This window comes from Xyrauchen texanus, chromosome 40 (genome assembly GCF_025860055.1).
Source record: "Xyrauchen texanus isolate HMW12.3.18 chromosome 40, RBS_HiC_50CHRs, whole genome shotgun sequence".
NCBI lineage: Eukaryota > Metazoa > Chordata > Actinopteri > Cypriniformes > Catostomidae > Xyrauchen > Xyrauchen texanus.
The window spans coordinates 18,196,950-18,485,307 of record NC_068315.1 but is presented as its reverse complement, the minus strand read 5'-3'; the positions used below and the strand labels follow the sequence as shown (position 1 = coordinate 18,485,307).

At 39.3% G+C, this 288,358-nt stretch overlaps 1 protein-coding gene across 1 annotated transcript; it reads left to right on the top strand.

The window, feature by feature from the left end:
• Nucleotides 1-48,174: 48,174 nt before the first annotated feature.
• On the top strand, nucleotides 48,175-262,403 carry LOC127633768 (carbonic anhydrase-related protein 10). Its single transcript, XM_052113067.1, has 9 exons — nucleotides 48,175-48,623; nucleotides 61,519-61,593; nucleotides 124,542-124,684; nucleotides 224,932-225,117; nucleotides 244,609-244,704; nucleotides 250,978-251,050; nucleotides 253,947-254,101; nucleotides 254,372-254,546; nucleotides 261,624-262,403. Exons 1-9 carry the CDS (start codon nucleotides 48,563-48,565, stop codon nucleotides 261,644-261,646), a joined length of 987 nt encoding a protein of 328 aa, XP_051969027.1. The 5' UTR covers nucleotides 48,175-48,562; the 3' UTR covers nucleotides 261,647-262,403.
• The last annotated feature ends 25,955 nt before the right edge of the window (nucleotides 262,404-288,358 follow it).

Below are 288,358 nucleotides of genomic sequence, written 5' to 3'. Positions count from 1 at the left end.
TGCCATGATGCCATCGGATGAATTTTCACAAAATTAGAACAAAAATCTGTTTGTTTATTATATAAGGCTTGTAACATGCTGATTAATAAAGCTACATTTAGACAAAAAAAAAAAAAATTATTGTCTAAAGGCGCCAAGTTAACTTATCCTGATACAGACCTGTCTTAGCTGAACCGTCTGAATCACATATGCATCAGACAGATGAAGACAGTTTCATTTTGCTTATCAAAAAATGCTAATATCTGTAGCGTTGTCTCCGATAATGTTGTTAAAATAACCGCACCAGCAACTATGTATAGTAAATTAGGCCTTATGCTGATATCGGATACCTGTATATGTGACTGACTAAAACTTCGGCTGATAGAGTATTCTTGCCATGCAGTTCTTGCAGAGAATGTACAGTATATCTTCTGCTTATGGGCACACATTTTAAAAAGTGCTAATGGCCAATGACATGTGTCATATCTGGATATACATGTTATACATCACTTATAGGGAAAACATTAAAGGCAGTCATCATGCATTGGGCAGATGCACTCTTGGTTTCATCAATGAGCATAGCAGATATAAATAAAACAGTCTATAATGAACTCTGCTTAACTTAGAAATTAGCTTGAAAAAAAAGTGGGGTTTCCTGTTTCATTTTATGTCATATAAAGGACAACTTAGATTAATGCACTGAAAATGTATCTTTGCCAAATCTCTTGAGTCTCTGTAAAGCATTTGCATTTTAATATCTCAGTGGTCTGATCCCGCTTCTCTTATTTGCTATGTGTGGTGTCAAGGTGGTGGAAAGAAATGAATTTGGGTTCCCTCTCACATGAATCCCAGTTGAATTACTATTTCACAACTGCTGTGACACTTATGTGAAGTAATATAAGAAATGTAGGACTCCCTATACAAACATACAGTTCAACCCGCTATAAGATGACAATGCCATTCCTTCTGCTATCCTCAGTAGTTACACAGGAATGTCAACCCAATATATATTTCCGCACATATTGAACATTTTGGCAACCACACATTGCTTGTGATTGCTGTAGTTATACAACAGATGTTTAAAAATAGCACTTTCTTGCTCCACTTTATTATAGTGCCCACATATTTTCAAACACAAACCTGTTTTTATCTTTGAGCTGAAATTAACATACACTTGCCTTTTATGAGTTAGTGCAGTGTGAGTGTAAGACTTCTAATTATATAGATACCTGAAGGATATCCTCCCCATAGCTCATTGTAAGACAAGGGTGTCTTTTTTGTTTTTGCATATTAAATGAGATAAACCGCAATTACCCTAAATACTATATTTATTCAAGGACTTTTAGTAATAACATGTGGCTGGATTACATATGTTAAGATTAACATATGCATGCATGCATGCAATAATGTTTACTTTGTCTAAACTTGATCAAATATGTGCTAGCCTGAGGATGTGGGATGCCACGGTTGAGGCCTACCAAGGTTTCTTCCTTATTTTAAACACTTTCAGGAGTTTGTAAAGCACTATTCATTATAAGGCTGCTTTGGAAAAATACATATTGTGAAAAAAAAAAATTCATGCAATACTTGCAGTATTCATACCTGATATAAAAATGTACACCATAGAATGAACATTTGCATTATAGTAGGTCATATTTCTTTCAGTATTTAGGCAAATATATAGTTCTCTCACTAATGCAGAAAGTTTGGTGAGGAATGGCAGTCACTGTTCCACTTCCTGACATAAGGATCAGTCAGAGAGCGTAGCAGCAAAATGTCAAATGAGCTTAATGGTCTGGATATGATTAATGAGTGTGTGTGACATTACCAAGGGCTTTATATGTAGACAATTTACTTGTAGTGATATCAAAATTAGTGGTCTACTGATATGGGCTTTTTAATGATCGATGCCGATATCCAGAGCGCAGGGTGGCCGATAGGCCGATACAATGCCGATATATCACACAATTTAATATAGTAAATAACATAAACATCAAATTGTTAAAAAAAAAAAAACATTTTTATCTATTACTGTATTTACTCAATTTAAAACAAAACTTTAATTTAGTTAAAAAGAATCTTAAAAAAAAAAATTATATTGTATTTTAAATAGTAGATAACAGTTACTTCTGATTTTTGCTTAGTCATCAAATTTTTGTTATTTATTTGCACATGAAGAAATTGTTACTATATTAGGAAGAAGTAACAGCAACAGTATACACAGTCCAGCAACTATGGCATGTCCATGTTAGCAATCACATTTTCTCAAAAAATACTGAATCAAAACAACTGTACATACAGTCAGTGTTGAGTGTAATGCATTACAAAGTAATTCATTACTGTAATTAAATTACTTGTTAGTTGAAAAAAGTACTCTTAATTTTTAAGTAATTTCAGTATTTACAGTTAATCATGTGTTAAATACTGTATTGACTATAGAACAAATCTATATAAAACAATCGTGAATTTAAAATCAAAATTTAATGTTAAAATGTAAGTTTTCTAATTAAACGTAGCCTCCTGAAATTCTTTGGTTCAAGAATAATTTATTGGATTTTATATGATTTATTTGAAAGAATTAAAAGAACAATTTCATGTCTATAATTTTTCATCTAGTCAAGGTTGATAAGGGTTTTAGAAAATAATTAGTAATAAGTAATGCAATTACTTTTCAGACAGAGTAATTAGTACAGTAATCTAATTACACTGTAGAATATATAATTAGTAGTTAGTAATTAATTATTTTTCAGAGTAACTTACCCAACAGAGCATACTGTGCATAGTGAATAAGATTTTTATTTATAGCACACGTGAAGCGCTTTTACATTGAAGTTGCACTCACCCGCTCACCCGAGCAGCAATCTCCTGACAGTTTAAATGGCCTGGATTGCCTGCTTGGATTGTCACGGCCTGACCATCATGATTCGTGAATCAGAAGAACTTTTGATCCTGATTCTGAAGTTTTGATTCTGGCTGATAGAATACACACTTTATAGGAAGACATTAGATGAGCGCTCGACGGGAAGAAAATGCTGGATTTTCGTGAGGTTTGTGAATAACATCTTTTTAAACAAGATATCTGCATATATGCAGACAGTTTATAATAGTTTTGTTGATATTTGCCTTTTATCATTGAAAAAGAAAGTTAAAAGTTACAGGGAACTGCTGAGGAGAGGCTGATAGAATATGTGCTTTAGTGGTAGATAAATGAGCACTCCACAGGACGCTAGATTTGCTCAAGTTTTGTGAAATTTGTTTTGTACATCTGTTTAAACGAGATATGTGCATATTTGCAGACGGTATATGATGTCAGTTTTATTGCTATTTGCCCTTTTATCATTAGACAAGACAGTTAAAAGTTACGGGGAACTGTTGAGGAGAGAGGGAGAATGAAAGCGGTGAGAACACTAACATTATGAGCTCAAACGCGTCTTCCACTGCTCTGATATGTGGATCGTTTAAATGAGACTGTGTTGCACACCAGTCTATTATTGTAGTAACACATATGTCACATAACATTTATCAGTGGCTTCATATGCAAGAAGGCGATTCTCGGCACCCCCAAGTTACAAATCGGCCAAATGAGAAAATTTATCGGCCGATGCAGATAATTTAAAAAGTCAGAATATCGGCTGATTTATCAGCCTCGGTGATATATTGATCGACCACTAATAAAAATAATTGGGTATATTCTTTTCTCTACTCCATTACCTTCAGGGTTCTTGCTGTCTGTAAGTGGAAGGTTAAAATCCTAGAAGTCATCTAAATTCCATGTAATGGTCTTGATTTGAATTCCACACAAAGAGTCAGATACCGCACAGGGAGTGTTTTAGCCCCCATCTGTGGCATTAGGGGTGTGGTCATGTGTCGGTCTGCAGGATAGGGAGAGTGGTAAGGGTCATCACCTGGGTTGTGAGTACTCTAACACCTGTCTCTAATTATAGTGATGGAGGAGGGAGACCTGAAAAGGCACGCCAGAGCATCAGATTGAGAGAGAGAGACCAGAGCCTGTTCCTGTGGAGCTATATGACTAATACTATTGACCTGTTTGGGTGTTTTGGCCAACAAGAGCCTTTTGTTTAAGTTTTGTATGACACTGAGAGAGTAATAAAATACTCACCTTTGACTGTTCGCTGTCTCCTGACTCCTCCATTGCCCACAAACTTAGAAACATGTTTCTCCATCCATCCATCCATCCATCCATCCATCCATCCATCCATCCATCCATTCATCCACAAATTAATTAGTTTGTCTGTAAAACCTTGCATCAAAAGTGCAACAAAACGATTACAGTAAGATTGCAAATATTGCTTTAGACTGTTGCATGGTGGACAATCTGTCTTTAATCTGAAAACACAAGAAAGTACTACATAATTTTGTATTCTACAGCATCTAAAGCATGTCAAGAACACTGCTGTCTTGAATTCTCAGTCTGCTTCGGCAGGATTTGTAAACCCATTGTGCCTATTCTTGAAATAATACATTTTTTATAGTAATAATTGTTCTGAACTATGCTGACAGTTGTGTCAGAAGCAAAAGTGTCCAGGTCAAGTAATGCTTAATCCTCACTTGTTAATTTACATATTCACATAACTTTACATTTTGTTCTCTTCTGTAAAACAAGAAGTGGTGGTGGTGTAGTGGGCTAAAGCACATGTGCTAAATCACATAACTGTTAATCAGAAGGTCACTGGTTCAATCCCCATGGCCACCACCATTGTGTCCTTGAACAAGGCACTTAACTCCAGGTTGCTCCGGGGGGATTGTCCCTGTAATAATTGCATTGTAAGTCGCTTTGGATAAAAGTGTCTTCCAAATGCATAAATGTAAAAAGTTTGCAAACACTGTTTTTTCTACACTGTAAATCCCAACTCATCATGACACAAAATTTTAGTGTAGAGTCTACACAAATGGTCAGAAATTTCAAAACAACATTGTAAAGCAGTCAATGGAAAGGAGGAGGTGAGAACCGGCTTGACGATATAAATCATATTTTCATGAGAAACTTAAAAGACAAACACACACACACACATGACGGACATGTCCGTAAACTATCTCTCTCCCGCACAATTCGCCGCAGTCAGCTTTTATCCCTCTCGGAGACTTGATTAGCCTGATAAGGGACCGGGTGTGTATAATCATGACCTGGCCCAGCCCTCCGCACTGCCACATTCCTCCCTCGTTCTCTCAGGCAGGGGAGCCCCCGGCATGACGTACCCCCTTTCCCTGGGGATGAGCGTGCCTTTTACCCCGTCTGCCGGCAGGTCATTCCCGTCTACCTGGATGAGGGGAGGGAAACAGAAATAATTAAATAGGGGGGGTACTTCCTGTAACATTTATGCATTTGGCAGACGCTTGTAACAGTCTAGTACCCCCCAAAAAACACAGTAAAATTTAAATGAGAGGGAAAAGGCCAACGCGGAGCAGCAGTGAGAGAGAGAGAGAGGAGAGAGAGATAAAAATAAACACTTACTCGCCAGTTCTCCGATATGCCGTAGCTTGTTCCTCGGCCACTCTTCCACCCTCTACCGGAAATTAGACGGACATTATAAAATGAATATTTCGTTCACTTCAGGTTGTGGGGCGGCTGTGCCTCAGGTGGTAGAGCAGGTTGGCCACTAATTGCAGGGTTGGCGGTTCGATTCCTGGCTCACATGACTCCACATGCCAAAGTGTCCTTGGGCAAGACACTGAACCCCAAGTGGCAGGCTAGCGCCTTGCATGGCAAACCTGCTGTCATTGGTTTGTGAATGGGTGAATGGGTGAATGAGATGCAGTGTTAAGCGCTTTGAATACCGCTAAGATTAAGAAGGCGCTATATAAGTGCAGACCATTTACCATTTAAAATCTTTGAGTAGAAACAACTACTAAATTTGTGTCAAGTGTACTCAAAACTTTCATGTTACTGTGCTGGACCAAAGAAAAAATGTATGTGCCAGCCGTTTCCACAAAAAATGTGAGTAGAATGAGCGAGTTGGGATTTACAGTGTCATCAACTGTTCAAGTTTCCATGGGTGAGAATATTTTTCTTTCTCTGTTGTTAGGCCTATGGGAACTGTTATCTTGAATTAATTTATCCTGCTGAAAGGCATTGCCAGAGATAATCCCAGACTTCTAAATAAAACCTGAGCAATTCAGTAATGAAAAGGGATGACTAAATTCCCCTAGTTCATTGTAAAGAGACCAAAAGAGGAAATGTCTGATAAATAATGAGTCTGTCTGATGAGGTTACAGTGACATAACATCTTATGAAACAATGGCTTTGGGGTGGAAAACCTTGTGTGAAGTTCAAGAATCACATCTGATTATTTATTTATTTGTTTGTTTGTTTTTCAAGGAGCCTTTAAAACATGAAAATATGTCTTTGCTGTTAAACAAGATATTCGTAGGACCCCCACAGCTATTCACCTCAAAACCATTAGCTCCTTTTATAAGACAGTAAATCTGCAGTGTAATTATCACCACAGTCTGAAATCACGCTATATACCCTAAGGTGGCATCACAATGCCAATGTCACCAGGGGTGCCATGCAGTTTTAATTTTTAATGCAAGGGGATGTGAGCTCATAACCTGACCAAACATAGATTTTTTTTTCATAAGCCAAGCAAAATTTTTAATTGAACTTAACATGGTCAGTTAGGAGTGGGCGATATATTAGTTACAGTAAAATAATATACTGGTAGAAATATGGCAACAGGTATTTCGAGTATCGTCTACATCAGGGGTACTCAATAGGCCGGATCCAGACCGAAGGCCAATTCAATCTGTACGAGATCTAAATCTTTGTGCTATATCTGACACCTGGCCAAGTGATTGTGTAAGTATATATGTGTATAAGCGCCTGGAATAAAGTGCGCTCAGCGCTAGAGAGAAATATTTCTCTCTAGAGTGGGAATAAAGCACATCCGGCACTACACAATTATCCCCTAGCACTGAACGTGCTTTTATATCTGCTCTCCATGCTTTGCCTCTCTCCCTCTGAACTCCCATTCAGTGCTTTTTATCTGTCTAAAGGCCTCCTATGTCCTGAATGTAAAAATATTTAAATGCAAAATATGTATTGCTGTCATTCAGCTTCAAAATTAACTGTTGATCTCATCTTTTAATATTAATTTCCAAGTGATGAAGCGTTGATGAAATATTTTAATCTTTTGGTAGAAGATCCCTCAGACCCCACTACTTTGGTTGTCTCTGGTTCCCCAATGTCCTCATCCCTGCCCAGTTTTGAAGAGACTATTTTGACTGTTTAGGAATTTAATTTTAAAAAGTTATTTTGCTGCCAACATGGCAATTTATAAAATCTATTCAAAAATATATACTATATAATTTCATAGCCATAGGACACCATGCAAGCTACATATTATTATCCAGACCTTTGCTGGGAAGGAAAAGTAGAGACCATACCTCTTGGAACTTTAATTGAGTACCCCTGGTCTCCACTGCCTACAATGTTATTGTCTCGGGGCACAGGTGGAACGCAACTGGTGGACATCCGTGTACATCAAGGGTAGTAAGAGTGGAAGAGTGAGGAGGTCGGATCTGGGTAGTAAAATGTGACCTCCACGACCTTGTCAGCTAATCATGCACTTCCGGGAAGAAAGGGGGCGTGGCTATGAGCGGCGCCCTAACCAAAGGAACCAATTGACTAGCCATGAGGGGTGAGGGGGAGGGGACGGATGTTTACAGTCAAGCCTCATGCTCATGGCGGCTTGGGAAAGCATAGCGGCATCCGCGCGTCAGCCTCAGATTGGGCGAGCAGACACGAATGTTGCAGACCAGATGAGTCATTAGGGAGAAAGTAGGGAGGGAGAAAGCCACGATCGCAACGTTGCCATGACTATGTTCTCACAATGAGAACATAAACCATTCATAAATGCTGCCTCTGTGTGATCACAGCCCAGACACGCAAGTCAGCGCTTATGACCATCAGGAGCGGAGAGAGAACAGCCCCATCCAGAAAATACACAGAGGCAGAAAGTCATCTTTAAATAGACGCGTCCTGAAAAGTTCAACGCCTGCTGTGTTTTGCTCTATTGTGAATGAAAATACTCTCTTTTAGAGGGGAAAGATACTTCTCTTTTAGAGGTATACACTCTTTTATAGAAGTGCCCAGGGGCGTGGAAGGCACAGTGTGTAGAGAGGGAGAAAGCCGCTGGTAACGCGCCATAGCTCAAACAGCAATGCTCTGATAGAGGTGAGTGGAACAGCAATGAGACTGCTGCACAACCGCTCGGCTCCGAAGAAAAAAATCTGACTGACAGACACACGGCCGCTGGGCATGTGTCTGGGGGCGAGACATGCAAATTCTGTTTGCCAATTTCTCACTGGCCTTTTCTCAAGTTCAGAGGTATGCAAGGCTCTCAATAAAAACACCTTGTGTCACTACATTCGAGTGAGTGACAGAAGGGGAAAGCTCTTTATCACAGTTCATTAAAGATACATTATGTAAGATTTTTTGTTAGAAATTAACAAAATTTAATTAATGATCAAGTACACCAACAATCCGTCTTCCAAACCATATATTGGCCATACTCCGATTCACTATGGTAGAGCGAGCCCCTTAAATGCATGCATATACTCCATTGTGAGTGATTTCCATTACCACATCGATGGATTAGAGATGCTCTGATACATCTTGCATTGAACAAACCATATCCATTAGTGGGCTTGAAAGACTTGTTAATGGACAACATTTTATTCAGAACATGCCTGCCTTATTTTATTGTAAAGTACATCGACTGAGACTGGATTGTATAACCTTGTACCACTGTCAGCACACAGAAAATTTAGTCAGCAGTGACAACAAATCAGACGTAATGGTGAGAAAAGGAAGTTGCACCAATGAGACAGTCATCCTCACTTTAGTTCCAAGCACCAACTGCAAAACATTTACAGCAGCTGGATCAATGTAGTGCTGATCCAGAAGTTTTGGAGATTTGTAGGACTGCAGCCTAACAGCATCTACAGACAGAGAGTGAGAGCTAATGTAGAGATGAGAGAAAGTATCCATCTAACACAACCAGTCTCTCTGTTATTTCTGACACTACCGCAGTCTAAAAGGCTGCATTAAGCAGCCTTCACCTGGTGCTGGAGCCAAGATTGTGGCAGCTTTAATCAATACAAACAGACCTGCCCACTGGCTTTTGCCAGCAGACATGCCTCATAAGCTTTTTTGGCAGAAAGGCTGGGCTGAAATGCTGGTCGATGTAGTGGGAAAGAGAAAAAGAGGGTGTCAGGTGAAGCAGTAGCTTTGAGATAATTATCAAGGATAACAAGACTTGAGTTAAAAAGCTTGTTGTGTTAAAAAAAACAAGCAGCCCTTCAAAACTGTTGATAAGATAATGCTACTGTTATATTCACCCCTCAATTCAATGAAAATATTATTTTTAGAGATGTTTCATGCATGGGTGAGCAAGTCTTTATTTACAATATACAAGTATATAGTACACATATAGTACACACACAGACACACATCAAACTCTCTTCTCTCCAGTTTTCTGTCCAGTCTCAAGCAAAACAGAGCTCTAGAGGAATTAACAGGTTTTGAGTTGCTGACACCATACCGTCCTGGAGTCATTTCATTTTCACGTCATCAGCTAAGCAGCATAAAAAGGACTCTAAGACGTTTGAAGAAAAACAGAGAAATAGTAGCTACTATAAGGTGGGTGATGTGGTATAGTAGCTAGCACTGAGAGCTGGTAACCAGCAGATTGCTGGTTTGAGCCCAGCAAGCAGCAAACCACAAGCTATTGCCATTTTACCCTTGAGCAAGGCACTTGACTAGAAGTTACTCCAGAAAGTGAATGATAACTGAGGCTGTGTACCACAGCAGAAATAACTTTGTATGGGTTTGGAACAACATGAGTAAATGTATGTAAATAATGACAGAATTAACATTTTTGGTAAAACTATGCCTTTTAAAGTTTACTTGACCCATATTAAGCATGATGAAGACCTAAAAATAGAATCCCTCTTTTCATTACACAGCAAGAGTAGATGAGGGTAACATAATCAAAGTGATCCACATAGTGACACATATATAAAATGCACCTACTACATAAACATACCTTTATATACTTCTAGGAATATAACAGATGTACATCATGCACATTAGCATTATTTTATCAATAACTGAACTATAACCATTTAGGGCTGTTTGAGACTTTCAATCTGCTTTTATAACTGTTTTGTGACTTTGTAGTTTTTGATTCAGTGCTCATCCATAAATTGTTGCATGCATTTATCTCAAATACTCTTTTGGTCCACAGAGTAATTGCACTCATTGTTATATCAGACAAAATGTTTAGCATTATGACAGGTGTCCTGGCTCACAGCTACTCTGCCTGAATTACCAGCAATTTAGTGGGCCATTTCATTTCTGATCCATTGTAAAAGCTATCATTTTGCAAAGAAATATTAAAAATAGCAAGGCTGCATTTATATCACCCATAAATGCATATTTTTTTTTTGTGGTCTAAAATCAGTAGTAGTAAAGAAAAAATGCTTTGGGGAGAGCATTCATTGCATATGCATACATCTTAGCATTTAGTACTGGTGTACATGACTGAAAATGCCATGAAAACATAAATTCTGTGGACTAATGTACAGCGCACTTTGATGGAGAAATTATACATAGACCATTCTTGTTCTTCTTGTTTTCTGGGACCAAATGGTGTGTGGGTGATGCACATTTTCGTTTGTAGGTGTTATATTTCTCTAAAAAGCAATGAGCATCAGGAGTCCAGCAGAGTTAAGTAACTTTTCCATGCAAGAAAATGTCCATGCACACTTAGCGATAGCAGCTAAGCAGCAAGCTTTTAGAGTAATTTTCATGTTGCTACATCAGAATCATATTTAGAAATTAAGTATTACCTTTCAAAGTCTAGATTTCCATAAGACACAGAACAACTGCAACTTTTTGTTGTTTGCACTTTCTTACTTAAAGGTATATTTCACCCAAAAATTTAAATTCTCTCATTATTAACTCACCCTCGCACTGTAAATATTAATCACTGAATTTACATGATTAAACTGTGTTTTGTCAGCAATCGGCTGAATGCAACAGTTAAACTTAAACACTTAAGTAAACCGTACTGAAGAGCATCAAGTGAGTTGGACTAAAAGCCGGTTCACACTGTAACAAATATCCGGAGCAAAAACTTGGCACAAAGAACCTAACTGAGGTACACAAAAGGCGTTTTAATTCATTCAAGTTCTTATGAGCTGCTGCAACTGCAATCCAGCAATTCACAGCCCATCATATTCATATTTATTGGGTTTCGGAAATGTAATTCCAGGACGAAAATATAAATGTCTTCTACTATTCCTCTTATGCTTACTTCATTTATTTTCTAGCACATGCACAGTATTATTCAGTACACCGCGGGCACGGGGAGAACTTCACTTCTCTCACATCGTGTGCGACTGCGACATGTGGCAATGCCATTAGTTATGTTGGTGTCCTAATTATTAATTTTATAGTTAATGATATGTAATGTCCTGGTTACTTCCATAACCTCCTATCCCTGATGGGCCTCTACCCAAGGAAGACGCAGTTTACCAATTTAGCGAAAGATATACGTTGCATGGGGTTACCTACAGGGAACCAGCATATGCAGAGCACCTACCCCAGTGCAGGGCTTAGTTAACATGTGTACTGAGCAGCAGCGAGTTTCTAAGCCAAAAGAGCTAGGAGGAAGTCATCCAGGGAACACACCTTGTGAACACTACTGGGAGTCATCAGCGTACATCTTCAGCTCAGTGGAGGTGAAAGGCACTATGTGCATGCAATATACCCAGCCAGCTGTCCCGGACTTCCATGTTCGTTCGTGCTAATGTGTTGGGTAATGCCCAGCCCGCTGCTCTGCAAATGTCTGTTAGAGAAGCACCACTGGTCAGGGCCCAAGAGGCCGCCACACTCCTGGTAGAATGGGCTCGTAGCCTTGTGGGAGGCGGCACATGCTGGGAGTGGTATACCATAACTATGGTTTCAATGATCCAGTTGGCGATCTTCTGCTTGGAGACAGCGCTTCCTTTCCGCTGCCAACCAAAGCAGACAAAGAGCTGCTTAGAGACAAAGCTCTGCGTGCGATCCAAATAGAAGCACGCACCGGACACAGCAACCTCAAGGCTGGGTCTGCCTCTTCCTGGGGCAGTGCTTGCGGGTTCACCCCCTGATCCCTGAATGGGGTCGTGGGAACCTTGGGCACATAGCCCGGTCGGGGTCTCATAATCACATGAGAGTAGCCCGGACCGAACTCCAGGCTTGTTTTGCTGACATAGAATGCTTGCAGGTCACCTACCCTCTTGATGGAAGTGAGCACCATCAGGAGGGCAGTCTTTACAAAAAGAGTGCCTTAAGCTTAGCTGACTCCAAAGGCTCAAAGGGGTCTCCCCATAGAACCTGAAGGACTACAGAGAGGTCCCATGAGGGAACGAGGCGTGGTTTGGAGGGATTCAACCTCCGGGTGCCTCTCAGGAACCTGATGATTAGGTCGTGCTTCCCTAAGCACTTACCATCCACTGTGTCATGGTGTGCTGCTATAGCGGCAACATACACCTTCAAGGTGGAGGGGGACAGCCGACCATCCAACCTCTCCTGCAGAAAGGAAAGCACTGATCCGACTGCGAATCTCTAGGGGTCTTTGTGTCGGGAAGGACACCACTTAGCTAACAGACGCCACTTCAAGGCATACAGGAGCCTCGTAGAGGGAGCCCTAGCCTGAGTGATCATGTCTACCATGGCAGTTGGTAGGCCATTTAGGTCTTACACGTCCTATCCAGGGGCCAGACTTGGAGATCCCAGAGGTCTTGTCACGGGTGCCAGTTGGTGCCCCGTCCCTGAGAAAGAAGATCCTTCCTCAGGTGAATTTGCCAGGGGGGTGGCTGACGCGAGGAGTGTGAGGTCCGAGAAACAAGTCTGGTTGGGCCAGTAGGGTGCTACTAGGACGACCTGCTCCTCATACTCCCTGATAATACACAAGGTCTGTGCAAGTAGGCTCACTGGGGAAACATATATTTGTGCAGTCCAGGAGGCCAGCTGTGTGCCAGCGCGTCTAAACTGAGGGGTGCCTCGCAGTGGGAGGATTATGGGGAGGCGAACAGGTCTACCTGTGCCAGACCGAATCGACTCCAAATCAGCTGGATGACCTGAGAGTGGAGTCTTCACTCTCCCTTGTGGGTAACCTGTCGTGATAGCACGACAGCTGTAGTGTTGAGGTCGCCCAGGATGTGAGTGGCTTTCAGCGACTTGAAGTGCTACTGACTACAGAGGAGGAGACGGCGGGCAAGTTGTGACATTCAACAGGAGTATAAACTGCCTTGACGGTTGATGTATGCCACCATTATCGTGTTGTCTGTCCAAGCCAACGCATGATTGCCCTCCGCAGGGCGAGTTGATGTGCAATGTAGCCGTGGGCCCATCCAGGAGCCAGCGGCTGTGTACCCATTGCATACAGTGACTCAGGTCATCTTGGAGGCATCTGTCATAACCACGACGTGCCTGGAGACCTGCTCTAGGGGAACACATGCCCGTATAAATGTGAGGTCGGTCAAAGGTCTGAAGAGGCAACGACAGACCGGCATGATAACCACGCAAAGTGTCCCGTGGCGCCATGCCCATCTCGTGACTCAAGTCTGTAGCTTGTGCTGAAGCGGTATCATATGTGGCATGGCCACCGCTGAGGATGCCATATGCCCCAGGAGCCTCTGAAACAGTTTCAGTGGAACCGCTGTCTTCTGTCTAAACGCCTTCAAACAGGTCAGAACCAAATATGCGCGCTCGTTCGTGAGGCATGCCATCAGAGACGTAGTCCAACTTTCATGTCTACCATGGTGAATCCATCTTGATGCTTGCTAGAATACGTTTTTGCATCAGCATCTTGAACTGGAGTCTGTGTAAAGCCCGGTTCAGTACTCGCAGGTCCAAGATTGGCCACAACCCACCGCCTTTCTTCAGTACAGTTAAGTAGGGGGTGTAAAACCCCTTCATCTCGATAGGACAGGCTCTATCGCACCCTTCCATAGAAGGTAGCGATTTCCACGCACAAGGTGCAGTGTTCTCAACCTTCACCGAAGTGAAGTGGAAGGCGCTGAACCTGGCCGGGCACCTGGTGAACTGAATTCTGTAGCAGAGTCGGATAGTCCGGGCCAGCCATCGCGATGGGTTAGAGAGAGCAAGCCACGCGTCCAAGCTCCAGGCGAAGGGGACCAAGGGGAAAATCTCGTTGGACGTACTGGCGTGTGGGGCCTCGCGGTGGGGTGGAGCCAGAGGTGCCACATTGAAGGGGCTTGGGCCCTTTGGCCATGCTGAGTGTAGGGCTATCGAAGCACTTACCTGGCTCCTGATACCCACCAGAGGATCGGTCGGGGAGGGGGGAGGTACATCGTCCCTGCAGTCCGTCGAAACCGTCCGTGTGTAGGCGTTTTTGTGCCACAGCTGGCTGCACAGGGGCCACACGTGTTGCGCTGGAGCTCCGAGCCTGCCAAAATGAAATGGTGGACGGTGGTCATAATGACGGCAGTGAACACCAGATATGTGACCCAGGGAATTAGAAAACTGCTCTTTTGTTGAATTTTTGGGTACCGCAGCTACTTGAGCTTCCGGCAAATGAAAATGAAAATGAAACAACAGATTCTCCTCCCGGTCCCCCAACGGGGTTGTCTCTTCGTCCCTGGGTCGCCCGTCTTAGGGGCGTTTCAAAGTCTTCTTCTTTGCGGCCAGCCATGAGACAGGTGGTGCCTGCTTCTTGCGGGGGGCTCGATATTAAAGACAGTAACTCCTAACACATATGCACTATGCTTACACTTCAGTTTGAACAGCACGAACACAAGCGGAGTGATACAGCACAAAGTGCTGATGCTTCCACACCATCAGTGCTCATGGAATATATATATATTCATGATTTTACAGAAATCCAATATCAGTGGAAGAAGAACCCCAAATATTTTTACAAGACTTGTAAGTATTTTTCTCTGCGATGTTCTGGTTATTCAATGTAATGCAAACAGGTCTTAAACCAATCTTGAGATCTGGCAAGTGAAGTTGTGAAGGAAGGAAAAACAGACAGGACATTGAAACAATGTAAGAAAAAAATAAATATTAGATAAGATATATAATAGTAAGAAAAAAATTATAGAAAGACAACAGAAGGGATTTAGTAAAGATAGAAAGAACATTAGAAAATTAAAGATGAAGGAAGAACAAGGGAAAGACCAAAAAGGAGGAAAGAAAGAAGAGTCAGAAAGGACAGGCAGAACAGAAAGGTAAGCAAGCGAAAGAAAAAGACAGATGGGCATAAAGGAGGTTAGAAAGAAATAAAGACATTGGAAAGAGAGAAAAACAAATACGTGAGATGTTGAAAATAAAGCAATAAGCTGTCACACACACAAGATGAGTTAGTCACAATGTTGAATAAACAGCTTTATTCAAAAAGCAGGCAGCAGTACAAAGGGGCAAATCCAGAGAAGCGTAGTAAAGGGGAGCGTAAGGTCGAAGCCGGGAAATCAGTAAATGAAAAAGGGGCAAACCCAAAGAAGCGTAGACAAGGGGAGCATAAGGTCGAAGCCGGGAGATCAGAATACACAAAGACAAAACAGCGAGTAGTAGAAACAGGGGACGGCTCCGGACGGCTCCGGACGGCCGCGCTCGGTTGCAAGGAGCGCGACCTCTGGGAAGTGGTGCGGGACGACCGGGATGCTGGCGATGGTAATCCAGCTTGAGGGCTTGGTCCAAGACATCCCTCGACCATACCCACGACTGTTCCTCAGGTCCGTAGCCCTCCCAGTCTACCAGATACTACAACTCGCCACTCCGACGTCGGGAGTCTAACAAGGCGGGCTGACCTCCGACATTGAGTGGTGGACGGGGTGTTTGGGATGCCGTGGGCGGGAACATGGGGCTATAAAACACGGGCTTGAGAAGGGAAACATGAAACACAGGACAAATTTTGTAGCGGGGTGGCAAAAGCAATTTATAGGTGACAGGGTTAACTTTTTGATCAATCTTAAAAGGGCCGACATACTTTGGGCTCAGCTTCTTAGACGGGAGACGGAGACGGATGTCTCAGGTCGATAGCCATACCCGCTGGCCCGGATGGAATATGGGGTCAGGTCGGAGTCGGAGGTCTGCCTTAGACTTCTGGGTCTGGGTGAAGCGTTGTATACGGTCATGGGTGGCTCTCCAGACCTGGGCACACCTCTGGGCCCAGGCATCCACCGCCGGAACGTCACTGGAATCGGCCTCCCAAGGGAAAAGGGGTGGTTGATAGCCCAGGATGCATTGGAATGGAGTGAGGCGAGTCGAAGAGCTGACCAGGCTGTTTTGGGCGTATTTGGCCCAGGGAAGGTAGGTGTGCCAGTTGCCTTGGTTCTGGGCACAGTAGGCCCTCAGGTATTTACCAATCTCTTGGTTGAGACGCTCAGTCTGGCCATTGGTCTGGGAGTGGTATCCCGAGGAGAAGTTGAGTTGAATACCCAGTCTGTCGCTGAAGGCTCGCCAGAAGCGAGAAGTGAATTGGGTACCTCGATCTGAAGTAATCTCCTCGGGAATGCCGAAGTTCCTAAAGACGTGGTTGATCATGAGATCGGCCAGTTGGGTAGCGTTGGGTAGTCCGGGTAGGGGAATCAAGTGGCACATTTTGGAAAACCTGTCTATCACAACCAGGATTTCAGTCCGACCGTCAAAGGGGGGTAAGTCGGTAATGAAGTCCATGGCGATGTGGGACCACGGTCGATCGGGTATAGGCAGCGGTTGGAGGAGCCCTGCGGGAAGGTGACAAGGGGTCTTGGACTGGGCACAGACTGGACATGAGAGGACATAGTCATGGACGTCGTCCTTGAGCGAGGGCCACCAAAATTTCCTTGCGAGTAGCTCGGTAGAACGGGTGATACCCGGGTGGCCAGAACAAAGGGAAGTGTGGACCCACTGCATCAGCTGAGGGCGAATAATGGTGGGTATGTACATCTTGTTGGGGGGGGTTTGAGGAGGCGCGGGCTCGTTGCCTTGAGCCTGCAGGATGGCCTCCGTCAATTCCCACCTAACGGGTGCTACGACGCACAACGTGGGGAGAATAGTCTCCGGCCCCGGAGGTTTAGAGCCGTAGCTGAAGAGACGAGAGAGGGCGTCAGCCTTGATGTTCTGGGAGCCAGGGCGAAAAGTAACAGAGAAATTAAAACGAGTGAAGAACATGGCCCACCTGGCTTGTCTGGGGTTCAACCTCTTGGCCGAGCGAAGGTACTCCAGGTTTTTATGGTCGGTGAAGACGACGAAAGGGAACTTAGAGCCCTCCAACCAATGGCGCCATTCCTCAAGGGCAAGCTTAATGGCCAGCAACTCTCTATTCCTCTCTATTATATATTTTGTTCGGGGGAGGACAGTTTATGGGAGTAGAAAGCGCAAGGGTACAGCTTAGCGGGAGTCCCGTGTGGTTGAGAGAGTACTGCTCCCACCCCCACCTCAGAGGCGTCCACCTCTACCACGAACGGGAGAGTGGGATCGGGTTGTTGGAGAACAGGGGAAGTAGTAAAGGCGTCCTTTAGAGCCTGGAAGGCCTGCTGAGCGGGTGCACTCCATGTGAGGGACTTCGGGTTGCCTCGTGTCAGAGAAGTGAGAGGTGCAGCGAGCTTACCGAAGTCTCTGATAAAGCGCCTGTAGTAGTTGGCGAAACCCAGAAACCGTTGGAGCTCCTTGAGCGTCCTAGGTTCCGGCCAGGACAGGACTGCGGCAACCTTGTCGGTCTCCATCTCCATGGTTCCTGCAGACAGGACATAGCCCAGAAAGGAGACGGAGGAATGGTGAAAGGCACACTTCTCTGCCTTAACGAACAGGTCATGCTCTCTCAGTCTCTGTAACACCCTCGAGACGTGATTGGTGTGTTCTGAGAGCGTGGAGGAGTAAATTAAAAGGTTGTCTATGTAGATGACGAGGAAGAGGTCCAGCATGTCCCGGAAGATCTGGTTCATAAAGGACTGGAACACCGAGGGGGAGTTGGCGAGGCCGTACGGCATCACCAAGTATTCGTAGTGCCCCCTGGTGGTGATGAACACAGTCTTCCACTCGTCCCCCTTGCGAATGCGTACGAGGTTGTACACGCTCCTGAGGTCAAGCTTTGTGAAGATCTTGGCCTTACTGACCTGCTCGAGGGCCGGCTGGATGAGAGGCAAGGGATAGGCGAACTTCACCATTGCCTTATTTAAGGCACGGTAATCGATGCAGGGGCGAAGCCCGCCATCCTTCTTGTCCACGAAAAAGAAGCCAGATGCTACTGGGGAGGTGGATGGTCCAATTATGCCAAGACTGAGCGCCTCGTCGATGTAGTCCTCCATAGCCTTGGTTTCAGGCAGCGTTAAGGGGTACACTCTGCTCTTAGGGAGTGGGGACCCCGGAAGGAGATCGATGGCGCAGTCCACACTACGATGTGGAGGGAGACTAACCTGGGTCTTCTCGAACACATCAGCGTAGGAAGAATACTCAGGGGGAATGGAGACCGGAGATCTCACTTCGGGGCTCTCTACGGAGGTGGAGAACACCGGAAGGGAAATACAGTGAGAAAGACAGTGGTCAGTCCAGAGCAACAGCTCCCCTGTGCACCAGGAAATGTGGGGGTCGTGAAGCGATAACCAGGGGTGACCCAAAACCACTGGGTCCCTGGGTGACTGAACAATAAGAAACTGAATGAGTTCCGTGTGGAATAAGCCCACTTGGAGGGACAATGGCATGGTTCTGAAGGAGATGAAACCCGATCCGAGGGGTGCCCCATCCAAAGAATTCACTTTGAGAGGTGGCACGACCGGACTGAGTGGGATACCTAGTCTCTGGACCAAGCCATCGTCCAAAAAATTCCCCGCTGCCCCAGAATCCACTATGGCTGGGGTAGAAAAGGAGACATGGTTAAAAATCAACATCACGGGGAGGCAGACCTGCTTCTGGGTAATGCTGAGTATGACAGACGTTTGAACCTGGCTTCTAGAGAGAGAGGGCTGAGGACAGACCGGGCATGAGGCAATATGATGACTCGGTTTGCCACAATACAGACAGAGACTCTGTGTTAAACGTCTGGTGCGCTCTGCAGGGGTTAACGGAGTGCGGCCAAGCTGCAAGGGTTCAGGATGGGAAGAGCTTTCGAGAGGTGGGGGGTTAGACGAGTTGGAGCCCGCAGTGCGCTCTGGAATGACTGGGGAGTCCTTAAAGTCGCGGTCGCGTAGGAGGTTATCCACTGTGATGGAGAGTTGAATATAATTCTCCAACGACAATGATTCTCCTCGACAGGCTAGCTCTTTCTGCAGTTGACTACTCAAACCCAGGCGGTAGACAGTCAAAAGAGCGGGGTCGCTCCACCCGCTACCCGCGGCAAGGGTGCGGAAATCGAGAGCGTAATCGGCTGCAGTGCGTGACGCCTGTCTAAGAAACACGAGGCGGCTGCCCACATCTCTACCAGCTGCAGGGTGATCAAATACCAAGGAGAATTGGTGACAAAATTGATCATAGGAGGAAAGGAGGGGGCTATCAGCTGTTCACAATGCGGTGGCCCATTGCCGCGCTCTGCCAGTGAGAAGCGAAATTAAAAAATGAGTTCTCTCACTGTCGGAGCGTAAACGGGGGTGGTACTTCAGGTAGACACTGCATTGCATTAAAAAGCCCTGGCAAGTGTCAGAGGAGCCATCAAACATCTCGGGGGGTTGAAAACACACAGCGCTCGGAAATATGTTGGGAGTATCAACGGGTTCAGGGGCGGGTACAGGTGGAACAGGATTCAACAGATCAGAAAGGGCACGTACCATTTGTAGTATCTCTCGGATCTGTTGCTCCTGGGTAGTGAGCACGTGATCGTGCCTCCCAACAGTAGATCCATGGGCAGAAATTGCCGCACCGATCCGCTCTAGTGAGCTGTGAAGGTGTTCAGCGGAATCCATTGTGACTAAACGCTGTATGGGTTGGTTATTATGTCACGCACACAAGACGAGTTAGTCACAATGTTGAATAAACAGCTTTATTCAAAAAGCAGGCAGCAGTACAAAGGGGCAAATCCAGAGAACGTAGTAAAGGGGAGCGTAAGGTCGAAGCCGGGAAATCAGTAAATGACAAAGGGGCAATTCCAAAGAAGCGTAGACAAGGGGAGCGTAAGGTCGAAGCCGGGAGATCAGAATACACAAAGACAAAACAGCGAGTAGTAGAACAGGGGAAGCTAGCGAAACACTAGAGCTGGCAAAGCGAAGGGGTAACTAAACAATAACCAACAAGTGTGGGGAGAAAGGGCAGAGTATATATAGAGGGAGTGAACCGTGCAGGTGAAACTAATATTCTGGTGATTGGGAGGGAGCGTGAGAGCTAGAGGGGGCGGGGTGAACTTGAGGATCAGAGTTCGTTACATAAGCCCAGTGAAGCCATGGTTTACAGTGAAATTAGAACAGCTAAGGTGCGTTGTTAGGCACGACACAGAGCAGAGTAAAACTCCTTTAGCTGTTCTAAATTCACTGTAAATCATAGCTTCACTGGGATTATTGCATTTATAAAATGTTTAGTCCAAAAAAAGATTTATTTTAATATTTATTTTATTCATAAAATAAGCACAAAGCAACAAAAAAAAAAAAAATGATATTGATAACAAATGTATTCTTACGCCAAGCAAAATAATCTTCAGAAACAATTTAACAAAGTGATTGATAAGAAACACAGATGCAGCAACAAAGACACAGTGGAAAGCATGCTTAAAGACTGGGGTGATTATTAACATTTATTTGGATATCGGCATTAATTTAGCAACACACAGATGCAGTGGTGCAGTAATACACTGATGTCATTTTCAACAGCTTCGAATGTGGCTCAACCAATCAGAATCAAGGACCAGAACTATCCGTTATATAACCATTCATTTATGACATGGCCTGTGTGAGTGCTCTCTGGTACTGGTTTTCTGATCAGTCTTTTGAAATGATACAGAACAAAATAAGTTAATCAGTGTTTAATATTTTTTTTTACAAAAATGCTTAATTTTGTTTTCAAATGGCTCTCCTGTTTTTAGGAAAGTAAAGACAATGAAGAGAAATCCAGCATTTGAATTGCCGTACTGAGTTATTCCTGAGGACTCTCAAACTGTACAATACTCACTGCACCTTGACGCCACATCCACTGCAATCATTTTGGAAGGTACCATTGTAGTGGATAACCTGGACAATCTTCCCCAAGCCATGTGTCTGTTCTTTGGGCTCATTTATGCCCTAAATTTAGAATATCCTTCAGTTCTGAAGAACACCTTTGATTTTGTTCAAAGGGTGATTTTTGTTAATTGGTCACAAGTCTCTCAAACCTAAAATTCAATTCCTAAAAAAATATTCTGATGCAGTAGCATTATTGTGGTACGATGGAGCATTTTTCAGTGTAATTTTTCATGATTGACCATAATTGAGTTTGAAAATGGCATATCACTACTGAATGATGTATGTTGTTTCCTGTTGGAAAACTGACAGTTTGCTTAATGTTAAGTGGCTGATTTTAGACCAGAGTACACATCTTAATAGAACTAGGAAACTTGATTACTACTAAGAAACTTGTTTACAGAGTCTTCAGTTTTATCCATTTCTGCTTTTCACCAGTTCTTTGTGGAAAAAAGGTTAAAATAGCAGTGCATTCACCACTTATGGCCAGCCAAAGAAGATTTACAAAATGTCAGATAAGGGGCATTGAACTTTTATATTTTATTTGTAGTATGTGCACATTTCCTTAAAATTTTAATGTTGTTGATGTGATGGCATATTTGAAAACAGTAATAACTTGAAGTAAAATGGTCTTATGGTACTAATAAATGGCCTAGTGTTCTCCCAACAATCTGATGTCTTTCTTTGTATTAACTTTTTTGAGTAAACCTTTAAGGCCATTTAAGGCAATCAATTTCCAAAAGTTTTTCTAGTAATGTGAACAACTAGACTTGTTGAGATAACTGGTTTAATTGAGTTTAGTGAACTTTGGTGTTAGTAAGCTTAACGTCTAGGTTACTGATGTAACTAACCCCCGTTCCCTGATGGAGGGAATGAGATGTTGTGTCGATGTAGTGACACTAGGGGTCTCTCTTGGGAGCCTCGGATGCCTCTGAACTTGAGAAAATGCCAATGAAAAATTGGCAAACACAATCGACCAGGGGCAGAGGGAACTGCCCAAGGGAGACGCGGTCCACTGACAGGGGGACCGTACCGCAGAAAATACGACACAGGGGGTTACCATGATAACCGAGACCTATTCCAGTACAGAGTAATTAGTACACGTAGTGGGTCTGTTTGGGAATTCCTCCACCGAATTCGTGAGCCAGACGGCTAGGGAGGAAGGACATCCAGGGAGCGTGGGTTTGTGGGCTCGCCTGGGAGTAAGAGCACTTGTGTTAGCTTCAGAGGAGGGGAAAGGCGCTATGTGCAAGCGGTACACCTTGTCAGCTGTTCCGCATTACCGACTTCTACATGGTTGGACCTGACAAAACACGGGACGAGACCGACTCAACCCGGAGATTATAGAATCTTGCAAAGGTATTGGGTGTTGCCCAGCCCGCCACTCTGCAGATGTCTGCTAGAGAGGTGCCGTTGACCAGTGCCCACTAGGATGCCACAATCCTCATGGAATGTGCTCGAACCCGCAAGGGGGCAGGCAGGCCTGGGTCTGACGACACAGTGGGTAAGCCTCTGTTTGGAGACAGCATTCCCTTTCAACTGTCCGCCAAAGCAAACAAAGAGCTTCTTGAAACATGTAAAGCTCTGTGTGCGGTCCAGGAGGAGACAGTGGCAGATGGGGAGAGAGAGGCGCAACAGTGATGTGTGTGAGACGATGTTGGTGATGCTGAAAAGCAGTGATTGTGAAAGTTATTGTGTGTGTCACACTGAAAATTGTTGTCAATAAATGTGACGTGTGGATTGTCAAGCCAGTCCCAGCTTCCTCCTTCCCATGCATTTCTTAAACTTCATTACAGCATATTTATCTGAAGTTTTTTGTATAATAAATTGTTAAATTACACAGTAATTTCATTTAAAACTGTGGAGAATCTCGGCAAATGATTATCACAGTCACAAAAAAGAGAAAAGCATCATTTTAAAGGGATTACACACCTGATAACATTAGTTTAAGTGAACAAAACTGGTAATAACATCTCAACACATTCACTATGAGGCTTTGAACTCTATATTTACTTTCACCTTTATGATATCAATCATAAGACCTGAATCAATATGGAAATTAATTAATGTAAAATTATTTACCTTATTAGTTACCTTGGAGCAAATGTATTTGCTGATGTTATTCATGTTCATTTGGGAATGAGGACTGACATTTTAATCCATAGCACACTCTTCTCGAGATTTATTTAAAGATGAAAAAAAAAAACACTGTGTGTATCCACAAAGGTACATCGTGTCAATATTACACTATTACCAATGGTTTTTTTTACATTTTGTGGATAATTTCTGTAAAAATCCACATAAAACAGCTCAAACAAACATCACTCCCACAGACTCTCGCAAGCGCTTGTCAGATAAATGGCATATTGCAACATATGCTAAGATAAGATCGGTCAGAAACGCTATCATGCGTAGTGTGATCATCAATAAATCAAATAATGAACAATTTTGTAGGGTAAGGGCAGAGGGAGGGGCAATAAAAAGCAAATAGCTATTGCCATAGCTGTGATTAAGGACAATCAAAATTGGAACATCAGCCAGCCGTATAATTGAACCACATGCTCTACCTCTGGTTAGCGTCAACTAGCAGAAAAGTCACAAAAAACAAATGAGCCATTTGTGTGGATGAAATAGTTCCCATTAGCACTGTTAATCTGATGGGTATTAGGGCCACTAGAGGTAGGCTATTTTTAATCACATTGCAATTTGTTGATTTGACAGAAGAGTCTTGATTTATTAAAAGCTTTTTCATAAATGCTACAAACAGAGAGAGAGCAAACAAAAAGACAGGCCATTACTTTTAAGACCTGCAATGCAGTGTACTTTAGGTTTGAGGAAAAATAACACATTCAGTTTCCCCTTGTACAAGTCAATGAGGTCGAGAAGAGCAGTCAAGAATTTATACTTTTTGTACCTTGAGATTAAATTTTCTCTCTCTCTCTCTTCAAAGGAGAAAAAAAAAGATTTTTATTATATCATTTAATTCTTAATACCTGTCGGCCCAATAGATGTCTCCCAACAAACACAACCAGCACTTTTATTATTGAAAGCATAAAAAATAGTAACAGTTCAATATAATGATTTTATTTCTAGTCTGGTCACGTATGTTTTGTTTACAACTTCCTCTCCAGCAAATAAGCATGGTCAAATGAATGCAAATACATCCCATTATATTGAGTAACATGGGAGATGGGAAGCTAAGAGTGAGTGACACACAAGGTCTTGGGTTTTGCAGGGGAAATATTAAAGAAAATGGAACATGATGGAGTCATCTCAAAGACCAAATGTAAGTTTAAACACACACACACACACACACACACACACACACACACTCACGCACGCACATCCACACATTTTGGTGCAGCTATCATTATGAGGACTCTCCATAGACATAATGATTTTTATACTGTACGAACTATAGATTCTATTCCCTAACCCTAAACCTAACCATTTACATTTATGCATTTGGCAGATGCTTTTATCCAAAGCAACTTACAGTGCACTTATTACAGGGACAACCCCCCCCGTAGCAACCTGGAGTTAAGTGCATTGCTCAAGGACACAATGGTGGTGGGGATCGAACCAGGGACCTTCTGATTAACAGTTGTGTGCTTTAGCCCACTACATCACCACCACTTTATTACATAGTTTTTACATAATTTAATGTGTTTTTTAAGTATCACAAAATACCAGTTTGTAACCTATAAAATTGTAACCTAAAACAAATGTCCTCGTAAATCAAAACACACACACAAATAAATACATTTATAAAAAATAAATTAAATAAGATAAAAAATTATGTTTCATGACTTCACTCCTTTATAATATACTATACAACATGGAAATAGAGAAATTGGTCTTACTGTTCCTGAAATCAAAGGCTCAACTATAAAACCTAAATTAACAGTTTACCAAAGGTGAAAATTCGGTCATTATTTACTCATTGTATGCTGTTCCAAACCTGCATTCCCTTAATATTTACTTAAAACACAAATATGTATTTTTTAAAGTATCTTGACGCAGCTCTTTTTGAACAGTTCAGCTGTCAAGCTCCAAAAACACAATAAGAGGATTATAAAAGTACCAGTGGTGTTTTGGCACCATTGACATCAAACCTGGCATGATGCGTCGAGGTGTCAATTTGAACATCAAATGCAAATGTGATTTCAAATCTTTGGGGGACATGTAGATTATTAGTGAATAACGACTTAAATTGTGGTCTGTTCTCACCCAAAACTATGAAATGGCTTTAGAAAACCAGGCACAAGTGCACAAGTCATTTGAACAACTTTTATGGTGCTTTATAGGCACACTTTTTGGAGTGTGACAGCTGTGGTCACTATGAACTAATATTTAAACTATGGAAAACTAAAAGGGCATGGGTTGAGAAGGGGTGCCAAAGAATCTTTGTAATTATTACATGGCACTCTGTAATTCGTTCTGATTGGTCAATCACAGTAGTTAGTGGACAAATATTTCTGAATAATAACTGATGCATGGCAACACTGTAGCCTATAATTGACTACTGATACAGCCAATTTTTCCTACATACTATTAACCTTATTCAGCCCCGCCCCTTTTCCGCGCTCCGCTCTTCCGAAATGTATCATCTAAATTCCTGTTTGTATTGAAGTGTACAGAGAAGAGTCGATCAAAATGGATTATGTGTGGGAACACAGAAAGTATTTTTCAGCAAGAGTTGATGGTGAGTGTACATCCATTTACTATGTGAAAATGCTATTCAGGTGATTTTTCTGCCACTCTGAATGTTTGTTTTCGACAAGTGCAAAGGTAAACTGGACCTGCAGATCACAGACATCTATGACACACTGCACTTTTTCATAATACAGAGTTAAATTGTTATTGTGTAATTATCCTTAATTTTTAAGTTTCAACTTGCTAATAATTTGTTAAAATTTGTAGTTGATATGACATTTCCATCAGTGACAGCTCTTATTAGACATGCAAGTTCAACATTAAAGAAAAGTACCATTGTTGGCTACTTTTTAAAATGAATGTCACTATACATTTTTAGAGGCTTGTATGTGAATAAAATTGTTGCAAACGGAATATAAAACAAAACATACACTTTCACATGTGTCTGTGTGTGTATGTGTATAAATACCCAGATAGCAAGGAGACGTCGATTCATCGTCTATTTTTAGTTGTAAAGGTCAGGATCAGTCGTCATTTGGTTGAAATCTTAACATTTGTTCTATATTGAAACTTGGTTAGAGAAGTCGGAGTTCTGCGCATGAGCGTTTTTACACCGGGCCAACTATAGACATATACACTCACCTGAAGGATTATTAGGAACACCTGTTCAATTTCTCATTAATGCAATTATCTAATTAACCAATCACATGGCAGTTGCTTCAATGCATTTAGGGGTGTGGTCCTGGTCAAGACAATCTCCTGAACTCCAAACTGAATGTCAGAATGGGAAAGAAAGGTGATTTAAGCAATTTTGAGCGTGGCATGGTTGATGGTGCCAGACGGGCCGGTCTGAGTATTTCACAATCTGCTCAGTTACTGGGATTTTCACGCACAACCATTTCTAGGGTTTACAAAGAATGGTGTGAAAAGGGAAAAACATCCAGTATGCCGCAGTCCTGTGGGCTGAAAATGCCTTGTTGATGCTAGAGGTCAGAGGAGAATGGGCCGACTGATTCAAGCTGATAGAAGAGCAACTTTGCCTGAAATAACCACTCGTTACAACCGAGGTATGCAGCAAAGCATTTGTGAAGCCACAACATGCACAACCTTGAGGCGGATGGGCTACAACAGCAGAAGACCCCACCGGGTACCACTCATCTCCACTACAAATAGGAAAAAGAGGCTACAATTTGCAAGAGCTCATCAAAATTGGACAGTTGAAGACTGGAAAAATGTTGCCTGGTCTGATGAGTCTCGATTTCTGTTGAGACATTCAGATGGTAGAGTCAGAATTTGGCGTAAACAGAATGAGAACATGGATCCATCATGCCTTGTTACCACGTGCACTATACTGAGTCAATAATATACAAGGTGAATAAATGTTAAAACTCACTACTTTCTCAAAGACTGTATTTTAATTTTAGAGACAAACCTTGTGACATTTTCTGCATTAATGTTCATAGAGGTCCAAATGATCATGGCAAAGTTATCTTTTGAATATTACAATTGACACAAGAATATAACATACATTTAAATACATTGTCATCTGCTGTATCTATATATTGTGCTGGCAAACAGTTGGTGTCTTTTGTGTTTTACCTAAAGGATTAAATATGATGATTTAATGATTATGATAATAGTCATAATAGTCATATGATAATAGTAAAATGACTGTGAATAATACAAAATAATGTCACTGTTAATAACACTGCACTATAATATCCATTTCTGTATTTCAGAGAGATGTCCAGTGCCTTACCCCTGTTTCGTTTGCTTCATTCTTTAGAAGGTAATAGTTTTAGACAATAACGTTTTTTGCATTGTTGAAACTTTTCAGCTGCACTTTTTTCTTTTCTTTTTTTATGGAATGCCTTTGCTGTAAATCTATCCCCAAAGAGGCTCAAATACAGAAGACAGTGGTATACTTTTGGAGTATTTTATTGTAGTGCCAATCTCAAGATAATGTTTTATATACTGAAGGGTGGAGATAAAATAGAATAACCTTTTATTTCTTTATTAGTCTAGAATTAACATTCGTAAGACTTGAGTATTTATGGAACGACCCACTGTTTAAATGCAGTTTCCCTGTGATTGATGCCTTTTATTTTACCTTTAGGGAGAAACTTCTCAACAGAGCCACATCACAGCACATCACTGAACGTTAAAGGCTTTCTCGTCATTGATCATAGTTTTCCACCTTTTCAAGCTTACATGGTGCAGACCTAAAAACAGATGTCAATGGAAATAAATGTTGCCTGTACACTTACTGATGCATGTCAATTACTCCAGAAAAAGTACTTTTTTGTATTTATGTATTTTGTATATTTTGTAAGCCTACTGATCATTAACCCTTAAAATGGCAAGAACATAAACATACCTCACAAATACATTTATGAAAACAAATTAATGTATTGCTATTTTCTTACATATTACATTTTTTAAACATAAGCTTTTTTTTTCAACATCTTTTTTTTTTTGGACTATTTTGCAGCATGTAGCCTAATTTTCATGAAAACAACATGCAAAAGGTAGGAACATTTGTGAGGTCAGTGGATTTCTCACAATGTTGCCATGTTACTTTAAGATTGTGAATTGATGCCTGAGTTTTAATACAAATTCACATGACCTCAGTATTTGCAGGGACTTTTACAGGGAAATTTGGCCAACCTACACACTGCGCCTCACTTCAGCTTCTCAAATGCTGTATTGCCCAGGATACAAAAACCTTTATAGGGTTATAAACACACCATATGAGTTGTTAAAGTATTCAGAATACTCCTGTTACCAGATTAGTTTTGATACTGAAGTGGGTAAAATGGCAATTTTTTAAATAGCATTTTTTTTTCATCTGTTTTTCTGTGAGCCCTAGTTGAAGTCTGAGAACATACAGATGTTATCCTTAACCTGTGTCAACCTGGACAGATGCCTATTCCAGTCCTACCTACACCACATAAGACTTTTTATGCTTTTATGGATGGCTGCCTACTTGCAAGTAGGGCTGAAACAATTAGTCAGTGTTATCAACAACGTCAGCAATAAAAAAAAATTACCAACAAACATTTCTGCTGTTGAATAGTTGTTTAATCTCATTTAACACAACATGAAGTGTTTGAAACGCTAATGATGGCGTGAAAAGGAGCACTTCAGCTCGCGATTATTGAGGAGAGGAAGAAAGAACAGCTCACAGTTCAGATGCACTCTAAACTTTCCAAACAGCTTAAGGAGATGTAGATTGCAAAGTATGAAGGAATCATAATACAAAAAAATAAATAAATAAGTAAATACAGAAGCAGTGTCGTCGTAAAATAAAACTGAGCCGTACCTGATGTTCTGCTTGAGCAAAACTTGCTTGTCAGAGCATCTAAAAAGGAAACACCCAGTTATATCTTTAATGTATCCTTTATGATTCATCGTTGCAATAATCTCCCAAATAATCGGTCTAATAATCACTAGATTAGTCGATTATCAATAGAATCGTTAGTTACAGCACTACTTGCAAGTTCTCTTCAAAATTAGATGCAGTTCAAGTTATATTTGTATACAAGAGCAAAGAACTTGATTCAGTTGCAGAGAATCCCATAATTTAAAGGGATACAGGTGAAACTCGATAAATTAGAATATCGTGCAAAAGTTCATTAATTTCAGTAATTCAACTTAAAAGGTGAAACTAATATATTATATAGACTCATTACAAGCAAAGTAAGATATTTCAAGCCTTTATTTGATATAATTTTGATGATTATGGCTTACAGCTTATGAAAACCCCAAATTCAGAATCTCAGAAAATTAGAATATTACATGAAATCAATAAAAAAAAGGATTTTAAATACAGAAATGTCAGCCCTCTGAAAAGTATAATCATGCATATGTACTCAGTACTTGGTTTGGGCCCCTTTTGCATTAATTACTGCCTCAATGCGGCGTGGCATGGATGCTATCAGCCTGTGGCACTGCTGAGGTGTTATGGAAGACCAAGATGCTTCAATAGCGGCCTTCAGCTCTTCTGCATTGTTTGGTCTCATGTCTCTCATCTTTCTCTTGGCAATGCCCCATAGATTCTCTATGGGGTTCAGGTCAGGCGAGTTTGCTGGCCAATCAAGCACAGTAATACCATGGTCATTGAACCAGGTTTTGGTACTTTTGGCAGTGTGGGCAGGTGCCAAGTCCTGCTGGAAAATGAAGTCAGCATCTCCATAAAGCTTGTCTGCTGAAGGAAGCATAAAGTGCTCTAAAATGTCCCGGTAGATGGCTGCGTTGACTCTGGACTTAATAAAGCACAGTGGACCAACACCAGCTGATGACATGGCTCCCCAAACCAACACAGACTGTGGAAACTTCACACTGGACTTCAAGCATCTTGGATTGTGTGCCTCTCCATTCTTCCTCCAGACTCTGGGACCTTGGTTTCAAAATGAGATGCAAAATTTGCTCTCATCAGAAAAGAGGACTTTGGACCACTGAGCAACAGACCAGTTCTTTTTTCTTTAGCCCAGGTAAGACATTTGACATTTGAAGTCCATGTCCAGGACCCGTCTGTGTGTGGTGGCTCTTGATGCAGTAACTCCAGCCTCAGTCCACTCCTTGTGAAGCTCCCCCACACATTTGAATGGCCTTTTCCTGACAATCCTCTCCAGGCTACGGTCATCCCTGCTGCTTGTGCACCTTTTTCTTCCACACTTTTCCCTTCCACTTAACTTTCTATTATTGTGCTTTGATACAGCACTTAGAGAACATCCAACTTCTTTTGCAATTACCTTTTGAGGCTTTCCCTCCTTGTGGAGGGTATCAAAGATGGTTTTCTGCACAACTGTCAGGTCAGCAGTCTTCCCCATGATTGTGAACCAGACTGAGAGACCATTTAAAGGCTCAGGAACCCTTTGCAGGTGTTTTGGATTAATTAGCTGATTAGAGTGTGACACTTTGAGCCTACAATACTGAACCTTTTCACAATATTCTAATTTTCTGAGATTCTGAATTTGGGGTTTTCATAAGCTGTAAGCCATAATCATCAAAATTATATCAAATAAAGGCTTGAAATATCTTACTTTGCTTGTAATGAGTCTATATAATATATTAGTTTCACCTTTTAAGTTGAATTACTGAAATTAATGAACTTTTGCAGGATATTCTAATTTTTCGAGTTTCACCTGTATTTCTCCCAACAATTTAAATTCTCTTATAATTTTCTCACAATTATTCCATCCCAGATGTGTATGACCTTCTTTTTCTTTTACAGAACACAATTTATTTTTTCAGAAGAATACCTCTATTGGTCCATACAATGCAAGTGAATGATGGCCAGACATTTGAAGCTCCAAAAAGCAGATAAAGGCAAAATCAATGTCTTCTGAAGTCATCCAGTCGGTTTTGAGTAAAAACAGACAAAAATGTAACTCCTTTTTCAATGTAAATCTTGACATTGCAGTCTCTATGATTTCTAGCTCGATTACACTTCCTAGTGCCTTATGCATGTGCAGAGCGCTAGATGGTGCTAGGAAGTGTAGTCAAACTTGAAATCATGATCGCCAAGGAGGCTGCTGATGTGATTAATAATGACATTTTTTTTTAATATTTTGGTCTGTTCTCACCCAAAACTGATTAGATTGCTTTTTGGAGCTTCAAACTTCTGGTCACCATTCACTTGCATTTTATGGACCTATAGAGCTGAGATAACCTTCTAAAAATCTTCCTTTTGTTTTCTGCAGATAAAGAAAAGTCATACACATCTGGAATGACATGAGGGTGAGTAAATGAAGAGATATAATTGTAAGCATATTGTCACTATGTATAGTTTGCTTAACTTAGTATAGGGATAGTTCATATTTCATAGTAGTAATTTTGTATTTGTAAATGTTTATTTTGTTCAAATGAAACAATGAGTATCTGAATGTACTGTGTGTTTAATAAATAGTACATACATAGGCTGATTTAATCATTTATAAGTATTTGGGATTTTAAAATCAAAAGTAGAAAATATGTTGATTGTATTATGTTGTTTCACACTTGACCAATTAGATTGAATAAACAACTGTTGTTTCTATGATGTTGTTATACCCAACTGAGATCAACATCGTTTCGATGTCAATTATACAGATTTTATGTTTGTTTGGCGTGAACGACAGATTCAATGTGACTTTGATGACAAAAAGCTGTGGAATCAACGTCGGAGATAAACTTCGTTTCAATACAGTGAGAGACATCAATTCTACGTTGATTCTATCTAAAATATTCTCAGCGAATCCACTGTATTTTGCAAGGTGGGTGGAATTTCTGGTTGGCTAGCTAAAGTGCGATTGTTTAGCGTTTTATGTGTAGCTGCTTGTGTGACGTGGTTAGATTCTTGCTTTTTAAATGTTGCGAGATGTCTTAAAAATGTCCCGTACAATTTGTGCAGTTAATGGTTATCCTATTAATCAAGTGAAATTAAAGTCTTACCTAAAACAGCAATTTTATGATCAGAAACCACTCGCAAAGCAAAGCGCTCCAGTCCCAGATGCTGCTTCTTCCATTGGCTGCCTACAGAAGGATTGACTTAGGAACATTTGTCTGAAAAACTTGGAATAATTTGTTTGTGTGCTCTTTTCACTTTATTGGCAAGAAGTCAACAATGGGGATTACTTGTATTATCCATTGTTACGGTCCGGCTACGATAGACATCCAGAAACGGAGTGCAAGGAATTACATAAACAATAGCATTATTGTGCTAACAGGTGTGTGTGCATGTGCTGAAATTTCATTAGAAATTTTGAAAGTTTGTTCATTTCAATTTAACATCTTTTTTGTGAATACTTCACATGTTTTGAAATGGCATTATTACTGAGTATAAAATGGAACAGTGTTTTACCTGAACTGTCTGTGAGTAGTGATGATGTTTTCATGCTGTGATGCTAAATTGATAAAGTCTACAGTCGAAGAACATAATTATTAAATGAGACATGTACAGTAGTGAGATGTGATTGTCTACCCTTAAGGTGATAAGGTGATTTGGAAAACAGTGTGGACATTAATTCAGTATCAGTTACAGTTATTTAGTGTTTATAATACATAATGTTTTATAGTTGCTTTACATAGAACATTGAACTTTTGTGTACAATGTTTATAATGCATGTCCAAATAAATATGTTTAGTTGTATTGCATGTAGTTCTTTTTGTATTGTACAGTTTATTGTGTAGCTTCTAATACATCAATATTGTTCTGCACAAGGAGAATACATTAAATCTATCAACAGGATCAGTTGTTCAGTCAACACTAAAACATTTAATGTAAGTTATAGCATTTAGATACAGAGATTATGTATATAAACTAACAATTATAAAGATAGATTGAGCTTACTACACAGTCATCTCCCACAAAATACTTGTATTTTATTCGGAAAACGGCAGCATGACAGTCTCATTGCCTGAGTACTGTAATACATGAGCATCCTGCTGTCTAGACCTCCCCTGTATCTGCAATAAGTACATAATATCGGTACATCAAACTCTTCAGATTCTGACTAGACTCAATATATGCTTTAAAATAAACATGTCCAGCTTTACAGCTGTGAAGGCACAAATAGGCTACATAACTTTTCAGGTTAGTCTGCTCAGGTTCTTCCATCGATGGATAAAGACTCAACAAAGTAACTTAACTGCTTCTATTTACAATATTTGGCCATCATCCTCAAACCCATAATCAATAACAGATAGGTGGGGAAGAAAAATATTGCCTCACTATAATTCTGCGATTATTTGTTCTCAAGTTTCTGTCATTTTTAATGCTGCTAGTACATAACATAAGCTTAAACAGGAGGTTCCGCACACATCGACAAAGCATCATGGCACTCAGGAATATTGTGGATAGCTATATCTCATTTTGAAGGATGCGTCCTCTGTAGGTAGGGCATGGCGATATGGCCAAAATTGTTATCACGATAATCTTTTTCATATTGTTCGATATAGATATTTATCACGTTATACATTTACACATTGCGCTTTCTTTTTTTTATTTTAAAGTTCACGGAAGAAAAAATACATTCTAAACAGTCAAAATAGTCTGTACTGCACAGGGGGTCAAGAGACAAATGCCAAAGCAGTGGGGTCTGGGGGATCTTTTACCAAAATATTAAAATATTTTATAGTTTATCAATTAAAAATGAATGTTAAAAGATCATCTGTTTGTTCTGAAGCATAGTGCAAGTCCAGTATTTGTTGGAATATTTTTACATTAAAATTAAATATATTTTATATTTCTTTAGATTCAGATACCCAAGTATGGGGCATAGAAGCCTTGTACCTGTGGAATGATGCTGAATGTGGGTTCAGGGGTGTCCCGAGAGAAAATTTAGAAATGTTTTTTTTTTTTTTAAACATTTGTACATTTTCATTAAAGTGAGCGACTAGTATACCAACTAGTAATTTTAGTCTTTCCTTATCCATTCCAGACATCTAATTAATTTTCACAAAATTAGAACAGAAATCGATTTGTTTATTAGTAAAGGCTTGTGACATGCTGATTAATAAAGATACATTTAGAAGGGAAAAATGTTATGGTCTAAAAGGTGCACGTGAACTCATGCGGCGCTTCATGTCTACACAAATGCAGGGAAAAGAGACAACGCGTGCAGAGTGGGACAGGGCAGAAATGATGCATGTTTGGTGCTAGAGAACAATATTCAAGATTACAGCGCAGAAAGATCAGAGCTGTTGTCCACATCACTGTTGTTCTGTCACGCTCTTCACTAGAGATGATGAGAGAGCGCAACCGTTGTCATGAAGTCTTGCGGTGCTGGTGGAATCAATCTGGTGTCCGACGTAACCTAATTGTTAGCAAGACAGCTAGCATTAGCAAGTTTATCCAGTCTGACCCTACGTTAACACTGGCACATTGTGAGCGAAGCTGAGAACGTTTTCAATTAATTCCTATGAAAGCCGAGCATCATGCTCGCAAGGTGGATTGCAGGATTGGCAGCGGTGCGGAGCAAGCTCTCTTCTAGCGCTGTGAGCGCCTTTGAGCAGAGAAAGCCGAACTGCTTGTGATTTAGCGACACGCAGTAAATATCGAGCTCAAAAGCTTATCGTGGATTTTCTTTATCGTGATATATATCGATATTGTTTTATCGCCCAGCCCTATCTGTAGGTCCCATTTGTTGGCCGCATATATCTCATTGAGGCTGTCTCATTTCAGAAAAGCAAGTAGGACACTTTGAATGCAACCTTCGAATGTGACCTTCTTTCATGGGAATGTGGAGGAAGCATGTGGTGCATCATTCGTGGCACACACAACCCAACATTTTTGCTTCAACGGAAATGAATATAATTTGTCTAAACAAACATTACAACAATTTGCCCAAAAATATGATGTTCAAATGCAAGTAATGTTAATTTCCAAGTTGAAGTACCTCAGTAGATGGGTTTAGAGCAGACATGGGCAACATACGGCCCGCGGGCCAGATCATGCCCTCCACATGGTTTAATGTGGCCCACGGCTCATTTATCGTAAAAGCATTTTTATTTTTCATTTGATATTTCAGTTAACTTGCATTGAGACCTAAAGCGTCACCACAAGTGTTTAACATGTTCAGAGTTGCCAGATAAAAGACGCAACACCCCCAGTTGGAGATTTATACTTAGACCCGCGTCATGAACCTTTTAGCATGTAAACGGATAATGTTTTAGAAAAAATAATAAGTAAACTTGCCCGCTTTGTCCACACATTAAAAGTTCTATAAATTATTATTTTTTTTTTATTATAACAGACCCCTGATGTAGAGATTGTTAAATTGAATAATAAATTAACAGGAAAGTAGAGATGGTAAAATACATTTATAAGCTCAGCCTTTCTGAAATGCATCTACTTTTGTAGAGCAATACAATACTTTAGGCAATTGCTGAATAGTCCCATTAGTCACAGATATGCTTCAGAAAATTTAGTACACAACTATTTCTAGGCTTAAAAGTTACAAAAAAACAAATCAATGCAGAACATTGTATCTCAAAAGGAATACAATGTGCCCCCCCCCATGCACTACTTAAAGCCTGATGTGGCCCCTTTACCAAAATAGTTGCCCACCCCAGGTTTAGAGTATATAATATGTATAATTATGATAATCTATAATTACAATAAAGTAATATAGATTAAAAGTACACCTGCAAAATATATTTTCTTTTCTCTCTACATCTGAAACTCTTAAAATTCCCTTCCAAAGGGACTTAATTGTTCCCTTCTCACTGAAAGCGCTTGCGCTTGTTAAAAAGTGGCATGCTGTCATAGCAACCATTATAAGTTCTGTTTCTGTTTGTCCTACGAAGGCCATCTCATTTAAACGAGGCTTGTTTAAAGGAGGACACTTGGTATACCGCTGCCTTCAAGTGATGCATCCTAGCAAGCACGCAGCCTTCAAAACGAGACAGCCTTATGTTGGTTTGCTATCTGGGTATAGTTGCGCCCATCCCAGAAAATCTGCTTACCTTAACTATAATGCGATTGGTGAATGACATGAGAAGATGGTCAGAGGTGTCTTACAGAGATATTTTTAATGACTTTATGTTGTCTCTTGGAGGTTAATGAGCACAAAGGCACATCAGTACATCCACAGCTTGAAGGTATATATGTATTTTTCTCTTTGGTTCCAACCAAATGCTGCCATGCAATTAGGAGGATTTTCGATTGTGTACTATAATTTTTATGTCTGGGTTTATTTTGCGATAATGACTGTCTGGCTATTATCCCTTAAACACTGAGGCAAGTATGTGCTCACATTGCCATGAGTAGTAGCCTATTTATGTTACGTTCCCGTGTTGTCTGCCCCGTGTTTTCTGTTTTACATGTCACTTATCCTGTTCCATGTCACGTTTTCCTTGTTGTCCGCTCCGTGTTTCACTTGTCTTTGTCTAAAGAACTTCAATTCCCACAATTCCCAGCCTCCCTCACTGCCTGCACTCATCATTCTCACCTGTGTCTCATTTAGTCTTCATTGTGTCTGTCTATTTAAACCCTGTTGTTTTCCTTTTCCTTGGTTGTTCGTTCTGTTAGGAATATGGGAAGCAGGAGAAGGCAGATGGGTGGTTTGGCTCCACATGCGGTTTATTTACAAAAAATAACAAGTAAGCAAACACAAAGAAAAGTCCACGATGGGAAAAATTAACTCGAACACAAAAGAACACAAAAGAACACAAAAGAACACAAAAGAACACACAGCTGGTAGAAAATCCACGAAGGGCTGGAAACATGGGCAAAGGCATGAAATGAAACGATACAACGAACGACAAAGGAAAAGGAAAACAACAGGGTTTAAATACACAGACACAATGAAGACTAAACGAGACACAGGTGAGAACAATGATGAGTGCAGGCAGTGAGGCAGGCCGGGAATTGTGGGAATTGAAGTTCTTTAGACAAAGACAAGTGAAATACGAAGCGGACAACAAGGAAAACGTGACATGGAACGGGATAAGTGACATGTGAAACAGAAAACACAGGCAGACAACACGGGAACGTAACAATTTATAGTCAACTACACAAATATCATGAGTTTTGAATAAACACTAAAAGGTGACTCAGATCATTATCTTTATTAATAAATAATACTCATGGCAATTATTGCAACTGCTCAATGTCCAAATAGTTTGTGTTAACTCTGCTGTCTCAGTTAATGTCATAAAAAAATTTATTGTTAAGTCTTGCTTGAGCTTAGCCATATTGAATAGGTTTTGATTGTGTGGATTGGTTGGCATTCCTCTGCACTTATTACTGTCCTACAGCTGGCATGCAATGTCCATTTGTATTGGAGGGGCTTAAGTGAAAGTCAAATAATTTGGCAATCCTAATGTGTTTTGATGTTTCCATTAGCAGGCCAGTCATTCTGGCGTTCATGCCAGCCTGATCATAATTAGTGTCTTCCATTTGCATTATTGCAGTCAATTGAACTGGTGGAGCATTGATCCCATGCTGATTGGCAGTATCTGCAATGTGTTACAACACTGATCTGTGTTAAAAGCCTGAGTTGGTTTTTGAACCCTGAGTGCATTAAACCTGCTTGTGTATGTCACTTCCCATTAGAAGGGCTAATGTGTCCAAGCTTTGGAACAACCTCCTAATATGAGGCTCTGTGGTGTGTTTCGAGCCCTTGATGGTGATGGGAGAATAAAGGTTGACTTCCAATCGATCAACGGCTGCCGCTTGGCCTAGCCTTCCGTATAGGGAGATACCCGCACAATAGGATTGTAACCTCTGAAAACCCCTGCAGCCAAACAGCTGCTGAACTCTGAATGATTGCATGAACCTCTGCCTTCTTTCATGATCCTCTTTCCCTCTCTCACAATGCCCTAATGGCAATTCTTCAAACAATACTCTACAAATTCTCTGTCATTCTAGATACCTTTTAGGACATCTGCTATGGGCATAACTGTGCTCAATGCATTTGACATTTTTCTTCTACACACGAACACAGGCACCCACGATCTTAAACAAAAATAGAACAATGTAACTGGTTGGTACATTGTTGTATTTTGTATTAAAATAAGAGAAAATTTTAAGCACTTTTGCCCTTTTGATTAGTATAGTATATAAAAGGTTTTGGATTTTTGTCTATTCTTGTGTTACATTGAATACTTTATGTAGTTTTATGTTGAAGCATGCACTTATAATAGTTCACCCAAAATTTGAATTCTGTCATAATTCACTCACCCTCACGTGTCGAGCACCTGTGTGAATTTCTTGCCTTTTGGAACACAAAAGATGTCCAATCTTTTCCATACAGTGAATGTGTATTGTGGTCCTGTCTGTCAAGCTAGATTTTTAAAGCAAGATTTTCAGTGAATAACAATTAAAATTTCAGCCTGTTTCTCACAACGAGCGATTGTATGACTTCAGAAGACTTTGAATATCGTTCATGAGTCTTATAGACAACTTTTATGGTGAATATTTGTCTCCTTTTTGGAGCTTAACAGCATCTGGTCAACTTCCAATTTCAATGTATGGAAGAGAGAAGCAAGGATATTGTGCTGAACTTCTTTTGTGTTCCAAGTAAGAAAGAAAGTAATATATTTGGGTTTTGAATGAAGGGTGAGTAAATTATAACATAATTATAATTTGTGGACCTTTAAAAGGTCCGGACCATCAGTCAGAGTTTAAACTATTTTAATTGGCATTCCTGGCCTTTGACAATTTGACAAGTGATTTACCATGAGAAAATAAAATATCATGACATAGGGCTCTGAAAAAAACAAACAAAAAAGAATAAAAAAAAATAAATATAATAAAAACATTTTATATTGACCAACTTAGTGAAGGCTGCAGTTAAAATACTCATGGGTATTAGATTCATTAATTTGCTTGACCTTATTTACATTTTTTTCAAATGTTCTGATTTGTCAATTTAGAAGACTTATTTATTTATAATTCAAGGAACGATGTGAGGTAGGCCTAGTGCTGCACGATTAATCGTATCGCAATCACGATGTCAGCCTGTGTGATTATATGACGGCAAACGCTGCGATTATATTAAATAAATAAGTGCATGTGTGGACGTGACAGCCCATTCTCTCTGAGAGCTGTTTGCCCATTTTCTACATCGCTAATGAAGATGACCAGTCAATCTCAGTTTAGGGAGTGGCACGTGTGGTCATGTCATGTGAGTTTCCGGTGTTCAGCGTGGAAATCAGGTGAAGATGGATGCCGAGCAGACCGACACTGAACTGGTGGCCAGAAAAAATAACACAGAAACACAGATCACGGCTTGGCGATATATCTTTATTTCATCCTTAATTACAGTTCATATAATACGGGATTGTGCCATGTAAATAAACACAAACTCCGAAACTGTCATTCTCGGTGCGGTCAGAGCGGCTTCTTCAACCGGTCATGGAAGAGACCCAATCTGAGCGGGAGTCGAGACCGGGAGAGATTTAAAGTTCTGCTGGCTGACTCTAACACGGAGACGCTCGTCTCTCACCCCCGCTGTCTGCAACTTGCAATGTCAACACTGATAAGATCAACAGGATAAGATCAATCGTATGTGAAAAATAACACTAAAATGACAACAACAATAAAATGTGTGTGTGTGTGTATATATATATATATTGGTTTTGAATAGACAAGATTAACAAATGCTTATCAATAATACTCTTATGGCTAAAATGTTTACAGTGTTCAGTGGCTAAAATATCAATATGACTAAATGTCATTTAGTCATATTGAAATGTCAAATATTACTTACCAGCGATAAGTAGAACTTTTTAGAAAGAGGATTTGGAAATACCAGTTGGTCATTTAAAAAAAAAAAAAAAACACAACAGCAACAACAGTTTTAGTGGTTTGATTGAGTGAACCACACTTTTATATCCAGTTTACTTTTCAAAAGAGTTTATAGAAAGTACATGTTACATTCCGCTTAAATGTCCCAGTTTGTTTGGACAATCTTGTTTTCATGAAAATTCGTATGTTCTTATTTATTGTTCTATTTTATTTAGGTGTAATATTGAGAAAATAACAAGTTTGCAGTAATGCAAAGATTTTATTATTTAATTTTGTACAAATATTTTAATTAGAAAACACTGCATTTATAGTTGTTGTTGTTGTTGTTGCTAGTTTGTATGTTTGAGTTGAGAAATACACATTTCAGCATTATCAGTAATCTGTTTGTGCATTTTCCTTGATAAGTAAGTTGACTCATGTTACCATTTGTTTATTATATCTCAATCGCATATCGCATATATTAGCCTCAATAATCGCAATATGACATTTTCCCCAAATCGTGCAGTCCTAATATGAGGCCATGTACAGTAGCTGTCATCTTTCGTATGGCTTTAATGCAGAGAACCTACTTTATAAAAGAAATTCCCTCCAGTCTTTCTTATCACTCTCTGCCATATAATGCATTACAGTGAATAAGCCACAAAAAGGAAGCAAAGTGTCAGCATTAGCAAGCACATTATAACATTAGGGCTGAAACTAACGATTATTTTGATAATCGATTAATCTAACAATTATTAGATCTATTACTCAACAATTCTGCAATTATTGCAACCATTAATCATTAGCAACAACTTAAAATGATGTATTAAATGTGCTTGCTAACAATAAAGAGGACAAAATCATCTTTTAAAAATACCTCTAAATGACATTCACTGAATTAAAGGGAAAAAATACTATTTAAGTTAATTCAGTAAAGAATTTCACTGTGAAAATCCAAGTGTTTTTGTCCTGTTTTCCATTTAAAGGTGCTATATATAAGATTGACAACAACCATTTGAAATGGTAATGCAGTCCAAATGAAAAACTAATGCATTAACATTAATGCGTTAATAAAAATAAGTTCTTTTTAACTTGACACGGCATCTGAAAATGCAGCACTCCCGAGAGAAATCCTATAAATACAGTTGTCAAAAGACATCCATCTAGGGAACGTTTACATGGAAAACGATTGAAAAACAGTGCGAGCGGATGCAAAACAGCCCTTTGTTCAAATGACAGCACTAGCTGAAGTTTCCTCTCAAAAACAGCCTGTTGTTTCAGTTGACTGTAGGTACATTTCCATTGTGTCCAGCGCTGTTCGTTCTCTGTATTCATAAATATCGCGATACTGTTTTACTGTGCGAGAAACCACTCCAAATGATTCGATGAGAGAGTGCTCTGAACGAATTGTACTGAATCACGAATCGATTCAGACCGTTTTGCAAGCCCGTTTGGCCAATTAACTGAAAAGAATCAACTAAAAATAATATTTTTTTTTTCGCAAACTGGGCATTGCTAGTTCTTTTAAACAGCTAACAGAAATACGGGACACATTTCATGATTGGTGAAATATTCTGAGAGTAAATATTTCTCAGGTCAGTCAGAGCGCTCATGGTACATACAGTGTGTACGGATGTACAGCTGAAGACGCCACTGCACAGTGACACATATATTATGATTCAATAAGTCACGAGCCATCACGTTATAATCTAGCTGCATTAAGCGTGCACAGAGAAATGCAAATTTTGGAGTATGTAGTTATTTACATGATCTGCTTCCGTATTATTTTAACTTTAATAAAGCTGTAACACATCAAATATAACTGCATTTAATATGTAATGCCGGGGTTGTTCCTTTAAAGCTGCTCGACACTCAAGTTTTGCTCCAGCTCCACTTACTCTACAGCAAGCGTGCTTCTATATTTACTTATTTTGTATTTTTGCATTATAATTCCCTCATACTTTGCGATCTACATTACCTGAAGCTGTTTGGAAAGTTTAGAGTGCATCTGGACTGTGAGCTGTGTAATTCTTCCTCTTCTCAGTCAGGTGTGAGCTCCAGTTCTGCTCTCGCGCATCATCATTTGAGTTTAATGTGATTTCATGTTACATTAAATAAGATCAAACAACTATTTGACTACTAAGTTTTTGTCCTCAGTTTATTTAGTTGACGTTGTCGATAACGTTAACAATTCCTTTCAGCCCATTGTTCTTAGAAATAATAAAAGATTACAAAATTTAAAAGACCCTTCGACTTATATTATTATATATATTATCAGACTTTTTAAAGAGAGAAATATTATAATCACATTTGATTGTCAATGCGACCCAAAATGATTATTTCTTTCTAGTCTGTTGTTCAGACCTATGCTCTCTACCTGAGATCATCAATGACAGTTGCTGAGATCCTTATAAAAAAGATAATCAGACACCCTGCAAGGTTTACTTACTTATTTGTACATGAGTTTATTGAGTTCTGCTATACTGTGCCACACAGAAAGCCATCCCTTTAGAACTTAATAAGCTCTCAGCTTATTACAAATATATGAGTGCCTCAAATGAGAAATCCAGGTATTAAGAAAGGGCATTAAGAGAACAAGCATCTAGAAGTAAGGATATATTATTTTGAATTGTTAAAATAAGGGTACATTGTTTTGAAATGTCTGGCAAAATTGTTTTATTGGAATTTCTACACTTTTGCAGCAACAATTTTCTTTGAAAGATGGGGCCCTTCTTAGAAAATGTATTTTAAATGTATTTATTTATTTGAATATGCTTTTATTAGATGAACATTTATCATGTTTGCTGGGTATTTATTGTAATTGTGATTTATATTTATGGTATAAGTAATTCCGAAGTATATTTGACATATTTTAGTAATCTGTTCCTGCTTTCTGCTATCGAAAAAAGTGTATTAGGGGAGACTGGGGCATTTTGTCAAACTCTATGAGGTAAGTTCACAGTGGGAACTTACATTCAATTGCCAATATGCTCTTCAGAAAATGTAAACAGTATTTATGAACAATTATGAAACAAAAAACAATAAATGGATGAGCAAAATGGAAAAATTAGCACAGACATATCAAACTATTGTTCGGGCAAACTTAAAGGTATAGTTCACTCAAAAATAGAAATGCCCTCATCATTTACTCAACATTATGCCATCCCAGATGTGTATGACTTGCATTCTTCAGCAAAACACAAATGGAGATTTTTAGAAGAATATCTCGCCTCTGTTTTTCCATCCAACGTAAGTGAATGGTGGCCAGAACTTTGAATATCCAAAAAAGCATATTTAAGTAGCATAAAAATAATCCATAAAATTCCAGTGGTTAAATCCATGTCTTTTGAAGAAACATGATAGGTGTGGAGAACAGATAAATATTTAAGTCCTTTTTTTACTAAAACTATCCACCTTTGACCAGCCCCAACCTGTAGGTGGCAATATGCACAAAGAATGGAAATTGCCATAAAAAACAAAAGAAAAAGAAGTGATTTGTCCTAAAAAGGAATTTAAATATTACTAAATATATAATATAATTGATAATATATACAGTATTTATATATATATATATATATATATATATATATATATATATATATATATACATATATATATGTATAATTTTTCATAAGTACGAGGGCAACATTCAGTTCCGCCACATATTACGCAGTATGCGTAGGGCACCAACTCCTTAGAGGGGCAACATCTTATCCTCAGGGTGCAAAAGAAACTCCACTGCCTCGTTATTCAAGGACCCGATAGCAGTCACGGAACACAGGCGATCATCTCACAGCATTTACCACGTCAAATTATCACCTCACATTCCTAGTATTCATGCATAAGTTCATGGAACTTGAATAGGCCACTACACTAAAATAACAGAGAATTATGTTCTAAACGTAATGTTTGCACTGAGTTTAAATGCAAGTATAATTGGCCACTTTTTTTTTAGAACTTTATAATCATGCATTAATAGCTGACATAATAATTAACGTATGCACTCATGGAATCAGAGTCCGTTTCATTGAAATTTGAACACAGCTGGTCAAAAGAGACTCGTACTACCAGGTGTGAATGCTGGTAGTGCTTATCCACTTTTTAGAAGATGCCCGAAACGTATCTATAAACGGGCACACACACACACAGTGGGAGAGTGTAAGAAAGAGTGAAGTCAAACTGAATAAAATTATTTTCTTGTTTATTTTTCATCTGTCAAAATGCATGACAGCATTTGTAATTATCCGTCAATGTTTCCAAAAATCGGTAAATGACGGAGAATTTTCAATTAACGCTACCCTTTCCAACACATATCATATCGCTTCAGAATATATGGATTTAACAACTGGAGTCGTATGGATTATTTTATGCTGCCTTTATGTGCTTTTTGGAGCTTAAAAGTTCTGGCCACCATTCACTCGCATTGTATGGACCTACAGAGATGAGATATTCTTTTAAACATCTTCATTTGTGTTCTGCAGAAGAAAGAAAGTCATACACATTTAAGATGGCATGAGGGTAATTCAATTACTAAGCACGAGGGGGGACACGATATTAGGCAGGTGATTTTAATGTTGTAGCAGATAGGTGTATATTACATATAAATTAGCCGTGGATGGGACTCTTCAACTGGAGGCATATCAAAAGATGTGTCGATGATGGTGGTAAATACCCTATGATGCCATTTAATCTACTCCTACTTGGTAAATATGACATTAATCATTTCTTCATGCTCCTGTGTCTCCTTAGTCTCTACACTGGCTTCTACCTCAACCTCATCTGATACCTCAAATTCTTCTGTTGTGCAAGGAACATCTCCACTGTCCTTCTCTAAACCAATGAAAAATAAGTACATCTTACTCACTTTTAAACTATTCTCAATTTTAATATTTAACATTAGATATATACTGCTAACTTCTAATCTTACCATCTATCTAATCTCACTCCTTGTCTCATCGTCTGCCTCATCTTCAGAACCCAAGCAGTCATTATTGGATAGTTCACATTATAGCTATGAAATATGTCCACAAATGTCCAAACCTTGGAATACTGATACTAAATAATGAGGTTCCTTCTGACGTCTCTTAATACCTGATGTTCATTGGGATGGACCATAATCTTTCAAAAAAAAATCCTCTGCTCTACAACTTTGAATTATCTTCAAATTTACTTTAGATATTATCACTTGATAGTGTTAAGATTATAACTCGTCCTCTTGTCTAGTCTGTCAGTCATGACTGTGTTGTGTGATTCCTGAAGCTCGCTCAGATTAATTTAGGGGTGATAACTTAATTGTGATTGGTTTATTAGGGACCAAGCATTGTTCAAATTATGAAAGCATACATTTTTATTGGTTTACAGAGAAAAACATATCATGTCCATTCCAATAGATGCAAGGTCTGAAGGGGATAAAAGAGTTTGAGCTAGGTGTTTGATACCAAAATATAAAATCACTGGAAAAAACAAGCATTTGGACAACTGTGTCAGCTAAATTAATAGCTAAATCATAGCCTATACATATGTAAGATATGGCCGTTGTGACGACTTTTAATTACACATCCTTCTTGTTTCTCTGCAACCTGCATCCTATCCTTCTCTCTCTCTTTGCTAGGCACACCATGCTTCATATCTACCTGTGCTTCGGTAAAGCGATCAAGCATTATTCCCGGGAGTGCACATTTATTGTCAGTGGACCACACTGCATGCTGCAGCCAAGAGACTAGTCATCGGCTGTTTACCTAGCGGACCAGTGAAGTGCACACACCTTAGCAGGAACGGGGCGGAAGGATAAAAAAGACACTGATTTCTTTTTTTTTTAATGAGTAGTAATTCTAAATACTTAACTAATATCTTTGCTTTTTGAGTATTTAAAAATGTTCTTGTAAATAAAGTATATACTGAACATATATTTTTTTCCCTTTATCACAAACAGTACCCTATTCTGTTATATTTCTCACAAAAAGCACCATGGTAATACTCTTTGTTTATTTATTTATTTTCTGACATGTCCTGTGATAACCCCATGTTTATGACATGTGTCATAGTAAAACCATAGTATTTTTAATGTACCTTGGAGTACCATAAGTCAGTTCCATGTCATTACCCTGTTAACGTGGTGCATGTTGTGAAGGCGTGATGAGAAAGTGCGAGCGTGAGGGGATCTGCTGTGTTCCACTAATGCTACAGGGTCCTTGAATAACATATAACATGTGAGTAAGGGCAGCTGGTGGGGTTTCTGATGTCCCCCTAGAGTAGGATGGTTGCCCCTAGGGAGCTTGTTCCCTATGCAGACTGCGTAATATGTGTATAAGGAGCTGCGGTACTCTGGTTGCCTAATGGTATTTTTATGAAAGTGAATACACTGTTTTCGATAGCAGAAAGCAGGAACAGATTACTAAAATATGTCAAATATACTTTGGAATTACTTATACCATAAATATAAATGGCTTATTAGTTTCAAAAAACTAAACTGATGGGGCCTGGGTAGCTCAGCAAGTAAAGACACTACCACCCCTGAAGTCACGAGTTCGAATCCAGGGCATGCTGAGTGACTCCAGCCTGGTTTCCTAATAAACCAAATTGGCCCGGTTGCTAGGCAGGGTAGAGTCACATGAGGTAACCTCCTCATGGTTGCTGTAATGTGGTTCTCGCTCTCGGTGGGGCACGTGGTGTGTTGTGCGTGGATGCCCCGGAGAACGGCGTGAAGCCTCCACATGCGCTATGTCTCCACAGTAACGCGCTCAACAAGCCACGTGATGAGATGCGCGGATTGACGGTCTCAGGCATGGAAGAAACTGAGATTCGTCCTCCAGATTGAGATGAGCCACTACGCCACCACGAGGACTTACAGCGCATTGGGAATTGGGCATTCCAAATTGGGGAGAAAATAAATAAATGAATAACAAAACCAAACTGGCTTTGGCTGAACCTGACAGCTCCTTCAGTTTATGTCAATATTCTATAAAGACGAATTTAGTTTATATAACTTAAATCGATGCGACCGCTCTCATTATAATGAATAAATCTGTCTACACTAGTGGTACACGATGTCAGAAATGCGGTAGCAATCGAGTATTATCCTTTTGATGAACTTACAACACAATACATGGAGTGGACTCTTTATCTGACCTGTTACGCATCTGAGGTAACAGCACTTTGATGTTCCGAGGCGAATTCAAAACTGCATTTTTTGCTTCCTTTAAGGGCACTCCTGCGGGAGGGGATGTCACTCGAAAGCTCGTTCAGAACAAAAGTGAGAAAATGTATCTTTTCTATGAGGGCCCTTCCACGAGACTATTAGCGAAGGTTACATTCATACAGTAATGCCATGTTTCCTTGAGACCCACTTTAAGGGCTCTACAGTTCGGAGTGAGTATAGGGCGTAGGGAGGATCATTTGCGATTTGAATCTGCTGTAACATGCTCTCTTAAAGGCAACTTTGCTTAATTTTCGCAAAGAAATCTCATAATAACACATTATTACTGTTATTGTGAGATTATGAAAAGCTTTTATTTTTGTTTTATTTAATTATTTTAATTGAATTATTAAAATGTCTCCCCTTTTTCTGGATGACCAAAAGGGCACCTTTAGATTTGTGAATGAAAGGGGCAGGGGCTTGCGCCCCTTCTGCCCCGTTATGTTTACGTCAGTGTCCTGGACCTCAAGAAATATCAATAGCTTTTTATTTTATGAATCAGTAGAATATTATTTGTAACTGTCGCAGGGCATCAAAAGTAACGGGTAAGAGCAAAATAGCACTCCAGAAATTTTACTAGTTTTTTTTTTTTTTTTTTTTACTAAGGTATGATATTTTGATATCCATTGCAGTATTTTAGATCTCATCGTTAAACTAATTTTTAGACGGTTTGTCTAGTGGAATCGTCAGAGCACCCTATAGGCTAAGTGTTTTAAACAAATTGTTATTTTAAGCTCCGCTTACCTTTCACTTACATAAACCGGCAATGTCGGTCAAACTTCCCTCTCACTAATACAAGTTACAGGTGGTGCATTAGTAACTCATTGAAGTCGAGGTTTGTGTGCGCCGTTAAGTGTTTAATGTCATGTTGTGAATATGAGGGAAGCACGCCCCCTTCCAGCGAAGTGCGCGGTCCCGTGACTTGCCCGTTTAAACCTGGCTGAGTTAAAACCGTTACTCTCGCGCACAGCTCCGACCTTGTTCACTACGAGGACACGTCATCTCATTCACTCTCTTTTTACAGGATCAGATCTACGGAGTCCAGCATCTCCGTGACACGAGAGACGCGACGGAACGGTAAAGAACACTCAAGTCATTTTATGGAGGCTTGTGGGAGGCAACAAAACATTTCTTAAAAGTGGTCACTCTGTGGATATCAGTCTAGAGTCTCGTTAATTCGGAACACAGTCTGTTTGGATTTAAGCCTGTTTGCAATGTGGCGTTATGTCCTCAAGATAAATGTGCTATGTGTGTGATTTGGAGAGCATATTGTGGAAGGTGTACAGTGGGCAAGAGACTGGGAGGACTCATCTGCAACTGATCCCCTTTTTCTGAGCGCAATGGACTTGGAATAAAGATAAAGCATGGATATAATCTGGGAAATATTGATTATCCTTCAAGCCAATCTCATCGTTTGCAGTTCAGGTATGATTGTGCATTATGATCACATTAACAAATAATTGTGTTTCTTTCTTTATACATCAGTGTTTTGATAAGGAAAAGTTACAACCTTATAAAATATGCATTTTAAAGTATTTCTTTTGAGCTAAACAGCTTGTCCTAATTATCGAGGTTCAAATGATGTTATTGTGTGAAATGAAATTGAAGGCGCAGAATTCAGATATGTAACATTTGATATAGCACATAGCCTACAACACAAATATTATTTTCACATGCATACCAAAACCAAACCATTCATATTCGTAATATTATCTATTATGTCTATCATATCATAATCTATCATGAATAAATTGCGTAATTAATGTTAATACATTTTTGCTTCTTACATAGGCTACTGAACGGCTGTTATGTTTTATTCATGGTTCGTTTGCTATCAAATACCGGCAAACTCATTACGATAGACATAAATTATGCGTAAATTAAATAAATCATTTAATTGAATTAGCTCAAAGTTTTTTTTTTTCCATTGGTTGTGTTCAAGTTATTTTGGAGGTGACCACCACTGCACAGACCTGACGCACAAATCTTAGAGGAAGTGGAAACCAGAGTACCAGCTCAACGCCTATACTTGACAGCTCCGACACGATTTCCAGTTCCTATCACTTCATTAATCGTGCTAATGCATGAAGTCAAACGTCGATTAAAGCTCTCAGCCATTATAGACTGCGTTAAAAAAACAGAGCAGCTACGGAAATAAGTTATTCAGCGTTCCGAAATCAGAATGACTGCATATCCATTGAAATTGTCGTCATGAATGTTATTCGATGACAGTGAGTTAACACATTTAGTCCGTTCTCTGGTTCAACTTTAAAGCATAAAGAGGCTTATGGAACGCGTCCAGCAGAGTCGCCCACGCTGAAGTGGACATTGATGGCAACGCTGCGCGAAACATAGCCTATCCCTTTTATCCTGCGTGGAGAGGGCAACGTATACGCCCTTGAACAGTGTTTGGGCTTCTGAGAGCTGTTGGATTCTCACTGTGCACATTTACATGAGGCCACTAAAATGGGATTGATTAGGAACACTCATTAATACTTGGACCATTGACGTATTTGTAATTAAGGACCTTTTCTTATGACATAGCAATGGTTTGAAATTGAAAGAGTTCAATTTAGTATGTGTGTGAGTCAGTGACGTGCACAGAATGGGGGCAGCAGGTGCACAAGCCCCTGCCCCTTTCGTTCACAAACCTAAAGGTGCCCTTTTGGTCATCCAGAAAAGGGGAGACATTTTAAAAATGAAATAAAACATAATTAAAATCTCATCATAATTTCACAATAACAGCAATAATGTGTTATTATGCGATTTCTATGTTAATCGCGGGCGTATAAAGAAAATTAAGCCAAGGTGCCTTTAAGAGTGAGCGCTACAGCAGATCAAGGGGCGGATTCCAAATACGCAAGTGATCCTCCCTATGCCCTATACTCTGAACTGGAGAGTCCTTGAAGTGCATACTCTGAAGGGAACATGGCATTGCTGTATGAATGTACCGTTCGCTAATAGTCTTGTGGAAGGGCTCTGAGAGAAAAGATTAATTCCTTCACTATCGTTTTGAACAAGCTTTCGAGTGGCATTCCCTCTCGCTGGAGTGCCCTTCAAGGAAGCAAAAAAAAATTCAGATTTGAATTCACCCCGGAACATCAAAGTGCTGTTACCTCAGATGCGTAACAGGTCAGATAAAGAGTCCACTCTATGTATTGCATTGTAAGTTCATCAAAAGGATAATACTCGATTGCTACCGCATTTCTGACATTGTGTACCACTAGTGTAGAGAGATTTATTCATTATAACGAGAGCGGTCGCAGTGCTTTCAGTGGTATAAATTAAATTAGTCTTTAAAAGGATATTGACATAAACTGAAGAAGCTGTCAGGTTCAGCTAAAGCCAGTTTGGTTTTGTTGAATCTAATAAGCCATTAGACAATTTACTTTCAGAAAAATACCATTAGCTACCACAGTACCGCAGCTCCCTTTATGCATATTATGCAGTCTGCGTAGGGAACCAACTCCCTAGGGGGGCACCATCATACCCTGAGGGGCACCGGCTGCCCTTACTCTCATGTTATATGGTATCCAAGGATCCTGTAGCATTAGCGGAACACAGTCGATTGCCTCGCGCTCGCACATTCTCATCGCGTCTTCGCACCATGCTCCACGTTAACAGGGTAATGCAATGGGACTGAATGATTGATCATGTTCATATTTCATAATTATGTCATGGTACTCCAAGATACTTTAAAAAATATCATGGTTTTACTATGACACATGTCATAAACATGGGGTTATCACAGGACATGTCTGAAAATTATAAACAAGTTGCTTACCATGGTGCTTTTTGTGAGAAATATAACAGAATAGACTATTATATAGCTATAATAAGGAAATATTGAAAAAAAAAAAGTACAGTATATACAAGAACATAATTATATACTCAAAAAGCACATAATTATACTACTCATAAATAAAATAAACTAAATCAGTACCCTTATTTATCCTTCCACCCCTGTCCCTGCTAAGGTCTGTGTACGTCACTAGTGTTACTGATGATTGGTTTATTTTTACAGTATTATGAAAAAATACAACCCAGTATTTATAAGCTGTCTTGGAATGCTAATAAAGGATCAGATGCTTTCCTAATCCATATTAAAATGTATGTCTGAATCCTAAAAGGGACAGTCCAATATGACATGCTAGGCATAATGTAATCCTTAGTCACCATTCACTTATATTGCATTGTTTTTTCCATACAATGAAAGTGGATAGTGAATGAGGATAACAATCTGCCTGACATTATATTTTGTGTTCAATGTCAACACACAAAGTCATACAGGTTTTTAACAAAATGAGGGTGAGTAAATGATGACTGAGTTTAATAATTGTTTGGAGGGTTTAAGTATTCCTTTAAGCTCTTTCCTGGTGTACAACAGCATTATCGTTATAATTTGAAGCACAACATAGCTATTTGAAAAATGATAGTTGTAGAAAATTGGCCAAGGCCTCTTATGTTCTTTTAATGCTGTTTTCCCCAGCAGTTTTCTTGATGACGTGTCTGTTGTCAGCAATTGCATTGTTTAATGACAGATGGAAAACACCCCATTTTGCTGTTTAAACTAGTTTTTCACTTGATCATCTATTTTGAGGTTCCAATTTACCTCTCAATGTCTCTGGTATAAGGAAAGGGGCCCTCTATCTTAATAAGACCTTTCATTTCATGGAAATTCAGTTGTTTTATGTTTGTCTGTGTTCACAAAGATCATAGATTCCATTTTGTCCCCACTACAGTCGTAATTGGACCATAGCAAGTAACTTCTTCCTTACTTACTGGAACATCATAGATTTTAGTTGACTTCTGCAAAGCACAAGCAATTGTTTAGATATGGCAGTTAACATTTGCTTTGATGCCACTCTGGATCTAGCAACACAATGCTCGCCTCACAAGCCACAAATCTCAAAAACTGCAAGGCATCGCCTTGTGCCGTTGTGCAACAATTATGCAGTTTTTAAAGGCACTGTTAATTAGTTGATTTTAAAATCAATACAATTTCAATTAACTATATTTAAAGAAAAGTTCCAGGTTCAGAACAAGTTAAACTCAATTGACAGCATTTGTGGCATAATGTTGATTACCACCAAAATTTATTCTGACTCGTCCCTCCTTTTCTTAAAAAAAGAAGCAAAAGTCGAGGTGACCATGAAGCACTTGTAATGGAAGTGAATGGGGACAATAAAAGTGAATGTGGCCAATTTTTGTAGGGTTTAAACAGGAATGTGAAGCTTATAAATTGATAATGACTTACATTAATTATTCTGTTAAAACCCAAGTATTATTTGAGCTGTAAGGTTGTTTAAATTGTAATTTTACAGTCGTTTTAGGGTATTACGGTTTGTTGACATTACATTGTTGTGGTAACAAATTTGTAAAATTGGCTATAACTTTACACAGAATATAATTGTAAGTGATTTTATCACACTAAATTCAAGTCAAGTCAAGTCAAGTCAAGTCAAGTCAATTTTATTTGTATAGCGCCTTTCACAACACACATTTACTTGCTGTGTTGCATTACATTACATGATTATGATGGCAATACTTTTGAGCTCTTTGATTTAGCTCTTCGTTAATCTCTTCAACACATAGTTAAAGTCCAGGAAAGTTGGCTAAGAGCCAGGCAGTATCTTTCTTTCACTCTTATAAAGCAGAATACAAAATTTCATAACTGTTTAAGTAAGACACTTTGGATGAAAAAAGCACTCTTTTCAAATATCTGGAGACCTCCATATCAGAGCTGCAAGGGCATGCTGTTATTTTGTCAGATTAAACCCAGTCAGTCAGTTTATTATGCACAAAAACATTGTGCCACCGTTATGATTAACACACTTGATTAAGTTTTTTCAGTTGTATTTGAATGTAACTGAGAAACCCATTTCTATGCACAAAAGGTTCCAGCTTGCTTTGTTGCACTTTGCCTTTGCTTGCTATTAAAACATGATGGTTTGCATTAATCATGTAAATGGAGGATGTTTGATGAAGTTCAGACAAAAAGTTGATTATCTAAGCCACCCATCTAATTTTAACAACACTTACTGATTTTGTTGGCTTTATTTGTTCATAATCATTACAAAGCATTTAAAACCACTTGATTAAAAAGATAATCCAGTCAGTCCTTAAAGGTGGAGTAAATAATTTTAGTCCAATAAACGTTCAGTCAGATTCCACAAATATGTCTGCACTGTCCACTAGCTGTCAATTCTGTGTGTGCTGAAAATAAATCAGGTGTTTGTATACACAGCCCTGGCTCTATAAATTAATAAACAAAGTGGATCGTACTGATCCACACAACACTAAATTTGCATGTGCATGAATTTGGGGGGTGGAGCTTCTGAAGGAGCACTGATGGAGAAACATTCTTTCTCAGGAATCGCTTACTCCACCTTTAAGTCTTGGAAAACTATATTAATTAGATCGGAATATTGTGTCCAAGACTTTTAAAGAGCAGCTCTTGTTTATTGAGAATGAGGCATTTACGGTGGCATTAAGACAAGAAGAGGTTGTATGAACTTTCCTCAGTGGCTTTATGCTCTAATTTATCAATTCCTTATTTGTCAGGAACTCCTCAAGAAACAGTGGGTGGGGGGTCTGTTCTGTACCATATATTCAATGTGCACTTAAATCAATGCATTTTTTTTTCTTTCAGTTTGGTCCCATGCAAAAGACGTTTCACTTAAAGAAAGTATGAAGTAATATTTCTTAGCCCTTAAGCAATACTCCAGAGCCATTAAAATTGTAATATAAGTAATGTTTCTAATGTCCTGCTCTTTATAAAATTTCTCCTTCCTGCCTTGAATCTAGACAATTTCAGAGTGAATATTAAATTATGTATAAATGCTAAAGTTTGAAACAGTGGTTAATTAAAACCAGACATAAGATAAGCCACAGCATGAAACAGTGAAAGGTTCTAAAGGAACAGTGGTTTTGGGGCAGCTGTGTATAGCGATGTCTTTAGTGATGGGTGGCTGTAGCTAATACCATTGACTGTCACATGTAGCAGCCATAGCATTTATAAAAAAACAAAACAGAGATGTATCTTGTCACAAACCCACAGCAACTAGACACCATGACATGTTTGTTCTAGCTCTCAGGTGCCCTGTGTGAGCGGGCCTCACCGCAACCTGAAAGAGATCTAAATTCCATCTGCGAGGGAGACAACACTGCTGCAACACATGTGTTTTTAATTCCCAAGCAATGCTAGTGCCGAGGGCTAAATATTAAGCACATGATAAAGCACTGATATCTATAGTACAGAGGCTTTCACTGTAGCTGGTTGGGTGATCCTGCACGCCCACACTGGACAACACTGTCTCAGCCCACAAATCTGATAATCCCATGCTGATGTGTCTGTCTGTGAGAGCGCATCTGTCCATGTGGACCAAGAGATGGAGAGAGAGTGAGAGAGCCAGGAAGATCCAATGAGATTGTAAGCATCCTTATGTGATTTGGTTGTTTATCCGGTTCCCTTCCGGTACAAGGCGCTTATGTCACAGTACAAACACATTTAGATGTTATGGGAATTGCCAACTAAATTGTTTTAAACTAATCTGAAAGCGTAATACAGATGCAGCACATTTGTGTTCTCTTTGATAAAAGTGGATGAGTCTCTGAGGAGCATCACAACAAATGTTTGATCATCTTTATATCTGGTAGTTAAACTTCCAGTCTTAACTTCACCATGTTTTGCCATGATGTAGGAAGTCAATTTCTTGAGGGACATGCTTACAAATTCTCCATGTTTTTGTGCTGATCAAGGCAGCAGTTTGCTTGCAATGTAAGGGTGAATGAAATAGCATTTCCATATCATCTGTTATGTATAAACATATTTATAAATAGAAGGATTAGTAAACTTTTTTCAAGATTGGGGTGCAGGGGTCTTGTCAAGGGCATCAGAGCTAACACGGCCCCCGTGGTATTTACCTGGTATTTAGCTCTGATGCCCTTGAAACCAATGTAGAACCAATGTTGAACCACAAATGATTTTAAACATTAGCTTTATGTTTACTGGTCTGGAGACCAATACCACCTCAGCAGCTTCAGGCTATGTTCAGTTTAATGATTCTGATGTACAGTAGGTCAATATCTGCTGCTAAGTCTGTATAATTTCTAAAAAGCTTATCTCAAGGCTTTGAAGAAGCCTGCTCAGAGATCTGTTCAGAGGCACAGACGAATTTTGAAGCATATTATGAAACATTACACTGGTGCAGATGGATCCATAATGTGGTGCCACAAATTGGCCGGGTGAAAGACAATTATGTCATAAGTCAGTGAGCACAGCTGTTGGTAAGGTCAAGTTTCATTAATGGGTGGTCATTTTTGACTCTTTCTCTTATGACCGTGCATGGATGAGCCCCATGACCAGTTTAGTGCCAGATGAATACTAATGGCTGTCTCTCACAATTAGTTTATGATGAAGTTTTTATTTATGGCATCACCTAGTTTCTTTGGGAGTTCTAGAAGTGCCAAGTGTTCACTTGGTTTTGATATTATTTGGCTCTGTTTGAGAATGTATTCTCTTTAATACCTTGTAAGAAAATGTGTTCAACAAGACACTGGCTCTCCAGGAGTATAATAACCATATTGCAATATGTCAAAAATGAGTCAAATTCTCTGTAATTGACCTAAATGAAGGTGACCAAAAAGGCTAGAATTTACCTGTTAGAAAAATAATTGCATAGTTGTAAAGGTGAGTCTCAGAAGAGTCTTACACTTGCAAGGTGGACAGTTAAATTCACTTAAGGTGTTTGTTTGTAGTTAGAACTTTAACAGGAATAATGCTGATAAAAACCAATGAAAGATATTTCTTTGATTATAGTTAAGGTTAATTTAGCCAAAAAAAAAATGTTATCATTTACTCACCCTCATGCCATTCCAAACCCATATGAATTCCTTTATTGCATGGAACGTAAAGGTAAATGTTAGGCAGCATGTTAGCCCGAGTCACCATTTACCTGTATTTCAACTGTTTGGTGGGGAAAAAAGATGCAGTGAAAGCGAATGGTGTCTTAGACTAACATGCTGCCTAACATCTCCTTTTGTGGTAAATGGAAGAAAGAGTCATACAGGAAAGGTTTACAGCAACATGAGGGTGAGTAAATAATGATTTTTTGGGTGAACTATCCATTTAATATAATCAAAACATTAATAAAGACATACTAAAGAGCAAGTAAATGTGCTGGTGTGCAGAACTGTCTATAAACGCTATCTCTACTATACAGTTATGTCTCCATTTTATACCATTAGCAGAACATTCTTTAGTCAAGAGACATTAAAAGGTTGGGTGAACTGAAAACAGAACTGTTAATAAAAACCAGGGGCATCATTAAGTGGCAATTAATAAACCTTAAAATGCAAACTGTATTGTAAGACTTGGATGTCTCTATTCGATTTGAGCTTATTATATATGTTAAGCTCTAATCTTTAGTTTTAATAAAAAAAAATATTAAAACTAGTGGTGCATTAAACAGGAAATTTGAGGGTGATACAGGTCAATTATATTTTAACACTGCTTGGCTGTTACTGGTCCGATCACCTATATTTCTTTTAAAAGTACCCTTTGCCAAACTTTTGCAAGTTAAATCCTGTTAATGCCCCACAGTGTAAAATTGTATTCAATTTTTGTTGGTCACAAAATAGCACTGGTATGAGTTACTAATGAGAGACTGAGAGTGTACATGTTTGATTGACACAGAGTTGGAGGTTGCATGTTGGTGGGAATGAAACTGACAGAATGCATTATCGCTTAACACATCGTCTGATTGTCTCGAGGCACGTTACATCAAGTATCCTTCGATTTGTATTTGCTTCTTTGTTGTTTAATTCATTTTTATATTTGCAGCATATTTGTCCTATCTGTGTCTAACTGTATAGCGAGTCAGAATTGCTAACGTAATGACTCTTGAAAAAGTGCACCTTAATTTTCATACACGTGTCATTCATTCACATTTCTAAAACAAAACAGCATATTCACCTGAAATGCTGTACAGCATGTCTGAAAGTGTACATTTTCTAATGATTAAAATTGCCAACAACTCACCCTCCAGTGGGTGCCGCATTGCCATGCATGGAGGGCCAAGCAAGTGCTCATTCATTAAGGTAGCAGTGTATGTGTGATTATCATTACGTGCATGCTGCAATAATAAAAAAAAAAAAGAGTGTCTCTGAATCTAGGCACGATCAGCCAATCGTGATTTTCCTCTAGTAGTGAGGACTAGTAGAGACAAATGTAGACACATTTATCTCTGTCCTTTTTATGTTTAGCTGTTCTGAAGTGCCTTTATGAAAATCCTTGGCCAAGTCTCTCTGTTGGGACAGGGATTAGAAAATTAGTGTTAATTACTTTTTGATCTATTGACACTAACTCTGCAGACATTCAATAGGTTTGATACCTCGTTGCTGCAACCACCCTCATCTATTCATTTGATTACCCAACTCTGAATAATGCATGAGCTGGGAAGCAGCACCATTTGTAAAATGCTGAAAAGGCAATGCCAGCAGCATTCAATCATTTGAATCCTATTATTTAACCAATCATTTGAATCCCATTATTAAACCATAAAGTTTAAACCCTGTTATATTTGAGTTGATGCTGTCCCTTAGAGGCAGATCAGGGCTAATCTGTTGATTATATATCAACTTTTATGAGTATGTGCTGTGGAACCATTGTCTACTTATTAATTGTTTGTCCCACCCCTTGATTAGTTGTGACTGGATGCAAATGACACTGCAAACATTCTGACTAAGGGCACTTTGTGAATACTTTGTCTTTATTGACCAACAACACAATACTGATTGCTCATTGATACACAGTGCTGGTGCCAGAGCTAGTGCCAAATCTGGAACTGTAACATGCATTTCCACAAAAATGGGGGGTATGAAACACACAGGCCCCTTTGAAGGAATAGTTCACCCAAATATGATAATTGTCTCATAATTTTCTCACCCTAATGCCGTCTCAAACTTGTATGACTTTCTTTCTTCTGCGGAACACTAACATTTATATTTTGAGGGAGATATGGTGTGAACATATCCATATAATGCAAGTCAATGGAGTCCAACACTTCCTAGCTCTAAAAAGGAGATAAAGGTAGCATAAAGGAATCCAAACAGGTGGATTTACACTTCCTCATGCTTAATTCAATGCAACAAATTCAAGGAAGTGTAATCAAGTTTTAAATCATTTATTATTTTAGATCGAAAGGGGGTATTATTCCACTTAACAAAGTGAAATTAACAGCATTATAACAGTTTTATTCTGCTCGCTAAAAGAAAAGTTTTTTCTTTAACAATTTGAGGCTTTCCGATCTGCTGATGCTGGTAAATATGTTATTGGGGCACTGCCAAGCTTTATGGCAAATGGAATAGAACGTAGCTGCTTTGCTCAAACTGCTGTCATAATGAAATATATGATGTCTCATTTTTATGCAGCTTTGCACGTTCAACTGGGACAGACGCACAATCTGAGTGCAATGATTTACATTCATTCACAACAATTCTTTGGTCTCTGTAAGCTTACACTTAGAGACACCCTCACATAAAAACCTTAAAATCTCTCCTTTTTATCACAATGGGCGAGAAAGGGCTTCCTTGGATCTTCTATAGAAAACTTTCTTGTCATAAAATCTGGAGTTCTGGAGTCTTATGCTTTCAGAAATGATCAATTGGAGTAGTGTTCTTCTATCCAGTTTCAGTCCCGCTAATGACAACGGCTTTGAGCTGCAGGGATGGGAGCTTTGTTTTTCCCACTGAGAGGGAGAGAGGTGGTTTGATGCAGTGTTCAGCACTGTCTGATGCTTCTCCTGGAGCTTCCACTAAAGCTCTGCTGCATTATTACCTCAGAGTACCCCAGGAGAACATGGCTGATGAATTGTTATTGCCTTTCACTACATACTAACTTCTGCTAGAAGATAGATCCTGACATAATACCTGAGAGTGAATGAGAGGGAGAATATTTGTAAAGTTGTTGATCATTTGTTTTTTCACAATTTTGTCAGCTGCAACAAATTCAAACATCTACTACTGTAAAAATATACGTACTGTACAACCTTGCAATTTGATATTTGCTGGGTGTGTGACTTCAAACCCAGTGTATGTGTTTCAATGTATTTGAAGCCGCATTTTAAAATACAGCTCTTCAAATATTGATTTATGTGCTGACTACATTTGAATTGCTCTTTTAAATCTAGGATATACAAAAATCTAATCAAATGTAATTGATTTAAATATGTATGTTTAGAGCTGTTTTATTAATTACCACCTTTTCTCTTTTATAATTTAGTGTTGTAAATAATTATTTAATATGTTTAATTATTTTTAATATATTATTTAGTTAGTTTGAGCAATTTGACAACAAATATTACTTGGTGGAACATCAGGATTTCTGTGATCATTAAGAATTCGAACTGCTTTCAAATGGGAAATATTGTTGCCCCAGCTATCCTGTCCCCATTTTCCACTGTGGCCTGTTTGATCGTGGCCTCCTTATAATCCTCCATGTATTTCTAAATGAATAGTGTCTCCTCCCCCATGACTGAAGAATGGTGTGGTTAAGTTCACATAAATTATGTGCTGCAGTATACAGGTGGGTTCAACACACAGGACTTATTTTATGTACAATACTTTACGTATTTAGAAAAGTGCTAATGCAGAGTACTTCTCATTTACCAAAGCAAAAGTGTTTCTCAAAATTCAACATTCTAATGTAGAACTGGAATCTAAAATGTGAGACCGTAAAACCCCTTTTTGCAAAGTGTTGAAACATCACTGGAGCAGGGTTTTTATTTATTTATTTTAAAGGTGCACTAAAGACATGATTAGTATTTTTGACATGAAGATAGTCATTTCAGTTGCCTACATAAATATTTTACTCGACATAAGGGTGATTCCCCCTAATGTTGGCTGCCATGTTGATCACATGGCCAACCGAATACTGCTTGCTTTTTTTGGTAAGATTCTTTTTTTTTTTTTACATTTAAATCCAGGACATATTAATTATCAATGACAAATATGCCTGTTAACAGGCCATTGCAGTTATACTTTTGTGACATAACTCATCCACACCAATATCTGCATAAAGTCCAAGACCATCATTGCATCAGTTTTATTTGTAAAGTAAATAAAAGCCAAAGAAATATAAACATGAATCCCCAAAATCTTTCAAAGATATATATTCTGAACTCTTAATACAGTCAGAATTCTCATTGGTTTTGTTAAAGGTTCTGGAACATCTTTCACAATTCTTTCACTGATGCAGATGGAACACTGTAATAAAATATGCAGTACACGCTTTTGAGCCTGTGTCATGACAATTAGTATGGATCTTACTTTATCTCCGCAGTGTGCATAATTCATTGTTTCTTGCGATTTTAAAAGTCTGTATAAATAACATTTTATGTCTGTTTCACAGACATGACATGCCTCACAGAAAAATTAAATCCTAATATTGAGCTAAAGAGAGAACAAAGACAATATCTTTGCAAGATACAATAAATGTAAATGGGTAACCTTTTTTGTTTTTAAAGAAATTTCTAGTTTATTTATTTATTTATTTTTTTTAAGTATTCAGCTAATTTTATATTTCTATTCTGTTGAAACCTGAAATTACATTGTTTGACAGGCTGCTGAGTGTAGTGAAAGCAAAATAAATAGTTTTCTTAACACTGGCCATTTTTTTCATCTCCAGAAGTGGACTTCACTAATTTTGAGGCAGCTCATCTGAAGCAGTGTTAGGGTCATTGCCAACTTCAATTTGGGAGTACAATAGCATTATATGATAAAGTAGTTCTCAGTGAAATCATTAGCTTCAGTGTGGTTTTTGATTTTCCGATAGAGGCCCTTAGAGGAGGGAGCATTTTCACCTCTGCAGCCACCCCTCTTTTTTTGTGAAATTGAACCAGTCTCCTGCATTAGTTCTTGTCCTTGATGGAAGGATTAACCCTCCTCCAGTTCCATTAAAAGGCAGCCCTGCCACCTCTGTCCTCATAGTAATGTTTTCCAGTGTAAAGGAGTAAGAAAGTTAGGTGTTAAAATGCAATATCCTAAAACCTTGTCTTGTAATTTCAGACTTTGACCTCTTTTAGCAATGGGATCTTTACTTGGTCACTTAAATTTTAAAATACAACCCTGGTTCAATCTTGGATTTCTTGTCAGGTCCACCCAGAATGCTGTGTTTTTAATGACAATTTTGTTAGTTTTGTGCCTTTCCATTGTTTACCTGAAATCACTTGAGGAATGGTCAAATTCAATACATGCTTGGAAATATTGTTTGTCTAAAATTAAGGTTAAATCAAACTAATTTCCTCTTCTTTCTTTACAGCTCAGCCAAATTCACCCAAAATCCACGAGGGATGGTGGGCTTACAAGGAAGTTGTTCAGGGGAGCTTTGTTCCAGGTAATAATTTGACAACATCTTTTATCAAGTGTGATCAGTGCATGCACAGTATAGTAAGTTGTGCTCCCTAAGCTCATGTCGCACACATGGATTATACATTAGTTTTAATTACAGAGCAGTTATAACTAAACCATGCAAAATCACATTATTTCAGTGGTTGATGTTATGAGTTCCACTAAATATGACACAAATTTAATAATAACCTAATAATGTTAGTTTCCATAACTTAATTACCTAGAGCATAACTACAAAAATAACTTGCACTAGCTTGCCAAATTTTTTAAGCATTAATATATAGCCTGTACACATTTGGTTGTTAATACTTTAAGGCATAATTCACCCCAAAAAAGAAAGTTCTGTCATTATTTACTCCCCCTCATGCCAATCTAAACCCATATTACATTCTGTCTTATGTAGAACACAAAAAATATATATTTTAAAGATCATCTCTGGTTTCCAGACAATTGCAGTGGATAGTGCTACACTTAAAAGCTTAAAGCACCCAAAAGTTTTAAGTTCATGTGAATTGTGTATCATATCTTTCTTTTGACACTGTGCGTCATTAACAGACCGTAATTTAAGTTGTCATTCATGCTGAAATAAAATAAAATAAATAAAATCATGTATAAACTTTGTAAATCAAGTATGGCAACACATCATTAACTTTAAACCTAATTGGTTCTTGAACATCATGTTTTGCCATATTGTATTTATTAATGATAAAATTACAGTTTTTTGGTGAATAATGACTTAAATTACAGTCTGTTCATCATAGAAAGTGGTTGAATGCTATCAAAAGTCTTGGAATATGATGCACGTGTTGCATTGACTAATTTCCACTGTTATATTGTATGAATCATGATCTTGACATTCTTTAACATTTTTAAATTTAGCATGTTGAAATATGTGTGAAGGCCAAGTTACCTTTTTTCCCCTTCACTCTCTTGTGGATTCAGTTTTTTTTTTTTTTAATTACTGTCGTTGGAGCTGTTCATTATTACTTTAGATATGTGTTGATTAATGAAAATAAAAGGTTCACAAGCTCATGTAACTTCTCAATAATCTTTCCAATTTGTATATGCAATTCCTGATCATTGAGTACAAGTCAAGTCAAGTGGTTTTTAATTGTCGTTTCAACCATATACAGTTAGTACAGTACACAGCGAAACGAGACAATGTTCCTCCAGGACCATGGTGCTACATAAAAACAACATAGTACAAACACAGAACCACATGAGACTACACAACTAAATAAAATACCTATATATACCTATATAAAGTGCACGCGCAAACATGTGCAAAAAGTACGAGACAGTACAATACATTTCTGACAATGAACAGGACAATAGACACAGTGACAGACAGTGCAGCACCGACCAGTACACAGTAGTGCAAAAAGATGTAAACATAACATACTATGAGATAGTGTTCTATGCACATAGCAGTTATTGTGGTAGCAGACAGTTATAAAGTGACAGTAATTAAAGTGGTCTCTCTTGAGAGCCTTTCGCATCTCTGATCTATGAGAAAAGGATATCAGCGGCTTTCTGCTTCCCTGCACAGCAGTGCAGCTTGCCCCTGGGCGCTTCGACAGTGCAGTTAAAGAGTTATTTCTCTAAAAGAGCAAAATACACAGTGGCGTTGAACGTACTTTTCAGGACGCATCTTTATAAAGATGCCTTTCCGCCCCTGTGTAGTTCCGGGATGCGGTAGAGTGCTCTCTTCTCCTGATGGCCACAGGTGCTGCCTCGTGTGTCGGGGCAGCGATCACACTGAGGCAGCGTTTGTGGATGGCTCATGTTCTCACTGAGAGAATATGACCATGGCAACGTTGCGGTCGCGGCTTTCCTTCCTCAAAAGGAAAGCCACTCCAGCCGCCCCCCCACGTCGCTCCTGCACACAGGATTGTGGACCCCACAGCCTTCGCGGCTGGATGATTGGTTCTTCACAAAATCCCCCCCCCCTGTTCCTTTCTTCCCAGAATTGCACGATGAGCTGACGAGTTCGTCCGTCATCCGCTCTCACTACCCTTGACGGCGGAGCGGCCCACGGATACACGGCGGTCCCCCAGGTGGACAGAGCAGTTGCGATCCACTTGTGCCCCGAGAACGCCGCCACCTGGCGGGGTCGCCGTGTGCTCCCCTCCAAGGCCTGTAGGATGACATCTTCACTGACCTCCAAAGCCTACAGCGCCACCGGACAGGCCACTTCTGCCCTGCATGCCATGGCTCTCCTGCAAGTCCACCAGGCCAAGGCACTTAAAGATCTGCACTTGGGTAGTCCTGATCCCGACGTGCTAAAGGAACTGCGCTTAGCGACCGACCTCACCCTCAGGGCCACAAAGGTCACAGCGCGGTCACTCAGGCAGTCGATGGCCACTCTCGTGGTTCAGAAACGTCATCTGTGGCTGAACATGGTCGAGATGCACAAAGTGGACAAAGCACACTTCCTCGACGCACCTGTCTCCCAGTTCGGCCTTTTTGGCGACACCGTCAAGGACTTTGCCCAGCAGTTCTCAGCAGTGAAAAATCAGACAGAGGTCATATCTCACATCGTGCCCCGTCGCACCTCCAGCTTGGGCCGTGCCCCGTCTGCCCACCGAGTGCAAGAAACGTGCAGCTCTGCCTCAGCCCGGGCCCAGCTCTCAGCTCTGCCTCAGACCCTTTCTACAGATTGTGTTCGATGGCCAGGCGTATCAGTACAAGGTCCTCCCATTTGGCATGTCCCTGTCCCCTCGCGTCTTCTCGAAGGTCGCAGAGACAGCCCTTGCCCCGCTTCGGGAAGTAGGCATCCGCATTCTCAACTACATCGACGACTGGCTCATCCTGGCCCACTCTCGAGAGTTACTATGCACCCTCAGTCGTTTAGGGCTTCAGGTCAACTGGGAAAAGAGCAAGCTCATCCTGGTTCAGAGCATCTCTTTTCTCGGCATGAGTTAGACTCAGTCTCAATGTTAGCGCACCTCACCAACGAGCAGTCAGAACTCAAGTCGCTGCGTGCCACTGACATTCCGGGCAACCTCAACGTGGTAGTAGACGCGCTATCACGACAACGCTTGCTCAGTGGAGAGTGGAGGCTTCACCCCCAGTTGGTCCAGCTGATTTGGGAACGGTTCGGCAAGGCCCAGGTAGACATATTCACCTCCCGAGAGACCTCCCACTGCCCGCTCTGGTACGCCCAAACAAAGGCTCCCCTCTGGGCAGATATGCTGGCACACAGCTGGCCCGCGGGGTTGCGCAAGTACACATTTCCCCCAGTGAGCCTGCTTGCACAGGTGCTGTGCAAGGTCAGGGAGGATGGGGAACAAGTCATTCTAGTGGCTCCCTATTGGCCCACTCGGACTTGGTTCTCAGATCTCGTACTCCTGGCAAATCCTCCTGAGGAAGGACCTTCTTTCTCAGGGACGGGGCATGCTCTGGCATCCGCACCCAGACATCTGGAACCTCCACGTCTGTCCCCTGGATGGAATGCGGAAGATCTAGCTGATCTACCACCTGCTGTCGTAGAGACTATTAACCAAGCCAGAGCTCCCTCTACCGGGCAACTTTACACCCTGAAGTGGCGCTTGTTTGCAAATTGGTGTTTTCCCGTGCTGAAGACACACAGAGGTGCGCAGTTAGGTGCTTTCATTCCTGCAGGAGAGGTTGGAGGGGTGGCTGTCCCCCTCCACCTTGAAGGTGTATGTAGCTGCTATCGTGGCCCACCACAACACAGTCCAAGATGGTGGCGCGATAGCACGTAGCAGCCACTCCGGATCCAAAATGGTGCTTTTTTTGTTAAAAAAGCCTGACTTTTGCGGCACATGGACATCGGAGCAACCGGTGTTCATGTCTACCATCGCCAGACACTACTGAAATATAAGACTCATGCAAAAACCAAGGCCTGACCTGCAGGAGGCGCTACGCATACTCGGCTTGTTGCGGAGACCAGGCCTCCAGTCCTCGGCATCGCCTGATGCCGGTGGCCGGGGGAGAGGACGTCGTAAGCGGTGTGCGAGAAAGCGGAAGTGCAGCAAGAGGGCGGGGGTCCATGCTAGGCTAAAAACAATCCCTAGCCGTCCGGCTCTCCTGTCTATCCTGCTCTCAAATGTTTGCTCCCTTGACAATAAACTGGACTCTCTGTGAATCTTTGTTTTCACAGAGACGTGGCTCAGCGACAGAGTTCCGGACGGCGCCATTCTGCTAGACGGGCTCGCCTCGTTTCGTGCCGTCAGAAATACAGCTCTCTGTGGTAAGACTCGCGGTGGTGGCTTGTGTGTTTACATCAACACGGAATGGTGCAAGAACTCTATGCTAGTCTCTAGTTACTGTTCATAACCGCAGTTTACGTTCCTCCGACCGCTAACGCTAAGAAAGCGCTCTGTGAGCTGTATGGGGCTATGAGCGAACTGCAGAACGCTCACCCCAACGTACTGTTTATTGTCGCCGGAGATTTCAACCATGCAAATCTCAAGACAGTGCTCCCTAAATTCCATCAGTATGTGGACTTTGCAATGAGAGGGGCGAATGCGCTCAAACGCGTCAGACACACAAAACTGCTTCAGAAGCAGGTGAAAACCTGGCCAGCAGGAGCCATCTCTGCTTTTCAGGATTATTTTGAGTGTACTGACTGGCACATGTTCGGGGAGGCTGCAAAATATGGCAATTCTACCAACTTGGAAGAATACACAGCATCAGTGACCAGCTACATCAGCAAGTGCATTGATGATGTCACTTTCTCCAAGACCATCACCACATGCTCCAACCAGAAGCCGTGGATGTCTGCGGAGGTGCGCTCGCTGCTGAGGACCCAAGACTCCACCTTCAGAGCAGGCGATAAGGCAGCCCTAAGAACAGCTAGGGCCAAACTGTCCCGGGCAATCAGAGAGGCAAAGTGCGCACACGCCCAGAGAATCCACAGTCACTTCCAGGACAGCAGTGACACGCGCCGCATGTGGCAGGGCATCCAGGCCATCACCAACTAGCGGACAACATCAGTTGCCTGTGACAAAGATACCTCCCTTCCAGATGCGCTGAACGACTTCTACGCTCGGTTTGAAGCACAGAACGACGTGGTGGCGAAAACTCTATGTAAAGTCAACCCACGGAAGGCTGCTTGACCAGACAACATTCCTGGCAGAGTGCTCAGAAGATGTGCAGACCAGCTAGCAGATGTTCTTACCGACATCTTCAACATCTCTTTGAGCAGCGCTGTTGTTCCAACATGCTTCAAGGCCACCACCATCATCCCCATGCCAAAGAAATCTTCAGTGTCCTGCCTCAATGACTACCATCCCGTCGCACTTACACCAATCATCATGAAGTGCTTCGAGAGGCTCGTCATGAGGCACATTAAGACCCAGCTGCCCCCCTCACTAGACCCACTGCAGTTTGCATATCGTCCAAACCGTTCAATGGACGACGCCATCACCACAACCCTCCATCTGGCCCTCACCCACCTAGACAAAAAGGACTCATACTTTCGAAAGCTGTTCATAGATTTCAGCTCAGCATTCAACACTATAATTCCTCAGCACCTGATTGGAAAGCTGAACCTGCTGGATCCTGGACTTCCTGACTGGGAGACCTCAGTCAGTCCGGATCGGGAACAGCATCTCCTCCACCACCACACTGAGCACTGGGGACCCCCAGGGCTGTGTGCTCAGTCCACTGCTGTTCACTCTGCTGACTCACGACTGTGCAGCAATGCACAGCTCTAACCACATCGTCAAGTTCGAAGATGACACGACCGTGGTGGGTCTCATCAGCAAGAACGATGAGTCAGCATACAGAGAGGAGGTGCAGCGGCTAATGGACTGGTGTAGAGCCAACAGCCTGTCACTGAATGTCGACAAAACAAAAGAGATGGTTGTTGACTTTAGGAGAGCACAAGGTGAACACTCTCCGCTGAACATCGATGGCTCCTCTGTGGAGATCGTCAAGAGCACCAAATTCCTTGGTGTTCACCTGGCGGAGAACCTCACCTGGTCCCTCAACACCAGCTCTATCACCAAGAAAGCCCAGCAGCCTCTCTACTTTCTTCGAAGGCTGAGGAAAGCACATCTCCCACCCCCATCCTCACTACATTATATAGAGGGACTATTGAAAGCATCCTGAGCAGCTGCATCACTGCCTGGTTTGGGACTTGCACCGTTTCGGACCGCAAAGCACTGCAGAGGATAGTGAGGACAGCTGAGAAGATCATCAGGGTCTCTCTTCCCTCCATCAAAGACATTTACAAAAAACACTGTATCCGCAAAGCAACCAGCATCGTGGACAACCCCACACACCCCTCACACAAACTCTTTACCCTCCTGCCGCCTGGCAAGAGGTACCGAAGCATTCAGGCCCTCACGGCCAGACTGTGTAACAGCTTCTTCCTCCAAGCCATCAGACTCCTCAATACTCAGAGACTGGTTTGACACACACACCCACGTGTCCTGAGTTGCACTTTAATTACTGTCACTTTATAACTGTCTGCTACCTCAATAACTGCTATGTGCATAGAACACTATCTCATAGTATGTTATGTTTACATTTTTAGGAACTGTCATCTTTTTGCACTACTGTGTACTGGTCGGCGCTGCACTGTCTCTCACTGTGTCTATTGTCCTGTTCATTATCAGAAATGTCTTGTACTGTCGTACTTTTGCACATGTTTGCATGTGCACTTTATATAGGTATATATAGGTATTTTATATAGGTATTTTATTTAGTTATGTAGTCTCATGTGGTCCTGTGTTTGTCCGATGTTGTTTTTATGTAACACCATGGTCCTGGAGGAACGTTGTCTTGTTTCGCTGTGTACTGTACTAACTGTATATGGTTGAAACAACAATAAAAACCACTTGACTTGACTTGACTTGAGTAGATGGCAAGTCTTTGGGTAAGCACGACTTAATTATGAGGTTCCTAAGGGGCACCCAGAGGTTAAATTCCTCCTGGCCGAGCCTGTTCCCCTCTCAGGCCTTCAGAGACCAAACATAGGCTTTCCCACTGGGTAGTGGACACCATCAAACGGACGCCTATCAAACCCAAGCCGTGCCCCCTGGTAGGATATACCACCGTGCAATTCTCCACATGTGACGTAAAGGCCCATGTGATGTATTTCACCACTCTTTACCTCCCCCAGTCTGGGCAGGTGTGGTCTCCGCAGTGTCTTTCCCCCCTGAAAGAATAGGAAAACTGGGAACGATCGCCTTCCCCGATGTGTATGTTAGCATTAAGATGGCCCCAGCCACTTTAACTCTATGCTGGCGTGGCCTGCTCCCATACTTGACACGTCGCCTTTTTCCTCCCTGTCGGGGGTAAAGAACCAGAAGGCTTTGATGATTTTATGGGGTGTTGGGGAAGGTTACGTGCAGTCTAGCACAGCCGGTCACTTTGGCACGTAAAATACCCGCCTGCTCCTGTGTCAGCAGTACACGTACACTGCTCAGTGCATGCCGTGATTTAAATTGGACGCCTAGTGTCGCTTCTTCGACACATCGTCGAAGTGAGTGACAGACTGGGAACGTCTAGGTTACGGATGTAACCTCCGTTCCTTTATGGAGCCTAAAAGCATCTATCCACTTCCTCAACCCATTTCACACCTCCCCTCTCATTGGGTTATCACATCTTGCCACTGGGTTACCGCTTTGTTCCCCCTGGCAATCTCTTATATTTTGGTTTTAGTAAAAATATATTCTCTTTGTTTCAGGGAGTGAGAACCGTCACAGCCTATGAACAATCTACAACTGCTTAAATATGGAGACATTTCAAAATATGGTTATATTCACAAATCATCCAAAATTTAACTATTAAAAATGTCCAAATAAAAAATGAAATAATGCTAAAATTGAACTAATTTACTGATCATAAATTTCCATTCAGGTTGTATTTCTGCTTCTTTAGCAAACGTCACAAAAGACTGCGTATCTTTGTGAGAACTAACATCAGACAATAATTAATATCATACTTAACAAAAAAGAATATAGCCTCTGTCGAGCTTCTAGGAAACTCAATTTAAAAATATCACCATAATTCAATAATAATTCAGATTGTTTTGAACCTACATTTATTCTTTCAGATGAACATTCAACTGAATCTCTTATCTTTTAGATAAACACTTAATTCAAATTGTCCTCTGAATATACAAAATATTTAAACATGATGAGGAAAGCTGTAGTTTGAACCTTTCTGTACTATCACTGTATCTAACATGACAGACAAGACACATCATTTATATATAAAAAAGAAAGTAAGAAAGAAAGGAAATAAAATACATGAGAAAAAACAATTTAGACAGGCACATTTAGCACACTTCAAAATTTGCTGTTGACCTTCACTACTCTTGCGTTTCAGCAGACGCTTATCAAACTTAGACTGAGAGTGTGAGAAGGGGAAAAAAATATCCCACTCTCATTCTGTTCCTTAGAATCTCGCAATACATTTAAGTTAATTTTCAACAGTAAAAATAGTTGGTATATTTCTAAACTGCTTTTCTCACAAAGCATTATTGTTATTATTAACATGTTACAATCCCTTTTATTAATATTATTATTATCATCAACATCAGTGAAATCTCTTAGTTCTACTTTCAACATTCCTTTCTCTTTCTCAGAAGAAGGAACTTCCATTCTATCAGATAAAATAACATAAATCACCTAACAGAAAAGTAAGCAATAGTTTAAACAGAATGAAAAAAATAATGGTAAAATGCCACAACGAAAATTCAAATATATATATTTTCTTGAGGTTTTCTTGACTTTTTTAAATGATCAATAAAAGAAAATGTCTTACCTGATTGTTCTGAGACAGATGCCTGAAGACACTGATCCTGTTCATGACGCCAAATTGAAGACTTTAAATGTATTTATTTTTCCTGTTGTGAAAACACGGAGCCACACCAGTTAAATTTGACAAGAAAAAGTATATTTATAATATTATTTGTTGGACTGGGAAGTGAAATCGGTTCAGGATTTTACATAGCAACTGGCCCAAAAGGTGTTGAGCGGTGGGGTTGGGTGTTTGAGCCAAAAGTTGTTGGGTGTTTGTCTGCTGTCCTTTCTGTATATCATGGCACCTTTTTGTGGTCCGTTCTGCATTATGCGGTGGCTCATTTTAGCTTATCGCACATGGCCCATTCGGACCGTTTTGCAGCAGACCCACTGGCCTGCTCGGTTCTCCCGATGGCCAGTCCGTCCCTTACCGGCCCCAAAGAGCGTCAGACAACCAGGAAAATGCCCGGTATGCCAGATTACCAGTCCAGCCCTGGTGTACAGACATAGTAGAGAATGTTACATTTTTATTATAATGGTGTTTATGCGATGGTCTCCGTTGTCTTTCCCATCTTTCTCTTCCTCTTTCCCATCTTTCTCTTCCTCTTTCTCATCTTTCTCTAATGAGCATCTTTTTTTCTTTCTCTCTCACTAAATATGCAGACCATATCTTTGTCTAAAGCAGACTCCACTCTACCCCCTTAATTTGATCCACATGTGTCTATGGAAAGTTTCAAGTTTACCATGAGGTAATGTAAAGAACTTATGTAAGACTTACATAATAACTTATATAAATGTAAATTACATGTGGGTGTACAAATGCATATAAGACACATGATGTAAAAGCCTAACAAAGTCATTACAAGTACTGATGATAATCAATGATACTTGCAAACATGAAAGTTTTAGTCTTCACACAGAGATGAATATTACTTTTGACAAATATGATAAAAATGATGCACTGTACACTTACATGAGATGAAGCATCTAGTATTAGTGACCTAGAAAAGCTATTTTATTCAGCATGGTGCAGGAACAACAATAACAGTAATAAGGTTACTTTATATATAGCTTAGTGTGTTTCCAGTGCTCAAGGCACTTTACAAAACCCAAACATTAAAGTAAACAAAACAAGAAAACCAAACAATATAATACTAAACAAGTAAACCAAATAATATAACAAACGCAATTTAGATAGTAAAAATAGAACATAACAGAGTCTAAGGGTGTAGATTTGGCTTGAATATTGTGAGTGACCCTACCTGTCAAATAATATGTATATTAAGCACAACACTGACACTGGTTCAGAACTTTATTTTGTAACATCAAAGTGATGTGGTAAACAACAGCAAAATGGAGCATCTGTGTCTTTACAAACAACACCACTAACCAGGGAGATAACTTTGCTATACAACCTAGCTGAATTTGTGGGACAATTTTGCGAGTTTTCTGTTCATGAATGTGGTGTGCATTAGTACTTAGGTTTTCAACCTTTGACAGGCGCGAGATATAGGCTCAAACTTAAGTGAAGCGAAAAATTATTGGAACCGCTGTGAATTATATAGCCCCTTTTAAGACATTATATAGTAACATCCCTCAGTTACAGTATTGTTTATAGAGGAACCACAACAAGAAAGCAGATCAAGCATCACCCACGATGAGCGGGACTGCACAAATGTCTGTCTAGTTCTTTCTCCTGAATAAATAAACGTTCCTGCATAAACGCTGCAGTGTCTGGAAACTAATAACTCTGTACTGATGTGCCAAAAGACACTTTATTTATTTATTTATTACTAAATCCTATCCTAGATAGTATGATTGAACTACATCCTCCAAATCCATCTCTTGCATTAACAAAGCTCCTAATATTGAGATATTTTTTTCTCTAAATGTTTCTACTGTAATCACACAATATACTACTTTATTCTCAGAATGCTACGACTTTATTTAAATAATTTTATTTTATTCTCATAATGCCACAAATGTATCCTCGTAATGTTTACTTTATTCACAAAATATTACGAGTTTATTCTCAAAATCTTAATTTTTCCTTTTATTAATGTGGCAATACAATGCCATCATAGGATCACAGAGTATAGTTCAAATAACGTACATTTTTATAAATGCATATCCAAACACCTGTGTTAGGTTTCATGACTGTTAAACCATTAAACATGATCCCAGGTTGTTTTTAGCCAAAGCAAAATTTCAATGCTTGATAAACGGCAATGGTGTTTTCCCCTTTTGCTCTGTTGTGCAGACTTAAGTAGCCTACAATAATTAGACAATTCAATGCCATTTGATTTTAAATCATTTAAAAATCATGGCACCACAAAGAGGTTATTTAACTCCATGCACATGGCATGGAAATTTGAACCTGCCCGGGCAGAGCGCATATAGAGGCAGTGACAATTAGATTCTTGTTTGACTTTAATGTGAGATTTTATCATTTTAAAACCTATGTATTGTAGTATTTAGGCTCATTGCTAACTGTGCTGCTATTTTGAGTTCTGTTTGAGGAAACTGTATTGCAATAAACATTCTTTATTTCCACGTACCGACTCCCGGCAAAAACCAGAATAACTGTTTGCGAAACCTTGCGTTTATACGAATGGTAAAACGGTAACCGTGCACATCCATCCATCCATCCATCCATCGTCAACCGCTTATCCTGTGTACAGGGTCGCGGGAACCGTGCACATACCTACTACAAATGATCAACAAATAATTATAAATCCTGATATTTGGTCAGCTTACGTGTAACTTAACTAGTTAGCAACTAGTCATTAATGCAGCTACCTACTGGCATAACAATCATAGGCCTATATCATACAAATCTTTTCCTTGTTAAAGTTTTGTTGTATTGAAGGTATTGTTACTGACATACCTTCTTCATTCTGATCGACTAAGTCTGGTTGGTTCGCCGTTCAGTGAACTTGCTGCTAATTTGATTATGGATGGTTATTCTTTAACACGCTAGCTGAATTTAAGAGTCTATCATAGAGAGCGAGTAGGGGTGCTCCGAATAAGTAGACTGGTGCATGCATTAACATCTACTTGGTGTGTGCGAGTATTATTTTATATTTAGAAATATGTTTTGCATAATAAATCCTCCGTTCCTCTGATTCAGAAAAGCTGAACCCTCGTAACATGTCTGATGAACTGCACGAACAGCAGGTAAATGTCAAAGTGTGAACTAATCTAAATTCATTTACATTTGAAGGCAGAATTGCAATCTGCCTTTTTGCTTTTGTACCCTAATTTAATTAACATTATGCCTTACTTTCTTCTTCTTCTTCTTTTTTATTATCACCAAACAATTTTCGGGCTATTATCAAAGGATCTGGGGCTTCAGCCCTATAAGCCAAGGTCTAGCTACGCTGCTGATAGGGATGGTATGGATTAGCATGTGTGCGATCTACCAGTTCAAACAGAATGAGTAGTTGTCCTGAGCAACCACTGGGCGGGATTATGATTCTTTATGAACAGAAACCTGTTTTCTGTTTCTGGTTTTGAGACATGATGCAAAACCTACCAAAACAAGCTATCCAGACAGACAACAACAACCATTAAAAAAATGTTTAAGAGTAAAAATAGATTTCAGGCTCAACTTGTGCAGCAACTCAAAGTAGTAAGATAGCTAAACGTAAGATAAACAATGAGTATCGGCAGCTGTTCATGAACAAAATTCATGCATATGCTCAAATAGTTGTTGGTATAAAGTCCAAAACGTATAAAGAGCCAGTGAAATGTAAACAAAACCTACTGAGTGCACGTATAAAGACCCTATGAAATGGCTTGATGAGCTCAGTTTTCCTGTTTTGACAAATGTCCTATTGAAACTGGAAGTTAGGGTGGGACATATCGAATGTCTCATCCCTTTTGAACTGAATGAGTGAGTGCAAGATGAGTGTTCAATAGCCTTTGATCTGTTTTCTCTGAAGATATATTTTAAATTCATATATCTGCTAAATGTAATTTTTTTTCTCCACTTTTAGCATGCAGATGGGCCTAAAGTTAACAGACATTGAATAAAAACCACTAAACTCTAATTCAGATATTTTTAAAATGATGCAATAATTTTTTTTGGTCACAGTTCAGATTGACATAAAAATTATGATTCATTTAACAATAAAAATGTCTTTGCATATATTTATTACTAGTGCCACATTTTAACTGAACTCAGAGACAATATCTGCAGAAAAACTATATCTCCATTCGCTCTTTCTCTCACTGTGTCACCCTCTCTATAAACTATAAAGCTCTTGATGGAGTAGTGGTGTGATCAGGTCTCTTGGGGTCAACAAAAGGGCATCAGTACATAAAATGAGCAAGGCAAACGTTAAAGCTCGTAGTTTATGATACCTTATTTATGATTGTTGTTTTGTGTGCTCTTTGATCCTTTTTAGAGGATTACACTGTTCACATTGCTGCGAGCGAAACAAAGGCTTTTAAAATAGAGAAGCTGGAGAAAAGTTTTTAACCTGTGTCTCTGAGTCAGAGTCACATCCTGTAGAATATCATGCTGGGCTGAGATGCACACCATCTTGAGCCGCTGAGAGGGGTGTCGGATTTGCAATCTGGGTCCTGCTTATTCACCAGTGCTGTTGGGAGGACTTCATAGTGAGGCAAGGGGCAGCTGTATTGTGGTAATTATTTAATGCTCTGTTCCAAGCAAACCAGAGTGGCTTTTATCTCTGAGCTCCACAGTTCCTGTCTCTGAAAAGCTGTACTGTATGTTGCATCCTTTCTAGGTAGTCTACTGGATGGAATGGATGGTGCCCCCTGACCGCTGCTGGCTGATGAGCTGGAACATGTTGAACTCTTGACTGTGTTCTTAACATGTGGTTAAATATTGCACACAGTAATCTATTTTTGCAGTAGAGGAGAGTGATGTTAATGATTTTAAGATAGATCTGTGATGGGTGTATTCACTAGAATTTCTCCTTTTCTAAGAGTGAAAGTGTGAAGCTAGTTTAGAAATCCTGAAAGTGAAAGTGAGAAAGTGATTGATTAGCTGCTTTTATTTCATATTCAGTTGAAAGAAAGGGCTTAAAATCATTAACATCACTCTCCTCTACTGCAAAAATCAATATACTAGGGTGTTGTGGGTGTTTGCCAGCACGTTATGTAGTTGTAACTAGTGGTTGGCCGTTTTATCGCTAAGGCTGATAAATCAGCCTATATTCAGAATTTTTTAATTAAGTTTTACCCTTTTGCCAATTAGTTTCTTAAGCCATGATGTTTCAGAGAATCGCCTGCTTGAATGTGAATTGTAGTTAATGGTAGCACAGGAATGAAGGAGTATTTGTCATCTACATTGACAACAGAATGCATTTTCTAGAACTGTTAATGGAAATGAAAGTTATAAACATCATTTGGTTCTTGTATTTTTTTTTTTTTATTGGAGCCACTTCTAAGTGAGAACTCAGTCTCGGTTAACATCCATAAGTAGGGGCTTGTTCAAATCCCAAACCCTAAGTATAAGCAATTGTAATTTTAAGTAAGGGAGGGGTAAGGGATAGTAAGGGATACCTGCCTAATATTGAGCACCACTAGTTTGTAATTAAATGAAATACTGTTTTTTCTTTAAAGTTTATAATGATTTTATACACAGGGCATGTTACAAAGGGCTGTGATCTTTGATGCTGTTTGTGTGTCATGTATTGCATGTTTATCCATCTGTATCTAATGTTCTAGAGTCACCCGAAGCTTCCATTTAAGTCGTGGTTAAACTACACTTAAATCAATGAACGATGCTAATAGGCAGGCAGATTGACTGCCACTGGATGAAATGTAATTAAGGACAGGGAAAAAATGACCTTTGGACCACAGCACTAGTTGAACTGTGTCTGAAATGGAGCATATGTGTCAACTAGAAGTGTGACTGGCTGCACTGCACACCAATCTTATTTATGTTGCTTACCATCATCAGAAGGTATATGAAAGTTTTTGTGCAACAATAAGGTCCCTGCATATTGTTTTTCATATATGATTGATTTGAGTGTGTTTATATATATATATATATATATATATATATATATATATATATATATATATATATATATATATATATATATATATATATATTGCTTATAATTTTAAATAACAAAGCTTTTATGTCAACTTTGTTGTAGGATTTCTTAAGTCTTCTATTGTATCACGTGTCATGCACATGGCTGGTATAAAATCTGCAATTGTCACAAATTCCAAGACAGCCAAAACAAATTCTGTGCATTGCAAAAAAGGGGCACAGATGGAGGAAGTTGTGTTAAGCATCTATCCCTGCCTCCATGAATTACTGAATAATCTCTGCACTATTTCATATTAATTAGTCAGTACTGATCAACACAGATTGTACAATAGCGGATACAGTGCTTCATTCGTGGATGTTATAAGACGGCTGGAACACAACAAAGATTTGTAGAAATGAATGCACTATGGATTAAAAGCTAAATGTTTCTATTTCAGTGCAAAAGACTATATTCTGTATTGTGTTTGTAAAGTGTATTTTTTTATCGGGTCTGTAAAAATCTTTTTTTTTTTGCTGTTTAGACTACAAACTACTAAACATTTTAGTCTGATTCACCAAAGAAACGGATTTTTGCTGCCTGTCTGAATACATTTTAACATCAAGACAATTGTATTTCGTGACAGAATAGTCACATATTTGATGTAATGATGATGGATATATCATATAATATGTCAATTAGGAAGTCCACGGACGTAGATTCCTCTATGCACGTACATCATTGGGCACTAAATGGCCCAGTCTCTTCACATTATGCAGAATATGAAAATTGTGAACCCACTATTGCCTGTTCCTGATCTTAGTTCTAATGCTGCATTTTCATATGCTTTCTTAAAAACATTTTTTTGAGCTGAAGTAATTTTCTCAGGAAGCATATAGAAAATATTAATCATAACAATTGTACTGTAGCATTCAGGGTTCTTAAGGACATGGAAAACTGGGAAATATCAGGGAGTTTTAAAAAAGTTTTCCAGGCATGGCAGTCATGAAAATAAATCAAATCTTAAAAGACATGGAAAAGTACATTTCTATTCTGTATATAAATGTTTCTAGTTCACTCTGCTGTAAAATATTTAATCAGATATACAGTATATTGATCTTGTATGGAGTAAACATGCTAAAAAATATTCTTTGGTTAAAACTCTGAGTTTTATTAATTCCTCAGTATTTGACTTAAGCAATCTGTAGGGGATGTTTGTCCGTGCCGAAATTATTTTGAATTGTTCATTGAAATATATCCTCTCATCTCTTTCTCCACATCCCCTAAAAATTATCTATGATATCCATTCACCCGTTCATTGCAATAGGACACAGTACTGTAATTAAAGAAAATACAAGCAATGCAGTGCTTGCCTTTTGTTTGCACATTGTGCTGCTGCCTTAATCTCTGGGTGCAAGAGGCCAGACAACAAAAATCCCCACCGCAGTTGAATGGTAATTCATCTCATTGACAGTCTTCCTGAAGGCATGCTGGAATGCTAAGTTTAGGTGGCAAAACATATCCAGCGCAGCTAATTTTCTCCATGGTGCAGAAATACATCACACGGCAGTTTCTTTCAGAATGGTGACAGCTGTAGGTATTATGAGACTGCCTGATGGATGGGGTGCAGGGAGGAATACTCTCATAACCCGCTCTTTATTTACTGCCACTTGAGTGACAGACAAGTACAAGCATGATAGGGTGTAGTGGAGAGAAAGGGACTGTTTGGGACATGTCTGGACATCTTGGGAGGGAAGCTGGAGTCACTCTATCCTGTCACTCAAGTCTGAATGGTCTTTTATCATCCATCAGTCTGAACACTGCTGGCAAAGCCAAAAGACATGTTGTGGCTAATAGTGTTTCCATAGTCGTGAAAATCTGGAAATATCAGCAAATTTTAACATTGTGATTTTCAGGCTTGAATAGTAATGGAAATATGTGAAACCCTAAAGTCATGTAAAATCCATTGACAATTCTATTCTAGATTTTTTTTTTTTCCATTAGATTTTTTTTTACTCTGCTGTAAAATATTTCATCAGCTAGATAATGATCTTTGTAAGTGCTGCAAAGATCTCACTCTGCCCTTTGAAAAGTGCATATAAGAATTTCAATTTAAGTCATTTAAATCTGTTAATTTAAAAAAAACATTGTCACCTGACATACTAGAAATTGGCTCTGATAACTCTATATTGTGGCGGGGTGAGAAAGAGCCCGACGCGGTGGGTGTGACATCAGGCCTCGAAGAGGCATTTACTGGAAATAATAATAAACATAAATATCCAAAAAGGGGAATAAAGTGTCCATGGGGAAATGTGTCCAAAATAAAAGGGGAATCTGTCATCCTCATGGTGAATGGGACTTTGTGAAGGATGTGGGGAGTGACCAAATGAATGGTCCTGGATGTGGGCGGGATCCGACGGCCGTGACGTGCTCCCCTTATTGGTCCGTGACATGAGCGGTATAGGGTTCCGCGGGAGTGGGTCTGGCGCACATTTAATTCAGCTGGTTCCCTCTCCGCTGTGCTTCTGGTCCAGCAAAGGATGCCAGTGTGTGCACATAAGGTGATAGAAGCGGGACCCGAGGAGAGGTGCTCTCAGTGTTTTTTATGGCAGTGTTGATGAGGCTGTATTCACATCAGTTGTGCCTCATCATCAGCTGCCCAAACAAGACTCATTAATTGCACCTCTCCTCTCTCCAACTCACTCCTGTTGTGTGCCTGGCTGAAGGACAGCCCTAAGAGGCAGGGTGATGATGACGAGATGGAGGGGCAGGGTCAATCCGCCACAGTAAAAATTCTGATATTAATCCACCATTAATGACTAGAGAGGTCATGGAAAAGTAATACCAATGTATTGGTATAAAACCCTAAAAGCTTTAAATAATGTGTAGTTGTAAGAGAATATCTAAGATATACCCAATGCCAGTCAAACCATTAGGCGACATTGGCAGCCGCATAGGGTGGCATCTTATTTGGGGCGCTGATTTATAGAGCCACGATCAGAATGTGTCTTTATTATCTGCCTCCAATTGTGCTGATTCTGTCTCTCAGATAACAACTACTGTCTGGTGCCTGTAACCAACTAATTTACCCAAAATGTGTGTGTGCTATTAGTATTTATGCCAATTATATTATCAAGTCTTTCTTCTTGCATCACCTATATTAAAATCAGTTGTGAGTCAAGTGTTCTGTGCGCTGCACTTGAGGAGTGCTATTTGAATAACGTGTGGAGTTGCCGCCTATGTAGATCGCTCCAAATCGCTCTCTTATGAGGCATCACTTCAGTAAAGATGCTGCCATAGAACATAGCTAAAGAGAGCTGTCTCCTGCCTATGTGGGCAGGAGACAGCGAGGTAGCTCACTTAGTTTTGGACCATTGTAATATGTAATCTACTGGTAATATACTATAGATCTTCACCTGACATTCTAAGTGCACAAAGCAAATGTTAATCTATTTTCATACTAGTTTGCACTGAATGAGCTCATTAGTGAAGATAAATCTTGCTTTGATTTTAATTTCTTGGATATCATCAACACCATCATTTTAACCAATCTTTCATGTGTGGTTCACAGGTGGTGAATTTTGCTCTATTAGTATAGAGCATTTACTATGCAGCAAGTATGTCAGCACTATCTACTTGAGATGAAACCAATTTCACTACAGGGGATGGAAAGAGATGGAAGTGATTTTTGAATTCATCCTCATTTAGAATATAAATAGAGGTTGACGTCTCAGCAGTGTGCTGCAGAGTCTTTCTGAATGTCTTATTTTCAAATGCTCCTGTTCCATATTTTACACAAGTTTTTTCAAACAAGACCCTTTTTGAGATTTTCTAAAAAAAGCCATAGAAGGGCTTATGTAATGGATTTTATAAAGATTTTATGTACATCTTTTATAGATTATTCACTAAAAAGACTGAGCTCTAAATGAAATTGGACCAAGATTGTTCAGTTTAATTGCATAGCTAGATCTTCAAATTGTAATGTTTGGCAGACAAATGCTTTTTCAGACAGATCTCAATTCTTTTTTCTGGCGTATCTGATTTGTTAACATGTTTGTAAAAATGTTTTAATGATCTTGATACAAACATGATTTAAACCACATCCATATGTGGTTTTAAAATTGGTTTAACATTTTTGGAAATGTGTTTGTCTTAATGGTGTCCTGAGTGTAACGTCATACACAAGCTCAGGAGTGTCAGCAGCTTTGTTTGAATTCAGTAATTTTTGCTCATATTTGGCTTTAAATATGTATTGCATCTTGAATGAGTGAGTAAAAATAAATCCAAGATGGTGGACAAAGCAAGATAATTTTTTATTTTCAAATATACTTAATATATTCAATACTGAAAAGTATTGATTCAAAATGATTGAATGTTATAGAAAACTGAATATTTTACCCAAAATGTGTGTGTAATATGCGTATTTGTACATTAAGAGCATTGTGTTGTTCCTCTAATGTCGTTAGTTGTGTCTCCTGTGTGCTGCATATTCAAGCTTTATTTGAATGACGCGCGGAGCTGCTGCATAGAGCATTCCAGTCTCTTATGAGGCTTCATTTCAGTTAAGATGCCACCTTACAAGACAGCTGCCTATGTAGGCAGGAAACAGCGAAGCAGCTCACTAAGTTTTGGATCAAACCAAAAATGTCCCTACTACATGACAGATAAATCTAATATAGGTGTCCTGAGATATCACATCTGTCTCTATTAAAACCCTAGGATCTTAAACAGCAAAAACAAACAAATAAAGAGTCAGGGGCACAACCTGCTTTTTTATCAGTTCTCTGCCTGTCCATTATTGTTCTTATTCATTGCTGACATGTCTTTTGAGGGTGGGGTTTTGCAGGTAGGGTGTGTCTTTGAGGAATGGAGGGTGAACTAATTCAGTGTCTTTGTCTGGTGGAAGTTAACAAAACGGCTTAAATGGCTTGCATCCAGGGCAGTAACCACCATCAATTTTAAAGGGACACATTCCCCCAATAATCAGATTAGTGGTTAATTAATAAAAACAAATAAATAATTTTTTAATGATAGATTCTAAAACATTATTATCTTGTCCCCTTCTTGCTTTATTCCCTATTGAGAATAAAGCAAAATGGAACAAATGATCAATTATCAATTTAACATGAAACCTGCCCATTTCCTGTCTCAGTTGTATGTTTTAAGATGGAGGTGTACATTTGGAGATAATTTTATACTGAAAATCAGATTTTAACAATCACATTTGACTAGCCATGCTACACATCCATTGCGATCTGTTAGCTTTTACAGTAGGAACACCTTTTACATCTTGTCTGCTGTGCCCTTGTCTAACATTGAGTCGTAACCCAGGGTAAGTATAACAGAATGATTATATTTGTGGGACTAAGTTCTATTGATGCCTATAAAGGTTTCCCTCCATTAGCTGCTCTGTTGGGATCTGTTACTGAATGTTCCTCTCCAGTTGGGATTCCCCTAGACACGAATGCTAAAATGCTAGTCCCATAAAATAAAGTCCCATTATGAAAAATGACCCCTACTGCTCAGGAAATCTTCCTGGCATATCTTTGAAGGACAAAATGATGGCTTTGTATGAATAAAGTTATTGGTTTTAACTCGTTGTGGGGATAATGGCAATTGAATTCAGTTTTTCTCTTACTTCTCTGTGACGGTCATGCCTAGTAGGATAGCACATGTGGCTAACACACAGGATCCCTAGGCAGACTCAGATGCCTGTGTTTGCTTACTTCAGTACAGGTTTTTGGTGAGGTGCCCTTTGAGTTGACATTTTCTTTTCTCTGCTTCACCAAGCAGATATAAAAATATTGCAATAGGATCTGAAGAAAACATCATGGTTACTGTTGTAACCTCCATTCCCAGAGGGAAGGAATGAGACATTGTGTCGAATGAAGTGACACAAGGGGTCTTCCTGGGATGCCAAACGTACCTCTGAAACTGAGAAAAAGCCAATGTCAAGTTGGCAGACAGAATTTGCATGCCCCGCCCAGGACATACGGTATAAAGGGAAGTGGGGCAGCGAGTGCCAGTCAGGATTTTGCACTGAAGAGCCAAAAATAAGGTACGGCCGTTTACAGTGGTAGGTCTAGTGCTGTGGCAGGAGGGACAAAGCGTCTTGTTCCTTCCCTTGGGGGAACGGAGGTTACAACAGTAACATGACGTTCCCCTTCTGTCACTCACTCGATGTTGTGTCGAATGAAGTGACACAAGGTGTCCCATATAAAAACGTCACGCATGACCGTGTTACGTGAACTGCTGAGACAGGTGCAAGCAGGCTACTTTGTGCTAGAGGCAACTGTGTCGGCTGCACGTAGCCCTCCCCAATGCCCCCAAAGAGGTGTCACATACAGACCTTAGGTTCCCCGCACCCATGAGGGGGGTACCTCCTTTTCTCTCACTATGTCTCTCACATAGGATGTGAAGTGCCTGGGCTATCTTAATGCTATGAAATGCGTTGGGGAAGGCGGTCTTTCCCGGTTCTATTCTTTTAGGGGGGAAAGACCCTGCGGAGGCCACATCCTGCCCAGTCTAAATGGAGGTAACATATGGAAAATACACCACGAGGGTTGTGAAGCCGTACGTGGGAAATGGCACGGTGGTAGGTCCTGCCTAATGAGGGGGGACTCTAAAAGCCAACAAGGGGACCGTACCGTGGGAAATACATCACGGGGAGTTTGCCTGAAAAGGTTTAAGATCGGTCGCAACCCGCCATATTTTTTGGGTATGATGAAGTAAGGGCTGTAGAAATCCTTCTCCATCTCGGCTGGAGGGATTGGCTCGTCCCATCCCTGGCTTTCTCGCTGCGCACGTAAATGGAGCGAACACCGCGGGGCGGCGGAAACGAGGCGGGAGCGGGGCGAACTGAATCACGTAGCCGAGTCGGATGGTCCTGGCCAGCCAGCGTGACGGATCGGAAAGTGAAAGCCACGCATCCAAACTCCGTGCAAAGGGGCACGGGACTATCGCTTTTGATGTACTGGCGGGGCTTCACGGCGGGAGGAGCAGGTAATTGCATGGGTGCTGAGAAAAGACTCAAAGCACTTACCTTGCTCCGTACACCCGGCAGGGGGCGGGTTAGAGACTGAGGAAGAGGTCCTAGAGAGGCATCTTCAGAACTCGTCAGCGCTGGCCTGCTGGGGGTGAGCAGTCGCTGGGCCGGGGTGAGGGAACTGCGTCCGGGGAGCCGCGACTGTACAGTTTTGGTGCGGGGGTGCCGTGAGAACGGCGCGCACCGGCTGGATGACCCAGGGAGTGAGGAAATTGCTCTTTATTGAGAATGTGGTTGCAAGGAACAAGGATTCTCCTCCTGGCCCTCCACCGGGGGACAGAGTGGACTTGGTACCAGCTCCGGAGCGAACATCTGACTGCCTGGGTCGCCCATCTCAGGAATGCTTCAGAGCTTTCCTGGTCCTGGAAAGGGTCCTGGAGATGGGGGGCGTATGCCTACTGCGAGGTGCTCGACGCTGGTGCTGAGAGCTGGGCCCGGGTTGAGGCATAGCTACATGTTGTTTAGCCGCAGGAGGACGCCCTCAGCGAGCAGGCGGGGTGCGCTGGTTTGGCGGCACCGCCGAAAACTGCTGGGCGAAGTCGTCGACGGAAGAGGCCAAGCTGGGAGACGGGGGAGTTGAGAAAGTGTGCCTTGTCAACGTTGCGCATCTCGACCATGTTCTGCCAGAGGTGACGCTCCTGAACCATGAGGGTGGCCATCGCCTGCCCGAGTGTCTGCGCTGTGACCTTCGTGGCTCTGAGAGTGAGGTTGGTGGCAGATCGCAGTTCCTGCAGCATGTCGTGGTCGGAACTACAGATCTTTGAGTGCCTTGGCTTGGTAAACTTGCAGGAGAGCCATGGCATGCAGGGCGGAGGCGGCCTGTCCGGTGGCGCTGTAGACTTGAGGTCAGTGATGACTTCATTCTATAGGCTCTGAAGTGGAGTACCGTGCGGTCCCACCAGGTGGGGGCGTTCTCTGGACACAAGTGGATCGCAACCTCTCTGTCCACCTGGGGAACCATTCATAAAACGCTGCCTGCGTGTTATTGCAGCCCAGGTCTGCGAGGCAGCTTTTATGGCCGGCAGAATTTGAGAGAAATCAAGCGCATCCAGGAACTACACAGAGGCGGAAAGACATCTTTAAAAAGACGCCTGCTGTGTATTGCTCTTTTATGAGTGGGAACTCAAACTCTTTTAGAGGAAATTAACTCTTTTTAGGGGGAGAAACACTCTTTCAGGCAATGAAAGCGCTGTCGAAGCGCCCAGGGGCGTGGACAGGACAGGGTGCAGAGAGAGAGAACGCCAGCTGGAAATGCACCTTAGATCCAACAGCAGTGCTAATCGCCAATAGAGGTGAGTGGAACAGTGGTGAACTCAGCTTGCTGTTGTACAATCTTTCGGCTCCAAAGAAAAATTCTGACTGGCACAACCCTTTAACTTGACATTGGCCTTTTCTCAGGTTCAGAGGTACGTTTGGCATCCCAGGAAGACCCCTTGTGTCACTTCATTCGACAACAATGTCGAATGATTGACAGAAGGGGAAATAAATCTTTCTTAAAGATGAGAAATGGATGGGGCCTCATTACTAACTATTTTATTAAGTTGTTTATGCATTTGTATGCCAGTCACTTGCTTTAGCTGTTAATGTATTATAATGGCCATACAAAAGTCTTTTCAAAATAATAAGCAGTGAAATCAATTGTTAACTTTTAACTTAAATGAAGGCACCACTTTGATGGGGCATGTCTGAATAGTTGCCTTTATTTGATTCTTATTTGTTTGTACATTGATGTTTTTTAATCTTGGTAAATTATAAAACAGGATTTTGAAGACCCTTTGAATGACAACAATTGTATGGAGTCATATGATTCATGTGCTTTTAGGGGGTACATGGATATCTTGAAGGTGTAAAAAGCAAGTGCATTTAAAAGGGTATGTCTCAAACATGGCAAAACTCTAAATTCTGAGAAATGATGGAGGAAGGAGGCCAAGGATGTATTTATGACGTAATATGAAGAAAATCCTTGGCGCAACTGTGCACGCCAGTGAGTGATTCAGTGATCTGGTGTCTAGCAAAAAAATAAAGATGGTTGTTAAGATTGTATTGATTCATGTGGTTTTATTAGAGGGGGAAAATGGATATCTCAAAGGTGTGAAAAGCAAGAGCATTTAAAGGGTGTGTCTCAAAAATGGCAAAACTGTGTAAATTCTGAGAAATGATGGAGCATTATTTACTGAGTGTGAATGAGGTTACTAGATGACCATGATAACAAATTGGGACACTTCACAGAAGTGGACATTACGTGTGATGGTGCTTGGATGTGGCCAGCATAATTTGAAATCAGCCTGGTTTTATTTATGTCAATGTTTATGTTTTTATGTCTTTAAAGAAAGATGGCATGAATGCATCTACACTGAAAAGGCAACCTAAACTTTAACTCTCATGTTGATTTTTTTTTTAATTTATATATATATATATATATATATATATATATATATATATATATATATATATATATAGAGCTATATATACACTCACCTAAAGGATTATTAGGAACACCTGTTCAATTTCTCATTAATGCAATTATCTAATCAACCAATCATATGGCAGTTGCTTCGATGCGTTTAGGGGTGTGGTCCTGGTCAAGACAATCTCCTGAACTCCAAACTGAATGTCAGAATGGGAAAGAAAGGTGATTTAAGCAATTTTGAGCGTGGCATGGTTGTTGGTGCCAGACGGGCCGGTCTGAGTATTTCACAATCTGCTCAGTTACTGGGATTTTCACGCACAACCATTTCTAGGGTTTACAAAGAATGATGTGAAAAGGGAAAAGCATCCAGTATGCGGCAGTCCTGTGGGCGAAAATGCCTTGTTGATGCTAGAGGTCAGAGGAGAATGGGCCGACTGATTCAAGCTGATAGAAGAGCAACTTTGCCTGAAATAACCACTCGTTACAACCGAGGTATGCAGCAAAGCATTTGTGAAGCCACAACACGCACAACCTTGAGGCGGATGGGCTACAGCAGCAGAAGACCCCACCGGGTACCACTCATCTCCACTACAAACAGGAAAAAGAGGCTACAATTTGCAAGAGCTCACCAAAATTGGACAGTTGACCAATTGACTGGAAAAATGACTGGAAAAATGTTGCCTGGTCTGATGAGTCTCGATTTCTGTTGAGACATTCAGATGGTAGAGTCAGAATTTGGCGTAAACAGAATGAGAACATGGATCCATCATGCCTTGTTACCACTGTGCAGGCTGGTGGTGGTGGTGTAATGGTGTGGGGGATGTTTTCTTGGCACACTTTAGGCCCCTTAGTGCCAATTGGGCATCGTTTAAATGCCACGGCCTACCTGAGCATTGTTTCTGACCATGTCCATCCCTTTATGGCCACCATGTACCCATCCTCTGATGGCTACTTCCAGCAGGATAATGCACCATGTCACAAAGCTCGAATCATTTCAAATTGGTTTCTTGAACATGACAATGAGTTCACTGTACTAAAATGGCCCCCACAGTCACCAGATCTCAACCCAATAGAGCATCTTTGGGATGTGGTGGAACGGGAGCTTCGTGCCCTGGATGTGCATCCCACAAATCGCCATCAACTGCAAGATGCTATCCCATCAACATTTCTAAAGAATGCTTTCAGCACCTTGTTGAATCAATGCCACGTAGAATTAAGGCAGTTCTGAAGGCGAAAGGGGGTCAAACACAGTATTAGTATGGTGTTCCTAATAATCCTTTAGGTGAGTGTATATATATATATATATATATATATATATATATATATATATATAAATATATTAGGAGTTCTTTGCCGCTTGATTAATTAACTGTCCAATATAAACCTTTTCAATGTAAAGCTAATGTGTCAGCAACAACTGATTATTGTCTTTAGCTCTTGTTTTGTCATGTGCAGCGTTTTTGCAGTTCCACCACCATGGACTCTTACCTTGTGTTTCTGTGTTGTTTCTCATCGTCAGATTGAAATGTCTGACTGTTTCACAACTGTTTCATTATTCAGCTTTTCTGCTATGATAACATTTCAAGCTCCCCATATGATAGTCTACCAAAAAGGTCATCATTATCATACAGTAAGTACAATATAGCATCCCAAGTCTTTTGAAATCAGCAAAGCCTGAAGGGAGAGGAGAAAAATCTAAACCCGCACTCAGTAACACTGCTGGAGGAAATGTGCTCTAGATTTTAGCCATTTTTTCTGCTCTCTTTTATTTGGTAATACATCTGAGAGACACAGAATGCTATCAGATCATGCCTTTTATCTGCATACCAGCAGTATTTGATTCTCGTTGGGCTTTATCTTCTCTTTTAACTGCTGCCAAACAACCAGAAACCCCAAGAGAGGGCCAGCCACGTCTGCCTCTGGCTCCAGATTTGGATACACACTCCACATCCTAATAAGCTCTGTGTTGCTACCCAGATATTAGTACAAATAGTGCTATACATCTCTAGCATGTGTTTTTTTGTAGGACTGTAATCAGCAGATGAGAAATGAACTAATATCTACTCAGTATATATCAGAGTCACAATTAGTGTAGGAGGCCCAAGCTTTAAAAACACGGTGTGTGGATTCTTGTGTTAGAAAGTTAATTACTCTTGTGTACCCAGACTTGAGAATAAACAACATAAGTTCTGGCCACATTGCAGCTGATACTGGCCCAGAGTCACCTACTTACACTAAGGAAGACACTGTCTTACATGTAAAGAAATCAGCCACTGTGTGTTTTGGTTTTGGATGATGCAACACATATAAACCCAAGCAGGTTTATCTGAATTACATTATACCATAATAATAAATATTGGAAAATTTGTACAGACTCTGTGATCAGAATTTTTGCCCTTCCAGAAGGTGCTTAGCCAATCAGATTTGATCTTGCCAGATTGAGAAACTCAACTGTATTTGTAGCTTTGTGTGCAACATGCATCAGACGGTCAGAGAATGGACTGTGGGCAGTCCGGGTCTATGCTATCTGAGGCTGAGACTAAAGGCAGATTTATACTTCTGTGTCGAACCTACGGTGTACGCTACGCCTAGCTACGGTGTAGCCTGGTGCGCACCTCTTTAAAAATATAACTGCGCGTTGTGTTGACGCAGATCACAACATATGTGATTGGTCCATTTTTACCAGAGACCACCCCCCCAGGATTATGTGTGTTTGCATCACATTTTATCCAAGTTTATTTTAATATCTATGCATTATATTACATTGCATTTGAACTCAGGAACATTATAACAATTGTCTCAATCGGGAGCATCTGCTGTTTTTTAAAAAACATTCTGTTTATGTTTTATGAAGTTAAAAGCAAAATGCGACAAAATATACATTATCTGTTTACTGCTTATAAACTTTAAAAGTTTTTTTTCTCTGGGCCTTTACTTGATATTAACAGTGATGCCGGTATCACGTTACTTAGTAACGCGTTACTCTAATCTGACCACTTTTTCCAGTAATGAGTATCTAACTCGTTACTATTTCCAAACCAGTAATCAGATTAAAGTTACTTATCCAAGTCACTGTGCGTTACTATTTTTGTCATTTTCCTTAGTAAAAATTTATATTTTTGCTTTCTTTTTGCATCTCGAGGAGTGTGAAGTCACGTAAGCAACGAGTCACGTTTTCAGCATGAGGACAGTTCATGTGTACAACACAGCGACACAAACGTAAACAACAATGGAGGGAGGAGAGAGATGTGCGTTTTCTAGCTGGAAATACAGTCACTATTTTGAGTTTCTGTCAGCTAAAGATGGAAATATTAAGGTTCGTTGTACACTGTGCTGGTGGCGACAAAGTGCTATCTAGTTACAAAAATACTACGTCAAATTTGAATAAACATTTGGAGTCGCAGCACTGCACAGTCAAACTTACAGAGCAAGTCCCACCAGGTGATGCGAAGCAGAGAGCAGGAGATCCCCCACCACCCACAGCAAAAGCTGGACTTCGGTGTAAAACCAGTAAGTGGTGGAGAGTTGAAGAAGTTGGTCGGGCAGTATGTTGTAGAGGAAATACTGCCCTTAAACATGGTTGACTCACCCTCGTTTCGTGCCATAATAAACAAGATCCCTACTACTGTCAATGCCGAGCTGCCTCACAGAATAGCTTTTTCTTCTTACATGGAGAAGGAGTATGCAGTGATTGAGAGAAATCTGAAGGCCGCGCTGAATGAGGTCGACTTTGTGTCAACTACCGCGGATATTTGGACTGCTAACAACAGAAGATATATGGGAGTAATGCTCCACTGGATCAGTAGATCCACATTAGAGCGCAACAAGGCTGCATTGGCATGTAGGAGGAGAATTCGCGGTAGACACACGTATGATGTTATTGGTGCAGAAATTGAAAACATTCACTCTTCATATGGACTACTTAACAAAGTAGTTGCAACAGTGACTGATAATGGATCCAACTTTGTCAAGGCGTTTAAAGTTTATCAGCCTGTCACAGAGTCCGATGATGGACGGAGGAGGGCGAGTCCACCCCCACAGATGATGATGATGATGTCACTTTTTTAGATCTGTCAGAAATCCTCTCAGCAGAGGATGAAAGTGATGGCCAGCTGTCTTTATTTTATTTTTTATAAACATGTATTTTTTCAGGAAATAGTTTTTAAGTTCAACTTAAAATGTCAGGAGATACATTGTTGACATTACTGTTAAAAACGTACTTCCAATAAAGTGAGTGTTGGCAAAACAGGTTGTCATTTTTATGTTAAGGCGGCGGGGGTGTTGTCGGCAGCTGTTGAATGTAAAGTAACTTGTAATCTAACTTAGTTACTTTTCAAATCAAGTAATCAGTAAAGTAACTAAGTTAATTTTAAAATCACGTAATCAGTAAAGAAACTAAGTTACTTTTTCAAAGTAACTATGGCAACACTGGATATTAATTTGATATGTGAATTAAATAATATATTTTATATTCTACTCGTGAACTTTCCGATCAGTACAATGATTTGACCATATGTTTGAAAGTATGTGTACAGTAAATAATCATTTATCAAGTTATGGAAATGGAACACTTCTAATATATCAGAAAATTAAAAAGCACCTGGTAAAAGTTGGGAATTTTGCATTTATGCATTGTAAAGTCTTTAAAACAACACTTATTTTGTGTTATTCAAGCAAGTATTTATTAGTTCATTTTATTATTTGTTTTTCACCATGGAAAATCAAAAGTAGGCCTATGCCAAAATATTTATGTATTATTATTAAGCGACTTAAGCAAGCATACATAATTTCCTCATTTATTTTCTGCCCGCAATGTAGGCAACATTATAATTATAATAAATAATATGTACCTTCATTTCAACATGTTCACATACTTTGAACACATTTCTGATGCCACAATAATTTAATACATACTTTTGAATCCAGAAATTATGTTGCTTGCTTTGTTTTTGTTTATTTATGAAACATATATTTACAGAACATCATAGATACACTAACGGAGAACTTAAAATGCAAATCAACACGTTGACCGTTACGGTGCCTACGCCGTAGGTTCGATGCAGAAGCATAAATCAGCCTTAAGTGACACATTTGTATTTAGTCTTTCTTCAGTTCACCTGTTTGCGAACACTGTGACTTTTGTTTAATAAATAATTTCACTCCTGCCTTACACCTTTCTGAAAATGTAGAAAGGTTGATGTCACAGCAGCATCATCAGAACAGCACGTACATTTTATTATTATTATTAGTAGTAGTATTTTACATTGACCTGTAGCCTACTGTTCTTTATGCAGTAATAGTGGACTTTGCAGCTGTATGCTAAATGCTTTGTTTTAAAATTTTCCTAAAGTTCATATTTGGCCATTTTGTATTTTTTTTTTTCTTTCTGTAATGTAACCCATATGCAGGCTTTGGTTCAGCCTACACATTGAAGAGATTAAAAAGATTACTAGACAACATCTTCCAGAATACAATAAAGCTAGACTAAAATGCTAGGCTGACCACCCCCATAGTCATGTACCATATACTTCAACTGGTCCATTTCGCTGTTCTGGAATATGACTCGCTAATCCCAAAACTGATCCATTTGCCACCGTGAGGCTGCCAGTCTCCTCCACAATTACAGCTCTGCACTGTGACAGTCGTTGCATACCACCCTCTAGGCATCTGACAACCTGTTTCCTCCCACACATACATTTATAGCCCTGTCACCAAAGACACCGTGTAATGAGGAATATGCTTTTGCTCATTCCAGTACCAATTCCTGCCCTGTTACGCTACATTTCTTTGTTCTCCAGACTCATTTTTCACCCGAGAGACCGAGCTTGAAGAGGACGGTCACTCGATCCTTCCTGCCGCAGCTGTGAAAAATGCTAATCTAGCACTGACTTTAATGCTGTGTTCCATGTTTTCATAAGATACAACTTTTATGTGCATGTCAAGTGTCAGCCCTCTGTTGCCTAATTTGTTTTTGTGGAGGCTGGAGGTTTCAAATGTATAAAATTCAGAGCAGAATCTTGGCTTGTTAAAGGGAGAATCAGAGAGGAGAGGAACAACCGATCAGCCATAACATTAAAACCACCTGCCTAAATATTGTGTAGGTTACCCTCATGCCACCAAAACAGAGCCAACCCACAAAAGTCTATGGCAAAGTCTACGGTTACTCAGATAACCTGTAGATTTTGTCAGTTTGAACCAGTCTGGCCATTCTCTGTTGACCTCTCTCATCAACAAGGCATTTTCGTCCACAGAAATGCCGCTCACAGTTTTTTTTGTTTTTTGGCACCATTCTGAGTAAATTCTAGAGACTGTTGTGCGTGAATATCCCAGGAGATCAGCAGTTACAGAAATTCTCATACTAACCCATCTGGCACCAACAATCATGCCATGGTCCAAATCACTGATATCAAATGGTGAATTTGAACATTTTCTCCCCTTTTCTCCCCAATTTGGCATGCCCAATTCCCAATGTGCTCTAAGTCCTCGTGGTGGCGTAGTGACTCGCCTCAATCCAGGTGGTGGAGGATGAATCTCAGTTGCCTCCGCGTCAGAGACAGTCAATCTGCGCATTTTATCTCGTGGCTTGTTGAGCGTGTTACCATATGGAGCCTTCATTCTCTGCAGCATCCACGCACAACTCGCCACGTGCCCCACCGAGAGTGATAACCGCATTATAGTGACCACGAGGCGGTTAACCCAACGTAACCCTACCTTCCATAGCGACTGGGACAATCGGTTGCTTAGAAAGCCTGACTGGAGTCACTCAGCACACCCTGGATTCGAACTTGCATCTCCAGGTGTGGTAGTCAGCGTCTTTACTTGCTGAGCTACCCAGGCTCCCAGTGGATGTGAATATGAACTGATGCTCCTGACCCATATCTGAATGATTTTATGCACTGTACTGCTGCCACACGATTGGCTGATTAGATAATAGAATGGATGACTGTTGGTGCTAAAAGGCCTCAAATAAAAATATTTTTACAAAATTAAATAATATCTTTGCATTACTGCAAATGTGTTATTTTATCAAAATTACATAGAACAATAAATAAGAACATACAAATTTTTATGAAAATAAGATTGTCCAAACAAACAGGGACATTTAAGGAGTATGTAACATACTTTTTATAAACTCTTTTAAAAAAAGGAAACTGGATATAAAAGTGTGGTTCACTCAATCAAACCACTAAAACTGTTATTGTTGTTGTTGTGTGTATATATATATACAAACACACACACACACACACATTTTATTGTTGTTGTAATTTTATTGTTATTTTTCACATAAGATTGATCTTATGATGATTTCATCAATGATGCAACACGTTACAAGTTGCAGACAGCGGGGGTGAGAGACGAGCGTCTCCGTGTTAGAGTGCGCATCAGCCGGCGGAACTTTAAATCTCTCCCGGTTTCGACTCCAGCTCAGATTGGGTCTCTTCCGCGACTGGTTGAAGCGGCTCTGACCTCACTGAGAATGACAGGTTTGGAGTTTGAGCTTATTTACATGCCATGCTCCCGTATTTTATGAACTTTAATTATTGATGAAATAAAGACGTATCGCCAAGCTGTGATCTGTTTTTCTGTGTTATTTTTTCTGGCCACCAGCTCAGTGTCATCTGCAGTGTCGTGATCCATCTTCACCTGATTTCCACTCTGAACACCGGAAACTCACATGACATGACCACACGTGCCATTCCTTAAACTGAGACTGACTGGTCATCTTCATTAGCGATGTAGAAAATGGCAAACAGCTCTCAGAGAGAATGGGCTGTCACGTCCACACATGCACTTATTTATTTAATAAAATCACAAAATTTGCTGTCATATAATCGCACAGGCTGACATCGTGATTGCGATATGATTAATCGTGCAGCACTAGGCCAGACTGGTTCGAACTAACAACATTTATGGTAACTGAGTTAACCATTCTGTACAATTGTGGTGTTAAGAACATAATCTCAGAATGCTATTCTGAGATGCGGGTTGGTGCTGTTTTGTCAGCACGAGGGGGACCTACACAATATTAGGCAGGTTGTTTTAATGTTGTGGCTGATCGGTGTAGTCTGTTCAATAACTGCTAAGACAGTTGGGTTTTCTTAAACACCTCTATACTGATCCATTCATCTTGTAATTTATATGTACTTTATATCTGTCATGGTTGAAATGTATATGTAAACAAATGCAAATGGAAAACAGTGTTTTCACTGTAAAAAAAATAAAAATAAACCAGAATATGGCTGAAAGTCATGTATGTAAAACTATGCGGACATTCCCTACTAATAAATTGGTTTGGCTATTTCAGATACACCTAACATTTGAATTTACTAAAGAATACAGTCATGCATTATTCTTATACAGACATTTTAATTAGAATGAGGCATACCACTGCCCCTGTGCAAAAAGTGAGGTCTTTAATGGGTTACTGAGTCTGGTGTGAAAGAACTTGACTGACCTGCATAAAAGCCAGACCTGAACACATTAGAAACTTCACCACAGCAATATTCCAACATCTAGTGGAAAGCCTTCCCAGGTGGTAGCTCTTATAGCACCAAAGGGAGGACAAACTCTCTATTAATGCCAGTAGTTTGAAATTAAATGTTAAATAAACTCATATATTATGGGTGTGATATGTGAGTGTCCACATGCTTTGGACCATATAGTGCATGTGTGTAACATTAGAACTCATCTTAGGCAAGAAGGAACTTGAGTTGTGTGAAGTTTCTGATAAGCAGCATTATTTGATGGAGCATTGCACAGCTCTGGGTGTGCAGTCAGGTGGATCTGGTGATAGCAGAGAGGTCCTGGTGGCCAGCCTGCAGTGCAATAAATTGCCTATCGCTGATATAGAGGATTACTTCCATGGGGCTCTAACCAATCACTAGCCTGTGGTTCTGAGTGTCTGTTACCTTTTGCTACTGGTTTGGAACCAGTTTTCAGCTTCTCTGATTATAGTTGAGGTTAAAATGACATTGGGAGCAGGGCATCCTGTATGACTGCAGATGAAATGAAGAATGAATCCCTCATACCCTGAATCCTTCACTGTCAAAGTGTGTCTTCAAGATCTCCAGTCAATCCATTCATTTTCCATTTAATCTGGAGCACTGAAAGGCCATAATTTACCAAATTAGCAAGCTTTTCAATAGAAGCTTTACATTGTATTTCTGTAAGGTCAAGATTATCAAACTATTCAAACCAGGTCACAAAGGCAACTTTAAACATTCTATACCATATGCCTAGGATTAGAAGAGCATACAGTATGTATGGTGTTTTTACATTATTTATATATATATATATATATATATATATATATATATATATATATATATATATATATATATATATATATATATATACTCAAATGACACACAAGTCTATGCAATTTTTCACTTAGTAGTAGTTGTATTTCAGAATGAAATTATAGTTGTTTAATGAGAGTTTAAATTAGTGTAATGGGTTATATATGGGTCAGTGTCACATCTAATTCCAGCTTCTTCCAAAACAAAATAAATTGACTATAATTAAAACAAGGACAAACACTTTTGATAACCTACCATTCTACCATTCCATTTGTTATCAGACTTTTTAATAACAATAGATCACTGATTTAGAATTTGGGGTGTTTTCTTTTTTAATTGTACTTTTGAGTATGTTTTGTGTGCTCTTAGTTGTCATATTTTAGGTGTGTTTTTTAATATATATATATATGAATTTATTACTTCAATCAAATTCATTATTTCAATCATGGTATTGCTAAATCTAAAAACTCACACCTCATATTTACCTGCACACTATGTATGTCCTCAAACCTATGAGTGCAATATGGAGGACTTCTAATTTGTTTATCTTTCCCTTACCGTTTTTAATTGTTTACAGGAGGTATTTTTCATGATTAAAACCTGCTGAGAAATGTATTTGAACAGGGTTCAGGGTTGTGCCTAGAAATGATTGTATTCTAGCAAACTATACAAATAATATCTTCTTATTGTTTTGGTTTCTAACCTTCCCAAAAAACCTGTGGTGTTTTTTGAAATACTTACATAGCTTTTCCATACACTAAGGTTTGATGCATTTGCTACATTGATTTTTGAAGAAAACAACTAGAACAACTACTACTATAAAAAAAAGCCACTATTCTTGATGATTTTACTTTGACTTGCAACATTGGAATTTTCTTCTTTTTGTAAAAATATTTTGGCCATTTCAACTTTGTGCTGCCCACATATGCATACAAGTTTTGAAGATGGAAAGACTTATCTCACCTATATATTACAATTATTTCCTACTTTTTATTAGTTTCTTTCCATCTGTTTTTGTAAAAGCTTAACTTGTTTATATCTTTTGAAACATTATCACATCTTACCTTACTCATCCACCTGAGAAAAATGCAATGCTAAGCAATGGCAAGATTAGTGAAAAACGTCTAGGTTACGTATGTAACCTCTGTGCCCTGATGGAGGGACCAAGACGTTGTGTCGAAGAAGCGACACTAGGGGTCTCTCTTGAGTGCCGAATATGCCTCTGATCTATGAAAAAAGGCCAATGAGAAGTTAGCAGACAGTATTTGCATACCCCTCCCCTGGACATACTGGTATAAAAGGGGAGAAAATATGTCGAATTCATTCAGGATTTTTCTGAGGAGCCGGAAATGGTCCGGCCACTACAGTGGCTTGACTCAGAGACGTTCCCTCCATCAGGGAACGGAGGTTACATATGTAACCTAGACATTCCCCGTCTGTCGCTCACTATGACCTTGTGTCTAAGAGGCAACACTAGGGGTCCAATTTAAATCAGCCATGCACTGTTCTGTGTACGTGTACTGCTGACACAGGAGCAGGCAGGTATTTGATGTGCACAGGTGACCAGCTGTGTCAGGCTGCACGTACCCTTCCCCAATGCCCCAAAACAGTCGTCGGAGTCCTTCTGGTTACCCTAAACAGAGCAACAAGGCGACGCTTGCCAACCTGGGAACAGGCCGAGCCTGGCTAGGCCTCTTTTCTCTCAGTGTTTCTCCCCATAGAGCAATAAATGGCCAGGGCCCTTACACGCATCTTACTCAGTTTCCTATTCTTTCAGGGGGAAAAGACCCTGCGGAGACCACACCTGCCCTGAAGGGGAGGTAAGAGTGGTGAATACATCACATGGGTTTTTAGGCGGCATGTGGAAAGGCGCAGTGGTAGATCCAGCCTCACTAGGAGGAGGGAGTTGCTACAACATGGCGATTGGAGGGCAGCTGGTACTGCCTAAGGGAGACGCGGGTCCACTCGTAAGGGGACCTTACCGCTGATAATACACACAAGGGGAGTCCATGTATAAGTCCTACCCTGTGGAGCACCTATTCAAGTACAGGGTAGATTAAGTACCCGCAGTGGATTGGGTCGGCAAGTTCCTCCGCTGAACTGTGGACCCAAAAGGGCTAGGGAGGAATCATCCAGGGATCTGAGGAGTGGGATCTCCTGGGAGAAAAAGCACACAATTTTACCTCAATGAGGGAAAGGGCGCTAGGCGCAAGCGATCCACCCGATCAGTCCATCAGCGTGTTACCAAGTTCTTCCATGGAACGAAAACATGGTAAGAAAGCTAGGGAGCAACACTCCTTGGGATGCAACACTCCTTGTTGAGTGGGCTCGGACCCGCAAAGGGGGGTCCACGACCCAGTGGGAAAACCTCTGTTTTGAGACAGCATTCCCTTTCCGCTGTCCGACAAAGCAGACAAAGAGCTTCGCAGAACATCTAAAGCTCTGCGTGTGGTCCAAATAGGTATGCAAAGCATGTACCGGACACAGCAACGAAGGGGCTGGGTCTGCCTCCTCCCGGGGAACCGCTTGCAGGTTCACCACCTGATCTCTAAAGGGCGTGGTAGGAACCTTGGGCACGTAGCCCGGTCGCTGTCTTAGTATCACATATGTGTCTGCCGGACCGAACTACAGGCAAGTGTCGCTGACAGAGAACGCTTGCAGGTCCCCGACCCTCTTGATGGAGGCGAGCGCGATCAGCAGCCTCTTAAGTCCAACTGATTCTAGCAGCTCGAAGGAGGTCTCTGGAGGCCCGCGAGGACCACCGAGAGATCCCAGGAGGGGAACCGTTGTGGTGGGCCGCGATGACAGCGACATTGCCTCCCCTCCAGCCTCTCTTGTAAAAATAAGAGCACTGACCTAACTGCGCACCTCTGCGGGTCTTCGGCCCGGGAAGAACACCAATTTGCAAACAAGCGCCACTTCAGGGCTCCAAAGGAGGAGATGACGGGCGAGTCGCGACATGTGGTGGGAGCGTATGCCGCCTTGGCGATGTATGTACGCTACCACGGTGATTCTGTCTGACCTGACTAGGACATGTTTGTCCCGAACTAACGGGAGGAACTTCCACAGGGCAAAGAAAACCATCAGCAACTCTAGGCAATTGATATGCCAGCGCAGCGGGGCCCCTCTCCAACGGCCCGCAGCTGCGTGCCCGTTGCACACAGCACCCCAACCCAATCTGGAGGCGTCAGTCGTGACCAGGATGCGTCGGGACACCTGCTGCAAGGGTACTCCTGCCCGTAGAAAGCAGAGGTCTGTCCAGGGTTTGAATGTCTGGCGGCAGGCGGGGGTGATCGTCACACGGTGCATGCCGCGTCGCCATGCTCATCTCGGGACTCGAGTCTGAAGCCAGTGCTGAAATGGTCTCATATGCATTAACCCCAGTGGCGCGACTGCCGCGGAGGATGCCATATGCCCCAGGAGCCTCTGGAAGCGTTTTAAAGGGACCGTTGTGCCTGGCCTGAAACTGGCGAGGCATCTCAGCACCGACAGCGCACGCTCGTTGGTGAGGCATGCTGACATTGAGTCTAACTTCATTCCGAGAAAAGAGATGCTCTGAACAACGCATATGGCCGTCTGAAGCGGAGAGCACTCTACCGCATCCATGAACTACACAGGGGTGGAAAGGCATCTTTACGCATCCTAAAAAGGATGTTCAATGTCGCTGTGTATTGATCTTTTAGTGAAATATTCTCTTTTAGTATTTAAATTACTCTTTTAAATGACTCTTTAGAGTTTCTCTGCGCTGTCGAAGTGCCCAGGGGCAAACTGCACTGCCATGCAAGAAAGGAGAAAATAGCCGCTGTAATGTGCCGTCGATCCAACAGCATGCAGAATGTCAGAGGAAAACACAGGAACAGGTGAGACTCGCAGGAGACTGCATGCACTACCATCGGCTCCGAAGAAAATTTCTGAATGGACTCTACGTATTTCCTCACCTTTATACCGTTATGTCCGGGCGTGGGGTATGCAAATACTGTCTGCCAACTTCTCATTGGCCTTTTTTAATAGATCAGAGGCATATTCGCCGCTCAAGAGAGACCCCTAGTGTCGCTTCTTCGACACAACGTTGAAGTGAGCGACAGATGGGGAACTAGAAACACTTCTATTTTTTCTTTTGATGTTGAAAATAAAATAATCCTGCTTTAAGCAAAGTTTTTCACACTAACTTGGAAAAAGGAATCAAATAATACCAGATTCAATATTGAAAAGGTTTTTTCCAATGATAATGTATTGGTTCAAGATAAGAACTCTAATGAATACTTTTTAATCGGTTTTGAATGGGAATCACGATTCTACTGTGACATCAGGCTAGCAAAAGTCTCATTTAATAACCCTTCATTTGTTAATAAAATATTTTCTTTGCTACTGTAAATTTTAAGTTGGACCAGTGAAAGTTTTACTGATTTCAAATATCAGGGCCAACAGAAATCATGCTTTTAAGAAGTCTAGTATGGAAAAGCGCATCTTTCTTCTAAAGTTGGACTGCTAACAGACTTACTTAAACTGGGGGAAATATGTGGAAACTGGATGTGGAAATGCAGATGGGACAATGTAGCATCCTTTTGGATATGAAAGTGTGAGCACTGCTGTGCAGCCAAGACTTCCCCTGCTCTATACTTCAGCAGTGTATTGCAATGTGAAAACTGGAGTACTAAACACCAATCCTGTTGGGAATGTACCTTAACAGTTCACAAGATCTCCCAGGATGGAAGACCTCAAAACAATTTTTGACAACAAAACAAAAGCTGTACATGAACTGACACTGTTTTGTCTTATCTTGGTGGTCAAAAGTCCTTTGTTTGTGTTTTGCAGTTGAAGTGGGTATGTTCTTTTCACACTTGCTTGATCCTGAAGCTATTTATGATACATGTGTGTCAGTGTGACTATTTATATGCACGTTCATACAGGTGTTTTTTTTTGTTTGTTTTTCCTGGAAACTTTAGGCTAAGTATGATGTATGTTGCCTATAGAGAGTGGTTTCAGGGGGCATCTGCAATTGAACTCTTTTCCTAGAGTTGTTATTTTCATTCTTAAATCTGAAGTCCATTACAATCTGTTTGCTTAGCCAATTGCAGACAGGAGTTCGAGAAACCTCTGTTTGAAAACAGTCATTATATTTGCAATTATGTTTTGTGCCATTAGTGGCACAGCAACTACACACTGTACTTTTATTTTCAAGTTATACAATATATGCTACTGGATTTGTACACTGTGTAACAGTGTATAAACAACCTATAGATTTGACCCCCCAAAAAATGAGGCAGCAATTTGCACCAACTTTCTATGTACATTTTCTCAAATTTAGCATGCAGTCTATATGTTAGGAATATCAGGTAAAGTCTGCCTATTATATCTTAGATAGTTAGTGCAATTTTGATTTGTTAAATAGGCAAAATGTACTTTCAAAAATTGGGTAAAATTAATCTGAAAATGTATTTTTATACCTTTTTTTTTCATTATAACTATTGTAGGTTTTTTAGACTACACTTAACTAAATCAATTTCATTTACTCACAAGAAACACAAAAGTCATTGATAATATTTGTTGACCAACATGTGTACAAATGGGTTGACTAAACAATCTTTCACAGAGAATCATATTTGAATGTTTAAATTCACAATACAGTAAAACATTAATACATAAAAATCGCATCTGATCTGGCATCCAATTCTTTAAAAATTGTCCTATAAATTAACAGTGCACAAAACCTTGTTGCGTCATTTAGTAAGTACTTCATTGTCCTCAAAATTATAGCAAAAGAAAGACAGAAAGATTATCGTATCAAACGGGTATATAACAGCTAATTCTGCATTGGATTCAAATGGGCTGCACAACTACCGATGTGTTTACTACTGTACATGAGGGCACGAGCGCAATGCAGGTTCGTCTGTGCTAGACCCCGAAGCCGCCGCCAGGCGCCGCCATTTGCGCCATTTAGAATTTCAGCCGCCGCCAGCCAGTAATTTCGTAAGCCAAATTGAGCCGCCATCTGATAAAGTTTGGCTGAGCCGGCTAGAATTATTTGCATCAAATAATAGAGACATACACACACGAAATATATAAACAATACACGAGATCTATTTTCCCACTGGATTCATAACAGCGCTGTCTTGTGCCCGTTGCCACGATACACAGACTCACAGTGAATTGATGACCAATTAAAATTGCTCGTTTTCCGTACAGAAGAAGCGATGCATGTTTTTCTCGCACTGAGGTGAAATGGCGGAAAGAAGCAAGCAAGGTAATTTTGATCTCACTTCTCACATACTTTCCTAATTCCTACTTACTTTTTTCTTAACTTAGGCCTACCCAGACTTTTGTTAAATCTTCAGGGCACGGTTGCACAAACACCTGAATCAAAGATTGATGTTATGAAACAAATATTCTGGAACGGAGAGATTTATAGCACTGAACGTGATATTACTGCAGTAACAAACCACCGTTTCCACATTGCTAATTCACGACGCATGCTTCAGTGTACATTGAAGTGAAATGTGCAAAACTTTGTCCAAAATAATACTGATAATAGTGTGTGTTTATTAAGGCGAGACACGGCAGGCAAAAACATAGTTTTTTTTTTACTGGTCAATTTTGAGATTTTTGGATATTTGTCTTCAATAACATGTCTTCTTTCAGACTTGTGGTGAAAAAAAGTCCGAAATACACATTTAGGTCTTTATTTTACTACACTTCGTCTGTTTGCGTCTGTAGATTTCTCATAAAATTCAACAAAAGTTTGCATTCTTAATCAAGGTGTAATATGATAAGCTTCATCCATGATAATGCCAAGATATTGTATACAACTTAGCCTACATGCATTTAGCCTAAACACAACACATTGTAGGCTATGTGAAAATGTTTAGTAGCATACAAACTACAAAATAAATATGTACATACGTTGTGAAAGTAAAATCTGATGTTTTCTTTATTACATTGTATTGCATTTTGTAGAAATATAGTGTAAGCCATGCATTGCTTGGAAATATTGAGATCTAGTAAATCAGTATAACATAGACAGTGGTGGACGAAGTACACGTACCATGTACTTGAGTTAAAGTAAAGATACTCAAGGTAAAATATTACTTAAGTAAAAGTAGAAGTGCTGCCTTTAAAAATTCACTTGAGTAAAAGTACAAAAGTATTTGCCTTCAAATGTACTTAAGTATCCAAGTACTATGATTTTTTTATGGCCATAATGTCCTATTATAATTTGTCACAAGACTCTTGCTTAAGACTAATGTCACTCTTGGCACACCAATCTATTAATAATATGACATTAATTAGTCAGATGTGTGTGTATATATATATATATATATTTGAATTGAATACATTTTTTGTGTGTTTAATTTTGGAGGGAAGGGGACTGTTCCCATAAGGTATAAATACATTTACAGTATTTACTGTATATATTTTTCTCAGCGTCTATGGTCATAATTATTAACATCCTAATGTTATGATACATTCACATAAACCTGCACAATGCCATTAAATATAAATATATATATATATATATATATATATATATATATATATATATATATATATATATATATATACACACACACATATATATATACACATATATATATATATATATATATATATATATATATATATATGCCATGCATGCATACACACATACATTAGAATATATATATATATTCTACGTTATGAGAGCAGCCAATTTCCCTCCAAAATTAAACACAAAAGCGTATTAATGCAGTGTTTCTGCTACTCTCCAGAAAAACAATGCTATTATATGCAAGTCATTTTAGTGTCAACATAATAAGCAATGTACATTATCGTCAATATTTACCGATAATTGCTGCAATAATAGCTGCTGCTCTCTGCCCCGCTTAAAATCATTGGCAACGCAATTTGTTTGGAACTATTGAGAGCTACACGAATCACGTGACACGCGGCGGCGAGATCACTGTCGCAACCGTCTATGTACGCAACTCTCATATTTAATGGCTCTGGGGTGCGTTTCCGTACAACAACGTAACTTGCTGCTCCACTACCGTGAGTACGATGCACTGTTGAAGAAATCAACTTGCTAGTCACGACTGTTTCCCAAAACCGTATTGTCGCAAATTGGTTGTTCAACCACGTTGGTTAATGATGTCACATGTGGTGGATTAAAAACTACTTTTAATGAATCTGTTCGAATTAATGATCAAATTAATGCTAGATGTTTTGCTATAAATTACGGACATGTCATCTGAGGACTCTCTCATATTTTTCTCAGTTATTTGCTTTATTTCCAGATTCAATCATAGGCTCGTTCTTACGCACTAGAGCACGTTCACACATGCGCACTCTTCAAAAACGGTGCTTTAAATCTATTGACAAACTAAAAGACATAAAGGACATTTGTATGTCTTCTAAATAAAAGATACTGATTGTACTGAATGTCATCTTGCTTATTTGGCTCAAGATAATAATTTATTAAGCCCACATGTTATAATAACAAGAAACTCTGCTTCTAACCACAGGTCGAGAGCTGTCGTTCCAACCACACAACTCTGCGATGCTGTTTGCGAATGTTCGTTGGAACGATGGTTTCGGGAAACACCGACTCGTTGAACTATGATGATAACGACGGAACTTGCTACCATAGTTGGCTAACGATGCTTTTGGGAAACGCACCCTGGTTCAGGCTTAGTAGATGCCGCCAAGGCAAGTTCAAAACAAAGCGCGCTGTATTGTGATTGGTGGCTCGTTTGACCAGTTACATTTTTATCCACTCATAAATAAAAAGGAACGACTGATTTTGAAAATGTAGTACAGTAAAAGATATTTGACTTTGAAATGTAGTGGAGTTAAAGTAAAAGTCTCCCCAAATTTAAATACTTCAGTAAAGTACAGATACACAAAAAAGCTACTTAAGTACAGTAACGAATTACATTTACTTCGTTACTGTCCACCACTGAACATAGACATCTGTAGACATGAAGTGGCAGCTTCAGCCATTTGCAGCTATGAAAAGTTTGGCGGCTGCAACAGCCATTTAGGTTTTGGCTGAGCCGGCTAGCCAGCCAATAACTTCATCAGCCAGCCATTATTCTCAAAACAAATGGCTTCGGGCTCTAGTCTGTGCTGCACTGCTCGGGTGAGAGACCGGTGGTTGTCCTGTACTGCTCTTGCGCTGCGGCAGTCGGATGTGCTGCATGGTTTAATCCCAATGGCTCGTTCATACTTGTATCCCTGTCCAAAGTGGCAGAAATTCTGATCTATAACATGATGAACATGCATTAAAATAGTAATGTCTTTAATATCTAAACAGAAATATCCTGTTCTACTAACCTGTGACACAAAGGCATTTTATCTGTCAATATTTCTGGCTTTGCTTGATTTGAATTCCAAAAGGTGGTAAAACTTGCCTCGTCAGATTAAAAATCCTCTGATTCAAAATGTGCACCTGACGATAATGTAAAGCTTGGTCACACATTAATTACAAAATAACAAATTTAATGTTACTTTATCACATTATCTTATCCCACGATAAAGGATTTAATTCAGCCTTTCTTAAAATGTTTCTGAGCTGGCAGCCAGACCATATATGAACTTGTTAAGCCTTGACACTCAGATAAAACTGGTTTAAAACCAAAGGAAATGTACTGCTTCTGAGTAAATAAATAATTTTTACTTTTAATTATAAAGTAAATCTACCTAAAATGATTAGGTAAATTGAAGATCTTATTTCCTTGGGTAAATTGTAACCAATGTGGAGGAATAGTAATTATCATCCCCAAATATCTCTCTCTCTCTAGATATATATTTTTTATTTTTTGTGTTTTTTATTCTTACATTCTAGTCAAACAAATTGTCTATACACGAAACATTTTGTAAACATGCCTTTTACTTGGTTTTAAACTTGTATCCTTCTCCTCATCAATTATTTCTAAATAGTTTCTATTATAATTTCTATTCTTTCTTTAGTTTAGTTAAGTTATACAGGTCCATCTCTTCCAAGTAAATACTTGTATAATGTTTGTATTATACCATATATTACAATGAATTTCATACAGATCCTTTCAACATGATTATGAAACCAGACACAGAATATATTTCAAGACACTACAAACAGGAAATGAACCCCAGCTAGCATGCTTGTTCTTTGAAAAAATAATAAATATATATAAATAAAAGATATATAGGATTTGATTTACAATATGCTTTTCATTTTCAGTCAATAGTAGTATTGTTTGGGTTTATCTCAACCTTTATACCCAGAATTTTTATAGCGTGGAGGGGAATTTCAGGATTGTGACCCTGTAAGACATGTTTTGTATGAATAAAGAAAGTCTGATGTAATCAGACATTACTTGATTTGCATTGTGGTGTACCTTCACTGCAAGGCCATGATTAATATGCCAAAGCATTGCATTCCTTTAGCTTTTTATTAATGCATCAGTCCCCAGTGCCCTGGCCCCTTTCAAATTGTTCATGAATTGACTCTGAAATCAGCCCCCAGGGACATGGGCCTTAGAAACTCGGCTCAAGAGTCCTTCCTTAAAAGAATTATCTTTAATTAAAAAAATAAATAAAAAATCTGGAAGCCCAGCACAGATGAAAGACCAGGATAAAGTCTTCCTTCAGTGCTGTCTCTTCAAGAGCTCTCTCTCTCTCTCTCTCTCTCTCTCTTTCTCTCTCTATTCAATTCAGCGAGCTTTATTGGAATCACTGTAGTACATACAATATTTCCAAAGCTGTTTTTTTTTTGTAACAGTGAATCAAACTTTACAACGTGACATAAAATTCAGTATCAATAGAACAATATTAATTAAGACAATATTATTTAACTGTAGTAATTTTCAGAAAGCATTCTTGCCAAAGGTTTTGATAGTTTGCGCACTGTGTCAGGAAATGTTGCTCATTTTCGACTGCTCCTTGATTACATTGAGAAACTCACTCGACTTTGTGTCGATTGTAGTGACACAAAGGGTCCCACTTAAAAACGGCATGCACTAACCCATGTTACGTGGCTGCCGAGACAGGTGCAAACAGGCTGTTGCATGCTAGAAGCAGCTGGGTCTGCTGCACGTAACCCTCCCCAACGCCCCCAATCAAATTTGTCATATATCGCTCTTAGGTTCCCCGTACCCCTACGGAAACAGGGTAAATGACTTGCATGGGAGCCAGCCGGACAGCCCCACCTTTTCTAGCTCGATATAGAGTTAAAAAGCGGCTGGGGCTATCTTAATGCTATAGATGCTTCGGGGAAGGCATCCTTTACCATTCCTATTCTTTCAGGGGAAAAGGCCCTGCGGAGACCACGACCTGCCCAAACTGGGGGGAGATAACTTGTGGTTAATACACACGGGGGTTGTCAAGCCACCCGTGGACATGGTGTGGTGGTAGATCCTGCCTGACAAGGGAGGAGTTGCTACAGACACGGCAACCAGGGGGGCAGCGAGGACTGCCCCACAGAGATGCGGGTCCTGGCAGTGGGGGGACCGTACCACAGAAAATACATCACAGGGAGTTGCCTGAAGCGGAAACTATGCATGTGGAACCCAAGCAGAATGGAGATGTACGCATCCCTGAGTAGCAGTAGCAGAAATCCCGCGCATTGGCGTGGAGTGAATACCACTGTAACGAGATGGGAGCCTGGCAAATTGAATCCTATGGCCTTGGAGGGAAGTACTGGACGGTCCCGCCAGGTGGCAATGTTCTTGGGACATAGGTGGATCGCAACTGCTCTGTCCACCTGAGGGACCTCCATGTACCCGTGGGCCGCCCCACCGTCCAGGTAAGTGAGAGCGGACGAGCGAGGAGGTCGGTTCCGGGCAGTAAAAGGTGCCCTCCACCAACTCATCAGCTCATCATGCACTTCCGGGAAGAAAGGTACCGGGGGGGAGGGGTGTCTACGAGCGGCACCCTGGCCCGCAGAACAATCGAGTAGCCGTGAGGGGGGGACGGAGGATTCCAGTCCACCTCACGCTCACGGTGGCCCGGGAAAGCATAGCGGACATCCGTGCGTCAGGCTCAGTCTGGGTGAGTGGACCAGAAGGTGGCAGCCTAGACGAGTCATCAGCATCAGACGCCGCTGTGACTTTCTCCGATGCAGTGGCGAAATCGTCAAACAATTCCGGGGTCTCGAAGGAGAATGCCGGCTGGTCGCGAAGCGAGCCGCACTCATCCTGAGCTAATACGGAAGCAAGCAAGCATGCCGGGGGGCGGGTGGTTCTTGGGGTTTTACTCGGCGAAACAGAGCCCGTCAGCATCCCCAAATCGCCATCAATGCCGTCTGGGTCGTCCTCAATCCCGTGGGAAGAAGGAACGACGCGGGGGGGTGGCTGAAGTGGCTTTCTCTCGTGAGAAAAGAAAAGCCGCGGCCGCAGTTTTGCTATGGCTATGTTCTTGTACTGAGAACATAAACCATTCATAAAATGCTGTCTGCGTGTGTTCGCAGCCCAGGCACACGAGACAGCTTTCATTACCGTCAGAAGTCGACCGCAGTAACTACACAGCGGTGGAAAGGCATCTTTAAAAAGGACGTTCAACGCTCATTCAATGTTGCTCTTTTACCAGAATCAAACTCTTTTAGAGGAAAATAATCTCTTTCAGAGAAGTCAACTCTTTTATAAGAGAAGCACTGACGAAGCGCCCAGGGGCAGAGACTGCACGGCGTGCAGAGAGGAGAAAGCCGCTGGAATGCTAACTTGACATTGGCCTTTTCTCAAGTTCAAGTTCAGAGGTATGCAAGGCTCTCAGAAGAGACCCCTTGTGTCACTACAATCGACAGAAGGGGAACCGTGGATAGCACGGATAGTTGGAAACAAGTCTTGGGTATGTAAGCATATTGAATTGGATTAAACTGAAAAATAAGCTGTAATGAAATGATTGATGATCACTTGTGTGTGATGTTTTTTTTTTAATATATTATATATATCATTAGTATTAATGTATATTTTATATATTATTATCTGAAGTACCTTATTTTGTTGTATATGTCCCAATTTAGATACTAAATTTGCACTTTTCAGAGAGCTCAATAAAATATTCAGATTATATTTTGGTTTAATTTGTGGTCAAACATTTTTAAATAATTGATTAATCATAAATCATAATCATAATATCTGAATATCCCTGAACAGGTCCCTGAATAAAATCTAATCGAAATCGTATTGGGGCAGACTTTGCAGTATCGGCAGATATCGGATTGCAGGCCAAGAGAATCAATATAAGAGTGTATCTCTGATTTACACCTCTAGAGTTCACATATTTTTGACCAAAATAGTGCATATAATGTGTAGAATCAAGATTCTCAAGGTTATGGAAAACCTAAAAATCTAAATTTAAATGGTGATTTTCAGGCCGGGAAGTGTCATGAAAGTTAATCATATCTTAGTACATGAAAACTCCTACTATATATATATATATATATATATATATATATATATATATATATATATATATACTAGTTAAGCTCCTTTTCTTGTAATTATGCTAGACTGGAAATTCACAGGTCAAAAGATTGCAGAAACCCTGAAAATGTCCAAATAAACAGATGTCCATCAGTACCACCATCCACCATCAGATTAGAAAAAAGTGAGAAATGTTTATCCGTGATTAATCCTGGCAGTAGGGCACAACCTCTGCCATTACTGCAATGCTTGTTTAGCCACAGAGGTAAACATTATCACCCTTTTCATCTTTTTACACCCCCTAAATGTGAGATGCATTACTGTGTCCTCTGTCACGCCCTGCTCATTTGGCACAGTGTCATTCTTTCCTTGCAATTGATGAGAACAAAGAAAACAAAGCAGCAGGATCTATTGAATTATTTGATTAAGTAGCTGCAGCTATTGGAGTTCCAGGATTTAAGAGCAAATGATGTATTGCAGATGACTTATCAAGGCATTTAATTTGCCCGCTATCCCATTTATGCATTTTCTCATTCATATGACCATGTATCTTCATTTAATCTTTGAATAGCCAGACTTTCAGGGGTTGGGTTGGGGGAAATGGGGAGGATGGTCAGTGAAATCTAAGAGAATTGATTTCTTCATTGCACCATTGCTTCTGAAGAAGTTTCTCTCACATTCTCTTCTTTCTACTCTTGCTTGAGTGGTTTTGCTACTTTTAAAGCAGTAGTTCACCCAGAAAATGTGAATTTTGTTGTCATTTACTCACCCACGTGTATTTCCAATCCTGTGTGACTTTCTTGATTCAGTGAAACACAAAAAGTGCATTTTTGGAAAATATCATAGCCATTTTTTCCATATAACATAATGAATCAGGACTGGGAATTAGTAATTACTTTTAGAAATTGTGCTTTTTAGGTTTAGGCATTGATAAGGTAAGGATGTATTTTTTTAACATCTCATTTATATTTTAAAACACTATTGGTTAGGTTTAGGCAAATGTTTCAGTAATGTTTTCACTGTAAAACTGCAGCCAAACGTGTTATACAGCATGTACATTTATCGCAGAAATGTTCACGGAAAGTTCATGAGACAAGGCTGAAAAAACACAATAGAAGTAATGTATATATTTATATATATATACACACACACACACACACACACACACACACAACCAATCGGTCAGTAGTTTTGAAACACACTCATTCTTTATTAGAATTTATTTTTTTATTTTTTTCACATTTTAGAATAATAGTAACATCATCAAAACTATGGAATAACATAAATGGAAATATGGAATTATGTTTTGACTAAACAAAATCCTAAATAAATCAAAACGGTGTTATATTTTATCATCTTCAAAGTAGTCACCCTTTGCCTAGATTTTGCAGACATGTACTCTTGACATATTCCCAAACAACGTTTTGAGGTATCACCCTGGGATGCTTTTTAAACAGTATTGAAGGAGTTTCCATCTATATTGGGCACTTATTGGCTGCTTTTCTTTATTATTTGGTCCAAGTCATCAATTTCAAAAACTTTTTTTTATAATAAAATTTTAGTTTTATAATGAAACAAATTAATATGGAGGTGCAATTATATTTTTTCTACAAAATTAATTTCAAACATTTAAGCTTACCCCTTGAGATCAAAAGATTTGTAAGATCATGAGAAACATTTCAGTCAAGTTTTTCAAATATTAATTCAAATATTCAGGTAGTGTGTATATATATATATATATTTAAAGTTGTAAACCTTTTTTCTTTTTTTTTGTCAGCAAAAACTTGGCAAAGTGATATTAGTATGAAGAGGAAAATTCAATTAATAGTGACAGTGTGCAGAAAGATTACATATAGCCAGTTATGGCAGAGATCCTGATAAAAGCTGAAATTATCTGTATTAGGATCAGTATCGGCCAATCAGGTGACAAGAAGACTGGTGAGCAGTATCCTTATCGGAGCATCTCTATTCCTCACTCAAAGCTATTGTATGACTTCAGAAAATTTGGACTATAGTACGACTTGTATGGACCACTTTAATGATGCGCTTTTGTTATTTTATGGCTTGGCATTCCAAGTCCTCATTCACTTTCATAATATGTGAATAAGGAATTGGATATTCTTCAAAAATTCACCTTTTATTTTCCCTTCAAGAAGAACAAAAGTCATATGAGTCTTCAACAACATGAGGTAAATACTGCTAGAATTTTCATTTTTAAGGGTAAACTATTTTTTAAACAGTAAGAGGATCAAAGGGCTCAGTGGTGCTCTGGACGCAGTTGAGCTGCCTCTGAAATCCTTTCAGAAACCACATGCTTGTTTATTGCTTCAAGCTTAAAGAATCTATGTCTAGGCCACATAATCAGTATTCTAATCAAGGCATTTAAACTAGCATTTTCTCTCATACACATCTGTTTTCCTGACAAAACACAGGATTTTGAAATCGCACAGCCTCACATGGACGTAAGTCGTGCCATGTGGTGGAGGTCATGTGCCAGATTGAAATTCTTCCTTTCAAGGTTCGTAAGGTCATTCGCTTCAGTTTTATTTAGACCTGTGTGATTAGAGGGGAGGCTTAACAATATGTTGAGTTGTTACATGCGGATTGCAGATTTTGAAAGCTCTTTGATTCATATGCCTCAGACTGTTGTTTGCACAGTGTTTTTATGCTTTGTGTGTCTTGTTTTCTCAGAGCAATTGGGCTGGATAGAGAAAACTAAACCATAAAAGGCTCCACATATGATCATAATCCATTTGGAAGTCAGTCATTTATCAGTGCAGTTTGCCTTTGAATGATGTTTCTCTCTCCTTTCAACCACCACAGCCAACTGTCATAGCTAGAGGTACATCAAGAGACATCAAGAGACTGCTTTTCATAAAATGGCCTCCTTATACTCCTGCCGGGTCGAGCATACTCAAATATGAATCAATTTCAGCGATCAGTGCACGTTGATACGTTTCAGCCTCTGTGAATATAAGCACTTTAATTTTGCCTGCTGCTTATTCCTAGCACATAGATGCTGCCAGAAGCAGCCTTGGGCACCCCTCTAGTATCCAGTGCCATACACAAATACAGAGAGCCTCCAGAAGTGATACCTTGGACATGCACACAAATGAAACTATCAAGCAACCTTGAGCCATGACTCATACACTTCTCATCATAGCAAGTTCCCCTAATTCAACATCTCCTGGTTCAATCTCAGTGGTAACAGATGAATAATTCAAGCTATACCTATGAAATGCATCAACAGATGTACATGTATCACAGCACCAGTTATAGCTGTTGCCTGCCACGTTGTCCTACTGACATTATCTAGCAATGCTTGCTCTTGAGATGTAGTTATTTTTATTCTGAAGCATGTTGTTGCTATACAAATGGTAAAAATCAAGAAAAGAAGAAAAAAAAAGAGTTTCAGAACAGGAACTTTGGTCTAATGGTTAGTACACTTGATTCTGACGCCGGAAACTTGGGATTGAATCCAGTTCCTGATCCCTCTTCTACTTTCACTATCAATTAAATTGCAAGAGGACCATACAAATTCTACATTTAAATCCAGATGTGAATTCCCTAAATAATCATTCTGTGTGTGTGTGTGAGTGTGTGTGTACAGAATATAGGAGTCACTTCAAACACTAGCATAATATTGTTGTCTCACAGCTGTAAACAAGATGGAGTACAAATGGTCTACACTTCTATAGCGCCTTTTTAACCTTAACGGTATTCGAAGCACTTTACACTGTGACTCATTCACCCATTCACACACACACACCAATGGTGGCAAAGCTGCTATGAAAGGCCTGCCATTAGGAGCAACTTGGGGTTCAGTGTCTTGCCCAAGGACACTTTGGCATGTGGAGTCGTGTGGGCCAGGAATCGAACCACCAACCCTTTGATTAGTGGCTGACCCGCTCTACCACCTGAGCCACAGCCACCCTTATACAACAGTTAACCCATTTGGTGCTCGCTATTTTTGAGAAAATAAGTGAAAGAAATATTAGTGTCCGGAGATGTTTTACAATCTGGCAGTTTTAATGCCATATTTATTTTTCCACTCTAAGCCGTGCTTTAAAAGGCATGCTCTTTCTGGATCGTAATGTATGCATTGCCCCTAGACTCCGGGGCTGAAGGGATAAACGTTAGACAAGAGAGACAGACTGGTATAAAAATGTGAGAATGAGTTAAGACCAGGGCCTGTATTCACAGATTGTTGTCTTACCACTAGGAGTTCTTCAGAGAGTTCCTAGCTTAAAAGCTATTCACAAAACTGCTAAGAGCAATCTTTACTAAAGAAATCTTAATGTTAGAGGAAGGTGATTTTGACCATGTTGCTATGCATGATGTGATAGTTATTGAGCGTGCTCTTTTCAATCTGATTGGTAGATAGGGAAGCGCAATAGGCTAGTACAGGAGTTTTCTAAGTCTTCGAAGACGATAAATCCAGCAACACTTGTTGAAGAGAGAGGAATATTAGTTAAAAAACTGACCCGCTTCGGCAAACAAGCCTTCATTAGCAGCTTGCCGCTCCTCCATACCTCGTGACACAGTTCAGTGCCTGCTGCGTTTCGTATAGGAACCCCTAGTATCAATACATCGACACAACGTTGAGTGAGTGACAGACAGGGAACGTCTTGTTTACTGATGTAACCTCTGTTCCCTGATGGAGGGAACAAGACATTGTGTACCTCCTGCCGCTGCGCTGAACTGACCGCTGACATGGCCGGGGCTCTCTCTCGGCTCCTCAGCACAAATCTGAATGAGTGCTGCACACCATCTCCTTTTATACCCGTTTGTCCGGGCGGTGATTTGGGCTCTCAAGAGCGAAGCCCAAGTGTCACTACATCGACACAATGTCTCGTTCCCTCCGTCAGGGAACAGGGGATTACATCAGTAACCAAGACGTTTTTTGAGATGTCCTCCAATAAAAAACTAAAAACAAACAAAAAGTCTGCCTATCAGTCAACTCACTAGATTAAAAAGAATATGTGAGGACTATAAGGATTATGCCAAAAAAAAAAAAAAAAAAAAAACAACAACAACAAAACAACAACTAAATTTAAAGATAGACATTATAAAGATGAATGGCTTTTGAGTGCAGAAAAGAAAGTGCAAGTTAAAAGCCATGAAATATGCTTTCATAAAAATTTTTAAAATCATCAAAACCTAGCCCTCTTCAGTGCACTACTTAGACCTAAAACAATTGACATTAAAAAAGGTTAACAAATATTGGCATATTCTTCAAAGTGACCCCCTTCGACAAAATACATTTTTAGATTCTCTACTAATCACCCACAAACGAGCAAGGAACATTAGAGATAAAGTGGTGAGAGCTTGCCTTCCTAAGGAAACTTCTAGGAGTACCCTTACATGTAAGGTCCCCATTGGTAATTTTAAATGTGGGAATTGTATAAACTGTCAAAATACAAAAAATTTGATATATTAGCATTGTAAAAAGAAACACGTAGAACTAAAAACTTAATTTATTTGATTTGATGCCCGTGTGATAGGGTCTATGTTGGAGAAACTTCCCGCCACCTCTAGGACCGCATCACAGAACATAGAAGTGCCACTAGAAGAGGGGATTTGACTAACCCCGTAGCAAGACATTTTATTGAATTGAACCACCCAATAGTTTTTTTATAATTATAATTTTCAAAATTGTATGTTTTTATTTTGTATTTTGTTTTGAAGTTTATTGGTTTTGTTTTGGCAGGTCTTGTATTTAGTTGGTTCTTGTTAATTGTCTCTTTGTTGGGTGTGGTTTTCTTATTGACCTACTCTTTTGCCTAATTAGTGCAATTGAAACTGCGTTTCCCTGATTGATAGATGAGATTGTCCTGTCCATCTCATTGGCTAGATGATACTATGTATGTATTTAAATAACTGCTTTGTATCTAATCTGTTCTAACTGTGTTAACCCCCATGAAGGCTTGTGTGTCTAAGCACAACATATTTTTAATTGAATAAATCTCTTCCTTCAACAAATGTTGCTGGATTTATCCTCTTCGATTGTTCTTTGTCTTCTCCATGCACCTAGTCTGTAGGTGAAGTTGCACCAGACTGATGACTCTACTTGTGTAAGATCACAAACTTATCTGTCTACCAGCAGCATTTTATTATTTGCTTAGTATCAAATCATTTCAGGACATGTATTCATTGTCAAGCAACCTACAAATGTCACATGTTTTGTAACTCTTCCAATTTACTGTTTTTTTTTTTTTTAATTTCCATTATAGCACCTGCATTTCTAGTTTAGTGGTGTTTGTGAGGTAGAATGTAAACTCGGCAAAAAAGAAACGTCCTCTCTTTCAACTGCTTATATTTTCAGCAAACTTAACATGTGTAAATATTTGTATGAACATAAAAGATTAAACAACTAAGACATAAACTGAACAAGTTTCACAGACATGTAACAAACAGAAATGGAATAATGTATCCCTGAACAAAGCGGGGCATCTCTTCCTCATGGACGGCACCAGATTTGCTAGTTCTTGCTGTGAGATGTTACCCCACTCTTCCACCAAGGCACTTGCAAGTTCCTGGATATTTCTGGGGGGAATGGCCTTAGCCTTCACCATCCGATCCAACAGGTCCCAGACGTGCTCAATGGGGTTGAGATCCAGGCTCTTTTTTGGCCATGTCAGAACACTGAAATTCCTGTTTAGCAGGAAATCAAGCACAGAACGTGCAGTATGGCTGGTGGCATTATCATGCTGGAGGGTCATGTCAGGATGAGCCTGCAGGAAGTGTACCACATGTATTCCCTGTAATGCGCAGCATTGAGGTTGCCTGCATTGACAACCAGCCAATCAGATCATGCTGGGACACACCGCCCCAGACCATGACGGTCCCTCCAACTCCAAATCGATTCTGCTCCAGAGTATAGGCCTCGATGTAAAGCTCATTCCTTCGACAATATACGGAAGTCCGACCATCACCCCTGATGAGACAAAACCATGCCTTGTCAGTGAACAGCACTTTTTGCCAGCCCTATCTGGTCCAGCTAAGGTGGGTTTTTGCCCATAGGCGATGTTGTTGCCGATGATGTCTGGTCAGGACCTGCCTTACAACAGGCCTACAAGCCCTCAGTCCAGTGCCTCTCAGCCTATTGCGGACAGTCTGAGCACTGATGGGGGGATTGTGCGTTCCTGGTGTAACTCGGGCAGTTTTTTGTTGCCATCCTGTACCTTTCCCACAGGTGTGATATTCGGATGTACTGATCCTGTGCAGGTGTTGTTACACATGGTCTGCCACTGCGAAGATGATCAGCTGTCCTTCCTGTCTCCCTGTAGGCGTCTCACAATACATACATTTGAAATGTATTGCCCTGGCCACATCTGCAGTCCTCATGCTTCCATGCAGCATGCCAAAGGCAGGTTCACTCAGATGAGCAGGGACCCTGGGCATATTTATTTTGGTGTTTTTCAGAGTCTGTAGAAAGGTCTCTTGTGTCCTTTTATAACTGTGACCTTAATTGCCTACTGTCTGTACACCGTTAGTGTCTTTATGACCGTTCCACAGGTGCATGTTCATTAATTGTTTATGGTTAATGGAAATTACAACATTTAGTATAGCTTTATTAAGACCATCAAAACAAACTTATATTTTGATACAGTATAAGTGTTTAAGAGAAATAACAATTTTAAACAAATGTTTCTTTACATTGTCTTAACAGCTACATTTTTACCTGTATGGGAAGAACCAGTTAGAGTTTTCACCTTCTGACTTTTTGGATGTTATACATCTACTGTATATATCAGATGTATACTCCACTAGGTACTTCATCTTTACCACAAGTTGCATACTTGTCATCTCAAACAGAGTTTTACATTAGTGGTAGTAAAGATTTGTTGCAATGGGCATCCAAAATGGGCCTTTTTTTTTTTTTACAAGTAAATAGCAAGAAATGCAAATACAAACTCAACTCAAACAACAGTGTTTAACAAAGTGCTTCACTTTTTATATATTTTAATTTAATATAATATAACAACTATTCCATGACATTAAAACATGACATTGTAAAAATTAACACATACTCGAACACTAGTAATCTAAAACACCAAAGACAAACAATCAAAACTGTGTCCTACATTTCATTTCTCAGACTCAAAGGCCAGTTTATAGAGATGAGATTTCAGATGTGCCTTGTCTCACAGGTCTCAACTGAAGGAGAAGGGGAATTTAAAGGGGAAGATTATTTTGGAGCCTAGTTAACCTAGCCTTTAACCTAGATAAAGCCCATAAAAGGCAAGACCTAGATGGATGGATGGATGGATGGATACATTGATAGATAGATACTGTGTATGGATTGATGGATGGATGGATTGATGGATCCATTGACAGATACTGTGGATGGATGAATGTATTGATAGATGGATTGAAAGAAAGAAAGAAAGAAAGAGAACTTAATAGCGACTTTATGACACAGCAAACTTCTAAACTGACAAGCAGGTCAAAGATGATAGCAGGATGACTTGGGGATTATTTACAGATTCAATGAGCGCTTTAGGCTAAATCCACACTCTGACATGCCTGAAATGGTTAACAGACAGCTAAAGAGAGCTTAAGTAATGGAGAAAACAGCACAGAAACTGAGAGGATAGTGAAAGAAAACTCTGTAATTGTGTGCAGAGAAGCCTTAGGACTTCTAGCTGTTCAGAAGTGTATTTACATATTGAACGAAAGCAAGCTTGCTAGTAATTGTGTTCTGCCACACATTTATTCAGTTATTATCCATACTGATTTTAGACTTACACTGAATTAAAAAGGAGGTGATATTCCTAGATGAGTTTCTAACCTAAAGAGATGTATGTTCAGACACATGATTAATTGCTCTTAAAGGACAACTGGTGAAACTTAATATTAAGATTATTTTATTAAAGATAAAAATTAAACATTAATTCCAGCATACATCCACTAGTCCATGTGAAGATATCAATAGTAGTACTTTGAAACCTTTCAAATAGCTTTTCATTTTGTTCTATGGGCTTATTGTCAGCTCAGAAGTGCTAAAGGATAAAGCCACTTTTCTACGGATCCTGAGGAGGCCAGCACTGAAGGACACCTTGGAGATAAAAAGCTTCCTAAACAGGCAGGCAGCAATTAGAAGGTTTGGTTAAGAACTGTGCTGTTGAGGTTTCTGTGGTGGAGGAGCTTATATATATGTGCTACCTGTGGAAAACTAAAGTTGCCTTCACACTTGAGCTTTTGGGGTCGACATTTGTTTGGTTGGAGTGAAACTGTTTTTTTTACGGGCTCGGTTGTGCACCAGTGAACCACACCACTTGAAAATGTGACCTGGACATGGTTCTTGTGAACTCTGATACAGTTCATAATTGGGATGAAAGCAATTCATCCTAAATCGTGGAAGTGAACCTCTATTGATGTTTAATTTGCATCCATGCATTCTTCTTGTCACACTTACTGTTTTATGCACTTCTCATCACTACTTGTGTAAATAAATTGTCTGCCTCACCAGCTCCCATATTTTGCATCTTATTGCAATGATTTGCTGCATACAGACGTAAAGCAATTTTTGGTTGCATAAATTTGTGGTAAATTGAAAAGGTCGAAGACTGAATGAATGCAGTTGAGCTTCTTTTCATTCGAGTTTTTGAGTTGTTATTTGCTAATTCTCATGGTTGTCTTTCACTGTTGACACAAACGTCCCTTGCTTCTGATGCAAAATTACAGGGGTAGGGGTTGCAAGTGACATCTGGTCTGGACTACGCAATCGCAGCAAATATCCTCTGTGACACTCACTTCACTTAACGGTTTGCTTGCTTCTTGTTCCCATTGGTATTCTGCTTTGAGAAGCCCTCTTTGTTGCCAGGTTAGATATCCCTGCCCATTAACAAATGACAGGAGGAGTTAACTTGACTGTCATGTGTATTGTTCTCGGGATGGACCGGCGTAATGAGGCCCATTGGCCCAGGGTGCTGAAATTACACTAGCATAAGAGGACATTCACACAGGTTGAGCTGTCTTCTGCCATTTATACAGAGGGACTCCTTGCTTTTCCTGGCTCATGCCACTTTTCCTCCAGATCTGTTTAGCGTTGCAGTGAAAGCTTTTGAATGAATTGTGGTATTGGCCACTAATTATTACGAGGGGTCTGTTACACTAATGCTTCACCTGATAAAGTACTACTTTGATGATCTGTGCCAATTAAAAGAGAGAAAGCTGAATTGCTCATGAAAATCTGACTTTAAAAGTGCTAGACTAGGTAGTATTCCTTAACAACATAACTTGAAGTTAAAATATTTATCCCAGCCTCATGCAGAAACAACTTTTAAGTAAAAGTTTGACACTATGGTGCTTCCAAAGTATTGCCCAGTTTTTTGAGCATCACAACCAGCCAGAGATAGTAGCAATGGGCCTCATTCACTAATAATTGCTTGGATTTTGCATTCTTAAATGCAAAGAAATTTTTTTTCACAAAACATTCCTGCCTGTCATGACAGGTGTGTACTGAAAATAAGTTGTTCTACCCTAGTTATCATGTCTCCACATAAGGTATTTCAGCACCACCACACCTATACAGTTTTCGAATGTGTAGACAAAGATACAGGCAAAGGAAAAGGCCAAAAATCATCACATATAAAACAGTGCAGTACAGAATTACAATTTAGAATTATATTATAATACTGCTGCACTGTATCTGTTGGATGAACTGAACTTAAGGCATACTTGGAGCCCTGCTGGTGCATAGGCATTTCTCATGCATTATCATTCAAATGTTCGGACTGTGCATGTGGTCCATAAGGCAGTGCTCGAAGTGGAAACAAAATGGTGGCGGTTCTCCCCATCACCACTTTACCTGATTGTTTCACAAATAGCACACCGTAGCAGCACCATAGAAGAGTTAGAACTGCTGCAGGTACTATTGATGCGAATTGCGCACATCGAGCACTGTCATAAGGTGAAGAAACTTCCCACGACCTTGTGATGTCGTATGTGATGTCGTAATATATGCATACAGTATGGACGGTTAGTGGAGGGCATGAGTTTGAGGTGGAACAATCTGTTTGTCTGACCAGCAGAAGATAAGGGAAGTTTTGGGAAATCTTTTTGGGAATTAATATATGTCATATATGTTTGGTCATTTGCTGGGGAACTAGATTGATCCTCCATGTTGTAGTCTTGTTTTGAAGCTGCAGTGCTGTCTCTCAGTTTAGGAATGAGTTGAGCAGGTTTTATATTTAAATATAAGTTCTACTTAACATTTAGGATCATTAAGATTTTATATGCACAACCTTGTTTAGAATATATTTATTGACTGCTTTTTTGCAGTATTATTAACATAAACACTTCATCAGCACATTAACAGACTGTAAAATTATTTGATGTTTGTCCAAGATACCCAGAGATATAATGGGATGTAAGCTGTGTTTTTTCTCACACTTTGTTGCTCTCTATTCTAAGAAACCTTTAATACTTTTGCTCCTTTCATTTAAATGTTAAGTGCATAGCTCTTATGCAGTCAACTGCATCTTGGGACAGAGGTTTATGATTTTGTGGCCGATCTGGAAGGGGATGTAATTAAAGTGAGTCTTAATTGGTGCAAGTGTGTCGACTTCTCAGACCTAGCGCCTGCATTCATCTCGACACTGAACTTTAATAAACCTTGGGGGTGGCCTGAACATAAGCCAGCAATTACAAAGAGGAAGGCAATAATTAGTCTGTAAGTATGTAGATTTCAATTGTCAAAGAATAACAACCAACCCTTGTAATCCTGGGAATAGATGTGGTTTCTCTGTCAATGTAAATTATAGATAAAAAATTCCCCTGTGCTTAGATTGCAAGGGCAGATATCAAACACATAATTCATTTCTTTTAATTTGGGTATAGATCAAATAACAACAATAAATAGATATGATTAGATAACATAAAGAGTATTGCAAATTGTCCAGGTGAGCAATGGTCAGTAGATACTGAATGTGTAATAATTCTGATCTGTACATATGTATATGTATGCACTTAAGTATGTATTGAATACTTGGGTATACTGTATGCATAGAATAAATGCAGTTGAGACATTTGAATTATTTGTTTATAGAGTAAATTCGTTTTCTGCTATTACAAAAAACTAAATTTACGTAAAATGTTAATTTATACTCATACAATTGAGATGTTATTATTTTATTGGCTTTTTAACTTTTAATGGGCCCTGACAACTTAAAGGATAAAAAACTTGAACTAAAGGGGTACATCTGTTTTCAGATGTGAGTTTTTACAGGTTATTAAACAGAACGACCTCCTCTGTCTTTTTAAAGACCAGGCGAATGTGTCTAGACAAAATGTTTACCATTGCTGCCTGATTGAGAGAAAACAATTAAGGGTTCCTTTATATTAAACTTTATTTTTTAGAGTGAACTGAAAAAAAATGGTGTACATTTTCTGTTGATCATATCAGCAGTGATTAAATGATGGAGAAGAGTTTTATAACTGAGCATCTGTCCAGATGTGGAGTGTAGTTAAGTGCACTTCATGCATTTTAATGAGCTGCTTCAGGTACCTGGACTGCAGTGGTGAAGCAATACTGTACAAACCCAGTAAAGTATGCCAGATCACGGTGGTCATCTGCATCTTCCCCTATCCAGCACTCAGAATCTGACCCTCAAGATCGGGAGTTGCTCCATAAAAATTGTGGTCAGCACTTCATTTGTTCCCTTACATGATTTGCAAAATTTTTCTAGTGACATATTTAAAATATCCCTTTACAACTTACTTACAGGCCACTCTATTTAAAGGGAAGAATCAACTTGATTATGTATGTATAGGATTGAGGGGAATTATTTCTGGCAGATTGCCAAAGGTGACAAATTGTGCCACCTCTGTGATTGTTCTTTTTATAGCTACCATGGGCAATAAGCATTTGACCATTTATGACATGTGAACTGTGTTTAATGGATCGATTCCATATGCTGCAGCCCCATTCTGGTTGAGGATTTCCTGTAATTTGGATTACGAGTGATGCATCTAATTTATTGCTTTTCTTCTGCCTGTTTCTTGGAGGACATTACTACCCAATTCAACACTTTCCTAACTAAGAGATGACTCAACTTTTTTCTAGTGTATATATATATATTTTTGCTTTCTCTACTACAGCACTTTTTGAACAATAGTGTTTTTTTTTTCTACCAGGAAATGAGAGTTGCATAGCAGAAGGCAGTGTTAGAAATTAATCTGCTCTCATGAAAAAATGCAACTGTGTAAGTGACAGAAAATGCTCCAGATATTTGAATTGTGGGGGCAGAAAAGTGAACTTGTTTTGCTTTTATTTGCTTTTGCTTTTTGCTTTTTCTTTTTATTTATTTATTTATTTATTTGTTATGCTTTTTTGTTTTAGCTTTTTAATTTCGCTTTGCTTTGGTTTTTGTTTCTTGTTGTTGTGTGTTGTACTTTAGCTTTTTGTTTTTGTTTATGGTTTTGTTTCTGGGCCTGATCTTGCATTATTCTTATTCCATATATTTTTAATTAATCGATGAATTTATTTGACATAGCAGTCATGCTATGTGTAAAAATGTAGCATCATTAAGGAAGAAATCCCCCTGAAAAAGAATTCCATGGGGAAAATATTGGATAATTTCTTACTTTGGCAGCAGGCTGTTGATTTTGAGAAAGGAGTGCTGAAGTGATGACAGACCAAACATCCAGGTGTACTTTTAATTAATCAAAAGGTTTCTCAGCTGTGGGTCTGAGTTGAGTCACACTTTTGTTCATGAAGCATTGTCCCTGAACAATATGCAAGCTTTCTGAGCATAACACTAGGGGGCTGAAGAGATTACACAACATGTAAATCAAGCCATTTTTATTTGTATAGCACTTTAAACAACACACATCGTTTCAAAGCTGCTTTACAGAAAATCATGCATTAACAGAAAATCAATCTTTAAAATCAATATATTATTCAATTCATCATTGTGTAGTTTGATCGTAGTAAAATATGATCGTAAATTGTGTATAAAAATAAATAATTAAATAATAATTGTATTAATAACCCCAGTGAGCAAGCTGAAAGCGACTGTGGCAAGGAACACAAAACTCCATAAGATGTTGGTTAATGGAGAAAAATAACCGTGGGAGAATCCAGACTCACTGTGGGCACCAGATCCCCTCTGGCTAACATCATGAATATAATGTAAATATTACTTATGTATAGTTAAAGTCATGTTTTAATATTATTAAACTAAGTCAGTATTAAAGGTCAATGTTTAAACAAAGATTATGTATGAACTGTAAGATTAATGACTAATGACTTTGAAGTTCATCCTGGAATAACTGCAGAAGTTCACATAGATGCAATTGTCCTTAGTTACTTGGCTGATGAAGGCTTTTGTTGGTAATTAATTGATAGTCTACGTGTGCTTGTCTGAGTTTGTATATCCATGTATGAAAGTGTGTGTACATGCTACTTCTTTGTCTGGTTCTTTTCTCAAGGAGAATTTTTGAACACTCACATGCCAGAAAACAGCAGGTGGTGCTTTCTCTGAAAAATGCAGCCTCAAATTATTGCGATTCACGGCATGAAAAATGTGGTGTGGATACCACCTGCTTGTCTCTGCATCAGAACAATCTAAACAGTGATTTATGCATAGTCTTTATTTATTTTAAGGGCTGAAAAGCAGATAGAATTGCTGATGTTATTGTTGTCACAGACAGAATTGTGTTGTGTATTGTCTAGTCTAGTCTCGCATAGCCAGACCTTCAACAAATGACTTGAACAATGACTGACCACAGTTTGTTTTGTTCTAGACAGAATAATAGCAGAAAATGTGTAATAATAAGAATGTCTGCCTGTACTAGTAATAAGTAGCCTACAGACTATTTGATGGGCATTACTCAGAATACAAAATGGTATATGGAATTCTGCTCGCAAATATCTCGTTTTTATTTTTTCTGCCATTCCTGCTTCTCTTAACTGTACATCTTCTGACTGGCTGTAATTTTGCTTGATCAAGCAGCAGTTTCACTTTCAGTGTGGACAGAAAATATCTAATTTTCATACCTCTAAAATATTATACACCTGGTTTGGACCTGGTTAGGATAGGTTGTGAAACTACAGTACATCATCAATCTTCTGCTTGGCCAACTGGTTCAGGTGACCAGACCAACATTTTCCAGCAGTGGAATTGACTTGATAGAAGATGCAAGCTTGAAGGTCCCCAGCCACACTGCTGCCTGTTCATAAATTATTGATAAATAATCCTGCTTAGCAGGCTGTCAATCATCTCATGTAATGGTTGTCAGCTGGAGGTGCATGTAGCACATCGCTGTGATCCAGCTCAGCCTCCACATGAAATGCCAAAGAGAACACTTTGTGTAAACCTTCTAAATTGCTTGAAAATGTCATGGGCTGCTGGAACTCCAATGTTGAATGAAGTTATTTGAAAGCATATAAGGTTAGTGCAGCTCTGACTCTCTTATGTAAAACTATCATAGTCGGAAAGTGTGATGAGCAATTCACAATTTTTTTTTTTTGTGTGGTTACTTCTTGTTAACCACATATTAACTTCACTTGTGCACTTCATAGTGCACATCATCTTAACAGTGAGAACCAGCCTGATATCATTAAATGTACATGTCTACATAACATACATGTTTCTTATGACGACATAAATTAAAAATACCCTCTGGAATATCTCCTATTATTTTTTATTGCAGTGGAAAGCTGAAAAACCTGAAAAACACATTTTCATTACACAGTAATAGATTATGTCTGATGTCTATTTAGATTTAGTTCACATTCACATAACTTTGTTAAAGCTGTTGGCACAATTATTATTATTTTCTTTTCTTTTACATCATGCATTGACTCAAAGTTTAGAAAGTGTATTGAAATATGTTATGCCATATAAATCGTTTTTCCAAAAGTTCTCACTCATAATAATTCACAGTACCAAAACTATGCTTTTGATAATGCAGTAATTGTACTCTAGTAATATCAGAGAACAATTAATAGACATTAGATTTTTTTTCTGCCCATAAAGCATCAAACACAGTTTTCTTACAATAAATATGCCTGCTTTATAGGTTCATGTTTTCATTGCATGTACTTTCCCTTGTTGCAGTGCCATCTTTCTGGGGGCTTGTAAATTCTGCCTGGAATCTGTGTTCTGTGGGGAAGAGACAGTCTCCAGTCAACATTGAGACCAGCCATATGATATTCGATCCCTTCCTGACACCGCTGAGGCTTAACACTGGAGGGCGAAAGGTAAGCCATGTCTTTTCTGATGTCTTCATGGCTCCTGTACCAGTGCGCTTAGCTGCTTGGTAAAGGACATTGTTTCATGTGTCAAAGTGCTATGATCAGCTGTGAAAATTTTACTGTGATGATAAAAAAAAGGAAACATGGGCAAATGCATACTATCAGGTTAGTGAATTTGTTAGATACAATAAGGCTGAGGACAGTTACAGTAAGTATGATGCTTAGTTTGAATTGTACAATTTGTAAAGTTACTCATAGCTTTCACTACTGCTTCTACAGTATGTAGTCATTTAATCAACAGCAGGTTTTAAAAGTCAAGACCCCCGAACTCATATATAGTGGTGTCTGTGAATACGTACAGTGGAGTCCAAAATGTCTGAGACAACATGGAAAATCTTGATTTGTTTTATTTATTTAAACCTGTAAATCTATAAAAAAAAAAAAATAATTAGAAGAATTATTTAAGATTATGCTGTAATAAATCTCTAATTAAATGTAATGAATTGAACAATGTAATAATCAAATTTGGTACATTGACTATGTTAGCTTTGTATGGAATCGTACTTTTTTGTTCTACCATTTGTTCGTAAATTTTGTTAAAGTGTTTGAGAACTTGAGATGTTTTGTATTAGTAAATCATCTCTTCAAATACATTAACGGTGTAATAATTGAGGTCTTGCACATTAATATAATTTAATACTGAATGGAGTTCATACTAAACAATAACTTTTGTTTTCAACTAATTGCTGTTATTAGTGGCATATATCAACCCATTTAACATGTTTTGAGAGTTACAACATTGTGTTTGTTACGGTTTACTTGTCAGTCCATAAGTCATTACATCATGGAGTTACATTAATTTATGACTCATCTTTAAAAACAGACCTAAGTTCTTCCATCTTGAACTTCCTGTTTGGATTAAAGAGTTGCAAAAGATATGAACTTTTCAGAGGTTCAACTTTCAGCTGTTTCAGGTAGTTGAGACATATTATAATGCACTTCCTGTCCATTGATTTGCTGGAACGTGTCTGTTTTTTCACACCAAAATGTCAACTTCAAAGCATGTAGTGCTGGACTGTAATCATTGATGGAAACCCGAAGTGTTGAGTCACAGAACACCAAACAAAACCATCTTGAGAGTTTCTGTCAGAGAGAAGTTTATTTTGCCAGAATTTCCACTAGCGTGATAAATGTTTTAATGAATAGTTAAAGGAAATTAAAATGACCTCTGAATAGAAAACCAATTAATTAAAAGCAGACATGCATCAAGGTTGTGTGCTTCGGATTGAGGGAATCAAAGTTATTAAATTGTCTACATTAATTGAATATTTGCTCTGCTGTAGATGAGCCGCAATTACTTGAAGAGCTTTTCATGAATTTAATCACTCTTACATGAGAGGAAGATGACTGTATCGTATCCCATTATTGAAGTCTCAAATCAGCAAAGTGGAGAATTTTAGACATGAATATGAAAATATGTCACAGACAAAAAGACTGTTTTTCTCCCAGTGTCATTAGCTTTGGGGTACTGTAGATATAAGATAGGCCTAATTATCGAGACATATTTATTTTAGCATAGAATAGTTGTACATAGCACAGTAGTACAGCGTGTGTCTTTCCTTTGTCAGTTGTGTTAGTACGGGACACAGGCATGCCCAGAGAGAAACAATGATATGAAAGATCTGATCTACAAGGATTTTATTTATTTACGTGAATATCATATTAGATTACTCAGGGAATCAGCCTTGTCATTGCAATTTCATTAGCTTGGGTAGTTTACATTTTGAAAAAGATATTAGCGTAATATATTTTGACTCAATTGGGGGGGGGACTAAATTCTGCAGTTTAAGAACAATAACACAATTGACATAACAGGCATAGCGCCTTAAACACTTCTATGTTTAAACTGGTGGAAAGCATGACATGCAGAGCACCAAAAAAAAGAAAAGGTTTTATTGTGCTAAATAAGTGTAAACGAACACCAGATTCTATGGATTTGTTTTTTAAATTAAATGGTTTGTAGTTGTATTTAATAATCTGTTCATCCAAATTCAAAGATCAGGACAGTAATGTCATTCTTACTGTAAACTGGCTAAAGGGAGAAGGCAATTGAAATCATTTAACATGCAAGATGCATATATGGCCAGATGGGGAGTCTTCTGCCACGTGCAGATTGCTCCACTAGCTGCACTGAAATCAGCGTAATTACGCTGAGAGCATGGTGGAACGGCAAACATGGAGCCATGGGATGACATCTGTAGTCATCTGCAGGGAAACATGATGTTGAAGGCACCATTTTATATTTTGGCCCTTCTAGATCTCTTTTCTCTTACGTATTATTTCATGTCGACCCTGTACTAGTGTGTACCAGCTCTTTTCACTGTTGATGATTTTCAATTTCTTGTAGCAAATGGTTTGTGTACCCTTGCTGCTTGTAGTTTATATTGCATAAACAACAGACGTTATGCGTTCCTAGACGATCATTTTTATCTGCTTTATTGCTGCAACTCTGCCGAATATTCATGTTAAGGCACAACCGCTTAATTTCCTTAAGCATCTTGTCTTGGAGTCATATCATTGTGGAGATACACTTTAAAATAATGTTGTCTGCATTTAAAATTAGTTACAATAGTTAACAAGCTAATGATGAACAGTTCTTTTACAGCATTTATTAATCTTGGTTAATGTTAACAGAATATTTCAGGTTTAATACAAGTGAAGCTCAACAGTATGTAGATTACCATAAAAAAAAAGAAAAGAAAGTGCAAAAATTAAGATACAAATAAGGCACCTACAATGTGCCAATTTGGAAGAGGTTTTTTTTAAGCACTTTGTGAATTATTCTGTTAAAACTGGTGTATTATATGAGTTGTAAAGTTGGTTAAGCCTGCGTTTTAGTTTCCATGCCAGCAAAATTGAAAAAATTGGATATAACATTACACATAAAACGGTAAGTGATTTTTTTTCTCACTAAAATAATAATTAACACGGATGTTGTTTACGGATTGGCCCCATTTACTTCCACTGGAAGTGCCTCAATGTAACCCAGTTTTGTACTCTAAAGAAAGCGAGGGACAAGTCAAAATTAATGTTTGTGTTTATCAGCATTATGTTACAAATGCTGTATATTAAGATTAACTTGTATTAAACATAGAATATTCATTTAATTTCTATATATACATTTAACATTAAAAATTGTATTGCATATTTATGAATTAACATTAACAAAGTTCATAATTGCTGTGAAAATAATTTTTCATTGTTAGTTCATGATACCTAATGTAACATCTAGGTTACGGATGTAACCTCCGTTATCTGATGGAGGGAACGAGACGTTGTGTCGAAGAATCGACACTAGGGGTCTCTCTGATCTATGGTAGATCCTGCCTCATTGGGAAGGAGGAGTTCCTACAATCACGGCGACCAGGGGGCAGTGGGAACTGCCCAAGGGAGACGCGGGTCCACTCGCAAAGGGACCATACTGTGGAAAATTCCCACAGGGGTATATTTACGGTTGGAGAAGGGTGTCCTCCACGAACTTGTCAGCACATCATGCACTTCCGGGAAGTCCCCATGCTGACGGTGGCCCGGGCAAGCATGTCGGACATCTGGACGTCAGCCTCAGACGAGTCATCCGCGTCAGACGCCGGACCACTCTCCGATGCAGCGGCGAGCTCATCCAGCTCGGGGGGCTCAAGAATATAGGCAGGCTGGCTGTGAGACAAGCCGCTGTTGCTTCGAACCCGGACGGAAGTCAACGAGTGTGCTGGGGGGCGGGAGGTTCATGGGGGCGTAGCCGAGCCCGCTGCCATCCCCAAATCGCCTCCAATGCCAGCCGGGTCGTCCTCAATCCCGTGGGAAGAAGGAGCGATGCAGGGGGCAGCTGGAGTGGTGTTCCTTCTGAGGAAGGAAAGCCATGACCGCAATGTTGCCATGGTCATGTTCTCGCATCAAGAACATGAGCCATCCACAAATGCTGCCTCGGTGTGATCACTCTACCGCATCCAGGAACTATACGGGGTGGAAGGACATCTTTATAAAGACGCTTCCTGAAAAGGACTTTCAATGCAAGCTGTGTATATGCTCTTTTAGTGAAAATAAACAATTTTACTGAATGTCGAAGCACCCAGGGGCAAAGCTGCACTGCCGTACAGAGAAGGGAGAAAGCCGCTGATATGCGCCGTAGATCCAACAGCAATCATATTCAGATATGGGAGGAACAGTGTGTGCATACACTGCATACACAACCAGTCAGCTCCGAAGAAAATTTCTGAATGAAACAGACGAATTTCCCTCCCTTTATACTCGTATGTCCGGGGGTGGGACATGCAAATCTCTGTCTGCCTTTTCTCGTAGATCAGAGATGCGAAAGGCTCTCAAGAGAGACCCCTAGTGTTGCTTCTTCGACACAACGTCGAAGTGAGCGACAGACGGGGAACTATAAGTAAACATATATAACTTATTGTAAAAGTTTTTCAATTTTAAGTTCAGATGGAAAATATTAATGAAAAACTTCAAATCTACCAAAAGGTGACATAATATACTTTCTATCGGGAAGACACGCAGGCTTGAGTGAAGTTTAAGATGCCATTTATTTGATAAATGTAAAACAAAGTAATGTCTCTCTCTTTGGCGTAGGCCCCGTCCGGCGGTCCGAGAGAGTTGTGCCCGGAACCGTCATATCCTGCCGGAGATAGGAGGCAGGGGCAAGGAGCCTACCCCCGCGCGGGACAGGGCTCAGCTGGTGGTGGTGGGGTGGAGGAGGTTGCCTGTGTTTTAGCGCACTGAAACAGCAATGTGATAGATTGTGAGCAGACTTATAAAGCAATGGCTTACATGCGATTGGCTAGGAATTACCCCGCTAATGTAGTGATGATATACAGCTGCTAGTCTTCCCACTAGAAATACGCTGCACTACGTTGCACTTCCATATACATTTAACTGTGATTTTTCCAAGTAAGACTTCTGCTTTCTGCTTTTTTTTTACATATTTAAATGGTCCTTGAACAGAGTTATTTTCAAAGAAACATAACCTTAAACGTATCTCTAGTCCTAACTCTTACCCCAATCAATCTAAGCCTACCCTTAAAATCAGATGGAAATGACAATAACAATTGACAATAAGACAATAAGCATGGTGTACAAACCCCTAACCCTAGTCCTAAGACTACCTTTAACCCTGGCATTTTCCCTGTGAAATCTGATTGGTTAAATGAGAATGTTATTCCAGGACCAACAAGGATGCTGATTCATGAACTTTGTCCTATTTGGCAAAATCATTGTTACCCAACATAAACCTGCCCACATGAAAATCAGCTATGTTTTTCATGGTTCAAGTAATAACACACAAAAGACACAGATGTTTATTGCTGAGGGTGAAACGCTTTGTGATAATGAGAACTGATTTAGTTATGCAAATTACTGTTTCAAATTAATTATACTCAAGTTTGTGTTGGCTAAACCTGCTAAGCTGTCACAGTATACAAAGCAGTTTGCACATGAATATCTCAAAGACTGCAATTACGGCTGTCTCGCTGCAGCCTCTTGCTTGTCAAGGCATGGGATTTAATTACTGCTCGATCGTGAGCGCTTGAAATGCTCTGATTCGTTCATGCCTCTTCCAAGGCGAGCCGAAATACACAACCTAAGCTGGCGTTCATGTCACGTCCATCTGTGTGGGTGTATACATTTCAATCGTAAACTTGTAGCTAAAAATGGATTAGGAAAAAATTAAATTCAGTCACTTGTGTCCGCAGGAGGGATGTTTTGTGGGGTCCAGGGGTTGGGATGCAAATTCACTGTAGCATGAGAGAGGAGAGTTGGAGGGAAATGGGTCACAGGGAAAGAGGATACATGGCCAGCAGTCTCCTGCCCTCTATTCCCACACCAAAGACAAAGTGCTCCTCTACAGCTAAGATTTTCACTGTACCTTCTTGTCTGTACAATTCTGATCCTAGTCATCCCAACCCAACACTACAAAAGCAGTTCTTTATTGAAATCCTCTGAATTCTCAGTGATTCACTTCATGGTTTTCATCATATCATATTAAGACAATGAATAAACCAGAACTGAAAATTAGCTAAAAATATTTTGGTTACAATATTCAGGCTAAATATATATATATATATACACTCACCTAAAGGATTATTAGGAACACCATACTAATACTGTGTTTGACCCCCTTTCGCCTTCAGAACTGCCTTAATTCTACGTGGCATTGATTCAACAAGGTGCTGAAAGCATTCTTTAGAAATGTTGGCCCATATTGATAGGATAGCATCTTGCAGTTGATGGAGATTTGTGGGATGCACATCCAGGGCACGAAGCTCCCGTTCCACCACATCCCAAAGATGTTCTATTGGGTTGAGATCTGGTGACTGTGGGGGCCATTTTAGTACAGTGAACTCATTGTCATGTTCAAGAAACCAATTTGAAATGATTCGAGCTTTGTGACATGGTGCATTATCCTGCTGGAAGTAGCCATCAGAGGATGGGTACATAGTGGCCATAAAGGGATGGACGTGGTCAGAAACAATGCTCAGGTAGGCCGTGGCATTTAAACAATGCCCAATTGGCACTAAGGGGCCTAAAGTGTGCCAAGAAAACATCCCCCACACCATTACAGCACCACCACCAGCCTGCACAGTGGTAACAAGGCATGATGGATCCATGTTCTCATTCTGTTTACGCCAAATTCTGACTCTACCATCTGAATGTCTCAACAGAAATCGAGACTCATCAGACCAGGCAACATTTTTCCAGTCTTCAACTGTCCAATTTTGGTGAGCTCTTGCAAATTGTAGCCTCTTTTTCCTATTTGTAGTGGAGATGAGTGGTACCCGGTGGGGTCTTCTGCTGTTGTAGCCCATCCGCCTCAAGGTTGTGCATGTTGTGGCTCACAAATGCTTTGCTGCATACCTCGGTTGTAACGAGTGGTTATTTCAGTCAAAGTTGCTCTTCTATCAGCTTGAATCAGTCGGCCCATTCTCCTCTGACCTCTAGCATCAACAAGGCATTTTCGCCCACAGGACTGCCGCATACTGGATGTACTAGAAACGGTTGTGCATGAAAATCCCAGTAACTGAGCAGATTGTGAAATACTCAGACCGGCCCGTCTGGCACCAACAACCATGCCACGCTTAAAATTGCTTAAATCACCTTTCTTTCCCATTCTGACATTCAGTTTGGAGTTCAGGAGATTGTCTTGACCAGGACCACACCCCTAAATGCATTGAAGCAACTTCCATGTGATTGGTTGATTAGATAATTGCATTAATGAGAAATTGAACAGGTGTTCCTAATAATCCTTTAGGTGAGTGTATAGTGTACTGTGCAAAATTCTTAGACATATAAGATGTTTCACAAAAGCATTTAAGATTTATATCTTCAGCTTTAGAATGTTCATATGAAATATAAATGTTCGACTCCCAAACATTACTTTTGCAAATAGAAAAGATTAGAATAGAAGAACAGGGAGCCCTACAACAGATGTCATGGCCTCCACAAAGCCCCCCAATTAACATCCTGTCAGTCTGAGATTACATAAAGACACAGAAATGAGACAGCCTAAATAGATAGAAGAACTGTGGTGAATTCTCCAAGAAGCTTGGAACATCCTGTCTGCCAACAACCAAGATAAACTGTGTCCATGTGTACCTAGGAGAATTTGTGCTGTTTTAAAGGCAATGGCCATCACACTGAATACTGATTTAGCTTTTTCATGTTTACTGGAATTTGTGTGACATTAAGTTATAAATGAAAACTATTTATGTCATTATTTTTGAAGACATCCTCAATATGCAACATTTTTCACATGTGCCTAAACCTTTTGCACAGTATTGTGTGTGTGTGTTTTGTGTGTGTGTGTGTACATATATATATATGAATGGCTTATTGCCTGTTGAGAGTATGATGGAGGATGGGGCCAGACAATGGGACTGTCACTTGCCCTTTTGGACCAGTGCTACATTGTCATTGGTATACATTTGTTGATCAAGTTGATTGTTGATCAAATAAACATCTTGCAGATTCAGCAAGGGGGATGCAAACTGATGCACTCCACTGTATATCTTGTCAAAATTGTGAAAATTAAGTTTAATAGTCTTGGCTTCATCAGTTCATGAATCATAAATCACTTTACACCGTTGTTTTACAGCAAAAGTATGTTTATGCATTTATTAAATTACATTGCAGTGGAATAATGAGCAGCTATTTTTGCTTAAAAACCTAATAAATCACTGTAAATTGTTAGATAAGAAAGCTTAACGGTTAATGGAAAAAATATATGTGCATTTATGAATCAAAAATGTTGCTAAAAATAAAATGTTTTAAAGTGGTGGTTCTACTGAGTTGTTGACAGGGCAAGTACAAATCAAGAACACAGCTGAAAAAATAAAACCTTACTATTGAACCCACAAAATGTACCATTGTTTTTTGTTTCATTTATTGCAAGTATACTTTATCTCAGTATGGCTATTGTCTTTGTAGGTGTTCCTGTCCATCAGGCTAATAATTGTTATAAACTAATGGAACAGAATGTAAAGATGTTGTGGATATCTGGCTGTGAATGGTCTAATCCCCCATTACAGGGAAAATCTAGTTCAAACTTCCTCCTTGATCTTGTGTAAAAGTCGCTTGAAAGGAAAAATGGGACAGCAGCAACAATACTGTCTCATATCCGAGTTCTCATTATCCATGGTGTTTAGCACAATAACATAATGTAAATACAAAAACGATTGTCTATTCATTTAACACCACTCACATTGTCCCTCTTCTACGAAACATTTAATTCCTGGTCTGTACCATCTCTATTAATATAAGTGGCAAATAAGTAAAACATAAAAAAAAATCTAATAAAATTAATAATACCCTAATAAAAAACATACAATATCAGAATATTGTAACGGCAGTTAACAGATGTTTACAAAGAATCCCATGCATGTTTGTCAGTTTCACATTGGTTGACAGTCTGAATATTACCCAATGTTAAAATTGTGTGGTGGATGAAATTTTGTTAATTTTTACTGGATTGATGTTGTCAATGTTACTTTTTTCATTATCATAATACAAACAGAACTGCAGTACCAAAGTTTTACAATGTTGTCTTAAAGCTGCTCACAATCAGTGTAGGCCGCACTTTGGCAAACCATAACAGTCATTCTAGCCATGGATTAACCATCAGATGTGATATTCAGGGAAATGTAACACATGTTTTGCACATCTATATTATCCAACCGACTGACAATGGAAGAGAATGACATTCATAACCAGTAGTGACAAGGGTGAAGCCGAGTTAAGCTGTTACTCAGTAGAGGGTATAGTATGTTCTGACATTACTGGCGATAAGGTCAATGAACAACCTGATTTAGAATGAACACATCACAGCAGTTTTGTATTGGATTAGTTGGCAAACAATTCTAAAATCTTTGTGTCTAAAGGGCTCCATTCATTTCTATTAGATATAGATTGGTGTGATAACATGAGCTCATTTTCCAAACCTGTAAAATATCTTACTATATAATAAGAAGCATAATGTTTTTTTCCAAAAGCCAGTGGCATGTATAACTTAGATCAGTGGTTCCCAACCCTGTTTCTGGAGGCCCCCCAACACTAAACATTGTGGATATCTCCCTAACAGGGCTGTAGCCAGGGTTTGAAAATTAGTGAGGTCCAAGGTGAGGTGTCGAGACTTTTACCAAAATTACACCTACAAATGCAACATATTCTGTATATCAAAATTAAATATAAAAATTACAGGACAGAAACCAATAATAATACTGAAATAATTTTTAATCTCAAATGCAGTTAACAATATTAATACTGAATTTTTGTCACATAGAAATGCACATTTGAAAATTAAGCATCGATTTTGAGTTGGGCAGCTAAATATACTCATATTAACTACAGAACAACAGCAAAAGTTAATTATCTAATTTATCTAGGGCTATGTTAACTCCATTACATATTATATTATCCAAAACAATCAATTGTTTTCCTTTTGCCAGACTCTTAATTATTTAAAGGTGCACTCAGTAATTTCTTCCCTTTAAAAAAGATTTACTCCTGAAGAAATTAATTATAATTTTGTAACATATGTATATCATGACCACTCACATGAGATGAGGACTATAGTCATATCAGTAACCTTATAAAAGGTGTTTTGCTCTATGCGAGAAACATAGAGAGAAAAGAGGCCTGGCTAGTCTCGGCCAGTTCCCAGGTTGGGAAGCGTCACCTTGTTCCCCTGCCTAGGGTAACTATAAGGATTCAGACGACTTTATGGGGCATTGGGGACGGGTACGTGCAGTCTGATACAGCTGGTCGTTTTGGCACGTCAAGTACCTGCCCACTCCTGTGTCAGCAGTACATGTACACGGCTCAGCGCATGGCGTGAATTAAATTGGACCCCTAGTGTCGCTTCTTCGACACAACGTCGAAGTGAGCGACAGACGGGGAACGTCTAGGTTACGTATTTAACCTCCGTTCCCTGATGGAGGGAACGAGACGTTGTGTCCTCCCAGCCATGTCGCTGAGCCGAGCCACTGTTGTGGCTGGACCATTTCCGGCTCCTCAGAAAAATCCAGAATGAAACAGACGCATTTCCCCATCTTTATACCCATATGTCCGGGGGCGGGACATGCTAATTCTGTCCGGCAACTTCTCATTAGCCTTTTTTCATAGATCAGAGGTATTTTCGGCGCTCAAGTGAGACCCCTAGTGTCGCTTCTTCGACACAACATTGAAGTTAGCGACAGACGGGGAACCTCAGTTACGTTCACTTTCATTGCATTTTGTTTTGTACAATGGAAGTGAATTTTGACTGAGGCTAACATTATTAATTCTAACGTCTTTCAAACATTAAATGGAACTATTTCTTTAAGGTATAACAGAGTGCTTCATAATAAGTACTTCAGAAATACATCTAAAAATATATATAAGATAGACTCAAAGCATAATTTTTTCTCTGTGTCTATGCATAAATATTCAGTAAAAATGGTGTGCTGCAAGTAAGCTTTCAGATATATGTTATTGATCTCTAATGCATTATTTTGACCTGCAGACAGCTAATGAAAACATTATGTAGTAGTGAGTTTGAGGTTATGGTAACTTTGTGATTATATTAACAGAGTATATGAATTATCCAATTACGAGAGCAAACCTAGTTGATAAGGATATCAAGTGACAACAGAACAAGATATACAATTTCTGTAAGTTTTAATATTAGCGTGCTGAAGAGTCTTATAGTGACGCCTGTCCTCTCTCCTGATTGACACATGGAAAAGAGCCCTCTAGCCAGCTGTCAGCATGACTGACTGGTTCAGAATGCATACAGGCCTTCTTGAAAATGTCTCAGTGTACAGTGCAGTGCACTACACCATAGCTTTCATTACTACCTAAATAGTACTGTCTATTTAAATAGTACTTTAAATAGTACTGTCTATTTAAAGCCAAAATTTGCCCATCGATTTAGAGATATTCATACATACATAATTTGATGCTATCTTTTAGGACAGCAATATTTATTGCCACTGTTGGACTGAAGAGAAGATTAAACCTGTATCCTAATGATCTGGTTCTGTGCCAGATTTTTGTTTGAGATCAAACAATAATTGCTAGATCCCTTTGCGGTTGTAGACACCTGGTTTACACAATGAAATACAGTTTGAAAAAGTGCTGTGGAATCCAGTAGGTTGCCACTATTGTAATTCATTTGTTCAGAAGATGTTCTCTGGACATTCTTATCTTAACTTATCTTTACTTTTTTTATTAATTGTTTTTTACATTTTTTCCCAAGATATTATTATCACCCCATTAATTGTCTTGCTATTTTTATTGAATGTAATGAGCAAGATAATCACAGGAATCAAGACATCTGTTTTCTATTAACTTAACTATTTAGGTTTCACATTGGCATGACCACAGTGCTCAAATTGAGGAAATTTAAATGTTTATATATTAACGAGTTTCAGAGGGACATTGCTCATCTGTATTATGTACATGGTCATTTACTAATAATTAAGGAAAGCAGGGGATGTTTCAATGAGTTCCCTTATGGTTGATCTATTTGTAGTCATATAAGGCTATTCAGTTCTTTCCCATCTCCCTCTTATTGCTGGTAAACATGTGCTCTTGCTTTTAATATTAGTTCAGGATTTTTTCATCCTTTCACAAAGTTGGCTTTGGAAAAATGTTTGAAATGTCTTACAGAAGCTCTTAAGATTCTATTTCAGCTGCCCATGTCTCTTGCCTTAATGTCTGAGAATGAAGGATCCATGCAGAGACATAACAGAAAGGGCCTTTTATACCTTATAAAACATCCTCACATTGAAATATTAGTCATATCAGCCATTCTTCTCACCCTCACATTCAGAGCTCAAACATTTTCTGCCCTTCTTCTACACCTGTCACTTTGCCATCCAGTATTTTTGCCAGAGTCAGGCAACCAATTTAGTAATGTCTGTGGAACAGCCTCGTAGCTTGTCAGTTGCGCATTCTTCCTTTTGTGTTTCAGCAATACATTTAAAATCATCAAAGCGTTCCCTTTTGCAACTTTTGTAAAATACATTCTGTCATGAGCAATGTCTGCAAATGCTAGATAGACAACTATTAATACATCATTTCTGTTCCTTTTTTTTATTTTTATAAAAAGATGGCAGTGGAAGCTTCAAAGGAACCTCCTGGGATTTTCAAACCATTGATTTAGCCCTGGCCAGCATTTGGTCTAAAATAAGGCAGAAGAGAGAGGATATATTGAGGTGTTTCACCAACAGAGATTTGTATATGAATCCCAGCTATAAAGGCCAGGAGAGCCTGTTTTAATGGATTTCATCACAATTTCATTCTTTCTGCCTTCTATAGCACTTGTTTTATTTTTGCCTCTAACTGTGAAGTTGAGCTCTATTGATCTTAAGAAGTATCAAGGGGGTATTATCTTCTGAAAACAATTAATAAACAGCTACAGAAGCCTTAAAGGAATAGTTCATCCCAAAATAAAAACATTCTGTCATTATTTACTGACCCTCTAAACCCATATCCTTTTATTCTTGTCTGTGGAACACAAATTGAGAGTTTCAAAGAATTGTCACACAAACTTTTTAGATTAAACATCCATGGCTGTTAAGCTCCAAAAAGCATAATAAAAGTAGTCCATTTGATGTGCACACTATATTCTGAATCTTCCAAAGTCAACACAGCTATCCAAAGTCATACAATTCCTTTAAAGAGTCAAAATAAAACTATAAGTTTAGATGTATCCAGAGAGATACAAGACCTTCTGTTGAAGCCAGACATGAGATGACAATGTTTAGGTGAACTCATACCTCACATATTTGATGAAAGAGATCAGCCCCCAAGTTCTTTAACAGCACAACATTTATGCATATCCCTGGCAGATCTGTGCCAAAAGATCAATGCAGACCCTAAGGAAGGTGCACTCAATGGACTTTGCTGTCATCTTCATCAAAGAATTAATCTCTCTTGGTGTAGTGATGCTTAAACTAAAGTTCTTATCTTCGGTACCTTAATTCTGTCTGGCCATTACAAGCAGGCAGTTAGTTAATGAAATGCAAATGGTTGAAGAGAGGAGTATAAATCATCTCCCTCTTGTTCCACATAGAATGATTATTATGCCCTCCTCATCATTATCATATAGCACACACTTGAAATGCGCATTTAATTGGATTATTGCCACTGGTTCAGGTGAACTGGAGTCATCCTTTAATACTGTGATTTTAAGGTTGTCTATTTAGATATAGACAAATGGCAAAACCTGCAGATCAGTGGGATGTGAAATCTTAGTTTTTTCAGACAATGGTGCGGGTCTGCAACTTGGCCATTAGAGTCTGTAGAGGATGCACTTGAAACGGGATCAGGATCTAAAGGCACAAAATCACCTGAAACTCTGATGGAAATACACGCTGGGTGAACAGGCGGTTAAGTGCTCCCCTGAGGTAAATAGTAAGGCCTCATATTCTTCTGCTGTCTGTCAGGCATCACTGTGATTTGGTTTTCTGTTGGTAATCCTATCCTGTTCTGATATCTAAACCGCAGCTGCTTGTTGGAGCCCCCACCTGAAATCATCCTCTGAACAAAGTCAATACCAATACATCCTTACTAATGACAGGTGTCTCCTTAATTCTACGTGAAGGAACTCAGGCAGTTGGCAAATGGACATGGACATTTTTCAACATCAAATATCTGTTAAAATTTTGGTTAAAAGTTTAAGTTAATGTATATTGTTGTATAAGGGACATATTGTTTTAGATGCTGTCCCTTTTCAACAAGTTTTTCATTAATTAATAACCAAGAAATTTCTTGCTTTTATAATATGAATATTTAAGTGTTTTATCCACCACATATTTACATTTGTATTGTAAAACTTGTATCCCAATTTTAGAGTTGAAACTTATGAAATGGCTGATACGAGTTAAATTGAAGACACTTTTATAACATTTTAGAAGATAATACTCAGTGGACTGTGCAAGTAAACCGTAATACTACAATAGTAGGTTTATGCACTGCACACAATAAAGCTAAACTAAAAACAAAAAGAAGATTCAATAATGATGGGGATGTAATACACTTAATTAAACATAAACAATAATATGCAGAAATATGCTATAAAACAATTACCAAAATAAACAGTTTCTAATCATTGTAGAGAGATAGTTGCACACTAAATGGAAAAAAATATATATATTTGCTAATAAATCTGCAAATTTTAAATAAATTTAGATTAGTATACACATCAAGGAAAAACACCTTATAGTACCTTGTACCAGTAAAACCATTTAAACAGACTATCTGCTTAAAGGGGAATGAAAAGGGACAACATCTGGTGCATTTCTGTGACTGGGGTAAAAGAAATGAGAAAACAGCTTAGCTTACACATACTTTTGGGGGTACATGCTTTGGAAACCTCAAAACTACAGCAATGTTAAAAATTACTACAATACACAGGATGGAACCGGCTCAACTCAGAGATTGTAGAACCTCGCAAAGGTGTTAGGTGTTGCCCAGCCTGCTGCTCTGCAGATGCTTGCTAAAGAGGCACCATTGGTCAGAGCCCAGGAGGCTGCCACACTCCTGGTAGAGTGTGCTCTTAGCCCCAATGGGGGCGGCACGTCCTGGGCGTGATATGCCAAAGCAATGGCTTCAATGACAGTGGGCAATTCTCTGTTTGGAGATAGCATTCCCTTTCCGCTGCCTCCAAAGCAGACAAAGAGCTGCTCAGAGCTTCTAAAGCTCTGCGTGCGTTCCAAATAGATGCATAAAGCACACACCAGACACAGAAACGACAAGGCTGGGTATGCCTACTCCAAGCACAGTTTACAGCTGAACATAACTGGCCGCACATGGAAGGGGTTTTTGCAGTGAAAAAGGCCAATTGCCTGACATTAACAAGGAAACGAGAAAACCACTCACTACTTTTGGCTGAATAACTTGAATAGCTTAAGAAGTATTAATGTAATAGAATAAAGCATTTTTTATAATAATATATTTTTTTAAATATTGTTCATTTTTTAATAATACACTGACCCCTGATGTAGAGAGTGTGTTAATTGGTATAATAAATTACCAGGAATGTAGAGATGGTAAAATAATTAATAATTATGCTTAGCCTCAGATTCATGTAGTGTTTATCATAGATAAGTGATGTATTTTAAAAGTTGGCATAAAGTCTTCATTATAATGGGGCATAGGTTTTGCAACTCGGTACTCAATACTCACTACTCATGAGTTTTATTAAATCAGCTACTCTTTTACTCTTAGTAGTTAGTAGAGTATTTTTAGGACAGCTACTTTTACTCTACTCACACAAAAATTTTTTGGGAAATAACAGTACTTCTACTATGATTTTTCAGTACTCTTTCCATGCCTGCAAATCATACTGGTTAATTAATTGGTTATACAACAGGGATAATACATTACACGTTATGAGAAACCTGATTGTCGGGGTATAATATCCAGTTGAATAGTTACCAATCTTAGAAGAATGAGATGAATCATACCAGATTAATGATTATAATCCTCGATTTGTCAGTTATAAGTGATTACCAATCACTACACATATTTTGAAAGGTGCATTAGCTATAATCATTAATTTGTCAGTTATACAAGTTATCACAGATCATAGAGTCATTTTCAGAATTATCTAGCAAGGCTAGTTATGGTGTATATTTTATAAGGTTAAATCACAAGTACTGGGATGAGGATATCATTAGGATCTCAAGGAAACCTTTCAAAGAAAACTCTGTGTGGAAGTTCAGAAGGTCTTGCTGAGGGTTTAAGTTTGTGGAACAATGAAGGATCTTCTTTAATGGTCAGCTATGTAATTACAAACCCTAGTTTGAAATTAAGCAGGCATGGGAGAGACGGTCTCCTTCAGCAATTAAGGCGCCATAGATTCGTTTTTATGACTCTCTAATGGCTCGGTGGGGGATCTCTCTGATTTGTTCGTGGATAATCCTACATAGGGATAGCTATATTTATATATTCTGCTCAAAATTGCATGATGAAATTGAGACATATAGAGAAAGCTAATAAAATAAATTAGCCCCCCCCCCCATTAAAGATTTCTAATTGCGGAAACTGGAAATATTCCGCATAATGTTATTCTTATTTTGTTGACAGAAGAAAAGAAGAAAAATGTAATTCTAAACAGTCAAAATATTCTCTACAAAATTGCACAGGGGTCCAGAGATGGCCAAAGCAGTGGGGTCTGCGGGATCTTTTACCAATTTTACCATCTTTTACCGTTTATCAATTGAAAATGAATGTTAAAAGATCATCTGTTTGTTCTTAAGCATAGTGACAGCAGTATTTGTTGGAATATTTTTTAATTAAAATGAAATATTTTTTATATTTCTTTAGATTCAGATACCCAAGTATGGGGCATAGAAGCCTTGTACCTGTGGAATGATGCTGAAGGGTGTGGATGCAGGGGTGTCCCAAGGGAAAATGTAGAAAATGTTTTTTTTTTTTTTTTAACATTTGTATATTTTCATTAAAGTGAGAATAGTCTACCAACTAGTAATTTTAGTCTTTCCTTTTCCATTCCAGACATCTAATTAATTTTCACAAAATTAAGCGGAGCAGGACAGGGCAGATATGAGGCATGTTTGGTGCCAGAGAACAATATTCAAGATTACAGCGCAGAAAGATCCGAGCTGTTGTCCACATCACTGTTGTTCTGTCACGCTCTTCACTAGAAACAATGAGAGAGTGCAACCATTGTCATGAAGTCTTGCGGTGCTGGTGGAATCAATCTGGTGTCCGACGTAACCTTATTGTTAGCAAGGCAGCTAGCATTAGCAAGTTTATCCAGTCTGACCCTACATTACCACTGGCACATTTTGAGCGAAGCTGAGAGTGTTTTCAATTAATTCCTATGAAAGCCGAGCGTCATGCTCGCAAGGTGGATTGTAGGATTGGCAGCGGTAGCTCTCTCCTAGTGCTGTGAGCGCCTTTGAGTGGATTTCGTCCGCCTCAGTGGAAACGCAGCCTGAGAAAGCCAAACTGCATGTGTTTTAGCGACACGCAGTAAATATCGAAAATTCCTCAAAAGCTTATCGTGTATTTTCTTTATCGCGATATATATCGATATTTTTTTATCACCCAGCCCTAATCTAGTGTGATATACTGCTTAAGGAAAAGTGTGATATGGCAACTCCATGTCCATTCTTGAGGGTGCTTGTGCTGTTTGGTGAAACTAAGTTTGAGAGCAACCCTTCTCAGTGAGGAACTTTAAAATATTATAAACATAGATCTCGGCATCATTAACACATGAGCAAAAACAAGCGAGAGTTGAATATGTATTTTTATGATTGTGTAATTAAAAAATGTTGATGTCCCTCTTACCTGTATATTAAACTAACTCCTGCAGTAATAATTTATCATAGTCAAGCAGCCTGTGTTATTCAGTTGTGTGCTGAATGGAAAACCAAACATTGATGATATCTGCATTCTTTTTTATTATTATTTTTATTAAAACAGATTTTAGATTTCGAGTGTTAAATTTAATAATAAATTACCAGGGAATTATAGATGGTAAAATAATTATTATATAATTATGCTCAGCCTTTCTTCTTCTTTTTTTAATGCCTGATAGACAATTATCTACCTTTGTGGAGCAATACAATAAATTTGGCAATTGCAGAATAGTCCCATCAGTCACATATACACCTAAGAAAATTGAGCTCAAAACTATTTCTGGGTTTAAAGATACAAGAACCAAATCATTGTGGAACAGTGTATCTCAAAAGGAAAACAAGGTGCCCCCCCATGTTCTGCTTAAAGCCTGATGTGGACCCTGTACCAAAATAATTGCCCACCCCTGTATAAGTGCCTTAGAAGAGGTCAATTAATGAGCTGTGCAACATTAATGAGGGAGGTATTACAGGCTCGAGTGTGAAACGCTGTAAGGTGCTGTTGCCTGGGGCACAATCTGACTAACTATGCATTGACTTCTCTTGAGGACTGCTTTTATACCCAGTATTTACTGTATGTAATATTTAACTGAAAGATTTGGCGTCAACTGTGCTTCGTAACTATTATATAATCCAGTTCCAATGGTAATTTTGTGTGATTATTTCATTATTTTGGAAAGACAAAGTTTGTTCTGTTAAAGGGGTCATGACATGGGTTTTTTTATTGTATTATTATGTTCCCTTAGGTGCAATTATAGTATTAATATATTTTTTTTTAAGAAAAACTTTTAAAATCTAGTGATTTATGACCTTTTCCCACCCTGTTTCTCATCCTCTGATTCAAACAGTCTGTTTTGGGGGCGTTTTCCATTTAAGACTTCAGTGTTAACGCCCACTGTTATGATTGGCTAACGTCAGTGCCTATGTATCAATTATTGACGCCCCCAGCCAGAACAATATGCAAGTAAACTAAGTAAAAACACTGTGATTATTCATAATGAATGAAATTGCGCTTTAAAAAGTAGTTTAAAGTTTAAAATAGATTACTTACAGTTTAGCGTCGTCGTTGTTCCCAGAATAGTCGGCACAGACTTATCTTTGAGCAACAGTTTTCTGGCAAAGCCAGCATCATATTGAGATTTGTTCTCAAAACAGTCATCCTTAAAATGTACAGAACAAACGCTTAAGTTAACACTGCCGTGACTGGGACGTCCGCAAAAAATAAACTGCATCCATTTTTCCCTGGCGTCTGGATCTTTCGGCAGCTTATTCAGAGGTTTTGTTTGACCACAGCCAGGAACAGCACATCTGTGTGGCATCGTAATTTTCCTGTGCACAAGTAGTCTCTGTCAGAGCTCGCTGTCCATCGACTGAACACTTGTGAGGCGCACGGCGATACTGAAATGAGCGTAGTTGTCTTGCGCTTAAAGCGTAGTTATCTTGTGCTGGAGGCGGTCATATGCAAACGCTGGTACGTCACTTCTAACCGACACGTCACTTCTAACCATGAATCCAGTACGAGCTGTATTTTGAGCTTGATTAAATAAATGATTCGTTTAGAATGGGGAGGACGTCTTAAAATATTAAACTTGCAGGACGTTTTAATGATACAAAGACCTCTTATATGCCAAAAGATCAAGGCAAATTTGGTTTCTCATGTCATGACCCCTTTAAGAAAATATGAGAGATCCATTGGTTGTTATTTTACCTTGATCAGACATCTATTTGGTTCAGGTTTAGCCACACTGTGTTTTACTGGCACATGCTGTGTCTGGGTGCACTAGACATAAAATTAAAGGGATACTAACCTGTCGTGAGACAGCATAGTCCGCCCGTTCCACTTCACTTCCTGTGCACAGGGCTATCAGCTCATCAAATAGGTCTTCATCCTGCAGCTGTTGACTTAGCATAAGGCTCAGTGGGCATGCAATCCCCTCCTTCCTGTCAACTGCCCCGCCTTCCTGCATCTCACAAATTGGGCTGAATTTCCCTTGTTTCAAAAAGGCAGCTCTGGGCTGGAAAAAGTAGCTCTGCCCTGGCTCCTCAAACCTGCTGGACTCAAACCAAGAATTGCTAATGTCAGGGGTCAGGGGATGGGATCATATTCGCAGCAAGTAAGGTTTTTAGGACAGCAACAAATCAGTCTGCCTCAGTGACACTATACAAAACTAGATCTCTATCATTGTAATCAACACTGAAAAGGCCAGATTCCATGTCCATTAAAAATAAAATTATTTTATTGATCTGTAAATTAATCGCTATGAATTTTATTTGTTATGGAAATAACTTCTGAAATTAACCAAATTACTTTGGATGTTTGTATATGTTCTCAAACCTTGTAAACAAAGTTGAGGTCGACAGAAAGTTAATTTTGTCTATACGATAAATAAGGTAATGGAAAAGGCGATAACCAATTAACCCTAAAGCATTCCTCGGGTCATTTTTGACACATTTTCCTTTTGTTTCTTTAACAAAAATGGTATCCTTTATCTGAGTGATTCAAGACTTTGTGACTTTTCCTCCACTTGATATCTGACGCACACAACAAATCTGGAATTGATTCGATAAGTCTAAGCCACTTTGTGTTGTTCAGATCAAAATGTACCCATCATAGGAAATTAATGGGAAACACAAAAACACACATACATTTTTTATTATTTCTTTATCAATTAAAAGTAAATAAATTATACACAATGTAGAACACAACCACACATAAAACATCCACAATACAGGAAATGCACACACACACACATACAGGTTTGTTGACTCTTTTGGTGACCACTATAGACTTCCATTGATTTCATATTAGGATAATGATATTTTCTATTTCCCCAAATATACCCCTAAACCTAACCATCACACAGACATATGGACATCAGAACACAGAGTAATAATAAATAAATAAACTATCAGCAATTATCGCTGTTGATTTTTGCCTATAACCAATAGTTCCAGTATCGGCAAAAGTAATATATCGGTCAACCTCTAAAACAAAGACCGTGATCCTACAGATGTGGTGGTTTTTAGCAGGTTATTTGGTAACGTAAGTCAGTGGAAGTGCCATCCGTTTTGTGAACAATGGATAAGAGACAAGTGGGTAAAATAGGGAAAATAATATTTTCTGTTTATAGTCAAACACCTGTTTCTTTATATGTAATCTTCCAGGAATGTTTTATGGTTGGCAATTGAATATATCAAGTCTGAATAGCCCACATTTGACTTCACTTAGATTTGAAACTTGCATGAACATGTCAGCATAGTAGAGAGGAAAAACTCCAGACAGCAAACCAAAATGTATTTCATGATGTGTTGTTTAGATGCAACTTTGAGGCCTTATTGCCTGCCAGACATATTGCTATCTGTTCAGTTGGGTACCTCAGAGGATCAAGGGAAGGGCAATTATTTTGTATGCTAAAGTAAATTACTCCATTACAACACCTAACTCCAGGTGTACATGTGGACAGCACTAAAGCGTATAGGAACAAACGGCCCTCAGTTCCCTGACCTAGTCTGCTTTTGCTGTCACCAGTCTCCATCTACATAACTGTTACAAATGAGCTTTTTATGTTTGTTCTCTTTTCTTGTCTGAGCGGGAGCAGGCGGTTAGAGAATAGCCTGAAAAATCTGATTTTCATTTTCACATGTCATCTGATAATAGCAATAACAGAAAAAAATTAAATGATTTGTGTTCACTCATTGTGTATTTGAATGGATTTTGCTCTATGTGGAAAACAAATGCGGGAGAAGTCAGGATGTAAATCACTGTGGCTAGAGAGCAGGTGAACGTGGAGTCAAATTCAGTGGGGTTATTCAGGTGCGGGATAGAAACTTGCAGGAGCAGGCGGGAGTGGGATAAAAAATCCAGTCCCGTACAGACCTCTATTGGGAATCACCAGGATAGGGTTGCACCAGCAGTGCGTAAGTTCTCACGTAAGTTGGGACGTAAAGTTTACACTAAGGGCTTAGGACCTACTAGTTACTTTGTAACTAAGTCAGTGCTTAATTTGGTTGCACCACCTGTTCTTTAAGTAAGAATTAACTAGTAGGTCATAAACTCTCTGTAAAGTAATGCATAGTCGCATAATATGACATTTGCAATAAGCAGCCTCCAAATTTGTACACAGAAGTATTTAAAAGCAGTGCATTTCAGTTCCATCTCGTTACAGTTGATCAAACCTTGTTTGCTCAGGTAAAAGTCAGCTGTAATAAATTATATCCCCCATAATATACGATCCGTAATAAAACAAGATTTCATTTATGGTATATTTATCCCATGTAAATAACAATATTTAATAACTGTATCTAGAATAAGGGACAATAAATAAATAATTACTTATCCAACAGGCTGAAAAAATAGACATTTATTCAATTTAATATCTTATATATTTCGGACATGTTGAAAATTGACACAGGGTGGAGTGCACAGGAAAGTGCACCGTTAGATCACTTTCATGCTGAAGTAGTATGTTTTTTACATAATGTTTTCTTTCATAATAGTAAATGAGTGTGATTGCCAATATCATCATATATGTGAAAGGACTGAAGCCTGTCAACCTAAACATAAGCTCATTGATGTCATTAAGGGAGTCTTCTTCTTTATTCCAACCATTAGTTCTGGTCGGAGGTTTCCGTAAATATTTAGGTCATATGTAGGGTTACGTCCTACATAAGTTGAATGGTGCAATGCTCAAATATTTAGTAGTGCATTAATTGTGACTTAGTGCCCATTTACATCACAACTATGCTAAGTTGTAACGTATGTATAGTTGGTGCAACCGGCCCGTGAACCCTGCAATTCAAAATTTTGTACATGGGTTGTGATACAGTAATATGTTTATTATGTTTAATGTATTGTGATTCAAAACTGTGATATATTGTGATGTGGAGTGGGAATTTGCACCAGTAAGATTTCACTTTGTGTGGGGTTACCCAGACAATGCAACAAAAATAGAAATCGCTATATGTTTGTTATGCATCTTTGTAGTGTAATTTTCTTTGCATGCAGTACTCACTAATTCAATTACCTTATTCTACAGAGATAATCAATACAGTTTTTCTGTTTAAGATATGGTTTACATACTGTAGTTTCATTGTGTTATCTTGATACAGTCCTTTCTCCGTGCTGACATGCATTAGCTGGTCATCTGCCTCATCCAATCAAATTTCATCATCAGATATTTGTTTTATTTAAATTCCTATCAGAGATTTGGTCAACTCGCATACAACTTTCCCTCTGTGTTTTGTTTTAGCTCAGCTGTCACAAATGTTAGTAAATTGACAAACAACATTTTCAATTTGATCTGTTTTGTTTTACCCAATCCCAAAACCGCAGGAAGCACCACATCCCTTATGAATATTACAGAGGCTGTTGTGTCCCGCTATGAGGCAGAGGGAGGAGAGAAGCTCTTGTATATTCACTGTGACCTTTGTCTGGCGGTGCCTGCTGCGGTTAGCCTTGTGTCAGAATGAAGCCTGACACGACTACCTCTAGGGGGTAGAGACTGACTCCTGGGGATGTTTAGCACAGTAGGGGTAGAAACGGAGCTTAAAGGCCACAGACCCTCGAAGAAGCCTGCATACATTTCTATCCGACATTCGCTGCTGTTTATCGATGATTTAGCACTGAATTAGCATATGCAATGGCTCACAGCATTGTCGTTTAGTAAAATAGAGTCCAAACATACTGAAAATTATTATCTAAATAAATAAACGATGATATTTGCAGTTTATTTGTGTTTTTTCCAGTACTATCTATTTTCTGCTATCATTGTCTGTTTCCTGTTTGTATAAAGCACTTTGTTAGTACTTACAAATAAGGCATATTATTAATATTATTATTATTATTATTAATATTCAACACATTGAAGGCCAACTGTTGCTCTGCATTTAAGCAAATAAATGTGAACAGTCGACTCAAAGTAATGTTGCATTCAATACTTCAGGTTAAAAGTGTTTCCTGACTGAGCTGACGCTTTTTTTTTTTTGATAAATGTTACAAACTGGGAAGCAGAGAAACATTGATAGTGCCCCATGGGCCTTTAACACACCCAAACTGTTCCCACACCATAGACTTCAACCGCTTCGGTGGGGGAAATAATGCCTTTACGATTTGAAAACATCCCTAGTTGTGTTTTACTTTTTTCCAGCATATTGCACCAGTATTACAACATTTTAAAAAATTAAGTGTCAAGTTAAAATGAATTCTTGTGACTATTAAAATGCGTATTGAGACCCCAGCATGTGTTCCTTTTATTGTTCTCATCCATTGCTTTATTTATTGGCTCCTTATTGCATTATTATTATTATTATGTAATCACGCTGAATTAACAGCCCTTATCAAAATTAAACAACTCTTAAAAAAGTAACTATTTTAAAGAGAGCCGGGCAACCCAGACCCTTCAGAACAGCAAATGGCTGCAGAGCCTTGGTTGGCAGAAAAACTCTATAATAACCTTCTGTTAAAACAGCATCTGACAATTTCCATAATTTCAATTACATCAAATACCATGGTGTGGTCTGACTGAGATTGATTCAGCATAATTATTCAGCTCTGCTCTGCAAAGCCAGTGCCCTTAACATCAATAAAAAGCCATCACAATCTGATGAGGTAAATGGCTCTGCCTTGCAGTAAATTGTGGCCTTTACCTGCTTCTACCGATTTTCTCCTGCTATATTGTTTGATATAATTAAAATGTAAACCAGCTCCTTCCATGGGTGGTTTCTCAAGCGATGTTCAATCACTCTTTATTGCATTGGGCCTTGGCTGTACAAAAGATTCTCAGAGGAATGCAAGGAAGATTGAATGGGTCGGCAGCCTAGCTGGGCTATTTCCTCTAATGTGAGGTGGGCTTGAAGGCTATCCAAGAGATTAATACAACTTCAGTCTTTTTGGAACAGTGACATTTATTCTTCTCCAAAGTTTCTGCTGTATGGAGGCACTTCCTCATTTTCCTGCATGTCCATGTTTCTATTAATCTGCCTCTCTATCTTATTATCTCTCTCTCTCTCTCTCTCTTGGTCGAGGCTTCCGATTTTTATGTTGGGAAGCTTCCAAAATTCTGGCTTTCACGGATGCTCTACACTACAATCTGTCATTTTTGTCACATACTCGTTTATTATACATTGTACCTCAAAAACACTGGAGTGAAATACATGACCAGAATTTGAACAAGAGGTCCATAGTATATTTGGTCTCATTCAAAAAGCTCCTGCATGCAAAATGCTCTGCCAGTGTGGTTATACTTTACTGCACAATTGAGATGCAGAGAAATTTCACTTGAATAATCCCTGCCTGGCATGTACTACTGTTTTTGCACACAATAAGAATTGTTCTGTAAGAGCATATATGTGTTGTAACAAAATCAAATTCCAGTTCCTCAGCAAAAATGAATATTCTATGGAACACACTCATTTATTTAAAAATTTTAATATTAAAGGGATAGTTCACCCAAAAATGAAAATTATCTCATTATTTATTCACCCTCATGATATCCCAGGAGTGTATAGCTTTCTTTTTCCACTAGAACTCATTTGGAAAAAAAAATAGAAAAATATCTTAGCTCAGTGGGTCATCAGTAGATGGTGATCAGATTTGTGAAGCTCCAAAAATAACAATTATTTAGCTATGATTTAAAGTTAATAAGTACTTAAATATGTGTATTTTTTTATTGTTTTTTTGCACAAAAGCGATCGTATATCTTTAGAAGACATTACTTAAACAACTGGAGTTGTATGGATGGTGTTTATGCTGACTGTCCGTTCTTTTTGGAGCTTCAAAAGTTTGATCATCATCCATTTTTAGGACTTAATGAGCTGAGATATTGTTCTATTTGTCTTCAAATGTGTTCTGGTGAAGAAATAAAGTTATACACACCTAGGATATCATGAGGGTATGAGAGTAAATTATGATGATTTTCATTTTTGGTTGAACTAACCATTTCATATAAATATGAACAAATGTAATTAAAACAATGAACAATGAAGTCTTCAAGTATTTCTCAATTAAGGTTATATCAGTTTTTTCCAAGTAATTATTCAAGTAAAAGAGTTATAATATAAAGGAAAAAAAAGAAAAGATTTACTAGCAAAAGAATTATAATAATAATAAAAAATAAACATAATAGCAGAATAAAGATACAAATAAGTATCTTGAAGTTTTTCATGTATTTATCAGGAGTAAGTATTCAAGTAAACATACAGATATTGAAAGAGAATGAAACTGTAAGGTCTAATGCATTGATCCAATAATTTGACAGGTATCCAGTTTTTGTCCAGTCTGCTTACATTCACTTAAGATATAACTAACTTTGTTTACATTAATATCTCACCAAGGTGGGCATTTTAACCTCATGCATTTGACCACTCAATCATTCTTTTCCGTGAGGCAAGATCTAATTGTGAATTATTTGGAAAAATATTGTGATTGTGATGTGAACTGCAATATGATAAACATTAAAAGATTCCAAACATTAAAAGAAAGTGATTCCTTTCTACCCAAACAGAATTATGTTTTGCCCATGCTGATGCTCTCTAAATACTGTTCCAGAGTCCTCTTATAAAATGAACCAAACTAAATAAGTAAATAAAACCGTGAAACACAGAGGTGAAAAAAACAACAAACATATATTTGCATTTACATTGCACCTGTCTGCTGTGTTCTTTTTCCTTTTACTTTTCATCACAATTTCATATTATTGAGATATAATACTTAATCATAATAATAATTTGTTATTGTTAAGAAATTCCAACAGAAATATACTATTGTATAATAATAATAATCATTGTGTTTCTGTAATGTATGTACATGTGGTAATACTTTACTGTTTTGAAGGAAGATCTCTGCAGTTGAGTTGACAAAAGTTTTTAAATGTAGTGAAATGCACTCATCTCAGCTTCTTTTGAGGTATTTGTATAATAACTTGGTCAAATGTATGTGGAATTATGCTAATTTGCAATTAAAGTGAATCTTGAAATGTAATGTGCGCACGTGTACACTGAACCAAACTCCAAGCACATCGGTCACTCACGACACAGTATAGAATCTGTAAGTATCAAGCACTGCTCTGAAACCACCGAAAACTCTATCATGAGCCTCATGCGCGCTCTGAGTATGTATAATATACTGACCCTGTTTACATGCACTTAAGAAAGCTCTATATACTGTATACAGATTGGAAAGAGCTACTTTCACAAACGCAGCACAGCGTGCAGCACATTCAAACTATTTATTTAATTAAATTGCAAACCTCACAATTTGGTAATCGCACTAGGTCATATTGCAATTTCGATTTTATTTTGATTAATCAAATGTAATTTTGACATCCCTAAAGTGGTGAATGTTTGAACGAGTGGGCCCACTTATTTGTACATCAGAACACTTTTAATTCTGATATGTGCTGTTCCTCTTATCTATTGTGCTTGCAATACACTGCTTCTGCTAAACCTGCCATATTTGACATCTTGAGCTGTTCCTGATTGCTCTTCTCTCCTTATCAGCTGCCGCTGCTTTGGTAACATTGAATATGGTAATTATTTTGTCGCTCCAGTGAATATGACTCACTTAGCCAGAGGAATTACAGTTCTACAGCAAAGCAGCAGACTGATGACTCAACCTAGACTGATGGTGTTCAAGAATGTAACATTTATGGGTCAAGGTTAAGAGAAATCAGCCATCAGTTTGAGTCTTAAGTATTTTGTGCTGATAGAAGCATTCATGCAGGGTCTTAGATATGAACTCAAGAACTATGATTGCTGGCTTTTAGTTTTACACAGTGAATGGCATTCACCTTGTATGGCCTACCGTAGGCCTTAGCAGACATTATTAAATGTTTAAGGAAGTTGGAACCCTTACTTAATGTGCTTAGAAGCAGACAGTCGTCGATCAGTGCAAGTGTGAAGCACGTCACGGTGGAATGTCAACACTAGCGTTTGGCCGACAAGGACTAATTATGGTTATAGGCAAGGAAGTATCATTCTCTTTGAAGGCACCCTCTTGTCACAATTGCAGGATGTAATTTCCAAAAGATAAGCAAATATGAGAAATAAGATAAGCCGCTTTTCCAACATCGGGCCGAACATTTCTCACTGTTTGTGACGGCGTGAGAGATAAACATAGGAATGAGTGCACTATGGAGGATGATGGCATGTTCCAGTTTTTATGATTGCTTTTTTCCCTGGTTTTACTATACTAATACACAGAAAAGACACAGCCCATAATGCAAAAAGGAAACCAAAGAGAAAAAGGCTAGAGATTTTCCATCATGAGGGCTTGTGTACACCACTGGACAGGAACATGAAGAAAGTTAAAAGTTCCCAGACTAACTAAAAATAATATTTATTGACAAAATACTTTTTAAGTATTATATGGAAACAGTAAATAAAAATATATTGATATAAACTCCCTCCATCAGTGATCAGTCTGTCCACAATAGGCTGAAAGAGGCTGGACTGAGGGCTTGTAGGCCTTGTTGTAAAGCAGATCCTTACCAGACATCACCGGCAACAACGTCGCCTATGGGTACAAACCCACCTTCGCTGGACCAAACAGGACTGGCAAAAAGTGCTTTCATTGCAGGCAATCTCAACACTGTATGTTACAATTAAGACATCCTCCTCCCTCATGTAGTAGTACCCTTCCTGCAGGCTCATCCTGACATGACCCTCCAGCATGACAATGCCATCAGCCATACTGCTTGTTCTGTACGTGATTTCCTGCAAGACAGGAATGTCAGTGTTCTACCATGGCCAGCCAAGAGTCCGGATCTCAATCCCACTGAGCACGTCTGGGACCTGTCGGATCGAATGGTGAGGGCTAAGGCCATTCCCCCCCAGAAATGTCCAGGAACTTGCAAGTGCCTTGGTGGAAGAGTGGGGTAAAATCTCACAGCAAGAACTGGCAAATCTTGTGCAGTCCATGAGGAGGAGATGCACAGCAGTACTTAATGCAGCTGGTGGCCACACCACATACTGACCGTTACTTTTGATTTTCACCCCTCCTTTGTTCAGGGATACATTATTCCATTTCTGTTAGTCACATGTCTGTGAAACTTTTTCAGTTTATGTCTTGGTTGTTGAAACTTTTTATGTTCATACAAATATTTAAACATGTTAAGTTTGTTGAAAATATATGCAGTTGAATGTGAGAGGACGTTTCTTTTTTTGGGCTTTAATAAGCTAGTAATCTACTTCCCTAACTATAAACACATGTCAAAAAATAATTGTAGGCTACAATAATAGTTCAACCATCAATAAATTATCAATATAGTATTGTTAGCTAAACATGCCTAGAATTCTAGGCCGACAACGGTTTATAATCGTGCCAGGCTGAACCGTCCTCAAGTGGAAATGCCACTGTAACGTTCCAAACCATGCTCTGAACCATTCATCCAGATGGTGGAAAAGTGGCTATAGTTGCAATTATAAGATGTAAAGTTACAAATACAACAAATAAAGTTGCGAGATTGTATAAGCCTGTTCCATAATCTGTCCTTATCAATTAATATTGAAATGTTTTAAATTGTTTACTATCCATTGAATATGCTGTTGGTATATTTTGGAACTGATAATCATGCATGATTATTAGCCAATTCAGTACTCTCAAATTGGCCAAATATTAGCTCGACCAATATTTTGGTCCATCACTTGATGTACTACTGTATGGTACTAGGTTTAAGAGAGGTTTAAACAATGGCTGCGTCCGAAACCAGGAAAATGCTGGCTCTGGAGGCTGTATACTGAGGTAGGAAGGGACCAAAGAATGTCTGAATCCAATGTTCATGTTACATCCTGTCTACTGAGATACCTTCATCTGATTGATTTTTAAAGGCAACATAGATGCATCCTTCGCTGCCTATGAAATCCCAAAATCCTGTGCGTGCGGATCCACAGCGGTAGAGCTGAAGAAATAAAATGGTGGCAGAAGAGGCAGTTGATAGCCAATTTGTGTATAAATGTATGTTTTATTAACTTTTTACCACTTTTGATTCCAATTCTGGCGAGAAAGTAGTGTTGTAGTTATTAAATGCACTTGGTTATCGCCAAAACTCTCCTGATTTTGTTCTAGATTATTAAACCATTCAGTCCAATGAATCACAATGAAGCAGACGAATTACCTTTAGTGGACACCAGATAGCGATAATTGGTTGCTGGTATCCTAGCAACAATGTGACATTATGGTGCCTCAGTAGCCTGTCCGAATCCAGTTTCTGGAGGTACCTTCATATACGAACGCTGTCTGTTGAGTCATTGACTGATAGGGCAGTGAGGCATCAAGACAGCTACATTTGATTTCAGATGCAGCCAATGTCTACAATATATACTGCAGGATGGGATACACAAAATTACTATGAAAGTGATACTTTAATTATTAGCTGTTTATATCTCATGTGTATTGGCATTCAAAGGCGGGCCAAACTGACATAAACAGTCATTGGATTTTTCACCAGTTTTCATAAATCGGCATCTCAGGCAGCCAAACCATGTTACATCAAACAAACTTTAGAGCGAGCTTCATTTATCCCAGGTCTCTTGCCCATATGGCTGCCTGCTCTGAAATATCTGAAGTGCCTTTTTTTTCAGATCTGACAAAAAGCGAACGTGCAGAAAATGTGAATCTCCCATATGCTTCATGAGTAAATCTGTTGCTTTTTTATTATAAAGCATTCCATGTTTCTTTGCTCCCTGAATTTTGCTGCAGTTTTCTTCTAGTTAACATAATTAGTTATTTGTAAATAAATAATAGTGGAACTTGTCTGTGTTCTCTGTCTGACTTCTTTTCAGGGGATCTTAATGGCAGCAAAATGAGTGTAGCCAAATAGCGAAAGGACAATACATTGATAAAACTATATCCTGTAGAAAATGGAACCCATTTGCTTTCTTAACAAATGTCCCTCGTCTTATTTTGCCAATTTCATCAGTTTCACATTAACATTGAAAAATAGTTTTCTTCCTAATCTTTAATCAAAATGTACTTACTTTCTCCATCTCTGAAACAACTTCTATTTTTGCTGATGTATCCAAGGTTGCATAGGATGGGAGACATAATGTTAACCAAAAATATAATCTTTTCACAATCCTATCATATCCTGATTGCTAATATCACGTCCCTCCCTATATTATTTGTAGCTGTATATTTAGTTTTGCTAAAAAAATATGTAATCTTACAGAAATTTTATTTGTCATTTCATGTTGTTTTTTATTAGGTTTGCTGGTTTGTTGTCCTGTTGCCCTCTAAAACTCCACAGTGAAGGAAATCAGTGACAGCGAGCACACCCAGCAAGGGCCCCTGTTCATTGTTGGGAGACTCAAATCCCCAGGCTTTGGATTATCTACGTGTTTAACCTGATTCAGGATCAGGGAATGCTAGTCACAGCTCACTAATCTCCCTGTGTAGGGTCAAGGGAAAGCTCTCTGGAGCCAGTGAGCCAGCAATGTTTGGACTCTGCTGAGGGTTATTAATTCCCTTTCTTGCCACAAGCTTCTCTGTCAGGAATCGATTGTGCTAAGAAATTGACAGCAGAGGCCCCTTAACGCTTCCTATCATTCTTTTTTTTCTCTTCTTGCTAATGTTGTCCTCTTTCACTCTGTTCACTTTCTGTTTCACTGTTCACTAATAATGGCATGTGCTTACTGATGGCATGTTTTATTTGGTTTATTATGCACCTGTGGAGCGGAGGGGGGCGGGGCCGGGCTAGAATGTCGCACGCCCGGTCCCCAATCGGCCTGATGGGGCGCGTGAGGGATAAAGGCGGCCGGTGACGACGGTTCGAGAGAGAGAGAATTACGGGCATGTCCGTCATGTGTGTGTTTATGTTTGTGCTTTTGGTTTGAGTTTAATTAAATTATGATTTATATTGACAAGCCGGTTCTCGCCTCCTCCTTGCCCATCTTAACCCCCTTACAGCACTGTTGCAAATCAGGTAACACAATCCAAGCCAGAACACAGGCAAAATGTTATGCTGAACACATTTTGCACACCATAATTTCTTACTTTTCGGGTTCTGTTATTATTAATAATAACAAGTGTAGGACACAGCCGACTACCCTATCAATTGGCTCTTTGAAATGATGAAAGTGTGCTTGACTACTCCACTCATTTGGATATGTGCCTGGTTATAACACTCTTCAAATACATTTGATCATCATTTGATGAATTGCCACAAAATTTATAAAAATATTGCTTCTTAATAAAATTCGGCTTTCTGCATATTTTATTCAAGCACTTACATGAATTCTTCTGTTAAAACTTGTGGATTATTTGAGTTGTAAAGTTTTTTTAAATGTTATTTTTACAGTCGTTTTAGGGTTTATAACATTTCATTGTCATGGCAGCAAAGTTCTAGAATTAGTTATAACACTACACAGAAAAGGTTAGTAAGCCATTCTATCACACTAAACTCATGTTTATATGTATATTGTCTACATCTTGTAGACAATATTTTCCGACTATTCGGCGGTTATTGCAGCGATTAATCGTTAGCTCTTAACCGAGACTTAAAATGTTTGACTAAACATGCTTACTAAAAATACAGAGGGAAAAAAAATACCTCTAAATGACATTAACTGAGTAAAGGGGAAAATGCTTTTTATTAAGTTTTATTCAGTAAAGAAATTCCTTGCAAAAGGGGAATTTTGTCTTGTTTTCCATTTGTCTTGTTTTCCATTTAAAATTGTCTAAAAATCCTTAAAACAAGATACATTTACTTGAGAAGAAACATATAAGATATTTACATTTGCTTTAAGAGATTGTGTAACACGGTTAAAGGATGGGCAAGGAGGAGGCGAGAACCGGCTTGTCAATATAAATAACATTTAATGAAAACTTAAACCAAAAGCACACAAACATAAACACACAAGACGGACATGCCCGTAATTCTCTCTCTCTCGAACCATCGTCACCGGCCGCCTTTATCTCTCGCGCGCCTCATCAGGCCGATTGGGGACTGGGCGCGCGATATTCCGACCCGGCCCCACCCCCCTCCGCTCCACACTTCTCCCGGCGTTATCTCAGGCCGGGGTGCCACCAGCATGATGTACACCCCGCCCCATCCCTGGGGCGGGGTGTATCTTGTGTCCCACGTGGTCATTCCCGCCTTCCTCGCCCTGGGAGGAGACAGGAGGGGAAAAAACAACAACAAAATAGGCGAGGGAAAAGGCCAAGGGAGAGAGAGAGGAGAGAGAGAAAAAGCTCACTCACCGGTTCTCTGATGTACCGTCGACAGCCGCTCCAACCCCGGGTGAACCGGAGTCAAACCTTCGACCCCGAGAGGGCAGAACGCCCCTCCGCTTTTCTGGCAGCATATGGGGACACTCCTCTGCCCCTGGCAGCGGCTCTACCGCTCCGGGCAGTCGGAGAGTATCTTCCCTCCTCCCCTCGCGGACGGCGGTCTCCCTCAACCCCTCCGCATCTCTGGGGACGGCAGGGCACTCCTCCGCCCCGGCAGCGGCTCCCTCGCTCCAGGCGGTCGGGGTGTCCAGTCCCCACTTCCCCACATCTGGGCGGTTTGGCTACTCCGTCACCCGGCAGATGGCAGCGGCGCTCCCCTGGGTGGACGGCAGTGTCGAGGACTCTGCAACGGGCATCCCTCCTCCTTCCCGGTTTTCGGCACCAATGTAACACAGTTAAAGGATGGGCAATGGGGAGGAGAGAACCGGCTTGTCAACATAAATAACATTTAATGAAAACTTATACCAAAAGCACACAAACATAAACACACATGACGGACATGCCCGTAATTCTCTCTCTCTCTCGAACCATCGTCACCGGCCGCCTTTATCCCTCGCGCGCCTCATCAGGCCGATTGGGGACTGGGCGCGCGATATTCCGACCCGGCCCCACCCCCCTCCGCTCCACACTTCTCCCGGCGTTATCTCAGGCCGGGGTGCCACCAGCATGATGTACACCCGCCCCATCCCTGGGGCGGGGTGTATCTTGTGTCCCACGTGGTCATTCCCGCCTTCCTCGCCCTGGGAGGAGACAGGAGGGGAAAAAACAACAACAAAATAGGCGAGGGAAAAGGCCAAGGGAGAGAGAGAGGAGAGAGAGAAAAAGCTCACTCACCGGTTCTCTGATGTACCGTCGACAGCCGCTCCAACCCCGGGTGAACCGGAGTCAAACCTTCGACCCCGAGAGGGCAGAACGCCCCTCCGCTTTTCTGGCAGCATATGGGGACACTCCTCTGCCCCTGGCAGCGGCTCTACCGCTCCGGGCAGTCGGAGAGTATCTTCCCTCCTCCCCTCGCGGACGGCGGTCTCCCTCAACCCCTCCGCGATCTCTGGGGACGGCAGGGCACTCCTCCGCCCCGGCAGCGGCTCCCTCGCTCCAGGCGGTCGGGGTGTCCAGTCCCCACTTCCCCACATCTGGGCGGTTTGGCTACTCCGTCACCCGGCAGATGGCAGCGGCGCTCCCCTGGGTGGACGGCAGTGTCGAGGACTCTGCAACGGGCATCCCTCCTCCTTCCCGGTTTTCGGCACCAATGTAACACAGTTAAAGGATGGGCAATGGGGAGGAGAGAACCGGCTTGTCAACATAAATAACATTTAATGAAAACTTATACCAAAAGCACACAAACATAAACACACATGACGGACATGCCCGTAATTCTCTCTCTCTCGAACCATCGTCACCAGCCGCCTTTATCCCTCACGCGCCTAATCAGGCCGATTAGGGACCGGGCGCGTGATATTCTGACCCGGCCCCGCCCCCCTCTGCTCCACAGATTGTCTCTTAAATCTAAGTGTATTTTGTATATCCGTTTAATTTTTTTCACTTGGTTATACTTCTGCGATTGCAGTAAATACAAAATATACATATATTCAAGATCTATTCCCTAAAAGCAGGTCTAAATATTGTATATGCTGCTTCTCAGGTGAATGCATCTATTTTTAAAGGAATTTTTAGATATTTTAAAATATCTAAAAAATATAATCTGAGAATGTTTGTCTTCTTCGGTATAGTTCCTAAAGTAAATGTACATTGTTTTAAATTCGTTTTAGATATTTTTATTGGAAAACAAGCCAAAACAAATCATAACCATATTTTGTTGCAGTGTATAATGGGGCGAAGACGTCCTCTCTCACCTTTCTGTTCACTTCAATCTATCCTTAACTCACAAAAAACATACTCTCTTTTATTAATAAAGCTGCGTATTGGCAATTTTCTTCATGATAAGAAATGCACAGTGACATATTTTATGATTCAATAAGTCTCAAGCCGTCCCAGCAAGTGCGGGCTCGAGGGACGAGCGTCCCCGTGACAGAGTGTGTCTCAGCCGGGTGCAGTTTGTAGTTAATTACATGACCTTCTTCCATATTAAAGATCACCGACTCCACTTATTCCACAAGGAGAGTGCTTCTGTATTTACTTATTTGGTATTTTTGTATAATTCCCTTGTACTTTGCAATCTACATAAGCTGAATCTGTTTGGAAAGTTTAGAGTGCATCTGGACTGTGATCTGTGCAATTCTTCCTCTCCTCAGTCAGGCGCAAGCTGCAGTGCTGTTCTCACACATCGTCATTAGTTTACTGTGATCTCACGTTACGTTAAATGAGATAAAGACAATTACAATTTTGTCGACAATTTTTTATTGTCGACGTTGTCGATAACGTCGACTAATCGTTTCAGCCCTATTGTGTGATGCGATTAAAATGTATAAATTTGGCAGCTGGCTGGTAAATGTTAAGGTTTCACTCACCAGCAATTCTGTTGTATAGTTCTGGAGTATTCAGCAGCGAGGTATGAGTATGGGTATGAGTGTGAGTAAAATTTGTTCCATGTAATTTGTGTCCATGCGATCCATTTGTCATTGAACAATGTCTCTTTTAATACCCTTTCTGTTCTCTACAGTCAGATGTTGATCAAAAACAACAAAAAATAAACATAATTCTAAATCACCCCTAGCACAGATGTGATAAAGCTATTTGAGTCCTGTCTTGTTTATATGCGCTCATTTACAGACGCTCTTTAGAGAAATGCCAGTTTTGTTAAAGAGACAGTACCGACTTTTAGTACATGTTCAACAAATCAATGTAATTAAACAATAAACATGTAACAAAAAATTTATGAAATATAATATGTTATTTATTGATTGAATACATGGATTTGTTTATTTTTAAACAGACAAAATGTCATAAAAATGATGAAAAACTAATAAAATATAATTAGTCAAATTAATATTTTCATAGTGTACCTAGTTAGAAGGTCCCCTGTATAATCAACAGCATAAGCTGGGAGAGAATGTCTTTCATATGTAAGCAAAAGGGACATTATATCTGAAATATACCCTCATGAATCAATATTGAATTGAAAGCTTGTGAACTGGAATCAAATCGAATTGGGAAATCCGTAACAATACCCAGCTCTAGATCTAACCTATTACTCGATCTGCCATTTTCTCAGCACTTTTGTACAGCATTGTGGGTTTTTTGTTAAAGATTTGTACCCTAGTACTATTTTGTCTTCAATGTCTGTACCTACAGCTCACATGTGATGTGAAAGTGACCTCAACTCTGGCCCATCCCTCAATTTTTACCACGCTTGATCCTATGTCTGTCTCTCCCATGTGTGCGAGATGCAGACCTCTTCCCTGCAATGATTTCAGCTCACTGTATCGAGCACATGCAATAAGAACAGCACATGGAGCAGACTGCAAGAGAACACTCAAGTGTTTTCATGTCCATTGCTGAAGTTCTAATTCTTCCTGTGCAGACTTTGTAGAGAGTGCCTTGAAAGGAAATATGAATGGAGTTCTCGTAAAAGTCCTTCACACACTGAGAAGAAAAGGAGATATCACGCACATGCACAAACACACAGTTGGACTCAGATGGAGGAGAAATGCAGCAGTGGTCTGAGAAACCAAGTGTGCCAAGTAAAATTAGGACATGAAGTTTGCATCAAAGCACAGCTGAACAAAGCTTGGATCTTGCAGCGAAAGTGTCCTGTAGCTCTTCAAGTCAGTGTGGAAAGTGCCAGAGGCCACTGTTAGTTTACGCTTTGATCTTCCACCACTCCAAACTTTGTCCTTAGTGACAATAATAATTTTGTTTTGTAAATATACTTTTTTTTGCATAGATCTTTCATGTGTTACCACTGACCTGTATCAAGATACAAACAACCAGCTAAAACGGAGTAAGTAATAGTTGTTCTCTCTTGGTTTAGCTTTAACTGGACACAATCCTAAAAAGTATAGAAAGATCAAAACAGGGTTCTCACAGTCAGGTAATGCTTAGATATATCAGGGAATTTTGAAAGTGTTTTTTTCCAGGCCTGGAAAAGTCTTGGATATTACTATAGTGAATATGCACTTTTCTACTTATGCTCTGCTTTAAAAATATTTCATTGGCTAAATGTTCTGCTTATGTAGAGTAAAACTTGCTTGCAATTTGATTTGGTTACTTATGATGAATCTCAGAAACAGATTCACAGATTGGTCTGAATGATTCATTTGCTAATTGGTCTAAATTCGAATGCTTTTTAAAAATGTGTATCAATTAATTACAACTGGTTAAGTCATAGAAAAGTCATTCAAATTCATTAGTCAAAAGGTGAAACCTGTCAGAAGCTGTCTCATCAGATCATCACTGAAGTAGCGATATACATGAGGTTTACAAGTTTCTGGGAACTGATAGAATGATATATATTTTTTACATACATTTTTATTTTTTTATTTTATACCTTACATTTTTTCCATAGGGATTTTAGAAAAAAACTTTGGTAGCACTTTGTTTATAGTACAAGTTTCCTGGTACATATATAGTAAATAAGTTGTACCTACAGACAAATATGCAGTAAGAAGAGGTACTTACCTGAAGTGTTTGTAAATGGTAGCTATTATGAAAATTACTGTTGTACCTACAGAAAAGTGTGGGGTTATAACTGTTTGCATTTATTTGATCTAACCACGGTTATTTGAGATAACATAAAATAAGGGAATTTTAAGCGAATATATAAATGCCATCAACTGTGCATTTGTGTGTCATTCAGTTGAACTCGAGCGTCACTGAGCCGCCCCAAAGACATCAATCAGAGCAGTTCCTGCCTGCAAGAGCACGTGAAGCGCTTCTCAAGTGCTCTGACCCACGCACCCAGCAGAGGCTCATACTAAACTCCTGTGAAAATATTAGCTAGCAAATATAAACTTTTATAGAGAATGCAAAGAGATCCGGCATCACTTTAAATCATGACACAGATCAGGAGATGCATGCTTACTCTTTCTGTGGAGTGATAAAATGATGAAACGAAACCTCAGATGTTTTGCTTCATGAGAAATAAGGGCTCGTAGGTTTAATCAAAGAGCATTAAAAAATATCTGAAAGTGAAGAAATTAGGACAGATATATTTTACTATTGCATTATACAGGATAATATAATATAATAAACATATATTTAAAAATATATCTAAAACATGAGTTCCAAAACCAACAGTGTAAATTTAAATGGACCAAAAATAAAAGTTGACCAAAAAGAGAGACATATTTTAAGTATTTAGAAATATTCTGATATTTCAAACATTATTTTTCATGTGATACATATGTTTTAAAGGCTTAAAAGGAAATCATATATACCTATTTTATTATTTGATTTATATATTTGAAGTTAAAGGTACTTTTAACTAAATTTTATTATGAAGCACACATGCACCTTAAGAAATATGACATTTAATTTGACAATTAAATGTGAAAGCCCTAAAAGAGACAATTAATCATCATAAACACAATTTTTTGTTTGACATCGTTAGCAAATTTCAGAATTGTGACAGACCTAGGTATACCTACATGTTAACCAATACAAAATATTACTATACTTACCAATGGTACACACATGGTAAATATGTTGTACCTACAGACAAATGTGGCATATATGTACTACGCATACTACAATGGATAAATAGCTAATTATTCCTATGTAATGGTTATGTACAATGGTGCAAGTTATTTTACAGTACTGTTTCTGGGAATTAACATTGATAAATTACTTATTGAGTAAATAAAATAATTACTTATTGGTCAGCCATTGGTTAATACCATTGCAGTTCACTTTACCTAACAATCTTTAACTGAACAATAATTCTCTTAACTGATTTGTGTGTGCCATGATATTGCCCTCCTTACATCCTTTTATATTTGTCTGTAGGTACAACAGATTTACCATATATGTATCATTGGTAAGTACAGTAATGTTTCATTTAAGTTATCATGTACATATACCATAAGTAAGAAAATCAGTTCCCCTTCTGTCACTCACTCGACGTTGTGTCGAATGAAGTGACACAAGGAGTCTTCCTGGGTTTCCAAACATACTTCTGAACCTGAGAAGGCCAAAGTCAAGTTGGCAGACAGAATTTTCATGCCCCGCTTGGACATACGGGTATAAAGGGAAGTGGGGCAGCGAGTGCCAATCAGAATGTTTCAGAATTTCAGATCGCCCGGCTCCTGCCTCGTTTCAGCGGTGTTCACTCCACTTCCGTGTGTGCTGAGAAAGCCAGCACCTTACAAGCAGAGATCACGACCCTGCTCCTCAAGGATGCGATAGAACCCTTCCTTCCAGCCAAGCGGGAGAAGGGTTTGTACAGCCTTTACTTCATCGTACCCAAAAAAAGCGACAGGTTGCGACCAATCTTGGACCTGCAAGTTCTCAACCGGGCCTTACACAGACTCCAGTTCAAAATGCTCACGCAGAAACAGATTCTTACCTGCGTTTGACAGCTAGATTGTTTGCGGCGGTAGACCTGAAGGAAGTGTACTTCCACGTCTCCATTCTGCCTTGACACCGGCCCTTCTCGTTCGCGTTCGATGGCCAGGCGTATCAGTACAAGGTCCTCCCCTTCGACCTGTCCCTGTCCCCTCACGTCTTCTTGAAGATCGCGGAGGCAGCTCTTGCCCCGCTAAGGGAAGTGGGCATCAGCATACTTATCTACCTCGATGACTGGCTCATCCTGGCTCACTCTCGAGAGTTACTGTGCGCTCACAGGAACCAGGTGCTCAGTCACCTCAGCCGTCTAGGCCTTCAGGTCAACTGGGAAAAGAGCAAGCTCACCCCGGTTCAGAGCATCTCTATTCTCGGCATGGAGTTAGACTCAGTCTCAATGTTGGAGCGCCTCACCAACGAGCGTGCGTAGTCAGTACTGAAATGCCTCACCGGCGGTCCACTTAAAATATTTCCAGATGCTTCTGGGGCATATGGCATCCTCCACGGCGGTCGCACTGCTGGGGTTGATGCATATGAGACCGCTTTAGAACTGGCTCCAGACTCGAGTCCTGAGATGAGCATGGTGCTGTGGCATGCACTGTGTGTTCATCACCCCCGCCTGCCAAACTTTCAAACCCTGGACAGACCTCAGCTTTCTACGGACAGGACTCCCCTTGCAGCAGGTGTCTCGATGCGTCCTGGTCACCACAGACGCCTCCAAATTGGGTTGGGGCGCCGTGTGCAACGAGGACGCAGCTGCGGGCCGTTGGAAAGGGGCCCCGCTGCGCTGGCACATCAACTGCCTAGAGTTGTTGGCTGTACTTTTTGCCCTGCGGAGGTCTCTGCCACTAATTCAGGGCAAAAACGTCTTGATCCGGTCAGACAGCATCACCACGGTAGCGTACATAAATCGCCATGGCGGCATACGCTCCCGTCACATGTCACAACTCGCCCGTCGTCTTCTCCTTTGGAGCTAGCCGCAACTCAAGTCGCTGCGTGCCACTCACATCCCGGGCAAACTCAACGTGGTAATGGATGTGCTATCACGACAACGCTTGCCAAGTGGAGAGTGGAGGCTTCACTCCAAGTCGGTCCAGCTGATTTGGGAACGGTTCGGCAAGGCCCAGGTAGATCTGTTCGCCTCCCGAGAAACCTCTCACTGCCCGCTCTGGTTCGCCCGAACAGAGGCTCCCCTGCTAACCACTGAGCCTGCTTGCACAGGTGCTGTGCAAGGTCAGGGAGTGGCGCTTGTTTGCAAATTGGTGTTCTTCCCAGGCTGAAGACCCACAGAGTTTTGCAGTTAGGTTAGTGATTTCATTCCTGCAGGAGAGGTTGGAGGGGAGGCTGTCCCCCTCCACCTTGAAGGTGTATGTAGCTGCTATCATGGCCCACCACTACACAGTAGACGGCAAGCCTTTGGGTAAGCTCGACTTAATTATCGGGTTCCTAAGAGGCGCCCGGAGGTTAAATCCCTCCCGGACGAGCCTGTTCCCCGCCTGGGATCTCTCAGTAGTCCTCTCAGGCCTTCAGTGACCCCCCTTCGAGCTGCTAGAATCAGTCGGACTCAGGGCCCTCTCCTTGAAGACAGCCCACCTGATCGCGCTCGCCTCCATCAAAGGGGTCAGGGACCTGCAAGCGTTCTCTGTCAGCGACACCTGCCTGGAGTTCGGTCCGGCAGACACTCACGTGATCCTAAGACCGCGACCAGGATACGTCCCCAAGGTTCCTACCATTCCCTTCAGGGACCAGGTAGTGAACCTGCAAGCACTACCCCAGGAGGAGGCAGGCCCAGCCCCTTCGTTGCTGTCTCCGGTACGTGCTTTGCGTATCTACTTGGACTGCACGTAGAGCTTTAGACGTTCTGAGCAGCTCTTTGTCTCCTTTGGTGGACAGCGGAAAGGGAATGCTGTCTCCAAACAGAGGTTTTCCCACTGGGAAAGCTGGGATGATTTAAATTGGACCCCTAGTGTCGCTTCTTCGACACAACGTCGAAGTGAGCGACAGATGGGGAATGTCTAGGTTACGGATGTAACCTCCGTTCCCTGATGGAGGGAATGTGACGTTGTGTCCTCCCGGCCATGTCGCTGAACCAAGCCACTGTTGCGGCCGAACCTCATTGTCGGCTCCTCCTACGTTTCAAAATCCTGAATGAAACAGACTCATTTCCCTCCCTTTATACCCGTATATCAGGGTGCGGGACATGCAAATTATGTCTGCCAATTTCTCATTGGCCTTTTCTCATAGATCAGAGATGCAAAAGGCACTTCTTCGATACAATGTCTCGTTCCCTCCATCAGGGAATGGAGGTTACATCCGTAACCTAGACGTATTGATACATCTTTTTTAGTTTAGTACCAACTTGGTACCAAAGTACCAGTGCTTTTGACAACCATGTTAAAATAAAATTTAGCATTATAAATTCTGAATCTAAGTTTTGATTATCATTGTCCCATGTGTGCCAAACATGTTGGGGGATCCAAACATCATCTGCAGCTGACGACTGAACTTTTGGTTGGATTTTAGGAGTGAATGCACTTAGTTGCATAGAAAGATATTGGATCTCCCCTTGATCTCTTTGTCCCTATTTAATATATGACTTAACATCCAGTGTGCTGTCTCTCTGCACTGGTCTCTCTATTTTCATCCTAACTCCATATAAAGCCTCTGAAAGCAACATCTTTCAGTTTTTGGATGAACCCATTGATTCTCAATGTGAAATAATGCACAGTGAATATAGAAATGCATTTATTTATGTTACTGAATTGAACCGTATTGTACAGTGATAATAAAAATCAAATATAACAACATTTATATTAAAATGAAGTAAAATTAAACACAGATGCGTCCCAAAATCCATGTATGTGAACATCATATTAATCATGCCAAAAAATGTATGATTCTTTTAAAAGCAGCTTATCAAACAAAACTAGAGACACTACTCTTTACACCCAAACAGGTTTCAATGACAAAGCATTCTTACCAGAATTTGTTGGCTATGTACCCATAGAAGCGCTTCATGGAAAATGATGCCATGCTGTTGTGTCACGTGACTCGGTGCGTCAGAAGTTTAACCCTTAAATGACAGTTTAGAATGTTGTGAACAGTATTCAATCAGTTTAATTTAATTTTAATGTTGCTTATAGCGAAGCCAAAATTCAAAGTCCATGCATGTGGATGTGGGTTGCATGAGGGTATATATCACTGACTAACAACCTCAGCTTTTATGGTAGGTCTGTCTTCAAAGGGTTATAAATTATAATGAAAAAAATCTGTTTCTCCATGTGGAAAATTAATGGGATATTTACTGTTGCACTCAGTGTCTGTATTCAGTGTTAAATTTGTCTTTGTATTCCTGAGCCTATCGAGACATTGGATATGCTATAATAGTGAGAACTTGCTTGTCTCTCTCACTCAAATGTGCCTTAGTTATCATGCTGAAGAAAACAGGTTTAAGTTTAGACATAAACACTCCAGCATCTAAATGGAATTGCCAGCTCCCATTACCTGGAAACATATACCTCTTACCCCTTCCCCTAATGGAGTCTGGTTATACATGCTACTTGAGCACTTTAGAGAGAATGCGTTTGCGAATATACCGCGAATAGAGTGTTTGTGAGAGAGTGCATTATTAGGCAAATACTTTCTATGTCTCCTGTGATTTTAGGTATGTATGACCTTGATATCAACAACAGAAAGAAAAGAAACCTGCAGTCCAACCTTCCATTCTTTACCAGCCACATATGGTTGAAATATGAATAATAGATTTGTGTTTCTTCTCCTCTTATCTGCTAAGTATAATATGCATCTCATTCACATTCCATCAGATAATCTCTGAAACAAGAGCACATGCGATGTGATGGCTTACACAGGATGCTTTTGAATCTTTTGTTTGATATTTATCTTTGCTTGTAAGTGGCTTTCCCTTGCACAACTGTAATGTAAACCTTTTCAGAACGCTTGCTGCAGACGTTGTGGTATGACAAATTGCAGCAATACGAGCTGCAAAGTGCATCTTTGGCGCTTCGTAATGGCTTTTATCTAAGTTTGGGGTAAGTGCACATGCAATGTTCAAGCCAAGCATGGAAATTTTGAATGGAGAGCAGGGATGTATGGCTAAATGAAAGTGAAATGGAAAATGGTTTAGTTAATGCAAATTGAGATGCTGAAATTAGTTTTCAAAGGTTTAATTTGCTCAGAAAAGGTTGAAATGGTTGAAAAATATTTTTCTAAAATTTCTGACCAGAGGATCTTCAACAGGGGATCCATGGAGGAAGTCCACCAGTGATTTTTTTTTTTGTGAAAATTAAATTGTCAAACAAATATACAATATTAATTGTGTGTAATATGGACTGTTCCTAAATTATCATGTGTGCATATATATATATATATATATATATATATATATATATATATATATATATATATATATATAATATACGTGTGTATATGTGTATATATATATATACTTTTTGTAAGGCAGTCACATCTGTTAGATTGAAATAAACATTATAGATGGATGGGTTGAGGATGATAGATTGAGGATAGATGAATGAAAGTCAGCCATTGAGAATGAGAGAGATTGAATTGGTAGTAAATTGCCCTTTTGTTCAACTAAAAGCTTTGACCTTTGAGCCTTCATTGGTGGACTGATCGGTTCACACCGCTGATAGGTTGCAATCATACCAGGAGTGTCCCAGAAATAGCACAGCTGTTATACTGTATGTATGTGCTATGACTCTTCTCAGCCATTAAACGTGGTAAAGGTTGGAATGTTAACTTGACTGCCTTGTGCCATACAGGTGACCTACCAATGCTATTAAAACTGCCTTGCTTGAGGTCTAAATTTATTATTTGGGGTGAATTCCCACAAGACAGCTGTTAAAGTAGGGGCTACATAAAACAGGTGATTTTTGCTCTGTTACACAATCTTCTCTCACATAAATATAGGATTTGACTCCTCAACTCTCCACAAAGTACAAGGCACAACTACAGTGTGTTTGCTTCTGCTTGAGAAGTACAAATGAGTACTAGCTAATTTTTTTATTACTTTGAAGTAACAGCAGTTTCAATTCAAATTTAATTTAATAACATGCACGCATTATGTGCCAATGTTAAATGACCACTTCTGTCTTGCTCATCATCAAAAATGAGTGCTTTTATAAAAGTTGTGAAGCAGCCTATAATTGGTGAATCTGTTCAAAATTGTGAAGAAGAGTAGGACAGAAAGTTGCCTGATGAGCTAGCACTTCATGTTCAGTGGAATAGTATGATAAATATTTTTATTGCTAACATTTTTTATCCTAATTTACCTTTAAGATATGTATGTGTATGTCTGCACAATAATTTGAAAAAAAAATTATGATTGAAAAATAAAATCTTTACACCTAATTTTGGCAATGGGAGGTGAACAACATTCCTTATGCTTTCTGAATGGACAGTAATTAATGTGGCAAGTATTCTCGTATACATCCTAGAGAAAGAAGCTGATCTCTCTTGCCCAGCTGTACTCTGAGGATGTCTTTGTCTGCAGTGCTGAGTCCAAGGCTGTGAACACCAAGTACTTACTATTAGCCCAGCCAATGTATAATGTACAAGTATAGTGTAAAGAAATCATACCAAAATAATAAGGCTGTTTACAGTATCTTTTAAAGCTCTGCGTCATAATGTTCATTGCCATTTGTAGAGTAGGCTAGACATTCTCAGACCTGATTGGATCCCCACCAGTGCTGTGAGGTGGATTACGTATTTTTTCTTTTCTTTTTGTCCAATCCTTTTATTCTTTTTTTTTTACCTTAAATATTTAAAATACTAATACCAATTGTATAATATTTGTTGTATATGTATATTTATATAAAACATACTAATAATTAAAACTAAGCCATTTTCATCAAGTTTAAATGTTTTTAAACATATTTACATTGCTTCATACCGAAAACCGACCACAAAACATAATTTCTATTTATTTCAGGTTCATTTCATTTTAGTGGGGAATATCCCATTCAGGCCGATTTGTGGACCAGTTGGGAAAATGATAGATGGGCATTATTGCATTTGCCATTTACAACAATGTGGAGGCACTGCCTATTCTCCTACTTGTTCTGTATTTTGACGTTGATGTTTTTTTGTTTTGCTGTTGGACAGCAAATATTTGTACATTCATAATAAAAGTGTACATTATTTTGTAAATATTTGTCTTTTTTTATCTTTTGTTTATCTTTGATTTGAAGAGGCACTACATTAAAAGAAAATGCTCCTGCTCCTCACATATGGGCACATGCAATGACATCAATATTTTTTTCATTTGTTGACTCTGGACCTCGAATAGCAAGCTGAAGGATATGAGGTTGGTCTGACTTTGATGCTTGAGTATATTGACTGAAAGAATATTGCTGCTCAGTGTGTTCTATTCTTCAGTATATATAGCCGCTCAGATCAAAGGACCACACAAGTATGGAAGATGAATCCGTCATTTCACAGGAGACATGAAGCCATCTTATTCCATTGCGTTTACTTTGCAGAGGTGCATTATCTGTCCTCTTGCTTGTCTTGTTGCCTTCTCATGGCAATTGGGCTTCGGTAGTGCTTCCCCTTGCATTGTTTATGTCATATTATTAGTGGCACTCACACTCTGACTAGCAGCTGACTGAAACCAGCTCAAACACTGTTTTAGTATTGGATGGAGACTCCTTGCAGCTAGAGTCAACTAACAGTCAGACCAGACCGAGAGAGACAATGACTGAAGAACTGATGTCTAGCTGGGTTAGACTTTGTTAACAGTTTTACGTATTTGATTTATGGAGGCTGTCCATCTGGTTTTTCATAGGCTTTTAAGTTTGATTGAGTAGTTGAGGAGTCCTGAAATGATTAGAAATTAATGGCTCTTTTGGCTCTAATGTGCAGAATTACTAATTTCACTGATGTTTAAACAAAAATGTTGGAGTCAACTTGTCTAAAATGTTGACTCCATCAAAAAGTAAGAAAACCTCAGAAAACAAAAACAAAACAATGCGAGTTTATGCGACCCATTAAAAATACTTAATCTATTCCAACAGCCAAATCCAGTGAAGTGATTTCCATTGCTAATTTGTTCATCTTGCAAGAGGAAATATTTCTGCGCACCCCACGAGTGAGAGAAGGAAGAAAGAAGTGTGCGCGGCCTGAGGTGAAATCTGCCCCTGATATCCTCTTTTTTAATAATTGTATGATAAATGATATTTAAAATGTAACAATAACATAAGAGTAATTGAAGTACATCCTTAGTAAAAATATAAAGCAAAACGAAAAAGTCTAAACATTTTTGAACAGTTTAATGGGGAAAATACTTACCGTCTATTTCCAGTGTCGATACTATACTGTGGTTTTAATGGATTTGCTTGGTTAGTGTGCCATAAAGTCTGGTGAACAGTTTGTCTCGTTCCCCTTTTGGTCCTATTAGCCTGTCCACCCACAAAACAACCTTAGTCTACTATCCCACATATATGTTATAAAAAGTAGATTTGGATTTGTAAATGTTTCAGCATGTCTGGCTATTTGTGGTTGAATGGTTACTGTGAAAAATCTTCGCCCACGGTTCCAGCCTTATCTCATGAAAATTAAGTGACTCTGGCAACATTTTTGCTAAATTAAATGACATGGTTCCTTACACATATCACTACAGTTTCAAGGTGATATGTCCACTTAGGGGTGCTAAAAGCAAGTTAAATGTTCTCCAAAAAAGGGTTAAGGTTAATGCTCTATGGAGTTGTAAATGAACAAAACATACCTCCCTAACTTCAACCTTTAACCTAAACCTTAACCAATAGTGTCATAAAAGCAAATGTGAGATTATAGAGCATTAACCTTAAAAACATAATCTGTTTTTCTAGTTTTAAATAAACAACCAACGTTCCTACTCAAAATCCTACACATAAACCTACAGTAATGATAGTGTCATAAAACCTGACATCCCTACCCAAAACCTGCCACCTACACCTAACCTAATTCCCAGCTCTTCTATGATTCTATCTGCTCACATGCTTTGTTGGACTCGCATCGCTATCCTTGAGCTACTGTGCAACTTGGTCATGCTGTTTATGTAGTACACATCCTGAAATGTTTCATTTTTCAAACAATGCATTATGTAAAAGTGTTTCAATATCAGAAGGTTACATTGTGTGAGGAATAATGCAGAGTTTATGAAATTTTTAATCTGCCATTTTACCTTTGATTTGTGTGAAGCGAATACACCTTTTTGTTGCTAATGCATGTATTTGTATTTATTTCACCACAAAAATGCTGTGATATGTAGAAAGAGGCACTTCTTTTGGCAAATATGTAGTTATGGTAACCTGATTCTACGAGACTAGGTTGCATGGTTAGGTACGCATTTTTAAAGGTGTTGAAATTTTAACATGTCCATTTTTAAGAGTGTTTGGGGTAATTCTCTGTATGAATGTACGGAAATACAGAGAGAAAAGACAATGCAAACAATGAATGGATGTAACAATGAATTAAACAACAAACAGCAATGTGAAAACAAATTAGTATACTTGATGCAACAAAGGGGTTTTCAACCTTTATAGACCCAGGGAACTGTTCCTAAACTATCAGCCAACCTAGATAATAAAGCTATTTACTCTGTAACATTTTATAGTAACTTTCATTGACAACATTTACTACCATTATTATGTAATGTTTATCAGATCATTAGTTAAAGCTCATTTAAATAGTTAGAAATGTCTTGATATTCTTAAAGAAAAACTTATAGGATATCTTCTCCACAGGTAACCTACAGGAGCTTCCCTTACCCCTAGTTGAAAACCCAGATGTAACGTGTGGTGGCAGACTGCATATGCATTAAAACAATAACGTTTTTACGCATGCTGAGTATCACTGAGAGTCAGAGTCACTCATTACAGTGCTAATCTGTGACAGACCCTGTTTAAGAACTCACCAGAGATATACTTTTTGAAGCTGAAAACAGCAGTAACTGTTTATTCTGTAGAAAACTGCAATGAGATGTTGTATATTTTGTTGCCACCCCTGGTGTTGCTGTTGAACAGTGTTATTTTATTGAAAAATGTAATGTATTTATATATATATATAACACACACACACACACACACACACACACACAATTTGTAAAACATTATTTGGTAAATATGTGTTTATATGTTTGTACTGTTGATAGTGTTTTCTTCAGAAATGTCCTCATCTGTTTACTATATTTTCAAATAATTGTTCCCTTTACAAAAAGCTTCACTACGATGCTGCGCTGCTAAGCGCTAGGGGAACAACTCTAGCTGTGAACTGAGCTGAAATAGTGTGTGTAACACGTCAATGAACATTGACCGGAATTTATAGCCTCGGTTGATGTAATCATTAGATGCACCTGCGGCCAGGCTATAAATGGATACATCGCCAGGTGTCGTCAGAAACTCTTTTTTCAGAGCGATTCTGTTTCTGTGTGTTTCACAAACCCTGTCAAAACTTTCTTTCCTCTGTTAGGAGTTAGAATCAGTTAGGCAGTGTGCAGTGAACGTTGTTCTCTTTTCTCTTCTGTTTAGAAAATATTATATATATATTTCAAAAAAAAAAAAAAGAAAGAAAAAAAAGAGAGAATGACTGAAATCCGCAAACGGTGCGTGTTCCCCTCTTCTTCCTCTATAGCTGAAGAGGACACACATCAGTTTTGCTCTGTTTGTTTGGGGGTAAGAGCACGCTGCTCTCGCGTTGCAGCAGGGCGGGTGCGAGCACTGCGATTTGCTTTAACAGGCGGAGTGCTTCGTGCTCGCCTCGCTTGCTTCCGGGAGTCAGCACTCACGAAAAAGAAAAAAAGAAAGATAGTTCGTGGGGCTCTTGCATGGATTTGGCTGAGGAGCAAGAGACGTGTTGATCCCTTTCTCTCGCTCTCTCCCCAAACCCAGCTGGTCCTTCACATGATCTCGAAGCGCGTTCCGACGCTTCTTCAGATCATGAGGAGGATCGCGATTCTCTTCCCGCCTCCGAGCTTTCCGTCCACGATAAAAAAATATACGGAGGAATTGCTCGATGTTGTTACTCAAGCGGTTGCCAGATTGGACTGGCCACGTGAAAAAGAGACACCAAACCCTCCAAATTAGGGGATAGATTTGATCTTCCAGTCTAAGAAAGGGAACGCCTCATGAGTCCCTTCCCTTCTTTGATAACCTCCATGAAGAGCTTTTTCGCTCATGGAGGAACCCCTAAAAAAATAAAAAAAATAAAGTTATTAATACAATTATCATTTAATTATTTTTATACACTATTAAAAATCATATTTTATCTAAATTACACAATGATGATTAATCAAATTTATAGACATTACAGTTTTATCGTCTGTTAATGCTGATATTCTGTAAAGCTGCTTTGAAACGATGTGTGTTGTGAAAGGTGCTATACAAATAAAATTTACTTGACTTGAGATAGATATATATATATATATATATATATATATATATATATATATATATATATATATATATATATATTTTCTTCCCGTGTTCACATACCCTCGACGTCATTATATTCGACCATCGTGGGTGCTGAGGCACGGGGGTATTCAGTGATGCCGCCGGTCGAAGAGATGCTTGCGGGCTATCTCTCGCCGGCTCGGCATCGTCACTTAAGAAGCCCTCTCTTCCCTCAAAGCCTTGTAGGACAACCTCCACTTTAGTGGGAAGGGCTTATCAAGCAGCAGGTCAGGCTGGTGCTGCTCTGCACACTATGCTGTTTTACAGGCGTACCAGAATGACCTCCCGGACGACCTGAGTGTGGTTTCTGCGCTTGACGAGCAAGCCTCAGACCCGCCTCAGTCCTGTCTGAACGGAGGCTCAAGAGCAAAGCATGGCAAGTCGTGCTCCTCCTCCCAGGGATTGGGGACAGTCTCGCCTCCCTTGCCAGCCCCCGAAGCAAGACCTCAGGGCTATCATTTCTAGTAAGAGAAACCCTGACGGTCTTTCGCCTAGATTAGGGGGTAGCTCCCCTCGGGACGGGGCGCGTGCTTCACTTCACCCCTCCCGGTACCCCCTCGAAGCCCCTCCATTCCCGCCACCTCTTGGTGTTTCGGGTTGCAGAGGCTTCCGTCAAAATTGGGTGTTTTCGCTGTTCCTGCATTTTATTCAGGACGCGAAACACTCGACAACCCCTCAACAGGAAGTGTTCAAATATAATACCCATCTCAGAGATCCTGGCAGCGTGGAAACTTCTGCCAGATATATTCTTTTCTGTGGGTCTTATAAGGGCGTCAGGATTTAATTCACTCGCCTCTTTTCCGTGTTTCCACGGCGTGTTTTCAGTACCGTAAACCGGATTTCTTTTTTTATGTAAAAATCTCCTGGTTAAAGGGGCCATGATATGTGTTACCCTTCCAGAGAGAGAGTTAGGTTATTACACTAAATACTTCCCGTTTCCCATGGAGGGTGAGGGGTGGCATCTGGCTTAGGTCTTAAAGCTTGAACTGCCCGTGGGTGTTCAAGTCCAAGATGATACCTGTCAAGACGGTCGTGTCTCAAGCCCTACAACTCGTTTGGCTGGTCACCATCGATCTTATGACGCACTTCTATACTTCCTTTAGAAGTTCTGCCACAACATGGAAAGTTCCTGAGGTTCGCTTCTGGGGGCGAAGTCTTCCAGGATTAGGTTCTTTCACTCGGCCTAGCCCTTTTTACCCGCACATTCACAATGCATGATGTAGCGCTGGCTCCTTGCGACTCCGGGGCATCTGCATTCTGAATTATGTAGACGACTGGCTGATCCTAGCGCAGTTCCAGGAACTGGCAGTTCAGCACAGGGACATCGTCTTAGCTCATCTGTTTCTCTGGGGTTGAGGCTCAGCGCCAAGAAAAGCGTCCTCTCTCCCACTCAGAACACTGTCTATCGGGGCATCGTATGGAGTTCAATCACAATGCGGGCACAACTGTCTCCCGCTAGGATTGAGTCCATTCAGATCACCCTGAGCAAAGTCAGGCTAGGTCAAGGTTGCACTGCTATCAGTATCAATGATTTCCAGGTCTCAGGGCGACTGCGTTCACGGTGATCCTTCTAGACCTTCTGCTCATGAGACCGTTTTTGTTGTGGCCAAAAGCCAGGGGATTTCTTCCAAGGGCCAAAACCCCTAGGCTAAATAGGGTTACGCGCCTCAGGCTTCGTTCCCTTCCTATGTGGTTCAGACCCCGGTTTTCTGCCTTAGGTCCCAGTCTAGGTGCGTCTTGTTGTCGCAGGCTGCTAATGACAGACGCCTCCCTGACAGGTGGGGTAGCGGCCTTAAGTGGTCGTCCAGCTTAAGGGGATAGGAGGGTCATCAGCTCGGTTGTCACAGTCACTGTCTCGGGTTGATGGCTGTATTTCTGGCCCTGAAATACCTCCTCCTGAGGTTGCCATGTCTTGGTGCGGGTGGACAATACAGCAGTAGCCTGTTACATAAATCATCAAGGAGACCCACGTTCCTGTCAGCTGTATTTCTGACACGTCGGCTTCTCCTTAGGGCCCAGGGCAAGCTCCTCTCACTCAGGTCAGTTATATGGATGCCCGTATATGGGAGCAGATTTACTCTCCAGACAGAAAATACCAACGGGGGAGTTAAGAACTCCACCCTAAGGTAGTAGTTGGCCAGAGTTCGCCAGCAAGGGTTTTTGCCTCTTACTGATAGCACCGCGCTGGCCGAACAGGGCACGGTTCTCGGAGCGAAATTTCTTCCCTCGACGGCTCGCCTTGGGCGATTCCAAAGAGGAAGGATCTTCTATCTCAGGCACAGGGCAATATTTCATCCCTGCCCTGAGTTGTCAAATCTTTCATGTTTGGCCCCTAAGGGTACCAACTGAGGGACACAGTGCTCTCTCCTGAGGTTATCGAGACCTTTTTAAATGCTGGGCTTTTTCCACTTGGAACACGTTTGGGTGAGATCTTAGGGCAAAAGAGGACCTCTTCACCTCTATGAATAGGGCAATGTCTCCTCTACTTCTCCCTGAAATCACCCAGCCCCCTTGGGTCTGGACGTTAAGACACATACATGATCCAGAATTCGTCTGTATGCGTTTCTTTCCCCGGTTTCTCTGCTCCCGGGAGTCTTGGCAATGTTCACCAGCAAGGGTCTTGCCTCCTATTAATGGCGCTGCGCTGGCCGAACAGGATATGTTTCTCGGAGTTAATTCCTCTCCTCGACGGCTCGCCTTGGGCGATTCCGAACAGGGAGGACCTTCTCATCCTTGGCCCGAATTGTGAAACCTTTCATGTCTGACCTCTAAGGGTACCAAATGAGGTTCACAGGGTTTTCTCTTGAGGTTATCGAGACCATTTCAAGTGCTAGGGCTCTCTCCACTTGGAACTGATCTGGGTAGATTTTACAGGGCAGAAGAGGACCTCCTCGCCTCTGTTGATAGCGCAATGTCTCCTCTACTTCTCCCCGAGTCGCCCAGCCCCCCCCCGAACGTAGTAACGCAAATGCGCCTGCATGCGTTTCCTTCTACTAAAGTTCTTATTACAGAACCAGCTAACTGCCAGTCTGCTTCAGTTCTGGATTTTCTGTAGAAAGAACTGTCAGCGGGAACTTGCCTCGCCACTGCCAGGTTCTATGTGGCCACTGCGGTTTGCCACAGCTTGGTGGGCGGGGTGCCCTCAAAGAGGCATCCTCATTATTGCCCGGGCCTACGATGTGCGCGGTCAAGCTTCGCCAGTAGGTTTCAGGGCGCACTCTACCAGAGGGCTCTCCTCCTCTAAAATCTTGGCTAGAGGTCTCCCTCTGCAGCAAGTTTGTGATGCGGCAGGTTGTCCTTTCCGCACGCATTCATTGGACTTTGTTAGTTTGGATGTTCTGCACTCCGGGCTCTTATGCCCTTGAGTCGACATCTCAGCTCATACCTGAAAAAGTTTGTGATGCGGCAGGCTGGTCCTCTCCGCTCACATTCATCAGTTTTTATGACAAGTTTGTGTTGCGATAGGGTTCTCTTCGCACACATTCATCGAACTTTATGGGCTAGATGCTTTGCTACTCCAGACTCTTATGTCCTTGAGTTGACATCTCAGCCCATGCCTAAACAAGTTTGTGGTGCGGCAGGTTGTCCTCTCCGCACACATTCATTGGACTTTTTTAGTTTGGATGTTCTGCACTCCGGGCTCTTATGCCCTCGAGTCGACATCTCAGCTCATACCTGAACAAGTTTGTGATGCGGCAGGATGGTCCTCTCCACTCACATTCATCAGTTTTTATGACAAGTTTGTGGTGCGATAGGGTTCTCTTCGCACACATTCATCGAACTTTATGGGTTAGATGCTTTGCTACTCCGGGCTCTTATGCCCTTGAGTCAACATCTCAGCTCATGCCTGAACAAGTTTGTGATGCGGCAGGCTGGTCCTCTCCGCTCACATTCATCAAAATTTAATGGTTTAGATGTTTATGCTACTCCGGGCTCTTATGCCCTTGAGTCGACATCTGAAGCTCATGTCTGAGACCTCTCGCGTTTTTGTGAGTACACTGCACATCCATAGGGGTCCGGACAGCCCCAAGTGCGGCGGCGTGGGTATTGTGTTCCCCGAGTGCTTAGCAGCGCAGCATCGTAGTGAAGCTTTTTGTAAAGGGAGCATCTCGGGTTACTTGTGCAACCCTTGGTCCCTGAAAAAAGCGGAATGAGATGCTGCGCTGCTTTGCCGCACTGGGACATCCCAGGACTGCTCTTCAAAAAGAAGTATCTGACGACACCTGGTGACGTATCCATTTATAGCCTGGCTGCAGGTGCATCTAATGATTACATCAGCCGAGGCTATAAATTCCGGTCAATGTTCATTGACGCGTTACACACACTATTTCAGCTCAGTTCACAGCTAGAGTTGTTCCCCTAGAGCTTAGCAGCGCAGCATCTCGTTCTGCTTTTTTTCAGGGAACAAGGGTTACACATGTAACCTGAGACATTTTCAATAAATGTGACATTTCACAGGTTGGTGCATTTTGCTTAAGCATATGTTGCAATGCCTATAGTGCGATATAATGGGGCTTGTTGAAAAAAAATGTCAGCAGTCAAATCAATGTTAGCCGGTCAAACTGCTAAAATATTGTTTATTTTAAAACGCAGTGCATTTTTCTGCAATAGATGGGATGTCATTTTAAAAGCTGTTTGAAAGGAGCACTTTGAAAAATGAAATAAAATTGAATATTGTCCGATCACTGGGTTAATATTGGTTATTTGTCTGTATTCCATGACCAAAGAATAGCAATTTGAAATATTTCAACCCTATTTGCTATGTATTTTGTGGTTGCAAATTATATAATCGATTTTGTGAAATCAAACATATCTGAGATTGCATCTGCAGTGAACTATGTGGCCAGATAGTGTAGCTGTACTGGTATTAAAACCGCCTCATGTTAGCCTCTATAGTTGGTGGGGGGACTTGATTAACAGAATCTTTCCTGTACTTTCATCCATAGCTAGGTGAGGTAATGAGGTAATTTGTCAAAGTTATGGAAAGCAGACCCTTCCAATGTGCATTTCCATCCCACTGAAAGATGTGTTTTCAGACAAATTGCTTCTGAGTGCTGATAGCAGTAATCCCTTAAAACAGACATACCTCAACACCGCCAACAGCACTCCAATCGAGGCAAAGTGCAGAAGCTATTAAAAAGTTGAAAATTTGCTCATAATGTACACTGAAGAGAGACAGATACGAAGTTCCACTCCTGCCTCTAAAGACCTTTTTCCCTAACGTGTTCATAACACGGGCCAGATTGCCCACTCACTCGCTCTGACTCTCTTTCTGTTCTGTTTAAGATGTCCAGTGCAGAGCAACAAAGCTTGAGACACAAAGAGCTACACAACTCACTTACAGTAAACACTGAGTGATAAAGAGAGGGGAGAAATCAATAGATGGGAGACACCACAAATCTGTCGATGAAAGCAGCGCTGGAGCCTGGCGCTGGGATTAATTCCACAAAGTACTGCCTGTTAAAGAGAGGCCATAAACACTCCAGGCTCATCCTTGTGCCTCGTGTTTTTTCAGTGCTCTATATTCTCAGCTCTGGCCTTTTAATTCTGCTCTGCCCAAATTACAGGGATTTATTGAACAAAGCTGTACTGATTGAGAGAGCTTGAAAAAGCTACCAACAAGGGTTGAACTGACTTGGGCAATATAGCTAAATATTAAATTATAGTTATAGTTAAAAACATAATCAGTTATGTTTTTATTCTGAAATGGTTGTTTAATGCCATAAATTACTGTAAAAATCTAGAAAAAAAACCTGAGCTTGATTCCACTCTGAAATGAACACGAGGACAAATTATATTTAATCAATTAAATTTATATGCACCAATATAACAATACATAATAAAAACAGCAATATTTGCCTACATATTTATATTTTTATTAAAACCATACTGTCACGATTCCCTTGTTGTCTGCCCCGTGTTTCACTGGTCATTGTCACAAACTACACTTCCCATAGTTCCATGCCCTCATCACTGCCAGCACTCAGTCATTGTTCTCACCTGTATGTCGTTTAGTCCCCTGTGTATTTAAACCCTGTTGTTTCTCCATTCCTTGTCGATCATTGTTTGTGGATGTCCGATGTAGATGCTTCTCCCTGTTCTCCTGTTCTCCCTGTTCTCCCTGTTCTCCCTGTTCTCCCTGTTCGTGTTCCCTTGATGTTTTCATGTTTTGGTTTCATTTTTCCCCTCGTGGTTGTTTCCTTTGTTCCTGTCTTGTTTATTTTCATTTTGTTCAATAAAGAACCCCGTGTAGATCCCCACTCCTCATCTGCCTCACCTACTTTCATTACACATACATACATTTTTATTTATTTATTAATTTGGAATGCCCAAGTCCCACTACTTATTATGTCCTCGTGGTGCCACAGTTGCTCACCTCACTCCGGGTGTCAGAGGACAAGTCTCAGTTGCCTTTGCGTCTGAGACCGTCAGTCTGCACATCTTATCATGTGGCTTATTGTGCATCACACCGCAGGGACTCTGCATGTGGAGGCTCATGATACAATCCACGATCCAAACACAGCTTACCACGTGCCCCATTGAGAGCGATAACCACTAATCGTAACCACGAGGAGGTTACCCCATGTGACTCTACCTTCCCTAGCAACCGGGCCAATTTCGTTGCTTTGGAGACCTGGCTGGAGTCACTCAGCACACCCTGGATTCAAACTTCGACTCCAGTGGTGGTAATCAGCGTCAATACACGCTGATCTACCCAGGTCCCTACATACATTTTATTTGAACATATCAGATGCTTAAATATATATATAGAGCGAGTGAAATAGATAGATAGACAGACAGACGGACGGATGGATAGATGTGTTCAAAAATCGTAATGGCCAAATAAAAAGTGCTTTATAATCATTTCAATATTCATGATATTGCTTGAATTTATTTAGCAAAACCATCAGGAATATAGCCTCAATAGTTGGTGGTTCTAGAGAGGGCGAGTCATGCTATTTCTTTTCCAAAGAGATACAAGAAATTGCAGTAGGAGGAGGAGACCCCCTCACTCAACCCCTCCCTCATCATGTGCTGCAGCAGAGTTCCCAGGAGGTCCCGGTGCAAAAGTCGCAGCTCTGTTTTGTATCGACAGCTTCATTTAAAATTCAGCAGGGCTTCAACCAGTCACCACTTCGTTGAGTTCCCCTCCCCTCAATAGCCCCATCAACATTTCTGTCTGCCCTCATCACAATAGGTGACTGCCACAAGAGAGACAGTTACCAGCAACACTTTGCCACTCCTTCCCCTTGTTCTCCCTTCTCACTCCACAGCAAGACATGAGCTTCAATATGGAGCCAAGACCTAGTGTGAACAGCCAGCTTCTCCAGATGGCAGTCTGACAGAAGGCAGGAACAACAACAGGAAAAAATAACCTCCTTGTATTTGCTCACAGGGCAAGAAAAGATCCAGTCTAGTCGGATTTGATCAGTCAACACTGAAATGACAATCCAGTGCTAGGCTGCTATTATTTCACAGATCAAAGCATTTAAATAGAGCTTGTCTGTTCAATGTGTGAACCTTTCTCAGGAATGCCATCCCCTCTTTTTGTTATTCCTGAAAGCTTGATGAAGGTCGCCATCCCTAGTTATTAGTCTGCACACTCCCTCTGCTGGCTGTCCAGGGATAAATGTATGTAGAGATAAGGGGGGGGGATTGGCATTAAGGGCCTGGAGGAAAACAACATGCCTGACTGTTAAGGAGAGTCTTGAAATGAGGCACTAATGATAGGAGAATCAGCATTTCCAACAGGTTTATGGTGGAGTCTCAGTTAGACTCTAATAGTGTCATTTAAATGGGAGGTCAAGTGCTCCCTGTGCTGACTGTTAGTATCAGTTAGATTTACTGACTCTCAGCGACACTTTATATGTAAGGGGCTGTGCATTGCAGTAACCTTTTGTCCTCAGCAGGGAAATAGCTATTTAAATTGCAAATTCAAAATCACTGATTACATTACAGTGATTAGGAATAAAGCTAAAATGTGTAATTTTTTTCAATGTTATAATGCTTTCTCTTATTCTAGTTTAATTTGCAGAGACAACTAAATTAACAGTAAGCCTTTTGTTGGATGATTTTCACAGTATAAACACTGTGGCTTTATGGTCATGGAAATCCTTGAAATATTAGCTGATGTTTTCCACACCTGGAAAAGTCATGAAAATTAGAGGTAGCTGGTATATCTGTTTTACTGATTAATCGGTTAATAGTTACTGTTTGGAGCTATCGGTCATCTGCAAAAATCTATGCCGATAGTTGCCGATTTTTTTTATTTAATTTTTTATCCTACATGTTCCTCTGTGGACATTGCTTTAGCAATTCTGCAGTTAAAACATATAACAGTGGCCTGTAGAGGTGAAATAAAATTAATATTATTTAAAATATTATTTTACATTTTATTTTGATTAGATAATCAAGTGTTCTAAATTGAAGCAAGGAAATGCAAATAAAAAAGCGACTTTTTGGGAACATGCCCTGTCAGCACATACATTGTATCTTGTGAATAGACCATTTCAAGGAATTTTCATCGATTTAAGTAAGTGGCATCTTTGTTCCTAGTTGCCTTACTCATTCAAAACAACAGCTTCATTCATAGTGACTTAAACACGATTAAAGTTACTAACGTTTAACATGATATTCATGAAATATCATTATTAAAATGTGGACCATGTTGTTTGGTGGCTGGATGCTCCCTGGTGCCTGAAACTATTGGAAAGTATTTAGATCTCAGAAAAAAGCAAACACAAATGGAGACATGAGCCATTTACATTGTCATTTGGCATTTTCTTTTGTCCAAAACAACTTACAAATTAGGAACAAAAAAAATCCTTACCTTCTCCACGGGTCATGCAGATGGCTTCATTGATTATAATAGGAGCGATCCAATACTCCTGATCTTTCCGCTGAGAAAATAATTTTGAGCATCTGAACTACGATCCAGTTTCATCTCGTCTCTCGAGTAGATGCTCAGTGTCAACAAAACATCTGGAAAAGTCACTTCCAGATGTTTTGCAAACGTTTGATGTTCTTTGAGAAAATATGTTAACTCTGAGCCTTATTTAAAGGATCTGGTATGATAGTGCTCCCAGGCCAGTAACTGTTCTACTGTAACTCATTTGTTACTGTTTACATCCTTGTAGTGGTCTATAATAATAATCCATATTTCTCATTTAACCTCACCGGGTGAGTTTGTCATCTATAGGGTATAAAATAAGAGTCCTTTGTGTGTTTTGAAGCTTTATAAGTTATAAGTGCCACTTTGGGATTTAGGTGGAACAATAAACTGCATCTGGGATTTTACCCATTTTGGACTCCAGTAGCCTGTTTGTGTCAGTCACAGTAACAAAAGAATTTGTTACTATCGATGATTAATCTGTAATCAGCCTTTTCCACCACTTTAGTTATAAGTATTGACAAAATCCAATATCGGTCTCTAATGGAAATAAAATAAAATAAAAATATTTAGTAAAAATGTAAAGGTATTGAAAACTTATGGCAATTTTAACACATTTACATATTTTTGTAGTTATGCTAATTTTGTTGTTAAAATATTTTATCTGCTAGATATCTTTGGTAATCACATGCATAAATTAAACTTGCAAACAAAAGGGATTTGCCATTTTTTAGTGAATTGTTGTTTTAAGTCAATCCGTATGAGAGAATGGTCTGAATGATGGATTTGTGACAATTTGATTTGTTTGTTTTTTATCTGTTCAGACTATATGTTTTTACGCTTTTAAGAACAGTGTTGAAGAACACATGATATTGATTCACTCAATTTCATTTTAAGTTCCAAGTTATTATACCAGTTTAAAAATGATCATTATTTTTGTTATTCTGTTTGGTGATCCCAGTGGCACAGACATTATAATTGAATAACAAGTTAGCTTTAAAATGGGTTCACAGGAGAACTGAAATAGACCTAATTTATTTTATCACAAGGACTTTGTGTTACTATGAATTCTTCAATGAATTCAGCCAATGCATGAGGTGTGGATGTCTCTCGCTTCCTCTGATAGTCTGTCATCACAGGCCTGCTCTGAGCAGACATGAGCATCTGGGTGTCTTTTTGAAGTTCCCAGGTGTGAGCTCCCAGGCAGCTACATTTCCTTCCCTGGTGATATCTGCGAAATGTTGGAGAATGATGAGTTGAAAGTCCTTCACAATCTCGTCAAGTTGTTTTTCCAAGATTTCTTTCCCCTTTCTTGCCATAATGTTTCTTCCTAGTTTATCTTGGACCCCTCACATTGAGCAGCCTTAAAAGAAAGACAGATGCATAACAGCAGGTAGATAAATGCCGAGCAATCAGACAAAGTAAAGGGTAGTTTAATAGATAGAGTTTAAATGAGGCAAAGCAGCTGCTTCTCAGTGTCTGGGAGATTTAGATTTGAATTGGTTCATCCCGTTTGTGGCCTTTTAAAATTTACACCACTGCAAGCTAAAGTGGCAACATTTTGCACTTTATTGACGCTAACAACCCGAACCTTGTCCCTTGCATAAAAGAAAGGAGTGTAATGAATAGCAAAGGAGCATTCTTTTTAAATGAAGCTCTTACAATTAATTGGAAATTGTGCAGTTCTGTGATGCAGGCAATTAAAGACAGATTAATGAGCTAATGCAGTCATCCACCCTTTGAGTGCTCAGCACCTTGGAGAGCACCACTTCCTCAGTTTAAATATAGAACATCATTTTTCAGCACCATGGGCAGCGATTGGGGATAGTTGGGCAGATCTAGTCAGAGGGCCAGTATAGTGAGTTCCCTGTACTAACTGACACGCTCAGGCGAACAGCTCCTCTGTGTACCCTGCTCTCACCTCTCGCAGGTAGTTTGTCTGCTGCTCATGTGGTTCCTTGGCAGAAGTATTTTGCCTTTCATCTCTGTGGGTTCAGAGTGATGAAATCATCCACCCAGTGCTCTAAGACCACCACGCTCAATTGCCCCATAAGTCTCCACCCTGACTACTGACTCAGTGTAGCATAAGATTATACGATACATCACAAAACAACTGTAGTATCTGAGCAATAGATACAGTTTTCCTTTTATTTTCACCCATTACACTCTGGAATGTTCATGAACTTGTCCTTGACAAAGGGTTCTTGTCAGATCAGAATCAGCTTTATTGCCAAGTATGTTTACACATACAAGGAATTTGTCTTGGTGACAGGAGCTTCCAGTGTATAACAATGCAAAAACAGCAGCAAGACATAGATAATTAAAAAGAAAAAAACACACACTTACGTACATACCCACATACACACACACAGTGCAAATCTAAAACAAATCTGTTATATAAAGAACAAAATACAGTATATTATGTACAGAGCAATGTATTTAATGGCAGAAGTGGATATGTTGGATAATATAAAAAGCCTTAAACTGTGTATTGCACATAATTATTGCTCAATGGGGCAATTTAACTGTTTATGAGATGGATAGCCTGAGGGAAAAAACTGTTCCTGTGCCTGACGGTTCTGGTTCGCAGAGCTCTGAAGCTTTGGCCAGAAGGCAACAGTTCAACAAGGTAGTGGGCAGGGTGAGTGGGGTCCAGACTGATTTTACCAGCCTTTTTCCTCACTCTGGAAGTGTATAGTTCTTGAAGGGGGGGGCAGGGGGCAACCAATAATCCTCTCAGCAGTCCAAACTGTCCTCTGTAGTCTTCTGATGTCTGATTTTGTAGCTGAACCAAACCAGACAGTTATTGAAGTGCAGAGGACAGACTCAATGACTGCTGAGTAGAACTGGATCAGCAGCACCTGTGGCAGGTTGAACTTCCTCAGCTGGCGAAGGATGTACACGTGCATTTCATTTGAGCATTGCATGCACTTTCTCTGGAGACGTTAAAAAACGTCTCTACAGAACGGGACAAATCCCAAACAAGTTGAGAAAATTAAGAGGAGCTTGTTATTGAAACAAGTGCGACATCTGTGGTGTTGGTTAAAAAAAAAAACATTTAGCAGAAAAATATAATATACAAACTGTCACACAACGATATTCACTCATAATAAAATTTGTTCATTTTATCTTAAAATGAAGTACGTAAAAGAATATTATGAAAGCCAATGCTCTGCATTAATTCAGCTATATTTGTTTTGCAAGAAGATTTTTTTTGTTTGTTTACATAATTTTGAAAATGTTCTGTAAGAAGAGTTTATTTTCATTGAATTATTATTATTTTTTACTTGTGTATTATTCTCTATGTTGTATTACTTTGGGAAGATCTTGAGTTTCTTAAGGAATGTTTTAAATAATATTGGTCAACAATGTGTCAGACTGAAATGTGACATAATGTGAAATTTAGCATTATGATAAGAATGATTTTAAAACAAGTTGTATTTTGTATTTTTATAAAAAAAAAAATTGTGCTGTGACTATTGTCAAGTGCCAAATAAAGAATAAATTCTATAAGAGGAAATAGAAAAGTACGTTCCGGTCCTCGAATCTGATTGGACGAGAGACGTTCCTTGAGTACTGATGTCTCAGAACATCAGAACTCTGATGTTTCACTGTCTGTATCACTCCACTTTTGTTCCTTCTGTTCTATACTAAAGTCTAAGATCAGTGCATAGGTATAAAGAGCTAGATGTGTCTCTTTACATATTTTTTTGTGACATTGCAGATTTTAGCCAACAGCTGGCAGCAAAATACCACTTTTGCTGTGTAATATTGAGCCAGTTGAGGAGACAGTGAGTCAGCAGTCAGTGTTTTCATTCATCAGCACTCAGATCGCTCGGATTACTACTACACTACTAAAGTTAGGAAATTGCTTTAAATGACATTAAACTAACAACTTCAGCATTAAAGCTCATCACAGCTGAGAGACACAACAAACTAATTAATTATACAAACTCATGGTGCTTACCTCTTACTGGAGTTTCCATGTAGGAGAGGACATCCTGTTCATAATGTCTTCGCCCTATAGTGGTTACATATAGATAGCTATGGTGTTGATGTACAAGTGTAATTAGCTTGCAAAGTGGATTTAAAGTTTATAGAGTTGTCAAAAGCTATCATGAGTATTTTAAAGTGTTCAAGGAATGTCATAACAACTAGAAGCAGAGTGTGGGGATTTTAAAACAAGAGTATTTTATTCATAAATACACAATATATACCTTCAAGCTGTGGACATACTGATGATATACTCATGAAAGTCCATGAGACAACACAAAGTCATTTCAAATATCTTGTACGACATCTCTGACCATCTTCTCATGTCATTCACCCATTGCGTAATAGGTCAGGTAAGCAGTTTTTTTGAGTGTTAAACTGGGATAGGGGAGGGGTGTATATGAAATCAGTACCAAAACTTGAGAGCTTGCATATTTGGATTTGAGAACTTGTACAATAAATATTTGCACATATACAGCACTGAATTACAAATTTTAAGTTGAATGTTGCAATCTGCACGCACAGTTAATAATTCAAAGCTTGTGTTCTGAATTCACAATTGCAGACAAGTAATCACAAATGTGTAAAATTACATTCACATAAATAAAACTACAGACACAAACTTGTATTATACATTAACATTTGTGACACAAAATGGCACTTACAACTATCTGAACTGGATTTGAACCCGGGTTGCTGAATGTTCTGCCACTAAGCCTAACCACTAGACCAGCATCTCAGCTCTATTTGATTCATCACTTCGTTGATTTTCAGGTTAATCAAGTCATTATTCATTATAAAGAAATAAAGGCAATTGAAAGTAGATTATTGACACGTACCAGCCTCTGATGCTTTAATGTTGCAAATAAAATAATTCCACTTGTAATTTACTGCTCTGACAAGTGTAGCCAGTTCTCATTCAAGCCAATGTCCAACGTTAACATACGTAGGTAACCATGTTATCCTGCGAAACCGTTAAAACTGTGTCAAATTGATTAGAACAGACATCAATGAAATAAAGCAGGTTAATAATGATACCAGCATTGTTTGTGTAATGTGCAAAAGTCTTTTCTTTGCTCCTTGACAATTCACATTGAACGAATCTGCTGAAAAGTCAAGTGAAATGTTTCACATGCACGCACACATTAAGACGATCCCCAGTTAATCCATAACACCGGCTCTGCTTTGCCCTAACAAAATGGCATGGGCTGGCACTGTGGTGTGACGTCATCATTTACAAAAACGTCCCATTTTATTGCCTAGGCATCAACTCATAAAACAACTTTATTGACCCCTCCCCCGCCAAACACTGGTCTTGCTCTCTCGCATCAGTTTTTTACTAAGTTTACTTAAGTGCACAAGTGAGTTTTGCTACAGGTTTTTCACAAAAGTAGTTGCAAAAGGCAAGGCATGAAGGTTGCAGTGCCAGATTTGAGAGGTTGTAAGTGCTGATTTGTGGTTGTAATGTGAAAATGAATTAAAGTACAAAATTTGATGTGTAATACAAGTTTATGTCTGTAAATGTATTTATGTGAATGTAATTTTAAACATTTGTGATTACTTGTCTGCAATTGTGAATTCAGAACACAAGCTTTGAATTATTAACTGTGAGTGCAGACTGCAACATTCAACTTTCGTGCAGTGAGTGTAAATTTCAATTTCAACGAGTTCATATTTATAGTACAAGTTCTCAAATCAAAATATACAAGCTCTCGAGTTTAACTACTGATTTACCTTCATAGATGTAACTATTTATACACACACACACACACACACACACACACACACACACACATGTGAACGCGTGTATTATATATTTTATATTCCATTTACAACTATTTTAATCACATATAAGCCTCTAAAAAATGTAGGGTGACAAATTTATTTAAAAAGTATAATTGTAATTTTCTTTAATATTGAACTTACATGTGTAATAATACAATCTATCACTGTTGGAAATGTCATGTCAATTACACATTTTAACACAAGTTGTAACCTAAAAAATAAGCATATTTAACGTATAACAAATAAACGCTTGTATTATGTGCCATAGATGTCCGAATGCAATCTGCCAGGTCCAGTTTTCATCTGCTGTTGTCAAAAACAAACATTCAGAGTGAATAAAACACCTGACTAGCATTTTCACATATTAAAGTGGTGCTGTAGACTCACACGCCAACTCCAGGGGAAAAATGCTTCTAATCTATTTTGATCAACTCTCCTTAGTAGCTTCAATACAAACACAAAGTTAGATGACAAAATTCGGAAGAGCAGACCGTGGAAAAGGGGCATGGCTGAATAAGGTGAATAGTGAATGACTCTTGTGCACCGACCACGAAACCACGAAATAAGGAGGAATACCCCTGCTCGGATGGCTTTTTTTTCCCACAGAAATGGATGCATTATCCAAAATGACATTATCTTCAGAAAGCTGACTAACACACCACAGCATCTCTGCTTGAGAGTGGCAACAGGTGATCAGGTGACACACGCTCCATCTCTCTCTCTCTCTCTCTCTCTCTCTCTCTCTCTCTCTCTCGCTCTCTCTCTCTCACTCACACACACACACACACTTATACACACACACACATTCTTGTTTCTCCAATAATTTGAAACAACTATGGTACTTGTTCTAAAGTGACGTTTTTGAGAGGCTTGAACGCATCATTTGGTTTGAATAAGCAATGGCAGAATCTGATATGTGGCGTAAGAAAGAAGTTCCATGCACAAAAGCGTTGTTTAATGACCGTACTAAGTTTTTCCCAATTTTTTTTAATGTACCTCTTCATTGAAATGTTGTATATAAGCTTTATCACACTCGCAATCGTGCTATATGCTCTAAATCAGCACTGCTGTGATTACCTACAGCACTCGGCCTGATGTAGGGCCATATTTTGCTCGTGTGTTATTGCTTAAATATTTTAAAGTATTTTACTCACTGACAGAATTACCCAAGAATAGTCATTACAATATGGTTATTTAATTCTTAAACCAACCAGTTTTTTTCCCCAAAACATTCACTATATCATGTGATACTTTATCATTATTATGATAACAACATCGTGATATACTCATAACACGATATAAGATTTTGGTCATATTTCCTACTCCTAAATGAGGTTGACTAGTTTATCGTGATTATTTTTGATAGGGGAGACAGGAGCAAGTTGTCGCTTTGGGTAGTTGATACAAAGACTGAATCTCAGTAACAATAAGATTTGAAGTCAGAATTTCAAATACACCAATGTGTGTTTTCTCAAACAGTTGTTGTGTATGTTGGTTTCAAACAACTAGTTAAAAACCCAATTTAATTCTAATCACTAAGGTAAATTTTCACTGTAATCATATTTTTCTAATAGCTCTTGGGTAAACAAACAAACATAATCATATCACACTAGCATACAAAAAATAGGTACTGTAAGTCAGGTTGGGGCATGTTGTCACATGAGTTATAAATCAAACTATGTGTTGGCCAAAAGAACATTTATGATATTTTTGTACATTACATGAAAATATTTTTGTTGTTTAAAAAATCCTTTTTTGCTTCATAATAATGTTAATTTTAAAATGTTCTTGAAATGCTTGTTATAGGCTGTAATGCTGATTTAAACAGAAGCATAGATTTTGCTTTGGTGGTTGTTATGGGAGGTTCACGGGGGAATGCCACCAACGATGTTCACTTGAAACCCACACTGATTTAGTGGCAGGTTCCAATTTGACAACTTGCCCGTTAATTAATTATATATTTATTCTTTGACAAGTACAGTGAGCTTTTTTGTAGCCAAGAATTCAAAATATGTGGGTATGCAGAAATTGGCTTATATATATATCTACCTGAGAAAAATTTACTGGCGGAAACATTTATGCAACTAGCCCTAGTCTCATAGTCTATACATGTTTACATTATATCCCCTTTAAAGCACCACTGCTACAGCCACACACATTTAGATAGACATTCTTTGTCATTACATAATGCCTTGCACTTTTTGTTTACATGAGTGTTGTGCTTCTAATAAGGCGCATCAAGTATAAATTGTTTCCTGATCTTCGCTTTGTGTTCCATTCAATTGTGCTTTGTCTAGTTGTTTTTGAATGCAGGAATGCATCTTATGTCAATGTCTCCTAAGAAGTTTGTCTATTTGGTGTCAAGTGAACCTTAAACCAGCCTAACTGGACAGGACTTACTTAAAACCGATTAGTCCTCTACAGTAGTTGTTCAGACCGAATAGTAATTTAAAAAAAAAAAAAAAAAAAATATATATATATATATGTAGTTTTGCACATCCCTAGTTGCTGGCTATAAACACAGACCTTCCAACTGTAATCACCCAATTCTGCCAAATTCAGTCAAAAGGGCTGATTATCGAGTGAAAACAGAAGCTGGTGTTTTACTATTTGTTTTCAGTGGAATGATTTTGGAGCAAACGTATTTGTTCAGGTGATATGACAGCAGCACACTAATGTATTGGGCTAGTCCTATTATCAGATATCTGACTGGCTGTCAATTCTCAGCTAAATTATCCCATCTGTTATTCATATACAGCTGCAGGGGGATGGTGGGGAAGAATGGACAAACAAAATCAATCTGCAGATCCTATCTGCCACACATTTTTGCAGATATTATGACAGCGAATAGTGTCATCGCTTTTCCCGGTCACCAAATCAGGGGGTTGTTTGGCAGAGATGACAGCACAAAAGTGACACATCTGTGCCATGTGTAATGAAATCTGTTATGTTCTACTGTGAAATGTGAAGCCAGTGAAAAGATCAAATTAACATTGATAGCCAAAAGTTTTTTCAAATATTGACTACACACAAAATTCAGACAAGTGGTCTCTAGTAATCCTGTCAGGATTGGTGTTTTCTGTGCGTTGTTGGCACGTAACGATGTTTCAGACTATTACTTTCAATGATGTTCTTAAGTACCAATTAAGATGTCTGTTTTCTCCAACCATCTCTCTTTCTCTCTAGCCCTCCTAGTATTGTCCTATTTTTTTTTTACTCTTGGGCAGGATTTGTCCTAAATTCTTCACATAACATCTGTTGTAAAAAAATAAAAAATGAAATCCCTACATTGATGAAACTTTTTTTTTATTATATTTGGTATGCATGGATCAGATTCAGCAGGGCTTATCCCCTGAACAACTTGTTTCAAAGTTACTCTGGCCTTCATTAGTCCCACAATGTCCTTATCATGTGTCTTCATACATTAGAGTAAATGCTGCCCTTGGGACCCTAACCCAAGATCCACTTTAGGCTATATTTCTCTTTTTCTCAGTTCAGGCGACAATAAGAACTCTTTTTCACTCTGCCACCACACCACAAGAATATACCACTGGGGAATTATAACGCAGAATTAAAATCTTAAGCAGGAGGGCTGACTGCGAGAAAAAATCCCTCATAATCCCTTTCCTTGGCTCGGTATTTAATCACAATCATTTATCAGATGCTGGTAAGGCGTTTTTCAGATGTTACAGTAGCTTTGTCTTGAATTAGAATAAAGTTGTGGCTTAATAGGATCCAAAGGATACATGTAGAACAGAAGGTGCGCCTTTCCACAATGTGCTGTTGTTAAAGCATGCAACATGCAGCAACATGCAGCAACATGCTTGTTGACTCCTAGGTTTTACCCATCTAAATAATCTCTGTTCATACAAGGTTCCTTTTTAATATTTAATTTAATATTGGCTATTGAGATATAGAACTCTATTTTCATACCTGAGTTGCAAACGTGCGCTACGTCTCATGTCATTTTCATGAACGCTATATCCAAGTGCAATCATCATGTCAGAGCAACACATAACTGGACATGGATGGGAGTGCTTGTGTTTTCTGTGAGTGTATATGCTTAATACATTCTCTATAATTCACAGAGGAAAATAACATAAGACACAAATGGTCTATGTTTCTGTTGTTCACGAGCTACAAACGTCTTACGAATGGGCTGTCCTCATTAATATTGCTTGGACTTTTTGGGCACAATTTTGCCAACCCACTTAGGCCAAGTCTTGGCCTAGTGTATACTTGCATGAAAATACCAAAACTACATGGCCATACCCACTGACTTGCACGTATAGCATTTCGCATAGCACTGTACTTAAGACATAGTGGACATAATAGGATCCATAATGTCTCATACACTGACATTTTAAATTTTTTACACTTATACACATGTTCTACAAATTCACAAAAAGATGATCAGAAAACGTACATTTTGTATTATCCATTGACTAGGCTGTTGGACACAATGAAGGCATAAGCTTAAGCTGTTCCAGAGCCAAACTGGCACGATTTTCCGCTAATGCCAAAAATCTCAAAACGGCCATATATTATCTTAGGCAATAGATTATCACCCAAGCTAATAGGTTATCACTACTTTGGGATATTGCAATTAATTAAATAATAGGTTTTAAAAAATAAACTACACTTACCATTTGCAAAGTCGTCAAGATTATAGATTCATGTAAAAAATATGTCAGTCAGTGTCAGCTAATTTGAGCAAAATAGCAAAAAATTTACATCTGATATAGATGAGCTACCATAGGGCATTCTACACTTGGCATGAGCGTTGCTGATTCAGTTTTCCCCAGCCACACATTCATCACTGGACATCAAGGGAAGTGAAGATGTAAAAGAGAAGCTGAATCCAAACAGGGGTTTGAAGTTCCAACAATTCACAGACAATTACTTTGTACTAAGTGAACGCCTGTCCTTTGTGGCCCCTTTCAAAATGGAGAGAATTTCATTTCACAGCCATCGAGAGGAACTGTGGCTTTATTCCCAATTGACGCTGTTCCTTATTTTGTTTGTGTATGAGTCCTTGAGTCCTCTGAGTTGTTTGTGTGTTGTTACTGAGCCACAGTGTGTGTAGTGGTGCTTTGGGGATGATCCTGATGTAGAAGGAGAGGTAAAGAGGATCCAAGCACTTTTAAATATACAGTAGATACAACATAATGAAGCATGGGAGGAAAAATGTAATGTTGGGTGAATCTGATTTTTTTTTTACTTAGCATGGTATCCATACGAGCAATATTGGTTTAGTTTATATTCCATTTTAACTTTTTAACAACCCCAGTAACAACCTCCCTGGAAGCTGTTTTCTTTGGAAAGTTTGGCACTACATTTATTTCTTCCTTTTTGATGGCTTGAAAGAAAATATGTAAATACTTTCACACTCACAAGTTTTTGGAGTGTTAAAATTGACTGCCTAAATTTTGCTACCCATAAACTGCACCAGTTCCATAAAGTGATTTCCAGAATCCCACAAGCTTTTACTTTTTACATGACCTTGTTGACATTGTGCAGGCATGTCAAATCCGTAGTTCAATGTCAAACCCGCACTGAGTTCAGTGCTCTGTAATTGCTCTTATAAGGCGATGAAGGCAGAGACCTATTTTATACATGGATTCTCTTTCATAATCAGTTCAATCCATTCTCACAGGGTGTGCAGGTGTATTTTAGTTCTGTAGGTGCTTGTCAACACCTCCAAATGCGGTCACACAGAACTGAATTAAGTGTATCCACTCCCTATTGACATAGCACACATTATTTGGCAGTGTCACAGTGTGTCATTAAGTTTCTTGTCTGATTTTGCTGGTTTGAAATAGCTTCTGTTGGCTGTGATTCCTCACCCTTTTCCAGAGCACTCTTCAGTTCAATCAACAATGCCAAAAGCTGGCGGCATAATTACCTAGACTGAACAAGGAATCAAACGCATTCAATGCACCCTTTCACCCGTGCTCCTTTCCACTGAGATAATGCTGTGAGAGAACAGAACATGCAATTAAACAATTTGTGCACCACTATCAGAAAAATGTTCCTGTGATATCTGGATATTTGATTACAGCAATTAAGCAATTCCTTGCATTTTGAAGTCAATTTGTTGTTATAGTAACACATCAATGTGGAATGATATGAATGTGACTCATTCATTATATCTTAAAGAGAACAGAAGCTGTTAATAATTATTGGCCCTCTACAAACTGGAGCAAGCATGCGATCTTTGTTTCATCACCCTGGTTAAATATTACATTTTTGTCAGTTAATCTATTTGGTCCTTAATGAATATCCATAGCCTTTGATATCCTCATTTTAGGATTTTTTAAGGCATTATAGTATGACAGAATAAAATATGTCTGGATAAGGAGAGGGGTATGGATCACCAGCTAATTGGAAGGCTTCGCCTTTAAGCAGAGTTGCTGTATGCCAATTCACACATCTCCTACAAAAGCCTGCAGTGGACTACCATGCTCAGTCCCACCACATGAATATGTTAATTTTCTCAGAAGCCACCTCTCTGAGTTACCATATCCCACTTCACATTTCACTATCACCCACCTGTCAATGTCATATCCACTGACAAGTTTGACCCGTGCAGACAAAATGTCAGAAGACAAACATGAGATGTCCTGGCTATGTTCTTCGAGCTGTGATAAATTGCTCTATGTGTATTATTAGTACAGGGATTCAATATGGATTTTCTACGGATTTACAGTGAATGAGTAGTTAAGTGTCACCCTGCAGCTTATTTGTGATGCTATGACATTCTGCCTTATCTTCTCGCTGGTTGTATTGAACCAGACTCAATTACTGGTTATGCAACCCTTCATTCAGAGCATATTCTCATTAATTTCTTGGTAAATGTGTTGTTTTTTCACTTACTGTAAGTGCAAAAAGCCATAGAGGAAAAGGGGTGTCAGAGTTTAGCTGATACTGAGATTAAAGGTCCTATATGTATTTTATGAGTAAATAATGTTGGATGACATTCTTATTTCTTGATGCACACAGATTAGAGTCATGCTAGCTTTCAATTGCTTTCCACTCAGTCTTTTCCTCACTCGCTTTCAGTGGCAGTCCATGTGGGAATTTTTGGCAAGGCTGATATGTAAATCAATATTGATCAAACTAGCTTTTATTATCAATCATCATTGCTGATAATAGTGCTCCCATATAAAGGTGATCTCTCCCTTATGTCTTATTATTGTCTTGATAATGAATGACCTGCTATAATCTTTTCGATCACCAACCCTTCACTTTTCTGGATACATTTTGGACTGCCACTGCTTACCTTCCTGCTCTTTTTGTCCTTACCAGACTGCATAGGTAAGACAAGCCTGCTTGCTCAGGGTTTCAATTTCAAATTAATATATATATAGATGTTTTCATTTCCTATTTCATTCCTTTACATTTCCGTAGGGTAAAACTCCTGGGTGAACTCGCCAATAATCAAGAATTGGCTGTAACGTAATGTCTTTTTGGAATCAACTCAAGGATGATCATTTCTGTCCAGCTGGAATAGAAACTCTCAGTGGCATCTCTACTTCATCGGAAATCAATCACAAGGGCACACGGCCAAGCATACAGATGAGAGCAGCTCTTAAACTGTAAAAATAAAATTGTCACGTAACCTAAAAGCATGCTACATGTGGAAACATCTAAATGAACTGGTTTAATTCAAGTACAATAAAATTACTTGACTAATTCAGCCTGAATACAATGTTACACCAACTAAAATAATTGTTAATGGCTTAGATCAAGTAGAAATATGTAGATCCTTAAAGTAAAGATCATTTCTTTTAAATAACTAGTGGGTGGGTTGACTGAACAGCTAGTCGACTAATCTTTCTTAAAGGAATTGTTCACCCAAAAACGAAACTTCTCTCCTAATTTACTCTCCCTCATGCCATCACAGACATAACTTTCTTCAGCAAAACACAAAGGAAGTTTTTTTTAACAATATTTCAGCTCTGTAGGTCCATAAAATGCAATTGAATAGTTGAAGCTCCAAAAAGTACATATGGCCATCTTAAAAGTAATCCATGTGATTCCAGTGGTCTAATTAAACTGCTTTTGTGTGGAAACAGAATCACGTTCCATAGAAGCAGCTGCTAATAAGGGATCTATTGTACGTATGAATATCTAGGCAGAGGAGGCTTTTGCGATTATGTCATGCGAGAGGCAGTTTGAATCCTCAACTAGCTGGTTGGAAGCGAAAATGTTATGTAAAATTGTTTTTTTATATTGATCTATTTCTTACAAAAACCTAGTATTTCGCTTCAGAAGACATTAAGCAGTGGTCTTAGCAAGGAGCTCAGTCTGAAGCATCTCATCCACTCACTCACTTGCATTCAAACTGATTCAAACAGCTCTCCTTGTTCACCGTTCCAAGATGAAGATGCAGCTGACGTATCCAAACCAGTAAAATGAGGCATCCATGTATGATTAAGTAGGCTTCTCTGTTGTAAACAACACTGCGCTTCCATTTTTTTTCTCTGTATTTCACATGTCAGTTCTTGCGTGAATTGCCAACATGCTTCACCTCGACCCATGTCAATTTATAGTAAAAAAAAAAGTTTTTAAAAATGTTGATCTATTTCTAACCTAGCGTTTCATTTCAGAAGATTTTAATTAAAACACATCATATGGATTACTTTTATTATTACTTTAAGTACTTTTTGGAGCTTCAAAAAATGTGGCACCTATTCACTTACAGAGATGAAATATTCTTCTAAAAATCTTAATTTGTGTTCTGAAGAAGAAAGAATGTCATAAACATCTGAGCTAGCATGAGGGTGAGAAAAGTATGAGAGCATTTTCATTTTTGGGTGAACTGATCCTTTAAGGAAGCCCTGTGTCAAAACAGCTACATTAAAACCAGTTGTTTACAATAAACCAAGCTTATTGGTCTTAGCTGGTCTCCCAGCCTAATAGGGTGGTCAGTTGGCTGGTTTTACTTGGGTTTAGGAGACATGTTTAAATCAGCTAGGACTAGAAAATAATTGTTTTAATTCACTTGAGCCTGACTGGACCTGTTTCTTAGGTTGTTTAAATAAGAAGCATTCTTGTGAATACAGGGATCTCAAGATGCCTTTTAAAAGCTGCACAGTTTTTAACATGATACATCATCTTAAAAACACAATGCTGGTCACAAATCAGCACAAGATGCCATGAAATTCATTTGAATGGATTTGGCATCTGTGAATGACATGGAAACCAAGCTTGAAGGATCACTGAGATGTTGAAGCACTGAAAATAACATAGCACCTTAGAGAGATGTTATATTCATAAACTTCTTACAAATATATAACTTTTTCCTCTTTAGGTTATACTGCACATTATGAGAACGGAATAGCATAAACGCATGCACTGACACAGGGCAAAATAAAGCTCAAATCTGAAAAAATAAAAAAGGAAAAGAGAGCATAATGCTAACGTTTTTGACTGCAGGTTGCTGAACACCTCTGCTGTGTTTCTTAATTGTGTCAAAGCATGTTGCACATGAGCTAATATGTGCCTTCCAACCTGACTTACAGGGCTGCCATCTATCACTCGCTCAAAACTGGAAATTGGAAAATGAATTAAAAAACAGAATGTTTTTCACCCTTAAGCTTTTCTTCCCTACACACGGTAATAAAATATTTAAATTTGCCACTTTCAAATTAATTTGGCTGCCATGGCATCACACTGAATTAGCAGTTTTGTTTTGTGGAAATACCCCCAATGCTTTAGGTGTAATATCAAAATTCATCTGCAATGCTTAATCTTTAATGTACCCCCCAAAACATTGTCCATGTCTCTGACTTCACAGGAAACAATGCAAATGCTTCTATTTTGCATTTTTGTTATAGAAAATTCCAAATTATACTTTTTCAAATCAGTAGTTTCCATGAAAAGGTGGGGGAAAAAAAAAACATGAACTTGATTATTCTTAGTATTTGTTAAATCGCCCTTTTCCTTTAATGACTGTATGCACTCCTGGCAAGTTTGTGCAAAATCTGATGATCCATCTCATCACAGCATTATTTTTTGTGCTTTATTGGAAGCGAAGAAACCTAACCTATTATAAAGAGTTAACAAGTTCAAAGTGAAATTATTTGATTAATGACATGATAAAAAAAATGCATAATCTTGAATGTTTCTTATTCATAATGTTTCTTTGTTTTATCTTGTTTCTTATTTCCAGATTTAGTATCCCAGAGTTCAATGTGGACTACTAAATGTTACTAATGTGGTGTAGTAAATTAAAGGCAGAGTTCACCCAAAAATGTAAATTCTCTTATCATTTACTCACACTCATGCCATTCCAGATGTGTATAACTGACTTTCTTCAGCTAAACACAAACAAAGATTTTTAGAAAAACCTCTCAGCTCTGTAGGTCCATACAATGTAAGTGCATTTTTGGAGCTACAAAGGCCTGATCACCATTCACTTACATTGTATGGACCTACAGAGCTGAGAGGTTTTTCTAAAAATCTTTGTTGGTGTTTAGCTGAAGAAAGTCAGTTATACACATCTGGGATGGCATGAGGGTGAGTAGATAATGAGAGAATTTTCATTTTTGGGTGAACTATCCCTTTATGGTATAGAAACACAATTTATTTAATGTATCATGCTTCTCAAGAATTCAGCTTGAATACTCAAACAAAACATGTCAGGGCTTCTAGTTACCACACACTTTCAACTTGCTCCTATGATTTGCCTTGATATTTTTGTCCTGACTAAAAAAAAATATGTACAGCTTTGAGAACAATGTGGAAGTAAATTGTCAAGATTTAAAATCATACGCAGTCAGAGCTTGGAGTCGGGCTAATTATTGGAATTGATTCTCGATTCAGTTTTTAGAACTCCAACTGTGGCTCTGATCATTTCCTCTAGTCTTACAGTCTACTTTTAAACATAAAAACGGGTAATGGATTAGTTCCAGTAGTTTTGTCCTGAAGCACTTCAGGGAGAAAGCAGACTACTATCAGGCTGTTGTTTTGGAAAAATTTCTGTTGTCATCTTGAGGTTATATTAATGCGAAATATTCAAGATTACAGCAGGAACAATGGAAAACCTCATGATGATTCTTACATGCTTTGCCCTTCCTAATGAAAAGACCATCATTGCTGCTCACAGCACACGTTGTGTTTTGGGGGCTGGTCCACAGCATAATGGTGGTATGGGTTCCTACCAGTCTTCTTAACTAGCTTAAGCCTCCCTTCATCAGGAGTAAATCAGAATGACCAGCATTTTTTTATGGTGAATAACAAAAATACTGAATCTTACACAACACCGGTTCTAACTAGTTTATACCCCTGTCAAATACCTTGTTCTAGACAATCAAAATAGCATTTGTTGGAATACTTTTGTTGCAGTGGTATCTACACAAAGGTTACCTTGTGAGCTAGAAATGCATGAAAATGTTTAACTTTATGCTAGTCTAACCTTGATAATAGTGTTTTGCCTTGGAGAAAAAATTATTTCAGGTTCAACTTGTGCATTTGTTGACTGTCATAACAATTCAAAATAATTGATGATATGGACATAACTAACCTTGGACCATCGCTTCATGTCACCTACCCATTCAGGTGAGGCACTGTCAAAAAACAGTAATCTCGACAATTATCGGCACTATTGGGCCATATGTTTTAAAATGTTTTTTTACAAATAAAATACTTTAAAAATTGCATTTCCCGCTAAGAATATGCACCGAGGCAAGTGAAAACACTGAAATGGAAATTCAAAACAGGCGAATCGTGGAACACTTCCACATTAAGGAATAAAGTGGATAGCACATCTTTGTGCCTTTCAGGAGTTTCAAAAATGCTCTTATGTCATAAGGTGTTTTATAATTTCATTTTGTGAATGTTGTAACACTAACAATCATTGGCCAGGTTGTACTGATTTTCTGCTTTGAGAAGCTCAGTCACTATCCGCCGAGATGTATTGATTTTCCCACCATATTGCAGACGAATTTCCTCCTGCCCACATTGTGAGCAGATCTCAGGAGCATTTGGTCTCTATAATGGGGGTTTAAACAGTGTCAGATGCAGAGGCCGTCTGTACGCAGTATGTGACAGTTCTGAGTCCCTGGTGAAGGCCATGTGAAAAGCAGTATGGCTGTGTGCATCTGGGAAAGATAGGAACAGCTGGCTTGTGCCCAGGAAATCTCCATGACTGGGAGCCAAAGCTGCCTATACATTTATAGTGGCAATTTGCCAAGCTTTCCAAGCTGCTACTTTAGCATCATAGACATTCAGATAGTCAGGAATGTTTGTTTTTGAGCATTGAAGCACTTACAGACATAATTACATATACATTTTTGGAGATATTGTTTTCCAAATTAAAATCCAAATCAGATTATTATGGAATATTGTACTGTCTTTTCTCACTGATAATTTTTTAAACAGCAGACAATTAAAAATCAGTAACGCCCACTGATCTCTATATAGATCATTGGCAAAACCCCATTGTCTTACATTGAAGGAATGCTCTTTAATTCAAACTCCAACTGTCAAAAACTTTAAACAAACTTAAAAAAGGCCTTTATTGCCTTAACAAAGTCTTTTTAACAAGTCAGTTCACTCGGCAGCCATCTTTGGAACACTCCTGTTTACATATTTTCATTACATATTGTGTCTGTCCCTATACATGTTGGCTGTCATAACAACTCAGAATAATTAATGATATCAACGTAACTTATTTTTGACCATGCTTCATGCTGTCTACACAGTCAGGTGAGGCACTGTCTATAAAAAATAAAAAAAACAGTCATCTCAACTCTGTGAAGTATTGGCATGTTTTTTGACAATTTTTACAAATGTAATACCTTAAACATTACATTACGCCAATGCGAGTGAAAACACTGGAGACCGGAAATTGAAAACAGTCAAATCGTGGAACACTTCTGTGTTCAGGAAAGAGGTTGATAGGTAATGCGCATACATGTTCTCCACCTGATTGACATGCATTGTGTAACGAATGAGGCAGCGAAGGCAGATGAGGAGAGTGGATCCAAATGCAACTTAACTTTATTCAAACAAACAAACAAATAAACACAAAGGAAAAACCCACAATGGGAAAACAGGAAACTTAAACACGATGAAACAAAACTGAGAACTCGGGCAGGGAACAAGTCAAGTCAAGTCAAGTCAAGTGGTTTTTATTGTCGTTTCAACCATATACAGTTAGTACAGTACACAGCAAAACGAGACAACGTTCCTCCAGGACCATGGTGCTACATAAAAACAACAAAGGACCAACATAGGACCACATGAGACTACACAACGAAATAAAATACCTATATAAACTACCTATATATACCTATATAAAGTGCACGTGCAAACATGTGCAAAAAGTACAGGACAGTACAACAAATTACTGACAATGAACAGAACAATAGACAGTGCAGCGCCGACCAGTACTCAGTAGTGCAAAAAGATGACAGTTTCTAAAAATGTAAACATAACATACTATGAGATAGTGTTCTATGCACATAGCAGTTATTGAGGTAGCAGACAGTTATAAAGTGACAGTAATTAAAGTGCAACTCAGGACACGTGTGTGTCAAACCAGTCTCTGAGTATTGAGGAGTCTGATGGCTTGGGGGAAGAAGCTGATACACAGTCTGGCCGTGAGGGCCCGAATGCTTCGGTACCTCTTGCCAGACGGCAGGAGGGTAAAGAGTTTGTGTGAGGGGTGTGTGGGGTCGTCCACAATGCTGGTTGCTTTATGGATACAGTGTTTTTTGTAAATGTCTTTGATGGAGGGAAGAGAGACCCCAATGATCTTCTCAGCTGTCCTCACTATCCTCTGCAGGGCTTTGCGGTCCGAAACGGTGCAAGTCCCAAACCAGGCAGTGATGCAGCTGCTCAGGATGCTCTCAATAGTCCCTCTATAGAATGTAGTGAGGATGGGGGTTGGGAGATGTGCTTTCCTCAGCCTTCGAAGAAAGTAGAGACGCTGCTGGGCTTTCTTGGTGATAGAGCTGGTGTTGAGGGACCAGTTGAGGTTCTCCGCCAAGTGAACACCAAGGAATTTGGTGCTTTGACGATCTCCACAGAGGAGCCGTCGATGTTCAGCGGAGTGTGTTCACCTTGTGCTCTCCTAAAGTCAACAACCATCTCTTTTGTTTTGGCGACATTCAGGGACAGGTTGTTGGCTCTACACCAGTTCGTCAGCCGCTGCACCTCCTCTCTGTATGCTGACTCGTTGTTCTTGCTGATGAGACCCACCACGGTCGTGTCATCGGCGAACTTGATGATGTGATTCGAGCTGTGCATTGCTGCACAGTCGTGAGTCAGCAGAGTGAACAGCAGTGGACTGAGCACACAGCCCTGGGGGCCCCAGTGCTCAGTGTGGTGGTGGTGGAGATGCTGTTCCCGATCCGGACTAACTGAGGTCTCCCAGTCAGGAAGTCCAGGATCCAGTTGCAGAGGGAGGTGTCCAGGCCCAGCAGGTTCAGCTTTCCAATCAGGTGCTGGGGAATGATTGTGTTGAATGCTGAGCTGAAATCTATGAACAGCATTCGAACGTATGAGTCCTTATTGTCTAGGTGGGTGAGGGCCAGATGGAGGGTTGTGGTGATGGCATCGTCCGTTGAACGGTTTGAACGATACGCAAACTGCAGTGGGTCTAGTGAGGGGGCAGCTGGGTCTTAATCTGCCTCATGACGAGCCTCTCGAAGCACTTCATGATGATGGGTGTAAGTCGCGACGGGACGGTAGTCGTTGAGGCAGGACACTGAAGACTTCTTTGGTATGGGGATGATGGTGGTGGCCTTGAAGCACGTTGGAACAACGGCGCTGCTCAGAGAGATGTTGAAGATGTCGGTAAGAACATCTGCTAGCTGGTCTGCACATCCTCTGAGCACTCTGCCAGGAATGTTGTCTGGTCCAGCAGCCTTCCGTGGGTTGACTCTACGTAGAGTTTTCCTCACATCTGCCGTGGTAAGACAGAGCACCTGGTCGTTGGGAGGAGGGGTGGACTTCCTCGCCATCACGTCGTTCTGCACTTCAAACCGAGCGTAGAAGTCGTTCAGCGCATCTGGAAGGGAGGCATCTTTGTCACAGGCAACTGATGTTGTCCTGTAGTTGGTGATGGCCTGGATGCCCTGCCACATGCGCCGCTGATTGATCCAACATTGAACACATACCAGGCTTAACAACATTCAACGATTGACAGCGGGGAGTGAAAACAACCGGGTTAAAATACATGAACATGGGAAAATGGGAGCCAATGAACAAACAGAACTCAAACAAGATGACAGGGTAATAAACAGAAACCAATGGCAAACTAACGAGGGCAGGTGAAAACAATGAACAGAGAACACGAAAGCTAACAAGGACATTATGGAGCTACAAGGGTGACAAAAAGTGAAAACTAAGGAACAACAAAAGTGACAAAAATGACAAACAAAGGGCAACAGTGAGACAAGACAAGGTACACATTGTCTGTATCTTAAAGGTGATTGACTCTTTTATCTGAAGGCAGGACTTTCTTTCTAGATCTGGTGACCATTGGTGACTGTTGGGCGTTCCAATTCATCCCATTCATTTTAACAGAAGTGACCCATCTATGCTAAATAGTCTGGTTTTAATCTTCTTAAAATTGTTGTTTGTCTGTCTGTCTGTCTCATTATCCACTGGTATTGCTATTTCACAGTGTTCATTATTTTCCTATCCAATTTATTTTGTGTAGGCACTGCCTCCACGGAGAAAACAACCGTCATATACTTTGATGTTAAATTTATGCTGGTCACATGTGTAATCTGTTATCGATTGCTGTCTGTGATCACATATGGCCCATAAGCAATTGTGATGTGTTAGTGCTTTTCCTGAACACCTTTTCATCCACTTTGTTTTATGGAGAGGCTATTCTTTGGCATTCCCAACCTGTTTTAAATACCTCGCTCTCCCACAGAGCCTGACTCCCATTGCTATGCAGAGGAGCGAGTTCAGTCAGGCATTTCAAACTTTCACTCACCTTGGCATTTAAGATTGATTAAAGCTTAGCTTGTCCATCTAAAACAGCAGGTCACTACCTCCCAGGAGCATGACACAGAGTGGTAGAAGAGAAGCAGATAGTTCATCATTCACCTCCCCTGGAAAAAGAATGGCAGCCCAAAAACTGATGTACCTACTTGATAGTGTGCACCCTCCCCTTTGTGGCATACTGTATGTTGTCTATGAGTGTGTTGTCTACGGAGGGTTCATGCATCATTGCCATGGAGCATCATGTCTTAAAGAGTGGAAGAAAAGATTTCCCACTGGGCCTCTGGGATGACATCCCATGACCCACTTTTCACTTTTTTTTTCTTGGTAGCAATGGAGTAAAGTGTGAGCCATGCAAGCAATTCTCATTCATGGAGTCAACACCCTGCATTAGTGTGCAGATAAATAATTTCTTGCCCAATTGTTGGCTGTGGCTGAACGTGTCTTTACCTGTTTAGTGCTGTTATGGTCAATAGATATACCAGGGGATTGGTTGCAGATAGGGGGTTGTGGTGGATTGATTCAGTCTTATTTACAAGACTGCTTTATTGGTTAAAACACCCTTAACATCGTGTGCACTCCCACCCAAAGGACTAAATCAGTGTTTTAATTCAGAAAGAATGAAACAACCAACCAGTGCATTCAGGAGGGCAACGTATAGAGGCTGTTGATTGGAAGTGCTTTTAAGGCGAAAACTATATTGATATTCCCCTTATTTTTATTAAAGTGCTTGGAAGGCAGCATTGTATTGATACTGTTCAACTATTCTGGTTAGTGATTTATTTTAAACCCCTAACCATAAATATTAAAAATCTGCAATTAATTCAGCCTGAACTGCTTAACTTACAGGCTCCATCAGTGGTGGACTGGCCGTCGTGAATCCCAGTGGAATTTGGGCTGGCCCATTGCAAGAATCGGCCCATCTTACAGGCAATATAGGCGGCCGCCCTGGGCTCCGACATGCCCACACAGACTCCATTACAGAGTAAATATAAAAAAAAACTCTGTAAGGTAAAACCATTACAATGGATCAATCAAAGTTAATTTACGTATGTGAATGTTAACTCCGTACCTCACGTGAAGCTCATTATTTGACATAAATATTACAAAAATGGTGACAGCCAAAGACATTCTATTAAGGATAAGTTGAGCTCTGAATAATCACAAATTAAGAAATAACTGCAAGTTACAACAAATACAGTAACAGCAGTGTATATAAAATCTGCAAATAGTAAAGCTGAGCTGTACATCATCATTTGCATAATTTATTCATACTGCAGGGAGCTGAACAGTGTCTTGCTGAATAATGCTCATACCTGTTAAAAGTGCAGAAAATAAGTGTAACAAATTTCAGTGGAAAGGAGCAGGTGAGAACCGGCTTGACAATATAAATACTCTTTTAATAAAATAAAAAGATAAACACATGCTGGGCAGCTGCCCGTAACACTCTCTCTTGAACTGCTGCTTCCGGTCACATTTATCCCTCTCAAAGGCTCAGGATTAACCTGATTAGGGGTCGGGTGTGCAGCATCACACCTTCCTCCCTGCCACACTCCTCCCTACTTTCCTTCAGGCCAGGGAGCCCCCGGCATGATGTTCACCTCTTCGGACCTGGGAGGGTGACAAGGGGAAGGAATAAACAACAACAACAACAAAAAAATGAGAGAGAAAGGTCAACAAGGACCGACAGTGGGAGAGAGAGAAAAAAAACATACTCGCTGGTTCTCTGATATTCCGTTGCCTGGTCCTCGGCCACCTCCACCCTTGGATTGGAGGCAGTCCTCCAGCCCCTGGTGGACAGAACACCCCACCACGTTTTCGGTGGACGGTAGGGGTCTCACCCGTCCCTGGCAGCGGTTCTCCCACTCCAGGTGGTTGGCCTGCATCACCTCCTCCCCTCGCGGTCTGCGGACGTTCCTCCACTCTCAGGCTACCGGGCTCCTCCGTGCCCCGGCGTATGGCCAGGCTGCTCCATTGGGGTGGATGGTAGTGGCGAAGACTCTACAACAGTGCATCCCTCCTCCTTCCCAGGTTTCGGCACCAGTGTAACAAAGTTCAATGGAAAGGAGGAGGCAAGAACTGGCTTGCCAATACAAATAATCTTAGAATAAAACAAAAAGACACAAAAATAAATTCATGCAGGGCAGCTGCCCGTAACTCTCTCTCTCTCGAACTGCCACCTCCAGTCGCCTTTGTCCCTCTCGAGGTCATGATAAATATTATTTTGAAGATATTTGAGGTATGTTTATTTTGTTTGACATACTGTATATTTATATTTGTTTATATTTATATATGTACATATTCTGGCCAACTTTATTTTCATTGATTTTATTTATAATAAACATTTACACGTAGTTATATGAGTAATTGACATGAAATTTTAAGCATTGTCATCAGTGTCCTGCTGTGTGACACTTTCTTCATCTAACTATTTTAAACAACATTTTATGATTTTGCATAGCTATATATAAATATAATATATTATTATTACACTTTTTGTTTCCACAACCTCATATTACCTAAGACAATAGTTTATTTGTATTTCTAGAAAATTGAAAGGTGAAATTAAATCAATGAAAAAGAAACTATATAAATGTGAATGGAGCCCAGTGGCAGACTAGCTCATTGATTTCATTTTCCGGCTCAATTTCAAATGTATATGTAAAAAACAACAAAAAAAAAAGAATTTATTTCTATTGACTGTTTTTTTATTGAGTGGTGTGTTATGGTGAGTTTTGGTGTGATGCGTTGCGTTGTATTGAGTATTGAGAGAATAGAATTAAAATGGTTAAGGGAAAGGCCTGTTAAACAAGTATGCTTTGATAAGTGCCAGTGGAATCAACTGCTTTTCAGAAATATAACATTTAAGTTTGAAAATTTCCCATTGGCTTGATTAGGGGCTGTTCAAACAAAACTTGTTTTTGCTTCAGTCCGTGTTGAATTTATTTATTTATTTTTTTCATAAGAATTTGTTCTGTTTCAATTTAGAACGTTCTTCAAAATCAAACTAACAGTGATTACATCATCATACTAATTGCTTGCATGATTGTGATTGGTGTTTTATGACTTATGCTGCCTTCATGTTCTATCAGCTTTATCCTGCTTCCCAATTCTGAAGTGGTAATTACGAGTATGTTGTATTCAAGTACTTTGTTGTCAGAAAGAGGACAGGAAAAAAAGAGAAACAGGAAACATGAATGACGATTGGTTCATTCATGCATATTTCTCGAGGAACTTTTATTTTGACACCATAATACATATTACTCAGTTAGCTTGCTGATGATAATGGAATTTTAGTCAAATACAAACTATTTTCACAGTGTAAAAATGTACAACATGCTTAGAATGGTTGCTGACATACATAAATTAATATGACCAAAATGGCAAGCGCTAACAATTAGTTGTATTTAGAAAAATAAATGAAGCCTGTCATTCACAACAGAAACTGTACTTGATGTTGAAAGTTTAGGACTCCTCCCATCTCGGAAACTCTGGTATCAAAAAAGTTGAGGGGTCGTGCATGTAGGGCTGCACAATAAATAAAAAAAAATAATCAACATTTCAATTAGGGCTGCAGCAATTAACTAATTGTGAAAAGTTTCAATTACAGCATTTTATTTAGATCTACTCCCGTTGAAAATGATGTGTTTACATTTTTGTCAGTGGTTGAGAATTGTAACAAATCACAGACATGTTCAAACATAAGCCTAACAATAATGGTGCAACAAAACTAGAATGCTACCATTATAATATAAAGATATAACAGCGATAATTAAGGAACAATGTTTTTGGAGTTGTAGATTACTTTAAAAATATGGATTGTAATCTGCCCCTCTCAAAAAAGGAATTTAATATAAATTAATCATAGTTAATAATCGTGATAAAAATTGGGAAAAATCGACAATTGTGATTTTTATCATAATTGTGCAGCTCCACGTTCATGTGCAACGTCTGAGTGGCAAATTCATATTTAAGATAATTCCAATAGCATGTGAAGGTAACATTAGATCAGCACACAACCAAAGCCTAAAATGTAAGCTTACCTAAAACTTAACCACTATTTTTTGCTGCTTTGCCAGCACTGGCATTTCCTTCTGGGAATACACACTAAATACGAAATGTAACTTCATGCAGTTGTCTAAAGCTAAACCTGTCATCAAAGTTTGTATTATAATGACATAATATTTTATTGAATTATTTTGCTCTGCAGTTGCCTTCTAACCTAGCAATTCCAGCATGTTGCAAGATAATTGATCAAGATAAGGTTTATTGTCAGAATGAGCTATATAACCTTCATCAGTTGAGACCCCAAATTCCAATTCATATGTCAAAAGAACATTTATTGACCCAGATCACCTCTGAGCCTGACACCACCATGATTAAACCCATAATTTGCCTCTATTGATCGTCCATTGATCTCCGCTAATGCCACCATTAGTCCTTTTCAATTAGATGTTTAGTGATTAATTTTAAGAATGAAAGCAGCAGACTGTGCATTGATGTAAAGGATATTGACTGTTCTAGTTCTCTTAGGACAGTGAATCTTAGTGTCCTCCCATTACATTACATTACATTTATTCATTCAAAGTTGTCCTATATATTATTTGCATTGCTCGATTTGGAAAACAACAAGTCCTGCTCATTCTACCCATTAAAAAAGGCTTTATCTCAGAGAGATAATGTGCTGACTTATGAGTTACACACTTGCAACAAAGAGAGAGAGACCCAGAGTTCAGTCTTATCATGCAGTTCCACCTAGCCAGCAGCAATGCGTTTTGCTTAAAAGTAGCTTCTCTTAAAACCCAACCAAGTATCAGATAATGACTCCTAATGCTGAGTTTAAGCAATTGTGCCATTTGCTGTTTCTTTATTTATTCATGATAAACTAATTCTTATCCAATCCTTTTCGTGTTTCGTTTTTTTACTTGATAAGACCAATGTAATTGACTACCTCTCTTGATTCTACAAAACCAAAATAGAAGAACAAGTAGCTCTTAAGTTATGACTAATATATATATATATATAAATATATTGTTTTATGCAGAAATACACTACATGGCCAAAGATGCCCAAACACAACACCCATATGTGCTTGTTACACATTTAATTTAAAAATCATCAGTAGCCACATTCAAATTCAGACTGACAACACCTGTTTAGCTGTGCATTTACCAACAAAGCACTGTGCTGCACTTTACTGATTGCACTATTTAATTTATGTATTTTTTCATTTTTAGTCATATTAGTACATTTTTAATTAAACTCATTTTCTTATTCTTAAATTATTTTAATGGATTGACTTATGTTTACTTTCTGCATCATTCCTATGTAAATCACTTTGAATTACTACTGTGTATGAAATGTGCAACACTGTAAAAAATTCACCCGTAAATTTATAGTAAAATACTGGCAGCTGTGGTTTCAGCCCTTTACCGTAATTTTACGGTTTCAGCAATGCTGTTATTTTACAGTAAAATACTGGCAGCTGGTTCCAGCCCTTTACCGTAATTTTACGGTTTCAACAATGCTGTAATTTTACAGTAAAATACTGGCAGCTGTGGTTCCAGCCATTTACTGTAATTTTACGGTTTCAACAATGCTGTTATTTTACAGTAAAATACTGGCAGCTGTGGTTCCAGCCATTTACTGTAATTTTACGGTTTCAACAATGCTGTAATTTCACAGTAAAGTACTGGCAGCTGTGGTTCCAGCCATTTACCGTAATTCTACAGTTTTTAATTTTATGGCTGTGCTTCACAAAGTACTGGCAGTAATGGTTCCAGCTATAATTCATAAACTCACCTTGCCTTAATAAAGAGTTGGTCCTCCTTTTAATGCTATAACAGCTCCACTCTTCTGGGAAGGCTTTCCACTAGATGTTAGAATATGGTGTCAGGGATTTGCTGCAATGCAGACACAAAATCATTAGTAGGTCAGGCACACACATTTGGAGTCCCAGTTTATCCCAGAGGTGTTAAGTGGGGTTCATATCTGGCCATTGTGAAGGCCAGTCAAGTTCTTCCACACCGGATTGAGTAAACCATTTCTTTATTGACCTCACTTTGTGCATTGAGGTTTTGTCATGCTGGAACAGAAAAGGGCCTCTCCAAAAGGAGTCTGTTTGTTTAAGAAGATTGCATGGCTGTTTTTATGCACCTGATAGTTATTGATGTAGCTAAAATATATACAAACCCATCCATTCAAAGGGGCGGTGTCAAAATACAAAGTACATTAGGTCATGCAGTGTATATGCATATGATATGTATGGTATTGTAAAATCTAGAGTCTGCTATGTTTACCTGAAAATAAATATTTGTATACATTTGAATTATTCTTACTGTCACTCATCCCATCAGGTGTATCATCAGTCATCTGGCAGATAAAAGGAGATGTATTATTTTGATTATGTTTGCTTATCTATTGTTAAGCCCTGAAACTAGCTTGGAAAATATAGAAAATGGAAGTGGCTCAAAGAGGAACAGGTTTTGTTGTGTTCTTCTGAATTCCCTGTAGATCCACCACTCTCTCCCACTCAAAACAGCCCACAATACATAGTGTTGCTTAAAAAACCTCGGGCCAAGAATGGCAGTTCCTTGAAGAATGAACTCATCTGAACAGCAAGGCAAATAAATAAATCAAATGTAAAAAAAAAAAATGCAAACAAAGACTACAGGCTTAGCAGAAACTGTTTTCACTGTGTTACTAATTTCATTTTTTACAGAATTTAAACCTTGTGATTTTCAGATTTTTTCATTTTTTTGCAACTTGCTTATAAGGAAGATATTTGAACGTTTTCTGTTTTATATATGTTGCTATCAACTGTTCCTTTATATGGAGCCCCTTAGAGGAAGCGTGAGGGGATGGGGGGTACCCTCTCAATAAGTTTTGTTTGCCCCCTCAACCATACAATACCAGCTGTTAAATTAATGTGAAAAAAGATCAATATTTAAGTACTTTTTAAATATAATCCAAAACTTCAGAAGAGGCTAGAGTCCAAGCGGTCTCTCGTGTGACATATTCACATTGCCATGGAAACCGAGGTAATCTCAAATTCTCCACTTGTTTGAGACATCCAGAATAAGCACACAAACCCACCATTGTGAGTAAAGAAACAGATAATAACAGATCTAAACCAAAATCAACCAAGCTACTGTACAGCATTCCTCCTTTTCATGTGTAGACAGCGCTGCTCTTCTGGCTGTGACACATTTGTTTCAGTTTTTGCGTGTTTCAAATGCGATTGCATCACACACGTGTACCGCTGCCAACCGTTAGCATGAATTAAGAGTTTAAAAAAGTACATAAATATTTATATTTTTTGCACTAAAAGCGATTGTGTTGCTTTAGAAGACATTAATTTAACAGCTGGATTCGTATCGATGACATTTATGCTGACTGTCTGTGATTTTTGGAACTTTTGCGCCATTCAATTGCATTTTAAGGACCTACTGATATAAGAAAAGTTGCTATTTTTCTTCAAATGAAGAAATCCACCTGGGATATCATGAGGGTGAGTAAATAAAGAGAGAATTTAAATTTTTGGGTAAACTATCCCTTTAAACCCATGGTTTATATTTTTATTTAAATAAAAATTTAAATAAAAAAATATATTTTAATAGTTACTACAATATTATTATAATATAACCATGGTTTCCGCCAAAACTATGGTTAATACAGTCTACAATGTATATGGTTAAACCAGGTTTCCGCCTAAATAACTTTGTTACTACAATCACGCTTACGACAGTATTACTATAGCATGTTTTCAGACATAAATCATAATAACTATATGGTAACAACAGTAGTTTATAGTTTTGAATTCCCTCTGAATAATTTTACCATGTTTTTTCTATAGTAATATTGTAGTAACATTGAAAATTAACCAGTAGACTGTATCCAGTCTACTGGTTAATAGACTGTATTTAATGCAGTAGACTGTATCCATATTGTAACTATAGTTTTACTATAGATGAACCATGTTTAATATTGTGGTTACTTTGGTTTTACTACAAATACCATATGGTATTTGTAGTAAAATCATAATAACCACAAAATTATGATTTTTATTGCCATTGTACTCATTTTTATGTATTATTACTATGGTTTCACTGCGAAAATCTGGTTACTGTAGTAAAACCATGGTAAAACCATTATTGTGAGGGAATGCAAACTATTGCGAGCGCATGCACAGCTTATTGTGAGGGAATGCAAAACTTACTGCGAGGCACGCACATCAATTTCAGAAAACAAAATTTCCACCTTGTCCTCTAAGTGGCACTGTATCTTTAGCTTCATAGTGCAGTAAGAGTTTTGACTTTGAGAAGCATGGTTGTAAAAAAGTACATTTACATTTTATCAATTGGTAGACACTTTTATCCAAGCGATTTACAGTGCATTCGAGGTGTACTTTTTCCTAAGCGTTCCCTTAAACCCAAACCTATGGCGATTGCATTGCTAGCACCATGCTCTACAAACTTATTTAACTGAACTTTAAATCTAAACACAATGGCGAATCCCACATATAAAAGCCGTGTCTCAAAATGACGCAGTATACATTGTACATTTACAGTATACACTATGCACTTGGACATCTAGCGAATAAACTTTCAAAGAGTAGTGGTGTCTCAAATGGACTAATGGTACTAATGCTTATTTTCACTACACTGAAGCATTGAGATTTTTTTAGCTGAAGGATGTAATGTTTTAAATGCATATGATGTGTTTTCGCTAGTTTTAGCACATCAGCAAACCTCAGTACATCGTTTATATCAAATTATATGTTACAAATAACCTAGATATTCAAACAGCTTTGGATGATGGTAAATTCACCATTATTTATACCAGCTTGGGATGATGGTAAATTCACCATTATTTATCATTGTTTTGTCATTCGCCCCTTCTGCTATGCAGGATAACTTGCAACTGCTGGGTGCATGAAGTGTTTAACATTCCACATTTGGTTTTTGCGGTTGAAATATCATCGCACTACCTACACTACAAAATGGCATAGAAGTGCAGAAGTATCTGATTTGGGATTTCAGCTTTTAGATTATCTTTTTGGAAAGCTTTTTTACACCTGTTTATATATTTTGGGAAAAAGCATCTGTTTAAACTCTGCATGAAAGCAATCTGAAGTATTTCACAGTCAACCACTTGCTAAGCCACTTAACATTGGTTATTTACTCATAGGAGTACACTGAAGTGTTACCTGTATGTTGTTTATTCATGCGATGACAGGAAATATACAAGGGGAGGCTCTTCTGGCTTACAAAAACAGCAAAAGCTTTAGACTACATCCTTACCTTACCCACTGCTCCCCTCCCTGCCCTATACAATAAGTTATAACTGTAAGCATCCCGGTGAAAATGTGTCCCTGCCATCCCGGCTCACCATGATATGTGGCAAGACATCGGTTTTACAGCTCACCTCTGCTCCTGCATCCTAATGAGTCTGCTTCACTGTCAGTGGCAGTGCCAAGACTCTCACATCGGATTGCCAGAGTCCTGTGACGTGCTCCTCTGCCCTTTAATTGAATCTTCCACCCCCTCCCACTCTAGCTCTCCAAGGCTGTGAGCGAGCCAAGGGTGTGTTTAAGTGTTAATTTGTCAACTGCGGTGGGGTGGCGTCCGGTTGGCTGTGTTGGCATTAGTGAGACAAGCACACAGCTGGACTTCAGATGTGGCTCCTTAATCGTGTGCCATTTTCACTGTCAGAAAGACTCTTGAAATTGCATCTAATTTGGATCTAATGTACACATTTGATTTTTTTATTTAGTTTTTCATGTGATTCCAACATGGCAACCCCCAACCACTGTGGCGTACCCCTTCAATAATTCAACATTCTTTCGCGTACCCCCTCTGTAACGTATAGATAAAATTCACACAATGTAATTTGAAAATATGTCTGTTTAACACAATTATCTTTGCAAAATAACTCTCTTATATTAAACATGTTATATTTGTAAATGTTTTGTACATGTTATATTAATCATATACGTATACTGAATAAATGGCTTACCGATTGAGATGGGAATGCTAGATATGATATAACAGCATAACTTGAAAACTCCCCCCTCATTGCGTTGCGGGTATGCAAGAATAGCAGTTGGTTCTGTGTCTTGAATTGCACATCATTGCAGGTAGGGCATTGCCGGCCGAATTCGAGCATTAAGTATCTGTGCAATTGCGCGGTAAGCTCAAGGGGCTTTTTATGTCACATTTGATACTGTTTGCAAGGTTGAGCTCATTTGCTGAAAAAACGTCATGCAGCAATGTAAAAACAGGTCTCTACTTTGCGAGCAAATGTGATTGAAAATTGCTGCGTTTGAATATGGAAATTATTTGATGCTGCTGAATGTCTAACACCTGTCATCAAAACTTATGAACTTATACCATCAGAATCAAAACTCCCTATGCATCTAACCTTAAATACAAATTATGTTTTTAACTGCGAAAAATAAATAAATAAAATAAAATCATGGACGAACTGACATGTGCGAGTCTGGTAAATCTGTAAAGTATTTTACTTGCTATGACTTAGCTACGTCACCTAGAACTGGGCATGGCTGACAAAAAAATATACTTGTGTGACGCACGATGCATGAGTAAATGCATTTTAAACCGCCAAATATCGGGTTATTTCATTGCATAGTTTTCTGACCTTTATGACACAACCATTTTGGTGTTTCTACACTAGAGGGCACACAAAATAATTTTTACCAGTGAGAAATACATGAACTGGGTTTGAATATTATTTTAGACTGTGTTGAAATTGAAAGAACGGTAAATCTCACCTACCCCCACGGGTACACGTACCCCAATTTGGGAAACACTGCTGTTAGCAAATAAACTATTTTACTTGGTGGAAGATTTGTTTATTATGAATGTCATTATTATTTATAAATGTATCTGTATTGAATATCTAGTTTATTTTATCATAATGTTGTTGCTGCTGATTAAGGGGGTTTCAGGCACTCCACTTTGCAATGAGCTAAAGAACACCCCTTTCTGTCGTAAAATCACTGTATTGCAGGATTCTTGTGGCTTATTGCTTTATTAGAGCATAACTGTATTTTCCCTCTCATCTTTAGTCTGCTCTGCCTCAAAGGCAGTTTCTCAAAATAGTCTTTGAAGTAAGAGGATTCTCTTTATCTCAGAACTTACAGTGTTCCATATCACCAAAAACATAAACATGTTCAACTGTCCCGACCAGACCCTGAGACCGCTTATATGACATCTATCGACCTCTCTTCGTGCTGTATAAAAGCCTTCTGTCATTTTTTACAGTATAGTTTTTAGTCATTTTCACAAATGATTACACATGTTTTCATTGTAACAATTGTGTTATGTTCTGGTTAGGAACACCCAGTTTGAAGGTTCTTGATCTAGTTTGTTATTGCATTCAAAGGAAATTTGGCATCTAAGAGCTTGTATTCATATTTCATCCTCAGGGAGATTCCTTGTGAAATGCCACAGTATATAGATGTGTAATTATAAATTGAAAGATGTGTAATAAAGTCTCTATGCTGCAAAACCTCCCCATCATAAACATTTAATACAATACATAATAAATGTACTGTGGGTGCTGTGCATATACATAATGTACAAATGTTCTGTTTGCTCACTAGAAGGGTTTGTGTTTGTATGTGCATGATTGCATACATGTAGACATGCATGTACCTTTTTTTTTTTTGGTGTATTTCCATGGAGACTCAAACCATATGATAGTAGTCCTGAAAGTGAACCTTGAATCTGGGACAACTGGCTTTAAGTCATTTATTGAGTCAGCAGCTACAAATCAGCCACTAGACCTTCACGGCCCTTATCCGTCTCCGTTTCCCTCTCTCCTCTTCCTTCTCTGTAGGGTCTCATTATTAAACTCTTTGAACTGGCTCTGGGACAAAAGAAGCAGTCATAGGAGGGGCAGTTGGGAAATTTGTGCATATCCTTCTATTTTAATAAATGTTAAATGGCAAACAAAACCAGCTAACTAGAAGATAATCCTAGATGATAGTCCTACAGCCAGTAAACAAGTGGCAAACCACATTTTAAGTATGAAAATATATGAATATTTGACACCTTTTGTGAGTGCTTCCTGCCTCAATAATTAGTCAACACAACTTTCTGCATTGTCTTTGCTAACTACACGCAGCAACAAACATACCTGTACCAATTATTGAACAAGTTGGGTGAATGGTGTGGTTCTTCTAAATGAATCCATCAAAACCAATTTCCGAACCAGTCTGACTCAAGGACTAAATTGATCAGACAACTCACTTCCTCACAGAATCAGCTCAGATGACTCACTTGCTTGATGAACAGCAGGCTTTCATATCAGATTCGAAATGAGTAGAGGACGGTTTACTGTTTTGTTGAAAAGCATTGTTAAATGCAAATTTGTGAGGTTGGTTAAACCTAAATCAATGTCATTACTGACTGGTTGTAAAATAAATATCCACAACCGTTTCAGACTGTAGTTGTTATAAATTATATTTATAAAAGAAATAATTTTTTTTTTTAACACAAATATTTTTGGACGGAGACCAGTTCCCTTCTTTGCAATTGGAAACAATTGAGTCAGTACTGACTGCTTTGGTACAGGCACAATGGTGGACATTTTAAAGCATGTGGGGACCACAGACAAGGAAAGGGAAAGGAAAGGATGACAATATCTGTGAAAACACCAGCCAGTTGGTTCACGCATGCTCTGATGACATGGTCCGGAATGCCATCTGTACCCGCGGCTTTACGGATATTCACCCATCAGAATGATCAGGTTACATCTGCTACAGAGACTGTGATTGAACTAACCTCTGTAGCTTCGGCCGCGAGAACACTCTCTGCGAAGGTGGTGTATTTCCCTCGAAACAAGTGTTTTTATTCCCTTTGAAGTCTGTGATGATATTAATTCCCTGCCACATGCTTCTAGAGTCAGTGGCGATGATCTGTACTTCAATCTTGTCCCCGTACTGGTGTTTAGCTCTGATAGTTTTTCAAACTGGTTTGTTTATGCTTCTCTGCATTCCCGGTATTAAAAGTGGAGGTCCACTTATTAAGTGCTGCACGAACATAGCTATTAATCCAGGAATTCTGGTTGGGGTAGATCCGTATTTTTTTGGTCGACACTACATCCTCTATGCACTTCCTGATGAAACAAGTTTTGGTATCAGCGTAGACCTCGATGTCATCATCAGAGGCAGACCGAAACATCTCCCAGTCCGTATGATCAAAACAGTCTTGTAGCATAGAATCTGATTGGTCCAACCAGTACTGGATCGTTCTGAGGGCGGGTGCTTCCTTTTCAGTTTCTGCCTGTAAGTGGACAGAAGCAGAATTGAAGAGTGGTCCGATTTTCCAAATGGTGGGAGGGATTTGTAACCATCCCGGAAGGGAGAGTAGCAATGGTCCAAAACCCGGTCCCCTCGTAGTATTTCGGTGCCATTTTAACTTGGCTTTGTTAAAGTCCCCAGTCACAATGAATGCAGCTTCAGGGTGCACGGTTTCCTGCTCACTTATACTCTCATACAGTATCTTGAGTGCCCGGTCTGTGTCCGCTTGTGGGGGGATGTACACAACTGTCATAATGACCGCTGTGAATTCCCTCGGTAGCCAGAATGGCCGACACAGAAGTATGAAAAATTCCAGATCAGGAGAGCAGAAAGACTTGATAGAATGTACATTCTTCTGATCATACCAGGATTTGTTGATCATAAAACTTTCGCTCTGTCCGCTCGGTGCACGGAAAACCCCACGAGTTTGAAGTCTGACTCTGGAATCTCTGCAGATGTCAGTAAGGGACAAGTTTTAGTAAGGCAGATAATGCAGCAGTCCCTCATCTCTCGCTGGAAAGAGATCTGTGCGCTCAGCTCGCAGAGCTGGTTGTCTAGATACTGAACATTTGCCAGTAGAATGCTGGGTAGTGGGGGTCGATTTACACAACGTCTTATTCTGACAAGAACACCAGCTTTCCTTCCCCATTTCTGGATATGTTTCAGTGGCCGGGCTGCCCAGACAAAGTCCAAAATATCCAAAAGTGTTTGTCTATCATAGACAATAAGGCAGACAACATCCAAGACCAAAAACATAAGAATTGAAACAAAACAAACAATAAACTACAATATTGGGTCAGACTCAGCCATACTTGGCACCATCTTGAAGAAAGTTAGGTTTAGGGTTGGGGTTTGGCTTAGGGTGTAGAGTTAATAAGATATGCATTCCTGTTGACTGTATTACATAATTTATTTACAAAATAGTACTCACTTTTGTCGTCACTCTGTGGACATTTCACCTGGAAACTGCAGCTCACAAGTGCCCATACATTCAACAATTCTTCCAGCTTCAGCCATTGGGGGCAGTATTTTGAGTTTTGGCAAGCACAGACTGATTTCAGCAGCAAAACTTTTGACCTGCTGTTGCCGAATTCATGTGTGAGCAGTCTGAATTCTATTGCTGAAACTTTTTATGCATTTATGCATCTGGCAGTCAGTGTATGAGCAAACTCATGGTGTACTAATATGAACGGCATAAAAAAAATCAAGTGATTAAATGGGCATGCAAATGTTCCTGACTCAGTGCTACTGACGATCAAGGAAACTGTTTAAAAGGGAAAACATTGTCTGACTATAAGCACACTAGCAGATCTTTCTATGACACATTTAATTGTTCTTGCTGGATTATTTCTGCTATTGCAAATTTTTGCAAAGTGTCATGGGGTAGCATGCTGGAACGTTTGTCTTATCCACTGCTTAGCAATTTGTTAGAAATTAGAACTGCCAGCACCAGTATTAAAGACAATTCTGAGAAACTGGATCAATTCAAAATTGAGTCTCAGAGGTCAATTTGCATTTATGTTTAATGATGCATAGGAACAAAAGACTAGTGAGTGCACATTCTTGACAGCAAGACAAATAAAATGTTTGTGATCTAAATGGAAAAAAGTATTCAGATAGTAAACTGCCACACATTCATAGAGACATTCATTGCTGTTCTTTTCTGTTGTTGTTGCTGTCATTTTAAACTTGGTTAAAAAGGTGCCAAAAGTGTGGTGCCATTAAACAGCATCTTGGGACCTCTTTGACTTGCCAGTTTTGTTGAAAAATAAATATATTTACAATGCAGACAATTCTGACGTTGCAGACATACTTTTACTGTTACAAATCTAGAGCCAGAGTAATTTTTTATCAGCATCATGCCTCTTGCACCTTAACAAAAAAGAAAGAAAAAAACTACATAAATCTGGTAATTTAATCAAACGCATTATCATTTTAGCCTTCACAGGGTTCCAAAAACAGTATTCAAATGTGTTCATGCTGAAACCACTAAGCCTGCTGGGAGTTTACATCAATAAAGTGCAAGAAGTGACCTTGTGTTGGTGTAATAATGACTCAAGTGCAATGTTTATTTTAGTTCCAAAACAAGATAATACCAAAATATATGATTATACAAGAGCTCAAAGCAAGAATGGATCCAAAACTTACCAAATAAATCATAAAACAATGCTGGAACACATGATTACACAAGACAGATTTGGGAACAATCAGGGAGGGATCCATGAATGGAATTAGTGAAGTGGTTTATTTGGACTGTTTATTCAATAATCATAAACTTCCTTTTTAGAAGAATGGCAATATGGCATTTCTTGGAGTCATATGCAGTGTAGAGAAGATATTGCTAACTTTCAAAATTTTTCAGTTGAATAAGTGTACCTCTTCTCTTTTATTTTATATACATTTCTGTTGTGCTTTTCTCACTTGCACTGGATTGCATTTTAATAATTTCCTATTAATTAACTTAAATTCTCCTTACATACAGGACTGTCATCTTACTCTATAGCTTATTCAACATATATATATATATATATATATATATATACTATATATATATAATATATATAGTATATATATATATATATATATATATATAGAATATCTTACAATACCTATAATACTGTATTTTTTCAAATGTTGCAGAAGCCTGGTTTTCTCATGAGTATGAGTGAATTAGTATGTATGAGAATTACACAACTGACCGATCTCTACAATGCAATGGAGACCTTGGAATGAATCAGTTTACCCAGATTTTAGCATTTCAAATCCTTACAGAAGCTCATAATGCCAATCCCCATGACAAAGCCTGTGCTGCAGTAATTTCTTTATTTTATTGCAGTCTCACTAGAGCATTACAATAACATTCATGATATTACTGTTCTTTCAAAACCATTTAATGATGATGACCTGACCTGAGAGTATTACTTACATCTAACAACTAGCCTTTTGCTTGATGCTGGCAGGAACAATATTTTCTAAATAAAACCCAAGTTTATGGGATATTTACAGAAAACCATTTTGGGATAGTGTTGATGGAGGTTTCAAAGTTATTGCGTATAGTAGATAAAAAGTGTTCCAGAAGGAAAGCATATGAGCTGTGTAGTTGTGTGTAGTGGTTATATTTTCTTTATTATGTACTGCGAAAGAAAGAAATAAAAAACACGTTTCATATGTTTGTGTTATTTTAAAATGACAGACAGTAAGATATGAACTCTCATTTTTACAGAAATGTAAGGCAGAAATAAAGAGTAAGAAAACGTTTTTGTATTGAGTGATTTGTTACAGTTTGTATAGGATTCCTATATGCATAGCAATACAACACTGCATGAGCTGTAATGTAATCCAAACTGTTGTGCTCAGAGGTATTTTCCAATTGTTATGTGTTATCCATAGAATTGTGAGATCAACACATTAAAGTGCAGCAGAGCATTTTCTAGCATGATTTCGAATTCATTAATACAAATTATGAGGTGAAATGAAAAGCAAAACAGCTCAATGCATTTGGGAATGCATTTGGGACAAATTAAAATGCTGAGAAGATGCAGTGCACAGACCAAACCTCATGAGAACTCGAGTGCACGAAGTGAAGAGAGTAGACAATATTTTTCTGTGATGATATTCATACCCTTTGGTAACATCTGAACTCTGCTGATGTAACCGTGTGTGGCATGTAGTCTATAAACACACGCCTAGACATCTGTTATCTGTTGTGGTCGGTTTTTCTATGATATTCGAAATCAGTTGGGAACATTGTAAAAATAAAATAAAAAATTTAAAGTCCATGCATATAAAGTGTTAAGGAAGGTCAGCATAGATAGCCTATCAATAACGGAAGAATGCTCTCAAATACATATAGTTGAATGGATATTCAATTTTTGTAAGATTTCTTTCCTGTAGTTGGACAGTAGCAGAAACATCTCATTTTCTCACACAGTGGCTGTAATGTCATGTACCATAGACAGGGCTTTTCTTCATTGAAACTGCACAATGAAAATCTTTTTTCCTCCCTTCCTTTCTCCTGCCTTTGCCATCTGTATTTCATAGATATTCATTGAGAAATGACCTCTTCAGGGTTTTTCAAATGTCTTGCCCTTTTCTTGGGAGAATCCAGTATCCCAAGGTAACACCGCAGACTAGTAATCCTTTAAGTGTGGCTACACCGTCTCTGCTCACCCTTTGCTCCTGGGTTCATATCCCCCTCCTCCATGCCCTACCTATTCCCAGTCTTTCTTTTCCCCACTCACTCTTTTTCACCTCTTCTCTCTACCATACACAAATCATTGATTTTTCAAAGGTTCTATAAAATAGTTTACGATGTGTGGGCAGGCATCTTTCTTTGGGAATGTGGAGTGGGAAAATCATTTCGAAGGCAAAGTCGTAAAAGGAAAGAAAGAAAGAAAGAAAGAAAGAAAGAAAGAAAGAAAGAAAGAAAGAAAGAAAGAAAGAAAGAAGCAAAAAAGGAAAGGTAGGATAAGAGGCATGGAAGCCTTTCTATCATCGTGTTTAGAATATCAATGGCTTACTTTGGAGCAACTCCTGAATATAAATAAATAAGCAGATACACTGATAGAGATTGCAATCCGGGGTTCTCGTATCTCCATGCTCTCTTCTTAACGCATCTGATCTTATCGATTCCAAGCAGATTCTACCTCTCTCAGGCTCGGAGGACACAGTTCTTTTGTTATCATTCCTCCATCTGTCAGATAAACCTCTTTCCTTGCATGTTTTTTTTTTGTTTTTTACTTGTTATAGTAGTTATGTGTTGCTCAGAATAACAGGATAAGTTAAGTACAGCAAACCATCATCTTTTCAGTAAAACTATGAGATGCTGTATATTAAAGGGATAGTTCATGTCATTCCAAACCTCTATTACTTTCTTTCTTCCATGGAACACCAATGGAGAAGTTTAATAGAATGTCCAAGCTGCTCTCTTCCATACAATGAAAGCAAATGGGGACCAGGGACTGTAAAGCTCCAAAAAAGACAAAAAAAGCACCATTAAAGTAGTCCAAAGTCTTTTGAATCCATGTGATAGCTTTATGTGAGGAAAAGATTCACATAATTCATTATTCATAGGACATCTTACTTGACTACCATGGTAACAATTCACTTTCATTGGAAAAGTGCAGCTTTTCTTGCAAGTAACTTCAATCAACAATGATTAGATCATTCAAATGTTTCAAAACGTTTCACGGCCACGGAGTTGTTGTTCTGCTCACCCTTTCCTCCTAGGTTCCTCCACGCACTCCTCACGCACATGCTTGCCAATCAAATGGAAAGAGAGTGATCATTTTTATCAAAATAAAATGATATTTTCAACACAAAGAGCAACAAAGCAGAAACTATAAATAGGATTACTGAAAGATGAAGGGTAATCCTTTATAGTCATCTGAAAGCTGCTGACACTGAATGGATATAATAAGGAGAAAAATTACTGTACATTGCTAAAATACAGTTAACGGTGAGTACCAAAAAGAAAGTATCGGTACTCATACTCAGTCTCTAAAAAATGCTATCTGAGCATCTCTAGTATTAATTAAATTTGAATAAAATGCTTGATTGAGATTGAATGAGTTTGTGCTCTTTTACAGTATATTCTACCAATGGTGGGACTGTCTGCTAAGGTGACTCGATGATGTCACTTAAAGCTGCAGCTATTTTCCTTACATGGTAACAGATTGGTGGATTACAGGTTGAGTTGTATGTGGAGAGTTGTATTAGGAAATCAGCAATTAAATACAATTAATATATATAAGTTTACTCTCATATGATATCTACAGAAGCGATTACCATTGATTATAAACCTCTGAGTTCATTTTAAGTATGTTTTGAAAATTGTATAGTAGATTTATATAGGCCTATTTACTATTTCACAAATATAAATTTCTCAAATGGTTGTTTACTCCTGGAATTCTAATTGTGCTCTGCATTTGCACACTTTACTAAGCCTACAAATGAAGGGAAATATTAAAATGCGTAATAGGAACTGTAAAACAAAATTGTATTAGGTATGTGATTGGCATATTTTGATATTGGGCTAGTTTTGCGGCTGGTTTTATTGGTTATTGTGTTAGTTTTGATTGGTTATCAGGCTGTTTTTGTCACCCTCAAGTAGATGACATGAGGTTAATGGAAAATTGTTCCCCCATTTGATTAGCAGTACTTTGTTTTATTAATTTGTGACTCTTGTAACCATACCTTTTTTTTTCTAAAGGTGGGAGGGACAATGTACAACACCGGCCGCCATGTATCACTGCGATTGGACAAAGAGCACCTGGTGAACATCTCGGGCGGACCAATGACGTACAGCCATAGACTCGAGGAGATCAGGTTACACTTTGGCAGTGAGGACGGGCAGGGTTCTGAGCATCTCCTCAATGGCCAGGCCTTCTCTGGGGAGGTGAGCCTCCCAATTCTGTGTATCATGAGTTGGCTACACTGGCCTACAAAGCCAAAACACAATAACTAAACCTACATTAAAACTGAGAAAATGGCTTAAAGGTGTTTTGACATTTTCACAAAGTTTTTCTTGAATCTGAGCATAGTTGAGACAACTCAGTCTGTCACAGGACAGATCATAGTCTAACAAACTCAATTTCGGTCGTAGCTCAGTTTTGAGGAAAAAAGTAGTTACTGTGTTTTGCCTTTGCATGGCAGACCAGATTTTAATGGACCATGGTAGCTGCTTTTTCACCAGCCTATGGACCTATTGATCGGTTTTGTTGATCATCTATGCTAAGTGCAAAGATAGCTTGCCTCATAGGTCAGCAGAGGGTGTAGGCTGAAAGCAAAGCTCAGCATGGAATAGAAAAGTATAGCTGTAAAACAAATGCGTATTTTGGTGGTTGTATGCATGAATTGTAATAGTGTGCCTCAGAGCATGCATTTCATGAAATGTTTTACATGTTTTGCATTAGATTATGAAAAGTAAAGTTTGGGCCCTGCTGACATAATGCTGTATGATAGTTTTTAACATACCAAAAAATATTAATATTTGTCATATGAAAAATGAACATATTTAGTACAGATGGGAACCAGCAGGGACCTGGTGATACAATGTTATTTAGATATGTGTTGCATTAAGGTAATATCGAGATTTTTTGTTTAGTGCATTGTGGTATAAAACTGTTATATTGCAGTCTTTTACTTGTTTCTCATTCATATTTATTGGACTTTGGTGCTTTGCACAGCAAGTGCTGAACTTTCTGCTTTACTTCATCATAGAACCACAACGTAGTGCATACATGTTGGTTTGTCAGTCTCAGGAGAAAAAAAAGGGCGTAAGGATGGAGCTTGATTTGGTTCCAGCATTATTATCCTTGCACAAAAACCCTTGCAGTCTAGCTGTACAGAGGATCTGTATGGACGTCTTTACCAATGAATCAAGTTATAGACTTTTAGCTCTTGCTAAGTTTGCAATTGACTGAATAGAAATCATTCTGTATTGACTTGAAGGGTTGGCTCCCACAAAAATGAAATTTCTCTCATCATTTACTCACCTTCATGCCATCCCAGATGTGTATGACTTACTTTCTTCAGCAGAACACAAACAAAGATTTTTTAAATATATCTCTGTTCTGTAGGTCCTCAGATGTGAAAGTGAAACTAAACAGGCACCAGCTGTGACTTTCAGATGTAAAAGTGAAAGTGAAGATTTAGAGTGAAAAAATTACTTTTTTAATTAAATATTGATCTGTTTCTCACCCACACCTATTATATCATTTTGAAGATATGAATTTAACCACTGGAGTCTTATGGATGACTTCCTTTGTGATTTTTGGAGCTACAAAGAAATCACCATTCACTTGCATTGTGAGGACTTGCAGAGATGAAATATTCTTTATTTGTGTTCTGCCGAAGAAAGAAAGTCATAATCATCTGGGATGGCATATGTAGAAATGAACATTTACCAAGGTTAATAAGTGCCTTAAAATTATTGTTCATTAGTAGTTCATGGTAACTATTGTGTTAACTATTGTTACCAAATACAGCCTTATTGTAAAGTGTTGTTTCATCTTTGACACTCAAACAAAAGTAACAAATTATTCTTGGTGTTAAAATATCAATGGAGTATCAAGAAGTAAACTATAAAAATACTTTGCTAGTGGGAGACTACTTAGATTAGATTTTATTTTATTTTTTTATCAGAGTCATAATAACAGGAGAATGTGTCCTAATTATGCTCACAGTGTAATTCTCGCTGACAGTGCACTGCAGCCTCCATCATTTCATAAAGTCTGTGAAGTCCTGACATTTTTCCTTGAGCACAATAAGAACAATGAAGATATTTTGTGTGGCAACAAAATAAGCATGAGCTTGACGGGCAAACTCGCTGTAATTAATGATTCTAATTTATTCCCCCCATTCCCCCCAAGGCAGCCAGCTGATAATCCAACCATAATAAAACAATGTCAATAAAAAAACAAAGTCTTCAGTCTATTAGCACAAAGAGAAGTGTGACCCTGGCACCAAAAGGCCAGTTCTGTATTTCACGCTTGTGTTTAAACCATTACATCTCTTGACAGACACTAGAGGCCAAATAATAATTAATAAGTCACTGATTCAACTAAACAGGACTTTAGTCTTTTTTTTCTGCCAGCCCGATTGGGCCAGTAGTTTCGATTTTCACTTGTCTCACCAATATTTTATTTTTAAAAGTGTATTTTTTATCTAAATAACAACAATAATAATAATAATTATTATTATTATTACAGTATTATTAATATTTTTTTATGAAAAATTATTTATTTTTACATTGAACATTAAGGTTTATTTAAGGATAAACAAAATACATCAACACTTTTATTTTGTTCTAATTTGGAAACTATACAGCTATGTACCTCCAATAAATGCTATACATACTCTTTTTTGCTGCAAAATGATGGCATATATGATTTTTTTTTTCAATATCACAGAAATGAAAATTCTCTCTTTATTTACTCTATAATGTATAGTGTATAAACACTATATTCGGACTTCCGGTTGAGTGAATGCTGTTCGCATTGTCTGCCGCTGCTCTCCGGTTTTATTTTTATTGTTTTATTTTAATTATTGTATTTAGTCTGAAATGTTTACTGTCTTATGGTGTTTTTAAGTTGGGGATAACCGAGACTTCTTTCCTGGCCGAAATAATCTCAACTTGAACTGTACTATATAAACAAACAAGCGGATTGCAATCTGTGTTATAGCCAACCTGGTATTTTTTGTTTCGTTACTGCTACCGTGCCGCTACAACTTTGGCCGTTTTGTGGATTACTTCTGCAAGTCTTTCATCAGGATTCCTTGGCATCGCATCCACTTCCACTTTCAGCGTTTCCACCGCAAAAGAAGGGGGAAAAAAAATTCTCTGGTGAGTGAATATCTCGACTATGACTGTATTCCGTCCTCCTACGTTTTCTCCTCACCTGCATCTAGTAGTATGACAATTACTTTTACATTCCCAGAACATTTGCTGCTGAACCATCGGTCAGTGTCGCACCTGTTTTCAGACATTTATACACGCTGCACTGATCTGTGGATTCTCCGTCTCTCACGATATGTTCACCATGGAGCCCACTCTTCACGGTCAACTACCACTGCTTTATCAGATCTTATTCCTGTTATATGGTTCACTGAGTGATCGCCGCGGCGTCATTGTTTGTCTCAGTGCGGTGCAAATTTGAATTTACTACAGTCGCTACCAAAGACGTCCCTGCTCGGCTCTGCACCAAGAGAAAACAATCTGGTGGAAATTAAATGGCTTTGATAAATGCAAGATCAGTATCAAACAAAATTATATGATTTCTTCACATCAGTCAACCTGGAATTTTTATTTATTACCGAAACTTGGCTCATGGCAAATGAGCAAAGTCATCTATCTGAACTCTCCCCTGCAAACTTTAACTTCTTCAGCTGCCCTAGAACTTCCAGCCGGGGTGGGGGCATTGCGTTTATTCTTAAGGAATTGTTTAAATGTAGGTATGGAATGATATTCCGGACATTATTCAAAAGGAATTGCAAATTGTATTTGCAATTGCGTTTTCAATTTGTGGACGCATTAAATGTGACATAATCCAAACGCAATTGCAAATCGCGCATTACGGTTTGCATTTTCGTTTAAGCGAAAGCACAGTGACTGCCAAATTTCAAATGGAAAAGCAAAGTCCGTTTGCAACTGTGTTTCCCATATCTTACGAGTTTTGGCCCTGTCATATTTAAATAGCAATTTCAATTACCACGTCTGCTTTTTCACTTTCTCAGCGTCGCGTATGTAGCCAGCCAAAACTCAAATGGAATACTAATTCCTTAGTATTTCCATTTCCGATGCCTTACACAGAAACCTGTCAATCAGGGTCAAGGGTGGGATTATGCTATGGGGCGTGTTTGTCTTGGGAAGTGACATCACTCACAGTCTATCAGGATCAATAATTAGCACTGCACTTTATTCATCTATAATCTCACACTGGACTGTCAACATATTCTCCTCAATATACTACTTCATATATATATATATATATATATATATATATATATATATATATATATATATATATATATATATATATATATTCATATACTCCTATTGTATTGTATATTGTGTGTATTGTTTACTGTACATTGTATATAATTATTGTGTTGTGTAAGTATGTGTACATTTGATATGTAAATTGTGTTGTGTAAGTATGTTGTTTATTGTAATTGGTATATGTCTCGGTCACTGTCATGACTGCTATGTTGCTCGGAACTACACACAAGAATTTCACCTACTGTTGCACTTGTGTACATGGTAGTGTGACAATAAAGTGATTTGATTTGATTTGATAAACCGGCGTCTGTTCAGGGCATCACCTCTTGACCGTCGACTGTGAGTGACGTCACTTCCCAAGACAAACACGCCCCATAGCATAATCCCACCCTTGACCCTGATTGACAGGTTTCTGTGTAAGGCATCGGAAATGGAAATACTAAGGGAATTAGTATTCCATTTGAGTATTAGAAAATCAGTTATTTTGAATTCTTATAATAAAGGTGGCTTAAATTTCATTGATTTTGATTCTCTTAACAATACCTTGAAAATTAATTGGCTTAAACGTTTCCTTCACAATCAATCTTCTATTTGGAGTATAATCCCAAGATATATTTTTTCTCAATTAGGAGGTATACATTTTCTTTTAATGTGCAATTATTCAATTAGTAAACTTCCTGTCAAACTTTCCAATTATCATCAGCAGATGCTTATGACTTGGAAACTTATTTACAAGCATAATTTCTCGCCACACAATTTTTTAATTTGGAACAACTGTAATATTCTTCATAAGAGGAAATCTTTATTTCTTGAAAACTGGCTCAATAATGGGGTGATATTAGTAAACCAGCTATTTGATAGTGAAGGTAATTTATTTAATTATTCGATTTTGTTTCAGGATACCAATTCCCAGTATCTAGTAAAGAATTTAATATAGTTTTCAAGGCCATCTCTTTGGAAATCTGTATGCTGTTTAGAAACAATAATAGTGCTACAGTGACTTCTGTTTCTCCCCTAGCCCTGAATCTACTGTGGTTGGTTCTATTTGTTTTTCAATACATAAATCCAATTATAAAATTAGGTCATTATTTTTGGACCCTGTTACTTCAATTCCTTCCTCCATTTCTTATTGGAATAACCTTTTTGATGATATTAAATGGTCATATGTTTGGTCACTTCCTCAGAAATTCTTTCTAACTAATAAAGTTAAAGAAATATCCTATAAAATTGTTCATAGATTTTATCCAGTTAAATACTTTTTTAAAGAAATTTAGAAATGATATTGATACTTCCTGCTCTTTTTGTGAAGCCTCCTCTGAAACTGTTGATCATTTGTTTTGGGAATGTCTTTTTACTCGGTCTTTCTGGAACAATATTGATGCTCTGATTGTCCAAAAGGTTTTATGTAACTTTTCTTTATCATATAGACACATTCTTTTTGGATTTTATGTTAAAGACAAGAATCTAATTAATGCATGTTTTTGTATAAACCTTCTTTTATATATTGGAAAGTTTCATATCCATAAATGTAAATATATGAAAAGTAAACCCCACTTTAGCTTTTTCAAAGAAGAATTGAAGATGTATTTAAATACAATTTCAACTTCTGTTAACAAGAAAGCAATGAAAACATCCAGAATTAGTGCCATGTTTAATATTCTCTCTTAATGTTTTTTTCTTTTGTGCCCTCTTCTTCTTTTTTTTTTCTTTCTTCTCTTACTCTCTTTTCTTTTTAGACTATTGTTGAATATATTTAAATTTCTTTCACATTTCCTCTCTTAATGTATTCTGAACCATAATTTCTCTTTTGTTTTGAAAGATTGTTTATATTTCTTGTATGTATCGTCTTGTTCTGTTTGTTAATATTGCAATAAAAAAAAATAAAAATTTTAAAAAAATTTGTATTCCATTTGAGTTTTGGCTGGCTACATACGCGACGCTGAGAAAGTGAAAAAGCAGACGTGGTAATTGAAATTGCTATTTAAATATGACAGGGCCAAAACTCGTAAGATATGGGAAACACAGTTGCAAACGGACTTTGCTTTTCCATTTGAAATTTGGCAGTCACTGTGCGTTCGCTTAAACGAAAATGCAAACCGTAATGCGCGATTTGCAATTGCGTTTGGATTATGTCACATTTTATGCGTCCACAAATTGAAAACGCAATTGCAAATACAATTTGCAATTCCTTTTGAATAATGTCCGGAATATCATTCCATATGTAGGATCTTGCCAGTTGATGTTTACACTAGCTTCAAGGTTTTACTATGTAAAGTCAAACTAACTGTCCTTTGCTTTGTGCTTTGATATACAGACCGCCGAAATCAAACAATGTCTTTTTAAAGGAGTTTTCAGACTTTTTATCCTGTAAAATATATCTCAAGCTCTGATAACCTGCTTCTTGGCGATTTTAATATACATTTATGTTGTCCTTCAAAGCCTCTTGTAAGAGATTTTGTACAACTTTTAAACTCTTTTAATCTCACTCAATCTATCTCGGGTCCTACAGACAAGTTGGGTCATACACTAGACCCATCAGGGTTTTCCATTACAAACATAATTGTAAATGATGTTGGTTTGTCTGACCTCTGGCCGGTTATGTTTGACTATTTGATTTCCTGTTCAAATCCTGTTAATCATCCTTCTACTTACCTCTCCCGGTCCATTAACCCCAATACTGCCATAAACTTTATGGATGCCTTTCCAACTTATCTAGCTGGTAGTTGTGCACTGACAGCACAGTTTTTATATGTTGAGGAGTTGGTAAAGAGCTTTAATACTTCCTGTATTCTCAAAACCAAGAAAACTAAACTGAAAAAACAGCCTTGGTTTAACAATGATGTTCGAGCTTTACGGAAGAAATGCAAAATGGAAAAGGGATAAATTACTAATTTAATTTAAACTTCTGAAAAATACTCTACAATTCCAGGAAGCTGTTTGAAGCTGTCCAATTTCATCTCAAAATATTCACACTGCCCTAAAATTCTGTTTTCTACTTTAAATTCTGTGTTAAATCCTACTAGTGCAGCTGGTCCAGATCCAAGTTTAGAGTCATGTGAGAAGTTTTGTAGCTTCTTTATAAATAAAATCACTGGCATTAAATCGTCATGGTTACTGTTGTAACCTCCGTTCCCCAAGGGAGGGAACGAGACGTTGTTTCGAATGAAGTGACACAAGGGGTCTTCCTGGGACACCAAACGTACCTCTGAACCTGAGAAAAGGCCAATGTCAAGTTGGCAGACAGATTTTGCATGCCCCGCCCCGGACATAAGGGGAAAAGTGAATCAGGATTTTGCACAGAGGAGCCGAAAATAAGGTACGGCCGTTTACAGTGGTAGGTCTAGTGCTGTGGCAGGAGGGACACAGTGTCTCGTTCCCTCCCTCGGGGAACGGAGGTTACAACAGTAACCATGACATTCCCCTTCTGTCACTCACTCGACTTTGTGTCGAATGAAGTGACACAAGGTGTCCAATCTAAAAACGCTATGCACTGACCGTGTTACGTGAACTGTCGAGACAGGTGCAAGCGGGCTACTGCGTGCTAGAGGCAACTGTGTCGGCTGCACGTAGCCCTCCCCAACAACTCCAAAGAGATGTCACATACAGATCTTAGATTCCCCGCACCCCTGAGGGGGGGAACAGGCGCTACATGACTAGCATGGGAGCAAGCTCGGCAGCCGCTGCCTTTTCTCTCACTATGTCTCTCACATAGGACGTGAAGTGGCTGGGGCTATCTTAAAGCTATGAAACGCGTCGGGGAAGGCGGTCTTTCCACGTCCTATTTTTCAGGGAGAAAAGACCCTGCGGAGGCAACATCCTGCCCAGTCTAGGGGGAGGTAATGTGGCAAATACACCATGAGGGTTGTGAAGCCGTACGTTGGAAATGGCGTGGTGGTAGGTCCAGCCTAATGAAGGGGGACTCTACAAGCACGGGGCTGCCCAAGGGAAACACAGGTCCACCGACAGGGGGACCGTACTGTGGGAAATATATCATGGGGAGTTTGCCTGAAAAGGGAATTAAGCCCATGGAGCCTGACCCCAGTACAGAGCACCTGTGACTCGTAGTGGGTCTGGCCACGAATTGCTCCTCTGAATTCGCCAGCCAGAAGGCTAGGGAGGAGAACATCCAGGGAGTGACGCTTAGTGGCTAACCTGGGATAGAAGGCGCACTGGATCAACTTGGTGAAGGGCGCTGTGTGCAAGCGGAACACCCGGTCGGTCGTGCCGCGTTACTGAGTTATATCAGCTTGGAACTGACAAAACACGGGACGAGACCGTCTCGACCCTGAGACTGTAAAATCTGGCAAAGGTATTGGGTGTTGCCCAGCCTGCTGCTCTGCAGATGTCTGCTAAGGAGGTGCCATGGGCCAGTGCCCACGAGGATGCCACACTTCTCGAACCCACAAGGGGGTGGGCACGGCCTGGGTGTGATAAGCTAAGGAAATAGCATCAACGACCCAGTGAGCTAACCTCTGTTTTGAAACGGCGTTCCCTTTCTGCCGTCCGCCGAAGCAGACAAAGTGCTGCTCAGAACGGCTAGAGCTCTGCGTGCGGTCCAAATAGATACGCAAATCACGTACCAGACACAGCAATGAGAAGGCTGTATCTGCCTCCTCCCGGGGCAGCTTATGACCCCCTGAAGTGGGTTGTAGGAACCTTGGGCACGTAGCCCGGTCGTGGCCTCAGGATAACTTGAGAATGTACCGGACCGAACTCCAGGCAGGTGTCGCTGACAGAGAATGCATGCAGGTCCCCAATCTTCTTGATGGAGGCTAACGCGATCAGGAGGGCAGTCTTCAGGGAGAGGGCCTTGAGCTCAACTGAATCAAGCGGCTCGAATGGTGGGTCTCTGAAGGCCCGAGAGGACCACATAGAGATCCCAGGAAGGGAACATGCTAGGCCGGGGAGGGTTCAGTCTCTGGGGTGCCTTTCAGGAACCTGATAATCAAGTCGTGCTTACCTAGGGACTTTACATCTACTGCGTCGTGGTGGGCTGCGACAGCAGCTACATACAACTTCAAGGTGGAGGGGGACAGCCTCCCCTCCAGCCTTTCTAGCAGGAATAAAAGCACTGACCGAACTGCGCACCTCTGGGGGTCTTCGGCTCGAGAAGAACACCAATTCACGAACAAGCGCCAATTTAGGGCGTAAATTTGCCTGGTGGAGGGACCTGTGGCTTAGTTGATCGTGTCTACAACTGCAGGTGGTAGATCACTCAGATCCTCTGCATCCCGTCCAGGGGCCAGACGTGGAGGTTCCAGAGGTCTGGGTTCTGGTGCCAGAGGGTGCCCCGTCCCTGAGAAAGAAGGTCCTTCCTCAGGGGAATTTTCCAGGGAGGTGATGTCACGAGGAGCGTAAGATCCCAGGCCCGTGGCCGCCCCGCCATCCAGGGTAGTAAGAGCGGACGAGCAGATGGTCGGTTACGGGCAGTAAATGTGCCACGCCTGTGTCAGCTAGTCATGCATGGCTATGAGCGGCACCCTGACCCGCGTAGCCTTGAGGGGGGGACAGAGGTTTCCAGTCCAGCCTCGTGCTCATGGCGGCCCGGGAAAACATAGTGGACATCTGCGCGTCAGCCTCAGACTGGGCAGGCAAACCCGAAGGCGGCAGCCCAGACGAGTCATCGGCATCAGACGCTGCTGTGACGCTCTCTGATGCAGCGGCGATGTCATCGTCCAATTCCGGGGGCTCAAGGGAGAATGACGACTGGCCACGAGGTGAGCCGGACTCATCCCGAGCTCGGACGGAAGCAAGCAAGCGTACCGGGGTGCGGGTGGTTAGTGGGGGTCGTCCTCAATCCTTTGGGAAGAAGGAACGACATGGGGGGCGGCTGAAGTGGCTTTCTCTCGTGAGAAAAGAAAGCCGCGACCGCAATGTTGCCATGGCTGTGTTCTCGCACTGAGAACATGAAACATTCATAAAACGCTGCCTGTGTGTGATCGCAGCCCAGACACGCGAGGAAGCTTTTATGACCGTCAGAAGTGGAGAGAAATCAACCGCATCAAGGAACTACACAGAGGTGGAAAGACATCTTTAAAAAGACGTGTCTTGAAAAGGATGTTCAACGCCTGCTGTGTATTGCTCTTTTATGAGTGGGAACTCAAACTCTTTTAGAGGAAATAAACTCTTATTTCGGAGGAGAAACACTATTTCAAGCAATGAAAGCGCTATCAAAGCACCCAGGGGCGTAGACTTCACAGCGTGCCGAGAGAGCGAACGCCAGCTGGAAACGCGCCGTAGATCCAACAGCAGTGCTTATCTCCAGTAGAGGTAAGTTGAACAGTGGTGAACTCAGCTTGCTGTTGCACAGCCGTTCGGCTACGAAGAAAAATTCTGCCCTGCTTCCCTTTATACCCGTATGTCCGGGGTGGGGCATGCAAATTCTTTCTTGACATTGGCCTTTTCTCAGGTTAAGAGTTACATTTGGCATCCCAGGAAGACCCCTTGTGTCACTTCATTCGACACACCGTCGAGTGAGTGACAGAAGGGGAACCAAGATTTCTTCTAAGTTACCCCAGAATTTCCAATATTCAAATACTAGTCCTTCCTCCTTTTCTAATTTTCACTCTATAATGCACTCTGAGTTGTTGGACATTATTTCCAGCATGAAATCAACCACCTGTTCTCTTGACATTATTCCTATAAAGTTGTTCAAGTTCGTACTGGATTCTGTTGCACCTACTGTGCTCTCTATTATTTATGGCTCCTTACAGAAAAGTATTGTTCCATCCTGCTTTAAACATGCTATGGTCCAGCCTTTACTCAAAAAACCCTAATCTTGATCCTTCTGACCCCAACAACTATTGACCCATCTCAAAATTGCCATTTTTGTCTAAAGTATTGGAGAGTATTGGTTTTTTTTAAACCAGCTATCTCCTTATTTACTTTCAAATGATATTCTGGATCCTTTTCAGTCAGGATTCAGAGCTAAACACAGTACTGAGTCGGCTCTTCTAAGAGTAGTAAATTACCTTTTACAATTTGTAGACTCTGGTAACTGTGCCATCCTGGTATTGCTGTATTTAAGTGCAGCCTTTGATACTGTGGATCATTGTATCCTTCTAAATAGGTTAAATCTCGAGGTTGGTATCCGTAATGCTGCATTAGAATGCAGGGCTCTATTCTGTGTCCAACATTATTTTCTTTATACTTGCTCGCTCTCCGTTATATATTTGAGTATCATAAGGTCTCCTATCATATGTATGCTGATGATACTAAACATTCATATTGTTTAGCCCTTTTATCTTCTGAAGGTCTTGGGTGGGGTCTTGCACCAAACAAATAATTTTGTTGTTTTGTTTTTGATGGAGTACTAATTTTTATGAAGGACAGCACTCTTCTCTTGGGCACACTTTCGAAGCCCGAAATCCATGCCACCCCCCATGCTCGGTAATGATGGAGGAGTTTCGGAAAAAGAACCTAAGAATGTAAATTGAACCAAATGATCTGGGACCGTGCCTGCCCTCGAAAGAGAACAGAGTGAAACAACATTAAAACTTAAAACGGCAAATACATTCGCAATATCTCTTCACCAGTGACTGCATCCCAAAAAAAAGCAACCAAGCTTTGAGTTTATTTGAATGTCTGCCTCTGTTATATTTAACAAAATGCATCTCCCTCTCTCTCTTTCTCTTCTCCCATTTGTTCTCTAATAATAAAAGATTACGTTTGACTGATGTTCACGGCGCCTAGAGGGAAGCTGGCTCACTGTAGATGCATTGCAACACCTCATAGTTAATACAGGCTTCATTCTTCATGATTCATGAGGGCGGTCTTACTCGCAAGCCGAAAATGAAACACCACTGATGAAATGAGTGCTAAAATATTCAAGGTGTTTCTCAGAAACTTCACTTAAAAAACCTGCCTAGGTGATATCCCTTGATTCTTTATTTCCCCCTGGTAGCTTGGGGCGAAAATATCCACAGAATTGTTTTACTGCATTTTAGATGCTCTTGAAAGCATACACTATCTATTCACAGATATATAATGCTTGTCTGTTTTATGTAACCCGTTTCATTTCATATGCTTCTATGCAGGGCCATTTCAGACCATTCTGGTGCCCTAGGCGAGATCCCAGTTGGTGCCCCCATCGAGGGGGGTGGAGGTTGGTATGGCAGAGGCCTCCTCTTTGGCACCCTCCCAGCAGGTGGCACCCTAGGCAACCGCCTAGTTCACCTATGTCTAGAAACGGTCCTGCATCAGTGAACCTTGATAAACACTTCTTTACTTTGCGCTACTAATCATTGTGCTTTGGGTTAGTGTTTAGTGTTTCAACCCCAATTTGATCTCATGAAAATGATCAAAATCATTTTGTACAATGATTTTGCCTGGTTAATTACACACATCATGGCATTTCAAAGGTGAAATGTCCATTGTGTGGCACTAAAAGCCGGTTAAATGTTCCCCAAAACAGATGAGATTTTAAATAAACAAAACCTTCCTCCCTTGCCTAAACTTTAAACTTAAACCTAACTGATAGTGTCATGAAAGCAAATGTGAGATGAAAAACACAATTGCTAAATTAACCCAGTCATTTGGTGGTGCTTATGACACATTCGCCTCACGTGTTGACTTGCAAGATATTCAGGACTTGTACCACAGACATTTGCTTTGCAAGGGCAACACCTTATAAGTTGTGCTACCGTGCAAATTGATCATACTCGAACAATCTTGTAAATGTAGTTGGTTGGAATAGCTATAGTTAAAATTTTCTGATGTCATAACATAGCATTGTGTGAGGAACAGAGCGAAACGAGTTTATGAACTGATAATTTGATGTTTTACTCATAATTTGAGTAAATGTGAATAAAAGTTAACAAAAACATACGTAAAAATACGTAAAAATAATTTAACAAGAATGTAGGTATTGTAACGTGATCCTATGAGACCAGATTGTTTAACCTAGACGTTTTCAAACTGTAGTTTGGGGACCACAAGTGGGTGCTGGCGGGTCCACAGAAAATTAAGATATTATTTTTAATAAACAGTGTATTGTAATAATAGTATGATTATAAGTAACCAGACTCAGAACATTATTTCTTTATGGACCTCACTTTGTGCACAGGGGCATTGTCATGCTGGAATAGAAAAGGGTCCTCCCCAAACTGTTGCCACAAATTTGGAAGAATACAATTCTTTAGAATGCCACTGTATAACATTAAGACATTTCTTCACTAGAATTAATGTAATAGTCAAACATGTCCATTACATATTAATCCGCAAACATTTGGCCATTAAAACAAAACCATTTTAACCACATGAGCCATCATTCTGTTGAAAAGTTAAGTTTTGATACACTAAAATAAAGTTGCATAAAATTATCATTTATTTTAGGAGGGATGCACTTTATTAACACTGGATATCATATTCTAAGCTGTGAAGACAGAAATGTGATGAATATATGCTGAGTTATTTAGCAGAAAATGTATTTCTAAATTGAACAGTGTCAGACATTTCAAAAAGTATGCAAATAACAGGACAATATAATACATAAATAATAAATAGTTGATGCCTATTTTAAATAATGAATTAACACCATATCCGATGATTTGCAGAACTGCCTAATAACCCACAATTCCCTTCTCACCCTTTCATTAATTTCTAATTATAAATGGTAGCAAAGTAACACATTACCATCACTGTTCAGTGCTTAGATGCCAAAACAAATTTGCTCATTAAAATCCAATTTTCACATGTACTAAATATAACAAAGTATTGCATCTATAAAGAATGGCAAAAAAATGGAAATAATTAAATATCCACCAGAACCTATTACTCTTTATTAAATGATGTCATAAAGACAAAGTCTAAATCACATAACAGCACTTTATTAATGTGTCTCTTCCTTTGACAAACCATGGCAACACACTACATTTTCAAAAAGATTGTTCACCCAAAGATGCAAATTCTGTAATAATTTGCTCACACTCATGTCGTTCAAAAGCCATATACTGTAAATGTCGTTCGTCTGATTTGGGGCTGTCAAGTTCTAGACAGGGCTGGACTGGTAAGAGAAATCAGCCCGTGATTTTACATGTCAACTGGCCCAAAACTTGTTGAGTGGGGGTGGTTGGGGTTGTGTTCGCTGTCCTTTTCTGCATATCGCGGCATCATTTTGTGGTCCGTTCTGCATAACGCAGCGGCTCATTTTTGCTTATCGTGGCCCATTTGGCACTTTTCGTGACCGACCCACCGGCCCGCTTGGTTCTCCCGATGGCGATCTCCAGACCACCCCTGATTAGCCCTAAAGTGCGTCAGCACACCGGGAAAATGCCCGGAATGCCAGATTACCAGTCCAGCTCTTGTTATAAACATAAAACACCATTAAAGAAATATACGTGGTTTAATACAATTTAAGCTCAATCAACAGCATTTGTAGGATAATGTAAATTTTTACAAACTTTTTTTATTTTTGACTAGCCCGTCCTTTTCTTTGAACAAGCAGAAATCTGGGTTACAGTGAGGTACTTACAATGGAAGTGAATCCAATCTGTAAACATTAAAATACTCACTGCTTCAAAAGTATAGCCACAACCCATAAACAATATGCATGTTCACATGATTTTAGTGTGATAAAATCGCTTACGAATCTTTTCTGTGTAAAGCTGCATCCCAGTTTTACAACTACGTTGCCATGATGATGTAGTGCAGTAACTCCTAAAACGAATATAAAAACAACAATTTAAACAACTTTATAGCTCAAATAATACAATAGTATTTTCAGAAGAGTTGATTATTTTATGAGAATTAAGTGCTTTTATTAAATGAAAGCTTTACATTTCTGCCTTTAAACCCACTGCCTTTGGCCCCTTTCACTTCAGTTGTAAGTGCCTCACTGTAACCTTGATTTGTGTTTGTTTTTTGTTGTTGTTTTTTTTTTTTAAGAAAAGGGTGGACTTTTTTAAACATAATACCACAAATGCTGTTGATTAAGCTTAACTTGAACCCAAAATATTCTGTTAAAGCATTACAAAAGCAGTCTGTGCAGCTCACTTTATTCCTTCTGAAGCCATATGAGTCCGTTATTTTCTGAAAATCTTGCCTAGATAATCTTATTTGACAGTTGTGGTCACCATTAAAATATACTATAAAAACACTGTTTGTGTTCCACTGAAGAAATACAATCTCATGGGTTTTGAAATATATGAGGGTGAATATTAAAATTATGACAATTGTATTTTTGGTGAACAAATTCTTTAAGATCAGTAGCCCTGATCTTGAATTAAATTCAGACTGTGTAACACTTAGGTAAGTAGCAACTGGTCATTTCCCTTGAAGTCAGCCAAGCTTTGCCTTGTGTTCCTTTATGCTGCAGTGAGTGTCCCTCTCAAACTGTGGGTAACACAGACTACATGCTCCTTCTCGGGGTAGCTTAACTTTAATGTAATCAAATCGGATTGCCAACCGTACTCCCGGGCTTTCCGTTTATTTGTTTTATGAGTGCACACTCTGATGTGTTCTCTTTTGGATGTCGGTTCCAGATGACTGCATTTCATTTGCCCTGTTAGCGCTGTCCACCCCTTTTTCTACTATCGACTTGCTGTCTTCATATTTCTCCCGTCGCAGTAGGCTTAAGCCAGCTATCACACAATAAAGAGCTTGTCAGGGGGCCCACCAGAGGCACAAGCTGTCTCCCATCGTAGCAGAGACACCTCTCCTCTGACAGTTTGACAGATCTGTGTGTGTGTGTGTGTGTGTGTGTGTGTTTGTGTGCGTGTGTAAAGATGCGTCTACTGCAGAACATTTTCTTGAGACTCCTAAACACTTCTACTGATTCCACTGAACCAATAGATCTTGTGAGTGGAGCGTCTCAGACAAGACATGATGTTGTTGATTCTAAAAATGTCTCTGAGGGTGACAAAAATGCCCCTGAAATTAAAAACGTGAGGGCTAAAACCTGCTAATTAATTTCTCTATTTCTTATTTCTAACATCACATATACTTACAATTCTTACTTATCTCAGGAAATTATTATATTACATTTAAGTTTTTTTTACATAAAACAATGAAATTTTATCATTATATTTTGTATGGTTAGGGAAAAAATAATGCCCTCATAAAGGTGAAAAATCCACCTGAAAAAAAACCCATTGGGCAAATATTGCTCCTTAATATAAAAGTGAATTTCTCACACACCTTTGGATGTCACTTAGAAAAGTTTCTGAGTGTTTGTGAATTGTGTGTTTTGGAGTGAGTGGAGAACTTGGAGATCTAACACCTATATAGTCTAGGAAATTAACAGGGGCTTGGGACATGTATGGATGCAAAATATTGCTCCTTAAAGAAAATGTAAATTTTGAACACATCACCTCAACTAGTCGGTTCTAGAACCACCACTTAGACAGAAAGAGGCTTGCATGTCTGATTGGCACAAAAAGAGATCAAACACAGTTTGTCTATGTAGGGGTAGGGTTATCTTAAATTGATTATCCTACAACAACAGACCTGCTCTGAAAAAAAAAATATTATTAAGAAAACACTAAGTTGCGGGAAATAAGCAGAGACTCTAAGTACAGTACAGAAAATAAGTGCATTTCACTGACATAGGCTAACTAAGTTGAAAAAAAAAAATGCACAAATTTGCTTGTGAATGTCCATTTAACTTGCTACTAAGTGCCACAGACAAAACTCTGAGGGGTGAATACACTAAAAATTAAGGCCACTTGTATGTATTTCAACACAAAAATCTGCATCTTATTCTTTAACCACTCGCAATCTAATTTAAGCTGCGCAATCTGTGCTGAAAAAGTGCTGCTTCTTGAGTATTTAAATTGTCATCGTTATTACTTTCCATGTAAATGCGCCTCCTTTCTAGGTTAAATAGGCTCTTTATAGATTGCGCTCTATTCACAGAACTCTGTGCTATTTGACGCTAGCAATTAACATCACACTATTACCACCTGAGAAAAGCAGCTAGTAAATTGAATTAAAATAAATTCAGTGATAATTCATGAATGATGGAGAATAGTATAATAATTATGCATATATTCATATATATGCAGTATAGTCAAGCACACTTTTGGCATGTTTAAGAGAAGATTCGGGTGTCTAGATCACAGTAGTTGAGTGATGCTGTACAGTCCAGATCAAGGTAGTCTGCTGCATCCTCCACTATATAGCACTCCGAACCGGAGTGCAAGATGTAAATTTCACTGTGAAAATTGCATTCAGAACAGATTTTGAGGATGCTTGTTTTTTGTCCCTTGCCTGATCTGCTTAATTGCTTTCTAATGAATCGGGTGCTAAACCAGCACAGACAGCATGAGCAAATAAGCATAAGCATTTAAAACTGAAAATAAGCATTTACATGTTGCAAGTCATTCTTTGTGATTTTCCCCCTGAATATTTTCAAAAGATTTGATGTTGCTACCCTGGCAAAACTTCAATGATTTATTTCATTCTCAAAAGTGCTTGTTGTATCAACCAAGTACATTCTAAACATGACTTTGTTTTATATTAAAAGCCTAGGTGCGTCAAACCAGCCAATCATATTAGTGCTTACAAGATCAAGAAAGTGTTTTCTAGTTTTTTAATGCAATCAGATGATTAGTGAACTGACAGTAGGCAGTCGGTGGGTGTGCTGTCTTAGGCCCTTTATGAGACTACATCTAATACAGCTCTCCAAATCTTATCTTCTACTCTTGTGATTTCTCTGGATAGTGTATAACTGCACCTGCCCCCCGCTCTTCAAATTTGCTGGTTAGAATGTTTGGGAAAAGTACTGGCTTCACAAAAAATGAAGAAAAAACAAAAAAAAATCTAATCAAATTGTGCTCAGTAATCGTGGTCTTACACACTTGATTAAGTTTATAGACGATCTGTCACTTCCTGGCTCCCCTTTTGCATATATCAGCCACACAGTTTTTAATTTCTCTCTCCAAAAAAAAAAGGAGAAAAAAGAACAGCAGGCTAAAAGGGGTAGGCAAAATAATTTGTCCATAGTTTCTGAAAAAAGACAAATTATGATGGTGCTCCCAGCAACTATACATGGTCATCATATTGTTTACTATGTGCTCTAGTTGGATAAGACCTTGGATGAAACACTAATAAACAGTAAATAAAAATTGTTTTCATCAGAAAAGTTATTTTAGAATAATTGTTCTCAGCTCTTGGAGCAAAAAGAAACTGCATCCTCTTCACCTATCTAAACTACCTTTTTGAACCTCTTTCACAGGGACAGTGTGCACTCAAACAAGATTACCTGTGCTACACAATGAATTTAAATTTAAATTTGACAGACATATTCAAACAAAAAGAGAAGCAGCTGTTTATCTGTGATTGAGATTCAAAGCCATCTGTAATGACAAAAACGTTTTCTTTTATCCAAACTGACTCTCGGCTCTGTACAAAACTCATTCAAATTGACAAATTCATTTTTCATATTCATTTGATGTGTGTAACGAGCGATAGCGAGACAAACAGACCCAAATGCAGAGGAATATTTCAAAGGATTTATTTACAATAAATGTGAGCAGTCACTGTGGATGTCGAGGAATAGATTTGTGGAATCCTCCATTGAAGCTTAGCAGGGTAGGGCGATCTAGCTCCCGACATGCAGGTAAAGACAAGGTATCCTCAGTGGAAACCCAGCTGACACACAGTGAACTGGAAGGCAACCACACACCCAACATGCAGGCAACCAACAGATACATGAGACAGGACCAACTAGACAGAGAATGTGAGGTTAGTAACTTCACATCAAACAACAATCTAGTGAGACATTTTGTCAAAACTGAACTACCTTTAACATCAGACCAAGGACATGACACACAAGGGGATTAAAATAGGCATGGACAAAAAGGATAAGGTGCCGATCGCCAGCCAAAGTAGGCATGATCCCACAGAAACAATCAGGGTTCTCCTGGAAACTCTGAAACACATGAAGAAGAAAATGTCAACACGCTTGGAACAAAACGAACAGGGAACAATGATGTCATGGTCCTGTCAGACAAAAATCCAACTTGACAAGCTGACAGGACCGTGACATCACCGGAGCGCGAACGGCAGTAACTCACACATGCCGGTAACTCCCAACCAGACCATGCGCTCACACAAAGAACATACACGAAACACAAGACAGACAGGGAATGATGATGCCACGGTCCTTGTGACAAGGTGAAAACAGGTTGTAAGATAAACACACTGTAAACTGGAATTTCAGTAATTATCAACCAAATTACTATCAACCAGTTTCCAAAAGAAACATGGAATTAATCACAATTAATCAACAGAGATAAAAACCTTTTTTGTCAAAGTGTCTGTTGTGGTGAGCAAACAGAGCGAAGTAGGGATGCTTTTCTGTATCTCATGCATTCTTGGCCAAGGCTAAAGCATTGCACATTATGTCAAAGCTGATTAATGTCCATTTTGGCTTTTTTTTCTACACAGGTACAGCTTATCCACTACAACCATGAACTGTACACAAACTACACAGAAGCTGCCAAGAGTCCAAATGGATTGGTGATAGTGTCTATATTTATGAAGGTGAGTATTGCCTATACATCCATGCAAAAAATGTTTTATTGATGTGTTATGCTTATTTGCTGTGTCTCACTACTTAACAAATTTCTTTAGATGCAAGCCAGGTCACTCTGTGTCCATTTTGTAATCCCAATTCAAGCATAGCTCCAAGCTACTTGAATCGGGAAAAACTTAAATCTACAAAACTGTTGGTCAAGAAAACGTTTAAATAATGTATTTCAAATCAGCAAAAATATAAAAATAAAAAATCAATAAATAATTTAATCTGACAACAGTGGTATCACAAATTGTGCTTCTTTAAACTCACACAAAAAAGTGCTCTTTTTCAGGTAGCCTAGCTAATTCTATGCACATTTTATCCAAAGCAGATTGCTGCTTTTCACTGTAAGGTCGGAATTCTATTTCTATAGCCACCATATTGAGCATTGCAATGCCTCTATCAGAAAGGTGATTGGCTCTTTTAAGACAGTCCTACAGCTTTTTTGCATTACAATTTCTCCCATTCATATGTATGTTAGTGGACCATTTCTCTCCTTATAATGTCTCTGCTGTGTACACTCTCCATTGCACATGAAGGTGAATTTATGGATTGACATGAATGTTTGTGACAATAATATATTATTTTGCCGGAGACACATTATTGCCCAATTTGAACCTCAGCACATTAATTAAATAAATACATGCTCTAAAGCTCAGAAACAATTAGCCATGCAATTACCAGACAGCATCTTCCTGTCACTCTGGAAGGACAAGGTTATGAAATAACTTTCCCATGCTTTGTGAAATGACAGTGCAGAGAAATGTCTGAAAAGCTGTAATAGACCATTACCTTATTTTCTCCCTCAGGACAAGAATTCAAGCTAAGCTAATTAACCCATCCAAAGTCAGTGGCAGGCAGTCATCTTTGCCCTGGAAGTGAGCATAGTGCAGTCACCTCTGCTGTCTGTCCATATGGGAATGTGTTTAATTCATGCACTCTCTGAATCTATAGGAACAATTATGTAGTCGACTCTGCATATACTAGAAAGTAAAACGTCATGGTTACTGATGTCACCTCCGTTCCCTGGTGGAGGGAACGAGACGTTGTGTCGATGAGTTAACACTAGGGGTTCACTCTTGGGAGCCCAGACATCTCTGATCTTTTAGAAAAGATTAGAAAAGGCCAATGAGAATTGGCTTGCAGAATTTGCAAGCTGGACATACGGGTATAAAAGGAGTGCCACTTGCAAACACACACTCAGGTTTCGCACTGAGCCGAGCCAAAGATCCGGCCATTTCAGCAGTTGGTTCAGTGTTGTGGCAAGAGGGACAAAATGTCTCATTTCCTCCATCAGGGAATGGAGGTTACATCAGTAAGCATGACATTCCATATCTGTCACTCACTCGAAGTTGTGTCGATGAGTTGACACTAGGGGTCCCAATGGAAAACGCCACAAGAGCTGAACTGAGTTATGCAGACTGGCGGTGCGAGACGGGTAGAACTCTGTGTGCCTCGTAGCCAGCGCAGCAACCCATCGCGTAACTACCCCCAACACACTGGCAGGCATGAAGCGGTCCCCTACACCTTGGGGAGCGGCTAACTGCTCAAAAGTTTAAGGACTGGCTGGCCCAGCCATAGCCTTCTCTCTATTGTTCTCCCCAAAAAAAGGAACAAAATCTTTCAGCTGGGGGCCATATAAGGTCCATGTTGGGGGTGTTCCTCCAAAGAGGAGGACACTGCGGAGACCACACCCGGCCCCAAGAAGGGGGGGGGGGGGGGTGTGGGACTTCTAAGTGGAATTCAACACACTGTCTTACCGGGTCAGAGCGGAAGCACATCGTGCGAAGCGGCACTGAGGTAGGTCCTACCCAAGGAGGGGAGGAGTTACTACAAACATGGTGACCAAGGAAGGTGCCCAAGGAAGACGCGGTTTAACAGCGGTGAAACCATTTTCCGGAATATACATCACATGGTGTTACATAAGGAGACAGCCAGCACATGTGGAGTACTTACCTCAGTATGGGGGCCTAAGTGACGCACGTACTGGGGCGGTGGTGAGCCTCTCCAAAGACTTATCGGCCACTGGGCTAAGGAGGAAGAATGTCCAGGGTTCACACTTTTTTGCGAACGCAACTGGGAAAAGAGCGCACGTCTTCACCTCAAGGGAGGGGATGCATTTTATGTACTTGGTATACAATTAAAAATGTATCATGCACTTATGTGCTTGGACAAGCAAGCTGCAGGAGAAAAAAAAACAAGGTTCATGTACCATGGAATAATTCTATATTAATCTGTTAAATATTTAAACATTTTTAATCAAATGTTTGGTGCAAGCTCATGCCTTTTTAAAGTTCTCACGAAACGTTTTTCCTTGCCTATCACTCATTATGTGTCAATACCATACATACAAACGTGTACTGTCGTGTCAAATATTTATTTTATATTTGACAAATGCAGCATTCGCTTTGATTAAGAATGAATTGGGAATGGGTTCAAACTGACTGTCAGCTCCACCTATTGAAGAACATCTGACGGAGTTGACAGGTAACACATTACACATGTAGAAGTCATTTTGTTTTTGTTTCTAGCTACAAAGGAGACTTAAAATTAGTTAAATTATCCAGAAATTCCAAACAATTTCTTTACAATATATATGATGGTTTCATAAATATATGATGGTGCAACAAAAAGTAGGGACACAGCTGTGAAAACTTATAAAAGAGATATATGTTTTTAAATATAATATCTCCCTTCTGTCAGGATATAGTTATATTTAGATTCATCCTAATTTAAATACAGAAATATATTATTATTAAAGATGAATACATTTTCATCTATTTGAATTATTGAGTATGGGATCAAAATCCTGTCAAATCTATTGCAGTCACGGATCCAAAAATAATAAGCGTGAATCAAAATAATAAACGTGAATCAAAAAATAATAAGCACAGATAAAAAAATATGCGCAAAAATAAATAAAAACCGCAGATCAAAATAATAAGCACAGATCAAAAAATAACAAGCATGAATCAAAAATATATAAACATATTAAAATATGCTGCAATAAAAAATTTAAATTAAAGGAAAGTCAACATAATTGCAAACAAAATCATGTTTTCCTTGGTTATATTACAGTTTATTGTGCTCTCTGACATTTTTGCTCATATTATAATTTTTATTTGCTTTTGTTTTCAAGTTCTGCGCTTGATTTTCCAAAACTTGTGAGTATAGTTTCATGTAAATCAGGGGGTGTAAATCATTCGAAGATGGGAGGTGACATCACTCCAATGCAATTCCGATGGCTGCTGCTAAATATTATATTATTTGTGGTTAATAGATACGCTGCTTGTGTCCATTTTGAGTATTTTCTGCCAGCTCTAGGAAACAATGTGTTGTCCGAGTAGGCCATTATTATAGTCAGTTAACACATGTATCGAGTCAGCTGAACTTAGTTAGCAGAGTATTAGTTTAGCCATTATTTAAGACTTCCTTGTTTGTAGGTTATTGGCTGCATATCAAGTCAAGTCAAGTCAAGTGGTTTTTATTGTCGTTTCAACCATATACGGTTAGTACAGTACACAGCGAAACGAGACAACGTTCCTCCAGGACCATGGTGCTACAAAAAACAACATAGGACAAACACAGGACCACATGAGACTACACAACTAAATAAAATACCTATATAAAATGCCTATATATACCTATATAAAGTGCACGTGCAAACATGTGCAAAAAGTACGGGACAGTACAAGAAATTTCTGACAATGAACAGAACAATTGACACAGTGAGAGACAGTGCAGCGCCGATCAGTACACAGTAGTGCAAAAAGATGACAGTTTCTAAAAACATAAACATAACATACTATGAGATAATGTTCTATGCACATAGCAGTTATTGAGGTAGCAGACAGTTATAAATTGACAGTAATTAAAGTGCAACTCAGGACACGTGTGTGTAAAACCAGTCTCTGAGTATTGAGGAGTCTGATAGCTTGGGGGAAGAAGCTGTTACACAGTCTGGCCGTGAGGGCCTGAATGCTTCGGTACCTCTTGCCAGGCGGCAGGAGGGTAAAGAGTTTGTGTGAGGGGTGTGTGGGGTCGTCCACAATGCTGGTTGCTTTGCGGATACAGTGTTTTTTGTAAATGTCTTTGATGGAGGGAAGAGAGACCCCAATGATCTTCTCAGCTGTCCTCACTATCCTCTGCAGGGCTTTGCAGTCCGAAACGGTGCAAGTCCCAAACAGGCAGTGATGCAGCTGCTCAGGATGCTCACAATAGTCCCTTTATAGAATGTAGTGAGTATGGGGGTTGGCAGATGTGCTGTCCTCAGCCTTCGAAGAAAGTAGAGACACTGCTGGGCTTTCTTGGTAATAGAGCTGGTGTTGATGGACCAGGTGAAGTTCTCCGCCAGGTGAACACCAAGGAATTTGGTGCTCTTGACGATCTCCACAGAGGAGCCGTCGATGTTCAGCAGAGAGTGTTCATCTTGTGCTCTCCTAAAGTCAACAACCATCTCTTTGGCGTCGTCCGTTGAACGGTTTGGACGATACGCAAACTGCAGTGTGTCTAGTGAGGGGGGCAGCTGGGTCTTAATGTGCCTCATGACGAGCCTCTCGAAGCACTTCATGATGATTGGTGTGAGTGCGACGGGACGGTAGTCGCTGAGGCAGGACACTGAAGAATTCTTTGGCATGGGGATGATGGTGGTGGCCTTGAAGCACGTTGGAACGACGGCGCTGCTCAGAGAGATGTTGAAGATGTCGGTAAGAACATCTGCTAGCTGGTCTGCACATCCTCTGAGCGCTCTGCCAGGAATGTTGTCTGGTCCAGCAGCCTTCCGTGGGTTGACTCTACGTAGAGTTTTCCTCACATCTGCCGTGGTAAGACAGAGCACCTATCTAAAAAAAAAAGAAAAGAAAAACAAGTGTGGATTGGTGTGGATGTTTCATGCATGTTTTACTAGCTGTGCCAATGTAGTCGTGAGTTCAGAACCCCAAAAATATGATTTTGTTTGTAATTCTAATGACTTTGCTTGATTTTTTTTTAAATGTGTTTATATATTTTTGATTCATGCTTGTTATTTTTTTATCTGCGCTTTTTATTTTTGCACTTTCTTTTTATCTGTGCTTATTATTTTTTGATTCACGCTTATAATTTTTGTATTTATTATTATTATTATTTTTTTATTATTTGATGGGATTTTGATCCCATAATTGAGCTATAGTATGCTCTGGGGACATATGGGGAAATTGAGGTATAAGGTAATACCAACAATATAATTTCAATAAAATAAATACTAAATAAAATAAAATGGAAGGTTTGATTTAATGGCTTTCTAGTGATCAACTCTGATTTCAAAGTGTCTTTTCTTGCACTTATTATCACTCTGTCATGATTCACAGCTAAAGCCCTTTTCTGAGGTATCACATGCTGTGTTCCCTGTTTTGGCGTCACACTACCAGGAATGTGCCAAAAATGCTATTTTTCTTGTGGTATAAATAGCTATATGGATAAGTAGTTTCTTGGCAAGGTAAAACCATTTATTGCATGGGAAAGTAAAAGCTTTTTTTTTGTAGCCAAATTTCTTTTCAAACACCGTGTAGTCCACCCTAATTATTTCTTGGGAGAGAAAATGGCTGACTGCAGCCCCAGGTAATATTGTAGAAAGTCTCACAAGAATGCGACTAATACTTTTAAGCCTCAGTCTTCACTGTTCTCTCAATGAGGAGGTCAAAAGAAAAGTGATTTGTGTTGAAGTCACGAGGCACTTTTCTTTTAATCTCTGAAATTGAACATGTTTCAAATTAGCAAATTAAAGTGGAGTCAAAAGAAAGCAAGAGCACTCTTTTCCTTGTTGGCTCTGCCAAAGCTTTTTACTAAAAAGCATTCACAACTTTTGAAGACCTTGTCTATAGGTTTTCATTGCAAATGGGTGTTTCGTAAGTGGTTCTATCAGGTGTCATTTAATTATAGAACACTGTTGGGTTCATCCTGGTGCAGTTGTGTAAAGTGTTTCAGTAAATTTCAAGTGACATGATGCTACCTGAATGACTGGGAGATTTTCCCTTTAATTCCCCTGATATGTTTATTTCTTATTTCTGTTTTTTCTTTTTTCTCAGTCATGTTTTTTGACATTTAGAAATAAAGTTGTCACTAATAATGTGCTTCTCTTCACATTCCCTTTCCCCCTGCTTACGCCTCTTCTACTTTTTTACTTTCCTATCTATCACTGTCCTTCTCCCTCACTTTCACTCTGTTCCACTCCCCTCCTTCCCTTGACATCTGTTCCATTTCAGATATCTGAGACTTCAAATTCATTTCTGAATCGAATGTTGATCAGAGACACCATCACAAGAATAACATATAAAAGTAAGTGAAAATTTCTGATCTCACCATTTATATTGATGGTAATGAGAATTTGTTTATAGATTTTATAATTTCATTCTATACATATTGGTCTGTACAATGTAAACAAGTACACTAAAGCTGAAACTTGGACGTAAAGGTTCAATTGCTGTCTTAACCCCTTTTATTGTCTTAGGGTAATTTTTGACCCATCAAAATATTTGTTATGAACAGTGCATAGCTTGTGGTACTGAAACCAAACATTGTGACTTGATTAAGACAACAAATTAAAAAACAAACTAAATACAAATAAAGATTTTTAAAGTTTTAAAAAAAACCTGTATAGCTTTGTTTATAATTAAGAGAAATAACAATTTTAAGCAAATTGTTCCTTCCATTGTCTTAACGGGCTTTCTGTGTGTTATACAGCTTTTAATCATTTTTTGTACATCTGTGAATCAAATTTGACCTAAAAACATATTTTCTCAAATTTAGCCACTAGTCCCATATTCTTTTCTAAATTTCCAACCTGCTCCACTGGGTAAAAAAAAAAATTATGACACCTTCCTAAACCCCTGTAACACTGCAAAAAATGGTGGAAAGGAAGAGATTTCTTGCAATGGATGTGCAAAGTTGGCCAATTTGTGAAATAGGCATGTACTAAAATTGTACAGAATACATCAGAAATTGTTGAAATATAGTTAAGATATTATAAAATGTCCAAAGTGATTGAAATAAATGTAAATTGAGACATCCTTGGTTTTTAAAAAATTTTTTTTTTCAATTTGTAAAAAATTCATTAAAAATTATGTTACTCCATTAATATTCAGAATATAGCATTTTTTCTCCCTATCGTTATACACTTTGGGACCACAATAAACAGATTTTATTTAAAGACGGGCCACTGCACCCGAAGGACAAAAGGAGGGTGCAGTTTATTAAGACAATAGGAGGGTTAACAAATTAAAATACTGACCCTCAAGTTGTTTAAAACCCTTATTACTTTATTAAAAACAATACATTTATAAGAATGTCCTGTTCGCTGATTTCAATATGACAGTTGGTTGTGACTCACTTTAAAGCATAAAAAAGGACCCAAATGTGTCATAAATGTAATCTATGTGACTTTTTTGGATAACTATCCTTGTTTATGTCAAATCTAAGTTTTACTAAAGTGACAACCTGTGGTGATGAGGTCCTCACACTTTTTGGCCAATTTAAATTAAATGAATGACCACCGGTTATAAAGAAAATGTGTCATACACTCAAGAAAACACTGTGCCAAGTTCAATGAATGGAAACAAAGATTTGTTTATAATGATGACAACTTTTGTAACTAAAGACTTTTTTTTACAGTAGCTGCTGTTATTTATTTAATTTACTGTATAAATTAACATTTATGCTAAACATTCTTGATTTGAAAGATTCAGCTCTGGAATATTTCATGGCTACACTGAAATGCAGAGTAGTGGAAATCTTCCATGGCATTATGCTTGAGCTCACCAGAGGGCTTTTGAAAAAAGGGCTTCGTAATTGAATTAATAGGGGTGAAAGAGTGGATGAATGGATAAAGCGTTCTGACCCCTGGTGGCTGGTGCTTGTCTCCCAGGCCGCAGTGGTGCATGAACACAGGCTAGCTGAGCTCAGGGAGGACTCATCAGCAGTACCAGGGGGAGAGCAGAGGAGAGTGGGCTTTGACAGCTGTCAGAACCCCCCACCCGCCTCCCTGGCCTCCCGCTCTGTTCCCCACCTCCTTCATGCATTGCCGGCTGAATCTTACCAGCCCTTACTGCACCGGTTGTGGAACTAGTGCATGTAATTTTCAAATGTACACTCCCCCCCCCCCCCCCAGCCACAAGGAATTATTTATGCCACCAAAGCTATCAAAGTTCTGATCCCAGCAGAATGGCAAACATGCAGGGATTTTCACAGCCTCAGATAAAATGGTAATCAATGGGATAGGGTGAGAATAATGAACTATTTCTTCTGGCTGATGTGAGTCGGAACCTATTACTTGTCTCTTGTCAGTGGAAGGTGGGTTCAGTATGTCCTACTACTCATAAATTCATCCCTGCGTTATCTAATGTTGGCCCGCTATTGTGAAGTTAAAATAACACTAGCTGTCATCGGCCGCCCAACAAATCAAAGGCAAAGCATACATCCAGCTGAAAAGACTGAAATGTTGGCAAACAAAGATACCAGTTGTTTTTTTTTGTTGAGTTCTTTGGTACTGTTTTCTGTTAGTGCTTTGCTGTTGTTGTTTGGACATCATTTCTAGACATTCCTTTGTTATTTAGCACCTAGAAATCAAAAGCTTTTTTGTTATTCACTCATGTCATTCCAAACCCATATGCTGTTTTTTTTCCCCCTTTTTTTTGTGAGGAACACAAAAGGACCACAAACAGACCCATGTCCATTTAAGTCATTACTCACTTATAATCTTTTCCACCAGTGAGCTGTTAACTTGAGAACTGTTGCGAACGGATCATTGAATCAGGGAATCGAACTTGAGAACAGAGTCATTCCAATTTTTAAACTGGATCAACAAATTTGTTAAAAAGAACCAGTTCAAACACAGTACGTTGACAAATTGGATTACTCTGTGTTTTGTTTTGTTGTTTTTTCATTTTGGAATTTGACAGTTGTGGGTTATGTGTTCTTGTATCGAAAAGAGGAGTGGGAAATTTCTCTCTTTGGGACAACATGAGGATGAGTAAATAATTGCATATTTTTTTGTTAACTCTACCTTTAACACTGAATTATGAAGAGGTTGTTTAATATTATGCCGTTGGATTTGGAATTTATTTAGAGCATTAAAATGACATTCATCTTTGTAAATTTGCTCTCTAGACTGGATTTATGAATTAAATGTAATGAATAAGCAACAACATTTAATGATGCGTTTCCTCCCTTTGTGTAGATGACGCATACCTTCTCTCTGGGCTAAACATTGAGGAGGTGTATCCAGAGACATCAAGTTTTATTACTTACGAAGGGTCTATGACAATCCCACCATGCTATGAGACCGCCACTTGGATTCTGATGAACAAGCCAATTTATGTCACAAAGATGCAGGTAAATGAATTTAGACTCGGCTAACACTGTACTACTTGAGGCTGAAACATGAAGTCCATTTTGACACAGCAGATATACAAACCGTTAACACATGCAGAATAATCTGTTCTTGAGTGACATACCCATATGTTAATAAATAATCTTACAGCATGCCGGGTCCCTAGACGGTTTTGATATAGGTCTGTTAGGATTGAGTGTGCAATAATCGCCTAACCTGCCATCAGAGAGACAACTAAATAAATGCTCTGTGTGTATGTGTTGGCCCTGCAGATGCACTCCATGCGACTTCTCAGTCAGAATCAGCCCTCACAGATATTCCTAAGTATGAGTGACAACGTGCGTCCAGTACAGCCTCTGAACAACCGCTGTATCCGCACCAACATCAACTTCAGCATGCAGGGCAGGGACTGCCCCAACAACAGGGCACAGAAGCTGCAGTACCGAGGTTTGTGTCAGTGTTTCTGTCGTTTATACACTGTGATCTTTCATTCAGATTTGAATGAGAGAGTGTAAGTTTGTTTATCCCATGATAAAACAAAAAGTAAAAAATATGTTTCTACTCATTGACTTCAGGACAACACTGACAATGAGTGGGGTTTAAAAGTTTGAGTCTACATGGAGAATCTGGGATTCAAAATGTATTTTAAACCTGCAAATATATATTTTTTTATGATTTTGCCATTTTTAAACCAAGAAACGTTATGGTGTCAAATTAACATGAAATATTGAAGATTTGGCACTATTTCTAGGTCACTGATCACTTTGACCATGTTCACCCCTTTGAATAAAGTTCAGGTTTTCTTTCCTCCATTGAAGCACACACGATGCTTGTTGGAACATTCATAAATAATGCTGGGGGAACGGATCATCAGATTTTTAACAAACTCGTGGAGTGCATGCCAACTGAAGTGCATGATGTCATTAAAGAAAAGGGGAATTAACAAATACTAAAACAATTCTAAAATTCATGTTACTTTTTCAGTTGAATTCTTCACTCAAATTGATATGCTGATAATATAATTTGTAATTAATAAAATTGGAAAAATGTGAAATAGAAGCATTTTTAACTCCTTTGTATAATACATGTTAAGATAGCTAGTTTCTTTGATAAAGTGACTTTATCGAAGAAGTGCATCTAAAATAAGTGACCTTTTTCTTTATTCTCTTCACTTTGCACAGTCGTGACCTTTGAAGTGTTTGGTCAGACGTGAAGGCAGAAGCTCTACTTGTCTATTCAAAAGACATAATTGCAACACCTGCATAAAAGAGGTGCAGTTACAGTGGACATAAACGATGAGGTGTAAGAGATGGATAATAGTTAGAAGAAATTCTTTGATTTTAATTGAACAGGACCTTTCTTTATGGACTTTTTTCACAGACTGCAATGATGCATTTCCTCCATATTTCAGCAGCATAACTCTTGCATTTATATACAGTCAGGTCCATAAATATTGGGACATTGACACAATTCTAATCTTTTTGGCTCTATACACCACCACAATGGATTTGAAATGAAACGAACAAGATGTGCTTTAACTGCAGACTTTCAGCTTTAATTTGAGTGTATTTACATCCAAATCAGGTGAACGGTGTAGGAATTACAACAGTTTGTATATGTGTCCCACTTTTTAAGGGACCAAAAGTAATGGGACAATTGGCTGCTCAGCTGTTCCATGGCCAGGTGTGTGTTATTCCCTCATTATCCCATTTACAAGGAGCAGATAAAAGGTCCAGAGTTCATTTCAAGTGTGCTATTTGCATTTGGAATCTGTTGCTGTCAACTCTCAATATGAGATCCAAAGAGCTGTCACTATCAGTGAAGCAAGCCATCATTAGGCTGAAAAATCAAAACAAACCCATCAGAGAGATAGCAAAAACATTAGGTGTGGCCAAATCAACTGTTTGTAACATTCTTAAAAAGAAAGAACGCACCGGTGAGCTCAGCAACACCAAAAGACCCGGAAGACCACGGAAAACAACTGTGGTGGATGACCGAAGAATTCTTTCCCTGGTGAAGAAAACACCCTTCACAACAGTTGGCCAGATCAAGAACACTCTCCAGGAGGTGTATGTGTGTCAAAGTCAACAATCAAGAGAAGACTTCACCAGAGTGAATACAGAGGGTTCACCACAAGATGTAAACCATTGGTAAGCCTCAAAAACAGAAAGGCCAGATTAGAGTTTGCCAAACAACATCTAAAAAAGCCTTCACAGTTCTGGAACAACATCCTATGGACAGCTGAGACAAAGATCAACTTGTACCAGAGTGATGGGAAGAGAAGAGTATGGAGAAGGAAAGGAACTGCTCATGATCCAAAGCATACCACCTCATCAGTGAAGCATGGTGATGGTAGTGTCATGGTGTGGGCATGTATGGCTGCCAATGGAACTGGTTCTCTTGTATTTATTGATGATGTGACTGCTGAAGAAATCAGCAGGATGAATTCTGAAGTGTTTCGGGCAATATTATCTGCTCATATTCAGCCAAATGCTTCAGAACTCATTGGACGGTGCTTCACAGTACAGAAGGACAATGACCCGAAGCATACTGCGAAAGCAACCAAAGAGTTTTTTAAGGGAAAGAAGTGGAATGTTATGCAATGGCCAAGTCAATCACCTGACCTGAATCCGATTGAGCATGCATTTCACTTGCTGAAGACAAAACTGAAGGGAAAATGCCCCAAGAACAAGCAGGAACTGAAGACAGTTGCAGTAGAGGCCTGGCAGAGCATCACCAGGGATGAAACCCAGCGTCTAGTGATGTCTATGCGTTCCAAACTTCAGGCTGTAATTGACTGCAAAGGATTTGCAACCAAGTATTAAAAAATGAAAGTTTGATTTATGATTGTCTGTCCCATTACTTTTGGTCTCTTAAAAAGTGAGAGGCACATATACAAATTTGTTGTAATTCCTACACCGTTCACCTGGATGTTTGAAGTCTGCAGTTAAAGCACATCTCGTTCATTTCATTTCAAATCCATTGTGGTGGTGTATAGAGCCAAAACGATTAGAATTGTGTCGATGTCCCAATATTTATGGACCTGACTGTATATATATATATATATATATATATATATATATATATATATATATATATATATATATATATATATATATATATATATTATTATCAAGTGTAAATTTATAAACGTAAATGGATTGAGTGGATTTTTTCCACTGATGGAGCACATTGGTACACAAAATATTTGCTGTGGATTATTCACAGCAACAAATATTTACCCTGCAACAGTTTACTTTGGCATTACAAAAGACAGAAATCTGCAAAATTGTCCATTTACTTACCCTAACGTCATTTCCAAGTCCATATTTAGTTATTTTTTCCATCCAACACAAAAGTAAAATTTGGAAAAAAATGAAGTGTGAACTTCTATCTATCTATCTATCTATCTATCTATCTATCTATCTATCTATCTATCTATCTATCTATCTATCTATCTATCTATCTATCTATCTATCTATCTATCTATCTATCTATCTGTCTGTCTGTCTGTCTATCTGTCTATATCTGTCTGTCTGTCTGCCTATCTGTCCATCTGTCTGTCTGCATTAGTATTAAAATAATTATAATTCCCTAAACATTGAGAAATATTGAATGTGTAATTTATCTTAGGCTATAATAATAACAACAGGACTGCGAGTCCCAAAGAATTTATGATCAAAAGATTGTTTCATTACAATACATTTCACTGTGCATAATAACATTTCAAATTGATGCACATATAAATAAATATTCACTTTCATAGCATACACAATACACAAATATTTATAAGTATCATATCAAGCATTCTTTCTTATCATAAAATTGTAATTCTAGGGTGAAATGGCGGTGAATTAAATACTGGCGTTCCTATGATAGAACTTGGGGAAATGTAGGTGTTATTGAGGCTTTTACTGATTTCTCATCAGTGAAAGTAGTGGACATGCAAGGTTTCTAAAAAGTAAACAGAATAAAAAATAATCAGCAACTGAATTACTGAAGTATTTCTATGGTACCTCATGATAACATAATATGTTATGTAACATAATATGTAAATAAACATAACATAACATATATATTACAGAAATAAACTATTCTCTCTTCTGATTTATAATTATCATATAACAATTTATCTTTGAATAATAGGCTAATTAAACACCATATATCACAGCACGCTCTGATTCACAAACAAATATCAACACAAGCATAATTAATATGATGAAATATTACATAGAAACATTCAAAGCATAACATAAATCAAAAAAGTATGTACAGTAAATAGAATGGATCTTTCTCATTCTTTTACTCATACGTCTATATAAACTCAAGCAATCATTAAGCAATCAGCACTTCTATAGCATTAATCAAGGACAAATGCAGCACCACATGGCACTATGTGTATTCAACAACTACTCGCGCGATTCTTAAAATTCTCTGAGTAGCGCTTGTATATGCTCCACATTTGTGCCCAACTTGAAGAATTCTGAACACTCACAGTCGTTTCAAAATACCAATAATTGGGAGAGGGGCAGAGGGGGTTGTACTTAATTATTCAGCAGCTTACAAGCAAATATTTACCCTCAACAAATCCATATAATTATCAATTTCTTCAAATATATCATGTGTACAGATAAACTGCTTATTATATATAAAATAAACTTGTTGGGTGCTGTCATCTAGTAGAAAGTGTTAGATAATTAGAGGTAATTTCCACTTGAACATGCATCATTTATTGACTGAGTTTGTAGGATAAGTTTTTGAGTCTCAATAAAGTATCAGTCTGCTCTGGGAGCCATGGGCATCTTCAGATCCTGAACACAGTATTGTTTGTGCTTCTATCACAATGCCTAAAATGTTGTTGTACAAATTGTTTTACCCCTGCAGCACCAAAGCATCATTAACAAAGAAGCAAACTCATCTAGCCTGCTCTTATCACACAATTTCATTATAGAGGATTTGCTTGTACTCTTGAACTGATTATTTTAAGTCGGTACGGCATTTGCTTGAGAGGTTGAATTTACCACCCCAAAGGGTAAATGAGTGATCCAAAAAAAGATTATTTCCTTTATTACATTTGAGTTGGTAATGGATGAAAATATCTTGGAGGTGAAAAGAAGCATTTAATTAGTTGTGGTTAGGCATCACAGGTCATGTATCTTAACCAGGGAGACAGAAGAAATATATCCTTTAGTAAAACTATCACAGTGAGGTGTCTGCAGGCTAATTGAATGTTACATTTTACCTTGAGGTGATAATATTCAGAGTGCATGAGAAAATTATTAATTCTGGCAAGCTATACAATGACGATTGATGGTGTCTTGCTAAGCAGCAGACTGATCTCACAGTGAAATCAGAAATGGGAGGTTGACTTTTCTTAAGCTAAAATCTGTCTGTGCTTACCGAAATTCGAAACACTGCTCCCGGTGGCCAAAGCGGGAAGTGTTGTTAGGCGAATGGGCACGTATGAGATTGATTTTCCTTGTGTAATGTCCACAGAGGGGCGCCAAAAGTGAATGCATGTTTTATAAACTGTATCCCACAACCCAAATCCCAAACCTAAAACTAGCCATCAGTACAGTAAAAATGTAAAACCCGAGTCTCCCATTTGCTGATGCAACATGCTTCTGGTTTCACCACAGGGGAAGGCAAACACACTGGAGCTTATGCAAACAAATGGCTGATCCTAGGATACAGGAACTCTTGGAAACAACATGCCAACTTCCCGTGTGATCATGGGCTGCAGCTAGAATTAACACTAATTTGGGATTGGCGAATCGATCTTGAAATATCGATACTTCTGATATTGATGCTTCTGTTTGGAGAAGATTGATCCTTACATAAAATATCAATCGTCTGTATTTTATTTCTAACGATTTTAACATAAACCATTCATAAGCTTCAAAGTGCTTACTATTTAGAGTTACTTACTTACTATTTACATAATTTTTCCACATAGCATTTTAAATGTAACCATTTCGGATGGATTCACATTGAGAGTTATATTTCTTTGAGATTTAACTATATAGGGCCTTAACAAAGGAGATACCAAAAGAAAAGTCTTTTTTGGATATTTGTAATGCTTCTGGACTTTGGCAATCTAATTTTGGAAAACAACCCAAAGGTTTTTGTTTTGATTTTTTGGACCACTTGCAGTAAATAACAAGGGTTACTGAAATAAACGTTTTTTTTACCTGTAGTTCTGCTTGCAAATTAAAGGTGTAAATTATTATTATGTCCCCTTTCTTCAAAATAATGGATTACTCAATAAATATTGTAAAAATATCCTTGGCATTTAAAATTTTGGCTTTCTTTATAATTTACAGTTGAAGTCAGAAGTTTACATACAACTTAGTCAAATACATTTAAACTCAGTTTTTCACAATTCCTGACATTTGATTGTTGAAAACATTCTCTGTCTTAGGTCAGTTAGGATCACTACTTTATTTCAAGATTGTGAAATATCAGAATAATTGTAGAGAGAATTATTTATTTCAGCTTTTATATCTTTCATCACATTCCCAGTGGGTCAGAAGTTTACATACACTTTGTTAGTATTTGGTAGCATTGCCTTAAAATTGTTTAACTTGGGTCAAACGTTTTGGGTAGCCATCCCAAAATGCTCTCACAATAAGTTGCTGTAATTTTGGTCCATTCCTCCAGACAGAACTGGTGTAACTGAGTCAGGTTTGTAGGCATCCTTGTTCGCAAATGCTTTTTCAGTTCTGCTCACAACTTTTCTATCAGATTGAGGTCAGTGCTTTGTGATGGCCACTCCAATACCTTGACTTTGTTGTCCTTAAGCCATTTTGCCACAACTGGGGATGCTTGAGATCATTGTCCATTTTGAAGACCCATTTACGACGGAGCTTTAACTTCCTGGCTGATGTCTTGAGATGTTGCTTCAGTATATCCAAATAAATTTCCTTCCTCATTATGCCATCTATTTTGTGAAGTGCACCAGTCCCTCCTGTAGCAAAGCACCCCCACAACATGATGCTGCCACCCCCATGGTTCACGGTTGGGATGGTGTTCTTCGGCTTGCAAGCCTCACCCTTTTTCATCCCAATAAAACAATGGTCATCATGGCCAAACAGTTAAATGTTTGTTTCATCAGACCAGAGGACATTTCTCCAAAAAGTAAGATCTTTGTCCCCATGTGCACTTGCAAACCGTAGTCTGGCTTTTTTTATGGCAGTTTTGGGGCAGTGGCTTCTTCCTCTGTATGCAAATTTCTGACTTCAACTGTACCTTCAGAAATTTGGCACTATATTTGAGTTGTGTTTTGTTTGTTTATTTGTTTGGTTTATTGGTGGGGGGTCCATTATTTGCATCAAATACTTTAATGTCACAATGTGGTAGTGTGCATTTGCATGTGTAGACATTTTCCAGTGTTAAATGATGAGCAGTTAGAAAGGAGTGTTGGATTTGAAAGTCTGTGATCTCATAACAGAAGTGAAGTAAAGAGAGTATCTGAGTATGTTTAGAACAAAATCTCAAAATAATATTTAATTTTCCCCTTTACAGTGAATGAATGGCTGCTGAAATAGCGTGAGGATGTGGACCAGCCCAAGAACAAGAAACAGAATCAAGAGAAATGATGGAATAGTAGACTGAAGACTGACATATGTCCTGCCCAATAAAGTCATGACATTGTAAAGAAAAAAGAAACCCCAGCAAGAAGAGACTTTGCACTGTTGGCAAAGAGATCTAATTTCATACATCAAGTCAAAACTAGTGACATACAGTTATAACCACACAAATGTTTTGATACCTTTTTTGGGAGAAAAAACACAAAAAATATAACATTTATTTCATAGCCTCTACGCCAATGGAACTGAATGTTTTTAGCCTTTGTACATATGGACAACTTGCTACAAATCTGGGAAAAAGGGACATAGGACACTGAACCCACTGACCAATACAGAGACATCCTTGAATCATAACTGCAATCTCAATCTTTGTTTGCTCGTGGTGTGGAGAGGAGAGACAGGCAACAACCTTGCAGGTTTACTGTCAAGACAAAAATCATCATACAGAAGAATCCGGGGTGATATTGTCTGTGATAAAAATGAGAGTCTTGGCCTTGTAAATATACAGTAATTATTAATGCTGAAAATAAGTACATAAAGATACAAATAAACATTTAAAAAATAATATCAGAGGGAAAAATAAATGAAAAAAGATGAATATTTTATGCTTGGCGCATTTTGAATTTCTGGAGCAGAGCTGATGCCTTTTTTCTGTTTCATTGTTTACAATGGTCATACACTGTGTTTGATTAATGTTATCAGCCCAATAAATGTGTTTGGAAAGTTAATTTTTGTAAATATTTTTTAATGTTTTCACCTTGGATACCCATTGCAGTAAAAATATACCCAAAGTATTGATGACTCATGCTGTGCACCACAGATTTTTGTCCAATCAAAATCACTCTAGAATGTGAATGTGTCTCCCCCTGCAACTGACCGGCAATTAGGAAATCATGGTGAATGGCGGGGATGAAATGAAAGCTTTTTGACCCTTTAATATTTCTACACAAATTTCCTGTTACAACACAGCACAACAGCAAAGAGTGCACTTTTAAAGGCATCATGCTTCTCAGTCATAAACCAAACCAACCAGCTTCATGGTCCATCTATGACAAACTTTGGTCTGAGGCAACAACTTTTTTAATATCTGACAAAAACAGGGGTCAGAGTCTGTGTCTTTAATATCTTAAATGAGTGCATTAACTACAGTCCCATGAAGCATTGCAGATTAAAGTAACTGAATTAAATACGAAAGAACAATTTGATTTAAAGTTATTAGAAACCATATATTTTGATTTAATTTAAAATGTTCACATAATTGCAAATATACAACTAGTTTGAGAGTGTAGGGAGACCGACTCGATTGTGTCATTCACAGTGCAAGTGGGTGGTCGCTGCAGAGCTTGTTTGGTGCACTTTTTCACAGCAATTCTCTGATTGGTGACTCATTTCTCATCAGAATAATAGGTAGTGAAGTTCTTCTCCAGCAATGGTATTTAACACAATTAAAAAAGAATTATTTGAAATAACGCGGACTGATGACATCAATATCAGTATATACCATCGGTTAACAGACAGATTGACCTCATGGTAGATCATATATAAGTAATATATTTATATATATTATTCCGCTTACACCACGGTTACCACACCATAAGACATCATTCAGTTGTGTGCGTAATGCGTATGTGTGTCCATGTGTATTAGAGAGGAAGGGGCAGGGGGTGCGAGCTTCCCACAGAAATTTCAGATTATATAGAAACTGTTGTACTGATCAAGTGTATCTAGCTTTGATACATTTCACTGCATGTGCTTTCCATTATAGATATGTGAGGCTGAGTAGGGCGAAATACATAGAAACATTAAAAGCAGCACATATAAAAAAGTTATTTTGGATAATATAAACTTTTGTATTGATCAAGTCACAGGGATGCGGCGCTGTTTGTTGGTCATGATTCAAGTCTCTATGTGAGTGTGTGTATGTGCGGGTGAGACGAGGGATCGCAAGGGCGCTTTTCAACTGAAATTAAAATAAATGTAGGATATTATAGAATTTTTTTTTTCTTATGGTGTGGTAACCGTGGTGTATATATATATATATATATATATATAAATATATACTAAGTTTGGAATAATTTCCAGATTTTGCTGTTTCGGAAGGTAATTGGTACCTCACCAAAGTGGCATTCAACTGATCACATAGTGTAGTCAGGACATTATTGATGTAAAAAAAACAGCACATCACTATTTGAAAAAAGTCATTTTTAATCAAATCTAGACAGGCCCCATTTCAGCAGCCATCACTCCAACACCTTATCCTTGAGTACTCATGCTGAATTGCTAATCTGGTACTAGAAAATCACTTACATTAAACACAGTTGAAAGCTATTTGGTTCATTAAATAAAGATTAGCATTGTTTTGTGTTTGTTTTTGAGTTGCCACAGTATGCAATTTACTGGCATGTCTTAAGGTCAATATTAGGTCAAAAATGGCAAAAAAGAAACAGCTTTCTCTAGAAACTCAACAGTCAATCATAGTTTTGAGAAATGAAGGATATACAATGATTGAAGATTTCATACAAAGGTGTACACTACAGTCTTCAAAGACAAAGGACAACTGGCTCTAACAAGGACAGAAAGAGATGTGGAAGGTCAGATGCACACCTAAACAAGAGGATAAGTAGATCAGAGTCTCTAGTTTGAGAAATAGACACCTCACATGTCCTCAGCTGACAGCTTCATTGAATTCTACCCGCTCAACACCAGTTTCATGTGCAACAGTAAAGACTCAGGCCTTATGGGAAGAATTGCAGAGAAAAAGGCACTTTTGAAACAGAAAAACAAAAAGAAAAGTTTAGAGTGGGCAAAGAAACAGACAGTGGACAACAGATAATTGGAAAAGAGTGTTATGGATCTTAACCCCATTGAGCTTTTGTGGGATAAGCTAGACTGTAAAGGTGTGTGATAAGTGCCCGACAAGACAGCCACATCTATTGCAAGTGTTACAGGAAGTGTGGGGTGAAATGTCATCTGAGTATCTGGACAAACAGACAGCTAGAATGTCAAGGATCTGCAAAGCTGTCATTGCTGCAAGTGGAGGATTTTTTGATGAGAACTCTTTGAAGTAGTTTAAGAAATTCTGAAATATTGTTTCAAATTGTAATAGTAATTATTCATGTTATTAATGTCATGACTATACATTGTGATCAGTTGAATGCCACTTTAGTGAATAAACTTACCAATTTCTTTCCATAAGGGCAAAATCTGTTCATTATTCCACATTTTTGGCCGCCAGTGTATGTATATGTACATATGTATTTTTTAAGTTATCCTTAAAAATTTGTTCCCCAATGGAGTAAATGAATATGATTTTTACTTCAAGAACTTGACTGTAAGACAGAGCAAAAAACTGCACCCGTCAACGCATTTCATGTGGTTTTTAAGGTGACTTATTTTACGTAAACTGGAATCACCTGATCTAAAACACATTACATTTTGATGGAGTGTGTAAAAGAATGAGATGATTTATAATGCGCACATTTTATGAGACTGGTGCCAGCTTAAGACACACTGCAGCATTCTCCCGTGTTGATTTGAAGTGGACATAAGTAGGTGGAAGCAGCATTGATCCCCCACCTTATGATTTAATTATATCTCAATCAATGAAGCATACCTCCAGGTGTGAGAAAAAAATAGCCCATGATTCTAGTATTTTATCTTTGTGCTTCAAATATGAAAATAAAAAGATAATGAGAGGCAGAAATTTTGAATAGCTAGTGTTCATGTTTAGTGTGGCCATTTCTCTGTCAAGCCAGCGGTGGAAAGAACAGAATTGGATCTTTTGATAGAGAAATACTCAGTGTTTTACTTCTGATAAAGAATAACCCCTGGGCTTCCAAACACCTAAGATACAGTATATCTCAGTGGAACAGACTCCCTTTTTCTCTGTGTGAAACCTGTTCCTGTCAAGGAATATAAATATCACAAAACTGGAAAGGAGGCACTCAGACTTTAAGAGGATATCAATTATATCCCATTAATAAGACAATGAAAAGGTCTCTGGCTCTCAAGGAATTTAAATGTAAAGAGCAGGGAATTTGTTCAGCGATTAGGTCAGACGGCACTTCTAGGACACGTCTGTAACCACCCATAATCATTCCCCTTCTGTCACTCACTCGATGTTGTGTCGATTGTAGTGACTCAAGGGGTCTCTTCTGAGAGCCTCGTGTACCTCTGAACTTGAACTTGAGAAACGGCCAATGTCAATTTGGCAGACAGAATTTGCATGCCCCGCCCCGGACATACGGGTATAAAGGGAGCGGGCGAGCGAATGCCAGACAGATTTTTTCTTGGAGCCGAACGGTTGTGTGATCAGCAAGCTGAGTGACACACGACTGTTTCACTCACCTCTGCAAGGGAGCTTGCTGTTGGATCTGACGGTGCATTCCAGCAGCTTCCTCCTTTCTGCACGCCGTGCAGACTCTGCCCCTGGGCGCTTCGACAGCGCTTCTCTTATAAAAGAGTTGACTTCTGTGAAATAATTTATTTTCCTCTGAAAGAGTTTGATTCTGGTAAAAGAGCAACATACCCAAGCAGGTGTTGAATGTCCTTTTTAGGACGCGTCTTTTTAAAGATGTTTTTCCGCCGCTGTGTAGTTCCTGGATGCGGTCAATTTCTCTCCACTTCTGATGGTCATAAAAGCTGTCTTGTGTGCTTGAGCGTTTTATGAGTGGTTTATGTTCTTAGTGCGAGAACATAGCCATGGCAATATTGCGGTCGCGGCTTTCTTTTCTCACAAGAGAAAGCCCCCCACATCATTACTTCTTCCCATGGGATTGAGGACATCCTGGGCTGGCATTGAAGACGATTTGGGGATGACGACGGGCTCGGTTTCGCCACGAGCGAAGTGTGCCCGCCTCCCGGCATGCTTGCTTGCTTCCGTACGAGCTCGGGATGAGTACAGCTCGCTTCGCGGCAAGCCGGCATTCTCCTTCGAGCCCCCGGAATTGGATAACAATTGGATAACTGGGAGCCCCCTTCTTCCCGGAAGTGCATGACGAGCTGACGAGTTCGTGGAGGGCACCTTTTACTGCCCGGAACCGACCTCCTCACTTGTCCGCTCTCACTACCCTGGACGGTGGGGCGGCTCACAGGTACACGGAGGTCCGTCAGGTGGACGGAGCAGTTGCGATCCACCTGTGTCCCGATAATGCTGCCACCTGGCGGGACCGTCCAGTACTCCCCTCCAAGGCCTGTAGCACAACATCGTCGCCGACTGCGAAAGCCTACAATGCCACTGGACAGGTCTGCAAGTACACCAAGCCAAGGCACTCAAAGATCTGCACCTGGGTAGTCCCGATCCTGACGTGCTGCAGGAACTGTGCTCTGCCACCGACCTCGCTCTCAGAGCTCCGAAGGTCACAGTGCAAGCACTCGGGCGGGCGATGGCCACCCTCGTGGTCCAGGAACGGCATCTATGGCTGAACTTGGTCGAGATGCACAACGTTGACAAAGCCTGCTTCCTCAACACCCCTGTCTCCCAGTTTGGTATCTTCACCGTCGACAACTTCGCCCAGCAGTTCTCGGCGGTGAAGAAACAGATGGAGGCCACACATCAAGCCGCACTGGCGTAGCGCCACGCCGTCGTATCGCAGGGCATCCCCCTGCGAAAAAGCCAACGCCAGCTCCGCCTTAAGCTGAAGGTTGAAGGCCCAGCTCTCAGCCCCAGCGTTGAGCTCCCCGCAGGTGGCGTATGCCCCCCGTCTCTAGGACCCCCTCTGGGGGTAGTAAGACCACTCCATCCCCCAGTGGAGGGCCGGGAGGAGAATCCTCAGTTCTCCCCTTTTCTTCGCCGCACCCTGCTTCGGGCTGCGGTACCCAAATTGTCAAAGAGCAATTCCCTCACTTCCTGGGTCATCAGACCGGTGCGCGCTGTTCTCACGGCACCCCAGCACCAAAACCTTGCAGTCTTGGCTCCCCACAGGACCTACTCCTCTGTCTATAGCCCACCCCCTACCGGGTGTGTGGAGTAAGGTAAGTGCTTTTCAGTTTTTTTGGATGGTCAGATGATCCACGCCAATGCGCGGCAAAACGCCGGCACCTTACGAGCAGAGATTTCCCTCTGCTACTCAGGGACGCGATAGAGCCTGTCCCTCTAGCCGAGATAAAGAAGGGTTTCTACAGCCCTTATTTCATCATCCTAAAAAAAGGCGGTGGGTTGCGGCTAATCTTGGACTTGCAAGTTCTCAACCAGACTTTACACAGACTCCCGTTCAGAATGCTCATGCAGAGGTGAAGTCTAACCTGCGTTCGGCATCAAGAATGGTTTGCGGCGGTAGACCTGAAGGACGCGTACTTCCACGTCTCCATTCTGTCTCGACAATGACCCTCCTTATGGTTCGCGTTCAATGGCCAGGCGTATCAGTACAAGCTCCTCCCCTTCGGCCTGTCCCCTCATGTCTTCACCAATGTCGCAGTAGCAGCCCTTGCCCCGCCAAGGGTCATCCTAGCGCACTCTCAAGAGTTACAATGCACCCACAGGGACCAGGTGCTCGCGCATCTCAGCCGCTTAGGGCTTCAGGTCAACTGAGAAAGAAGCAAGCTCTCTCCGGTTCGGAGCATCTCTTTTCTCGGTTTGGAGTTAAACTCAGTCACAATTTCAGCACGCCTCACAACCAAGCACATGCAGTCAGTGCTTACGTGCATGGTTCGCTTCAACCCAGGCACAGTGGTTCCTCTCAAACAGTTCCAGAGGCTCCTGGGGCATATGGCATCCTCGGCCGCAGTTGCGCCACTCGGCTGATGCACATGAGACTGCTCCAGCACTGGCTTCAGACTCAAGTCCTGAGATGGGCATGGTGCCGCGGCACATACCGTGTGTTTATCATCCCTTTCTGGGTTTCAACTGTCATTGAAAGATTTACAGGCTTCTCTTTGGGTATAATTAAGATGACAACAGTATAAACCAGTTTGAACTGTTATTCTTCTACATGTAATATTGTGTGTTGTTTTAGCAGTGGTAGAGATAATCTCTGAAAAACTTTCAAGAGCAAATCTTGTGCAAGTAAATGAAAATCAACCCAAGTAATTTCAAATCGATGCAAAGCTAGTAAAAAATATTTATTTATTGATTTATTTAATTATTTATTTAATGCTTTAATTTGAGATATTTTTTATTTGATGACATGCTTCATGAGATTTGCATGATACTGTAAGTTCCTCTCCTGTAATTCAGCCATTATATTTTCTTCCTCTGTCTCTTCACTCACTTGTGATTTTGTGTTCTCACTCTCTCTCCCCTTCCACTCTACATACCTTTTTTTTATTATTAATCTTACATCCACCTGCAGTGCAGGCTGTCTTCTCATTGTGATTCCCATTGCCTGCAGGTGACTGGTAAACAGTTTTTTGTCTTTGAGAGAATGTGCTCTCTTATGGTTGCTGTTCACTTTCACCTGAAGACAGACTTCTGAAATCATTCCTGCTTTGTAATCCAAAAAAAACAAAAAGAGGCATTAGGGTCAGGAAAGTCACAAGCTCCCTCATAAATATGGCACAGAGTTGCCAACAGCTTCATGGGTACTTTTCTTTTCTGTACCTTCCTCCTTTTCTCTGATCATGGTTTAGAAAGATCAAACAGATTAAATCTGTGTGTGATTTGTATGTGGTGTTTAAGTGGCCCCTGCCCTTTATTCAGCTGTAATCTCTTTTATAAACATTATACCTCCCTGCTGAAGGGATTTTAAAGTAGCTTGACTCTGATTTACATATTTTGGCCCCAAAAATTCACACCTATAATGAATGAATGCCATTGCATTAGATAATAAAATATCAAACTGTGTAGCATCTTCAAACTATTGATGCTAGAGCATATCTCAGAACTTAGAACAGATGTTTTTAATTTTTTTTACTAAAGTGGTCTCAAGGTGATTTATTGGATGTATGAAGTCACACAGCTGTCTTCAGAGAGTAACCCAGACTGATCTCACAGTGAAATCAAAAACAGTAGGAACAGTGTTTGAAACACTGTCCCCCGTGGCCAAAGCTGTAATTGCGGTTGGGTGTATGGATATGCGTGAGCTCCATTTTCCAGGTGTAATTTCCACATAGGGGCACCAACAGTTGTTTTCATCTGTACAGGCTGTAATACTGTGAAGATGAAAACATGTTTTAAAAACTGTACCTATATTTCTCTAAATCAAATGTCACTTGGTTTGATAATTTGTTATAGAATGCAAAGACAGTCGTGCTTTTTTAAGTGTGTCCAAAATTTTACATGAACATTGTTTACATGGTTGTGTAATATTGTGCCAATAGGGTGGTCTCTTTCTATTTCTCTGTTATACTATTCTTTCTCTTGTATTAACTTGTTTATTTATTATTTTTTATTTTTTTATTATTATTATTTGCCAACAGATGGAATGCTCCTGCCTGCCAGTATGTTGAAGAAACCTTTCCGAGAGCATGGTTGTAAATTGTTCTCTCCTGTCTACTGGGATTTTATTTTCACAGACTGGCAGAGCTCAGAATGTATGTATTCATGTTTATCTCCTCGACGTATATAGAAACAAGATGCCTAGTGGGCTGTAATTCTGAGTTTTTTCCTTCTCCTCATTTTAGCTTTCTCTGACACTCTCCTGGCTCCCTCTCTCTCCACCCACTAAGACCCCTTGCTTTGTGTGTCTCATTATTTTACCCAGACTGCACTGCTCAAGCCAAGCCACTCAACACAGACTGTGGTTATTCAGAGATGTTGTGGGTTGTCGTCTTCAGGCTGATTTTCCTAACAAAGTTAAATCCCAGGCATTACATCTGAGTGCTTTGTTGTCCTTCCTATTCTGAAAACTGTTGCTCATAGGGATCTTAAAATATGTTGCAATATCTTTGTGAAAGTGACGCAAATCATAAGAAAAAATTGCATTAGTCATAAACCCAAGTAAATTAGATGCATTTTAATGCAAAGGGGATCAGCACTGAGAGAGAGAGTCATTAAAATTAGTTCTGCATCTATGCTAAAGTGTATCATGCCTGTGCCCTTAAAATAAATTAATCATGCCTCCTCAAAAAGTAGTTTTCATACCAATGGAGTGATTCAAGTTTGAAGTGTCACCTTCATGTTTTGCAAGTCTCAGTCAGCATGGGTCAGCGCAGCGGTACGGATAACACACTGATGCTGATCAAAGACAGCTGAACAGAACATAGTGCAGGGGTCTTGAGGCATGGTTTTTTATTACATTTAGCTTTACACCTAGTCCTAAAAACACCACAGTGTGATGCACCAAAAGTGTCCGTCCTGTGAGAACAGCCCAAGTCTACCTCAAACAGATTAGCAGACACGATTGCAAAATGGAACATTGTCTAATCAATGCTTTACCACCATACTGTAATGTCTTTAAATGATCTGATATTATTATTATAAATTAATATAATATATTTAATATATATTATATTTATAATTATTTTGATGTATTCTATTATGAGTTATCTTTATTTTGGGGCCTTTTTCAACAAATAATTATACATGCATTATACATATACATTCATTAAAATAAATTTGATTTAATAAGGTTTAGATATTAACATCCATAAAAAATAACAGTGCTGTATATAACACAATTGCAAAGTCTTTAGGTTCTGTAATAAAATTACTTTTTTTGTCAACAAGCATGGATTGAATTTAAAATTCTTGTAATCAGTTATGTAGTTGATTATTTTTTTTACAAGCAGACAAGGGTATTGTAAGTGTGTTAAGCTTCAAATAATAAATATCAAAAAGTGCATTAAGCCTAAAACATTTACAAATATCATAAATATCTAACACTCAACGTTGTGTCAATGAGTTGACACTAGGGGTCGTTCCTGCGGAGCCCAGACATCTCTGATCTTGAGAAAAGTCCAATGGAAATTGCCGTGTGGAATTTGCATGCCACTCGAGATTCCACGGCTCCGACTTCCACGGCTCAGCCTTCCACGGCTCCGCCCCTAAGCCTTCCACGGCTCCGCCTCCTGAACCTCCTACGGCTCCGCCTCCTGAACCTCCTATGGCTCCACCTCCAGAGGCTCCCAGGGCTCCGCCTCTAGAGACTCCTACGGCGCCACCTCCCTCGGCTCCGCCTCCAGAGCCTTCCAGGTCTCCACCTCTAGAGCCTCTTATGGCACCACCTCCCTCGGCTCCACCTCCAGAGCCCTCCAGGGCTCCGCCTCCCTCGGCTCCAGGATGCCACCTCCCTCGGCTCCGCCTTCCACGGCTCCACCTCCCTCAGCTCCGCCTCCTGAGCCACCCATGGCTCCGCTACCAAAAACTTCCATGGCTCCGCCTACCTCGGCTCCGTCCTCGGAGTTCCCCATGGCTGTGGTCCTGAGGCCGACTCCCAGACCTCCAAACCTGTTCTGTGGCCGACTCCCAGGCCCACAGAACCTGTCCCTGTCCTGTGGCCACCTCCCAGGCCTCCTAAACCTGTCATTGCCCTGTGGCCAGCTCCCAGGCCACCTGACCCAGTTCCCGTCTTGTGCTCCCCGTGGACTGCCTGTCTGCTCCCTGTGCCCCATTGGACTGCCTTCTTGCCCTCTGTGCCCCCTTGGACTTCCTGTCTGCCCCCTGTGGCCCCTTGGACTGCCTTCTTGCCCTCTGTGCCCCCTTGGACTGCCTGTCTACCCCTTGTGCCCCCTTGGACTGTCTGTTTGCCCCTTGTGCTCCCTTGGACTGTCTGTTTGCCCCTTGTGCCCTCTTTGGTCTGCCTGCCCCCCTACTCCTTGGACGATTTTTGTTTTTTGGGTATTCTTTTTTTATTTGGTATCTCACACGATTTGGGGTTCAAGCTCTTGGTATCACACCAGTCACTGAACACTTTCCACTTTTGGGCATATAAGCGCCTCGTAGAGGGTGCTCGCGCCTCAGTGATGGTTCTCAAAACTCCACTGGGGAGGTTCTCGGGAACCCGTTGAGGGGCCATGCATGGAGGGCCCTCCATAGAGTGCAGGGAGCTCAACCTAAGTCCACCCTGGCGATTTATATACGAAACTACCGTTATGTTGTCCGTTCGGACCAGGACGTGTTCGTTTTTCAGGTACGGAAGCAGGGCTCTGAGAGCCAAGGCGACCGCCTTCATTTCCAGACAGTTTATATGTAGGCGTTTTTCCGGGTTTGACCAAAAGCCGGAGACAGGCCTGCCCTCGTAAAGGGCCCCCCATCCTATTTTGGAGGCATCTGTCATGATCATTTTTCTCCGCGTGTTCACGCCGGTTTGATACCAGTTGATGGCTTTCCAGGGCATCAGGGCTTTTATACAGCCGTGATTCGCTCTGATCAAAAAGTGGCCCGAGCGCCACGCGTGAGCGGGGACACGGCTCTTGAGCCAGCGCTGGAGAGGACGCATGTGCAACAATCCTAGCTGGAGTACAGCTGATGCCGAGGCCATGAGACCGAGCATTCTTTGAAATTGTTTGATGGGGCACGCGCGCCCTTTCTGAATGATGTTGCAAGGCGTCGAATAGAGAGCACGCGCTCTGATGAGAGGCGTGCTGTCATCTGCACTGAGTCTAGCACTATTCCCAGAAGAGATATTCTGGCTGGGGGATAGCACGCTCTTTGCAAAATTGATTCTCAGACCCAGGCATTCTAGATGGCTGATAATCCAAGATCTGTGCGTCGTAATTCAGTATTTCAGGTAATTCAGTATTCGCACTCCCCGCTGTCTCAGGGGGGAAAGTGCCGCGTCCATACATTTCGTGAATGTACGGGGGGCCAATGATAGGCCGAACGGTAGTACTGTGTACTGGTATGACTGTCCCTCGAAAGCGAATCTCAGAAAAGGCCTGTGATGAGGCGCTATCGGAATGTGAAAGCGTCTTTCAAATCCACTGATAGAAACCAACCCCCGGGGCGAACTTGCGCGAGGATATGTTTGGTTGTTAACATTCTGAACGAGCGAATCATAAAAGCTTTGTTCAGATGTCTGAGATCTAGGATGGGGCGGAGGCCACCGTCCTTTTTCGGGACGAGAAAAAGCGGCTGTAAAAACCCGCCTCGCTCATAGAGGGAGGAACAGTTTCTATAGCGCCCTTCTCTATCAGTTCGAGCACCTCGGTGCGTGAACATGTGACACATCTTTCCTCACTTTCGTCTCGACCACCGCTGAAAAGCGGGGTGGTCTGCGAGCGAATTGAAGTGAGTAACCGTGTTTTATTATGTTAAAAACCCATTTTGGCATGTCGGGGATTTTTTCCCAGGCTTTTGCTCGCACAGATATGGGCTGAATGTTGGCTGGGGGCGTGTCGCATTGATGTATGGGCCCCACCGGCAAATTGCCTTGTGCTAACACTGAGTTTACAGCTCCCAGAGGCGCAGGTGCGCGCTGAGCATCCGTGTTGAGTGCCGAGTGCAGGGGTGTGTGTGAGCTTACAGGCACGCACGCTATCTCCATAATGCTCGCATCGTGAGCTGGAGAAATGTTTGAAACTGTATAGTGTTTACAGGTGGGGGTGCATTGTAATAGGCACGCGCGCCACTTACATAAAGCCTCCCGCTCGCGGCGGGGTGTTTTTGGTCATGCATACAGTGTTTGTAACTGTGGGAGTGCGCACTTTAGTGTGGACACGTGACCCCTTAGTGACACAGGCAGAAAATGTGCTAACACTGAGCTTACAGCTCTCAGAGGCGCGGGCGCGCTGAGCAGCTTTGTTGAGTGCAGGGGTGCGTGTGAGATTACAGGCACGCGCGCTATCTCCGTAATGCTCGCAGCAAGAGCCGGAGAAATGTTTGAAACGACAGTTTACGGGTGGGGGTGCATACATTGTAATAGGCACGCGCGCCACTTCCATAAAGCTTCCCGCTCTTAGCGGGGAGTTTCTTGGCTCGCGCGTCGCATCTGTGATGCTCGCGGCGTGAGCCAGAGATCTGTTTGGAACTGTATGGGCAGCGCTTATGGGTGGGGGTGCATCTACTGTGGTAGGCACGCGCGCCACTTTCATAAAGCCTAAATCCGAATGTACAAACTTTTCCCAAAAACCCAAGAACAAATTAGCATAATTAGGGGCTAAACATTGATCAATATATTGATTCAACATCCATAGTCACTAAGAGTGATGATGACTGACTCAATGTTTTTTATCGCTTTAATTATATTTAGTATGTGGGTAGTGTCTTTAATAAATGAGGGCATTTCAGTGACCAGTAGCTTAATGAAGATATCAACAAATGTAGAAGCAATTTCTGTGATAGATTTATTCCCACTAATTATAGTCTTAAGTCTTTCTGGTTGATGTTGAAGAATTTTATGAATTTTGGAAAGCATATAAAAAGTAGGAATATGAGGGTTGTTGCAAAGAAGAAAGTCAAATTCATTTTGTGATATCCTTTTTTCATTTTTTGCATGTGATAGCATGTCTATACGTTCAGTCTTATCTATTTCAATTGGATTAGATGTTAATGGCTGTACTCACGGTTCTGTAGTTGTCTCAAAGCCTCTTGGACATATTGTCCTCTGCTCCAAACAACAACAGCTCCTCCATTGTCTTCTCTTTTTATCACAATCTTGTCATTATTTGGAAGCCATTTCAGAGATTTTGTTTCTTTTTTTGGAAGCCCTGATGAAGGCTTTGTACGCTGCAACACGTCGGTTTGTCGTATATTTGAATCCAATAGCCAAGATCTAATAAAGGCTTTTTTATTATTATTATTTATACCCTACTTTGGGTGAATTGAACTTCTATAGCATATGAACAGAATATCCCTTATACAAAGAGCACCAGTGGGAATTATCTTACACCAAAGTAGCACTCCTTGCATGCTGTGTTTGAATGTTGTTGAATACTTTTTTGAGTAAATTACCCAACACTGATCATGTATTTTAAGAACTATTAGGATTATATAATACTGATAAAGTGACAAGTGCAAGAAATCTCTTCCAGGTAAACCCTATTAACCAAGTACCAGAACATTTGTTTAATTTCTTGGTTGCCATTTCTGCAACAGGCCCTGAAAACCAAGAAATCTCACTAGTCCAAAATCATACTTTTCATAAATGTGAATTAAACATTAAATATGATCTGATTCACTGTCATTTTGTGACAATGTGAAGCATTTTTGAATTCAGGGTGGATTGACTATTTGCTTGACCAAACTGTATATTAGAATTTTGTGTAGTAACAAACTATTGTAAACTATGTACATAAACTCCTACTATTATATATAGTATTATTAAATAGTTAAATAACATATATTATGCAGCAGAATAGCAGGAGAGTCATCACAGTCAGTTTTATAGCTATACCAAATGCATTGTGCCAGTGCCCCTTAAAACATCAAACACTCCGCTTCAAACAAGTTGGCAACCTGGATTAATGAGTGGGGTACGGAAGGGAAGCTATTATTCTACCTCTTCGACCATTTCAGTGCACACAGGCTGAATGGTATTTTATCCCTCTCTCTCTCTCTCTCTCTTTAAATCCAATTAGCTTAAAAAAAAGTACTTTGTGGCACCATGCCGCATCAATTATTCATTCCAGTTTTTACACCCAATCCATGCGGGTTCCTGTGCATATTAAACACAGAAATACACAGCCCTGCCAGATGTGCTGATCCTGGTCATTTTTATCTGGAGCTTGTCTAGAGAGATGCAGCCCCACCACGCAAGCTCATACTCACATGTCTCAACATCGATACCCAGGAAACAAATCCATAATGCCTATTGGCAGCATAGAGAGTGTATCAGAACCATGCTATGGTGTTTGACAGGAAGTGTGAGCTGAATCATGAGAGGTGCGTATTTGCGGTGCATGGTGTGGTCTATTTCATCCCTTGTCAATAGTGCTGTGCATGAGAAAATGCCAAAATACATTGCAAGAACAAGCTGTGCCTGTAGCTTTGCTTCCAAATGCAGAAAACACGATTATAAATAAACTACATGGCCAAAAAGTATGTAGACACTCCTAAACATGATTGAGTTCAGGTGTTTCAGCCATACCCTTTGCTAACAGGTGCATTAACCTAGTACATAGACATGACGTCTCCATAGGCAAACATTGGAATAAAATGGGTCATACTAAAGAGCTTAGTGACTTTAAACATGGCACTGTCATAGGATGACACTTTTGCAAGTTTGTGTCAGTTTGTGAAATTTCTACAGAGATCTGCCCCAGTCAACTGGAAGTGCTGTTATTGTTAAGTGGAAGGGTTCAAATTGGTAGACTCACAGAGTGGGGGCGCCGAGGGCTGAAGCACTTGGCATGTAAAAATCGCCTATACTCTGTTGCACCACTCACTACAAAGTTCCAGTCTGCCTCTGGAAACAACATCAGCACAAGAACTGTGCTTCGGGAGCTTCATGAAATGAGTTTCCATGGCCAAGCAGCTGTACACAAGCCTCACATGATGCGCAATGCCAAGCATCGGCTAGAATGGGGTATAGCAAGATTACGTTGGAGTAATCTGGGTGTGACGGATGCCAGGAGAATGCTGCCTTCCGGAATACATAGTGCAGTGTTGTTGTCAGGACCTGCTCATGTGAGTACCAGTAAAGACTGAGACCAGAAGAGTCTGAGTCTGAGACAAGAATTGTATAGGCCTAATGCAATCAATTAATTGCAACAATTAAATTGACTCTAGGCTCATAAATCAAATACTGTACCTTATAATATATTATTTGCTTAAGTTGATGCTGGTTTATACAATATATACCTGTTGGTAATGAAGAATGGAAATAAATGCCACATCCAATGTTAAGTGAACATAAGAGAACATTCTTTTTTTCTTCTTTTTTTTACAATCATGACATGTCAATACAGGACATGTCATATCGCTGATATTGTCAGTCAGAAAGAAAAATGTCAATACATCAAAGCAATTTGGGACTCGACTGGTCTCTGAAAAATGTCCTATTACACACTTGTTAGACACCATGACATGACCGAGTCCAAATGCTCCCAAGTCCTTGACAAGACCAGAACATAAAAATATGTTCTTGTGTCTGATTAAAATGACAGCCCATGGTTTTAGAATGGCATGTTAAACAAGCTCATATGCAGTGCATCCAGGTATTCACATTTTACAGCCTTTTTTACAGCCTTATTCCAAATTGGATTAATTCATTATTTTCCTAAAAATTCTACAAACAATACCTCATAATGACAATGTGAAAAAAGTTTGTTTGAAATCTTTGCAAATTTATAAAAAAAATTGTAAATAAAAAATTACGAATATACTGTATAAAACAACCATTATAAGACAATTTTTTTTTAAAAAAATCGAATGCACCCAATATATGTCACAATTATACATTGCTAAAAAAAATTAATAATTAATCCAGTATTATCATAGGCCACACAGACTTGCTGTGTGGCTGTTGAAAAGTGCTTTCCATCCCACTCAAAGAGAGTCTGTTCAGAACTCTCTAGCAACGCTCTTAAGATGAATCTGCCCTCAGGAAATGGGCAACCTTTGCCCAGACAGCTAAATGAAAAAGTTTCTGTGCAGAAGGTGGGTGGCGGAAACATGTCACTTTTGCCTAATTGGGTTTTCACTCCTGCCAACTGCCCCACTTCCAGTCTCTCTGGGAAGTTCATATAGCAGACTGCAGGGTTAGAGCTCAGCTCCCTCACCTCGCTCGCACTCTACAGGAAACAAAAATGCATTTAAACTTTAGGTGGTCATCACACTGATATCTCCAGTGTTATCTGCACAGCATGTAGCAGTGACTGAATGAATTTGGAATGAAAGTGAAAAAAAGATCCAAGCAACCTATATGCCACATACAGAGATGCATTTATAAAAAAAAAATAAGATAAAGAAAATTTGCAGTTATATATTCTGTTGTAAAAAGTGCAACGGCAGAAACATACTGGGCTAGTGTGCAGACATAAATGTTTGGCCAATACATTGCTAGTGCGTGGTCCCGTTAAACATACTTGACTCAAACTTTCCCTTACAATGTCTGTGCCCGCAAATGTGTTATTATTCAGGTAGCTAGCATGTTAACATGATATATAAATAAGATTTCTATAATATCTTGCTAAGCTAAATTAACTGTTGCTTTGTCATGACAATTGTTGACCTAAAGAAAAGGAAAAAAACTGACCAGAGGAACATACTGTTAAGTTAATGACCACTTTAGCACTCTGGAAAGGAGTTCAATGGAAAGGAGGAGGCAAGAACCGGCCTGGCGATATAAACAATATTTTAATGATTAACTTAAACAAAAGACAAACACACACACGACGGACATGTCCGTAAATGAGCTGTCTCTCCTCGCACCACTGTCCGCAATTGGCCTTTATCCCTCTCAGAGGCTTAATTAGCCTGATAAGGGACCAGGTGTGTATAATCACGACCCGGCCCCGCCCTCCACCCTGTCACACACTCCATTGCGGGAAGGATGAGAATTCGACACGTTTTCATTGTGATGAAAACATGCAACAACACGTGAAATTAAGCTTGCATTGCTAGATATGTCTGCACTCACGCACTCACGTAGTTTTGGGTCCAAAGCTGACACACTGCTTCAACTCTTCAACTGTTCATGCCAACTGGGTTCATAGTTGAAGAAACTAAACCTTCCTGTGTCACATCAGACAAATTATTTTAATTAAAAATGTAAATAAAAATAAAACAACACAACATACTACAAATATATATTGACAGATAAATCTGGGTCTCGTGACCCAACGTCATCACATCCTAAAAGAAGAACCAGTGAGGTTTGATATCGCCATATTTGTGTGCTGATTAAATTTTGTATCAAATTATTTGATTTGAGAGTGAATAGTTGGTCTGTTCATCATCCAGTGATCATATTTCTTTAGAAGACATGGAATATGATGCACGAGTCGCATCTACTACATTTATGACACTTTTGGGTGCTTTTTTTACACTTTATTAAATAAATACAGAATCAGCTGCTTTTGTTTGGAAATCAGAAAATCAAACAGGTGATGAAGGTGAGTGAATAATTTATCAAGCTCATTCTGGCCCCGCCCCTGTTCCAGAGAGACTTCCTGTATTAAGTGCACTGTAAGTCACTTTGTATAAAAGTGTCTGCTAAATGACTTTTAAATGACTACATACATTTGCTCTATTTTTGACAAAAAGCCTATTATTTTCGTTCATACCAATATTTGCCCCTTTTCTATTACACTATGTATTAATGCACTTTTTGTACAGGTTTCCAATAGATATTACATTGACATTATTCTCCTTTTGCTGTTATAACAAATTCTGCTATTCTGGTAAGGCTTTTCACTAGATGTTGGAACATGGCTCTGGGTATTTGCTCCTATTCAGACACAAGAGCAACAATGAGCAATGGGGTCCTGGCTTAAAGTTGATGTTCATCCCAACGGTGTTTAGTGGGGTTCATGTCTGCTCTTTGTGCAGGCCTGTCAAGATCTTCCACAACAGACTAAGTATGCTACTTCTAATGTACCTTCCTTTGTACACAGGAGCATTGTCATGTGGGAGCAGAAAATATTTTTTTGTTTGTTTTATTTGTCCAAGGTGCTTTATTTTATGCTGTAATGGGTGTAGCTAAACTATCCAAACCCTATATTTAGAAATAGGGTGACCTCATACTTTTGGCTATGTATTGTAGACTACAGTATGTACACTTATGTAAGTGTACACTTGTGAGTACACAAACTGAAAGAACTTACCGATTTGAAGCACACTCTTAGATGTAAACCTTTCCTTGAAACAAAACATACTGTAAGTTGCATAACATTGCTGTTGACTACATTACTGAGCTATCTGTACATTAGTTACAGTTTGTCTCTTAACACATTTCCTTTGCTAGTTTTGGCCTTCCTGGCAAGAACCGTCGCTCGCACCTCAAAAATGCAGAAAAGTAAATGCTTATTTATGACCTTGATCTAAAAAAAATAAACACTATAATAAACACTAATAAGACTCATGTCTAGCGACAGTAGCTCTCTTGGAGATGGTTGCTTAGCAACATGGCAGAATAACAAGAGCAATACAGAGCAGCACACATAGCCGACTAGCACAAGCAAAGAAACAAGATCTTTTAATTATTTATTTATCTATTTTTTATTTATTCCCTTCTTTGATTTCTGTCCACTTACAGTTTCTTCATATCACCAGAACTACATGTTTGATTCTGTATCTAGCTGCATTATTCCAACGTGAACATGTGCAATGCTTGTTTCACAATGTGTTCTCAATTCTTTTGTCACTTCCATTTTAAATGAACTATTAACATTAATCCAAGTGGGAAATTAGTTCCTGTAGATTCATATGTTGCTGTGACCCATCGAGTTTGAAATAATAATAATACGTAATAATAAGCCTATGCAGAGTACATTTCTTTGCTTCATGTACATGTAAAATTTGCTGATTGTTTATGAAATACACACTGAATTATCTTTTCTCAATTATTGCACATGCAACATTTCATAAGAGTATTAAATGCATGCTCTCCAGGACTGAGCTGTTTGTCAAATCAAAGGACAAACTTTGACAACTTACCTGATGTACTAATGAGGCCATAAGCATTAGTTTGTGAATAATTCATTAATCCAAGTGTTTGAAACAGATGCTTAAATCCAGAGCCCTCTGTTTTCAGAACAAATCTCAGATTGACCTGATGCAGGAATTAAACTCAAAAATAATTCCAGAAAAGTATCTCTGACCCTGCACCGTCATGAGTTATTTTGGAACCTGCAAACACCAGGGATGAATTCTCTAATCAAATGGGAGTTTTTAAACCTTAATCAACGTGTTTTCACTTATTAACATGTTTTCCATTTTTCCTCTAATCTGAGGATTTCTACCTGAACACACACAGTCACAAAGAAGGAGGGGTTTATGCACAGTCAGTCATACTATGGTGCTCCTTGAGTAGATGGAGGTTAAATCTCATGTTCAAGGGCACAATGACATTAAAATCATTGGACTGGGTTGCAAGAATGGTTTGCATGCTGTAAATCTGGACATTTAAAGTGCAGTATGCAATTTCTTGCCTTAATATGAAATGGAATTGCAAAAATAATAGTTGAGACAACTCAGACCATTGGTTGAGACAATATTTTGTAATCTTGGCATAAGGAATAAGCAGTTGCCCAGGGCAGCATCATTCTTGCAGGCTGCCAGATTGTTGAAAGTAATGGTAACTATACAGTATTTAAACTCTTTTCACAATACTAGAGCTTTTCCAGTAAGCTTTCAGTGATTTAAGGAGTTAAATGACAAAACAGTACATTGCTTTTTTGTCACAATGCATTGCACATACCACAAAATGAGATATAAATCAAACACGCTTTCCTAATATATTCATTCTAATGTCTAAAGTACAACTGAATCTGTTCATTATGAACCAGTTATAAACGATTCACCAATATACACAATATACTCTAAAGTGACATAGAGCCATCCAATTCATTTTAGTGAATCAGTTCACTCTAATGGTTGTAATGAAGCAGTTCAAATAAAAGATTCACTGAATCACTTCAGCCCCTGCGTAAAAGTCATTAGGCCTTCTTTTAGTAGCGTGATATTTCATTATAGCTGTGTCACGATAATCGAGAGAGTAAGGCAGAACCCAAACGCAGGTAGGCAAGGATAAGGGCTTTATTTACAAAAACAAATGTACAAACCAAAACACCTGCAAGGGGGAAAAACAGAAAGATAAACTAGAGAAACTAGCAAAAGCCAGAAACCGACCAAGTTAATAACAGGAACAAGCCAACTGGATACAACCAGCACAACGATAACAAACAATTTGACAAAGACTCAACATGAGGGGAGCTTATGTAGGGAGAGGTAATTGGAAGAGCAGGTGCCGCAGATGATCAGCTGATTGGAATAATGATCATTTCCAAGCCAACTGGAGCTGGCAAACTCAACGTGGCACCTGACGGACACAAGGGGTGTAAGTGACAAGGCAAACACAGGAAAAACACTCAGACAAGACAAACAGATAGTCAGGCCAGACTGTGACAAGCTGTTAATCAATATACTAAGTTATTCAAATCATGTGACTCCTGTTGAAAAAGATGTGATCAAATAGTAAACATTGGCATACTGTACATAAGTCATGTCATTATTTATTAATTTTTGGGGTGGGGTGGGGTGGGGTGGGGGCGGATTCCAACAAGGTAATTTTTACATTGCACTCTATATTTTTGTTCTTCTTTTAGCTAAATGGGTGCATAGATCCAATTGGAAGTGATGATCCGCACACAAATGATACACTTTATTACATGTTTCACTTACGCCTTCCTCAATGTGTACAACAATGATGCTACCCACCCTCTTCTTACATTCTGATTTCCATGATGTCATCACATATTCCTTCATTAACAAACAAGATTTGTTGCAGAATACAAACAATCATCATGATCATACAAAAGTATGTAAAACCATCACAAAAATAATTACAAAAATATATAGACATTAAAGATCACAGAATTCAATTTTACATTTTATACACTTTCCACAAATAAATATAATTGATCAAGTGAAGCAATCAATGAAACATCAGTTATACACTATCATAAATCAACAATAGTCACAACTCAATTTCATATTGATGTGCTTTGCCAAAAGTACACTTCAGCAAAACCATCAAGTAGATTGAACACTTATTATAATTTTATTACTATTTATATGAACATTTATAGATATAGTTCTTCATTTAAATTATGAGGAGCTAATGCTTTGAGTTTATAGATCAAAAATACTTAATTGTTGAGGCTCATGTCTCATCTCGCCTAAGGCATTAAGTGAGTCAAAACCGCCACTGAAGTCAATTTTGTTTGTCTGGCTGGTTAGAATACTCAAATACAAATAGTATAGTAATAGCTGCAGTGTTTACACTTTTCAGGGGAATCAACTTACCAATGGCTTACTAATAGTTGTCTATGCATTTTCAGATAGAAGAAAAGTAATTTAACATTTAAAATAATTACACACCTTTAAGAAAGTGCCTTTGGTTATAGATGTGTTTCTCTTAGTGCATTTCAAAAAAGCTCCAAAATCAAAGTGTAAACAGTATATGAACACAAATAGCAATGTAAAGAATGTTCATTTTAAACAAATGTAGTCACATACAGAGCTTGACACGAACTTTTTGGCTCACTTTTTGGCTCACTAAGGCTATTTATTTTATTTTTTTCAAAGTCACTAGTCACTAAGCATTTTCACTAAACAAAAATCCCCCGCCCTACAAAAAGTGATTATTAATTTAAATTATGCATTCACTTACAGTTCGTACTTCGTATAGCGAAGCCAAAACACAATGTCCGTGCAGCTGGATGCTGGGTCGCACAAGGTTAATTTGTCCATTTGTCAATTGAAGTCCAGATTTGAACCCCTTTACCCAAAATTGTACTTGCCTCCATGAAAGTTCACCATTGTTCTTCCAGTGGCATTTGTAAAAATAAGGCCGTATGTCAGACCATGGATGGCTCCAAATTACTATGATTAGGCTAACGCAGACAGTCTTTCTTAAAAATAAACTATAGTATTTGTTCTGAAAAACGAATAGCTTAAGCATGTTTATAAATATTTAACTACAACTTTCACAGTTAATAATTCCATGGACTACAAAAGGAAATAAAGGAGATGTAAGATAGATTAAACTCACATGTCACCATTCACTTTCATTGCACCTTTTTCCATAAATGAAAAAAAAAAAAAGAAATAGATACATTTTTTTCCATTCATGGAAGAAAGAAAGTCTAATGGGTTTGGATCAAAATAAGGTGAGTCAATGATAACAGAATAATTAAACAAAGTTTTATAGATTCAGCCTAATCGATTTAAAATGCATATATACCAGTTAGTGTTCCAGCAGTTAAAACATTTTAGTTTGGATTATGATGTGTATTTTAAAACCCTAATCGATGTTGATGCATGGCATAATGTTGTCTCTTTACATCAGCAGTGTTGTTTAATATCAGGGCTGTCTAGCAATTTGAGAGGTTCGACTACCTCAATATAGATCTTTATACTAGAATGTTCTCTGTGGAATTCAAATGGTTCAGTTTTGTTCTATGCCGGCCAACGTGATATTGAGTAAAGCACGACTGATTCACAAACGTTTTACTCTGTGCTGTCCCAAAGCTCTGCCGATCTGATCTCTGGAACATGCTGGTGTGTGTACTGAGGTGGTTCATGCAAAATCATGCTTCATTCTCCCTGCACAGATGCACGTGTAAGATATGAGAAGCATATTTACTGCTTATAAAGAGCAGAATTAAATTTGCCTCGGAAATGGCCTCCCATGAAATCGAATAGTAAGTGTGAAATAGCTGCCTGCCACTGATGATTTCAACACACATTTGGCAGGTGGGAGGGTGTTAAGGTCAAGCCCTGGTTACATAACTTCTTTCTTAATAGTATTTAATTTACTTAAGTACATCTCCTATTCTGTTTTGCTCAGTTCTTTTCTGTTATAAATTTGCACCTGTGTAATCACACTTTTTCAGTTAAAAGTTAAGTCTATCCTTTAACACTGCAAAGAATCAGGGATATTTCAGAGCCTTTTTCTTTGTCTTCTTTGTTCTTTGTTCTTTGTGTGAGTTTTTCTTTTTTTTTCTATCCCCTGCTAAGTAAATATAAAAAAAGCCTGCCTCTAAGTAGGGATAGGTTTACTCCTTTATTAATAGTCAGTTCTGATCCAAGAGATGTCTGCTCTGCATTAGCAGCTTTCGCCAGAGATCTGTTTGGCTAACTATAGCGAATACTGCACCTGAGAACACCTAAACTTTGCTGTTATTGTAAGCACAACATGCCCTTAAAAAAGTAAAATAAAAATGTTTGTAAAAACTTTATCGGTTGCCGCTTACCTTTATGTTCTAATTCTCTTAAGTGATACAGGTTTTCTGATGCGCAATTAACCTGGATTATCTGGCCCAGGTTTAATCCACATGCATAATCCCACTGCTGCCCCATTAGAATATTGATGCTGGCCAAAATCCAGGTAAAATACCTCTTCATGACATTGGGCCAGAGGAAGTGAGGTGAAACTAATGAATGGGGACATGACTAGAGAGAGTGGAATGGTCAATTTGAGAAAGGATTTTGAGGTGTGCCATCAACGTCACAGCTGTTTAGGCCCTACTCCAATCTACAACTGCACTCTTCCTGTCTTCATCACCGGTGATGACAGGAAAGGAATGGCATGAAATGACATAGTGGCACAGGAGAAATGAAGGACACATACAAAACTATATCAGCAACCTTAGTAGCAACATTTTAGGGCTTGGGGTATGAAAACATCACCATGTATGGTACATGGTGTCAGCCGGTAGAGATTTTGCCACGCTGTTTATACCACAGAAGATGTAACATGTATAATATCAGCACGGTTATCAGTAGTAAGGACGGTTATCAGTAAAACAACACAGGATACAAAAATATCTTATCTGGTTTTATACTGATGGATGTTTATAAAAAAATATAAAAAAAACAGCAGTCGATGGGGCCGTATATATATATATATATATATATATATATATATATATATATATATATTTAAGCAATATCACACGAGCAAGAGTGCAAGTGTCACACAGGCCGAGTGCCGTAGGTAATCACAGTAGTGCTGATTTAGGGCCATATTGCGCGATTGCTTCAGTTCACTAACAAGTAAATAAAATAAAAAAATAGGAAAAACTGAGTACTGTCAAAAAAAAAAACACATTTGTGCATGGAACCACTTTCTTGCAGCGGATCAGAATCTTCTGTTGCTGGTTCAAACCAAATGATGCTCCCGAGCCTTCGTTAGTAATTCAAAAATGTCACTTCAGAAATAGTATCAGGCTTGTGCTGTTTCTAACTAGTTATTGGATAAACAAGGATGGATGTGTGTGTGTGTGTGTGTGAGAGAGAGAGAGAGAGAGAGAGAGAGAGAGAGAGATGGACCATGTGTGATCACCTGATGCCACACCCAAGCAGAGATTCTGTCAGCTTTCTGAAGATCAGCTTTCTCAGTGATAAAATAGCCATTCAAGTGAGGTATTCCTCTCTATTTCGTGGTAACCGGTGCACAAGTGTCATTCACTATAGAAACCTCAATGTCCTCCGCCATTTTAAAAAGTATGTCTTCTCCAATGTGGACACTCCAGTAAGAGGTAAGCGCCTTGAGTTCTGTAATCAATCGGTCTGTTGTGTCGCTCAGCTGTGATGAGCCGTAATTCTGAATTGTTCGTTTAAAGCTATTTCCTAGCTTTAGTAGTGTAGTAGTTATACGAGCGATCACAGAGCACTGTTTTATGTAAACAGTGGATGATACGGATTCACTTCACGTCACCGAAGTTGCTCATATTACACACAAAAAATATATTTTGCCACCACCTATTGGCTAACATATGAAATGTAAAAACAAATAGATATAAAAAGAATCAACACAGCCTACAACAGCTCTTAATACATATGCACAGCTCTTACACTTTAGTTTAGAATGGCATGAACACAAGCGGAGTGATACACACACTGTGAAGCGTCAGAGTGCTGATGGTGTGAGACCATCTGTGCTCATGGAACATCTCTCGTCCAATCAGATTCGAGGACCATAACTAACAGTTGTATATATATATATGTGTGTGTGTGTAAACAATATATATATATTATAATAATAAATAATAAAGAAAATACAAAAAATGTCATACAAAAAATGTAATACAAAAATTAAATGCGAAAATGAAATATGGTAAAGGCTAAGATCCAAATGGAAATACAAACAGGGCATTAGCCTATCCATATGCTTCAGTGCACATCACCTTAATACATGCTTATTTCATTTGCAGCATTTTATGCATTTAAGGACTTGTTTAAATCACTCAAAGCATTTGATGCATTTTTAACAAGGCTTTCAGGATATGTATAAAAGTTCAAAACAATAACATTCTCATTACACATGTTCACTTAATTGAATAACATAATGAATAATAACATGTGATTAATTCTAAATTTAAATACCCTGTCCTCTCATGTGTGCAAAACGAATCATAAGCATCCTTCAAATATAGCCCATTACATACGACTCTTCTGAACACATATTCAATGCAGTTCATAAGCATCTTGTGTGAAATGTTATATTTACCCAAAGAATTCTCAAACAATCAACAAAAACCGGGAGCTCTCTTGCACAATGTATCTTCTCACGTCTCTAGCATGAGAGATTGACAAAAAGCAGGTTTCGTAAAACTCATTTATGATGAGTTAAATTACATGGAATTTCTCCACTTGGCTACATACATAAAATGTGCTCAATTGCTATGTGTGTTCTTCATGAGTTGATGCAGTTTTAGCAAGCTCTTAGATTCACACAGACCAGATCGTCACAGGCATTTTGTAATATGGTGACAAATTCAGACCAGATATCAACATGGACATTTGTAACTTTTGAATTAGAGATGTTTGCTATGATGCTGGCGTATGGACATGAATCAAGGATAAATAAATGCAAATGTCAGTGAAAGTCAAATTTGGCAATATTTGTGCTGACTTCAGATCTGCATAAATCTTTCCTGAGACATGGCATGGATCAAAAGCAATTATTGACGTTTTCTTGAGATAGTTTATCTGGTCTTTTGGATTCACGGCCATTGCTTTCATGGAAAGTCATAAATATGACATCTGCAAGGAAAAAAGTATTGTGACTGAAACAGATGAATTTGTATTGTGGAAGAAATTTAATTAAAACATTATGTGAAGCATATGCTATTTTCTAAAGTCCTGCAGCAGAGTCTAGCAATCTTATGTGACAGCTGAACATA

What these genes read in the sequence shown, in the direction of transcription:
- LOC127633768 (XM_052113067.1), top strand. Translation starts at nt 48,563, where the DNA reads ATGGATATAATCTGGGAAATATTGATTATCCTTCAAGCCAATCTCATC. An exon ending in TCTCATCGTTTGCAGTTCAG is followed by an intron (nt 48,624 to 61,518) that starts GTATGATTGTGC and finishes CTTTCTTTACAG; the next exon opens with CTCAGCCAAATTCACCCAAA. An exon ending in TAGTGTCTATATTTATGAAG is followed by an intron (nt 244,705 to 250,977) that starts GTGAGTATTGCC and finishes GTTCCATTTCAG; the next exon opens with ATATCTGAGACTTCAAATTC.